General features: G+C 41.6%; 3 protein-coding genes across 7 annotated transcripts; all 3 read right to left on the bottom strand.

The window, feature by feature from the left end:
* Positions 1-8120: 8120 nt before the first annotated feature.
* On the bottom strand, positions 8121-37217 carry LOC110501777 (leishmanolysin-like (metallopeptidase M8 family)). The gene is made up of 17 exons (XM_021579600.2): positions 36860-37217; positions 36031-36128; positions 35893-35923; positions 34768-34850; positions 34433-34550; positions 25961-26139; positions 13452-13557; positions 13212-13306; positions 12928-13045; positions 12612-12719; positions 12202-12278; positions 11865-11975; positions 11443-11575; positions 10935-11094; positions 10473-10603; positions 9969-10179; positions 8121-9850 (listed from the first exon to the last, which is right to left on the bottom strand). Exons 1-17 carry the CDS (start codon positions 36986-36988, stop codon positions 9750-9752), a joined length of 1989 nt encoding a protein of 662 aa, XP_021435275.2. The 5' UTR covers positions 36989-37217; the 3' UTR covers positions 8121-9749.
* A 168-nt stretch (positions 37218-37385) lies between these two features.
* Positions 37386-42312, bottom strand: LOC110502125 (acetylcholinesterase collagenic tail peptide). Its single transcript, XM_021579992.2, has 15 exons — positions 42198-42312; positions 41803-41900; positions 41533-41633; positions 41385-41426; positions 41105-41131; positions 40902-40973; positions 40709-40774; positions 40594-40620; positions 40423-40467; positions 40304-40339; positions 40035-40115; positions 39790-39886; positions 38338-38468; positions 38064-38189; positions 37386-37772 (listed from the first exon to the last, which is right to left on the bottom strand). Exons 2-15 carry the CDS (start codon positions 41885-41887, stop codon positions 37743-37745), a joined length of 966 nt encoding a protein of 321 aa, XP_021435667.2. The 5' UTR covers positions 41888-41900; positions 42198-42312; the 3' UTR covers positions 37386-37742.
* Positions 42313-44772: 2460 nt separating this feature from the next.
* On the bottom strand, positions 44773-231307 carry ttn.1 (titin, tandem duplicate 1). Of its 5 annotated transcripts, XM_036959132.1 has the most exons (234): positions 231077-231307; positions 228390-228493; positions 227937-228140; positions 227558-227845; positions 227152-227249; positions 226656-226882; positions 226127-226409; positions 220159-220224; positions 219790-220048; positions 219627-219696; positions 219272-219478; positions 219042-219184; positions 218749-218939; positions 213831-214058; positions 213491-213732; positions 213179-213399; positions 212925-213089; positions 212600-212768; positions 210633-212332; positions 210061-210342; positions 209590-209856; positions 209181-209453; positions 208823-209086; positions 208458-208718; positions 208030-208290; positions 207644-207907; positions 207298-207558; positions 206953-207213; positions 206612-206872; positions 206382-206523; positions 206104-206272; positions 205773-206004; positions 205251-205535; positions 205038-205163; positions 204695-204883; positions 202508-202549; positions 197462-197740; positions 196639-197202; positions 196075-196356; positions 195702-195980; positions 195305-195586; positions 194937-195215; positions 194559-194846; positions 194156-194434; positions 193780-194061; positions 193414-193692; positions 193022-193300; positions 192635-192913; positions 192238-192525; positions 191863-192141; positions 191488-191769; positions 191103-191381; positions 190721-190999; positions 190343-190621; positions 189949-190236; positions 189556-189834; positions 189010-189291; positions 188299-188577; positions 187902-188183; positions 187521-187799; positions 187125-187412; positions 186718-186996; positions 186330-186611; positions 185965-186243; positions 185566-185859; positions 185108-185386; positions 184449-184739; positions 184043-184330; positions 183797-183913; positions 183397-183682; positions 183102-183285; positions 182771-182845; positions 182395-182662; positions 182280-182294; positions 181740-181949; positions 181567-181644; positions 181446-181472; positions 181045-181077; positions 180898-180942; positions 180466-180540; positions 179964-180032; positions 179442-179498; positions 179144-179221; positions 178915-178965; positions 178442-178582; positions 178158-178232; positions 177625-177786; positions 177027-177335; positions 176737-176814; positions 176543-176626; positions 173579-174739; positions 173373-173435; positions 173081-173164; positions 172873-172953; positions 172494-172586; positions 172274-172342; positions 171337-171375; positions 168621-168674; positions 167756-168151; positions 167353-167625; positions 165180-165455; positions 164447-164586; positions 164192-164318; positions 163800-164066; positions 163330-163596; positions 162890-163153; positions 162524-162790; positions 162132-162398; positions 161764-162030; positions 161243-161649; positions 160996-161122; positions 160379-160521; positions 153616-153739; positions 150816-151082; positions 150620-150717; positions 150326-150494; positions 149967-150233; positions 149555-149821; positions 149177-149455; positions 148679-149087; positions 148457-148581; positions 148100-148366; positions 147749-148018; positions 147334-147633; positions 146733-147035; positions 146458-146645; positions 146216-146330; positions 145800-146084; positions 145521-145672; positions 145241-145388; positions 144945-145122; positions 144555-144676; positions 142700-142987; positions 142267-142563; positions 141958-142144; positions 141714-141829; positions 141291-141590; positions 140482-140781; positions 140266-140371; positions 139963-140159; positions 139436-139741; positions 139035-139334; positions 138610-138909; positions 138111-138413; positions 136691-137068; positions 136251-136553; positions 135802-136101; positions 135292-135588; positions 134731-135015; positions 134205-134498; positions 133731-134030; positions 133290-133598; positions 131067-131257; positions 130381-130810; positions 128801-129109; positions 127551-127735; positions 127285-127414; positions 126896-127195; positions 126468-126785; positions 125486-125782; positions 125010-125309; positions 124496-124810; positions 113396-113544; positions 113148-113298; positions 112578-112859; positions 111994-112296; positions 111442-111744; positions 111020-111301; positions 110532-110831; positions 109997-110299; positions 109583-109891; positions 109186-109470; positions 108675-108974; positions 108050-108343; positions 105000-107969; positions 104561-104872; positions 104073-104357; positions 103633-103932; positions 103091-103501; positions 102678-102953; positions 102270-102569; positions 101871-102173; positions 101477-101776; positions 101076-101363; positions 100665-100967; positions 100261-100563; positions 98978-99283; positions 98403-98690; positions 98013-98303; positions 97641-97928; positions 96870-97472; positions 96667-96771; positions 96239-96433; positions 95725-96021; positions 95027-95614; positions 94626-94928; positions 76921-94431; positions 76516-76812; positions 75793-76380; positions 75378-75680; positions 74974-75270; positions 74586-74873; positions 74158-74457; positions 73621-73923; positions 73130-73513; positions 71238-73004; positions 70256-70549; positions 69845-70129; positions 69419-69718; positions 65788-67950; positions 65373-65675; positions 64964-65269; positions 64590-64880; positions 64190-64489; positions 63691-63996; positions 62896-63366; positions 62405-62686; positions 61697-62290; positions 61283-61570; positions 60883-61182; positions 57914-58216; positions 56892-57194; positions 56204-56788; positions 55796-56098; positions 55390-55689; positions 54674-55249; positions 54261-54566; positions 53567-54157; positions 48449-53418; positions 48180-48336; positions 47224-47720; positions 46870-47023; positions 46269-46577; positions 44773-46124 (listed from the first exon to the last, which is right to left on the bottom strand). In XM_036959132.1, exons 2-234 carry the CDS (start codon positions 228478-228480, stop codon positions 45838-45840), a joined length of 89259 nt encoding a protein of 29752 aa, XP_036815027.1. In that variant the 5' UTR covers positions 228481-228493; positions 231077-231307; the 3' UTR covers positions 44773-45837. The 5 variants fall into 5 exon arrangements, with proteins under 5 accessions (XP_036815027.1, XP_036815024.1, XP_036815025.1 ...); XM_036959129.1 differs by lacking the exons at positions 189556-189834; positions 189949-190236; positions 190343-190621; ... (13 more) ...; positions 195702-195980; positions 196075-196356 and adding exons at positions 169243-170784; positions 198245-201997; positions 220543-220812; positions 221269-221373; positions 221491-221733 and having other exon boundaries at positions 45761-46124; XM_036959130.1 differs by lacking the exons at positions 189556-189834; positions 189949-190236; positions 190343-190621; ... (13 more) ...; positions 195702-195980; positions 196075-196356 and adding exons at positions 169243-170784; positions 220543-220812; positions 221269-221373; positions 221491-221733 and having other exon boundaries at positions 45761-46124.
* Between the last annotated feature and the right edge of the window lie 7891 nt (positions 231308-239198).

The following is a 239198-nucleotide window of genomic DNA, read 5'->3' as shown; positions in this document are numbered from 1 at the left end:
GGACTGCTGTCCCAGACAGCCTGGTATGAGATTCTCAGATCTACACCAATTCAATCATTCAATGACTCTCTTGCTTCAAAGGTAACATTAAAGTCTTCCATCACACTAACCATGCGGACTCAATAAACAGGAGTTGGTGTAGATTCTATTAAGCCATTAAGATCAAAAGACTTTCCTCTGAGAAGCAAATGTTTGGGAAAGCAGCTCTCTTATTGTGAGGCATGACACGGACGTCCTCTTTAAATCATGAGCTGGGTCGTGTTCAATAGGTACAAAATGGAAGAAAATGGATTGAAATGTGAAAATACTATCTTAGACTTGTCCAATAAGAAGGGCTTGTTTTTGCTTTCCGTTCAAAAACGTTTTGCTACGGTGTGACTTAATGAACACAACCCAGTTTAACCCTCTTCCCTCGGAATGGTCAAGTTTGGGGATGCACAGAGTAAGAACAAGGCCTGCCTTAACTATATGGCTTAATGTGTCTAACCATAATCTATGCAGATGTTATTTGACTTCTGATAAATGACCACAGATAAATACCAAATGATTGTGAACTGGTTCCACTATCTAACATGTCGCCTATTTGTCTTATAAAATAGTTTGTATCAATCTTTTATTTTCTTCCCATTTGTGATTAAAAAAACAACGCTAAACTGTCATAAAAGCACACATGAAAAAGAACAAACATTCCACTGTCAAGCGGCTTTATTGGTTTGTTGTTCCGGATCCCTTATTTTAAGAGGTTGACATTGTACACGTGTCACAATATTTCAGCAAGGTGCGCAGTATAAGGCCAGGATTCAATCCGTTTGTGCTTGGTCAGCTATGCGCCATTTAAAGGCCGATTGAACCAACATATGCAGCATTAACCGTGAATGCGAACCTGGGAACATTGCCTATAAAAGGTGCATTGCTGACAAAGTGTGATCAGATTGAATCCTGGCCCCAGAGAGCAGCAATAGTAGGCTGTATGGTGTATCAAGAACTAATGACATGAACAGATGTACGAATACATAAAGGTTTCAGTCATCATTTCTTCTGATTGTTTTAGTTTTGTTGATTCAATTGACAAAGCAGCCCTTTTAGTGAGAAATAAAACACTACAGTAATAAAACATAAAATATATTTGATGAGTTAAGTTAACAGGATTTTTTTGCAATCTTTTAATTTATGTACAATAGAAAACCTTACATTTCTGGATAGAAATATCTTTGGTCACTGTAAATTAAGCAAAGATTTCAGGTATGTGCATGTTCTTCCTCTTTGTAGTGTTTCAAACAAACATACATTTCTTCATGTTGAGAAAAATGAAATATCATATAAATGTCCTTTTTTTCAAATTTGCTCACACTGACCATCAGAAAACTGCCACCAAGTGAGCTGTAAAACACACCCATCTTTTTTTCAGCTTGGGAAAAATCAACACATTTTCTACACACATATTATACAATTGACTCTCGTACAAGGCTAAACATGATCATAAATAAAAGCACTGTCGTCCTTCACTTCGCTCTTGAATGTAACAAAAAACTAAAGGACAGAAAACAAAAACAAACAAGACATTCTAATGCAGACAACTGCATGGGTACAAACAACAAAAACCGAATAATCTAACGTCTTTTCCCTAAAAACTATTAAACTATCCCCTTAGGCAGCATTCTAGTAGTCATCTCAATTAACAGATAGACCAACATCTCCACTCTTAGCCAATCCACCTCATCAACACATTACTTTTGTTCCTTATCACGAGAAAATACAAATGTTCCCATAATTGATGTAGGCCCTGTTTGCAACCATAGAGAAAACCTTTCCCCCCCCCAGCATGCTCAACTGAAGGTTGTTTTTTTGGAATTGTTTTTAATATCGGTCTTTGCATGTACATTGAATGATTGATTAATCTTTTGCTACACAAAGATAAATAACACATTTTCTAAACTAATCCAAATCATTTAGTTAGATTTATTGCACCCATTACTAAAATAGTTGTTCTAGTTTAAATGGCTTAGGTATTCTCCTCACACTGTTCCTAACCCTGGCAGTCATTATGAATGGGTGAATAATGTAATTGTTGGATATCAAATAGGAATTACAACTCTCTTTGCAAGCCAGCATGAGGTTACTTGCAGGTAGGGTTGCAAAATTTTGGTAAATTTCCAATTTTTTTCAGAAATCCCGGTTGGAAGACTCGTGAAAATCCTTCAACCAGGAGTTTTAGGGAATTTACCGTCATTTTGCAATTCTACTTGCAGGACTGATTTGGCCTTTAAACCATGAGTTTCAGGCGCTTGCATTAGGGTAAAGCTAGGCCTCAAAATAAGGCCTTATGAGATATGTAATGCATTGTCATAGAGTTGAATTATAATGATAACATGCGCCTATTAACCCACTTGGTGAAGGACACAGGACTGAAAATGAACGAATTCAACAACCATGTCTCTGTCACTAACAAATCTAGTCATGGGTGGTAACGCCACAATTCACTCGAAAAGGCAAGAAACACTGGAAAATAATATTGGAGGCAAGGTTTTTTTCGGGGCGTTACTTAACATTTTCAAGCTGATACAACTCAAGTCTGGACACCCTACAGGATCACAGTGTTTGAGTAATGACTACAAAATCACTAAGTAACTGTACTTGGATATATTAAGTGCAAGAGGTTTCCTCAAAAGATTTGAAGTAATGACAGCACATTGGGCTTTACAGTGTACATAGGACCATAGACAATATAAAACAGCATGTCAGTGGCATTTCTTTAACTGTAGTGCAATAAGGTATTTAGTTCATACTCCTGTGTAGACTGTACTGATTACTGTTTGTTGCTTTTAGGCTATGTTAAACTACACCTATAATAGACATGGCAAGGATTTGTTTGTCCTGTCATCTTGTAATCTCTTGTGATTGTTTTGATACCATTTTCAATGTACTGTATGTAAAAATCCAGCCTCTGGCACATAAAATAAATCAAAAATGTAAGATTGCCAAATTGTTTCATACCAAATATATGCTCAAATGAATTAGTCATTATTCTGTATAGTGCTTAAAGAAGAGGGACAATCGAAAGCTGCTAATTGTGTTGTATTTATAAAAGCCATACCCTGCACCATAAAACTTACAAGAATCAAGTTAAAAAGCAAAATGAACTGATGTTACTTCACTTTAAATCAAGATATGTTGTATTGTCCAGTGCATTTAAGGAATAGAGGAACATTAACATTTGGTAATAGTATACCATATCAACTGAAATAAGACAAAACAAACGTGAAAAATAACAGTCACTCGAGTCATTACAGTGGGCTTACACCAGAGGCAATGAAATGCTACAGGTATAATACCATCATATAGTACTTGTTTGTTATCCCTTTAACTTTAAATTGAATATACAACTGTACGTAATATTGTATAACGGCATGTACAGTGTAAGTACTATATAATTGCATTACTAAATCTATTCCATTATAGTTACTATGGAATAATGCCCTGACCAACTTTGAACCTAAGAGAGTATTTGAAACTGAGAAGTCCCTATTCACTTCAGCAGGTCTACATTATGGCTATTCACAATTATTTTTTCCACATGGACAGACACACAACATTTACAGCAGGGATCAAGGAGAATTCAACATAATCTCTAGCTCGTCACAGGGGATTTAAAGGCATTAAACGTCATAATAAATTGAACAAAAACATATCTTTACTTTAAATATTCATATTCACTGAGACAATCAATCTTGTTCCCTCCATCACCAGTAAGATGTTCTTTTTTTAGATAATATATTAGTCCTTACTAAAATACATAATTATGAAAATCATCATAAAAGTTAACTACAATCTACATCAAGCATTGTCACTACTAGACCTCCTGTCACTTTACTGTACTGTGAAATAGTCTTAGAGGCATCTTCATTTCAGTCACATCGCATCTACAAAATCATCAACATCTAATATCTCCCCCCCCCCAAAAAATTAACTGAGGCAAAAACGTTTAGAGCACCTTGATGTTATCCTCACAAATAATCCTGATAGGTATCAGTCTGGTGGTTTCTGAAATTAACTTAGTGATCACTGTTTTACAGCCTGTGTTCGTAATGGCTGCTCAGTGAAACGACCTGTCCTGATCTGTCATAGACACTTGATAAAAAACTTGAATGAGCAAGCATTCCTCCATGAACTGGCCTCTGTAAAATGGTATAGAATCAGCTTGATCCCCTCTGTCGAAGACGCTTTAATCTTTTTTTATGTTTTCAGTGGTATTGTTAAACAAACCCCCATAAAGAAAATTACAATTAAAAACAGGTTCAGCCCCTGGTTCGACCATGATCTTGCAGAGTTACTCCACCTCAAGAACTGCATTTGGCGAAAGGCTCAACACACGCATACTCAGGCTGACCGGCTCTGGTTCAGGCAAATGAGAAAGAAGTGCACTCAAGCTATCTGAAAGGCCAAAGTTTGTTACTTCAAGGAGCAGTTCTCTCTCTATGGGTCTAACTCCAAGAAGTTCTGGAAAATGGTTAAAGACCTGGAGAATAAACCCTCCTCCTCACAGCTGCCCATGTCCCTTAAAGTTGATGATGTGGTTGTTACTGACAAGAAGCACATGGCTGAGCTCTTTAACCACCACTTCATTAAGTCAGGATTCCTATTAGCCCAAGCCATGCCTCCTGGCCCGTCCAACATTTCCTCATCTCCCACCCCTTCTAATGCGACTATCCCCGATGCTTCTCCCTCTTTTCCCCCCGCCCCGCAACAAAGTTTCTCCCTGCAGGCAGTCACTGAGTCCGAGGTGCTAAAGGAGCTCCTGAAACTTGACCCCAAAAAAACATCCGGGTCAGATGGTTTAGACCATTTCTTCTTTAAGGTTTCTGCCCATATCATCGCCAAGCCTGTTTCTCCTTTCTGGGGAGGTTCCCATTGCTTGGAAGGCAGCCATGGTTCGTCCTTTATTTAAAGGGGGAGATCAAGCTGATCCTAACTGTTATAGGCCTATTTCTATTTTGCTTTGTTTATAGAAAATGTTGGAAAAACGTGTCAATAATTAATGGACTAGCTTTCTTGATGTCTATAGTATTCTCTCAGGTATGCAATCTGGTTTCCGCTCAGGTTATTGATGTGTCACTGCACCCTTAAAAGGTATTTAATGATGTCACTATTGCGCTTGACTCTAAGCAATGTTGTGCTGCTATTTTTATTGACTTGGACAAAGCTTTTGATACGGTAGACCATTCCATTCTTGTGGGCCGGATAAGGAGTATCGGTGTCTCTGAGGGGTCTTTGGCCTGGTTTGTTAACTACCTCAGAGTGAGGTGTATAAAGTCAGAAAATCTGCTGTCTCAGCCACTGCCTGTCACCAAGGGAGTAGCCCAAGGCTCAATCCTAAGCCCCACGTTCTTCTCAATTTACATCAACAACATAGCTCAGGCAGTAGGAAGCTCTCTCATCCATTTATACGCAGATGATACAGCCTTATACTAAGCTGGCCCCTTCCTAGATTTTGTGGTAAATGCTCTACAACAAAGCTTTTTTAGTGTCCAACAAGCTTTCTCTACCGTTAACCTTGTCCTGAACACCTTCAAAACAAAGGTCATGTGGTTTGGTAAGAAGTATGCCCCTCTCCCCACAGGTGTGATTACTACCCCTGAGGGTTTAGAGCTTGAGGTAGTCACCTCATAAAAATACTTGGGAGTATGGCTAGACAGTACACTGTCCTTCTCTCAGCACATTTCAAAGCTGCAGGCTAAAGTTAAATCTAGACTTGGTTTCCTCTCCTATTTCACCCCAGCTGCCAAACTAACCCTGATTCAGATGACCATCCTACCCATGCTAGATTACGGAGACATAATTTATAGATCGGCAGCTAAGGGTACTCTCAAGTGGCTAGATGTTCTTTACCATTCGGCCATCAGATTTGCCACCAAAGCTCCTTATAAGACACATCGCTGCACCCTATACTCCTCTGTAAACTGGTCATCTCTGTATACCCATCGCAAGACCCACTGGTTGATGCTTATTTATAAAACCCTTTAGGCCTCACTCCCCCTATCTGAGATATCTACTGCAGCCCTCATCCTCCATATACAGTGCCTTGCGAAAGTATTCGGCCCCCTTGAACTTTGCGACCTTTTGCCACATTTCAGGCTTCAAACATAAAGATATAAAACTGTATTTTTTTGTGAAGAATCAACCACAAGTGGGACACAATCATGAAGTGGAACGACATTTATTGGATATTTCAAACTTTTTTAACAAATCAAAAACTGAAAAATTGGGCGTGCAAAATTATTCAGCCCCTTTACTTTCAGTGCAGCAAACTCTCTCCAGAAGTTCAGTGAGGATCTCTGAATGATCCAATGTTGACCTAAATGACTAATGATGATAAATACAATCCACCTGTGTGTAATCAAGTCTCCGTATAAATGCACCTGCACTGTGATAGCCTCAGAGGTCCGTTTAAAGCGCAGAGAGCATCATGAAGAACAAGGAACACACCAGGCAGGTCCGAGATACTGTTGTGAAGAAGTTTAAAGCCGGATTTGGATACAAAAAGATTTCCCAAGCTTTAAACATCCCAAGGAGCACTGTGCAAGCGATAATATTGAAATGGAAGGAGTATCAGACCACTGCAAATCTACCAAGACCTGGCCGTCCCTCTAAACTTTCAGCTCATACAAGGAGAAGACTGATCAGAGATGCAGCCAAGAGGCCCATGATCACTCTGGATGAACTGCAGAGATCTACAGCTGAGGTGGGAGACTCTGTCCATAGGACAACAATCAGTCGTATATTGCACAAATCTGGCCTTTATGGAAGAGTGGCAAGAAGAAAGTCATTTCTTAAAGATATCCATAAAAAGTGTTGTTTAAAGTTTGCCACAAGCCACCTGGGAGACACACCAAACATGTGGAAGAAGGTGCTCTGGTCAGATGAAACCAAAATTGAACTTTTTGGCAACAATGCAAAACTTTATGTTTGGCGTAAAAGCAACACAGCTGAACACACCATCCCCACTGTCAAACATGGTGGTGGCAGCATCATGGTTTGGGCCTGCTTTTCTTCAGCAGGGACAGGGAAGATGGTTAAAATGGATGGGAAGATGGATGGAGCCAAATACAGGACCATTCTGGAAGAAAACCTGATGGAGTCTGCAAAAGACCTGAGACTGGGACGGAGATTTGTCTTCCAACAAGACAATGATCCAAAACATAAAGCAAAATCTACAATGGAATGGTTCAAAAATAAACATATCCAGGTGTTAGAATGGCCAAGTCAAAGTCCAGACCTGAATCCAATCGAGAATCTGTGGAAAGAACTGAAAACTGCTGTTCACAAATGCTCTCCATCCAACCTCACTGAGCTCAAGCTGTTTTGCAAGGAGGAATGGGAAAAAAATTCAGTCTCTCGATGTGCAAAACTGATAGAGACATACCCCAAGCGACTTACAGCTGTAATCGCAGCAAAAGGTGGCGCTACAAAGTATTAACTTAAGGGGGCTGAATAATTTTGCACGCCCAATTTTTCAGTTTTTGATTTGTTAAAAAAGTTTGAAATATCCAATAAATGTCGTTCCACTTCATGATTGTGTCCCACTTGTGGTTGATTCTTCACAAAAAAATACAGTTTTATATCTTTATGTTTGAAGCCTGAAATGTGGCAAAAGGTCGAAAAAGTTCAAAGGGGGCCGAATACTTTCGCAAGGCACTGTACAACATCCGTTCTGCAAGTCACATTCTGTTAAAGGTCCCAAAAGCACACACATCCCTGGGTCGCTCGTCTTTTCAGTTTGCTGCAGCTAGGTACTGGAACGAGCTGCAACAAACACTCAAACTGGACAGCTTTATCTCAATCTGTAAATTTAAAAACTCAATCATGAACACTCTTACTGACAGTTGTGGTTGCTTTGCGTGATGTATTGTTGTCTCTACGTTCTTGCCCTTTGTGCTGTTGTCTGTGCCCAATAATGTTTGTACCATGTTTTGTGCTGCTACCATGTTGTGTTGCTACCGTGTTGTTGTCATGTGTCGCTACCATGCTGTTTTGTCATGTGTTGCTGCCTTGCTATGTTGTTGTCTAAGGTCTCTCTTTATGTAGTGTTGTCTCTCTTGTCGTGATGTGTGTTTTGTCCTATATATATTTTTTTATGAATCCCAGCCCCCGTCCCCGCAGGAGGCCTTTTGCCTTTTGGTAGGACGCCATTATAAATAAGAATATGTTCTTAACTGACTTGCCTAGTTAAATAAAATAAATCCCACTAGATATGGAGCTTTCACCAGGAAAGAACTTCACGTTAACAACAATCTGCTGTAAAAATGAATTGAAATACTGCATTGTTACATTGAATAGTGTTGAATCACTGGACATGTCATAAAATGTTAACTGAAAAAATGGCTTGATGAAAATGTAGGTGATTCATTTACTGTAAGGTCTGAGAATGTTGCAAACCTTGCACGACAACACTAGGAAACTGAACATCCTCATTTTACAGTTCTGATGAGGGGAATAAAGTATTCATTTTAGAATAGGTGGTAATTCATAAAGAAGCACTGGCACCTTACCATGATCAGCTAGCTACTCTTGAGGTATGGCTTCTTCTGATTTAGCTTACAGCTTACTGGCATCTCCTTCATTAATTCGATAAAGAAAAAGTGCAATCAATGGCTTCTTTTCCCCTTTTCTGATAGTAGCCTGCACTTGGCACACACCTTCCCAGTATTCTGATGCTACTGTCTGGAGTACAGCGGCCCTAAAAGGGCAAAGTAGTGTGTCAGGAGGACATCGAGAAGCTAAACTCTTGAGTTCTCCCTGTGTGCATCCCAAATGGCACCCTATTCCCTTTATAGTGCACTATTGGCACCCTATTCCCTTTAAATAGGATGCCACTTGGGACTGTCTTAATGTGCCACAAACCGTGCCATGACTGGGATTGGAGACTGTTCAGAGAGAGGAGAGAAAAAACGTATAGAGAACATTAAGACTTTCCAACTGTAATTTCAATGCCTTTCCTATCCTCAGACTTTCAAAGGACAAAGGTTAGTATTGTTTTCATTGATTATATCTAGCAATTTCATGAACAGTCATTGACAATGGGCCACTGTCCTGTCTGTTTCAAAACTAACATTAAAAGAAGTTCTAGGTTGTAGAAATGTGTTTAAACTAGACAGATAAGGTATTGTGGTTCAAATCCTTCTTTCAGGCATTTATAATACATTTACATTTTTCACTGCATTTTGTTTTAAGAATCAACATAACATTTGTTGAAAAGTATCACACATTTCCCTGACTTTGATGGGGCTAATGTGATTGTTTCCTAAACAACAGTCCTGACGTTTCCTTGATGATTTTCCAAGGATCAAATCCTATTCTCTATAGAGCACTACTTTAGGCCTGGGTAGATACACAGCCCCAGGCAGAGAACCTTTCAGCCAGTCAGTCAGCCACCCACCTACCCAGCCAGTCAGTCAGTCAGTCAGCCACCCACCCACCTACCCAGCCAGTCAGTCAGTCAGCCACCCACCCAACCAGTCAATAGGTCCATCACAAGTAGTGCACCATGTAGGGAATAGGGTGTCATCTGGGCCTCAGCCTCAGGCAAAGAAACTTTCAGTCAGTCAGTCAGCCAGCCAGCCACCCGCCCAGCCCATCAACAGTAGTGCACTATGTAGGGAATAGGGTGTCATCTGGTCCACTGCCCCAGGCACAGAACCTTGCAGTCAGTAAGTCAGTCACCCAACCAGTCAGTCAGTCACACAGTCAGTCAGTCAGTTCCGCACACACAGGATAAATCCAGCTAGCAGAGGGATGAGGTTTAACAATAGAAGCCACAGAGTTACCACTAAGCTGGAGGAACTGGAGCACGGGTCTGGAAGAGAGGCAAAACACTTCCTTAATACCAAATGTTTATATAATGTATCTAGGTATAAAGTATATATGTGTGTGCATGAATATGGAAGGTAGGAAAGACAGGCAGGGGAACTCACCAATAGGAACTCTCCTGGTACTATTGAGGGGAGGCAGCTGTTGTGGTAGAGGGCAGGCGCTACAGAAGTCTGAGCAGGCAGGACAGACGAGAACCCCGTTGTAGACCCAGTCATTAACACGCACACTAACTCTCAGCAGCTGACCGGTATGCACACACTGAAACTCAGTATCCTGCACCCATACTGTCAGACCCTGGGTAGAGCAAGACATCTGGAAACAACCACAATATAACATTTCATTGTTTGTTTTTTGTATGGGTCACTTTAAATATCTGCCTGTCACACATTTATAACAGGGTTACCTATTTGTTAACCCAAAACACATACATTAGACTGAGAATTTGTGATTCTGTAAGATCATGTGATAAAAGGATGAGACTTAAAGGTGGTAAACATTATTAAGAAGACTCCCACAGTACATAGCTTGCAAAATATGGAAAAGTGACTAAACATAGATTGCAGAGATGCTGAAATGGAGATATCTATTGCATTTTTCTGCATTACCTTATAACAACCACTTCCCCAGTCAGGGTAGGTCATGCGCCTGGTACACTGCTCCATGATGAAGGATGTCTTCTGGTACAAACAAACAGAGTCTGGACCATACTGCTCAGCGCCATAGTTCCTCCACCAATCTGGAAGCAGTGTCAGGTAACCTACTTGTAAGTAGGGTTGCAAAATGAAGGAACATTTCCCAGAAACACAATTTTCAGGTTTTCCATAAATCCCAGTTGGAAGATTCCCAGAATTAGGAGGGAATAAGCAGAGAGGGAAAATGGAACACTCCAACAGGGAATCATCCAACTGGGAATCCTCCAGCTGGGATTTCTGGAAAACCTGGGAATGTTGTGAATGTTTCCGGAATTTTGCAGACCTTCTAGTGAGTGAACAGTTTCAGAGTACATTGTCCAAGGCCCAGCCAGGTCTGAGGCACCAAGAACAATGCAAGAAGGAAATGGATATTACCGGGTTGGTTCTCCTGGACCCTGCAGTAGGAATTGCGTTGGTACTCTCCACTCAGGTGCCAGCTGAATTCCTGGCTGAAGGGACAGTAGTCAGCGATCTCCACAGCTCCACCGTAGGAGGCAATGTCCCTCACAGAGACATCAGGGATATGGTCAAAGTACTGCAGGAGGGGAAGTGGACAAGATTTACTATATGGGGTGTACTATGCAGGTCACAAGTGGTCAACAACATCTTAAATAAAGACCATTTTAAATGTATGTTTTGTTTGGTTTTGTTGCCTTTTTTTGTCTTATAGGTACAAACTATGCTTGGGTGCAAGTGTTAAGTAAATCGTTGTGTCATACACTTGCAATATTTATGTTTGTCTTCTAATCCTCTGTAGTGGTACAATAGGTTTCTGACACAGACTCTTGCTAGCATCATGTGGTTATCACTGGGTGTATTGTCATAGCGTCAATTTCTAGAGTTTGTGACTTTGAAGGATGGCATTGTGAGACTAGTATTTTACCTGGTAGTCCAGGGGTATGTCCTGAGGGTACTTCTGCAGGTTGCAGACAGCCACAGCCAGCTGGTCCTGCCTGCAGGTTAGCTGGAGGGGTGTGGCACGCACCGTGTCACAGTAAGGGGTCACCACTTTACGACTGAAAAACAATAACACACCGAGGGTTGGATCAGGTAGAGCCACAGTTTGTCATTTAAATGTTTTTATTGTGTTTAAAAAAAGTTGTTTAAATACAGTTTGTTACAATTTCTAATAGAGTTTCTAAGGCTTGATGTTTGTGTTGACAGAAATGTTGACATATGAGACAGGGTGCATTGTCTGGTGCTACTTTAAATTTGTTTAGGGGCATGCCATGTGCCTAGACATTTAGATGTTTCAGCCTGTTGTGTACAATAAGAAACCTTAACTCTGATTAGACACCTTCTTACCTCTGACGTTGCCTTTCAATCCAGAACTTACAGCTTTTCATCACAAAGTCACAGCCCAGGCCCTTGCCCCAGTCCAGCCTCTCTGCCATGCTGTAGTTGGCTCTGTACCAACTACATAGGAGACAAAGATGACCCGAACACATTGTACATCAAGTCAGGTAAACTCTTAAACTTCAATACAAATCATGTGTCAAAGTCAAAAACTTTCAATCACACCAATGCTCAAGAAAAAAGAGCCAAGTTGTTTAATAGTCAAAGCTCTTGAAATTACATAAAATGTAAAAGTCATTATTTTCTTGTATTCCATATATTTTCTGGAAACAGTCAGCAACCTTACCCTGTGTCTTCCATGATGGCCAAGGTGATCCTAGAAAACACTCTGTTTTGTGTGTGCGATCCAGTCATTGCTTCGTTCTGTTATCAATACAAACAGGAGAATCATCAAAGTATCATAAATAGATTAATAATGAACCTATATGAGCATATAAATGCTGACGATGAGTAGTGAACTATAGATAAATAAGAAATACAGAATTCACAATAGTTATACAGACTATGAAACTGAGTGAAAGGGTATGGTGTGGTTAGGTCTATATCAGGAATTCCATTACAGCATTCCGTTCTACTAGGCTGAGTAAAGATACACCACAAACGTAGGCTACACATATTGTACAGAAAGGAATCATTTCAGATAACAATAAAAACTAAGCACAGTACAATGCCACCAATCTTCAGCCCTCCTTTTACCTCTAGTAGCCTCTTCTCCCAGTGGTTCAGCTCAGTACCCATCCCTCCCTGGTTCTCCAGCTCCATACCCTCCAGAATGGGACAGCCAAAGTGTCTCCTCGCTTCCTCCTGCCAACACATGCAGGGATACAGGACATAAACATGAACCACATTACAGGACAGTACAGGGCAGCGCAGCACAACATAACAAAATAGCACAACACCACACAGAACAGCCCAGCATAGCCACTACAAAAGGGACATACTGTATCTACCCATGACAAATGCATGTAAATACATAATTTAATGGTGAGGAGGTTAAAACGAGGATTCTTACCACAACACGCGGCGTCACTAGAAGATGCACTTCATGACGGACCATCACTCCACCACGGATGTCCCATAATCGAGTCACTCTACGTATCACAGCATCACTCCATTGATACAGGCCTAAACTATAATAGAAAGCAAAAATAGTCTTAAATGTTAACAAAATGAATGAGAAAATACAATGCACAACAGAAAAACAATTACAATATCATCTAAGCCTACTGGTTATTACAAACAGCACGATTATAAAAACAAGTCTGACAGCAGAGGAAAATGATCAAGTATACATACCTCTCGTTGAATGCTGGTAGTCCACTTGCAAACCGAGGTGTCAATGGCTTACCATTATAATCATGATAAAACGCAAACAGCCCTGCTGAAAAACCCTTTTGGACAGATACGTAAAGATTACATTACTCAATCAATAATGCAATCTGTGTTGGACAGGTTTGATTGATTATCGTATTTATTTAGTAATTCATGACAAGCTTTGCCCCAATAGGAATATAAAGTAGATTCCAATGCACCCACCAAGGCATGTATGATTTCGTGTTTGACAGTTGACAGCATGCTCTCAAACTCCTGAGGTTGGGTGGATATCATATTGGGGCACAGGTTGGCATATCCAGCAATGGGCCTGAAAAGGTAAAGAGAGTGAAACTGACATTCATATGATATCATTGGGTTAAAATACCTATTCAGGGGCCAATAACTACCATGTCACCTACAGACCCAATCACTACCTACGGCAATCTGAAATATCCTAAAATGCTGCCATTCTAAAATATATTCTAAGGGTGTATATAACCAGGTGTGTATACACAGTAGGGGTGCAATGGTTCCCCAAACCCACTGTTCAGTTTCTGTACTGCAGGAACATTAAATGCTATTTACAATGTTCAGCATTCACAATGTTCCTTGCATTGTCTATTGTGACCAAATTGTGATGTTGCGCCTCTCAAGTTGACTCTGATGCTGCGTTTGTAACCATGTGGAAGGTGGGAATTGACCAGTTATGAATTCGTAAATACTACTTGGATTCATTTGCGTGATTTCAACTCGTTGAGAAACGCTGATTGGCTAATGGCCAACAAGCTGTGGCAACCAAAAACTAAAAGTACAGCTGTCATACTTATAAAACAAATTATAGAGTTAAAAAACAACATTAATAGATTTCTTCTTTTAAATAATGCTTTCTTGTTGCATGTACAGTAATGGCTGAAAATGCTGTTAGAGGACATTTCCTTAGTAGGTGACGTCAGAGGTTACCATGTGGGAGAAGTGGGTGCTCAGGGTGATAGACGAGTTTTCCACTAGTAATTACCAGTTTGAGGACCGTTCAAGTGGATTTTCCCAGTTGTATGTGGTAAATTCCCACTAGGATACGAACGCACCATGACACTGCCTCTTTCAGTGCCAGATGCGCACTTATAAACGGGGGCGTGTCTGTAGTGTGGTACGGCTTCCACTCCGGGGTAATGTGATTGGCCAATTAATTGAAAACGTCGGCTTTGGTTGGCTTACAAAAAGCCAACCAACGGGTTACTACCCGTGTTCTGAAATGGGTGCAAGAGGGAAGATCGTAATGTGGCTTGAGCACTGTCACGAGGTGGTGAAAGAAACCCCTTATTCCCAACTACCGAGAATGGGCATAGATCCGCGACTTTAAACAAAAATATTAACATGGCCTACCTACCGCTCTTGTAATGTCTTTGGCCTGGTCAGAATCAGCTGCCAAGGGCTGCTTGAATGCAGGGGAGACTACGTGTTGTTTCTTTGCGTTACCATCTTGCTCCAGTATACTGGGATGATGTCGGCAAAAATGTGTCAACATATCAGAGGTGTTGGCAGCTGGATATGCTGTTGTCGTTTAAAGTTGGGACATATTGTTAACATTTTATCCACAACTCTCTGTCCATCGCCGTTGTAATCTACTTGGAAGCAAAAATGTTTCCAAACTGGAGATATAAATGGAGGACAACTAAACTATATGGAATTGCTTTAATAAGGTCAAGGATAATTTGGCTATTTGATTTGGAATTTTAAGACCCCTTGACGCATCAAAAACATATACAGTACCAGTCAAAAGTTTGGACACCTACTCTTTCAAGGGTTCTCTTTATTTTTACTGTTTGCTACATTGTAGAATAATAGTGAATACAAAACAATGAAATAACACATATGGAATCATGTAGTAACCATAAAAAGTTAAATATATTTTATATTCTTCAAAGTAGCCACCCTTTGCCTTGATGACAGCTTTGCACACCCAGCATTCTCGCAACCAGAGGCATGAGGCAGTCACTTGGAATGCATTTCAAGTAACAGGTGTGCCTTGTAACCTCTAACAGCTACCCCCCTACTTTTTTCATTTTCCGCCTGAAGACAAATCTGACTGCCTATAGCTCAGGCCCAGGACCAAGGATATGCATATTCTTGGTTTCATTTGAAAGAAAACACTCTGAAGTTTGTGTAAATGTGAATTGAATGTAGGATAATATAACACAATAGATCTGGTTTAGATAATACAATGAAAAAACCATATGTTTTTTCATTTTTTATTGTTGTATCATCATCTTTAAAATGAAGACAAAACAAACATTGAGATAGGATGATGGGGACAATTTCAGTGAAACGCATAAGAGGGCAACAGTACTTGTGCAAAGTTTCAGAATGATAACTTCCAAAATGAGTGTGCTACATGACATTTATCATGAAGTCACCCAGGTGTCCCACACAAGTAGCCCAAATGTACCCAAGTGGCCAAATTGGTGAAGTTATACATTTTGAATGGAATAACTATATACAAAATACCAAAATGGTATTCTAACACACCCCCTCCAAAAATTGAGAAAAAACATGAACAAAAATATATATACATTTACAAAATAACACTTTCAATATTTGGAAGACCCTCAGTCCTCTACACAATATTGTGCTGCTCTTTCTGCTGTAAAGGTGATGGGGGACTTCATTTTGCAAATAACACAGCGACGCCTCCGTGTTGTGCCCTTTTGGCCCTGAGGCACATCCATGCCTGCAGAAATAAATTTGGGCAGATGAACACCACTTGTGGCAGGAGCTGGATGAACCAGCTTCAGTGGGGGATGGACAACTTGGCACTGGGGGCTCCCATTCGGAGTCAGTGTCACTGTGAAAGAAAATGTTCAGTTAGAATAGTTTCACATATGAGCCCTGTATCAACAGGTATAATAAACAGATATATATAGAGTACATGGAACATAAAGTTGAATATATTATTATAGACCTGCTAGATCTACTGTCTCATTTATATTATGACAGACCAGCTAGATCTAATGTCTTTATTATATTACAACAGACCAGCTGTATCTACTGTCTCCATTTCACTTTGGCCATTGTTGTGGGCCTGCCCTCCCCTCAACAGCCTCAAATAGGCTATTTCATGTGGGGGTGGGGTAGGACGGCAGATACACGCATCTCACATTTCATTACATAACATTTTTATATATTGCTACTACATTTTTTTTTAAATCACAAATATTATTTTATATTATTAATTTCAAATAACAACATTAGCATGAGAAGAACTTACCAGTCCAAAATGATGTCCTCTCCGTTCACAAAATATTCCTCCATTTGGGAATCGCTAAATGAATCGTCCTCCAACAATCTCTCTGTCTCACTTTCCCGATCAATTTCTTCTAAAATTGTGTATACATCTGTATATCTAGACTTAGATTTAGCTTTCCCTGACTTAGTCGCCATACTGATTGATATATAAACAGCTGAAGATGCGCTTTACCAAAACAACACTGTGCGTAACATGCATGGCTCCTTCCGGTATGAATCTTCAATGGCGAATGACCCTCTTTACGCCGTTTACTACATGGGTTGGTCTTGTTATATAAATATTCATACACATAGCTCATATAAACAAAGACATTCCGTCGTAAGAACACATACACCCAGCCATAAGACTGACCCCCTCTTCCTTATATAAACACACATCTCATCTCCCTCTAACTGGCCGGTCCCAAGAGCAAAGAACTTTTGCTGTGCACCAATGGGGCCCGCTCTGGCTAGAGCAAGGCCCGCCTCCAACCCTCCGACCAGTCAAGAAGACCGAAACGACAAGACTCCACCTACTTTATTCTATGTATAAAAATGTATGTAACCATTGTATAGGTCTCTTTTTCACCTGGCTCCTTGCCGAGTTATGTGAACTAGGTCCGTGCACGTAAAACTGCGGGACAAGATATCTCTGACTCATTAAAACTGTCTTTTGTTACAACTGAAATCCACTCTGTCCAGCGTCCGTGATTTGGTCTCAACTCTCCAGTATTTGAACACTAACAGTCTTCCAACAGATAAACATTACATATGGCCATTTACCTCAGCTCATTGGCTATCTACCCAGCTAGATTTCAAGACAATCAGTGGTCATTGGGTTAAAATACAGTCAATCAACGAAACAGCGGTCATATCATTGGTGCACAATGATGTCATTACTTGTCTTCAAATCAGTTTCTTTCAGTCAATACGTCCCGCGAAATGACCCATCAGGTTTGGTTGTGTTGCAATGAAACCAAACATGTTGATTGCAATGAAACCAAACATGACTGGAAAAGTCACGTTTAGTGTGTGTATTTACATCGAATGTGTCGTCGAAAATGTAATGAGACAGAATTCACGACACAAGCGGTTCACAAAATGTTTCGTGTTAGGCTATAAAAATACATTTTATCAAACAAAAAGACCATTCATTGTGTAACAATGACCATTGGGATTGCAAACAGAGGAAGATCGTCAAAGGTAAACAATTTATTTTATTGCAGTTTGTGATTTTGTTACGCCTGTGCTGGTTGAAATAGTTGTTTTTTATGGGGCTCTATCCTCAGATAATCACATTATATTCTTTCGCAGTAGATCCTTTTTAAAATCTGACAAAGCAGTTGGATTAGCAAGATTCTAGGCTTTCGAAACATGAGACACTTGTATTTTCATGAATGTTTAATATGACTATTTATGTAGCGATCACCGTATGTTGTCGAATTTCATTCCGCTAACGGGTTCGGAGCACAGAGGTTAAAAAGTTAATTTGGCGATTTTTTTCCCTTCTTAATGCGTTTGAGCCAATCAATTGTGATGTCGTGATGTGACTAATTAAACGTAGTAGGTCATTATTCGATAAACAGCAGTAATCACATTAATGATCCTCAATTAAATCATGAAACAATTAACTTGGAATTTGGGGCCCCATGGGAAAAGTTGTTTACCGAGTTACTATCTCCCGACTTAAACTCTAAAGATTACCAAAATAGCTCTTCTTACATCAATAAGTCAATTGTTATTTCCTCATATCAGTCTTATTCTGAACGTCGTTGACCATGTAAAACCTGCACAAACGCTAACTTAAGTGATGAATCTGCGATACACTAATTGTCTTAAATATTTTCTTTACTAACTAACTAAATCACTAACTAACTAAATCACTAACTAACTAAATCACTAACTAACTAAATCACTAACTAAATACATAAAAACACATACACGGTTTGGAAACTACGCTCACAGTAGTCAGAATATTTAGCCCCATAACAACCACTCATTCAGATTTGAAATGCAACATATATTTACGCATAGATGTCTCTCTTTTGAAACCACTCAATCCAGTCTATGGCGAGTAGTTCGATGTCAGTTTCTATATGTCCACCAGAAGTCACAATGTCCTTAGTTGTATGCTACTTTGTCTTGGAGTGTTCGTTAGAATAGATACATCAGAGGTGTACCACCCGGTGGTGATGGGGATCTATTCTTCTCTCCAGTCTTTGGTCAATTGTCCTAGACTACTTTACATGCAGAGCTGCAGGCGGTGCATGTTTTGGTCTAGTCTATCTTCTTCACTCGTCGAGAGTTTCAGAGGGTCTTACCATTTTCTGGTCTTGGAGATTTAACCATTTCAACGTGTGGATCAGGTCCTCACATTCTCTGGTCAGTATTTAACGTCCTTTTAAGCACTCTGGCCTTGGACGGCGTTCCGTCCTGTTGACACAATGTCTGTGTTCATGTTTGTGTGGTTACTAACTGGGCCCAGGTTTATATGAAAAGCCATCTCCTTAAGGCTAAAATCACATTTCTATCTTTTCAAAAGTATTCATAATAATTTATTTTATACAACATTTAGATGTAAACCTGATAAATAGCACGTGTACACTTTCAGAGTCACAGTCATCTTGTTACATAGTCTTTCTGATCATTTTAACGACATCACAAAATATACATTCATTTTCAATATTCCATCCCTCGTCATCCCCAACGTTTGAATGTTGAAACATATTGTCCCAGTGTCTGTTTGTTAATGTTGAAGTTTTGGCAAGAGTCTCAAGACAAAGCACATTCCTCTGTTCAATACTGCAAGGCAAGAGAGAGAAACTTTACGACCGGGGTTAAGTCATAAAACCATCCCAACTCCCCTCTTCCTCTCTAGTGGGAGAGAAGGGGGGGGGGGGGTCTGGCAATCTGTGCCAAGCTGATCTGGCGCCTTTGATCCTCACCAAGCTAGAGAGTCATGACAGTGATGTGTAGGGGTCGTACACATAAGTTAGCCCTATTTCGTAAAAGACCAAGTCAATATTACGTCAAGAACAGCTTAAATAAGCAAAGAGAAACAACAGTCCATCATTACTTTAAGACATGAAGGTCAGTCAATCCGGAAAAAGTCAAGAATTCTTCAAGTGCAGTCGCAAAAACCATCAAGCGCTATGATGAATCTAGCTCTCATGAGGACCGCCTCAGGAAAGGAAGACCCAGCGTTACCTCTGCAGAGACTGTTATACTTTTGGCAAGTCGGTTAGTGCACTTTGTGCATGACACAAGTCATTTTTCCGACAATTGTTTACAGATTATTTCACTGTATCACAATTCCACTGGGTCAGAAGTTTACGTACACTAAGTTGACTGTGCCTTTAAACAGTTTGGAAAATTCCAGAAAATGATGTCATGGCTTTAGAAGCTTCTGATAGGCTAATTGACATAATTTGAGTCAATTGGAAGTGTACGTGTGGATGTACTATAAGGCCTACTTTCAAACGCAGTGCCTCTTTGCTTGACATTATGGAATATCAAAAGAATTCAGACAAGACCTCAGAAAAAATTGTAGACCTCCACAAGTCTAGTTCATCCTTGGAAGCAATTTCTAAACACCTGAAGGTACCATGTTCATCTATACAAACAATAGTATAGTACGCAAGTATAAACACCATGGGACCACGCAGCCATCATACCGCTCAGGAAGGACACGCATTCTGTCTCCTAGAGATGAACGTAATTTGGTGCAAAAAGTGCAAATCAATCCCAGAACAACAGCAAAGGACCTTGTGAAGATGCTGGAGGAAACAGGTACAAAAGTATCTATATCCACAGTAAAACGAGTCCTATATCGACATAACCTGAAAGGGTGCTCAGCAAGGAAGAAGCTCCTGCTCCAAAACCACCATAAAAAATGCCAGACTACGGTTTGCAACTGCACATGGGTTTAAAGATCGTACTTTTTGGAGAAATGTCCTCTGGTCTGATGAAACAAAAATAAAACTGTTGGGCCATAATGACCATTGTTATATTTGGAGGAAAAGGGGATTGCTTGCAAGCCGAAGAACACCATCCCAACTGTGAAGCACGGGGGTATCATCATGTTGTGGGGATGCTTTGCTGCAGGAGGGACTGGTGCACTTCACAAAATAGATGGCGGCATGAGGGAGGAAAATTATGTGGATATAATGAAGCAACATCTCAAGACATCAGTCAAAAAGTTAAAGCTTGGTCGCAAATGGCTCTTCCAAATGGACAATGACTCCAAGCATACTTCCAAAGTTGTGGCAAAATGGCTTAAGGACAACAAAGTCAAGGTATTGGAATGGCCATCACATAGCCCTGACCTCACGCCTATAGAAAACGTGCGGGCAGAACTGAAAAAGCATGTGTGAGCAAGGAGGCCTTACAAACCTGACTCAGTTACACCAGCTCTGTCAGGAGGAATGGGCCAAAATTCACTCAACTTATTGTGGGAAGCTTGTGGAAGGCTACCCGAAACGTTTGACCCAAGTTAAACAATTTAAAAGGTAATGCTACCAAATACTAATTGAGTCTATGTAATCTTCTGACCCACTGGGAATGTGATGAAAGAAATAAAAGATGAAATAAATCAATCATTCTCTCTACTATTATTCTGACATTTCAGTCTTAAAATAAAGTGGTGATCCTAGCTGACCTAAGACAGGGCATTTTAATTAGGATTAAATAACAGAAATTGTGAAAAACGAAATGCATTTGGCTAAGGTTTATGTAAACTTATATGTAAACTTCCGACTTTCAACTGTATTTCCATATGTGTTATTTCAAGTTCTGATGTCTTCACTGTTATTCCACAACGTATACAGTGGGAAAAATAGAGAAAAACTCTTGAATGAGTAGGTGTACAAACTTTTGACTGGTACTGCATTTAAACTCAGCATAAAAGAAACGTCCTGTCACTGTCAACTGTTTTATTTTCAGCAAACTTAACATGTGTAAATATTTGTATGAACATAAGATTCAACAGACATGAACAAGTTCCACAGACATGTGACGAGCAGAAATTGAATAACGTGTCCCTGAAAAAAAGAGGGGGGAGACACAAAATCAAAAGTAACAGTCAGTATCCTGTGTGGCCACCAGCTGCATTAAGTACTGCAGTGCATCTCCTCATGGACTGCACCAGATTTGCCAGTTCTTGCTTTGAGATGTTATCCCACTTCCACAAAGACATTTCTGGGGGGGAATTGCCCTAGCCCTCACCCTCCAATCCAACAGGTCCCAGACGTGCTCAATGGGATTGAGATCCGGGCTCTTCGCTGGCCATGGCAGAACACTGACATTCCTGTCTTGCAGGAACGAGCAGTATGGCTGGTGGCATTGTCATGCTGGAGGGTCATGTCAGGATGAGCCTGCAGGAAGGGTACCACATGAGGGAGGAGGATGTCTTCCCTGTAACGCACAGATTTGAGATTGCCTGCAATGACCACAAGCTCAGTCCGATGATGCTGTGACACACCGCCCCAGACCATACGGACCCTCCACCTCCAAATCGATCCCGCTCCGGAGTACAGGCCTCGGTGTAACGCTCATTCCTTCAACGATGAATGCGAATCCGACCATCACCACTGGTGAGAGAAAACCGCGACTTGTCAGTGAAGAGCACTTTTTGCCAGTCCTGTCTGGTCCAGAGATGGTGGGTTTGTGCCCATAGACGACGTAGTTGCCGGTGATGTCTGGTGAGGACCTGCCTTACAACAAGCCTACAAGCCCTCAGTCCAGCCTCTCTCAGCCTATTGCAGACAGTCTGCACACTGGTGGAGGGATTGTGTGTTCCTGTTGTAACTCAGGCAGTTGTTGTTGCCATCCTGTACCTGTCCAGCTGGTGTGATGTTCAGATGTACTGATCCTGTGCAGGTGTTGTTACACGCGGTCTGCTACTGCGAGGACGAACAGCTGTCCATCCTGTCTCCCTGTAGTGCTGTCTTAGGAGTCTCACAGTATGGACATTGCCATTTATTGCCCTGGCCACATCTGCATGCCTCCTTGCAGCATGTTCACGCAGATGAGCAGGGACCCTGGGCATCCTTCTTTTGGTGTTTTTCCAGAGTCAGTAGAAAGGCCTCTTTAGTGTCCTAAGTTTTCATAACTGTGACCTTAAATGCCTACCGTCTGTAAGCTGTTAGTGTCTTAACGACCGTTCCACAGGTGCATGTTCAGTAATTCAAATCAAAGTGTATTTGTCACGTGCGCCGCATACAACAGGTGTAGGTAGACCTTACAGTGAAATGTTTACTTACAGGCTCTAACCAATAGTGTGAAAAAAGGTATATGTGTGTGTTTGTGTGTGTGTAGGTAAGTAAAGAAATAAAACAGTAAAAAGACATGAAAATAACAGTAGCAAGACTATATACAGACACTGGTTTGTCAGGCTTATTGAGGTAGTATGTACATGTAGGTATGGTTAAAGTGACTATGCATATATGATGAAAAGAGAGTAGCAGTAGTGTAAAAAGCGGGGTTGGCGGGTGGTGGGACACAACGCCGTTAGCCCGGTAAGCCAATGTGCGGGAGCACTGGTTGGTTGGGCCAATTGAGGTAGTATGTACAGTTAAATTGACTATGATAAACAGAGAGTAGGGGGAAGCACACAATGCAAATAGTTCGGGAGTCTTATGGCTTGTAGGTAAAAACTGTTAAGAAACCTTTTTGTCCTAGACTTGGCACTCCGGTACCGCTTGCCATGCGGTAGTAGAGAGAACGGTCTATGACTGGGGTGGCTGGGGTATTTGACAATTGTTAGGGCCTTCCTCTGACACCGCCTGGTGTAGAGGTCCTGGATGGCAGGCAGCTTTGCCCCAGTGATGTACTGGGCCGTACGCACTACCCTCTGAAGTACCTTGCGGTCGGAGGCCGAGCAATTGCAGTACCAGGTAGTGATGCAACCGGTCAGGATGCGCTCGATGTTGCAACTGTAGAACCTTTTGAGGATCTCAGGACCTATGCCAAATCTTTTTAGTTTCCTGAGGGGAAATAGGCTTTGTCGTGCCCTCTTCATGACTGTCTTGATGGGTTTGGACCATTATAGTTTGTTGTTGATGTAGACACCAAGGAGCTTGAAGCTCTCAACCTGCTCCACTACAGCCCAGTCGATGACAATGGGGGCGTGCTCGGTGCTCCTTTTCCTGTAGTCCACAATCATCTCCTTAGCCTTGGTTACGTTGAGGGACAGGTTGTTATTCTGGCACCACCCGGCCAGGTCTCTGACCTCCTCCCTATAGGCTGTCTCGTCGTTGTCGGTGATCAGGCCTACCACTGTTGTGTCGTCTGCAAACTTAATGTTAATGATGGTGTTGGAGTCGTGCCTGGCCATGCAGTCGGGAGTGAACAGGTAGTACAGGAGGGGACTGAGCACGCACCCCTGGGGAGCTCCAGTGTTGACGATCAGCGTGGCAGATGTGTTGCTACCTAACCTATCCTTACCACCTGACGACCCGTCAGGAAGTCCAGGATCCAGTTGCAGAGGGAGGTGTTTAGTCCCAGGTTCCTTAGCTTAATGATGAGCTTTGAGGGTACTATGGTGTTGAACGCTGAGCTGTAGTTAATGAATAGCATTCTCACATAGGTGTTCCTTTTGTCCAGGTGGGAAAGGGCAGTGTGGAGTGCAGAGTTTGCATCATCTGTGGATCTGTTTGGGCGGTATGCAAATTGGAGTGAGTTTAGGGTTTCTGGGATAATGGTATTGATGTGAGCCATTACCAGCCTTTCAAAGCACTTCATAGCTATGGACATGAGTGCTACGGGTCTGTAGTCATTTAGGCAGGTTGCCTTTGTGTTCTTGGGCACAGGGACTATGGTGGTCTGCTTGAAACATGTTGGTATTACAGACTCAATCAGGGACATGTTGAAAATGTCAGTGAAGACACCTACCAGTTAGTCAGCACATGCCCGGAGCACACGTCCTGGTAATCCGTCTGGCCCCACAGCCTTGTGTATGTTGACCTGTTAAAAGGTCTTACGTCGACTATGGAGAGCCTCAGTGTTGCTTGCCTCGAAGCGAGAATAGAAGTGATTTAGCTCATCTGGTAGGCTCGTGTCACTGGGCAGCTCGCAGCTGTGCTTCCCTTTGTAGTCTAATAGTTTGCAAGCCCTGCCACATCCGACCAGCGTCAGAGCTGGTGTAGTATGATTCAATCTTAGCCCTGTATTGACGCTTTGCCTGTTTGATGGTTCGTCGCAGGGCATAGCGGGATTTCTTGTAAGCGTCCGGGTAAGAGTCCCGCACCTTGAAAAGGCAGCTCTACCCTTTAGCTCAGTGCGAATGTTGCCTGTAATCCATGGCTTCTGGTTGGGGTATGTACGTACAGTCACTGTGGGGATGACGTCCTCGATGCACTTATTGATAAAGTCAGTGACTGATGTGGTGTATTCCTCAATGTCATCGGAAGAATCCCGGAAAATGTTCCAGTCTGTGATAGCAAAACAGTCCTATAGTTTAGCATCTTCATTGAACAAGCAGAGGAGATTTTCATCAAGGATCTCTGTACTTTGCTTGGTTCATCTTTCCCTCAATCCTGACTAGTCTCACAGTCCCTGCTCCTGAAATAAAATCTCTGCAGCATGATGCTGCCACCACCATGCTTCACCGTAGGAATGGTGCCAGGTTTCCTCCAGACGTGACACTTGGCATTCAGGCCAAACAGTTCAATCTTGGTTTCATCAGACCAGAGAATCTTGTTTCTCATAGTCAGAGTCCTTTAGGTAAACTCCAAGCGGGTTGTCTGTCATGCTTTTTAGGAGTTGCTTCAGTCTGGCCACTCTACCATAAAGGCCTGATTGATGGAGTGCTATATAGAGATAGTTGTCCTTCAGGAAGGTTCTCCCATCTCCACAGAGGACCTCCAGACCTGTTTTTGCTTTGTCATTATTGCGTATTGTGAAAATGTAATACATTTTAGAATAAGGCTGTAACGTAACAGAATGTGGAACAAGTCAATGGGTCTGAATACTTTCCGAAGGCACTGTATATGTGAGAGATAACAGAAAGATCTAGGAAACATATTTGACATGTATTTAACGAGTCTTGTGAGCGTCCTAGAGCAAAGCAAGAGTCTCACCTTTACACAGAGGGGTCATACTAGTGTGTAGCCCAAACTGTTGGCACACCACACACAGAAGTTGCAAAAAAAAGCTGATATCTCTAGTTTAAACTGACAGATAATTATGGGGATTTTTATTATGCTAATTCGATTTCTGCAGCCTTTGGAGTTAATGTATTTATTCAGGTTCACATTGTGTACCGAACTGAGGTCCCTGTACCAAACAGTTGGGGAACGAATACGTGTACCGTTACATACATAAGCATTTCGCTACACTCGCAATAACATCTGCTAACCATGTGTATGTGGCCAATAAAATTTGATTTGACATTCCTAATAAAGATGTACCGTTACACCCCTAATAAAAGGTGTATAGGGTTGCAGGCTTACCTGTCCAGCTCAGACTCCAGCTGACAGTATGCAGCATAGGCCACAATGTTCTCCTGTCCACAGCGTTCTGTAGTCACCCCGCTGACGTAGAGGACAAAATCAGCCCCTTCCACCCCCTTCCCATCCGGAGCTCCTGCTGAGCCACACGACCTCCCGGTCTCGCTGCACACCTTGCATTGCTGGAAATCCGATACACAGAATACCATTTTTATTTCATTTTAGTTATTTAACCTTTATTTAAACTGGAAAGTCACATTGTGACCCAGGTCTCCTTTACAGGTGAGCCCTGAATCTACAAGTAAGACTTGAAATACCTTGCATTACTGAAAATCACATGGACATAATAATAATAATAACATCGTCAAAGTACAGTACTTAAGACCAACATCAGCCAACCTTTCTATAGGCCTACCAGTTGAGCATATTTTTTAAAATACATGTTTAATTGATAGGGATAGGTGGAATAAGCAGGGAGAGAGCGGGAAGACCGTGTGAAGAACGGAATTGGATCCCACGCAGGCATGTGGATCGCATGTGCATCGAGGGCGGTTTCTTATCATTCCATTTAACCTTGGTTAGTCTCATTGAGATAATGTCTTTTGAAGAAAGACCTGTTCAACATAGCAGCAGAACGCAATAATAGCAAGTCAGATGAGAAGATATCCTGTAGAGGAAACCCAGTTGAGCATGTAAGCATAGGTTTTAACTATTCATTTCTTCAGGCCAAGTCAAATAAAACTGTATTTAAAGTGATTAAATGTACTGTATGTCTAAAAGAATGTCACTGGTTAAAAAGGCCAAGCTTAAAAGGTGAGTAACAAGCAATAGAGGTCGTCCTTTGCGCTCAGTTGGAAGAGATTGGCCCATGTAACGCCAGGGTAGTGTGTTCGATTCCCGGGACCACCCATACATAAAATGTAAGCACACGACTAAGTCGCTTTAGATAAAAGTGACTACTAAAATAAATACAGTGGCAATAAAAAGTATGTGAACCCTTCAGAAATACCTGGATTTACACATAAATTAGTCACAAAATTACATTTGATCTTCATCTAAGTCACAACAGACAAACCCAGTCTGCTTAAACTAATAACACACAAATTCATGTATTTTTCTTGTCTATATTGAATACATAATTTAAACATTCACAGTGTAGGTTGGAAAAATTATGTGAACCCCAAGGCTAATGACCTCTTTCAAAAGCTAATTGGAGTCAGGTAACCTGGAGTACAATCATTGAGACAAGATTGGAGATGTTGACTAGAGCTGCCCTGCTCTAGAAAAATAAATAAAAAAAGATTAAGAATTGTTGACTTGCATAAAGCTGGAAAGGGTTACAAAAGTATCTCTAAAAGCCTGGATGTTCATCAGTCCACGGTAAGACAAATGGTCTATAAATGAAGAAAGTTCAGCACTGTTGCAACTCTCTCTAGGAGTGGCCGTCCTGCAAAGATGACTGCAAGAGCACAACGCAGAATGCTCAATAAGGTAAAGAAGAATCTTACAGTGTCAGCTAGACAAAGAAATCTCTGGAACATGCTAACATCTCTGTTGACGAATCTACTATATTCAGCAAAAAAATAAATGTTCCTTTTCAAGACTCTGTCTTACAAAGATAATTTGTTAAAATACAAATAACTTAACAGATCTTCAATGTAAAGGGTTTAGACACTGTTTCACATGCTTGTTCAATGAATCATAAACAATTAATGAACATGCACCTGTGAAACGGTCGTTACGACACTAACAGCTTACAGACGGTAGGCAATTAAGGCAACAGTTATGAAAACTTAGGACACTAAAAAGGCCTTTCTACAGACTCTGAAAAAACACCAAAAGAAAGATGCCCACGGTCCCTGCTCATCTGTGTGAACGTGCCTTGGACATGCTGCAAGGAGGCATGAGGACTGCAGATGTATGTGGCCAGGGCAATAAATGGCAATGTCCGTACTGTGAGACGCCTAAGACAGCGCTACAGGGTGACAGGACAGACAGCTGATCGCCCTCGCCATAGCAGACCACGTGTTACAACACCTGCACAGGATCAGTACATCCGAACAGCACACCTGCGGATGGCAGGTACAGGATGGCAACAACTGCCCGAGTTACACCAGGAACACACAATCCCTCCATCAGTGCTCAGACTGTCCGCAATAGGCTGAGAGAGGCTGGACTGAGGGCTTGTAGTAAGGCAGGTCTTCACCAGACATCACCTGCAACAACGTCACCTATGGGCACAAACCCACCATCACTGGACCAGACAGGACTGGCAAAAAGTACTCTTCAATGACGAGTCATGGTTGTGTCTCAGCAGGGGTGATGGTTGGATTCGTGTTTATCGTCGAAGGAATGAGCGTTACACAGAGATCTCTACTCTGGAGCGGGATTGATTTGGAGGTGGAGGGTCACAGCATCATTGGACTGAGCTTGTTGTCATTGCAGGGTATCTCAACGCAGTGTGTTACAGAGAAGACATCCTCCTCCCTCATGTGGTACTCTTCCTGCAGGCTCATCCTGACATGACCCTCCAGCATGAAAATGCCACCAGCCACACTGCTCGTTCTCTGCGTGATTTCCTGCAAGACAGGAATGTCAGTGTTCTGCCATGGCCAGCAAAGAGCCCGGATCTCAATCCCATTGAGCACCTGGGACCTGTTGGATCAGAGGGTGAGGGCTAGGGCCATTCCCCCCAGAAATGTCTGGAAACTTGCAGGTGCTTTGGTGGAAGAGTGGGGTAACTTCTCACAGCAAGAACTGGCAAATCTTGTGCAGTCCATGAGGAGGAGATGCACTGTAGTACTTAATGCAGCTGGCGGCCACACCAGATACTGACTGTTACTTTTGATTTTGACCTCTTTGTTCAGGGCCACATTATTCAATTTCTGTTAGTCACATGTCTGTGGAACTTGTTCAGTTTGTCTCAGTTGTTGAATCTTGTCATGTTCATACAAATATTTACACATGTTAAGTTTGCTGAAAATAAATGCAGTTGACAGTGAGAAGATGTTTCTTTTTTGCTGAGTTTATATAAAAAACACTAAGCAAGAATGGTGTTCATGGGAGGACACCATGGACGAAGCCCATGAACGAAGCCACTGCCGTCCAAAGAAAACATTGCTGCACATCTGAAGTTCGCAAAAGTGCACCTGGATGTTCCACAGCGCTACTGACAAAGTATTCTGTGGACAGATTAAACTAAAGTTGAGTTGTTTGGAAGGAACACACAACAGTGTGTGAAAAAAAAAAAAGGCACAGCACAACAACATCAAAACCTCATCCCAACTGTAAAGTATGGTGAAGGGAGCATCATGGTTCAGGGCTGCTTTGCTGCCTCAGGGCCTGGACAGCTTGCTATCAGTCGGAAAAATGTATTCCCTAGTTTATAAAGACATTTAGCAGGAGAATGTAAGGCTATCTGTCCGCCAATTGAAGCTCAACAGAAGTTGGGTGATGCAACAGGACAATGACCCAAAACACAGAAATAAATCAACAGAATGGCTTCAACAGAAGAAAATACGCCTTGAGTCCTGACCTCAACCCGATTGAGATACTGTGGCATTTATGCAGAAGTCCAGGTAATTCCAAAGGGTTCACATACTTTTTATTGCTATTGTATATTATATTAGTTAAGACAAAAGCTCCTGGAGAGCGGTTTAAATAAATGCGTGCCTCAAATGACCCTTGACTCGGAAGGGCTAATCATGTTTGAGGCTGTCAGGTCAGTGAGTACGCACTCCGACCTAAGCCGTATCATAATCCATATTTTGCTGAACTGGCGTAGGATGCATTAGCTAATCCCATAACTGCAGAATGGTCCAGGGGTGCCCTGGTGGACAACGTATGAGTTATTTTTTAAATGTATTTTTTATTAACCCACCCACCCTCTTCGGGGAAGACAAATATTTGTTGTTACAGCTTTTTTGCAACATATACAACAATTGTACATATCACACTTTACATATACTGTACATTTTATACTGTACATACTTGATACTTTTACATACAGCAATCATATTACAATAATACATTACCGAATACGAGCTCTTTATTCCTACCCCTCAGCCACTCTCAGCCCATCCCACCTATCACCGTAGACCTCCCTCATTTGGTTTCCATGTGCCATATATTTTTCAATTATGCTGTTAAATTCTACATTCAATTTGAAACCTTTTTAAATCACAGTATCCACAGATTGTGAGCTAAAGATGAAAAAAATGTCTGAGTATTATTATTATATTATTGACTGACTGACTATGGCTTTCCAAATCGCCCAAGACTGTTATTTTTAAGGTTCATTTTAAGTGAATGTTTAAGTGAATATATTTTAGATTAGAAACACAAAATAACTGTCAATCTCCCTCGGCCTGGGGCTCCATGCAAGATCTCACCTCGTGGAGTTGCAATGATCATGAGAATGGTGAGGAATCAACCCAGAACTACACGGAAGGATCTTGTCAATGATCTCAAGGCAGCTGGGACCATAGTCACCAAAAAAATAATTGGTAACACACTACGCTGTGAAGAACTGAAATCCTGCAGCGCCTGCAAGGTCCCCCTGCTCAAGAAAGCACATATACATGCCCGTCTGAAGTTTGCCAATGAATATCTGAATGATTCAGAGGACAACTGGGTGAAAGTGTTGTGGTCAGATGAGACCAAAATGGAGCTCTTTGGCATCAACTCAACTCGCCGTGTTTGGAGAAGGAGGAATGCTGCCTAGGACCCCAAGAACACAATCAAACATGGAGGTGGAAACATTATGCTTTGGGTGTTTTTCTGCTAAGGGGACAGGACAACTTCACCGCATCAAAGGGACGATGGACGGGGCCATGTACTGTCAAATCTTGCGTGAGAACCTCCTTCCCTCAGCCAGGGCATTGAAAATGGGTCGTGGATGGGAATTCCAGCATGACAATGACCCAAAACACACAGCCAAGGCAACAAAGTAGTGGCTCAAGAAGAAGGACATTAAGGTCCTGGAGTGGCCTAGCCAGTCTCCAGACCTTAATCCCATAGAAAATCTGTGGAGGAAGCTGAAGGTTCGAGTTGCCAAACGTCAGCCTCAAAACCTTAATGACTTGGAGAAGATCTGCAAAGAGCAGTGGGACAAAATCCCTCCTGCGATGTGTGCAAACCTGGTGGCCAACTACAAGAAAAGTCTGACCTCTTGATTGCCAACAAGGGTTTTGCCACCAAGTACCGAGTCATGTTTTGCAGAGGGGTCAAAAACGTATTTCCCTCATTAAAATGCAAATCAATTTATAACATTTTTGACATGCGGTTTTCTGGATTTTGTTGTTGTTGTTCTGTCTCTTACTGTTCAAATAAACCTACCACTAAAATTATAGACTGATAATTTCTTTGTCAGTGGGCAAACATACAAAATCAGCAGGGATCAAATACTTTCCCCCCCTCACTGTGTATGTATGCATGTGTATGTATGCGTGTGTGTGTGTGTATGTATGTACGTACGTATGTACAGTGGGGCAAAAAAGTATTTAGTCAGCCACCAATTGTACAAGTTCTCCCACTTAAAAAGATGAGAGGCCTGTAATTTTCATCGTAGGTACACTTCAACTATGAATGACAAAATGAGGGAAAATAAATCCATAAAATCACATTGTAGGATTTTTAATTATGGTGGAAAATAAGTATTTGGTCAATAACAAAAGTTGATCTCAATACTTTGTTATGTACCCTTTGTTGGCAATGACAGAGGTCAAACGTTTTCTGTAAGTCTTCACAAGGTTTTCACACACTGTTGCTGGTATTTTGGCCCATTCCTCCATGCAGATCTCCTCTAGAGCAGTGATGCTTTGGGGCTGTTGCTGGGCAACACGGACTTTCAACTCCCCCCAAAGATTTTCTATGGGGTTGAGATCTGGAGACTGGCTAGGCCACTCCAGGACTTTGAAATGCTTCTTACGAAGACACTCCTTCGTTGCCCGGGCGGTGTGTTTGGGATCATTGTCATGCTGAAAGACCTAGCCACGTTTCATCTTCAATGCCCTTGCTGATGGAAGGAGGTTTTCACTCAAAATCTCACGATACATGGCCCCATTCATTCTTTCCTTTACACGGATCAGTCGTCCTGTCCCTTTGCAGAAAAACAGCCCTAAAGCATGATGTTTCCACCCCCATGCTTCACAGTAGGTATGGTGTTCTTTTGATGCAACTCAGCATTCTTTGTCCTCCAAACACGATGAGTTGAGTTTTTACCAAAAAATTATATTTTGGTTTCATCTGACCATATGACATTCTCCCAATCTTCTTCTGGATCATCCAAATGCTCTCTAGCAAACTTCAGACGGGACTGGACATGTACTGGCTTAAGCAGGGGGACACGTCTGGCACTGCAGGATTTGAATCCCTGGCGGCGTAGTGTGTTACTGATGGTAGGCTTTGTTACTTTGGTCCCAGCTCTCTGCAGGTCATTCACTAGGTCCCCCCGTGTGGTTCTGGGATTTTTGCTCACCGTTCTTGTGATCATTTTGACCCCACGGGGTGAGATCTTGCGTGGAGCCCCAGATCGAGGGAGATTATCAGTGGTCTTGTATGTCTTCCATTTCCTAATAATTGCTCCCACAGTTGATTTCTTCAAACCAAGCTGCTTACCTATTAAAGATTCAGTCTTCCCAGCCTGGTGCAGGTCTACAATTTGGTTTCTGGTGTTCTTTGACAGCTCTTTGGACTTGGCCATAGTGGAGTTTGGAGTGTGACTGTTTGAGGTTGTGGACAGGTGTCTTTTATACTGATAACAAGTTCAAACAGGTGCCATTAATATAGGTAACGAGTGGAGGACAGAGGAGCCTCTTAAAGGTCTGTGAGAGCCAGAAATCTTGCTTGTTTGTAGGTGACCAAATACTTATTTTCCACCATAATTTGCAAATAAATTCATAAAAAATCCTACAATGTGATTTTCTGGATTTTTTTTCTCATTTTGTCTGTCATAGTTGAAGTGTACATATGATGAAAATTACAGGCATTTCTCTTCTTTTTAAGTGGGAGAACTTGCACAATTGGTGGATGACTAAATACTTTTTTTGCCCCACTGTATGTATGTATGTATGTATGTATAGCATTCTGTTAGTGTCAAGAATTTTGTATAATAATACATTGAAAGATCAAGTGTCGTTTTTTGTATCAGTTCATATACCATGTGCCATGGAATCGGTACATCAAAAATGTCTTCCCATTTATTTTGGAATTAATGTGTGACATAGCAATTTTTGAACTAAGGATGAGTCTTTCTTAATAATCTACTGGAGAACCAGTTCTCGTTTAAGTATAACTTATGAGTGATGCTTTTAGTGAGAGGTGTTTTAATATTTAAATAATTTTAACCCCCAAACTCATATTCATTATATAAATAGGCATTTTTTCTGGTTGAATTTTTTCTGGCTTAGCGTTCCAAATAAAGTGATTTGTTTTGCTCATATGATTTAAAAAACAAATCGTCTGGAGTAGGCAGTACCATTAGTAAATGGGTAAAGTGTGATAGGACCAAAGAGTTAATCAATGTGATTATTTAATCAATAGATAAGTATTTACCTCTCCATGGTTGCAGAATCGTATCAATTTGTTTTCTTCAAACTGGTTGTGGTAAGTTAATGTATATTTTTTTCAGACATGAATACCAAGTATGTCTACTTTACCATCCTTCCATGTTATTGGTAAACTACAAGGTAGTGTAAACATTATGTTTTTTAAACGATCCAATACATAACATGGTACTCTTGTCATAATTGGGTCTTAGTCCTGAAAGGCTAGAAAAGTGATCAAGATCTTCAATGAGACCATGCAGGGATCCTGATTGTGGTCTTATGAAAAAACGAGTCATCGGCATAGATTAACACTTTTGTTTTTAACTCCCGGAATTCTAACCCTTTGATGTTCTTCTTGGATCTGGCTCTTAATAGCTAACATTTCGATGGCCTTAATAAATAGATATGGAGACACCGAACCGCCCTGTTTTACTCCTCTTAACAGCTCAATACTTTGAGAAGTAACCATTATTTACTATTTTACACCTGGGGTTGCTGTACATAACTTTAACTCATTGTACGAGATTCACCGAAATTAAAGTAGTCCAGGCATTTATGTATAAATTCTAGTTGTACTTTATCAAACGTCTTTTCAAAATCTGCTATGAAGACCAGGCCTGGCATCTTTGATGTTTCACAATGTTCAATTGTTTCAAGTAATTGTCGTATATTTTCTCCAATATATTGTCCATGTAAAAAACCTGTCTGATCAGGATGAACAATATCTGGTAAAACCTTGATTTTATGTGCGTATGAGTTGTCCATTTTCATCAATAATAATTCACCACCAGAAATCACAAGGTAATAACGGCGACCAATAACAGTAACCAACACTGACTAAATAGGATGGTTGATAGACTAGTTATTAGTAATACCTACTCTATCAACCAACCTACCTGGTCACTACACCTCAGTGGCGTAGACAGACCTGCAGATGATGCTCAGGAACAATGACGGGTCCACACTTTGTGATGTCTGCACATGATCCCTGGCAGTAGCGGTGAGGGTCATCTTTCTTCCTCAGATACTGATTGGTCACACATTGTCTGAACAGGAACAGACAATTTTATAATGCAAGAGAAAGATACTGACCCTCTGATCGAGCCTTGTTTAAGGTCTATTCAATAAAATAGATTATCTTGAACATCTTAAAATGCTACACACCCCAATTGAATTACAAACGTGAAAATATAGTATTTTCTTCTTGAGATTAGAACATGTTATTGGACTGTGTTGGAGGGTGATGGGAGGTGAGCTCTCTACCTGCTGAGTAGTATAGGCCCTGATTTCCGGCGAACCTGAAAAACCTTCTGTAAATAATCAATTGCTTGTGGAAAAAGTTTATCCTGTAGAAAACAAAAAGGGAGTACCTATGATACCAGCAGCCAGCTAGGATACACAAAACATAATATTAGCCTGGTGCAACAAAACTTAAAGATTAAGATTATCATGTAGATGTGATAAACATGACACACATATATATACACACACACACACACACACACACACACACACAGTTGAAGTCGGAAGTTTACATACACTTAGGTTGGAGTCATAAAAATTTGTTTTTCAACCACACCACAAATTTCTTTTCAACAAATGATAGTTTTGGCAAGTTGGTTACGACATCTACTTTGTGCATGACACAAGTCATTTTTCCAACAATTGTTAATAACAGACAGATTATTTCACTGTAGCACAATTCCAGTGGGTCTGAAGTTTACATACACTATGTTGACTGTGCCTTTAAACAGCTTTGAAAATTCCAGAAAATTGTCATGGATTTAGAAGCTTCTGACAGGCTAATTGACAGTCAATTGGAGGTGTACCTGTGGATGTATTTCAAGGCCTACCTTCAAACTAAGTGCCTCTTTGCTTGACATCATGGGAAAATCAAAAGAAATCGGCCAAGACCTCAGAAAAAAAAATTGTAGACCTCCACAAGTCTGGTTCATTCTTGGGAGCAATTTCCAAACGCCTGAAGGTACCACGTTCATCTGTACAAGCAATAGTACGGAAGTATAAACACCATGGGACCACGCAGCCTTCATAACGCTCAGGAAGGAGACGCATTCTGTCTCCTAGAGATGAATGTAATTTGGTGCAAAAAGTGCAAATCAATCCCAGAACAACAGCAAAGGACCTTGTGTTGGAAACAGATACAAAAGATACAAAAGTCAACCAGTAAAATAAAGTGATTATCCTAACTGACCTAAGACAGGGAATTTTTACTAGGACTTAATGTCTTAATTGTGAAAAACTGAGTTTAAATGCTTTTGGCTAAGGTGTATGTAAACTTCAGACTTAAACTACACACACACACACACACACACACACACACCTGCATGTCAACAGGAAAGAGCTCTGACCTCATTCACACCAACATACCTTCACAAGTCTTCTTTTATCTGAGGTTAACCTTTGGAAAAAGACATAACATGTATACAATAACATTGAGATCAGCTTACGGTAAGGCCAGGAACACACTTATAAACTCTGAGAATAGTAGGACAGAAATAAACTTACTTGTCCACACTTGAGTCATAAATTATTTGTATCTTTAATTGTTGATCAGAGCTTCTTTTGGTTAATCTTTCCGACTTCAGATATACTTTATGGACAACCTACAAGAAGAAGCATTGTTGAAAGCAAAGCAGCTACTGTATTATCATCAGTGGTGTAAAGTACTAAAGTACAAAATACAAGTAGTTTTTGGGGGTATCTGTACTCGTTACATTTTGAATACTTAGCAGGACAGGAAAATTGCTTAATTCACACACTTATCAAGAGAACATCCCTGGTCGTCCTTACTGCCCCTGTTCTGGCAGACTCACCAAACACATGCTTTGTTTGTAAATGATGTCGGAGTGTTGGAGCATGCCCCTGGCTATCCGTAAATAAAAAAAACTTTTTTTTAAATGATGCCGTCTGGTTTGCTTTATAAGGAATTTGAAATGTATACTTTTACTTTTAATACTAAATTATATTTAAACCCAAAATACTTTTAGACTTTTACTCAAGTAGCATTTTACTGGTTGACTTTCACTTTTACTTCAGTAATTTTATATTAAGGTATCTTAATTTTTTCTCAAGGTTTAGTATCTACTTTTATGACAATTGGGTACTGATTATCATGTAGATACACCTTGAGATGAGTGAACCACATGATTAGCATCGTTTTTTTTTCATGTAAAGAATACATTTAAGTGCATGCATTAAATGAAACGCTTAATAATTTGAGAGGAAATAGCTAAAATGTTAAGATAATCGACACGGAACGCCCCTATTGACATTGCTCGAGCGCCCTCCTTGGTTAATTGATTCCTTACGACAAAATAGCGATAAAGACACTTACCTCCGACAGAGATGGGACTTGATGTTTACACGTATGACAATGCACAAACAAAAATAGAAGTGAGAAGGTGAAAATACGTCTCAGTGACCCAAACAGCTTCCAAAAGCGTCTCAGCTCCGTCGCCATCATATGTCCAGCGACAGTCGTGATTCAAATCCTGTTTCATTCATCGCTATCTACATAATCACAACTCACATAGATAACTATGCCGCTCCACCACTATGTTATTGATAGGTATGTATCTTATTACTCCTCATTAGGACGGCGAAACCCACTTTACTCGTGTGTTACTTGCTAGCTTTAGCCTTTAGTTTAGCCAAAGATCACTGTTCTATCTGTGACCCTGCTTACATCGCCACTTCCGGGTCGTCAGATTTTTCTGAAAAAAAGCTTCACAACAAAAGTCTTCTATCTGAGCAATACAAGGGCTGCATGCTAAACGGTAAACAATATTTCTAACCACACCGGTAATGTATCCAAGAATGTCCATGTCATGTGTAAAAATGGAACAAAAAAGGTCCACGAAATTGTATATATTTATTAACTTTTCATTGACATATTACATAGTGTGGACATTCAGTGCACTGAGTCAGACAGACATATTAGAAATTAGGATGTGAATTTGATTGAATTGTATTCCACAGTAGCCTATAGTGACAGACATGCCATATGACATTTTAATTTTAAATGGACGGTAGGGGCTTTTTCATTTGTTTTGAGTATTTTTTGGTGTTTTATTGGGATCCCCATTGCAAAAGCAGCAGCTACTCTTCCTGGGGTCCACACAAAACATGAAACATGACATATTACAGAACATGACAACAGACAACAGCTCAAGGACAGAACCACATACTACATGGGGTTGCTTCTTGCAGGAGGGTAGTCACAGAGCAGATGCAGTGGGATGTTTGTTCTGTCCACAACACCAAGAGTGTGTTCATGGAATTGAATAGGAAAACAATCAGATTAGACAAAACATTGTGAAAAAACAGGGGTGTAGCTCAAATGGCACCATATTCCCTATATTGCACTACTTTTGACTAGAGCCCTATGGGGCAGTAGTCCTAGTGTCACAACACCTAGGGACCCTGATCAAAAGTAGTACACTATAGGAAATAGGGTAACATTTGGGATGCAGTCATGGACACTTTTCCAAATGTAGCCTAAGCATGTAAGACGTACTAAAACATCAGTGCATGTTTACCTGAGCCATAACATCAATCCATTCAGAGCCACTGTAGACGAACAGCATGCGAGTATCTCTCCTCAGGATCATAACATTTTCAGATCTTAACTCCGACATCTCGCTCTCACCATTCACAATGTAAATCTATTGTTCAATTAATAAAAAGGTTAAAAAATGTATTCAATGGAAGGTTCAAAGAGGTTAAAAAATGGATCAAATGATTAAGATGTTTGATATCACCCAAACATCATGATGTTATTCAAGCATAGAACGATTCTTATTATACACTTACAGATACTGCCTTATCAGCATTATATCTTCCTGTGCCAGGGATTGGCTTGAAGGAATTTGCTGAAGAACAATTACAAAAGGCAGAAGGTCCTTTATGCCCTTTCTCCCCTCTGTGTCCTTGAATAACATATACTAGAAGAAAACACAAGAACGTTTTTTAATCATATCAATAGCTGTTTACATAATATATCGTAATACATAATTTATACTCAGAATAATGTATATATAGTGCCGTGAAAAGTATTTGCCCCATTTCTAATTTTCTCTGCTTTTGCATATTTTCTATACTGAATGTTATCAGATCTTTAACCAAAATCTAATATTAGATAAAGGGAACCTGAGTAAACAAATAGCACAACAATGACATACTTATTTCATTTATTTCATAAACAAAGTTATGCAACACCCAATGCCCCTGTGTGAAAAAGTTATTGCCCCCTTACACCCAGTAACTGGGACCCATGTCATCCAAAAAGTGATACTTTTAAATAATATGTCCATAGAACATTCTTCCAAAAGTCTTGAAGATCATCCAGGTGCTTCCAGGTGCTTTTTTGGCAAACTTGAGTCAACGTTTTGGACAACATGGGTCCAAACACTGCATTCCACAGTAAGAACCTCATACCAACGGTCAAGCATAATGGTGGTAGTGTGATGGTTTGAGGATGCTTTGCTGCCTCAGGACCTGGACGACTTGCCTTAATAGAAGGAACCATGAATTCTGCTCTGTATCAGAGAATTCTACAGGAGAATGTCAGGTCATCCGTCTGTGAGCTTAAGCTGAGGCGCAGCTGGGTCATGCAGCAAGACAATGATCTAAAACACACAATCAAGTCTACATGAAAAAGGCTAAAAAGCAGCAAATTTGACATTTTGGAATGGTTAAAGTCCCGACCTAATCTCAATTGAGATGTTGTGGCAGGATTTGAAACTAACAGTTGATGCTTGAAAACCCACAAATGTCGCTGAGTTAAAGCAGTTCTACATGCAAGAGTGGGCCAAAATTCCTCCACAGCGATGTGAGAGACTGATCAACAACTACAGGAAGCATTTGGTGACACAACTAGTTATTGAGTGTAAGGGGGAAATTGCTTTTTCACATAGGGGAATTGGGTGTTGCATAACTTTGCTAATTAAATATATAAAATAAGTATATATTTTGGGTAATTTTAAACTCAGGTTCCCTTTATCTAAATTTAGGTTTTGGTTGAAGATCTGATAACATTCAGTATAAAAAAATAAGCAAAAATAGAGAAAATCGGAAAGGGGGCAAATGCTTTTCACGGCACTGTAGGCCTACATAATAATGTATTGATATACACTGAGTATACCAAACATTTGGAACACCTTCCTAATATTGAGTTGCAGTCTCTGTCGCGGGAAAGAACAGGTGTTCTTAATGTTTTGTACATTCAGCATACATACGATACATGATATCAATAACATACTTAACCTTCCCCTGGAGCACCAGTTTTTCCTGTTGTGCCCTGTTTGCCCACAACTCCATGATATCCAGTTAACCCATGCGGTCCACGACGACCTTTTATTCCCTAAATACAATATGGAGTAGTGCAGAACAACATCAAAGGAAGTTTGTTTAGTCTAACCTTTTGAAAATGAAAGATAGTTAATCATTATTGCCAAATTAATTATTTTCAGAAAAAACTGCAGGCTACAGAGACAGCAGAGACACTTTACCATTGTCCCTCTATGCCCGGGACTTCCCCTAGGTCCATCCAGTCCTCGTAATCCAGTGTATGCTTTTAGTCCTCGGTCACCCTAAACCATTAAGTATACAAAACGTAACCATTAAAATTGAAATATTTTGGCCACAAAATGCTTCTTCAATTAGACATTTCCAATGATTGCTGTTCATTGGCATTTCTCCAAATCCAGGTTTGCTGGCTAAGGGGTTTGTTTCAGCATCTTTAGTCTTTAATGTAAGAGAATGCTGGCTATTCATTCACCTTCTGTCCATGGAGACCAGGCTTTCCAGTGGAACCCTGTTAAATAACACACACGTTGAGGGTTGAGTGAAAGTACACGTGACGTTCCAATTGGGATTGAAACTTGATTGACAACTTACCTTTCCACCTTTTTGTCCCGGGTCACCTTTCAGTCCCTTCTCGCCCTGTTTATATCGTAAACATCACATTTTCACATGTACTTTTAGTTTACTTGGTGCTAGACATACACTATTATTGTGTTAAGTATATTATTTGTGAAACTATGAATTATTAAAGCAGTAAAAGCTTACTTTTGAACCAGTGCGTCCTTGAGGACCCTGTAAAAACACAAATGTACATTTGTTGTAAAAGCAGTGTGAAATATACTGGTAGAACACAGCATTAGTTATTATGTGGATAATTTACCTCATGTGTTCCAGGTCTGCCAATGTCACCGAATAAACCACGCCAGCCTCTGTCCCCCTTCTCTCCCTAGCGATGAGTAAAGACAGACTAAAACTTATTTTGGATGTAGCACTCTCTATACCGATCCATTATTCAAACTACAGCTTATATACCAGAAAGGGAGCCCAATTGCATTTGAGATTGTGTCACTGACCTTTTGGCCTATGAGTCCTATCACACCAGGGGAACCATGGGTTCCCTCTTCTCCCTTTTGACCGCGTCGACCCTGCAAGACAATGTCCAGTCACATAACTGTCCCACTACTGAGTGTGTCTTTCTGATGCGTTCCAGTGTCATTATAAAAAGTCTCATATAAATCCTATGAATTGTTTTGTATTATAATGTATATATTCATACCATCTGACCCTTTGGTCCTTTGCAGCCCTTTAAAGAGAAACCGTGAAAATTAACTGCATAAATAATAACTTAATAAAATTATTATCAAATCAAATTTTTTATTTGTCACATACACATGGTTAGCAGATGTTAATGCGAGTGTAGCGAAATGCTTGTGTTTTTATTTTTTTTTATTTTTATTTTTATTTTTTATTTTTTTTTCAAATCAAATCAAATTTTATTTGTCACATACACATACACATCAGTTACAGTATATACGTAGACATCAAGCGAGTACTACCTTTTCACCCTTTGGTCCCCTGAGATATTCCGTTATATCAACCTGAAACAACAGTCAGCAAGAACATATGACAGACATCTAACTTGCATCTTACACTGTAAACCAACATAGTCTGAATTGTTTATGTGCTGTTTGCTATGTCCATTACCAGTAGGGCAGATGTCCGTGTCGATGGAGGAAACGGAGGAGGAGGAGGAGGAGGAGACAGAAATGTTTTGCATTTCGGAACCAACCAGATATTCTTCTTACCTGAATAAGTGAATAAGGTGAGAAAAATAATCAAGTGAACAAGGTAAGCCCCTTTTTTATTTTCTCTCTTTTGAAGAAGTTATTCATCTCATAGTTCCTTATTTGTCTCAGTCCAGCATATTTTGATCGTCTTTTTATATTGAAAACACTACCAACAATCACTACAAACCTGATCGGAAGGATGGTGTAGCTTCTGTGAGTATGACAGTACAGCCAATGATAAGATGGAGTATAAAAGCACATTGCTTTGGCATGTTACCTCAAGATCTGAAAGCAAACACTTGCCAGTTAGTTGCAAGTCAACTCGTCAATATGACTACTGTATATCATACGCTGTGGGGCAAAGCCCAACCTTAATAAGGCTAGTTTTCCTGATATCTAGCCTCCAATAACTTGTAGCATAGCCATTAGCCAGCTATTCAGAGCATCAACACAGGAGTGCTGCCAAAGACTGCAAAACCCCCCTACATCATCAACATAGCCTAAGATTTATATCTTATTAACTACTTTCAAATGTAAATATTTCCATACATTTTTTAAAATAACATCTACTGAATGTCTTACCTCTCTGTAAGCTCTGTTCCCGCCGTAGCAATACTGTTGCTTCTCTGATAGTCCTGATTGCAGGGGCCAATACTGTAGTTGGATCTCAAATTGCAAGCTTGCACCATATATCCACTTATCTCAATAAGAATGGAAGTGCAACTCTGGCAGTAGTTGAGTAAAAATAATTAAATAATGAGTAATACTGTTGCAGTGCCAAAGAGATGCAGTTTTTTAGCCTTCAGTTCATCGGGCTAAATTCTCAGAATCTCAAAATGTGTCAGGTTGATGCATTTGCTACATGGCTGATATGGTGGAACAATTGTAATTTATGATTTTTTTATTAACTTTTTCTTTTAAAAATGACATCTCTTATAGTAGATGCTATTCCTGCATCTGCATCATCTGCAGTTCCTACATCCATTTTGACTGTTGAATTAAATATATATAGACATTGATTCTTGAAGAATAGAACTTATACATGTCTTGTGAGTTTAGTTAATCTGTCATACCCCATCAGAACCCAAAATACAAGCTTATTTTACTCCAATGTTTGTAAACAATGTCAACATAAACATACAATGTATAGCTTCAAAACATGGTTAAAACTATAATTTTGATCTCATAGATGGTCAGTCCTTGCATCCACACTGTAGCTCTTGTTTATGAATTTGAGTGGTAACAGCTATTAACCAAAAAAAGTGGTGCCCGCTTTGTTATTATTAGAATTGTGGATTGCCCCTTTAACCTGGGTATTGGTCCGTCTGTGTTCAGACAGAGTGCAGCTGATATCATTAGTCCACTGTTAATACAATCCCCCCAAATAGTTAATGTCAGCAATCAAGTTTTCAAGATAAAGCAATGTCAGTGGAGATTTTTTTGGTGTTGATATATATGTCGCAAAATGCATCATTGAAAGGTTTTTAATTCTTAGTTCTTGGTTTATAGACCAGAGTTAGACCTACACCTGGATTGATTTAAACTGGGTCTGTGAAAAAATTCATTAGACCTTAATTTATGGATTTCACATGACTGGGAATACAGATGTGCATCTGTTGGTCACAGATACCATGGATCAGGAAATTAGTCTGTATCTGGTGTGACCACCATTTGCCTCATACAGCGTCACACATCTCCTTTGCATAGAGTTGATCAGGCTGTTGATTGTGGTCTTTGGAATGTTGTCCCACTCCTCTTCAACAGCCACACACAAGCTTAATGCACAATGCCAAGTGTCGACTGGAGTGGTGTAAATCTCACCTCCATTGGACTTTGGGGCAGTGGAAATGGGTTCTCTGGAGGGATGAATCACTCTTCACCATTTGGCAGTCTGACCGACAAATCTGGGTTTGGCGGATGCCTGCCCTAATGTATAGCGCCAACTGTAAAGTTTGGTGGAGGAGGAATAATGGTCTGGGGCTGTTTTTTATGGTTTGGGCTAGGCCCCTTAGTTCCAGTGAAGGAAAATATATCTTGATGCTACAGCATACATGACATTCTAGAGAATTCTGTGCTTCCAACTTTGTGGAAACAGTTTGGTGAAGGCCCTTTCCTGTTTCAGCATGACAATGCCCCCATGCAGCCGGCTGCGACCAGGAGACCCATGAGGGCGGCGCACAATTGGCCCAGCGTCATCCGGGTTAGGGAAGGGCTTGGCAGGCCGGGATTTCCTTGTCCCATCGCGCTCTAGTGATTCCGGGCCTGGCGCATGCACACTGACACGGTCGCCAGGTGTAAGGTGTTTCCTCCAACTCATTGGTGCGGCTGAATTCCGTGTTGAGCAGGAATTGTGTCAAGAAGCAGTGCGGCTTGGCTGGGTCGTGTTTCGGAGGACGCACAGCTCTCGACCTTCGCCTCTTGCAGCGATGGGACAAGACTGTAACGACCAATTGGATACCACGAAATTGAGGAGAAAAAGGGATCAAACATGAAAAGCTAAATAAATAAATGGTTTGTTGACATCGTTGTGGAAGAACAGGACAGACCTGCACAGAGCTCTGACCTCAACCCCATCGAGCACCTTTGAGATGATTTGGAACGCCGACTGTGTGCCAGGCCTAATCATCCAACATCAGTGCCTGACCTCACTAATGCTCTTGTGGTTGAATGAAAGCAAGTCCCTGCAGCAATGTTCCAACATCTAGTAGAAAGCCTTCCCAGAAGAGTAGAGGCTGTTAAAGTAGCAAAGGGGGGACCAACTCCATATTAATGCCCATGATTTTGGAATGAGATGGTCGACATACTTTTGGTCATATAGTGTATGTAGGCCTACAAAACGTTGATGAACCCTGTTATAGACTTTCAAAATAACAAACAGCCCAAGCTATATAACTTTGACAAAGCGTGGGACAATATGTACTCCAGCCTAAGCTCTCCTGAAATGAGCTACCTAAACAGGTTAATATTCTGTACTGTTCTGTAATATTCTGTATAATCAAATTGTGACTTGTGACTGTGGTATCCATTTAGTTCTTATTTTCCCCTCTACATTAGTGGCTATGTGTTGCATGTGAAAGTGAAGGAATCATTGATAAGGAAAGGAAACTGAACATCAATACAAGGTTCTTGAGATGAATAAAGAAACAGAGTTGTTCACTAGTGCTGAAATCATGCTTTATTAAATCAGTCAAATAAAACTCAAGGAGGATGAATATAGTAGTAATTCTACATCAATAGACTCAGTTAAATCAAAGTGCAGGGCATTATTATTCATGCTTTTTGCTTTCTTTGTTTCACGGTAGATGGTATCACCATGGTACATTCACTTGATGGTTACCCTGACTACTGGCAAGGTGAAATTCTAAAACTAAAACACACTCACACACACAAAATATTACCTAACAATCCTCCAAGAGGTGGCACTGTTTCTGCAACGAAGTACTTGAATTGACTTTTGTTTTTTAATGGCCAGGTGATGTTACGTTTTAAAAAGCCAATTCAACTGTCCTTTGCCAGAAACAGAGCACATAAAAATAGAGCTCAAAGTGCAGGCCGCTCGCACTTTTAGCATGTCATTAAAATGGTGGTTATGACATAGTCAGTCTGAACACAAGACCTAGTTGTGCTACTTACATGAGGGTTTATGCAAACAGCACTCAGGGTCTTATGATCATGTTACAATTCATATGAGTATTTGTAATATTGCACGCACAGATGCACGGTGCATAACATTGTCTTTCTCTGATTTAGTATAAACTTCAACAGGGAACCTCTCTACCTGTTGAGGAAATCTTAAGACTTCAACTTTTTGTTGAGGCACGGAGTTTAGTTTCAGGTTTTTCAGGGTATTCGTTTCATGTGAAACTTTCTCCTGTTAAACATTTAGTTCCTTTTGTTTCAGTTAATATTGTCATAAATAACAATTCATACATTTTCCATAACCGTTAAATTCGGCTATATACATTATGTACATGTCACAGAAAAGTGGTTCAAAAATCCTATTCATAATTATCCAATATGGCACATTTTATAACAACTTTAGACTTTAGTCTAGTTTGGCATAAATTTATGTCAAGTTTGGTATAAAAATAGTTCATATTTACAAGAACAGAAATCCAGGTCTTTATCAAGTAAAGATTATTTTTGCTAATTCAATAAATAAAAAGGTACTGGAGGAGGGAAAATGGGGGATAGAAATGATATGGTTACGTGTTGTTGTTTTTTACATGGATCGAATATGAATGTTGACAGTTGCCATGGTAGATCCAAGCTTGTTGGACAGTTTGAGGGTGTACGCTCCGGCATCGTCTTCCTTCACACAGGGGATTACAAGGGTGGTGAGGTCCTCCGTGGTCTCGATGTGGAACCGGTCACTGTCTTCATCACACTGTTTCCCTGTGCGGGTCCACTCAATCTCAGGTGTTGGGTCTCCAGAGAAAGCACAGGACACGCTCAAAGGCCTTCCTGGCTCAATGCTGACATCCTCTGGGAGAAATTCGATTTTGGGAGCTACAGGGCAATGAGAAAAAAATAAATAGGAATTAATTAAGGTGTCAACTTCTTATTGAAAGCAGAGGAACAACATACGATAGTCACTCAGACTATACTACTAATACCACTACTAGATGTATAGGTAAGGGTAATTCATCTCACCTTTACCAACACCATGAGTAAGAGCAGTCATTGAGGATCCATGAGTTGACATTGAACTAGCATGACTTGACGTTATTTCACTCGACATTTTCATCATACTGCTGGAGCTCATGGATACCATTGATTCAGATGTCATGGAGGACATGCTAGCAGCAGACATGCTTTCAAATTGTCTTTGGAAAGAACCTTCATGTGTCATTGATGCTCCAGCCATATGGACTGATGTGGCTGAGAAACTGTCACTGTGCAAGCTGGCAGCAGCAGCTCTTTGCTCCATTATAACCATTTTGGCAGGTTCTTCAACAAGAGCTGTGAGAACAACGCAAATGATGAGGTACATGGCTAAATGGTCATTTCTCGATGGAGATACTCAAATCCATCTGTGTATATTTCTATATGAATATAAACAAAATGGCGTGTCCATTTTGTTAACATTCTATGGAAAATACTGGTAAGGAAAATTAAAGATTAGTCTTTAATTTAAGCTATTAGTAAAATTTTGAGACTCAAGTTTCATTTTTCAAAAAACTTGGGAAGCTTTGCATTATCACACTGTAAGCTGTTAATTAAACAATGGATTGATGAAGCAATGACAACTTACTGATGACGTTGAGAGATGATGTTGCAGAGCACTGTCCATATTTGTTTTCGGCTTTGATGGTGTATTTGCCGCTGTCTGCAACTTTGGCCTCAATAATCTCCAGAGTGTATACATTTTTGGAACGGCTCAGTTTTGTGTTTGAGGTCATAGATACCTGTACCGAGAGAGCCAAAAGAATAACATATTCGTTTCTGTTTTGTATTAATCAAGTACCTATTCAAGTGATGTTTGTAACCTGACTTGCTTTGTCTGATTGCCCCGGATTGGATGAATACAGTTCTGTCGTATTAAATGTAATTTAATTGAAGAAATGAAATCAAACATTATTTACAAAATCATTGGTAGTCTACTCACCATTATGTTGTCCTTAAACCACTCGATTTCAGGGGCAGGCTCTCCTGCAATCTCACATGTGAACTTGACGTTCTGTCCTTCATTGACATTCTGAGAGCGTGGCTGCACAAGGAATGATGGTGCATCTGATCGTGCTTCAGTGACAGTAGTGTTGAATTGGCACTTGACAAGGCCATGTTCGGTTTTGGCTTCACATGTGATGACCCCCTGCTCGTATTGGCTGACCTTTTTGATGGTCATAGTATGGTTGTTTCCAGACACACCATATCTGTAGTCTTCTGAGTTGGCCAGTTCCATTCCGTTCAGGATCCATCTGATATCTGAAGCTCTGGGGATGTTGGCTCTCAGGGTGAGAGACTGGCCTTCAGTCATGGCCATCTGAGTATGGGATGCCTTGATTTCTGTGTAAGACTCAACCTCTCCGTAGACAATTTCCTTTTTAATAACTTGCTCTGAAATTTCTCTTTTTGTTGCAAGTGCTTTGGATTTGTTTGAGGCTAAGACAGAGCAAAAGGAGATACATTGATTAGATATTAGGCCATATGCAGAATTATAAGGTTTATAGATACTGGACTTATCAAGAGATACGTTGATTGAATAAATAATATAAACATAACAATATCACCAGAACCGGGCCTTAATTATGATAAATAATTCCTACATTGGCAGATAACTTAGCGGTTAGAGCATTGGGCCAGTTACCAAAATGTTTCTGGTTCAAATACCGAAGCCGACAAGGTAATAAATCTGTCAATGTGCCCTTAAGCCAGGCACTTAAACCTAATTTACTCCAGGAGCGCTGTACTACTATGACCGACAACACATTGCACTGCACCTATCCGGTGTATGTGACAATAAAACATTTATTTAATATATATATTTATTTAATATATATATTTATTTAATATATATATTTATTTAATATATATATATATATATATATATAGTATGCATACCTTGAATAGAGACAATGCAGCTTGTGGATGATGACCCAGCACTATTGGTGACTGTGCATTTGTAAACTCCACTGTCAGAGGCCTCAGATTCATAGATTTCAAGGTGTGCCGAATCATGCTCTTCATGAATTTCATATTTTCCACCGTGAATGAGAGTCTGCAAATGAAAAAGAAAGAAAGAAAGTAAAAAAGAATATATTTTAACCTATATTTAATACCTTTGAAATGTCTATTCAAGTGTGACTATTAAATCAAATGTGACTAAATACCTTTCCATCCTTCATCCATGAGATCTCAGCTTTAGGATCTCTAGTCATTTTCACTGTCAGCTTGACGATGGAATCTGCAGATGCGGTCATGTCCTGAAGACCAGATGAGATGGAGGGCTTGGTTTTGAGGGCGAATTTCTCAGTGGGTGACTTCGGTGTAGGGCTGGTAGGGGACTTAACTCTCTTTGGAGAGCTGATTGATTCAGGAGACTTCATCCTTGGTGGAGACGTGACTGGACTAGGGGAATGCATTGGAGGCTCTTCGTATGAGTATGTCACTGTAGAAGAGACCTCCTCTTTGGCTTCCGATCGGCGGATGGTTAGACTGAAGTGCGCCTCTTGGCTGCCCTCAGAGTTTTCCACCATGATTGAGTAGCTGCCTTCATCTGACATCTCAACAGAGGTGATTTCAAAAGTAGACTTGTACTGTTCTGTAGTGACATGGTGGCGAACAGATGATCCGATAATTTGTCCCTCACGCATCCAGGTTACAGTTGCCACTGGTTCACCGTCAACATCACATGCAAATCTTGCAGTCTCTCCCTCATTTAAGGTGAGGGACTGTGGTTTTGTTAGGATAGATGCGGGTAGAGTAGTCTTCTTTCCTTTAAATGTGCTGGACTCCTCCATGTGTGTTTCGTGTGTTTCAACAGTCTTCACCGTCTTGGAGGATATTTGGTAAGCACCTATCTTGGTTGCCACAGGAAGAGCTGGGGGTTCCTCGTCTTCGCGAGGTGCCATATAGCTAGAATACTCTCCCATGCCTGCGACATCCAGAGTGGCATAGTCTGAGCATTCTCCCACTGCATTAGTACAGACAACACGGTAAGTGCCACTGTCCTCTGTGGTGCAGTCAAGAATTTGAAGATACAGAACTCCGCTCAGGTTGGATATACGGTACCTCCTGCTCTCGGTTATCAGTTGTCCGTTATGGTACCACTTCACCTCAGCGGTTGGCTTTGATTGGACGTTCAGTGTAAATTTGGTGTGCTGACCGTATGGCACACGATGGGAACGCATCCTCACAGTGACTCGTGGGGTATGATCGAGGCTGAAGGGCTGCATACTTACAACCTCCTTCCTTTCTACTGATGTCCGCTCGGATCTCAGAACGGCTTTTCTTGACTCATATCTTGCCAGGTGGTCAACTTTTGCCAACTGTACAGTCTCCACCTTGGATCTGGAGGCTGATCTGACAGTAGCAAGAGGACTAGGGGAACGCGGACGGGTTCTTTCGGGGGTGGGTGACCTTCTCCCCTCAGTTTTAGTTGCTATATAGGTTGACACATGGGAAGTTGTAGTTCTGTCTTTCTTCACGGTTCTAGTTTTTTCTTCAAACTCCATGTGTTTCAGTTCACTCTTGTAACCGGTTATTCTTTGAGTCGTTTTCACATTTCTCAGCATCTCTCGATCCTCCCTCTCCTCCAACACTCTCTGGTTTTGTCTTGGCGGTCGGAATGTAGCCTTGTCATGGCGCAGGCGAAGGTCAACATAGCTTGGACCAGCCTCATACTTAGAAGGAATACGATAGTTTTCATATAATGGAACCTCTTCACCCTCACCCACACCTTCATAGACTGTGCGTCTTGGTGATGTGTGGCGCAGTGCACCTAATTCAAAGCGTACAGGGCTAAGGCTTAGTGGGGATGCAGAGTAGCCAAGTTCTAGTTCTTCCTCAAGTTGAAGTCTCTCCTCCTCAGTTCTCTTCATTGCCAGATATTCATTAATTGGCAGGAGAAGCTCCTCGTCTGAGAGGTCACCAAGAGACCTTCTTCTGATTCTGTGATATGCTTCTATTTCAGGAGATGGAGTGCGCTGCCTTGAAGGTCTGACAGTCTCCAAATCATCCTGTGAAACTTGTGGAATACGCCACTTTGGCTTGTAAGATTCCTTGATTCTTGGCAGAGGGACTTCGTAGAACTGATCCCACCTGGAGAGACGGATGCGTTTCAGTCTCTTCTGTGAAATCTTGTCCATTGGTTCAGGGAACTCATATTGATCGCGGAGTTTCTTGTACCATTTCATGTCAGAGCAAGGTTTGTAGTGTTTGATTTCCATATCTTCCAAAAGAGCAGTTGGGCCACGTTCACGAGGTTGGGGAACATCATAAGGCATACGCAGTCTCTTCTCCTCTGCTCTCTTTTTCCTTTCTTCTGCCCGTTTCTTATCTTCGGCTTCAGTCTTGTCCTTTTTGGTTGCCTCTACTGGTTGGCACAACAATGTCGCTTCTCTCAAAGCTTGTTGTGCCAAAGTAGGAAGTGGCATGACATCAGTTCCAGACATGATTTGAGATAATCTGACCTTCTTCTCAATTTGTTCTTTCTCTGCTTGTTTCTTTTTGTCTCTTTCACTCTCGTAAACCTTTTTCACATGGGTGATGCGGTCCACCTTGAGAATGGCTTGACAACTGGCAGATCCAGCTGAGTTGGTTGCAGTAACTCTGTAACAGCCAGAATCGTTAAGTAGAGTATCTTTCACATGCAGGACAAAGTAATCCAGGCCCTCATGGACCACTTCAATTTGTGGACCAAATGCCAATGGCATGCCATCTTTCTCCCACTTCAGAGTTGGGAGTCCTGACACTCTGATTTCAAAGCGTGCATTCTGGCCTTCCCTACACTCCACGTTTGCCAGGAGACGTTTGAACATGGGCCTCAAGGTATTGTCTGCTGGTGCTGGGCGAGGTGTCACAGCCAGTTTTGCCTTACAGCTGTCATCACCAAATCTATTACGGGCCACAACTGAGTACTCCGCATCGTCATCAGCATCAACACAGTGAATCACCAATTGATAAAGACCCTTGTCGGTTATGAACGTGTACTTTTTCTCATCATCACCAGGAACAATCTTCTGGCCAGATTTGTACCATGTAACACGAGGCTCAGGGTGCACAGTGATAGTCACACCAAATCGAACATCTTCTCCGATGTAAGCTGCATGGTTGAACAAGGGCAGGGTGAACTCTGGTGGTTTCTGGAGCAGTCTTGCTGTGTCCACTCTACGTTTCACTTTCCTCACCACACGGGCTGTGAAGTACTCGCGGTATGATCTGACTCCGTTTACAAAGAGCTCTCCGTAGGCACTGTCCTCACCATAATCGTTGATGATCTTGCATCTATAGGTGCCGTCATCTGCTTTCGTGACTCCCTTGATACATATAACAGCTAGACCATCCTCATAGTCGATTTCATACTTGTCACTTGCCTCTAGTTGACGCACACCGCAGTACCATGTTACCTCTGTGGCGCTGTCATAGTTTTCAATGTTGCAAGCAAATTTGACATCTGCTCCCACATCCACCACTGTATGATTGATTTGACCACCGACTGGGCCATGTTCAAATGGTGCGATCTTTACTTTGGCAACTGTGACACCTCTCTGGGCTCTGATTGCACCGCCGCTAGCAACTCTTGCTCCTGCAACGACAGTGGCCCATTCTTTCTTTGCCATGGCCTGGTAGTATCTCTTATGCCTTGTGGTCATTATCGCTGTGGCACTGAGTACTTCTGCTTGCATCTTTAGCCAAGGATGTTCTAAAGCTTGGGCAGCAGTCATACGGTGCTTGCGCTCCTTGGTGAGAAGGCGGTTGATAAAGTCTAATGCTTCAACAGTAGGTACTTTGAAGGTTTCGTCATCGTAACTGTATTCAGCATTTGAGATGTTGTCAATCATCTGCTGATGAGTCTCGGCAGTAAATGGATTGAGTCCACTGAGAAGGACATAGACTAGAACACCTACTGGCCACATGTCAGTAACACTGCTGACCATGTCATTCTGGTGGATCTCAGGAGCAGCATACTCAGCTGTAGTATACTGAACCTTGATCTGGTCGCCAGGAGTCAGGTGTCTTGCCTGTCCTAGCTCAATGATCTTGACTTTACTGCCCTTTCTTGTGGTGTACACAATGTTTTCAGGCCTGATGTCAAAGTGGCCATAAATCTTGTCGTGTAAGAACTCAAGAGCTTCACATACTTGTCTGATGTAGTTGACGATTTCACGCTCATTCAGCTCAAAGTCGGCTGTGCCGAGGCGTTCAAAGATGTCTTGACCTGAGACGAAGTCATAGATAATGACTAATTCCTCAGTGCTGTCGAAGGACTCGTGAAGACACAAGAAGTTGTTGTGTCTGGCCAGGTTAAGTGTAGCAATTTCTTTCTTGATGAATGCTTGATCTGCACCCCTCACCTTGACGAATTTAGCCATGTATGTCCTCTTAGAGCTGGTCTCAACACAACGGTGAACGATACCAAACTGGCCACGGCCCAGCTCCTCAGCAATCATGTACTTGGTATGCACATTCTTGGCACATGAATGTGGAGCCTTTTGCTTGGGAACATCTCTGTCACTAACCTCGCTGTCATAGCCAAGGACTCTTGATTTGTCCTCCTTTGTTGTAACGGGACTACTTGGTTCACATGGTTGACTTTGACCGAATTTGTTCTCGGCTATGACTCTGAACTGGTAGCTGGTTCCTCCGAACAGGTTGATGATGGTGTAGCGAGTATCACGAGACTGGGCAACACGTTCCCATCTGTCAGATGTTGTGGGACACTTCTCCACAACATAGCTGGCTACTCTGCTTCCACCATCATTAGCAGGTACTTGCCAACTCAGAGTGACTGAGTCTCTAGAAACATCACTTGCTTTGATACCACGTGGTGGGTCGGGCACATCGGCAACATCCAGTTCAACTGTCTGTTGGTCAATACCAAATCTGTTCTTGGCACAAACGATGTAGAAACCGGCATCCTTCCTATCAACTCCGTTGGGGAACACGAGCGATGTGAATGACCTTGTGACGATGACTTGGTAGTATCCGTTGTTATCAATGAGGTCTTGTCCCTTCTGCCAGGTGATGACAGGATCAGGTTTGCCACTGAATGGAATCTTGATATTCACAATCTCTCCACGGAGGGCAGGGATAGCCTCTTTGTCCTTCAGATTCTTGGGCAGGTTAATCTTGGCAGGGACTAGATAGAAAATTGTTTTTTTTTACATCATTAGTATAAAAAAATAACTATTAGGAATGTACTAATAATGTTCTTGATATGTGGAACAAATACATGGAATTGTATTCATACTATGTAAGTATTATTGCATACACATTTGTGATCTTACCTTCAACATCCAGAGAGACAGTGGTGCAGATGGATCCGCCCTGGTTGGTTGCTCTGATCTGGTAGACAGTAGAGTCTTCCTCATCAGCAGCGGAGATAACCAGTTGGTGATAGCCTCCCTTGAACTCTTGAATCTTCAGTTTCTTTCCGTCAGATTGGATCTCCTTGCCACGTCTGAACCATTTAATTACAGGCTTGGGTTGTCCTGTGATCTTGCAAACAAAGGTGGCGTTGCTCTTATATTTGACACTCATATTCCTCAGTTCTTCTTTGAAGGCGGGAGCACGGACATCAACAGGCGTCTTTGGAACGACTGGTTCAGATTCCACACTCCAATCACTCACTCCTCCAAGGTTTTCACAGTTCACTCTGAAGATATATTCACATCCTTCAGTGAGGCGTTTGACAGAAAAGACTGTGGATTTGATTTCATCAGTAGTGACAGGTGTCCATTCGCCCTTCTTCTCCTTCTTCTCAAGGCAGTAGCTCTTGATCTTGGAGCCACCATCAATGAGTGGAGGCTTCCAGGACAACACACAGGAAACGTTGGTCACACCAGAAACCACTGGCATCAGTGGTGGTGAAGGTTTATCTGTAAATATAACAGAATAACGTTAGTAAGGATCCAAAGCCTTGAACATCTCATATTTGTACAAATATATGATCATGTAACTATATTGTAAGATACAACTTACCCATTGAACTCTTGATAAGGATGGGAGTAGGGATCTCCAGTGGCTCACTGTTGCCATAACGATTTTGAGCATACACACGGAAGAAGTACCCAGCGTTTACTACGAGGTTGGCAATGCGGCAGTTTGTGCCTGTGATGGACGAGGACACGAGTGTCCAGTCATCAACCTCCTTGTCTTCACGCTTCTCCACGATGTAGTTTGTGATCATTGATCCACCATCATCCTTTGGTGGTTTCCAGCTAATAATCACAGAGTTCTTCAACAGGGCATCAAGTACAATGGGACCTTCAGGCATTGCAGGTTTATCTGAAAACAAGAGGTAAATTAGTCACAATTAGTTTGTAGTCACATTGTAAAAAACATTGTAGATCATAAACAATTGGTAGATTTGTGCTAATTCAATGTTAAAGCACCTTGGATTTCAACGTTGATGAGAGTATCAGCTCTGCCAAAGTGATTGTGCAGTCTGACTCTGTATTTTCCTCCATGTACCCTGCGTTGCACATTCTTGATCACCAGGTGAGTGTAATGCTCTGTGTTTTCAATGCTGATATTCTCAGAAGCCACCACAGTTGTAGCTCCATAAAGCCACATGATCTTAGGCTCAGGGCGTCCAATGTAGGCAACATGTAGTCGCAGAGTAGTGCCGCTTTCGGCATAGTAGGTATTCTTCAATGGGAAGTCAGGATTGAACTGTGGAGCAGTTTCCAAAACGAGAATGCCACTGGTCTCTGCTTCACCTGCATCATTGATAGCCTTGCATGTGTATTCTCCTTCATCCTCTTGTTGGTCTGTCATAATGGTCAGTGAATGGTTACGGCCATCAGAGCTCATCTCATATTTACGAGACTCGATTATCTCCTTGCCAGATTTATACCATTTGATATCGGGAAGAGGTCTACCAATAATCTGGCATTTCATAATTCCTGGTTGGTATAATTTAGTCGTAACTTCATCCATTTCTTTCCTCAGGCTTGGTTGAGTTCCAGCTGTTGGAAAAACAACAGTTAAATCATTATTTGAATTGTATCACCTTACTTTCGCAAGGTATTATAAACAAGTAATAATTAAAGGCAATGTAGTGTTCATCCATGCAATTATGAAATAATTAATTGCTTCAGTCACTTACTGCTCAGTTTGGTCTTGATGCATGTGGCTGTTCTGCGTGGTCTGCTGATTCCGGTCTCATTCTCAGCCATCACTCTGAACTCATACTCAGTGGCTTCGGCCAGACCAGTTATGGTGAACTTTTTCTCCTTGGTGCGTGTCTTGTTGCATTTCTTCCAGGTAGCCTCTGCAGACTTCCTGTATTCAACCCAGTAACCAAGGACCTCCTTTCCACCATCGCATTCTGGCGCCGCCCACTTGATGGCGACTGCGTCCTTTGTGACAGTTACTGTGTCAATCTCGCCTGGTTGGCTTGGTTTGTCTGGGAGACAGAGCAGGGCAAATGTAAAAACATGGTAGTTCAATGTATATCCATGTCATCAATCATGACGGAACATTAGACATGGTTATCTAAATTCCTAACTCACCGAATGGATCTTTGCATGTGACTGGTTCGGATGCAGGTCCTGGTTCGCTGTCTCCAATATAATTTTGAGCAATAACACGGAACTGGTATTCAGCATCAGCAGTGAGTCCAGGGATGGTAAACTGGGTTGAAACGACCTTCTTCTCATGACGAACCCATGTCTCAGAGGATACTGCTTTGTACTCAACATAGTATCCGGTAATGGCAGAGCCACCGTCATCCTTAGGTCTTGACCAAGACAGAGAGGCAGAGCTCTTAGTCACATCCATAACCTCTGGTGGGATGCTTGATGTCTCTGGGGGACCTGTTTTAATGAGAGAAAAAACATGTTTTAGACTAGCATATATTTATACTTTGCAGACTCGTGTAATGACTAAGTTCAAAGAGGAATCAATAAAGTAATACTTACAGAGAGGAGTCTTCGGTATGAGGGGTTCTGTTGACTTCAGCGATCCACTGATACCGAATGTATTTTCAGCTGTCACCTTGAAGTGATACTCTTGTCCCTCCTCGAGTCCCTTCACAATGAAAGATGTGTCCACCACCCTGGTTTCTACAGTGTACCAGGCTGTCTTTGGAACCTGCTGTCTCTCAACAATGTATCCAAGGATTTCACAGCCACCATCATCTGAAGGAGCCTTCCATGTCAACTTAACAGATTGTGCCTGGACGTCTTCGAATCCAAGTGGTCCCTCTGGAGCAGTTGGACGGCCAATAACCTTCACCTTGATGTGAACGTTCTTCTTGCCACACTTGTTCTCAAGCAGTAGGTCATAAGTGCCAGAGTCGTCTCTTTCTGCACCCTTGATTACCAGCTCAGTGCAGTCGTCATTGGAAGCGATCATTGCTCTCTCAGGCACATCAGCGCCTTCCTTTGTCCACTTGCATGTAGGAACTGGTTTACCCTTGATGGGCACTGAGAGTTTGACAACACTGCCATATCTGACGACAAAGATATCCTTGTACTTGGCTTCCAGCTCATGATCAGGTTTTTCTGAAATTAAGAATGGTGAAATGGTTAGAAATGCAATAAATTCTTTGTCACGGAACCAGAAAGTAAGCTTTGGAAATGGCAGTGTTTTTGCAGACGACTTTACCAAGCATTTCCTTCACAGTGACTGTTCCAGGGACCTCAGCGGGTTCTCCGGGTCCACCGGCGTTGCAAGCCATCACACGGAACTTGAACTCCTCTCCTTGGGGCATTTTGGTGAGTGTGTATTCACAGATCAGAGAAGGTGTTGTGTTACATTTGATCCAGGTGACTGAGCCTGCTTTCTGCATCTCAATCAGATAACCTGAGACCTTACATCCACCTTCCTCATCAGGAGGACTCCAGGCCAGGGACACGGATGATTTTGTGGTGTCTGTGACTCTTGGGTTCTGGGGTGAGCCCGGTGGATCTGTGAGGGTGAACCAATAAATTAATATCCTTGTCTCTATCTATCTCAATCTCCAATTATGTCAAATATACTGAGTATATCGAACATTAGGAACACCTTCCTAATATTGAGTTGCAACCCCCCTTTTGCCCTCAGAACCCATATAACTATGACAATTCGTCAGGGCATGTACTCTGCAGACCAATGTTGACTCCAATGCTGACCAATGTTGACTCCAATGCTGCCCACAATTGTGTCAAGTTGGCTGGATGTCCTTTTGGTGGTGGACCATTCTTGATACACACGGAAAACTGTTGAGTGTGAAAAACCCAGCAGCGTTGCAGTTCTTGACACAAACCAGTATCCCTGGCACCTACTACCATACCTCGTTCAAAGGCACTTAAATATTTTGTCTTGCCCTTTCACCCTCTAAATGGCACACATACACAATCCATGTCTCAATTGTCTCAAGGTTTAAAAATCATTCTTTAACCTGTCTCCTCCCCTTCATCTACACTGATTGAAGTGGATTTAACAAGTGACATCATTAAGGGGTCATAGCTTTCACCTGTATTCACCTGATCAGTCTATGTCATGGAAAGAGCAGGTGTTCTTAATGTTTTGTATACTGAGTGTATTTAATGTCTTTATCTAATATTTATTCTAAGTATATGCAATTAAATTCAATAAATGATACCAACAGTGATTTAATGGAATTAAATCCAATAAAGAGTACTTACCAACGGGATCAGTTGCCACTGCTGTTAAGGAGACAACACTTGGTTTGCCAACACCTCTAGCGTTGATTGCCGTTACTCTATGTTCATACTCAAGGCCTTCTATCAGACCTGTTGATCTGTATCTGGTCATGGTGACTGGGTTCTTGTTAGAACGCACCCATCTGTCAGATCTGACCTCCTTGCGCTCAATGATGTATCCAGACACCTCAGATCCACCATCATCCTCTGGTTCCAGCCATGCAATGGTCATGCCATCACGAGACATGTCAAATACTGCTGGTCTGCCTGGAGGTCCAGGGATGTCTGTAAACAAAAAAAAACAAGATACATAGGGGGCTCTATTTTCGGCTGGCGTTAAGGCGGCGATAGTGTCAAACGCACGTTAGTTTGCAATTTCGCCATGTAAAAAATGGCACACTGGCATTTTCCAGCCATAACCCCAATTTCGGCAATTTATCTGTCTTATATCAGCTCGCTTGCGCTCAGATGGACAGGGTGGCAATATTAGAGGTGTGTCCTTAAAAACATGATCCAATGTGCTCATTTCAGGTAGTGCTGATAAGGATATTTAAGATCAACCAAAAACTGGTTTTAGCGGTAACATAGTTCGGAACAAGAGTAGCCTAATGTGCTTTTGGTGCCTGTATACTTTGTATTTAGAAACATAAAAAACATGTAGACCATGCAATACTTTTGTCGTCAAAAGGGCTGGGATTGGATGCCTGTCGTTGGTTTCATGACTATCTAAAGGATAGAAGTCAGACTGTTAGAGTCGACGGCATCCAGTCGGAGCCATTGGAGTTGGTTAAAGGCGTCCCACAAGGCTCTATACTCGGTCCATTACTGTTCACTCTCTACATAAACAATATCGGTGATGAGATAAGAAAGTGTCAAATTCATTAAAATGTCGATGACACTGTCATGTACTCTATCGCTTCAACGGCTGACCAAGCATTATCACTATTGGAGACAGATTTTAAGATATTACAAATACAGCTGAAACTTGTTTTAAATGCAAAGAAAACACATTTTATGATTTTTAATAGGTTCAAAAAGTTGGTTGAAAATACACTTGCACTTACGAGCTTAGATGGTTCTCGAATTAATCAGGTCTCTGCATATACATACTTGGTATGGTTGATATGGTTGGATGATAAACTGTCTTGAACTGCTAATAATCAAGCTAGGCTTCTTCTATAGAAACAGGACATGTCTGTCCTCTACAAATAGAAGACAAATTGTGCAAGCTACTTTTATGTCTGTTATAGATTATGGGGATATTATCTACATGCATGCTACAGCATCAACACTTAAATCGCTGGATGCTACTTATCATTGCGCACTTAGGTTTATTACGGGTGCTAGGTACAGAACTCACCACTGTGTTTTATATCAAAATGTGGGTTGGACTTCGCTGTCCATGAGACGAGAACAACATGCTCTCGTGTTTGTCTATAAAGCACTTCTGAATGTATCTTCTTATTGACCTTCTTATTTATCATCACTCATCAATATTAGAATTAGAATTCCTAAAACCAGGTCTCAAGCATGGATTACACTTGAGGCCCATGCGATTTCCACAGAGTTGGTTATGGCTGCCTTTTCCTGTTACGCTCCTTGCCTCTGGAATAGCCTGCAGACTAAACTTAAACTTCAGACTCTTGTCCCCCTGTTGCCCATTTTAAATATTTATTGGAGGATTTTTATTTTTGTATTGCTTGTAACTGTTTCGGGTAATGCAAGTTCTTGTGCTGTTAGGGGAATAACCTGTTAGGGGAATAACCTGTTAGGGGAATAACCTGTTAGGGGAATAACCTGTGTGCAAATGTAACAATCTGATGCTGTATTATTTTATGTTATCTGTGATGGTTTTGTTTGTCTTGTGTAGTTCCTTAATCATTGTACTTAAACTGTATGTGTAAACATGTATACGAAGGGCCCAGCTGTAAAAGAGACCTCAGTCTGTGTTCCTTGTTGAAATAAAGGTATAATAAAATAATGTTTTTTTCCCATTTTGTTTTATTTAATTTTAAAAAAATCAAGCATAGCCTCCCCTTTTTTTGTCTGCCCAATGCAAAAGTAGTCAAGCCTATTGATAAAGGTTTTCGCTCCTGAGAGGATTTTTTTAGCTCCTGCTTAGAAATACATCTTTAATCACCAAAGCTTTATTAAAATGTCCGGTTTGAGAGGAGTAAAACAGCTGACATTCCCTTTTCTTCTATGCATTGTAGGCAGGTGCACATTATTTTATCCATGCAAGTCCTGTTTTGGACGTGCGTAAAACCCCTCCATGATGTAGGCTACGTGTCCATGCCCACCATGAAACGAGAGATGAGATCTGTGAATACCAATGTATTTAGAAGTTATCAGTGAAAATTGCTTGCTTCCCATTTAATGTACTCAAAACCCATGGCCTACTATAACGAAGGCTGGTTCAACAGCAATGCGTCTTTTTTATATCTTGCCGTTGTATTTTTATTTTATTTGAACCTTTATTTAACTAGGCAAGTCAGTTAAGAACAAATGACGGAAAATTCTTATTTACAATGACGGCCAAACCCGGACGACGCTGGGCCAATTGTGCGCAGCCCTATGGGATTCCCAATCACAGCTGGTTGTGATACAGCCTGTTTGGTATGTCCATGCTCAGCCAAAACGCACCATGGAGCAAGTTCTGATTGGCCAATGAGGGGCCTAGCCTCGACACACCCACAACTTGTTTATTCATCAAAACCTAGCCCTCTCACGCCAACGCCAACAAGTGTGTCGATAATTGTGATAGTGAAAATAGAAAACATATTTCTGACATACCCCTGAACCTATAGCTCGACCGCCTGCGCTTAAATTTACCATTGCTTTAGGTTTGTTAAAATAGAGCCCAGGATATTCATTCCTGTTTGCTTCTGTTTTTTAAATAAAGAGCAACGACTCAAGTATGCTACATGATATAGTATAAAAACATGTCTTACTCGTTGCGCTCTTGCACATCACAACTTCAGACTGCAGCCAGTTACCAACACCGTAGCGATTGACTGCTGCGACACGGAACATGTATTCATCTCCTTCTGTCAGTTTGACGAAGGTGAATGTTGGTCTACTGACAGACTCGGATACTGGCAGCCATCCAGGACGGTGGGCTTCACGCTGCTCAACAACATAGCCGCTGACAGGGGCACCTCCGTTTCTCTCTGGAGGATCCCAGCTGATGGTCACTGAGGTGGCATCAACCCCATCAAACCTGGCCGGTCCTTTAGGCTCATCAGGTTTGTCTGAAGAAAAAAAAACAACGGAATGGTACTGTCATTGTCTTATATTCATAACTTACTGTACGTGAAGACCTCAGTTTGTGTTATGATAGAAGTTACATACCAAGAATGATCACTTTAATGATCTCAGATGTCTCTCCTGTGACGTTCTTCACTTCAAGAGTGTAGTTACCGCTGTCATCGATGGAAGTATCAAGCACAGTTAGCTTAGAGAACTTTCCAGTGGTCTGAATCTTCGTACGCTCAGTGATCTTCAGCTTCTGACCACTGAAGTACCATGAGCAAACTGGTGGGGGTCTACCGACTATTGGCAAGTGCAGCTCAAGTGGTTTACCAGCCAACACATTGACAAACTTCTGTGGGATGCTAGACAGATCAACCTTTGGCAGAACTGTAAAACAGAAAGATATGTTATGTAAAAATGTGCTTGAATAGTCGATAGGTTAGTTCAATTGGATATATATATATATATATATATATATATATGAAGCATTTCTGAAGTTTACACATTTCAAACCTCTTTGTTCTTGGACTGTTACGGCTGCAACAAGCTCCTTTGGTACACTGGCTCCCCTGCTGTTAACAGCTCTGACTCTGAACATAAACTGATCTTTCTCAGTCAAAGAAGTCATAGTGAACTCGAAGTCAGTCGTCTTCACTGTTGTCACCTTCATCCATTTGTCTGTGCCAAATTTACAAGCTTCAATGATGTAGCCTGTGAGTCTGCTTCCACCGTCATGCTCTGGTTTCTCCCATCCAAGTGTTACTGTGGTCTTGGTGATATCCAGAACCTCCAGTGTCGCAGGGGGCAAAGGCACCTCGCACACCAAAATGACATCAGGGGTTTCACATGGCTCTCCCACACCGTACAGGTTTTCTGGGAGGACTCTGAAGTAATACAGCATTCCCTCGAAGAGTCCGTCGATTTTGTATGATGTCTTGCTGCATTTGGATGTCACAGTTTTGTAAGCTCTCATTGATGCTTCGCGTCTCTCAATGATGTAATTATTCACTGGTGCTCCACCATCAACAGTAGGAGGATCCCATGCAATGGTAATGGAGTCCTTCTCAAGTTCCTTGACCTTAATTGGGCCAGTTGGACCAGGAGTATCTGAAAAGAGGAAGTACATTTAAGGTTAAAAACATATATACCTATGACAGCATTCTATAACAACTGGGTAAAGACTTATATTCAAAAAATGTACATAACATCATCAAATCTTACCATAGACCTTGACAATAATGGTAGCTGTCTTTTCGCCAGATTCATTCTTTGCCTCAATGGTATATTTGCCAGCATCATAGCGGTGCACTTTGTCAATAATGATTTGTGTGGAAGTTTTAGTGACTTCAATGAAGCCACGGTTGTTGAGGTCGACACCAGGTTTGCTCCAGGTAACTGCAGGGATTGGTCGTCCAATGACTGTGGCAAAGAGACGAAGAGAACCTCCGGCTCTCAGGCAGATGGTCTTGGTCATATCATCATGAAGCTCAATATCAGGAGTTTCTGTGTTAAAAGATAGGTAATTATTAATATCACGGGAAACTATCAAACTGAATCAAAACGAATGAAGGAAAAATCACAATGTGTAGGCTACAATTTTATTTGTTTGTTTGTGGGAGGAATTTTTAACTCATGGTTCGTGGATTTAAGTTCTACAGTGGTAATGCTGAATCATTTCTATTCCTTAGGCTTGGCTAGTGATCCTAACTCACCAATTTTCTCGATAACCTCGACTGCTGCGCAGGCTCTACTAAATTCACCGACTCCATTGAAGTTAACTGCAGCCACTCTGAAGCGGTACATCTTGCCAGTTGTAAGGCCAGTCACAACGTGTTCTGTGAGTCTCAGGTTCTTCTCATGGGCCTTAACCCACACACCTGTACCTTCCTCTTCCTCCTCCTCCTCCTCCTCTTCTTCCTCATCGCCTTCCTCCTCCGACTCTTCCTCCACAAACACAACTGTTTTCTTGGCTCCTAGACTAGCTCCCTTCGAAACGACTTTCTCAGGTACCTTCTCAGGTTTTGGCTCAGGCGGCTTCTCAGCTCCCTCCTCCTGTTCTTGCTTCTCCAGAACATATCCGATGATATCAGAACCTCCGTCCTCCAAGGGTCTGGTCCAAGCAAGGCTGACACTGTCCTTGGTAGTATCAATAATACGTGGAATTGTGGGAGGTGGAGGAGTACCTGAGGGACATACAATATTAACAGTCAGTAACTTAACTTTTTTTTAACATACAATCCAACTGTTGTAAAGCCACTCAACATTTACATTACATTCCAGTCATTTAGCAAACACTCCCATCCAGGGAGACCCACAAGTGCAATCAGGGTCAAGCGCCCTGCTCAAGGGCACATTGACAGATCCCCCACCCAGCCCACTCTGGGACCCAAACCAGCGACCTCTCGGCCACCGGCCCAATGCCCCCAACTGCCAGGCCACCTGCCGACCCCAACCATCCAAGAGCTAACATAGAATATTGTGCAATAGATGAATTGTAGGACACGTACTTGTTGGCGTTCTGCAGACAGCATAGAGAGACAGCTCACTGGGTTCACTCTCACCAGCCTTGTTGACAGCTGATACACGGAACTGGTAGATGTTGCCCTCCACGAGGCCAGTTATCTTGAAGCTTGTGTCCATAAGTGTGGCATCTCTGTTCACCTTGATCCATCTGGCACTCTTCTTTTCATGTTTCTCAATCAGATAGCCAGTTATAGGACTGCCACCGTCGCTCTCTGGTTTTAACCATTCAATGCTAGCAAAATCTTTTCCTACAGCAAGAATCTCTGGTGTGCCAGGAGCAGATGGGACAGCTGTAATATGACATAATCATTTATTGTTAGATTATCATCTCAATATCAATCATTTATTTGTATTTATTTATCCTTTATTTATTCAGGGGAGCATATTGAGATTACAACTCTATTTTCCAAATGACACTTGAGTATATCATAGAAAGCAATTAAACATCATGTTGCAAGATAATATGGAAGATGTTATACTTACTGAACATGTTTCTGGCAATGATAGGACCAGATTGCAGTGGAACGCCGGATCCATACTTGTTGACACCTCTCACGCGGAAGAGGTACTCAGTGTTTTTGAACAGTCTGGTGATCTCACAGGTGTGTTCCTTGCACTCAGCTTCCATGATCACCCAGTTGAGTCTGTTGGTGTCGCGTCTCTCAACAATGTAATGTGTCACCGGGTCACCACCACTCTCCAGAGAGGGTTTCCAAGACACAGTGCATTTCTCTTCAGAAATATGGCTGATGGTGATTTTGCCGTCAGGAGCACCAGGTGTATCTGAAAGGAACACATTCATTTATGGTATGAGATCAAGGTAAGCCCCATTTGTTTCAAACTTTGTCATTTCATTTCTTTATTTACTTTTTTTTACACTTACCAAGTACTTGCACGTTAACTTCGGCTGACTTGATGCCACTGGCATTCTTTACTGTGAGAACGTACTTCCCGGTATCATCTCTGTCACAGAATTTGATAATGGCCATGGCACGTGTGCTGGTGTACTGCAGGGAGTACTTTTCACACAGCTCCAGTTCCTTATCTCCCTTGGCCCAGAACACTTTGGGGTCAGGTTTACCACCAACAGCAGCATCCAGAACAAGGTCTGAGCCGGCTCTGATTGTAACCGTGTCAACCAGAAGTTTGCTGTCAAGGTCTGCCTTTGGAGGAGCTACGAATGAAAAAAAGAGAAAATCCGACTTAATAAATGACAATATAATTTAAAGTCAATATATTTAAAAGTATATATCTTACTGTATTCTGCTTTGCATGTAACTGCGCCAGTTGACTCTGAAGGCATACTGAAAACTTGGTTGGAGTTCTTGGCAATGACTCGGAACTCGTAGACCTCTCCTTCACCAAGTGCAGTGATTGAGAAGTTATTTTCTGTGACATTGGTGTAGTTACACTTCAGCCAGCGACCTTCGCCAGTGATGGTGTATGGCTTGCGCTCAACAATGTAACCCACAATGGGGAAGCCACCATCGTCAAGTGGTGTAGACCATTTGATGGACACTGTAGATCTGCCCACCTCAGTTACTTCTGGTCTACCAGGAGGATCTAGACACAAGATTAATGGGAATCAGGAGTATGCTTTCCTTAAACACATGTATTATGGACCTGTAATAGTATCCCAAAGTTTTTGGGGGAAATCAGTACTCACCAACTGGATTTTGAGCCACCATAGGCTTGGATGCCTCGCTAGCTTTGCCGAGGCCACCGCTGTTCATTGCAAAGACACGGAACTGGTACGAAAGGCCTTCAATAAGTCCCTCCACTCTGTAGTCACATTCAAAGCATGGGATCTTGTTCTCCCTCACCCAAAGGATGTTGTTTCGTTCTTTCTTTTCAATCCAGTATCCAGTCACCTTGCTGCCGCCATCGTGGTATGGCTCCTCCCAGCGAATGTAGCAGGTGGTGGAAGCCACGTTGTATACAGAAGGTCTGGTTGGTGCACCAGAAGGACCTATTGTCAACACAAACAATATCACTCAATTTCAGTTGATACTTTTTACTCTTAACAATTAACGTGTGAAAAAACGAAACATGTAAAACATAGATTTAGAACTTATACTCACCGAATGGATTCTCAGCGACAATGGTCTCAGATTCAGTTGATTTGCTTGTGCCAAATCTGTTCTCAGCACTGACGCGAAAGGTGTATTGCATGTACTTTGTCAGATGTCCCACACTGAGGTTGGTGCGTTTCACACTGGAGTTGATGAGTGTCCAGGCAGTGGAGCCAGATTCACGCTTCTCAACGATGTAGTTGGTGATATCTGTTCCACCGTCATCCTCTGGTGCTTCCCAAGCAATCTCACATGATTCCGATGTTATGGATGAAACTTCAACGGGTCCAACGGGGGGACCAGGTCTTCCAATGACATTGACAGTAACAAAGAACGTCTTGGATCCAGCAGAATTTTCAAGACTGAGGAAGTATCTGCCACCATCGCCCCTCATGGCGTCTCTGATAGACAGAGTTGTCCTGTTTTTGACCGTCTTGATTGCAACCCTTTCACTGTCCTTCAGCCTCATCTCCTCCAGTTTCCAGATTACCTTCGGTGCTGGTCTACCAGTGATGGGAACATCGATGACGAAGGTATTACCCACTTTACAGATGACCTCCTGGTTAGATATTTCACTGAGATCTGCAGTTGGTTCTATCTGTGGCTCTTTGATTAACACTGAGGATAGTGCTTCTCTTGGTAAGCTGTTGCCTGCATCGTTCTTTGCCTTAACACGGAACTCATACTCTGCAGTCCTACATAATTCTAGAGTGATGCTCTCGTTCTTGGTCTCACCACCAACGACCCATTTATCTGTGGTCTTTGCCTTATGCTCAATGATGTAGCCTGTGATACGACTACCACCGTCGTGCTCGGGTTTGACCCAGGAGAGTGTTGCTGTAGTGTCTGTGACGTCCACAACATCCAATCTCATTGGTGAAGAAGGCTCTGCAGTAGCAATAATGGGATCTATCATCTCAAAAGGTTCACCAATACCGTACTGGTTCTCTCCTGAAACTCTGAAAAAGTATGGAACACCTTCCAGAAGATCCTGGATATGTAAGGATAGCGCAGTGACCTTGCCACCAGATTGGTTCCAGGTACGACGACTTGCCTCACGCCTCTCTACAATGTAATGTTGAACGTGAGCTCCACCTTCATTAGCTGGAGGTTCCCAAACCAGTGTCAGTGCTCCTCTGGACACTTCTGCAAAGGCAATAGGTCCTGGAGGTCCAGGTGTATCCAACACCTTTACAATGAAATCAACTTCCCTTACGCCACTGCTGTTCTCCAGAGTAAGAGTGTATCTTCCAGAATCGTATCTGGTACACTTTTCTATCGTCAGAGCAGTGTAGGTCTCTGTGGTAGTAATATCTGTCATGACACCAAGTTCTTCTTCATCTTCTTTACTCCATTTAACTGAAGGAATTGGTTTTCCTTTGTAGGCGATACGGAGACAGACGGTGCCTCCCTTCTTCACAATGTGTGTATGTTTGAAGGTAGCGTCAATATCAACGTCAGGTTTTACGTGTCTGTCCACAGCCTGTACTGGCTCAGGAATCTCTTGCTCCTCTCCCTTTCCAATACTATTCTGGGCAGAAACACGAAGCAAGTAGTATGAACCAGTTTCCAAACCAGTTGCAACGTATTTTGTATCATTGACCAGATCCTCATTGATTCTGATCCATTCTCTGGTGTCCTCTTCTTTCTCTTCCTCCTCCTCCTCCTCTTCCTCTTCTGAGCTGTCTACCACCTTCTTAGGTTTCGCTAGTATTTCTTTTAGTTCTTCCTTAGATACCTTGTGCAACTCAATGACGTATCCATGGATGGAACTGCCACCATCGTCTCTAGGCTTTGTCCATTCCAAACTGATAGTTGTATCTGTAGAGTCGGTTACATGAACCACAGATGAAGCGCATGCAATATCTTTTGGCTCACTGGCTTTAATGGCCATTGAGATGTTACTGGGTGCTCCAATACCGGCGTTGTTTACTGCCATCACACGGAACTCATACTCCATATCTTCAGTGAGATGATCCACCCGGTGAGCAGGCTCCACAATGGGCTTCTTTGACCTCACCTTGTCCCAGCGGACAGTCTTCTTCTCACGTTTTTCAACAATGTAGTACTGAATAGGATTGCCTCCATCAGATGTGGGTGCTTCCCATGCCAGTGTGATACTGTCTCCAGAAACTGCAGTGGAATCAGGTGTGCCAGGTGCATCAGGAGTAGCTGTAGGAAAAGGGGGTCAAAAATTATCAAGACATTTTGGTAAAGTGAACTGTTAAATTCTAAAATCATATTCAGACTTGGGGCTCTGTTTTCAGCTGGCATTGAAGCGGCGCTAGTATCAAACGCATGTTAGTTAGCAATTTCGTCATGTAAAAACTGGCGCACTGGCATTTTCCAAGCCTAACACCAGGTTCAGCAATTGACCTGTTTTATATCAGCTCCCTTGTGCTCAGAGGGGCCGGCTGAAAATATCAGAGGTGTGTCCTTAAAAACATGAATCAAAGTACTAATTTCAGGCAGCACTGATAAGACTATTTAAAGACCAACCAAAAGCTTATTTTAGCAGTAATGCAGTTGGTTATGGCATGAATTTTGACAGCGGAAACACAGCCTATCCAGCCCTGACGCACACTGCCCATATGCGCATGGAACAAGAGTAGCCTAATGTGCTTTTGGTGTCTGTATACTTTGTATTTAGAAACATAATTTTTTCCCATTTTGTCTTATTTGAGCATAGTCTCCCCTTCTCTCAATTAAGGCTTTTTTTATCTGCCCAATGCAAGAATGAAGTAGTCAAGACTGTGAATAAAGGGCTTGGTGCCTGATACCGCTTGGAAATAAATCTTAATCACCAAAGCTTTATTCAAATATAACGTTTGAGAGGAGTTAAACAGTGAGCTGACATTCCCTTTTTATCTATGCATTGTAGGCAGGCCCACATTATTTTGGACGTGCTTAAAACCGGCTCCATGATGTAGGCTACGTGTCCATGCCCATCATGAAATGAGAGATGAGAGCCTCTGTGAATACTGGTGAACCTCATATTTAGAAGTTACCTGTAATCTGTAAAAATGGCTTATTTTTCGTTTTATACCCTGTATGTTCAAAACTCACTTAGGCCTACTATAACAAAGGCTGGTTAAACAGCAATGGGTGTCTTTTTCATCCTGGCGGTTTTATATGATATAATGACATTTATTTGTGTTACATTTTATTACAACCAAACTGATTCATCTTCCTGGTTTTATGGTAAAAACGTCCTTGGCGCACTTGCAATGCAACTTCTTGAGATGTGTGAATGCGATCTGATCTGTAAGATGGGTCTGATTATGTTCATAAAATATAGGCCTATTTGGGAGCAGTATAAGGATGAGTGGACATTCTCCCTCTCTATTTATATTAGATCTTTGTTCAGCTACTGTGAAAAGTTGGAATGTGCGTTGTTTTAATATTTTATGCCCATGAGGAGAAATTATGGTGGCTGTAATTTAAAACAAGTTGTTGTTTCGTTTTATTTAGAATTTGATTATAATTATTTGTTCTCTTTTTAGGCCTTTTCAATAATTAATTTAATCTTGCTTATTGACAATGTTTGGCATGTCCATGCTCAGCCATAATGCAATTTACATTAGGCCTAGCCCCTATATCAGTGTGAATGCTATTGAAGCTATTGAACCCTTGGACTTACTGTATTGCATTTGTGCAATGATGGGACTTGAATCCAATGGTCGGCCGGTACCAAACCTGTTGACAGCAGAAACACGGAACTGGTACTCATTGGTCTTCATCAGCTTGGTGGCGTGGTATACTGTTTCTTTACAGCAATCCGAGACAAGTGCCCATGAGATCTTAGAGGTCTCACGCTTCTCAACAATGTAGTGAGAGATGTCAGAGCAGCCGTCGTTCTCCGGTGTATTCCATGTGAGGGTCACTTTTCCTTCAGAGATATCACTGAAAATGATAGGTCCCACCGGCTCTCCAGGAGTATCTAGATTAGAATAGAGGATCATTAACATTTGACATGTACAGTACAAGACCGATCCACCATCTACAATGATGTCAAACAAGATAAATCACAGTGCTTTGAATGTTGTGAGAATAAAATGAAACCAACCATGGACTTGGACAATGATGTCCTCCTTCTTGGTTCCTTGGCTATTGGTGGCTTCCACTGTGTAAGTTCCTTTGTGACTGCGGTCAGCATCACGTACAAAGAGCATGCTTGACCCAGCAACTGTGGTGGTGTCCATCATCGACTTGGTGATTTGCACGCCGTCTCTGAACCACACAACCTTGGGCTGTGGTCGTCCACTGATCGATACCTTTAGTCTCATATTGTCTCCTGCCTTGATTGTGAGTCCCTCAAAATACTCCGGGCCAAACTCAATGTTTGGAGAAGCTGGAAAGACAAAAGGTGAACAAGTACACCATTAGTGTTTTGTATATTAAAAAGCAAAACATATTGCATATTCATATTATCATGTCAAACGTATTATTATTATTTCAATATATTATGCACCCTTACCACTTTCATCTCTGACCACGATGTGTCCAGATGAGTTAGATGGGGGACTCACTACGCCAATAGCATTTCTTGCAATAATTCTGAACTCATAGCGTTCATTGCAAGCAAGACCAGTGACAGTAAACTGGGTGTCGTGGACATCAGTGAAGTTGCTCTTCAGCCAGCGGCCCTGTCCTTGGCGTTTTTCAACATTGTAAGCCACAATCTTGCTGCCTCCATCACGTTTGGGTGCGTCCCATTTCAGTGCGACAGAATTGCTGGTCACATCAGTGTAGTCAGGTTGACCAGGTGGATCTAAAAAAGGAACACATTTTTTATCATTCACGTTCACATGTTTGAATCACACATGGACTAAGTCTGGGAACGTGCTTATATCACTTGGTTTATACTTCCCTATTACATAAGATATTCATGGTACTTGCACTTTCAAAGGCATTGGATTTCATACCATCATTGTGTTGATTGTAAGAATCTGTACATTAAAGTCGCAATCAGCAGTTGCTACATTCATTTTTGGACTTATAAATTAAAGATTTGTACCTATTGATTCTTGAAGAATATAACATATTCATATAACATACATGCCTCATGAACTAGGTTCCCCACCAGAACCTAAAATATAAGCTTGTTTTACTCCAATGTTTGTAAACAAATAAAATGTTAACAAACACTAATTATACTCAAAACATGGTTCAACATATCATTTTGATATCATGGATAATCAGTCTTTGCATCCATAGCTCTGTCTATGAATTTGATTGTGGTTACATTTCTCCAGCCCCATCCCTCAGCTTCTTTACAAAACCAGGGGCGGGGCATTCACTTTGTTTTTGTTTCTACTGCTGATTGCCACTTTAATGAAAAGGTATGCTGCACCCATCGCTGACCTGAAACTCACTGCCTTGTTCAGCCTGGGGATTAATAACAGTTTACCATTATTAACAGAAAACCATGATTGGTTTCCATTTGAATAAGGACTTACCAACTGGAGAAACTGCCATGGTGGTGTTGCTTTCGTCACTCTTGCGGCTGAATCCGGCATCATTCTGAGCGTAGACTCTGAATTGATATTCCAGTCCTTCAATAAGGCCAAGGATTCTGTAGTCTGTTCCAGGGATAGCCACAGTGTTGACCTTCTGCCACATGACACTGTTCTTCTCCTTCTTCTCAACATGGTAGCCCTTGACTGGACAGCCACCATTGAAGACGGGCAGCTCCCACTGAATGGTCATTCCGTCGTTGGTGACGTTGTACACAACAGGCTTTCCTGGTGGACCTGCCGGCCTGAACTGATGTTTAGCGACAACGCTTGGTGACACCAGTGGCTCACTGACTCCATATATGTTCTCAGCACGCACTCTGAACTGGTACCCTATTCCCTTGATCAAGTTGGGCACCTTGAATGTTGTGTCAGTGACACTAGAGCATGCCATCTTCCAGTCATTCTGAGATGTGTCGCGCTTCTCTACAGAGTAGCAAGTGATTTCTCCACCTCCGTAATCATTTGGCTCCTCCCAGGATATTGTGACACTGTCTGCTCTGACCTCATCAAAGTTGATGGGTGCGACAGGCTTTGATGGTGGTCCGCGAGTTATGACAAAAACGTTGAAGGATTTCCTGTACACCCTGTTATCAAGAGTAAGTGTGTATTTCCCACCATGCTCTGGTCTCACATTCTTGATCATGAGAACAACTTTGTTGTCTGTTTTCCTGAAGCGTACTAGTTCGCTCTCCTTCAGTGGCATATTGTCCTTAAGCCAATACGTGGCAGGTTTGGGTTTACCCTTATAGGGCAACTCGATGTGTACATTATGGCCCACACGGACACTGATTTCCCCACCTGGATACTCATCCAGGTTGGCCTCTGGTGGGATGACAAAGTCCTTCACTTCAATTGGTCCAATTTCAGTGAAGTCACCCTTCCCCTTTTCATTTCTGGCGGCAACTCTGAAATTCATTTGTGAGGTTTCTTTGAGTTTTGGTACTTCGTGTTCACATTGTTTGCTGCAGCCGGCAGCTGCCCAGTCCTCTTCATCCTTGAGTCTCTTCTCAATGACGTAGTCAGATATGATGCTTCCACCATCATAATCAGGCTTCACCCACTGCAGTGTTACAGAGGTCTTTGAGGAATCCTTCATAGCAACTTCTTTGACTGGACCAGGAGTTTCTGTAGCTTTTACAGGTTCAACTGTGCTGCAAGGATCACTTATTCCAAATTCATTCTCTGCTGATACACGGAAGAAGAAGGATGTTTTCTCTGAGAGATCTTCAATGGTATAAAATTGTTCTGTGCATTTGGTTGTCACACTAGAGTAGGATCTCTTGGATGAGTCTCTCTTTTCAATGATGTAATTGGTAATATCAGCACCACCATCAAGTTCAGGTTCTTCCCAGCACATGGTTACTTTACCACGAGTGACATCCTTCAATACCAGGTTCGTGCAGACAGCTGGTGAGTCTTGAACCTTCACAGACAGTGTCATTGACTTTGGCTCGCCTACACCGTTTTCAATCTTCACAGTGTACCTACCAGTGTCATTACGGCTGACTTCTGGAATAACAAGGGTTGATGTAGTATCTGTGTGGTGGATTTCATATTTTGTATTATTGTCGATGTTCTCGTCTCCGAACATCCAAGTAGCACTAGGTGCAGGTCTGCCCTTGAGGGGCACTGTGATCTCCACATCCTGCTTGGCTTTTACGATGTAGTGTGTTCTCATGGCAACATCTGGATCGAAGATAGCTTCCTCTGTAAAAATCATTAAAAGATACATACTTTATTTACTGACTTTTCAATACTAGGAAAAGGGACAAAATCTTATGAAACAAAATGTCAATGTATATGCAATGAAACCATGAGGTGTTTTAACTTACCCAGAATATCCTTAGCATGAACAGGCTCTTTCATCTTAATGGCCTCTCCACGCCCTGCGATGTTGACTGCAGATACACGGAAGTAGTAGTCAACATCTGGTGTTAGGCCGGACACAACGTACTCTGCTGTCCTCACTTCTCCCTTCTGGCTGATTACAACCCATTCTCCATTGTCTGCTTCTTCTTCCTCCTCTTCTTCTCCTTCTGATTCAGATGATTCTTCTTTGGGTGGTTTGCGTCGTAGACCCTCCACGTCCGTCAGCTGTTCAACAACGTAGCTGAGGATCTCACTGCCTCCGTCCCACTCTGGCTTGGCCCATCCAAGTGTGATAGATGTCTTGGTTGAGTCAACCACTTTGAGCTTGGTAGGTTCATATGGTGGTTCTAATAAAGAGAATTCACATAATGTAGATATAGTTTTCATAGAGAAGTAAAGGATATGACTTTTACTTATTACATAAGTTAGATGGATGTTAAAGTTTTTTGCTTACCAACTGGATCAGCTGCTTTGTAGTAGTCAGACACATCTGAGAAGGGGCCCTCTCCGGCTTTGTTGATGGCACACACACGGTATTGATATTCATTGCCTTCTGTTAGGTTAAAGATAGTCGTAGTGTTGTTGTTAATCGGATCTTTCAAGACCTTTATCCAGCGAAGGCTCTTCTTGTCACGTCTCTCAAGGTAGTAGCCAGTTACTTGACTACCGCCATCCACACCTGGTTTGTCCCATACAACTACCATTGTTGATTTGGTTGTAGTTGTTACCTCTGGTGTGGCAGGCTGTCCTGGGGTAACTGTGGAATTAATATAAAGAGTAGGTTAAGTTCTAAAAATAAATCCAAAAACAGAGGGGTAACTGTCTTTTATGTCTTTTATAATAAAGACTTAATATGCAAGTCAAGTTGATCATTTTGGGGAATGCCTGCTTTATATTCCATCAGATACAACTTCCGTTTGTGTTTCAAAATAGTGTTTTTTACTTTGTATGCTACAATGTTATGTCCTGTTTTGTTTTATTTTATACTTACCAAATAAATTTTTGGCAACAACAGGCTCAGAGTCCAAGGGCTCTCCATTTCCGAACTTGTTGACACCCCTCACACGGAAAATGTACTCATTTCCTCGTACCAACTTCATGACACCTATGTAGCACTCTTCTAGTCTCTCAGACACGGTAGACCATACCACTCTGCTGGTTTCACGTTTCTCCACAACGTAATGGCTGACCTTAGCACCACCCTCATCAGTGATTGGCTCCCACTTAAGAATGATCTTGTCTGCTGTGACTAGCATAAACTGAATCAAGCCAGGAGGTGGTCCAGGTTTGTCTGGTGAAAATGAGAAAACATTGAGTGCATTAATACATTATTTAACTCATAACAACATGTCTGTTGCAAATTAAAGTATGACACAATTACATGACATAGGCAAAATTTACATGTACAATTTGTTTTACCTAGAACTTCTATCCTGATGGTGGCAGATGCCGAACCCAGAGCGTTTTTGATCTTTATTTCATATGTGCCAGTGTGGCTACGAGTTGCGTCCTTGATGAGAAGACTAGAGGAATCAGTAGTGCTCTCGATGGAGAGTGTAGTGCTTGACACCATTTCTTTTCCATCCTTGTACCACTCAATTGTTGGCAGAGGCTTAGCAAGAATACCCACTCTGATCTTAACCATGGATCCGGCTTTGTATTTCACAACATCTAAATACTCTGGAGGAAGATCAATCGCAGGGGCACCTGAACACGAGAAAAACAAAATATTAGCAACAAAATAATAAATCAAATATCAAGCAAATGACAGTTTCTTTAACTGAAAAGTAAAATGAGCTCAACTCACCACATGAATCGACACAAGTGATTGGACCGACAACATCAGATGGATTGCTGATAGAACCGATTGCGTTCTTTGCGTAAACTCTGAACTCATAGGATTCATTCTGGGTCAAGCCTGACATTGTGAAGTTCATCTCAATCACGTTAGTGAAGTTTGCCCTTGTCCATCTGCCATCTGGGCAGTCCTTCCTCTCCACCATGTATCCAATGACCTTGCTGCCACCATCATAAGGCGGCCTAACCCAGGCCAGACTGATGGAGTTCTTTGTGATCTCGGAGACTCTTACAGCTGCCGGGGGCTCTGAAATACAAAATCAAATTGATCAAGAACAGTTGATGAAAAATACCAACACCATCCACAACAAATTCAGTGACCAAAAAAACTAAAATAATCCATAAGACATTTACCGCAGTTATCAATGGCGAGCACCTCTTCTGATGTTTTGCTGATTTTTCCAATACCAGCTGCATTTTCTGCTATCACCTTGAATTCGTAGATGAGGCCAGGGCAGATGTTTGTTACTCTCAGCTGTGTTCCAATGATTGCTACTTTGTTGACCTTTTGCCACAGAATACTGCTTCTCTCTTTCATCTGCAGGTGGTAGCCCGTGACAGTGTTTCCTCCATCTGTGACAGGCTCGTTCCAATTGACTGTAATGCTCTCTCTTGAAACCATGGTTACCCATGGTGTTGATGGAGGACCAGGGAATGCTAGAATAAACAATGTAATCCTGTAAATTTCAGTCTAATTCAAAGACAAATTTAGATAGTTATTATGGTAGTGGGAATGGATGGTATACTAATAAATGATAGAGACACTTACTGTATGGAAGTTTCACTGTGATTGGTGGGGTGTCAATGTGGTCACTGATACCAAAGCGATTCTCTGCCTTGATTCTGAACTGATATTCCTCTCCTTTGGTAAGCTTGCCGGCCTTTATGGCACTTCTTGCAACCTGAGAAGACACTTCAGTCCAAGCAGGTGTGCTTGTTTCACGTCTCAGTACAACGTAGTTGGTAACTGGGCTGCCACCATCATACACAGGAGGAGCCCATTTGAGAGCCACTGTGGATTCAGTCACTTCGCCAACCTCAATAGGACCAGTTGGAGGACCAGGTCTATCCAACACAACGATGTTGATGAACATCTTGGTGATACCACTTGTATTGGAGGCGCTGATGTCATATCTGCCAGCATCACTTGCAATGCTCTCATTCAGTTTGATGATCAGGCTTTCAGCAGTAACTTGAGTGACCAATCTCTTGGACGGTTTCAGAATAACATTGTTTCTTGACAGAATAACCTTTGCCAAAGGTTTGCTGGTCATAGGAAGCTCAAAGGTCAGATTTGATCCTGATCTCACATAGACAGTATTGCTGGGGTAGTTTTTCATGTCAAAATCTGGGGCCTCTGTAAAACAAACAGTCACAGCATATATGATTTAGCTAATTATCAGTTAACATACACGATTAGCCATGACAGATATGCTGACAATATTTATATAATGAAAAATTCTAAATTAGAAGAGGTGAGTTGAAAACCTACCCAGTTGATCTTTCACTACAACAGGAACGATCATCTCTTTGGGTTCGCCGAGTCCAGCATGATTCTGAGCACTAACTCTAAAGAAGTATTCAGCATTTTCCTTCAAGTTTTTGATTTGGAAGGATGTTGTGTTCACAAGAGTAACCTTCGACCATTTGGGTTGTCCTTTCTCAAGTGCTTCAATGAAGTACTGAGTTACTCTGCTGCCACCATCGTGTTCTGGTCTAATCCATCCGATTGTAACACTGTCCTTGGTTACTGCAATAGCCCCAAGCTTTTGAGGTGGACTTGGTTTTTCTGCAAATATTAAGAACAAAAGTTATAAACCAACAAGATTGTATGGGGTAATTTCTTCATGCAAGTATCAAACAGCAAAATAACATACAAAGTAAAGAAATGTCAAACCTGTAATCTTTGTTCCATTCTTGGGGATAGCAGCTACACCCACTCCAAATTCGTTTTCTCCCATGACTCTGAAGTAATAGAAGGCTCCCTCTTGTAAATCTTCCACTTTGTAGGACAACGCGTGGCAGTTGTTGGTCACACCCACCCATGCCTTTTTGCTGGCTTCACGTTTCTCAACATGGTAGGCCTTCACAGCATCACCTCCATCATTTTCTGGAGCTTCCCATGTAACGGTAGCAGTGTCTTTGGTGACATCCTTAACAACTACATTAAGTGGTGGTCCAGGAGAGTCAAGAACCTTTACAACTATTGGTAATGTTACTGGGTCTCCAATGCCATTCTCTAATGTTACATTGTACTGTCCAGAGTCATTTCTTGTTGCCGTTTCAATTGTTAGTGAAGTGCAGCTGTGATTTGTTTCAATGGTTGCTCTTGCCTTGAGGTCTACTTCCTCCTTGCTCCATTCTACTGATGGTGCAGGTTTTCCCTTATAAGGTACAGTCAGAGTGAATGCGTTGCCATGCTTGACAATCAATGTCTTGCGCATTTCTATGTCAACATCAAACATAGGCTCCACAGTTCTATCCATTGCTGCGATAGGCTCAGAAATTGGACTTTGCTCGCTTTCACCAATCTTGTTTATTGCCTTAACAGCAAACTCATATTCTTCATCTGCTGTAAGTCCAGAGACGGTGAACTCCATGCTCTTTATGTTCTGAATGGCCACTGTCCATTCCTCGTCCTTAAGTTTCTTATACTCCACACAGTATCCAAGGATTGGAGCTCCACCATCTTCTAGTGGCTTGTTCCAAATGATGGAGATTGAACTCTTGGTTGAATCAACAACCTTTGGTTTACTTGGTGGGTCTGGCTCAACCTGTTCATCTTCAGCCCTAAACGATGGGCATGCTTCACTTGGAGGACTCAAACCAGCAGCGTTTTCAGCAAACACGCGGAACACATATTCATATCCTTTTCGTAGTTTAGTTGCTATGGTTGTCAATTCAGTCACAAGCTCTCTGTTCACACGGACCCAGAGTATACCTGCCGTGTCGCGCCTTTCAATGACATATCCAGTAATTTCACTGCCTCCATCTGAAACAGGTTTCTGCCAGACAAGTTTCATCTCCTCACTGGATACCTCCGTGATCTCACAATTTGTGGGAGCAGATGGTTTTGTGAATGGATCAGCCACTTTGACGACCTCACTCTCAAGGGTTTCGCCAAGTCCATACTTATTGACGGCCATGACCCTGAAGATGTATTCATTACCCTTGAGGAGATTTGTGACCTTGTAATGTGTCTTGTTCAGATCTGCATTCACCACTGTCCAAGCAAGACGGCTTGTTTCACGTTTCTCAACAACGTAGTGTGTGATATCTGCGCCGCCTGCTTCTTGAGGAGGACCCCATGCTAAGGTGACATCTTCTGCTGTAATGCCTGTAGTCGCCAGGGGGCCAGCGGGAGGTCCTGGCTTATCCAGGATCACAACGTCCACTGGTGTAGATACTGTTCCGGCAACATTTTGTAGAGTCAAAGTATATTGTCCAGAATCACGCCTTATGCAGTCCTTCACAATTACTGAGGTGCTGGTATCTGTTGCAAGAATCTGAATTCTGGCCCTGAGCTCGATCTCTTTGCCATCTTTTTTCCATGATGCTACTGGCAGTGGACGACCAGCGATATCTGCATTGATTTTAAGAACATCTCCGGCTTTCACAACTACAACAGCTCTGTACTTCACGTCCATCATGATACGTGGTGGATCCACATCATCCTTGACTGTGATTGAACCAGTGGAATCAGATGGGTCACTGAAGCATCCAGCAGCATTCTTTGCAATGACACGGAAGTCATACTGCTGGTCCTTGGTAAGGCCTGTGACGTCATAGTAGGTTTCCACCACGTTGGTGAAGTTACACCTCATCCAGCGGCCTTCTGGGAGATCTCTGCGTTCAATAATGTAACCAGTAACCTTGGCTCCACCATCGTACTCTGGCTTCGTCCAAGCGAGGGATACTGATGTTCTTGTGATACCTGTCACTGTTGGCTCGCCAGGGGGATCGCATGGATCTCTTGCAGAAACAGCCTCACTAGCTTTGCTGCATTTTCCAATTCCAGCAATGTTTTCAGCGTAAACGCGGTATTCATACCCCATGCCCTCTTCAATGCCAGTCACTTTGTATTCTGTATCTTTGATGAGACCTCTGTTCATCTTGTTCCAGATGATGCTGGTTCTCTCCTTTCGCTCCAAATGATATCCAAGAACTGTGCTGCCTCCGTCGTTGACTGGCTCATTCCATGTGACAAGCATGTAAATCTTGGTTGCATGCACCACTTTAGGAGTCGATGGTGGGCCAGGTAGCTTGAAGTTATACTGGGCTGTAATTCCACGGGAATCTGTATGTTGACTCTTTCCATAACGATTTACAGCATAGATACGGAACTGGTATTCAGCACCCTTTGTCAATCGGGAGGCTTTAATTGCTGTTGTTGCAACATTTGCTGAGACCATTTGCCAATCTGTTGCGTTTGTATCTCTCTTCTCTACAATGTAGTTGTTGATGCAGCAACCACCATCATACTCTGGTGGAGCCCATGACAATGAAATACTGTCTGAAGTTACAGCAGTTGGTTTGATAGCAGTTGGTGGACCAGGTTTGTCAAGGACAATAATTCCAATCTCTGCTATTTTCAATCCACCTGGGTTTGCGGCAGTGATTTCATATTTTCCGACATGTTCTCTGCCTGCCTCCTTTATAATAATTTTGGATGAGGTCTTGGTATTCAGAATTGTCAATGAGCTTGTTTGCTTCAAAGGAAGGCCATGATGTTTCCATGCAATAACAGGTTTAGGTCGGCCCCTAACTGGGATTTCAACTGTAAGATCACCTCCAGCCTTCACACTGTAAGTGTTGAATAACACCTCAATTGAGGGTTCAATAGCAATATCTTTTGTTGTCACAGGTAGACCAAGTTCCTTTGGTACACTCTTTCCCTTCTCGTTGATTGCAATGACTCTGAATGAATATGCGTCACCTGCTACTAGGTTTGCAATAGTTGTTTCCAGGATTTTGACTGTGCATGAAGGATTCCACTTCTGGGTACCCTTGTCATCCTTACCTTGCACCTCAACGTTGTAGCACATTACTTTGCTTCCACCATCATGAGCTGGCTTTTCCCAGGCAAGTGATACACTGTTTTTCGTGAGATCTGTAACTCTGACATTTCGTGGTGGCATAGGCACTTCAGAAACTTTAATTGGGTTTTTGGTTTCAGCCATCAACCCAATGCCATACTCATTTACAGCACATACACGGAAGTAGAAAATGCATCCCTCTGGCAACTCATCAATCTTGAAGGAATTAGATAAGCAGTTAGTTGTCACGGCAGTGTAAGCCTTTCTGGTGGATTCTCGCTTCTCCACAATGTAATTGGTTATTTTTGATCCACCGTCTGTGAGTGGTGTTTCCCAAACAAGATTTACAGAATCTTTTTTGATATCTTTGACTGCAAAGGCCTGTGGAGCACTTGGTGTGTCCAACACTCTGACGTTGATAAGTGCAGATTTTTCACCAGTGTTATTCTCAAGGTTCAATGTGTATTTACCACTGTCGAATCGGTTTACATTGTCAATTACAAGCATAGTATATGAGCTTGTGGATTCTATCATGACACGTTCTGTCAGCTCGCCGTCCAACTTTGCCCATTTAACTTCAGGTTCAGGTCTTCCTCTGATTGTGACAAACAGACGCAGAGATCCACCTGCACGGACAGAGACAACCTTCCTGAGGTTGGCATCCAGTTCAATCTCTGGTGCCTCAACTCTTTCTGCAGCTATCACAGTGCCATGTATATCTGCAGGCTCACCAACTCCCTCTGAATTGATAGCACAGACACGGAATTTGTATTCTAGTCCTGCCTTCAAGTCCTTAATAGTGAGGTGAGTCGCCTGGATGCCAGTTGGAGGTGTACAAATGGTCCATTGATACTCCTTAGGAGGTTCTTTCACCCCTTCTACTGCTGCTGTTTCCACTTCCTCCTCTTCTTCCAAATACTCTTCTTCTGCTGCTGCTGCTTCTTTCCTTTTCTTTTCCTCTTCCATTGCTTTCCTCTCCTCTTCTGTCACCTCTCTCATTTCAACAATGTACCCTTTAATGTATGCTCCACCGTCAGAAGCGGGTTTGCCCCAAGTCAAGGACACAGTCGAGCTGGTGTGATCTGCCACCTTAGGATGGTGTGGTGGTCCAGGTGCTGTTGTAGCATTGCATGCTCTGTAGAACAGGGAGAGTTCGCTCAGATCTCCCACTCCAGCTTCATTCTCTGCAGAAACACGATATTCATAGAAATGACCATCCAAAAGCCCAGTGACTTTGAAGTGTAGATCAGTCAATGGCTGCCGGTTGCATTTGGTCCACCTTACACCATCCTTGTCACGTTTCTCAAGATGGTAGCAGTCGATTTCTGCTCCACCATTGTTCTCTGGCTTTGACCATGATAGGATCATAGAATCCTTTGTTATTTTACTTGCTTCAGGTGTTCCGGGTGCACTTGGAGGCTTGTATGGATTGCGTGCAGTTACTGCCTCACACTCCAAAGGATCACCAATGCCATATTTGTTCACAGCCCTAACCCTGAAGATATATTCATTCAATTCCAGTAGGTTGATCACTTTGAAATTTGTAGCTTGAATATTTGCGTTAACCACAGTCCAGGATAACCGACTGGTCTCTCTCTTTTCCAGAATATAGTGACTTATAGCTGCACCACCATCCAGAGAGGGATCAGTCCAAGATAGGAAGCATCTGTCGGCAGTCAGTCCAGTGACTCTCAGTGGTCCAGTGGGTGCACCTGGTTTATCAAGGACCTTCACAGTGATTGGGATTGTCTTTACCCCACCGATATTGGTGAGACTGAGGTCATAGTTTCCACTATCTAACCTTGTGCAGTCCTTGATATGCATAGCTGCACGTTTCTGTGTAGTTTTCACTTCAATTCGAAGAGCTTTGTCCATTTGCTTTCCTTCCTTCAACCATAAGACCTCAGGAGCGGGTTTGCCATAGATGTCAGCATCCAAAACTAAGTTGTCCCCAGCATTAACAACAATGACATCCTTGTATTTAGGATCCATTGAGGCTCTTGGTGCTTCAATCTCATCTGTGGCAGTAATGGGTCCAGTGCTGTCAGAAGGCTCACTGAAAATACCAGCGGCATTTCTTGCAATCACTCTGAACTCATATTTTTCATTTTCTGTCAAGCCAGAGATGGCAAATTCTGTCTCAATGACATTTGTGAAGTTGGCTCTCATCCAGCGACCCTCAATGTTGGCTAGATCTCTCCGCTCCACAATATATCCAGTGATCTTACTGCCTCCATCATACAGTGGTTTAGTCCATTGAATCACAATGTGATTCTTGGAGATAACAGTAGCCTCAGGGGTACCTGGTAGATCAACTGGATCTCGAGCAACGAATGATTCTGATATTTTGGATGCTCTGCCAATGCCAACAATGTTTTCAGCATAGACCCTGTATTCATATCCAATGTCCTCCTCAAGATTACATATCTTGAAAGAGGTATCAGCGATGAGGGCTTTGTTGAGTTTCGTCCACATAATGCTGGTTCTTTCTTTAGATTCAAGATGGTATCCAATAACCGTACTACCACCATCATTGACTGGCTCATTCCATTCAATAATCATTTGATCCTTTGTTGCAGATTTGATGTATGGAGTTCCAGGTGGTCCTGGGGATTTGTATGGATATTGCACCACAATTGATTTTGTGTCCAAAGGAGCGCCCTTTCCATATCTATTCTCAGCAGAGATTCTGAAACAGTACTCTGCGCCAGTTTTCAGCTTGGTTATTTTGATAGCTGTTCTAGCTAGCTGTGCATTCACACTTTGCCATGCTGTTTGTGTTGTATCTCGTCTTTCCACATTGTAATGCTTTACTTGACATCCGCCTGTGTACTCCGGGGCTCCCCATGAAAGACTGACAGAGTTATTGCTTACTTCAAGGACTTTAATGGGTCCGGTTGGAGGACCGGGTTTGTCAAGGATTGTGATTCCTATGTCTTCAGAGAATAAGCCAGCTGTGTTAGTTGCCATAATGGTATACTTTCCAAAGTCGTCCTTACATGCCTCAGTAATTTTAATGGTAGCAGTTGTTGCTGTGTTTATCACATTCACTCTTGTTGTCATTTTCAATGGCATACCCTCTTTCTTCCAAACAATTTGGGGTTTCGGCCTACCAAACACTGGGATTTCTACTATCAGATCGTCACCAGCTTTGACGGTGTAGGTGTTGAACATGAGTTTTAAGCTTGGTTCAATAGTCATGTCATTAGCAACAACTGGCATAGCCAGTGCTTTAGGCTCACTCTTTCCCTTCTCATTGTAAGCTACAATACGGATCAGATACTCCTGTCCAGCAGTAAGTCCAGTGACTGTGCCATGACAATCACCCTTTGTGGATGTTGCAACACCCCATTTGTCCCCTCCCTTTTGCTGCATCTCAACTAGGTAACCAGTAATTCTGCTTCCACCATCATGCTCTGGTTTTTCCCATCTGAACGATGCGCTGACTTTAGTAACATCAGTCAAGAAGATCTTTCCGACTGGAAGAGGCACCTCAGAGGCCTTTGTTGCAAGCTTTGTTTCAGTCGACGATCCAACTCCATATTCGTTCTCAGCCATAACTCTGAAGTAATACATAGCCCCCTCAACAAGGTTTTCAACCTTGTAGGTTGTTTTGTTGACCTTGGTTGTTACATTTGCAAAAGCTTTCCTGATTGATTCACGTTTGTCAACAACATAATTCTTGATTTTTGCTCCGCCATCAGTAAGAGGGGCATCCCAAACAAGAGTTATGGAGTCTTTCTTGATCTCTGTCAGTTTGAGATTCAGAGGGGCACCTGGTGTATCTAGCACTTTCACAGTTACAAATTCAGAAACGGTACCACTGCTGTTCTTCACAGTCACATTGTACTTTCCAGAATCACTTCTGTCACAAGAGTCAATGGAAAGCTGAGTATAGTTGAGACCTTTATCAACCACTGCTTTCTCTTGCAATTCTTGTTCTTCTTCCACTTCTTCAACCTTCTTCAGCTTACACCACTTAATCTCTGGCGTTGGTCTGCCTTTGAATGGTACATTGATTCTCACAGATCCTCCAGCACGCACCACAATTCCTTTCCTCAATTCCGAGTCCAGTTGAATTTCTGGATCCTCTACCTTCTCCTCTGGTTTAGATGTTCCAGATACAGCAGCTAGTTCACCAACACCCAGTTTATTGATAGCACAGACCTGGATCTGATATTCCTGACCCTCAGTAAGTTTTGTGATTTCAAATTTATTGACCCGCAGGCCTGTTGGTGGTGTGCACATTGTCCATTCCTCCTCCTCAGCTTTGCAAATCTCTACAATGTATCCCTGGATAGGACTGCCACCATCATTGAGAGGCTTTCCCCATGCGACTGTGATTGAGCTCTTTGTGGTATCAATCACATGTGCATGTGTGGGTGCCCCAGGTTTGTACTTGGGATCACTGGCCTTAAAGTATGATGTTGGTAGACTTGGCTCACCAACACCAGCTGCATTTTCAGCAGATACTCTAAACTCATATTCATGATCTGATGTCAGACCTGTTACTCTGAAAGATAGGTCTGTGACCTTTTGCCTGTTGCATTTGGTCCATTTAACTCCAGCTCTGTCTTTCTTCTCAATGATGTAAGTAGTAATGTTACTTCCCCCATCAGTCTCTGGTGCAGAATAGCAGACAGTCATGGAATCCCGGGCAATGTTCGTTACATCATTAACATGTGGTGCACCAGGGACAACAAATGGATTTTTCATTATTACTGCTGAAGACTCCACATGTTCACCAATGCCATAACTGTTGATAGCCATGACACGGAAAATATACTCATTGCCCTCCAGGAGACTAGTTACTTTATACACTGTGGTCTCACAGCTGTTAGAAACCATAGTCCAAGCAAGACGACTGGTTTCACGCCTCTCAATGAGGTAGTGTGTGATGTTGCTGCCTCCATCATGTAGTGGAGCACGCCATGACAGAGTACATTTGTCACAAGCGACTCCAGTGACATGGAGGGAACCTACAGGTGGTCCTGGTCTGTCTAGTACATTCACCTTGAATGGAACTGACTCTGATCCAGCAACATTTGTCAGGACAAGTTTGTAATTTCCACCGTCAACTCTGACAGAATCCTTCACAACTATCATTGCGACGCTTTCTGTATTTTTGACCTCCAATCTCATTGTATTCTTTTCAATTTCCACATCATCCTTGAACCACTGGATTGTGGGTACTGGCTTTCCATGTACATCAGCATCAAGTTTGAATGTGTCTCCTGCATTGATAATGATCGTTTTGGTGAACGCAGGATCAATAGAATATCTTGGCGCTTCCACCTCATCGTTTGCTGTTATAGGTCCACTGTTATAAGATGGCTTGCTGAATGTTCCAACTGCATTCTTAGCAATGACTCTGAAGTCATACTGTGCATCAGCAGTTAGTCCAGTAGCAGTAAACCTGGTCTCAATAACGTTGGTAAAGTTTGCCTTCATCCAGCGTCCCTCTGGAAGGTCACGTTTCTCAACAACATAACCAGTAATCACACTTCCTCCATCATATTCTGGCTTTGTCCATTCAATGGTGATGGACTCTTTGTTTACAATGATAGCCTCTGGGGTGCCAGGAGGATCACAAGGATCACGTGCAACACAACCCTCTGAGATTTTGCTGCATCTGCCAATACCAACAATATTTTCAGCATAAACTCTGAATTCATATTCAACAGCCTCCTCTAAGGGACCGGTTTTGTAAATGGTGTCTTTGACGAGTGATTTGTTAAGCTTAGTCCAGAGGATGCTGTTTCTCTCTTTCCTTTCAAGGTGATAGCCTAGAACAGAACTACCTCCATCTGCGACTGGTTCATGCCACTCTACAACCATATATTCCTTGGAGAGAGATGCAATGAATGGAGTGCCGGGTGGGCCAGGTTCTTTGTAAGGGTACTTTATAGTCAAAGGATGTGAGTCCAAACCGTAACTCTTGCCATATCGATTTTGAGCAATGATTCTGAATTGATATTCAGCCCCAGTTTTCAGCCTTTGCACCTTGAGCGTAGTTCTTGCCACGGAGGCAGCAACATTCTCCCAAGTTGTGGTGGTTGTGTCTCTTTTCTGAACAATGTAATTTGAAATCTGGCAGCCACCAGAATGCTTTGGTGGACCCCAAGAAATAGTTGCAGTGTTAATAGTAACTTCATCAAACTTTACAGGTCCACTTGGTGGGCCAGGTTTATCAAGAGCAATGATTTCAATTGTTGCGTTCTTTTCCCCAACTACATTAGTAACATTAATGCCATACATTCCGCCATCTTCTCCTGTAGCCTCTGTGATACTTAGAGTTGTGCTATCTGGTGTGTTAGTGATTTTAACCCTTGAGGTGTGGAGTAGGATTGATCCATCCTTTGTCCATTTAACTGCTGGTTTAGGACGTCCTGCGATTGGGATTTCAACCTTGAAGTCTTTACCAACCCGAACACTGTAATTGCTAAATGCAGGTCTAACATCAGGCTCGATAACAAGGTCCTTTGCTGTCACTGGAAGTGCAAGTTCTCTTGGGTCACTCTTTCCTTTGTCATTGATAGCAAACACTCTGAAAAGATATTCTTCACCCGGATTTAGATTGTTGACAACAGACTCCATTGCTCTGACAGTTGCAACACCTGACCATTTCTCAGAGCCTTTAGGTTGTATCTCTAGCAGGTAATGAATGATTCTACTTCCACCATCATGCTCAGGCTTCTCCCAGGCAAGAGAGATGCTTGTCTTGGTTCGGTCAACAACACTCAGTTTTCGTGGGATTTGGGGTACTTCTGAGGCTTTGATGGGATCAACGGTTGCTGTAGGCAAGCCAACACCATGTTCGTTTTCAGCAAGGACTCGGAAATAATAATTGCAACCCTCTTGAAGGTTCTCAACCTTGTATGATAATTTGTGGCAGTTTGTCACCACAGCTGCATAGGCTTTCCTGGTGCTTTCCCGCTTCTCAACAATATAGTTTCTGATTTTAGCTCCTCCATCCAACACAGGGGCATCCCATGTAAGTGTCACTGATTCACCAGTGATATCTTTCACTTTGAGGTTGACTGGGGCACTAGGTGTGTCAAGAACTCTAACGGTAATTAAAGCAGATTTTTCACCACTGGCGTTCTCTGCAGAAACAGTGTATTTTCCACTGTCAAATCTGTTGACATTATCAATCACAAGGGACGTGTAACTACTTGTCACTTCAACTTGTGCATTCTCCTTAATAGGACCTTCATCCTTTCCCCATTTGACTTCAGGTTGAGGTCGTCCTCTGATAGGAATGAACAGTCTGAGGGAACATCCAGCCTTAATGTTCACAACCTTTCTCAGGTCTGGGTCAATGTCCAGATCTGGTTCCTCAATCCTCTCCTCGACAAGAATGATTCCAGAGACATCTGAATGGTCTCCAACACCAAGCTTGTTGACAGCACAAACTCTGAACTTGTACAAATGCATTTCCTCCAATTTTCTAACTTCAAATCTTGTTTGTTTGATGCCACTTGGTGGAGTACAGATTGTCCACACCTCAGCAGGTTCTTCCTCTGTAGCTCCTTCTGCACTTCCTTTTTCTGCGGGTTCTGCCTTGGAAGGTGCTGCGTCTGCAGGTGCAGGTGCTGCTTCGGCGGGTGTTGCCTCAGCAGGTGTTGCCTCAGCTGCTCCTTTTTCAGCGGGTGCTTCCTCTCCCTCAGCAGCTGGTGCCTTAGTGGCCGGTTCCACAACGACGGATTGCTTAGTGAGAGATGCAGGAGATGGCACTTCGCATTTCTCCACAATGTATCCTTGAATCTCACATCCTCCGTCATATATAGGTTTGCCCCATGACAGGAAAACTGAAGTTTTGCTTATGTCAGTTACTTTAGGATTAATTGGTGCACCTGGTCTGAAGATTGGATCCAAAGCCTTGTAGAAAACTGTTGGGGAGCTTGGCTCTCCAACTCCAGAGACATTCTCAGCCAGAACTCTAAATTCATAAATATGACTTTCCATAAGTCCGGTGACTTTGTAGGTTAAGTCAGTAACTGTCTTCCTATTGCATCTGGTCCATCTCACACCCTCCTTATCGTGCTTCTCAATAATGTATCCAATAATATTACTGCCACCATCATATCCAGGTGCCTCCCAGGTAATCACCATTGAATCCTTTTTGACATCGGAAACCTCCAACCTACTTGGTGAATCTGGGGGAACGAATGGGTCTTTGACAGTAACAGCAATTGATTCCAGACCCATACTAAGTCCAAATTTGTTTACTGCCTGGACTTTGAAAATGTACTCATTTCCCTCCAAGAGTTTTGTAACCTTCAGATAATTTGACTCACACTTATTATCAACAACAGTCCAAATTAATCTGCTTGTCTCCCTTCTCTCTACAATGTAATGAGTGATTTTACTGCCGCCATCATAGAGTGGGGATTTCCAAGCAAGGCAACATTGATCATTTGTGATGCCAGTAACAGAGATAGGACCTTGTGGTGCCCCAGGTTTATCCAGAACAACCACATTGATCTTCACTGACTTCTCGCCTCCTGGATTTTTTAGAAGTAAAGTGTACTTGCCTCCATCTTCAAGTTTAGCCTCTTTGACAGTCAACAAAGTGGTGCTGTCTGTATTTTTTATGTCTCTGGTGATAGTGTTTGCAAGGGGTGCCTCGTGGCCACTCTTCATCCAGAGGATTTCGGGTATTGGACTACCATGAACATCGGCATCGATTTTGAAGCCATCTCCAGCATTAACATAAACAGTTTGTGTGAACTGTGGGTCAATGCTAATACGAGGAGGGTCAATTTCATCTTTAGCAGTAATTGGTCCAGTGCTGTATGAGGGAAGGCTGAAAACACCTGCTGCGTTTCTTGCAATAACACGGAACTCATATTTCTGGTTCTCCACAAGGCTGGTTGCCACATACTCTGTTTCAATGATATTTGTGAAGTTGGTTTTGTTCCAGCGGCCCTCTGGCAACTCTTTCTTCTCTACAATATAGCCGGTGACATTGGCACCACCATCATACTCTGGCTTTGTCCATGTGATTGTTACAGAATCCTTTGTTATCTTAGTAGCCTCAGGATCTCCGGGGGGATCGCAAGGATCCCTAGAAATGTGACCTTCGGAAAGTTTGCTAACTTTTCCAATTCCCACAATGTTTTCAGCGTAAACTCTGAATTCATATTCCTGTCCTGGTTCCAGACCAGTGGTCTTGTAAGATGTATCCTGGATGAGAGACTTATTGAGTTTCACCCAGAGAATACTGTTTCTCTCTTTGCGCTCAAGATGATATCCCAGCACAGTGCTTCCACCATCATTAACAGGCTCATTCCACACAACTACCATGCTATCCTTTGTTGAAGACTGTACAGATGGTGTTCCTGGAGGGCCTGGTAATTTGAATGGATACTCAGCAACAACAGACCCTGAGGTCAGAGATGGGCCCTTTCCATACCTGTTCTGAGCTGTCACCCTGAACTGGTACTCTGAACCGCTTTTCAGCCTCGAAGCTTTAATCGTTGTTCTTGCATGATTTGGAGACACGACCAACCAAGTTTGTGTGGACGTGTCTCTCTTTTCTACAAGGTAGCTGTTGATTGTTGCACCACCATCATACTCTGGAGGAGTCCAGGAGAAAAGCACACTGTCAGTAGTAACAGCCTCAACTTTAATTGGGCCCTTTGGTGGTCCAGGTTTGTCAAGAACAACTACTGAGATGTATAAAGATGTATCCCCAGCGGTGTTTGCGAGTATGATTCGGTACTGACCAACATCTTCTCTGCATGCCTCTTTGATTTGAAGATTGATCAGTTTATCTGATCCTCCAAAGTTAACTCTGGTGGTACGCTTCATAGGTAGATTGTCCTTTATGAATGAAATAGTTGCTCGGGGACGAGCAATAAACGGAATCTGTACTGTCAAATCCTCTCCTGCTAGAACACTGAATGTGTTGAACAACATTTTAGCTGATGGGACAATCACAAGATCTTTAGCAATCACTGGCACACCAATTTGACGTGGATCACTTGTTCCTTTTTCATTTCTTGCTGCTACACGGAACATGTACTCTTCACCTGGTGTCAGTCCAGGGACAACTGCTTCTAATGTTTTGACAATGGAAGACTGGACCCATTTCTCGGCACCTTTGCTCAGCATCTCAATAACATAGCATAACACTCTACTTCCTCCGTCATGCTCTGGTTTCTCCCAAGACAGGGTGGCACTAGTCTTGGTAACATCGGCAAGGGTGATTTTGGCAGGAGGCTGTGGTTTTTCAGAAACTTTAACTGATTCACGGGTTTCAATTGGTAGGCCAATTCCATATTCATTTTCAGCTAAAACTCTGAAGTAGTAGTTACACCCCTCCTGCAGCTGGTCAACTTTCCAGGTGTTCTTATGACAGTTAGAATTTACAGTGGCATATGCTTTCCTTGTTGATTCACGTTTTTCAACAATGTAGTTCTTAATCTTTGCTCCACCGTCATTTACTGGAGCATCCCAGATAAGAGTGACAGATTCTTTAGTGACGCTGTTGATCTTGAGATTTTGCGGGGCACCTGGGGTATCTAGCACTCTGACATTCACAGCAGCTGTATTGGATCCAGAACTGTTTTCTATTGTAAGCACGTACTTGCCACTGTCAAATCGGTTGACATTTTCCACCACCAGTGATGTGTAAGAAGTTGTGCTTTCAATGGTTGCTCTCGTAATAGGTTCACCATCTTCTTTGGTCCATTTTGCCTCGGGTGATGGTCTTCCTCTGATAGGTACAAAAAGTCTCAATGTGTTACAGGCTCTGATATTCACAACCTTCTTTAGCTCTGCATCCAGGTCAAATTCCGGTGGAAGCAGCCTGTCTTGAGCTTTCGGTGTGCCAGGAATAGTTGCTTCCTCTCCAATACCCTCACTGTTTACGGCAGAAACTTGAATCATGTACTCTTTGTCCTCCTCTAAGTTCATAAGGGTAAACGATGTACCCATTAGTCCTCCTGGCGGAGTAACAATTGTCCATTCCTCCTCCCCAGGAATGCAGGTCTCCACAATGTATCCTGTGATTTCAGAACCACCATCATAATTTGGCTTGTTCCATGCAATCGTAATGGACGACTTGTTTGTGTCCACGACTCTTGGGTTTCCTGGAGGGCCTGGTTCGTAGAGGGTGTCAGTAGCCTTGTAGAAAGGACTTGAATTGCTTGGTAAGCTTAATCCAGCTGCATTCTCTGCAAGAATTCTGAATTCATATTCATGTGTTACTAGAAGCCCAGTTACCTTGAACTGCAAGTCTTTTACTTTCTTCTTGTTGCATTTTACCCAGCGAAGACCAATCTTGTCTTTCCTTTCAATATTATAGTTTGTGATTGGAGTTCCACCATCATACTCAGGAGCCTTCCACATAAGAATCATTGAATCCTTAGTGATTATTGTTACTTCAGGATCCTTTGGAGGATCTGCTGGCACCCATGGATTGTTTGCAATAGTTGGAGCAGATTCTAGAGGCTCTCCAACTCCATATTTGTTGACTGCCATTACTCTGAATATGTACTCATTTCCTTTGAGTAACTTGTTCACCTTAAATTGGGTATCAGTTAAGCCTGAGGCCGAATTTGTCCATGCAAGCCTGCTTGATTCACGCTTTTCAATCACGTAATGGTCAATCTCTGCACCACCATCATCTGCGGGTGGAGCCCATTCCAAAATACAGTTGTCAGATGTGATATCTGACACCACCAGGGGTCCTCCAGGTGGACCTGGCCTGTCAAGGACTTTGACATTAAAGATATGCTTGGCAAACCCTCCAACATTTGTGGCAGTCAGAACAAATTCACCTCCATCTCTTCTTAACGAGTCTTTGTTAATCAGAGTTGTTGTTAAGTCAGTCATTTTAATTGTCAATTTCATCGTATTTTCAATGTCCTTTCCACCCTTGGTCCACACCATGGATGGTAGTGGTTGGCCTGCAACATCTGCCTCAAGTTTGAAGTTTTCCCCTGCTTTCAGTAGAATCACATCCTTGAATTTGGCATCAACCATGATTCGTGGTTCCACAATATCATCTGTGCAGGTGATGGGATCCGATGGCTCAGATGGTTCACTTACTGAACCAGCTGCATTTTTGGCAAGTACACGGAATTCATAGGCCTCATTCTGAGTTAACCCACTTACAGTGAAAGTGGTCTCAATGATGTTTGTGAAGTTGGCCCTCATCCAACGACCAGCTGGTAAGTCTCTCTTTTCCACTACGTAGCCAGTAATCTTGAACCCACCATCATATTCAGGCTTTGTCCATTGAATTGTTACTATATTCTTGGAAACAAAGATTGGCTCTGGTTGACCTGGTGGATCCACTGGATCAAGGGCTAGCATTGCTTCTGAAGCCTTGCTTGGTTTACCAATTCCCGCCATGTTTTCAGCAGTGACGCGGAATTCATATGCAACTCCATCTTCCAGTCCACTTGATTTGAATTGATTATCTTTCACCGTGGATTTGCTGATCTTTTGCCAAAGGATGCTGCTTCTCTCTTTCCTCTCAATGTGATATCCAATGACTTCACTTCCACCATCATAAACAGGTTCATTCCAGCCAATTGTCATTGTGTCTTTGGTAAAGGCCACAACCTTTGGAGTACTAGGTGGCCCAGGGGGTTTGAATGGATATGCAGCAACCACTGACTCTGAGATGATTGGTTGACCAGCACCATATCTGTTTTTAGCTTTGACTCTGAACTGGTATTCCGCACCAGTCTTCAGACGAGTAGCTTTAAATATTGTACGGATTACCGATGATGTCAATTCTATCCATGACGTTCCTGTAGTTTCTCTTAATTCAACAATGTAATTGTTGATTGGTACACCTCCATCATTCTCAGGCGTTCCCCAAGAGATGACAGCATAGGTACGGGAGATTTCATCAATTTTTATTGGTCCCTTTGGAGGTCCAGGGACATCGTGCACTTTTACTATGATGGTATCTGTCACTGAGCCAACTATGTTCTTCCCTGTCATGCCATAATGTCCTGTGTCACTCCTTATGCATTCTGTTATATTCAGGATACTTGTGGTTGCAGTACGTTCAGTGATTATTCTTGGGGTTATCTTGAGGTGCTGACCATCTTTCGTCCATGAAACAGTTGGTTTTGGACGTCCCATAACTGGTATCTCAACTTTAATCTCATCTCCTGCCCTGGCAATGACAATTTTCTGGCATATTCCACGCAGGTCAAATTCTGGCATTGTTATTGTTTCCTTGATAGTAACAGGCTTGCTGTCACAAGGACCACTTCTTCCAGAGTGGTTTACAGCCATGACACGGAATATATACTGTTCGTTTTCATTCAGGTTCTTCACTATGAAGTCCATTGTCTTGACAGTTGTCACATGGGACCACTGGTCTCCTCCCTTCTTTTGAGCTTCAAGGACATATCCAGTAACTCTACTACCACCGTCATGTTTTGGCTTTGTCCATGCAAGACTGACAGAGGTCTTGGTGACATCTGTAGCATAAACGCTCTCAGGGGGTGTTGGTGCTTGAGATGCTCGAATTGGATCTGTAGTCTCAACCGACTCGCCAATTCCGTACTCATTTTCAGCCGACACTCTGAAGTAATATTCTGACCCTTCTGCTAGATCAGGAATTCTAACTGTGCTATTTGGACACACTGATATTATGGTGGAATATGCTTTGCGTGTTGACTCTCTCTTTTCAATTATATAATTTGTTATCTTTGAACCACCATCGATAAGCGGCAGTTCCCATTGAAGAGTGATGCTCTCTTTGTCAATGTGCTTTGGCTTCAGATTAATTGGTGGTCCAGGTGAATCCAGAACTCTCACATTGACATGAGCAGTCTTCTCTCCTGCAGCATTCGTAAGGATCAAGTTGTATCTTCCTGCATCATTTCTTGTGCAGTCAGGGATGACAAGCATAGTGTATGACTCTGTGCTGTCAATGTTAGCACGTCCTTTGAGTGGTGTGTCTTCGCCCTTCGTCCAAGCTACTTCAGGAGCTGGGCGACCTTTAATGGGCACAAATATGCGGATGGAACATCCCGCCCTGACAACAAGGGTTCTTCTCAGCTCAACATCCAGTTCAAGATCTGGCTCTTCTTCACGTTCAATAATTTCAACCAGTTCTTCAGTTTGAGCTGGTTCACCAACTCCCTCTGCATTCATTGCACTGACTCTGAAGTGGTATTTTGCTCCCACTTTCAAGTTAGGAACAACAAATTCTGTAATTCTCAGTGGAGCAGTTGGTGTGTCCTTGAACCATTCCTCTTCTCCATCTTTTTTATGCTCAACAAAGTACCCTGTGACTTCAAGCCCACCATCTTCAAGTGGTTTCCCCCAGAAGAATGTTGCAGAAGTCTTTGTTGTATCTGTAATTCTTGGGTTGATTGGAGGTCCAGGTGCATCTAAAATAGTAATAGAAGTGATCAGTATATGATTAAAATATAACATTAAGGCAAATCCCTATATATAATGATTCAATATTACAACAATGACAGAGATTAGATATCTAAAAGTGAGGTAAGTAAAGTGGAATGACTACGTAAATATGACTACATAAAAGCAACGTATATGGATAGATGCAGATTTTTTAACTCACATTTAACAGTTTTGGTCGTAACAGACAATGATGGTTCACTTGGCTCTCCGAAGCCTGCTTTGTTCTCTGCAACCACCCTGAATTCATATTCGACTTTCTCTGTGAGTCCTGTTACTTCATATGAGAGTTCAGCAATGGACTTCTTCGCTGCCCTAACCCATCTCATGCCCTTTCTTTCTTTCTTTTCAACCATGTAGCCTGTGATGTCGCTACCACCATCATCAATTGGTCTTTTCCAGTTGATTTTGACATGGTGTCCTCCAATCTCTTCAATCTCTGGTTTTGATGGAGGACCAGGGGGACCTGCAAACAAAGTATATCACAGTATTTAGGATGCATTAGTGAACATTTACATAACCATTATTCAATCCAACTAAATGAAACAAGTCAGTTTTACATACCAAATTGGTCCACCATCTTAGCTGGCCCAGACACTGCTGCTTCTCCAGGACCATAGTGATTAACTGCCTTCACACGGAAGATGTATTCATTTCCCTGGATTAGCTTCTTGGCAATATAGTGGCAGTCAAGTACTTTTTCTGACAGAATGGTCCAAAGGAGGCGGCTTGTTTCTCTCTTCTCCAGGGTGTAATATTTAACTGGACATCCACCATCTTCAGCTGGTGGTGTCCATGTCAGTGTGACCTTCTCAGACGAAACTCCACTGACCTCAATAGGACCCGGAGCTGCGGGTACATCCAAAACCTTCACTTTCACAACTTCTTCTGTGACACCAAATGGATTGCTGGCTGTAATTGTGTATTCTCCAGAATCCGATCTCCCGGCGTATTTGACCGTCAATGTCGAGGACGTTGCAGTGGACTCAATCTGGCAGATATCTGAAGGCTTGAAGTATTTTCCACCCTTAGACCACACTGATGTTGGTGGGGGTTTGCCTACAATACTTGTTGCAGTTATGACGATGTGGTCACCCGCTCTGACTGTGAGTCCCTCCTTTACAGTGGAATCAATAGTGATGGTTGGTGCCTCTGTTGAATAAATCAATATAGTAATTACCTTCATGGTAGTAAACACACCACATTCTGTCACTTCATTTCATGATTAATAATACAATCATCAATATAAATATATATCTTACCGTATTCATCCTTGCACACAAGTGTATCTGTTTGTTCAGAGGGAGGGCTCAATGCTCCAGCGGCATTTTTTGCCCTGATTCTGAACTCAAACTTGCATCCCTCTTGCAGCTCTTTCACAGTGTATGCTGTGTCCACAACATTCACATTGTTAGCCTTTTGCCAGATCTTGGAAGGCAAATCACGTTTTTCCACGATGTAGCCTGTCAGTCTGTGTCCACCATCGTACTTGGGCTCAGTCCACTGAAGTGTTACAGTACTTCTTGTGATACTGATCACATCAGGTTTTCCAGGGGCATCTGAAACACAAACAAGAAGGATGCTCAATGTGATTGTAAGACAAAACCTCCCACATTTATGTAATTGTTCACCGTTTTCTGGTCTCATGATTATTCCAGTGAAAATATTACAAAAAAACAATTGCCAAGGGGACAAACAAGACACAATCCAATCTGGCCTATGGATGCCATGGGACACCTGAATGAACAATGAACCTTGAAAAAATATTCCACTTACCAATTGGATCCAAGGCAACATGCGCCTCAGTTGGTGGACTTGCTCTGCCAACACCGGCCAGATTCGTGGCCATGACTCTGAATTCATATTCCAGTCCTTCAGTTAAGCCGGTGACTTTGTGTTCCTTCATCTTAATGGCTCCCCCTGACCTCTTCCACAGCATGCTGTTCCTCTCCTTGAACTCAACATGGTAGCCTGAAATCACAAGGGTTCATAGATTGTTATGATTGTTAATCAGAATAATTTTTATTCATGTACCAGGAATTTGACCTGGTGATGTTGTGCTGACGTCCCCTTTCAATTAACCGAACACACTGACAGAATTTAGACAAATATACACAAAATCATTCACTTGACAACTCCCACAAGCATCAACTCAGAAAACATAGAGTTGCTACTGTATGCTAAAAAAGACACTTGTACTCTACCAGTAATTGGAGAGCCTCCGGTCTTCCTTGGATCAGACCAGGCCAAGAATGATGAATCATGACGCATACTCATGATCACAGGTGCAGGTGGTGCCTCAGGTACATCTGGAAAGGAGCGATAACATTACAATCAGTCAAGAATATCCAAATGACATCTAATGACAAAAAATGATCTATACAATTTAGAAGAAAACTTAACTTACTGAATGGATGCTTGGCAACAATAGGCTCGGATTTGAGTCCTTCACTAGCACCATGCTTGTTCTGTGCACAGACTCTGAAGATGTATTCCGTCTCCTCATGAAGACCTGTCACTCTGAAGGTGGTAGTATTGGAAACTGCTTCAATATCGGTAGCAATGCTAACCCACATATTGGTTACAGAATCCCTCTTCTCAAGAGTATAGTTGGTTATCTCTGATCCACCATCATCCTTCGGTGCAGTCCATCTCAGGGTGCACCCATCTGCAGTGACATCCTTAAACTTCATTGGTGCGACAGGCATTCCTGGTTTGCCAACCACCCTAATGAAAATGGTGGATTCCTTTACTCCAGAAATGTTTTTCAGTGTGACTGTGTACTTAGAGGCATCGCTCCTCTGGCAGTCACGGATCAGGAGGGTAGTGTTGACTGCTGTGGATTCTGCACACACTCTTCCAGTATCGGTCAAATCCTCATCCTCGCCCTTCTTCCAGGAGCATTTAGGAGTAGGTTTGCCGTAGAGTGGGAGCTTGATGCGGACTATACTTCCCTCCTTTGCAATGTAGCACAGATTGGGAATGCCCCGCAAGTCAACTCCAGGATGAACTAGAAAAGACAGAGGACAAGAATATGGTTAATATCTGCCGGTGAAAAACAATGGTAGTGAGATAAATCACAGATAGTTCATGAGGAGGAATTCCTTATGGGCCCTGGTCAAAAGTAGCACACTATATAGGGAAAGGGGTGCCATTTGGGATGCAGATAAAGACTTACTGATCTGGTCTTTCGCCACCACATCCAGCTCCTTGTACGGACTGTCACCAGAGTCATTTACAGCTTTGACTCTGTACTTATATTCTTTTCCTTCCACCAGATCCTTGGCACTGTACTGCATGTTCTTGGAACTCATTAGCTCCTTCCAGTTATCGTCTCCATTCATAACCTCAAGCACATACACAATGATGCGGCTACCGCCATCACTGAGAGGTTTCTTCCATCCAAGGGTGCATCCTTGCTTTGTGATCAACAAGGGCTTGAAGTCCATGACCGGCCCAGGTTCCTCTGTAATATCAAATGAGATTAGAAGAACATTCTCTCCACACAAAACAATGTAGATTATATTAGATATAATGCATGATCACTCACCAGATGCTCTAACTGAATCTGCAGTTTCACATGCCTCGCCAACACCATATTCATTCACAGCCTTGACTCTAAAACAGTAAGATCTACCAGCCTCCAAATCAGGGACCTTGAGAGTGTTTTTGGCATAGTTATCTTTAACTAGAGACCAAGCTTTTCTCTCTGCATCACGCTTTTCAATAATGTAACTGGTCACTTCGCTTCCACCATCAATAAGAGGAGTATCCCAAAGGATCTTTGCACTGTCCTTTGTTGTCCCCTTTACCATGAGATTGACTGGTGGCCCAGGGGTATCTGTATGTCAGATAGATAAATGCATTAAGGATTACAGATTAAGCCATATTTATTTAAGATCTCATGAATCGAGTCTTAAATACAATCATTTCTGCTTACCGTAAACCTTGACAACAATTGTATACATCTTCATTCCGCTGCGACTTTCAAGACTCAGGATATATTTGCCCGCATCATATCTGTTGCAACTCTGGACTAACACCACAGTGTCAGTGTCGGTGCTCTTGATAACGATGCCTTGTCTTTCCTTGATGTTGCTGTTCATTTTTGCCCAGATCACCTTGGGAGTGGGACGACCCTTTATGGTGGCGAAAAGTCTCATTTGGGACCCAGCACGGAGCTCCAGAACCTCCTTCAGGTCAGCACTGAGTTCTGCCTCAGGAGCAACTGAAATCAAAGCAAGAAAACTTGTTTCAATCTACACAATGTTGGGTGTGTACATATACTTAATTGTAAGCTCATTATAAACTTGAATACTTGAAAAACAAAGTTAATAAATCTACATGGTGATAGAGGTGAGTTTCCTCCCTTACCTTGTAAAGCATTTTGCGCACCAGAAAGGCTATGTATAAATCCAAATCAATTACTATTATTATTATTATTCTTACATATGATCCTAAAGTTAGCCTACAGTATACTCATTCAATCGGGTTAGTATTCAAATGTTAGCATACCCAAAATGTCCTTTGCTACATGTTTGTCTGGCACTTCGCATGTTTCACTGAAGCCCACTTTGTTCACGGCAGACACACGCAGTTGATATTCAGATTTATCAATGAGGTTCTGAACAAGGTAGAATGTGTCTTGGAGGTTCTTGGGCACGTTGCATCTGATCCAGTCTGTTGCGTCCGTTCTCTTGCATTCAACAAGGTATCCCAGAATGTCACTGCCTCCGTTATTGGCTGGTTTAGTCCAGGTCAGGCTAATCGTGCTGCGGCTGACGTCAGTGACCATCGGGTTCACAGGGGGTCCAGGAGGATCTATTGAGGAGCACATTTATGTTATATAAAAGGTCATTATAAATAAATATATATTTGAACATAATATAAAATCTACAGAGGGCAACATTACTGTAAAAGGTACATATTACATAAGCCATTTAACAGAAGCTTTTATCTAAAGTTACTTATGTGTGCACATATTTTACATATGGGTGGTCCTGGGAATTGAACCCACTACTCTGGCGTTAAAATTGCCATGCTCAACCAATTGAGCTACAAAGGACCATTAAAATGAAGTATAAAAATGTATTTAATGTATATACACTGGGTGTACTTTAAGAAAGCCTTCCTAATATTGAGTTGCACCCCTTTTTGCCCTCAGAACAGCCTCAGTTCATCGGGGCGTGGACTCTACAAGGAGTCGAAAGCGTTCCACAGGGATGCTGGCCCATGTTGACGCCAATGCTTCTCACAGTTGTGTCAAATTGGCTGGATGGGTGGTGGACCATTCTTAATACACACAGGAAACTGTTGAGCGTGAAAAACCCAGCAGCGTTGCAGATCTTAACACAAACCTGTGCGCCTGGCACCTACTACCATACCCCGTTCAAAGACACTTACATTTTTGTCTTGCTCATTAACCCTCTGATTGGCACACATACATAATCCATGTCTTCATTATCTCAAGGCTTCTTTATTTAACCTGTTTCCTCCCATTCATCTACAGTGATTGAAGTGGATTTAACAAGTGACATCAATAAGGGACCATAGCTTTCACCTGGATTAATCTGGTCAGTCTATGTCATGGAAAGAGTTCTTAATGTTTTGTACACTCAGTGAATATATTAAAAGTGTATTAAATAAATATCAAGTATACATTTTTATATTAAAAGTAAATATAAATGTACATATTATAGGTAGATATCAAGCTACATATTATAGGTGCATTGTCATCCAGAATGATTGTCATCCAGAATGATGTTGGGTAAATTGTTTTAATAAGTTTGGATACTTACTGATAGGATCGTGGGCTAAAGCCACAGTGGATGGCTCACTGGGTTTGCCAAGGCCAGCGTTGTTCAGGGCAATTACTCTGAATTCATACTCTGCTCCCTCTGACAGACCAGCAACTTCCAGGGTTCTCTCTATCAAGGCTTTCCTGTTCAGTTTAGTCCAGTTGACTTCCTTGGTTCCCTTCTTCTCCACTATGTATCCTAAGATGGTTGACTTGCCATCATCGGCAGGTTCCTTCCAGCTAACGGTCATGTGCTCTTTGGTGATGTTTGTGATGACTGGTGCCTCACATGCCCCAGGGACAGCTAAAAATAATGATTCAAGTATTAAACCAAGTCTGTTAAAGTATTTACTGTATTAAAACTACTGCATTAAAGTATATGAAAAAAGTAAATAGAAATCTTACTGAATGGATTCCTGGCATAGACGGGATCAGTCAAGATGGCTTCTCCAACCCCAAATCTATTCTCTGCGCGGACGCGGAACTGGTACTCTCGTCCCTCAATCAGTTTCTTTGTGGTGAGTTCAAACACATCACCCTGAATATGGGCTGCGACCTGAGCCCATTCAGCTCTACTGGTCTCACGTTTGTCAACAATGTAGTTTGTGATGTCCGAGCCTCCATCGGCAAGAGGCGCCTTCCAACTAATCTGGACACTATTGGCAAACACGTCACCAAACTTGACAGAGACTGGTGGACCGGGGACATCTAAGAAGAAGAATATGTTTATGTTTCTTGATTATAATAAATGTAATATGTTTCTAGTTGAAAAAACCAAATATCTTGAAATATATCTTTGTCTGTCTTTATACTTACCAAAAACAGTTAACTTAATTTCTCCAGTTTTGGATCCACTTGCATTTTCTGCCAAAATAGTATACTCTCCTGTGTGTTCCTTTGTTACTCCAAGAAGCTCTATGCTGAAGAGATGTCTCAACTGGGACATCTTCAACGTCTCAGAAGCTCTCAATACTTCCTCTCCCCTCTTCCATGTAACCTTGGGCATCGGTTTTCCAAACACCTCTGCCTCAAGAAGTACATTTGCCCCAGCCTTCACTGGCTTAAGCCTCTTCATTGGGATTCCAATTTCTACTCTTGGTGGCACTGAAATGATCATTGAGACATGGTCAAAACTGCACTAAAATCCAATCAAATCCATGGTATATACATATATGTACTTAATTTAGAGGAAACAAATGTCAATGCACTATTCCTACCCTTCTCTGCAGAGACCAGAACTGGGTCTGTGATGTCTGATGCCCGGCTCATGTTGACAGCGGTCTTTGCGATGACTCTGAACTGGTACTCCATGTCTTCCTCCAGTCCAGTTGCAGTGTACTCTTCTCTGGGTACATTCTGACTGCTGGTGTTGCAACGGACCCATTTGTCTCCAGGGAGCCTCAGGGCCTCAACATAATATCCAATGATCTTGCTTCCACCGTCATTCTTTGGTCTAGTCCAGACCAAGGTGACTGCATTCTTGGTAACATCAAGAACCTCTGGTTTGCCTGGTGTGTCTGTGCAGGAATAAATCAAGTACACAATGTTTGAGGAAGAAGTCGTACGATTTATGTATCATAATAGGAAAAAAGGAATAAAAAATACACATACCAACTGGTGTCCTTGCTGTGACGAAGTCAGACTTCTTGCTTGGCTTACTCTGTCCAGCACGATTGATGGCAGATACTCTGAAGTTGTATTCCAAGCCCTCAATAAGGCCTGCACAGGGATATTCCATTGATCTGACAACTGAGTCGTTAGCTTTGACCCAAAGGAGACTGTTCCTCTCTTTGCGTTCAATGTAGAAGCCAGTAATAGGGCTGCCACCATCGCTCTCAGGTCTGTCCCAGGCTACAAACATACAGTCCTTGTTGACCTTGGTGATGTGGCAGTTTAAAGGCTCACTGGGCACATCTATTGATAAAATACATCAAATAAAAACAAGTTTTAGATTAAGTGAACGATACAACAATACAACAGAGTTTAGTAGATTTTTTGTCTGAAACCCACCGAAGGGGAATTTGGCAATCATCCTGTCTGATGTTAGGGGGTCTGAGATTCCATAGCGATTCTCAGAACGGACACGGAAGATGTATTCCTTTCCAGGGATGAGCTTTCCCAGTCTGCAGCCAGTCTTGCCACAGGACGATACAGCGTTTACCCAGTCGCCTCTGATCACGTCACACTTCTCCACTACGTAGTTTGTAATCTGGCTTCCGCCATCTTCAATTGGTGCTTTCCAAGAGAGTGTGCAGGCATCAGCGTCAATGTCACTGATCTCAAATGGAGGCTCAGGCGCTCCGGGGATATCTGAAACATTAACATACAGTCATTATCAGCATCATATCTAACACAATTTTCATTCGAATAGTTTGAAAATAGAACCGACTAATTATTTTATGCAATTAAGATACAAACCTCTAATGATGATTTTAATATGCTGATCTACTTTAGCACAGCTGTTCTCAGCAACCAAACTGTATATTCCACTGTCGGTTCTGGACACGTCTTTGATGATGAGCACACACATGTTTGCAGATTTGTGCACAGCAAGACGACTAGAGGAAACAACATTGTCATCTCCTCGCATCCATGTGCAGGTTGGTGCTGGCTTTCCAGACACAAGAGCTTCCACTCTGAGTTTAGCTCCTGCTTTGGCAGACACAGCCTCCGCCATCATGATCTTGGGTTCCACTGAAAACCAAATAAAAAGGAATTTTTTGTTAACTTGATTTGATGAAAAATAATCCCTCATCACACACAAAAATCACAATTCTATTATGTGTAGATATGTTGTGAATAACATTGGTTGCAAAAAAAAGAAAACTTACGCATCTGTTCCTTGATCTCATAAGCGTCCCTAGTTTCAGTGTACGAACTGCGACCCATGATATTTCTTGCGGCCACCCGGAATCTATACTTCATACCCTCCTTGAGTCCACTAACTGAAAGGGTTAAATTTTTAACAGTTGTGTATGCCATCCATTGTGGTTCTGGCTTCTCTTCCACTGGTTCTTCCACAACCACAGGTGCAGGTACAGGTTCCGGAGGATGAGGAGCTTCCTCTCCTTCTACTGGTTCTGCTGGTTCTGGTTTTGGTTTGGGTGGGATGAGCCCCATGTATTCAACTATGTAACCATCTATCTTAGCTCCCCCATCACCCAATGGTTTCAGCCATCCCAGAAGTGCACTGTTCTTTGTAATTTCCAATACATCAATCTTCGGGCATGGTTCAGGTTTGCCTGAGGAGAAGAAAACCAGCAAAATGTTGTCAAACTTCAGACTTAAATAATTGAAGGCTAGGCTTCGAATGCCCGAATGAATGAATGGTCCTTAGATCATTAATGAAACGGTCAACCAAAAGGGTACTTACTGACAGGATCAGATGCCATGTAGGACTTTGGCGAGACCTTCGCAACTCCAGGACCATATTCATTCACAGCAGTGACTCTAAAGAAATACTCTGTGCCTGAAACAAGTTTCTTGACGTTGGTTTCAGTCTGTTCAATATTGTTTGCGACTGGTCCCCAGGTCTTGCGATCGATTTCACGCTTCTCAATAATGTAATGAGTGACTGCACTGCCACCATCGTTCTCAGGGGGTGACCATGCCAGTTTGGCGGACGTCTGTTTAATATCTGTGGCATCTAGACCCACTACAGGCCCTGGGGTATCTGTTGAGGGGAAAAACATGTAATCACATTGACATGTTTATGTAGTACAACATATTATAAGATTATGGGCAGATATTCAAACTGCAAGCAGCAATATAGCAATGTAGCAGTTCTGAGATGAGCGAAAACACACTACTTACCCAGTACTTTGACATTGACAAACACTGCCTTCTCCCCAGCTGGGCTGGACAGGGTCAGGGAGTATTTGCCTGAATCATCACGTGTACTTTCAGGGATAACCAAGAAGGTCATTGTGTCAATGATGTCCACATGGCCCTTCCTGACAACGTTATCGACACCCATTCTTCTCCAGCAGACTTTGGGAGGTGGTCTTCCCTTGATGGTTGCCACCAGTCGGATGGGACATCCGGCCCTGACTGTCAGACCGTCCTTCAGACTAGCATCCATGTCAATTTCAGGTGCCTCTGTTGGTCGAAGAAGGTGTAGATAGATGTATTAGTGTGATGATACACTAATGATCTTTCACACAATGTAATTCAACTGAAATATGCCACATTAAACAAACTCTAGTACTATTTACTATTCACTGACTAAGTCACTTGGGATAAGCCCATCTGCTAAATTACAAAAATGTGAATGGAAAATGTAAATGTATTTTAGGACTCACCAAGGATATCCTTGGGTTGCACGGGCATCGTAAGATCCGCCGTTAAGCTCATACCGCATTGATTTTGAGCAGAAACGCGGAATTCATACCATTCATGATCATCCAGACTGGAGACAGTGAATTCACATACAATTAGCTGGGCTGCGACATTACACCTCTTCCATGCCGCATCCTTGTTTCCCTTGATCCTCATTTCCACCACATAACCAATGATAGGAGCTCCACCATCAGAAACAGGCTTTGTCCACTTCAGTGCTACAGAGGTCCTTGTACTGTCACCAACCTTCAGATTTGTTGGAGGGGCTGGGACATCTGAAAATATCAAAACGAAATAAACAAACTGCATATTAACACAGATACTTTGGATATGCAAAGGCTAAAGCAAAACCATTGTGAATGTATGATTTTATCATATTTAGAACTGCTGTACTATACATACCTAGAGAATCCCTGGCGGCGAGTGATCTTGAGGGTTTGCTTGGTTCACCAAGTCCTATTTCATTCTCAGCCCTGACGCGGAACTGATATTCATGATCACGCAGCAAACCAGTGACAGTCAGTTGGGTCGAATCAATGGAATGCTTTGTGCAAGGAGACCATCGTACTCCGAATTCTTCCTTTTTCTCCAGAATGTAACCAGAGATTTCCTTTCCACCGTTATTCTCAGGAGGGTTCCATGTAACGGTCATCTCCTCCTTGGAGATCTTGACAACTTCTGGTGCTTCTGGAATGCCAGGTTTACTGAATTCGGTCCTTGCCACAATAGGTGCGCTCTCCACTGCAGGACCTGCCCCCATCTTGTTTTCTGCACGCACCCTGAATATATATTCATTTCCTTCTACAAGGCGGGTTACTTTAGCAGAGTTGGTGATCACAGCAGAAGAATGTATGGACCACACCATTCTCTTCTTCTCACACTTTTCTATGATGTAGTTATAAATTTCACATCCACCATCATCATCTGGCATATCCCATGTCAACATGCACCTATCCACTGTAACACCATTTACAACTAGGTTGCTGATAGGACCAGGTCTATCAAGCACACACACATTCGCCCATCCAGTGGCTGTTCCAGCACTATTGGTAGCAGTGATGTTATATTTTCCAGTATCTCCACGTCTTGAGTTTGTCAACAGGAATTTAGAGAATTCTACACCGGCTTCTATTTGGAGCCTTGGGCTCTTGGTGATGTCCCCTGTGTCTTTCTCCTTTGTCCACTTTACTTCCGGAACTGGTTTTCCCTTGACATCAGCTTCAATTGGAATGGCGTCACCGGCATTAACCACTAGAGTCCATTGCAACTTCATCTTGATCTCTGGCACCACTAACTGTTCTTTAACCTCAACCTCAGCAGTTGTCACCCAGTTGCTCTCACCTCCTTCATTCTTTGTCTGTACCCTGAACTGGTAAATTTCGTTTTCAATGCACTTGTCTGCCATGAAGTAAGTTTCCTTAATCGCACCCTTGTGCAGTCTCTCCCATTCCTCTGCCACTTTAGGTTTCTTTTCAACATGGTAGCCCAGGTTACGGCTGCCACCATCATAGTCTGGTCTCTTCCATTTCAGGAAGACGAATGTCTTGCCGATCTCAGAGATAATGAAGTCAATAGGGTCACCAGGCTTCTCAATGGGATCAACAGCAAGGATGGCTGTTTTGGTCTCTGTTGAAGGTCCAGCACCAATTTTGTTCTCTGCACTCACACGGAAGAAGTATTCACAACCCTCATGGAGTGGTGCCTTCATAAGGCGTTTGGTGCAATCATTTGATACCACTGTCCAATTCCTTTGACTAGGTTGACGGCTCTCAATAATGTACTGTGTTATTTCAGTTCCTCCATTATCCTCTGGGTTCTCCCAGGAAACCATGCAGGATTCTTTTGTCACGTAAGTGGTCTTCAGATTCTGACAGACGCCTGGAGTGTCAAGCACATTCACAATAATGGTAGCCTGTGCTTGACCACTGCTGTTTTTAGCAAGGATAGCATACTTTCCATAATCTTGCCTTACTGCATCTGAAATCACCAGCTCAACCAGAGGGAAGTTGTTGTTCATCTCAGTACGCCTGTCTATGCCTAGAATCTTGGCATCCTTAGACCAAGTGATATCAGGATCAGGTCTACCTTTAACTCTAGTAACAAGATTGATACTCTGTCCCACCCTAACTGTCAGAAGGTCACGGCAAGCAACATCAACTGTCAGCTCTGGGGGAACCAGAATGTCCTTGGCAAGGACTGTTTCTGAGAGCTCTGTAGGTTTTCCATCTCCAATAATATTGGAAGCGCTAATGCGGAACCTGTATTCCATGCCCTCAGTAAGTCCCATTGCTCTAAATGCGCACATCGGGATGAGATCCTTATGAACTTTCTCCCATTTGGCGCTGGCTGATTTCTGACATTCAACTATATAACCTAAGATGGGGCTGCCTCCATCTCTTGTTGGCTTGGTCCACACCAAGTCAGCATATGACTTGCTCCAGTCCCTCAGCTTAGGGTTTAATGGGGGTCCTGGCTTAGTAATAGGACGGGTGCACTTCACTGGATCTGATACAGGAGAGGGCTCGCTGACGCCAGCAACGTTCTCAGCAAAGATTCTGAACTCGTAGCTGTTGTTCTCAAACAGACCTGATGCTCTGTATCGGAGATCCAATATAGGTGTCTTGTTGACGCGGATCCATTTCCCTGTCATTTCTCTGCGCTCTACTACATAGCCACTGACTGGACTGCCACCATCAAATTCAGGCAGAGTCCATTCTATGGTCACAGCATTCTCTGTGATATCAGAGCAGGTTGGCTGGCCTGGAGGGCCAGGTGGATCAAACATATGTTTGGCAATAGTGGGAGGACTCTCAAGTCCAGCACCAATGCCCACCTTGTTTTCTGCACGGACACGCAGAATATATTCACGACCTTTCTCCAATCGAGAAATTTTAGCCTTTGTACCAGTGCATCCTGAGCACACAACTGACCATGGTTCCCATGCCTTTTTGGTATCCTTCTTTTCAACAATATAACACGTCAAAGGAGTGCCACCGTCATCTTTAGGTGGTCTCCAGTTGATGACCATGTGGTCAGGGGTAACTTCAAGGATGTTGATCGGGCCAATGGGGGCACCTGGGACATCGAGCACAGTGACGTGCAGAGCAACAGTCTTGCTTCCAGCAGGGTTTGCCACGGTGAGGAGATACTCTCCAGTGTCACCTCTGATACATCCAGTGATGGTGAGAGATGTGTTCATGCCCTCAGTGTCAATCTTGACGTTGCCCTTTGTTGCCAGTTCCTTTCCGTCACTCACCCACTTGGCTGTGGGAGTAGGAATTCCTTTCATGACTGCTGGGAGTACGATAGTGCTTCCAGCCTTGACAATCAAACCCTCAATAAGCTTCACATCCACTGAAATAGTTGGTGGCACTGAAAAAAGAAACATCAATGTTAGACTTTGAGGCATGTGGGCTGTTATTTATTCTTATTGTTGATCAAAGAAGTCTTACAGAGTTTCTCCTGGCAGGTTACAGGGACACTGGTGTCAGGACGGCTCACGCCAACAGCATTCTGGGACTTCACACGGAACCTGTATGTCTTTCCCTCCTCCAGTCCAGTGACATGGCTATGAGGATTGGTGACAGTCTTGAAGGTGACCCAGTCTTTTCCCTCTCCCTCCTGGTGCTCAACGATGAATCCAGTGATCTCACTTCCTCCGTCGCGGTCTGGCCAATCCCATTGGAGCCAGACTTCAGTCTTATCTACGTCGATGTGGTGTAGATTCTTTGGTGGACCGGGTGGATCTGAAAGTCATTCAATTTTGAAAATCAAACGATGAATCGTAATAGATGGTTGGTAAACATTTGGGAAATTGTCACCGAAGTGTTCAAAAACATATAGAATATAACTTTATTATCCATCTGAGGATGGCAAATATTTTTCTACCGTCCTCCGATGGGCAATAACATTCTAATCGATTTTATCCCTTACAGAAAAACACATGATTTCACATGTGGAAAATCATATGATTTCACATGAGAAATTTCACGTGAAATCATGTGAAAACAAGTGTTTTTGGAACACTTCCGTAAGGGTATTACATTCTATTCCATTCTTGTTATCATCAGTACTCACAAAGAGGATCAACAGCCTTGATCGGCGTCTTAGTCATGATGTAGGAACCTCTGCCAAACTGGTTCTCAGCAGCAACACGGAACAGATACTGGACTCCTTCCATAAGATACAGAGCCATCAGACTAGGCTTCTTGTTTGATGCAGCGACGGGCACCCATTTCTCAGCCGCCACGTCTTTCTTTTCCACAACGTAGTGAGAGATGACAGCCCCTCCATCATCCTCAGGAACCTTCCAGGTCAGGTAGGCTGACTCACTGGTGATCTCAGAGATTTTCAGATCCCGAGGAGGTCCGGGTTTATCTAGATAAACACGCAAATATTAATGAATTAATCAACACATGTTCCTTTTTTACTTAAATAAATGATATGTCCCAACAAACAAGCCGAAAATAAACAGCATACAGTACATTGCATTTTGTGTTAACTATGCATAATTAGAGCAACTATTTGTTGGGATTTTTCTCAAATAAACAAACTTCTTATTAATTGTTCTCAGTTAAATGTAACATACCTAAGGTGAGCACTGTGCATGTAGCGGACTTCTTTCCAGCTGCATTTTCAATAGTGAGTGTGTAGTTGCCGCTGTCTGAGCGGACACAGTTGAGCATAACAAGTTTGCTGCCATTGGCAGTGGCAGCAATGGTACAACGATCTGCGGGAACCTCTTCTCCGTTCTTCTGCCATGCTACAGTGGGAGGTGGCATGCCCTTGATCACTGAACTGAGAGTAATATTAGTTCCTACCATCGCAAGATGGTCACGGGACATATTGGCATCAAGCAGCAACTCTGGTTTCTCTGTATAGGGATACAACAAAAATATATTATTGTTGTAAGTTGTACATAGAATTATTGATGATAATTTCCACATTGATATAAAGTTAATAATAAATAAAAATGAACTACTTACCCAGTCTGTCATGTACTTTCACTGTTTGCTTACAAGGGGCAGGCTCAGAGCGTCCAGCAGCATTCACAGTGAAGACCCTGATGTTGTACTCTGCTCCGTCTTCCAGGCCCTTTAGAACATAGTTGCATTCTGGGCACTCTTCAGGAGTCTCATTGCCCTGTGACCATTCTACTGCACCAACCTTCTGGTACTCAACAAGGTAACCAAAGATTTTGCCTTTGCCATCATGGCGAGGTAGCTGCCATTTCAGGCTTACGGTATCCTTGGTCTTGTCGATTGCCTCTGGCAGTACAGGGGGGCTGGGAGGAACTATACAGAGAGAAAATGCATCAGTTACCAATCCTAACTTCATATCAATAATTTACAATAGACCAAATAGCTTATTAGGCTTTTTAAAATAGTTAATAGACTTACCAATTGGATCTTTGGCAAGAATTGTGTTTGATGGGGGACTAGGGTCACCAGTGCCGATTTCATTCTCTGCCATAACCCGGAATTGATATTGACAGCCTTCAATAAGGTCAAGCACCCTGAACTGAGTAGTTGGGTAGAGGGGTTCTCTGGTGGCACGAGACCATCTCTTTGCAGCTGGCTCCTTCTTCTCCAATATGTAGTTAGTGATGGGCTTGCCGCCATCACGAGGTCTGCTCCAAAGCACAAGGCAGTTGTCAGCATACACCTCCCTCACGTTGGGCATCTCTGGTGCCTCAGGCACTCCTGTAAAACACAGGATAACAAGTCACATTAGGAACAGCAACAACGGCACTCAAGTGGACAAAAAATAAGTAAATAATGGTTTTATCCCAAATGGCAACCTATTCCCTGTATAGTGCATTACTTTTAGCCAAGGCCCATAGGGCTCTGGTCAAAAGTAGTGCACTATATAGGGAATAAGGTGCCATTTGAGACACAACCTAAATAATTTAAATCTATTGCAGTGATTACGTACTGAAGAGATCTTTGGCTCTCATCTCCTCTGAATCCAGTGGGTCACTGATTCCATACATGTTCTCAGCACAGATTCTCATGATGTACTCTCTTCCCTCAATCAACCTGGGGATTTTGCACGTCAACTTCGTCGAAGCAGATGTTACATTCCTCCAGATGTCACTATTGACGTCTCTCTGGTCAATGATGTAGTTGGACACGTCCACTCCGCCAGAATCAATAGGAGGTTTCCAAGAGATCACCATAAACTCTCTGTGAACTTCATCAAAGATGACTGGACCCACTGGTGGTGTTGGGCGATCTGGATAGGAAACCATAATGTGTTGGTCACTTTGGTTCATAATTTATGATAATGGTTTGTTCACTTTGGTTCAAAACTTTAACTTTGGTTCATCTATGTTTTTTTGTTTTGTTTTTTTACATCAATTTAACAAATAATATTAGAGGCCATTGATGTGAGATGTTCAGCTTGACTGAATAACAACTTACCTACAACAGTCACATTGCAAATGCCCTTTCGAGAGCCGGTGCTGTTTTCAACCAGCACGCAGTATCTGCCGCTGTGCTCGCGCTTGGCTTTCATAAGGCCTAAAGTCATGGTGGTCAGTGAGTTTTTGAACTTGATGTGCTGATCGGCTTTCAGCTCTTCGTCATCTCTGTACCACATGATAGATGGAGAGGGCTTTCCGGTGTAGCGACCCTGGAGAGCCATGCTCTCCCCAACATGGATGATGATCTTGTCACGGAAGTCAAGCTCAATGGTTGGTGGTTCTGAAAAGGCACATTCAACATCATTACTATATTTCAAGATAAGATTTCAATTCAAAACATCCTCTGTTTTCGGTATTCTACAATCAAGTTTAATCAAAGTGATTTGGTAGAATCAAAGTAGAAAACGGCAACCATCTCACCAAGTTCATCTTTGCAGGTGATTGGTTTGGTGCAGAACGATGGCTTGCTGGGCCCAATTTCATTCACAGCGCTAACTCTGAACTCATAGGTGTCCCCATCTCTCAGACCGTCGTAGGTGAATCTCCTCTCCATCAGTTTCTCCTTTGTCAGACGTGTGAACTTGTCCTTGCCGATCATACGGGCCTCCAGGATGTACTTGGTGACCTCTGACCCTCCGTCAGACACAGGAGGTTTCCATGTTAAGCTGATATAGTCTTTATGAACTGCTGTTACTTCAAGGTCCTCTGGGCGGTCTGGAACGGCTGGGTAACACAACACAATAGATTACTCATCACATCACATTTTTTAAATGTCATAATAAGAAAGGACATTTTTTTATATATTTTTTTTTAAAGGAGTGGGGCAGTTAGGAGAGAGTGCTGAAAGAACCCATATGGGCAGTGGTATAATGTACTGTACATTTGCTTGAGAGGCAGTGGGTTATACCGCTTGACCACTCCAGGCCAAGAAAAAGTAATCTCGATATAGTTATGTATGTAGACCAGACTTACTGATGGGATCCTTTATGATGATTTCACATGCGGTGTTAACAAAAGGTCCAACTCCAATGGAGTTCTCAGCTGCGATTCTAAAGAAGTAAGCTTTTCCATTCTGCAGTCCGTGGGCCACAGCATTGTGTCTGGTGACTGTGTAGGACAGGGCAGTCCAGGCCTTCCTCTCCGCATCACGCTTCTCAATGATGTAGTTGGTGATGGCAGAACCACCATCATCCTCAGGACAAAACCAGTTCAACTTGCAGGAGTCGCTAGTGAGGTTCTCGGAGGTGAAGGGTACGCCAACTGGACCAGGGACATCTGAGGAAGAACATGAAAGATTGTGAGACCTCTGTTCTATTTGTGGTAACATGCATGGTTGTTATTGAGCTGCTACAGGGACAGCGGAGAAAAAAATAAAAATAAATTGTGTACAAGAGATAATAACTTGTGGACACAAGATTGTTTTTCCACATTACAATCTAATTAGAGTATCTCAACTTGAGTATCACACACACTTCTTTAAGTGTCGTCCTGGTTCTGCATGTGTATGAGTTCCTATCTTATTTATTGATTCTTTCCTGTCATTTCTACACACTTACCCAGGACATCAACAATGATAGATCTCTTCTTTTCTCCTCCTGAGTTAGCAGCAGTCAGAGTATAGACTCCTTGGTGTCTCCTGGTGCAGGGCTTGATGACCAGCGATGAGCTGATGGCGGTGGTCTCAACTGCACTTTCTGGTGGTAGAGCACCGTCATCACGGCTCCATGTGATCTTTGGAGCAGGCTGGCCAGACACAAAGGCCAGGATGCGGATCACACCACCGGCATGGACCACCATCCTTTCCTTCACTGTGGCATCAAGGTCAACCTCAGGAGCAACTGTGATAGGCATAAAAAAAAAAATATTATCATTCCATTTATCCCAAACAGATGAACTAGATCACAATTTCAGGGAGCAGATGAAGAATTTAAAAGCATGATATTATCATATGCGGATGTAAACAGGTCAATAAAGAAAAGCAGGAAAAGTCAAGAAAATTAGGACATTGCTTTGTCGGTAGGTACATTTCAATGAAGTATGAATAGAGGATAATGATTCATCTATCTATTTCTCCTAAAACAAGAGATCATCATTTCAAGAAGGAGAAATTTAAGAAGTTAACTCACTTGTCCTGTCTTCAACCTTAATAGCGTCTGGGACTTCACCGGGTTCGCTGGGGCCTGCAGCATTCAACGCTGTCACTCTAAACTTGTAGAATCCACCGGTCTTCAACCCAGTAATGACCAACTTGGTGCTTCTGTGCTCCTTGTCTTTAGCCTGAAACAAAAACATATGTTATGTAAAACTTGTGCACATACAGGTTACCTTATTGGGAAAAAAACATTCAAATTACAAAAACAATCATTATACTTACTTTAACCCATTTGTCTGTTCCATCCTCTGAGTATTCAACAATGTATCCCGTGATCTTAGATCCACCATCCTTCAGAGGTGGGATCCAGACTAGATCCACTGATGACTTGGTCCAGTCTGTGACCTTTGGTGTTGGAGGTCCAGGGACAGCTACACAATCAAATTCAAACCATGTTTAAAACACTGAAATATGGTTGCAAAAATCTGTGCAATAAGCTATTAAAAACAAAAAACTACAAGTAGGCATTGGTCTGAAGCCGAAAAAAAAAGGAAATTCACATGAGCACCACAATGACTACTCCACCCATGCCTTCCAGCACACAGCTTTGAACTACTACAGTAGATATGTTGGTCTATTCAAATAATGGCTGAATCTCAAACCGAACACTTCAAACCCACTGGGCACAGAATTATTTTATTTTTATATATTAACTTTATTTAACTAGGCAAGTCAGTTAAGAACAAATTCTTATTTACAAAGACGGCCTACCCCGGGCCAATTGTGCACCGCCCTATGGGACTCCCAGTCACAACTGGACATGATCCAGCCTGGATTTGAACCAGGGACTGAAGTGACACCTCTTGCACTGAGATGCAGTGCCTTAGACCACTGCGCCACTCGGGAGCACAGATGTCAATTTAATGGATATTCAATGTAATTTCATTGAAATGACGTGGAAACAAGTTTGATTCAACCAGTGTGTGCCCAGTGTGAACACTCGATCACTTGATATGCGCGTTCACGATCAAGTACAAACAAGTACATTTCAAAAATAATCTGAATAAATCAACATAAATTAAGAAATCTTAAAACATCTAAAAGTATTTGTCTTAGTCGCACATCTAGCAAAGGACTGTAGTGCTTGAAGGGGTGGTATTTCTGACGTTTCATAATGTACATGAAAGCTAGCTAGCTAATGGACAAGTTATCTAGCTAGCTTAGCCTGAGTCAGCCACTTCATATGAAATGAAATTGCAGCTAACCACTGCTAGCTAGCAGCAGGCAGTCTACAACAAGCCAAATCAGCTCATGCAATCACTGGCGACCGATAGACTTGCACATATTCTGTGCGGAAGTAGAGAGATGTAATTTTCTTTTTACAACTCTGTTGTCACTCCCTGAGTGCACTGCCCATGTTTCATAGCAAGTCATGCTAGCTACTACAAGACCGCTCCCAGGAGAATGTGCACAAATAGATTTTCTAATGTGGAATATTGGTGGCAGTTGGGATGTCGAGTGTGCATCGTCTCAATGTTCATTTTGGCCAAAACACTTGCAGACACGATTGATCACTATCGAACACATCAGCAAGTGGCCACTCGATAGAGGGCTTAAGGGCGATTCAGCCAATGTGTATGCAGGTTGATTAGGCTTCAAACCTTCTCAAACACTTATTCTAATTCCTAATTATATGGCAGCAGCTGTGTTGTTGCCAAGCAACTGAGTTGTTTGACCCGGTGCTAGAACTCTGAGCTTCGGCTGAAAAATATGTTAGCATTGTCAGAAATGCTACAAAAAGGTAGCATATCATTGGTTCTTAATGGACAGAAATGGGCACGTGAGAGCAATAAATTATACATTTAATAAAAATTGTTGCACCCACAAACTTAGTCAATCCAATGGATGCTATAGTCACTTTATGGATGCTATATGTCCAATGGATGCTGTAGTCACTTTATGGATGCTATAGTCACTTTATGGATGCTATATGTCCAATGGATGCTATAGTCACTTTATGGATGCTATATGTCCAATGGATGCTATAGTCACTTTATGGATGCTATAAGTCCAATGGATGCTATAGTCACTTTATGGATGCTATAGTCACTTTATGGATGCTATAAGTCCAATGGATGCTATAGTCACTTCATGGATGCTATAAGTCCAATGGATGCTATAGTCACTTCATGGATGCTATATGTCCAATGGATGCTATAGTCACTTTATGGATGCTATAAGTCCTATGGATGCTATAAGTCCAATGGATGCTATAGTCACTTCATGGATGCTATAAGTCCAATGGATGCTATAGTCACTTTATGGATGCTATAGTCACTTCATGGATGCTATCGTCACTTTATGGATGCTATAGTCACTTTATGGATGCTATAGTCACTTTATGGATGCTGTAGTCACTTTATGGATGCTGTAGTCACTTTATGGATGCTATAGTCACTTTATGGATGCTGTAGTCACTTTATGGATGCTATAGTCACTTTATGGATGCTATATGTCCAATGGATGCTGTAGTCACTTTATGGATGCTATAGTCACTTTATGGATGCTGTAGTCACTTTATGGATGCTATAGTCACTTTATGGATGCTATAAGTCCAATGGATGCTATAGTCACTTTATGGATGCTATAAGTCCAATGGATGCTATAGTCACTTTATGGATGTTATAAGTCCAATGGATGCTATAGTCACTTTATGGATGCTATAAGTCCAATGGATGCTATAGTCACTTCATGGATGCTATAAGTCCAATGGATGCTGTAGTCACTTTATGGATGCTATCGTCACTTTATGGATGCTATAAGTCCAATGGATGCTATAGTCACTTCATGGATGCTATCGTCACTTTATGAATGCTATAGTCACTTCATGGATGCTATATGTCCAATGGATGCTATAGTCATCTTATGGATGCTATAAGTCCTATGGATGCTATAAGTCCAATGGATGCTATAGTCACTTCATGGATGCTATAAGTCCAATGGATGCTATAGTCACTTCATGGATGCTATCGTCACTTTATGGATGCTATATGTCCAATGGATGCTATAGTCACTTCATGGATGCTATCGTCACTTTATGGATGCTATAAATCCAATGGATGCTATAGTCACTTTATGAATGCTATAGTCACTTCATGGATGCTATATGTCCAATGGATGCTATAGTCACTTTATGGATGCTATAAGTCCAATGGATGCTATAGTCACTTCATGGGATGCTATAAGTCCAATGGATGCTGTAGTCACTTTATGGATGCTGTAGTCACTTTATGGATGTTATAAGTCCAATGGATGCTATAGTCACTTTATGGATGCTATAAATCCAATGGATGCTATAGTCACTTCATGGATGCTACAGTCACTTTATGGATGCTATCGTCACTTTATGGATGCTATAAGTCCAATGGATGCTATAGTCACTTCATGGATGCTATCGTCACTTCTTGGATGCTATATGTCCAATGGATGCTATAGTCACTTTATGGATGCTATAAGTCCTATGGATGCTATAAGTCCAATGCATGCTATAGTCACTTCATGGATGCTATAAGTCCAATGCATGCTATAGTCACTTTATGGATGTTATAAGTCCAATGGATGCTATAGTCACTTCATGGATGCTATAAGTCCAATGCATGCTATAGTCACTTCATGGATGCTATATGTCCAATGGATGCTATAGTCACTTCATGGATGCTATAAGTCCAATGGATGCTATAGTCACTTCATGGATGCTATCGTCACTTTATGGATGCTATATGTCCAATGGATGCTATAGTCACTTTATGAATGCTATAGTCACTTCATGGATGCTATAAGTCCAATGGATGCTATAGTCACTTCATGGATGCTATCGTCACTTTATGGATGCTATATGTCCAATGGATGCTATAGTCACTTCATGGATGCTATCGTCACTTTATGGATGCTATAAATCCAATGGATGCTATAGTCACTTTATGAATGCTATAGTCACTTCATGGATGCTATATGTCCAATGGATGCTATAGTCACTTTATGGATGCTATAAGTCCAATGGATGCTATAGTCACTTCATGGGATGCTATAAGTCCAATGGATGCTGTAGTCACTTTATGGATGCTGTAGTCACTTTATGGATGTTATAAGTCCAATGGATGCTATAGTCACTTTATGGATGCTATAAATCCAATGGATGCTATAGTCACTTCATGGATGCTACAGTCACTTTATGGATGCTATCGTCACTTTATGGATGCTATAAGTCCAATGGATGCTATAGTCACTTCATGGATGCTATCGTCACTTCTTGGATGCTATATGTCCAATGGATGCTATAGTCACTTTATGGATGCTATAAGTCCTATGGATGCTATAAGTCCAATGCATGCTATAGTCACTTCATGGATGCTATAAGTCCAATGCATGCTATAGTCACTTTATGGATGTTATAAGTCCAATGGATGCTATAGTCACTTCATGGATGCTATAAGTCCAATGCATGCTATAGTCACTTCATGGATGCTATATGTCCAATGGATGCTATAGTCACTTCATGGATGCTATAAGTCCAATGGATGCTATAGTCACTTCATGGATGCTATCGTCACTTTATGGATGCTATATATCCAATGGATGCTGTAGTCACTTTATGGATGCTATAGTCACTTTATGGATGCTATAAGTCCAATGGATGCTATAGTCACTTTATGGATGCTATATGTCCAATGGATGCTATAGTCACTTCATGGATGCTATCGTCACTTTATGGATGCTATAAATCCAATGGATGCTATAGTCACTTTATGAATGCTATAGTCACTTCATGGATGCTATATGTCCAATGGATGCTATAGTCACTTTATGGATGCTATAAGTCCAATGGATGCTATAGTCACTTCATGGGATGCTATAAGTCCAATGGATGCTGTAGTCACTTTATGGATGCTGTAGTCACTTTATGGATGTTATAAGTCCAATGGATGCTATAGTCACTTTATGGATGCTATAAATCCAATGGATGCTATAGTCACTTCATGGATGCTACAGTCACTTTATGGATGCTATCGTCACTTTATGGATGCTATAAGTCCAATGGATGCTATAGTCACTTCATGGATGCTATCGTCACTTCTTGGATGCTATATGTCCAATGGATGCTATAGTCACTTTATGGATGCTATAAGTCCTATGGATGCTATAAGTCCAATGCATGCTATAGTCACTTCATGGATGCTATAAGTCCAATGCATGCTATAGTCACTTTATGGATGTTATAAGTCCAATGGATGCTATAGTCACTTCATGGATGCTATAAGTCCAATGCATGCTATAGTCACTTCATGGATGCTATATGTCCAATGGATGCTATAGTCACTTCATGGATGCTATAAGTCCAATGGATGCTATAGTCACTTCATGGATGCTATCGTCACTTTATGGATGCTATATATCCAATGGATGCTGTAGTCACTTTATGGATGCTATAGTCACTTTATGGATGCTATAAGTCCAATGGATGCTATAGTCACTTTATGAATGCTATAGTCACTTCATGGATGCTATATGTCCAATGGATGCTATAGTCACTTTATGGATGCTATATGTCCAATGGATGCTATAGTCACTTTATGGATGCTATAAGTCCAAAGGATGCTATAGTCACTTCATGGATGCTATAAGTCCAATGGATGCTATAGTCACTTCATGGATGCTATATGTCCAATGGATGCTATAGTCACTTCATGGATGCTATATGTCCAATGGATGCTATAGTCACTTTATGAATGCTATAGTCACTTTATGGATGCTATAAGTCCAATGGATGCTATAGTCACTTTATGAATGCTATAGTCACTTCATGGATGCTATAAGTCCAATGGATGCTATAGTCACTTCATGGATGCTATATGTCCAATGGATGCTATAGTCACTTTATGAATGCTATAGTCACTTTATGGATGCTATATGTCCAATGGATGCTATAGTCACTTTATGGATGCTATATGTCCAATGGATGCTATAGTCACTTCATGGATGCTATAAGTCCAATGGATGCTATAGTCACTTCATGGATGCTATCGTCACTTTATGGATGCTATATGTCCAATGGATGCTGTAGTCACTTTATGGATGCTATAGTCACTTTATGGATGCTATAAGTCCAATGGATGCTATAGTCACTTTATGAATGCTATAGTCACTTCATGGATGCTATATGTCCAATGGATGCTATAGTCACTTTATGGATGCTATATGTCCAATGGATGCTATAGTCACTTTATGGATGCTATAAGTCCAAAGGATGCTATAGTCACTTCATGGATGCTATAAGTCCAATGGATGCTATAGTCACTTCATGGATGCTATATGTCCAATGGATGCTATAGTCACTTCATGGATGCTATATGTCCAATGGATGCTATAGTCACTTTATGGATGCTATAAGTCCAATGGATGCTATAGTCACTTCATGGGATGCTATAAGTCCAATGGATGCTGTAGTCACTTTATGGATGCTGTAGTCACTTTATGGATGTTATAAGTCCAATGGATGCTATAGTCACTTTATGGATGCTATAAATCCAATGGATGCTATAGTCACTTCATGGATGCTACAGTCACTTTATGGATGCTATCGTCACTTTATGGATGCTATAAGTCCAATGGATGCTATAGTCACTTCATGGATGCTATCGTCACTTCTTGGATGCTATATGTCCAATGGATGCTATAGTCACTTTATGGATGCTATAAGTCCTATGGATGCTATAAGTCCAATGCATGCTATAGTCACTTCATGGATGCTATAAGTCCAATGCATGCTATAGTCACTTTATGGATGTTATAAGTCCAATGGATGCTATAGTCACTTCATGGATGCTATAAGTCCAATGCATGCTATAGTCACTTCATGGATGCTATATGTCCAATGGATGCTATAGTCACTTCATGGATGCTATAAGTCCAATGGATGCTATAGTCACTTCATGGATGCTATCGTCACTTTATGGATGCTATATATCCAATGGATGCTGTAGTCACTTTATGGATGCTATAGTCACTTTATGGATGCTATAAGTCCAATGGATGCTATAGTCACTTTATGGATGCTATATGTCCAATGGATGCTATAGTCACTTCATGGATGCTATCGTCACTTTATGGATGCTATAAATCCAATGGATGCTATAGTCACTTTATGAATGCTATAGTCACTTCATGGATGCTATATGTCCAATGGATGCTATAGTCACTTTATGGATGCTATAAGTCCAATGGATGCTATAGTCACTTCATGGGATGCTATAAGTCCAATGGATGCTGTAGTCACTTTATGGATGCTGTAGTCACTTTATGGATGTTATAAGTCCAATGGATGCTATAGTCACTTTATGGATGCTATAAATCCAATGGATGCTATAGTCACTTCATGGATGCTACAGTCACTTTATGGATGCTATCGTCACTTTATGGATGCTATAAGTCCAATGGATGCTATAGTCACTTCATGGATGCTATCGTCACTTCTTGGATGCTATATGTCCAATGGATGCTATAGTCACTTTATGGATGCTATAAGTCCTATGGATGCTATAAGTCCAATGCATGCTATAGTCACTTCATGGATGCTATAAGTCCAATGCATGCTATAGTCACTTTATGGATGTTATAAGTCCAATGGATGCTATAGTCACTTCATGGATGCTATAAGTCCAATGCATGCTATAGTCACTTCATGGATGCTATATGTCCAATGGATGCTATAGTCACTTCATGGATGCTATAAGTCCAATGGATGCTATAGTCACTTCATGGATGCTATCGTCACTTTATGGATGCTATATATCCAATGGATGCTGTAGTCACTTTATGGATGCTATAGTCACTTTATGGATGCTATAAGTCCAATGGATGCTATAGTCACTTTATGAATGCTATAGTCACTTCATGGATGCTATATGTCCAATGGATGCTATAGTCACTTTATGGATGCTATATGTCCAATGGATGCTATAGTCACTTTATGGATGCTATAAGTCCAAAGGATGCTATAGTCACTTCATGGATGCTATAAGTCCAATGGATGCTATAGTCACTTCATGGATGCTATATGTCCAATGGATGCTATAGTCACTTCATGGATGCTATATGTCCAATGGATGCTATAGTCACTTTATGAATGCTATAGTCACTTTATGGATGCTATAAGTCCAATGGATGCTATAGTCACTTTATGAATGCTATAGTCACTTCATGGATGCTATAAGTCCAATGGATGCTATAGTCACTTCATGGATGCTATATGTCCAATGGATGCTATAGTCACTTTATGAATGCTATAGTCACTTTATGGATGCTATATGTCCAATGGATGCTATAGTCACTTTATGGATGCTATATGTCCAATGGATGCTATAGTCACTTCATGGATGCTATAAGTCCAATGGATGCTATAGTCACTTCATGGATGCTATCGTCACTTTATGGATGCTATATGTCCAATGGATGCTGTAGTCACTTTATGGATGCTATAGTCACTTTATGGATGCTATAAGTCCAATGGATGCTATAGTCACTTTATGAATGCTATAGTCACTTCATGGATGCTATATGTCCAATGGATGCTATAGTCACTTTATGGATGCTATATGTCCAATGGATGCTATAGTCACTTTATGGATGCTATAAGTCCAAAGGATGCTATAGTCACTTCATGGATGCTATAAGTCCAATGGATGCTATAGTCACTTCATGGATGCTATATGTCCAATGGATGCTATAGTCACTTCATGGATGCTATATGTCCAATGGATGCTATAGTCACTTTATGAATGCTATAGTCACTTTATGGATGCTATAAGTCCAATGGATGCTATAGTCACTTTATGAAAGCTATAGTCACTTCATGGATGCTATAAGTCCAATGGATGCTATAGTCACTTCATGGATGCTATATGTCCAATGGATGCTATAGTCACTTTATGAATGCTATAGTCACTTCATGGATGCTATAAGTCCAATGGATGCTATAGTCACTTTATGAAAGCTATAGTCACTTCATGGATGCTATAAGTCCAATGGATGCTATAGTCACTTTATGGATGCTATATGTCCAATGGATGCTATAGTCACTTTATGGATGCTATAAGTCCTATGGATGCTATAAGTCCAATGGATGCTATAGTCACTTCATGGATGCTATAAGTCCAATGGATGCTATAGTCACTTTATGGATGCTATAGTCACTTCATGGATGCTATCGTCACTTTATGGATGCTATAGTCACTTTATGGATGCTATAGTCACTTTATGGATGCTGTAGTCACTTTATGGATGCTGTAGTCACTTTATGGATGCTATAGTCACTTTATGGATGCTGTAGTCACTTTATGGATGCTATAGTCACTTTATGGATGCTATATGTCCAATGGATGCTGTAGTCACTTTATGGATGCTATAGTCACTTTATGGATGCTATAGTCACTTTATGGATGCTATAAGTCCAATGGATGCTATAGTCACTTTATGGATGCTATAAGTCCAATGGATGCTATAGTCACTTTATGGATGCTATAAGTCCAATGGATGCTATAGTCACTTCATGGATGCTATAAGTCCAATGGATGCTGTAGTCACTTTATGGATGCTATCGTCACTTTATGGATGCTATAAGTCCAATGGATGCTATAGTCACTTCATGGATGCTATCGTCACTTTATGAATGATATAGTCACTTCATGGATGCTATATGTCCAATGGATGCTATAGTCACTTTATGGATGCTATAAGTCCTATGGATGCTATAAGTCCAATGGATGCTATAGTCACTTCATGGATGCTATAAGTCCAATGGATGCTATAGTCACTTCATGGATGCTATCGTCACTTTATGGATGCTATATGTCCAATGGATGCTGTAGTCACTTTATGGATGCTATATGTCCAATGGATGCTATAGTCACTTCATGGATGCTATCGTCACTTTATGGATGCTATAAATCCAATGGATGCTATAGTCACTTTATGAATGCTATAGTCACTTCATGGATGCTATATGTCCAATGGATGCTATAGTCACTTTATGGATGCTATAAGTCCAATGGATGCTATAGTCACTTCATGGGATGCTATAAGTCCAATGGATGCTGTAGTCACTTTATGGATGCTGTAGTCACTTTATGGATGTTATAAGTCCAATGGATGCTATAGTCACTTTATGGATGCTATAAATCCAATGGATGCTATAGTCACTTCATGGATGCTACAGTCACTTTATGGATGCTATCGTCACTTTATGGATGCTATAAGTCCAATGGATGCTATAGTCACTTCATGGATGCTATCGTCACTTCTTGGATGCTATATGTCCAATGGATGCTATAGTCACTTTATGGATGCTATAAGTCCTATGGATGCTATAAGTCCAATGCATGCTATAGTCACTTCATGGATGCTATAAGTCCAATGCATGCTATAGTCACTTTATGGATGTTATAAGTCCAATGGATGCTATAGTCACTTCATGGATGCTATAAGTCCAATGCATGCTATAGTCACTTCATGGATGCTATATGTCCAATGGATGCTATAGTCACTTCATGAATGCTATAGTCACTTTATGGATGCTATAAGTCCAATGGATGCTATAGTCACTTTATGAATGCTATAGTCACTTCATGGATGCTATAAGTCCAATGGATGCTATAGTCACTTCATGGATGCTATATGTCCAATGGATGCTATAGTCACTTTATGAATGCTATAGTCACTTTATGGATGCTATATGTCCAATGGATGCTATAGTCACTTTATGAATGCTATAGTCACTTCATGGATGCTATAAGTCCAATGGATGCTATAGTCACTTCATGGATGCTATAAGTCCAATGGATGCTATAGTCACTTCATGGATGCTATATGTCCAATGGATGCTATAGTCACTTCATGGATGCTATATGTCCAATGGATGCTGTAGTCACTTTATGGATGCTATAGTCACTTTATGGATGCTATAGTTTCGTTTTAAACTAGGTGTTTGCAGAAAATGCTAGGTAAACTCAATTCCTAACGATCCTGTTATCATTTCGGTTTGTGGTTCTCAGCCGGACGGGTCATGGCGAGCAGCAGGGAGTGTGTTGTGTACCTCTAAGTGAATTTGAGAATTTTCTATAGTGTCATATTCACTAAGATATGATGGTTGAGAGATTTATATTTAACATTGAGCTTCAACCAATGCCGTACTTAAGTATCGTACTGTCAACCGGTGCAACCTTTACAAACTTGCCTTAAGCTAAGTGAGATGGAGGACATTCGTCAAGGGCCTGTGCTATTTTAAACAGCCAAGGGCAGGAGTAAAATCAAGTATCATATAATACTTACAGATAGGATCTCTGGCGAAGATGGGGTCGGTGCACGCGCTAGGAGGTCCACATCCTGCTGCGTTGATAGCTGTGACCCGGAAGAGGTACTGTGACCCCTCAATGAGTCCAGTCACATTATGGGACACCCCGAAAGCCATGGCCCGGATGGGGTCGCGCGTCACCCTGTTCCAGCGCTTAGAGGTGGTTTCCTTACGCTCCAGCCAATAGCCAGTCACTGGACTGCCTCCATCGTCTTCTGGCTCTTCCCAGTTGACCATCATGGAATCATGGTCAACAGCTGAAATGGTTGGCTTTTCACATTGGCCGGGAACAGCTTTATAAAAAACAAACAAACATGAATTCTGTTAATCTTGACTTCTCAGGTTTTTCATCAGACTTGTGTATTATGATGTGAATGGTCACTGTAAAGCACTTTATGACAACTATGAATGAAAAAAGTGCTTTCTACATACATCTGATTGATTGATGCAAATCCTTTCATGAAAACATGATATTTTGCTCTCTACGCTTACCATAGAGTTTCCTGGCTTCTTCAGGTTCACTGTCCAGAGGCTCTCCAACTCCATATTTGTTCTGAGCACAAATTCGGAACACATACTCATGCCCTTCCATCAGGCCCTCCACCGTCCAGATACGCTCCTTGGGTTCATTGGTCACAGGGATCCATGTCTTCCTGTTGGCTACACGCCTCTCAATGACGTAGTTGGTCACTTTGGAGCCACCGTCATCCTTAGGTGGCAGCCATGACAGGGTGATCTTCTCAGCGTCGACCTCCTCAAACTTCACAGGACCGGATGGTGGTCCAGGACGTCCTGAAGAAAGGAAGCGATACCATTTGTTAAGTGAAAAGAAAACTTTTAATAATGTAATTTGTTGATTTTCTTGGCTGTGAAAATATGATAATAAAGCATGTTGAATTTCAACGTTGATATGTAAGTCAGCCTAGATAAGAGCATCTGCTAAATTACTAAAATGTAAAGAAGTTTACCCAAGACGTTGAGTCTCATCTCCTTGGAGGCCTTTCCTAGGCTGTTACTGGCTGTGATAGTGTAGAGGCCTGTATCTGAGCGCTTTCCCTGCTGGATCAGCAGTACACAGCTATCATCAGACACAATCTTGTTGATGTGCTCGTCATATGCAACCTCAACCTTGTCGTCACCCTTGTGGGCTGGAGCCTTGAGCCAGGTGAGAGTGGGGAATGGACAGCCCCTGATCTTTGCCTTGATGCTGATATCAGCTCCTTGTTCAACCTCCATGAACTCCTCCAGGTCAATAGCAGGAGCACCTGAGAGACAAACAATGGCAACCAAATTAGAAAATCACTTATTTTCTTTTAGACACTAAACACCTTTTAACACCTAACTCCAGAGGCGTCATGCTTCAGATTTGTCCTCTTAAAATATATATATATATACACTGTATATATATTTTTCTCTATCTCTGTAATACCACTAGCCACCTAGTAATTTTATGAAGTTGGCTTTAGCTATCCCAAATAAGTTCCCAAACTCGTAACTAGCTACCAAGAAGCGATTTCAGGTAATCGATCAAGTTAGAGTAGATAGCTTGTCTAACTATCTTAGCTGGCATGCCTGCTGGCAAGGTTGGTATATTTTAGAAATGCAAGCAATAACTAAATGTACTGAATAAGACTCATTCCTTTCAATTTTACCCAGATTTCAGCAGATATGCAGAGAAGCATATTTAGTTCAAGAAAGTAACCCCCAGTCAGGAGGATATAGACAGGTCAAGAGGTATGCTTAGATATGCAGGAAAATACTTATATATTTTTCACATAGAATTATCCATAATTATTATGTTTGAAAAATGCTAAATTCTCCAATTCACGGACGGGGCCTAGCCCCCCTCTGGACCACCCCCCTCCTGCCTAACACTTAACACTTTAACACCATAGAACAACGCATTTGTTTAAATGAAGCAACCATCTATACATATTTATATCAACTTACGTGTCTGGTCTTGGATGACAACTGGTCCAACAGTAGATGATGGTCTGCTGGGGCCGGCTTCGTTCACGGCCTTGACACGGAACTCATACTCTTCTCCTTCAGTCAGATCCTCAACCTTGAAGGTGAGGTCTTCAATATCACGTCTGTTGCACTGTCTCCAGGACTGCTTCTGAGATCCACTACTGTCCCAGCACAGACGTTCAACAGTGTAGTGTGTCACTGGAGCTCCACCGTCATTCCTGGGTGGCTTCCAAGTCAGGGTGGCTGTGCCCTTAGTCACTTCTTGAATCTTTACCCTTGTGGGAGCATCAGGAGGATCTGAACAAAAATAATACAAGGAATGATTAGAAACTGCTGGCACAATAGAACAGGTGTGTGTTCTATAGAACAGGTTGGTTCTGTGAATGAAGTGAATGTTGTTCACTTACGGATAGGATCTCTAGCCTTTGAACATTCAATGGTCTCAACTAGTGGTCCAAATCCAAAGCGGTTCTCCGCCCGGATACGGAACAGGTAATCCTGTCCCTCAATGAGATCGGGCACAATAAAGGACTGGGCGGCACAGGCTGGGTTGCACTTGGTCCAAGCTTTTCCTTCCACAGTCTTCTTCTCAATGAAGTAACTCTTGATCCTCTCACCACCGTCACTATCTGGAGCCTTCCATGTAAGTCTACATGTGCCTCTTGTGATGTCTGTGACTTTGAGGTCTTTGGGTGGGCCAGGCAGATCTGAAAATAAGGTTTTGCCAATGATTAGGAATCTTGTAAAATACTTGGCCCATTTGTTTATCCACCTGTGTTATTTTGTTTTTACTTACCAAGGACATTGACTCTGACTTTCATGTTCTTGTGTCCAGCTGCATTTTCCGCTGTGATGATGTAACGTCCGGCATGTTTGAGGTGGCTCTCAGGGATGGTAATGACTGATGTTGTATCAGTTGACACGATCTGAGTAGAGACATTTACAAAATACATAACGATTATTACATGAGACTTGAAAACATAAAAAATGTTTTGGATCGTACAAAAGTAGAAAATAACTATCCCTTTAAAAAAGAACAAAGCTTGGATTTCTATAGATTACCTTTGAATCGATTGGAAGGATATGGATGTCATTCTTCTTCTCGGTCTCTGCTGTTCCATCCTTGAACTCCCATGTAACTTTAGGAGTGGGACGGCCAGTGATGAGAGCTGGTATTTTAATGGTAGTTCCAGCTCTGCAGGACAACAGCTCATGGGCGCTGACCTCCAGAGTAATGTTTGGTTCAGCTGTGAAATTAAAAAGTACATTAGTATAGTAAAAAGCATAGTATAGTACATCAGTAAAACTCAAATCAACAAGCCAAACTCACATATAATTAAGTGATAATGCCAGAGAAGCTGGTGTTTGGTGGATATATTGGCACGAGTCTCGTGCTGGTAAACCGTGGAAAAAATGTCCTCCAAACACCGGCTTCGAGGGCATTATCACCTTTATACAACGGGTTACCAACATATTCAAATAATGATTAATATTTTTGAATTAAAAACATTATTTTTATGAATTTATTCATACTATTTCATCCTTCTACAAGATATAGTCCCGACACAAATCTAGGGTTGCTACCCAAGCCAGCTGGTTGTTCGTTCTATCGGTTTGATTGCCAGAGCCATGACCCAGTCATTCAGTCTTTTTGTTCTGTTTCTATGGACGCGACCTAATCGTTCATTCTAAGGGTTCTATTGCCATACTGGCTGGCTTGCTAACTAGCCAAATATGGCTAACTTCCAATCAAGTCGAAAAGGTGCAGCCAGAATAACAGCAAAGTAGCTGAATATTCATTTGTTAAAGCTGTTTTCTAGTGACATTTATTTAGATACATCCATAATGATGAGCTAATGAAAATGTGCTCACTTGTCAGGACACTGTTGTTCAGAGGAGCTAGCCAACAACACAGCTAATACAATCGCTTCACACTGAAGCTGGAAAGACTGCAAACTAGCTGCACTTTGTTTTGTTTGACGTTTTTCTAATTGTCTATTCTTTGTATATATCCATAAAAATGATGCCACCTGATTCATGATTTTCGACTGTCTGAGAAACGCTACCTGTCTGTCCGTCTGGTCCAGACTCGTTCATTACTATGGGACAGCTGGGGATCGAATTTGATATTGAAACAATGTTTCAAATGTCGGAGAGACAAACAGCAAGGTTTATACAAATCTCCTCTGTTGAAAACTACATTTTAGTCTAAAAAAATGTGAGATAATGTCTAGATGCTTTTTATAGTGCCAGTTCAGTTTGTGGTGTGACAATGGCATAGAAGTTGGAAAGGCAACAGAGCTGAGACTTACTTAAGATGTCCTGGACAGTGATGTCAGCAGAACGTGCGCTTGGTTCAGATTTGCCAGCAGCGTTGACAGCAGTGACTCTGAATCTGATCTTCTGGCCTTCTTTCAGGTCTGGAACAGTGATCTCAGTGGTAGGGTGCAGCTTCTCAGGGTCACTGACTCTCTTCCAATCCAGGGAGTCTGTGTCCTGAACCTCAACGATGTAGCCCTTGACTGGGCTGCCGCCATCTTTCTCTGGTGGGGTCCAGGTGAGAGTGACACTGGTCTTGGTCTTGTCCTTAACAACTGGCATTCCCGGTGCACTAGGGGGATCTGAAAAAAAGTAAATGCAAGTTTTACTCAAATGTAATTATGCATGCATTTAATCCTTATTCAAACAGAAAGTCCCGCTGAGGTCAGAAGATCTTTCCAAAGGGGAATCTGCCATAATAATGAATTATGATAGTCTTCTTGACATACAGTGCATTCCGAAAGTCATCAGACCTCTTGACTTTTTCCACATTTTGTTACGTTACAGCCTTATTCTAAAATGGATTCAATTGTTTTTTTCCCTTCATCAATCTACACACAATACCCCGTAATGACACAGCAAAAACAGGTTTAAAAATCTTTGCAAATTTTACAAATATCACATTTGGCAGCATTTACAGCATTTCCCTCAATCCTGACTAGTCTCCCAGTCCCTGCCACTGAAAAACATCCCACAGCATGATGCTGCCACCATCACGCTTCACCGTAGGGATAGTGCCAGGTTTCCTCCTGACGTGACGCTTGGCATTCAGGCCAGAGAATCTTGTTACTCATAGTCTGAGAGTCCTTTAGGTGCCTTTTGGCAAACTCTATGCGGACTGTCTTGTGCCTTTTACTGAAGAGTGGCTTCCGTCTGCACACAACCATAAAGGCCTAATTGTTAGAGTGCTGCAGAGATGGTTGTCCTCCTGGAAGGTTCTCCCATCTCCACAGAGGAACTCTGGAGCTCTGTCAGAGGGACCATCGGGTTCTTGGTCCTGACCAAGGCCCTTCTCCCCTGATTGCTCACTTTGGCCGGGCCACTGTGTTCTTGAGGAACTTCAATGCTGCAGAGATTTGTTGGTACCCTTCCCCAGATCTGTGCCTCGACACAATCCTGTCTAGGAGCTCTACGGACAATTACCTTCGACCTCATGGCTTGGTACTGTCAACTGTGGGACTTTATATTGGCAGGTGTGTGTCTTTCCAAATCATGTCCATTCAATTGAATTTACCACAGGTGGACTTCAAGTTGTAGAAACATCTCAAGGATGATCAATGGAAACAGGGTGCACCTGAGCTCAATTTTGAGTCTCATAGCAAAGGTTCTGAATACTTATGTAAATAATGTTTCAGTTTTTATTTTGAATAAATGTGTAAGAAATTCTAAAAACACGTTTTCGCTTTGTCATTATGAGGTATTGTGTGTAGATTGATGAGGAAATGTTTTTATTGAATCCATTTTTCGAATAAGGCTGTAATGTAACAAAATGTGGAAAAAGGGAAGGGGTCTGAATACTTTCCGAGTGCACTGTAGCTATTCTACAACATCAAAGAAAGAGTACTGTACTTACTGCGTGGATCAACAGCGAATTGACATGGAGATGCTTCACTGGGAGGTCCGATTCCAGCAGCATTCTGAGCCCTAATTCTGAACTGGTACTCAGCCCCTTCGTTAAGGCGGAGGACTGTGTATTCCAAACCCTTCACTGCAGGCTTGGTGACTGGAGCTCTGTTCACACGACCCCAGATCCCAGCTCCTCTCTCTCTTTTCTCCAGCCAGTATCCCTGAATGGAGGAGCCACCGTTCTGCAGTGGAGGCTCCCAGGTGATCGTCATAGTAGTGGAAGTTGCTGCGATGACCTTTGGTTTGCGAGGTGGACCAGGAAGACCGAATGGATCCTTGAGAACGACCTTCTCGGATTCACAACCGTCACTGATTCCGAACTTGTTCTCAGCTTTGATTTTGAATTGGTACTGGCCCATTCTGTCCATTTTGTACACCTAGAAGGAGTGATATCAATGCATTAGTAATCATCACCATCATATAAGTTAACTAACCATCCTATTGAAGGTGTAAAATGAAGTTGACCCTAGATACTGATCTTGGGCCAGTTTTGCACTTTTCCCCACTAGCTAATGGTTAAGGTTAGGATTGGGGGAGGGGATGTTGCTCTGTACCAAGGTGAAACTTAACCCCAGACCCCACATTAAAGCAGTATTTGACTAGTTTTGACCTTTAACAGGAGTTTGGACTAACCCCATATCTCCTATCAATGATATTGCAGGTGAGCTGCTCAAAGTCAGACTTCTTCCTGCTGGCGTCCCTCCTTTCGATGATGTAGTTGGTGATCTCACTTCCCCCGTCGTCCTCTGGGACCGCCCAAGTCAGATAGCAAGACTCAGCCTGGATGTCAGACACCACAATGTCACGTGGTGGCAGAGGGCGGTCTATGAAGGCAAATAAAGCATTATGAGAATATTGCGGCTATTTAAAAAAAATAATACTAGCTATCATTTTTACTTATTTGAAAGACTCAAAATACTTATTTGATAGTATCTATAATGACAATAGATAGATAAGTACCACAGTTTCTTTAAACTAGCAATCAACAGTAGAAACAATAACAAAGCAAACTCCCCACCCCTGTTTTGGTAAAAAACTAAGGGATTGGGCTAGAAAGTGTAACCACTCTCAAATTCATATACAGAGCTATGGATGCAAGGACTGATGATCCATGATATTAAAATTATAGTTTTAACCACGTTTTGAGGCCATGTTGTGTTTACATTTATTTTGTTGACAAACATTGGAGTAAACCATGTTTATATTTGGGTTATGATGAGATAGGATAGTTGAACTAAGGTCATGAGGCATTTATAAGTTCAATTCTTCAAAAATCATACACTGAGTGCACAAAACATTAAGAACACCTTCCTAATATTGAGTTGCATTCCCCCTTGCCCTCAAAATAGCCTCAATTTGTCAGGGCATGGACTCTACAAGGTGTCGAAAGGGTTCCATAGGGATGCTTGCCCATATTGACTCCAATGCTTCCCACAGTTGTGTCAAGTAGGCTGGATGTCCTTTAGGTGGTGGACCATTCTTGATACACACGGGAAACTGTTGAGCATGAAAAACCCAGCAGTGTTGCAGTTCTTGACACAAACCAGTATCTCTGGCACCTACTACTATACCCCGTTCAAAGGTACCTAAATATTTTGTCTTGCCCATTCACCCTCTAAATGGCACACATACACAATCCATGTCTTAATTGTCTCAAGGCTTAAAAATCCTTCTTTAACCTGTCTCCTCACCTTCATCTACAGTGATTGAAGTGGATTTAACAGGTGACATCATTAAGGGATCATAGCTTTCACCTGTATTCACCTGGTCAATCTATTTCACGGAAAGAGCAGGTGCTCTTTATGTTTTGTATACTTAGTGTATAACTAATTTAGTTTATTAGGTACACCACCACATTCACGAAAATGGTTCACTCCTACAGACAGTGAGTCATGTGGCCATGGCTTGCGATATAAAGCGGGCAGACAGGCATTGAGGCATTCTGTTACTGTTTGATTGAACATTAGAATGGGCAAAACTAGTGACCTTTGCGACATTGAGCGTGGTATTATCGCCGGTGCCAGGCGTTCAGGTTCCAGTATCTCAGAAACAGCATTTTTACGCACGACAGTGTCTAGGGTTTACAAAGAATGGTGTGACAACAAAAACATCAGTCAGCGGCAGTCCTGTGGGCGATAACAGCTCATTGATGAGAGAGGTCGAAGGAGAATGGCAAGAATCGTGCAATCGAACAGGCGGGCCACAAACAATCAAATAATTGCGCAGGACAACAGTGGTGTGCAGAAAGGCATCTCGGAGCACACAACTCATCAGTCCTTGTCTTGGGCTATTGCAGCTGACGACCACTCCGGGTTTCACTACTATCAGCTAAAAACAAGAAGAAGCGGCTCCAGTGGGCACGAGATCACCAACACTGGACAATTGAGGCGTAGGAAAACATTGCCTGATCCGACAATTCCCGGTTCCGGTTGTGTCATACTGATGGCAGAATCAGGATTTGACATAAGCAGCAGTAGTCCATGGCCCCATCTTGCCTTGTGTCAATGGTACAGGCTGTTGGCGGTGGTGTAATGGTGTGAGGAATGTTTTCCTGGCACACATTGGCTCCCTTGATGCCAAGTGAGCAACATTTGAATGTCACACCTTGTAGAATCAATCCCCCAAAGAATCCAGGCTATTCTGGAGGCAAAGGGGGGTCCGACCTGGCACTAGATGGACGTACCTAATGAACTGCCTCTGAGTGTAAGTCCAGAAATTGATGTAGCAACTGCTGATTGCCCCATTAAGACATTTTGTAGCGCTTACACACCTACATACGATTATACTAATATTATAATTGTATGGTTATCACAGATCTGTTTGCTGAAAATGTTAATGATCACTGAAAATGTTTACCTAGAACCTCCACATGGATGATGCGGTGTGCTTTGCCATGGCAGTTGGTGGCAGCCAGTTTGTAGTCTCCCTTGTCTCCTCTGATAGTCTCAGGGATGCTGATCTTGGTGGTGCATTTGGTGCGGGCCACCTCCTCGAACTCCATCAACAGTGTCTCAGTAGCCATGGGGATGACGACGTCATCCTTAGACCACTGAACCTCTGGCATTGGCAGACCCACCACCTCAGCAGGGATCTCAATTGCTGCTCCCTTCCTCACAATGATTGTATCTCTCTTGAAATGCTCCAAGATTGAGATTTCGGGGGGAACTATGATAACAGACCACACAAGGCATTTCGTTAAGATGAATACAAAAAAAGCAGTTTACTGTGGTTGCTTTATTATCCAAGACAAATATATTGTTTATGGTAGGGTTTATAGAAGAGTGTAACATTACTTACTTTCATCATCCTGAATGTTAGCACTGATTGGTTTGGAGCGTTCGCCCTCTCCCACCTCAGTCACGGCAAACACACGGAACTGATACACGTGGTTCTCTGATAGGTTCTCCAATTTGATGTGTAAGTCTTTGCAGAGCTTGCGATTGGCCACGTCAAACTCAGTTCCATCTGCTCTCATCTTCTCAACATAGTAACCCGTGATTGGGCTACCTCCATCGCTGCGAGGTGGCTCCCAAGCAAGAGCAATAGCAGTAGTCCACCTTTCGGTGTAGTGCAGTTTCAATGGTGGAGATGGAACAGCTGGAAGAGAGGAGTTCAATTTCAGAATCATTTTTAGATATTAAAATCTGTATATAAAAAGAAAGACACTCCAGCACATTGTGATTGTAGATTCTCCACAAACAATGTAATGGATCTTAGAACCAGATAAAATTCTAACATCTTTGAATTAGCTTTTTTCTTCACTCGTCATACCTTTGGGATCCGAAGCCAGAATAGGCCCAATGTCCGTTGGGGCGCCATCACCGTACTTGTTCCTTGCAAAAACACGGAAATCGTACTCTTCCTCTGAAAGCAAACCCTGAATGTCACACTTGCATGAAGCAATCTCGATAGGTTGTCTGAATAGCTTCATTTTTGCATCCTTTTTCTCCACTACGTAGCCGATGACATCGCTGCCACCGTTATCTAGAGGATCTGCCCAGCTCAAGCTGATGTTCTTCTTGGTGACATGAGTAGTCTTCAGATTAACCACAGGCCCAGGGACATCTAGTTACAACCACACAAAAGGGTAAAAATTAAGAGGATGAGAAAACCCATGATAGGAGAACTATGACCTGTATTCATAAAAAGTCTCAGAATAGTAGTGCTGATCTAGGATCAGTTTAGCCTTTTAGATTATAATGAACAAGATTATATGGACAGTGGGGACATGATCCTAGATCAGCACTTCTCCTCTGAGATGGGGCCTATGTGAGCAATTGATTGCTTGCACACTTACCCATGACGTCAACTCTAGTGACAGCAGATTTGGTTCCACTGCTGTTGGTTCCAGAGATCTGGTACTTTCCGTGATCAGTTCTCTTGGCGTACTTGATGAACAGAAGGCTGTTCTTTCCTTCTGTTTCGATCACAACATGCTCTTTGTCAGTTTCAACCTCATCCTTCATCCATTTCACTTCCGGTTGTGGTCTGCCGATGGCGAAAGCTGGCAGTCTCAGTGCCTCGCCGGCTTTGATGATGACTCCGTTCTTCACAGAGGCATCAAAGTCAACCACTGGGGGCTCTGGGGACATAGACATAGAAATGTTTGTTTAGGCCAATACATTTTTTTTATAAATATTATATGGTAGTATGATATCATTAGCTCGGTGACATATTTGCGCTATATGAGCTGACTGGTTGAGCTAAATGGTGAAGCTGAATGATTTCACGATATGAGTTAACTGGCTTGTTCTCTGGGGTCAACGCAAGGTTATTGTAAAGCACTATGAGACAACTGCTGATATAAAAAGGGCTTTATAAATACATTTGATTGTTTGATTGATTGATAGATAGATACCTTGAGGCTCCTTCACAGTGACTGGTTCAGTCATGCCAGGTGCACCCGGTCCGGCATCATTGACAGCAATAACCCGGATGTAATAGTCAGCGCCCTCTGTCAGCCCAGTCACTGTATACTTCAGCTCCTTGCATCTGAACTCTGTACTACGTTTCCATTCCTTCTCTCCAGCCAGAACACTCTCAACATGGTAGCCAAGTATATCTCCTCCTCCATTGTACAGGGGGGGAACCCAGGCGATATCAACTGTTGTCGCAGATGTATCAATAACTCTTGGAGTGGGTGGGCCAGGTGGCACTGTAGAGGCAGAAAGAGATAACTTGAGTCAATGCTTATAATATTGATGATAGTGTGTCAACTAAGACATATAGGGGTGAATCCTAACTTCCACTTATAACACATTTTCACATAAACTCCCATTGACATCAATGTTTGACTAAGTAACAAAGAAAAAAACCCAGGATTACACCATAGATTACAGTGTTGGTATCTATTCTCAGATAAACTTACAGATTGGATCCATAGCAATCTGGGGATCAGTTGGGACACTGAAGGGTCCGGGGCCAGCCAGATTCTCTGCACAGACTCTGAATATGTATACCAGGCCTTCCATAAGACCCTCAATCTTCACAGAGAGGGTATTGAGCAGGAATCGGTTCACCCTAGTCCAGTGTTTGCTGTTCATTTCCTTCCTCTCGATCCAGTAGCCCAGGATGGGACTACCGTTGTCCTTGGGCTCATGCCAGGAGATGAACACACTGTTGGCAGTCACCTCTCCAATTCTGGGTGTGTTTGGAGCATCGGGTGGATCTTGAAAGAATAGAAGGGGAAAAGTAGAATGTTGTAATTGGCAGTTATTGACAAAAACAAACAGTGATAGTAAAGGGAAAATACACATTTCAACAAACGTTTATAACTGATAGTAAAGGAAAAACAGAAATGTCATTGTAGATATTTACCGAATTGGTTCTTGGCAACGACTGGCTCAGAGAGACATGAAGGTCCGCAGCCAAACTTGTTCTCAGCGGTAATACGGAAGATGTACTCCTTTCCTTCAATCAGTTTGGTAACAGGATAGTTGCAAACCTTGAGGGTTGAAGTTACCGTGATCCATCCAATATCTTCATTCTTGTTGTCTTTCTTTTCAAGGATGTAGTTCAGGATCTCACTACCACCATCGTCAAGAGGAGGGTCGAACTTGCAGATGACAGAGGTGTCCCTGATCTCCTCAAAGACAAAGTTCACTGGAGGTCCAGGCTTATCTGTACAAATCATAGAAAAGAGAATGTTGAAACTCTTGTTGATGGGTTATGCTCCAGGAGGAGTAAAATGACTAAGTAAGTAAGTAAAGTTCTGAAAAATGACTGAAAATAGTTTGTGATGAGGATCATTGGCTTACCAAGGACGTTGACGTCACAGTATGCAGTTGCAACACCATGAGAGTTCTCGGCCTGGATGCAGAAGTGACCGTGGTCAGCTCTGATGGAGTCTCGCACCATGATTGCGGTCTCGCCCTTCTTTACAGCATAAGAAAGACGCTCATGAAGAGGGGTTACAAACACCTCAGGTTCTTCAGGTTCAACCTTGGCCCCCTTCTTCTTCAGAATAGGCAGTACTGGCTTCTTCTCTGGTACATTCTTGACGTCTTCGTTGTTCCTGAGCCAGGTGACAGTTGGGTATGGAGCGCCAGAGATGTAGGCGTCCAGGCGGATCTCTTCACCCTTCCTGATGCACAGGCCGTGCTGCAGGCGAGCATGGAGGGACACCTTGGGTTTTTCTGAAAGAATTGACAACACAAAGAATAAACCATAGAAATAGAATGAGGTGTCCCCATTCAAGTCAATAATGGCATAATGGAAAGACTGGTAGCCATTGTGAGTGTATCCATGCCAGGAAGTAAAAGCAGGAAGTGTACCCTTCAATCTGATTGCATGAGCTGCATCATTTCAATGAACATTCTACATTACCATGGCAATCAAGCATCAGTTGATAGAACATTCCAAATCCCATGGAAATTATTGCATCACAAGACCAGGCAGCCATTGCGAGTGTACAATACATTTTCCAGTAACATTGCTAGGGTTAAAGATTCCAAGCCTGTTCTATTCATTCTATTTGTATGGGTTTAACTACATGTTATTATTCGACATACACTTCAGCCTCGATTCAATCAGATATAGCGTCAACTGCATTGGCCGACATCCACATAGTGTGTTGGAGGTGTAGCTGTGGTATGAGCTGACCAATCGGTGAGCGGCTGCTCGTGTGTCACGAACCACTCCCTTCCTTATTATCCCTATACTGTGTTAGAAGTTCAAAACGGCAATATCATATAAGCTCTATCGATTATAGAAATAGTGACAGGCTAATGCATGTTTTCATGTTAATTTGGATGGGGGGATTTATAGCCTATCAGTCTAATCAAAGTGTAGACAATAGTGTAGACAAGAAAACATCACGCATTCGAGTGTTTGAACTTGTAACGTGGCTGCATGAACTTCTAACGCGGCTGCATGGGATTTGTCAGAAATAAAGTTGGGTGTGGTTTCGTTGCATCCAATGGCAGTTTTCACAACAAGGTAGCACAAGGAGCTGCTTGTGGATTTAACAGCTCTAACACAGTTGTATCTCCGACACCGGCAAAACATGCGCGTGTTGGCTAGCACGGATCTGATAGAATCTAGCACTTGATCTTTCGAATTGGTGTACATCAGACGCCATCAGAGTCCATTTGGAGCGCTTTTAAAGGACCCAAAGGCTTTTACAATACAGAACAAGTAACAAACAAAAATGAAACAATGTCAAAAGGGTAGCCATACCAACGGGAGCAGCGATCATGGTCAGTGGAGTGCTGCGAGACGGCTCGCTGACTCCAGCAGCGTTCTCAGCGCGAACACGGAACTGATACTCTTTGCCTTCTGTCATATCTTTCACCACATAGGTGAAACCAGGCACCAGGGATGGGTTGATTCTCTGGAATCTATCACCATCCTTCTCAATGCATTCCAGGATGTAGCCAGTGATGGCGCAACCACCGTCAGACACTGGTGGTTTCCAGGTCAGTGTGATAGAGTTGGCGGTTGGATCATGAGCCTCAACATCAATGGGTGGATCTGGTTTCTCTGTAAATAACAAAGCAGGAAAAATAACATCAATACATTTCTCTGCAATCCATAATCCATGGAGCCGGGAAAGGTTCATACATCCAACACATTCTCCTATATAATGCGTTCCTGCTCCTTCAAAAATGGTGGTGAAGAAACTATCAAGCAATTCTAACCAACTGTGAAAAGTTGGAAAGTGCTCCAGAACACTTACGTTTCACTTCCATAGTGATGACAGGGTTGCGGAGCTCCAGGAATGGCCCAGAGCCGACCTTGTTGACAGCCTTGACCCGGAAGTGATATTCTTCGTTCAGCTTGAGATCGTTGACCTGGTAGGTCAGGATGTTTTCTCCTGACATCAGAGGCCTGAAAGTCTTATTAGAAGCCCCTCTACGCTCCAGAACGTAGTGGAGAATTGGAGTACCACCATCACTCTCTGGAGCCTCCCATGTCAGCTTGCAGGAGTTCTTAGTGATCTCATCTGCATTGATGTCCTTGCATTGGCCGGGCAGACCTGTGAATATAACGCAGAATATGCTATACAGTCTGTTTTCTGCATTTGAAGTAATAAATATCTTGACTTAACACCAAATATTTTCACAGTGAAGAATTCAAGTGAATATTATTCGTGAATCTTACCAATAACTTTAACGTTGATGATTCTGGTGGCTGTTCCAATCGCATTCTCCAGAGTGACGGAGTATTCTCCAGCATCATCATGCACACACTTCATCACTTCCAGGTGAACACTGTTGAGCTCACAAGTCATCAACCGTCTGTCGTCATTCTGTAACTTTGTGTCAGAGGCAGTATCTGTGTGGATGATTTTGCTCCAGACCATCTCTGGTTTGGGGACGGCATTGTATGGGATGTTGATATGCAGCTTGTCACCCTCAACCACCACAATGTCTAGGGCCTCCATATCCATAGTAGGAATACCTGAGAGAGTGGATAAAGAGATGTATATGTTACTTCCCATTTATTTTCAATAAGTGGCATAAGATTTATTTCCATTTGACACTTATGGTAAGTATGCTTACTGTCTGGATCCTTGGCAAAGACCTTCTCAGAAATGGCAGAAGGATCGCTGACACCAACAGAGTTGATGGCACGGACTCTCAGGACATATTGTTTCTCTGGCTTGATGTTTTCCTCTGCTTTGTATTTGAGCTCCTTGACTGGGCGAGTGTTGATTCTCATCCACTTCTCAGCTTTAGCCTCTCGGAGCTCAACATGGTATCCTGTGATGGGGCTACCTCCATTCTTCAATGGTACCTTCCAGGTAATGTTGATATGCTCTCTACTGGCATCAACTATGACCAAGTCAACAGGAGGAGATGGTGGACCTGGGAAGAAGAAAAAACACATTATTCACATTGGTTGCTTTTGAAAAGTAGTGGAAGGCACTCTACCAATGGAAGAAGAGGTGTCTCGTGGGGTGTGAGCGAGAGTTGCACCTTTTCCTTCCTAATATTGATTGCCTTTGCCATGCCAAGACAAAGTTATATTAAATAATCATACTACAGTATAATATGAATATACATTGAGAATGTAACAGACAACTCACTTGTAGCATCCTCAATGGTGACTACTTCTGTTGGTTCACTAGGGTGCCCAACACCAGCCTCATTCTCAGCACGGACCTGGAACTGAACCTCAGTGCCCTCATCCACGTCTGTGACTTTGTAGGTACACAGAGCGTCAGGGGTCTTTCCAGACTTCACCCAGCGGGTTCCAAGTTTCTCTTTCTTCTCAATGACATACCTAAAAAGCAAATGGTATGTATTATTTTAAAACGGTTTAAAATTACTTTAATACAAATACTGTCATGACAAACATATAGACAATTACAAGTTTGTTATTTACTTACTTTGTAATGGGTCTCCCACCATCACTCTTTGGAGCTTCCCATTTCAGTTCAACGTGTCTCTTGGACACCTCCACAATAGTCAAGGCATAGGGTGGCCCAGGAGTGGCTGGAAAGAAAAAGATGAAAGCAAAGTTCATACGTTGTAAGAACTACTCCACTGACTTTAACTCTCCATCAACAACAGAATGACTGAAGCGGGACCGGATAGAAACGTACTGAAAGTATCTTTAGCTAGAACAGAGTCTTCCAGTTCACAGTAATCACTCTGTCCGACTGCGTTCTCAGCAGCCACACGGAACACATAGAGAGAGCCTTCATTCAGTGGAGTGACAGTGTACTTCAGCTCCTTCACAGTGGTGTCCACCGCAGTCCAGGTCTTACGCCTGACATCCCTCTTCTCAACAACGTAGTTGGTGATTGGAGAGCCACCGTCGTTGTCAGGAGCCTGCCACTTCAGCTCAGCGTTGATCTTTGTGATGTTGGCCACCTCAAGCCATTGAGGAGGTGATGGAGGATCTGTTGAATAGAAAAGGCTAAATTAAGCTCATATAATTTCCAATTCCAAATAGTCATCCAACTGGTATTGTCTCTCAAAGCCAGGGATCATCAACTGGATTCAGCTGAGGGACAATTTTTTGTTGAGCAGATGGTCAGGGGGCCGGAACATAATTACAAATCATTTGTAGACTGCAATGTGACCGCAAGAAGACCAAACATATATAATATTTCACAAAAACATCATTTCAAATCTTGCTTACATTTGTATACAATCACATATACCTCTATATTATGCATGGGAATACTTTGGAACAGATTTCCAAAATTCAAATCACTTGGAGCTGATTTGCTGGTGTTTTTACAGTCTATTATGTACAAGAATAAAAATATTACAAATGTATAAACTTTATTTTTTCATCAAGCTTGGGGGGCCAAATAAAATCACCCACAATCAAATTTGGCCAGCGAGCCGCCAGTTGGGGATCCCTGCTCTCAGCCTAATTGTCGGAGTTAACATAATGACTTACAGAGTCTTTCCTTGCAGACCACAGGATCGCTTGGGTCACTGGGCTCACTCTCTCCTGCGCAGTTGACGGCCTTGACTCTGAATGAGTACTCCTGTTTCTCCATCAAACCCTTCAGGAAGTGCTCAGTCTGGGGCACGTCCTCTGCTGCTCTGATCCATGCTTCGGTACCAGTCTTCAGGAACTCGATGATGTAACCCTCGATCTTGGCACCGCCGTCGTGCTCTGGCCTGGTCCATTGCAGGGAGGCAGATGTCTTAGCTATTTCTCTGATGAAGGGTTTGCCAGGAGCCCATGGAGGATCTGGAAAACAAGTAACATAACAGGTTTATGACAGGTCTTATTTTGCTGATGATACTTGTTTTCTTTAAATGATATAGCTATCTGAAAATAATATAACTAAATGATCAATATAACACAACATACCAATTGGATCCTTGACCAAGACTGGATCAGTCTCGGTGCTTGGTTTTCCTGGTCCTGCAAGATTCTCAGCCAAGACACGGAACTTGTACTTCTTCTTGGTAGGCAGGCCCTTCACCCTGGAATTAATATATGGACATATTTGATACGACTGTGGATATACACATACAAAATGACAAAATGTAAAATAATAGTTAACTATAGTATAGTATAATTATACAATAATTATTAAACAGGCCAACTGTACCTAAAGGTGATGTCCTTGATGGGCAGCTTGTTGCATCTGATCCATTTGTCATTTTCTGGGTCGAACCTCTCGATCCAGTACCCAGTGATAGGACTGCCACCATCCTCATCAGGCTCGTACCATGTCAGAGTCAAAGAGTCCTTAGCAATATCAGAAGGCTGCAATCTGGATGGAGCACCAGGAGGATCTAAAAAGACAACAGCAACACATATATAATGCAATAATAGAACAGAGGACTATGTTTAATGAATTTCAGTGTATAAAGTATATTACATTGACAACATAAATATAAGATAGTAGATAACGTACCAAAGGAGTATTTGGCGATGATTGGCACATGCTCATTAGGGGCGCCGATGCCGTACTGGTTCTCAGCTTGTACTCTGAAGACGTATTCCTTTTCAGGGGTGAGTTTGGTGGCATTGAAGGTGGTTTGTTTCACAGTGGATGACAGTTTGGTCCACTCCTCTTTGTCGAAGGGTCTGAGCTCCACAATGTAGTTGGTGACGACAGAACCTCCATCATCTCTGGGAGGGTTCCAGGCCAGGTAGCAGGAGTGGTTGGTGATCTCAGAGATATCAAACGCAGCTGGAGGACCAGGCTTATCTGTAGGGTGACATTAAAATATTGTTATAAACATGAAAAATGTGTTGTTCCAAAGTTGTAAATTGACATTTATTGACATTGACATTGACATTTAGGGGAAAAATATATATCGTATAGGGTAAAAAATATATCGTACCAAGAATGTTGACATCAACAGTTGCGGTAGCACGACCACTGCTGTTGACTGCCTCAATGATGTAGGTAGATGTGTCTTCTCTGACAGTTTTGGCGATAGACAAAGTGGAGTTTCCCGTCTTGGTATCGATGGTGATGCGATCATCTCCCTTCAGGACCAGGTCAGCCTTGGTCCATTTTACCTTGGGTTCGGGCTTTCCGACAATATCAGCTGGAAGCTCAATCTTGGTTCCGGCTCTGGCGGTCAAACCAGCCAGCAACTTCACGTCCAGTTGAATTTCTGGAGGCTCTGTTGGGATCAATTGGAAACAGAGTGACATTTCTGCAACAAACCAATGAGAGTTTAACTCAGGGCACGTGTCTTTAGGATTCAGAAAAGAGCTACGTAAATCCTATGTATTATTATCATGATTATATACATTACCTATACATCAACACCATTATCCTAGAAACCCTAGACCCACTCCAATTTGCATACCGCCCCAACAGATCCACAGATGATGCAATCTCTATTGCACTCCACACTGCTCTTTCCCACCTGGACAAAAGGAACACCTATGTGAGAATGCTATTCATAGACTACAGCTCTGCGTTCAACACCATAGTGCCCTCAAAGCTCCTGGACTTCCTGACAGGCCACCCCCAGGTAGTAAGGGTAGGTAACAACACATCCGCCACGCTGATCCTCAACACAGGGGCCCCTCAGGAGTTTGTGATCAGCCCCCTCCTGTACTCCCTGTTCACTCCTGAACCCACAGCCAGGCACGACTCCAACACCATCATTAAGTTTGTTGATGACACAACACTGACAACGACGAGACAGCCTATAGGGAGGAGGTCAGAGACCTGGCCGTGTGGTACCAGGAAAACAACCTCTCCAATAACGTAAGCAAGACTAAGGAGATGATTGTGGACTACAGGGAAAAGAGGACAGGGCACGCCCCCATTCTCATCGACGGGGCTGCAGTGGAGCAGGTTGAGAGCTTCAAGTTCCTTGGTGTCCACATCACCCAACAAACTAACATGGTCCAAGCACACCAAGACAGTCGTGAAGAGGGCACGACAAAACGTATTCCCCCTCAGGAGGCTGACATTTTTTTGCATGGGTCCTCAGATCCTCAAAAGGTTCTATAGCTGCACCATCAAGAGCATCCTGACGGGTTACATCACTGCCTGGTATGGCAACTGCTCGACCTCCGATGGCAAGGCACTACAGAGGGTAGTGTGAATGGCCCAGTACATCATTGTGGCCAAGTTCTCTGCCATCCAGGACCTCTATACCAGGCGGTGTCAGAGGAAGGCCCTAAAAATTGTCAAAGACACCAGTCACCCTAGTCATACACTGTTCTCTCTGCTACCGGAGCGCCAAGTCTAGGTCCAAGAGGCTTCTAAACAGTTTCTACCCCCAAGTCATAAGCCTCCTGAACACCTAATCAAATGGCTACCCAGACTATTTGCATTGTCCCCCCTCCCCCTCTTTTACACCGCTGCTACGCTCTGTTGTTGTCATCTATGCATAGTCACTTTAATAACTCTACCCACATGTACATATTACCTCAAATAACCGGTGCCCCCGCACATCGACTCTGTACCGGTACCCCCTGTATATAGTCTCGCTATTGTTATTTTACTGCTGCTCTTTAATTACTTCTACTTAAATTTCTTATCTGTATTTTGTTTTAACTGCATCGTTGGTTAGGGGCTCATAAGTAAGCATTTCACTATACTATAAGTAAGCATTTCACTATAAATAAGCATTTCACTATATGTAAGCATTTCACTATAAGTAAGCATTTCACTATACACCTGTTGTATTCGGCGCATGTGACTAATACAATTTGATTTGATTTGATTACCTTTGGGATCAACAGCCAGGATCTCATCTGTAGCCCTGCAGGGTTTGCCTGCTCCCAGCCTGTTGATGGCCCTCACACGGTAGGCATACCACTGTCCCTCAATCAGACCTGTCACCTGGAATCTAAAGGGAACCAACAATCTGGTTAAACTTAGAAAACAAGTATTCTCCCTTTCATTGTTAATAGAACATGATCAACTGTCAGTTTTAGTATTATTTAGTCACTGAAAAGTTTCAGCATGGGGTTTGATCATTTGCAAATTAAACATACTTCTGAAAGAATGCTAAACTATCAGGAAATGCACCGCTATCCAAAAATCTAAATCTGATTGAACCTCAGGCTGTGTACAACACTAATTTAGAGTAACAGTGATAGAGATTAGGATCTTACTTCAGCTCAGGCAGTGGGTCTCCACATGGCTCCCACTTGTCTGTGCCACGCTGGCATTTGTCTACAACGTAGCTCTTGATTGAAGCTCCGCCGTCGTACTTGGGTGGCTCCCAGTACAGGAAGATGCCCTTTCCTGACTTGTCTCTCCATTTCAGGTTCTCAGGTGGATCCGGCACAGCTTGGAATAAACACATGGTTTACATTTTCAGATCGTGGTAGAACTTGTGTATGATTTAGTTGAAGTGTACAAATAAATATGTTACTGTAATAAGTTTCTGAGAAGGATAAGTACTCACTGGCAGGCGAGGACACATTGACTGGCTCGTCAATGTAGGCAGGCTCTCCTGGGCCACACTTGTTGATTGCAGTAACACTGAACAAATACTCTTTGCCTTCAATGACATCTGCCACAGTGAACTCCAGGTCCTGTACACCCATGCAAACCTGAAAAGCAATCACAATATACATTAGTATTAGGATGAATAGGGAGCATATACATATAGACACATTTATTCCTTAGCGGTTATGGTTATAGGAACACGAATTTGTCATTCAAAGTGTACTCATAAGATATACCTTGACCCAGGTCTTGCGGGACACTTCCTTCTTTTCAATTTGGTAGCCAATAACTGGGCTTCCTCCATCATGCTCTGGCGCCTCCCACATCAGGTGGACATGGTGTCTTGTCACCTCGGAAACCTTGAAGTCTTTGGGTGCACTTGGTGATGCTAAACACAAATTGTAAATAATGAGCAAATACTGCCAGTACTACTACACGGTGAGAGGGCTGTAACATATTAATTAAGTTGGTAACATGAAGACTAGTTGTTTTTTCATCACAAGGGTATAACTTACCAATAACATTGACTTCAATCTCTCCAAAGGCACTGGTCACATCATTCTCCAGGTGCAGAGTGTATGTGCCTTTGTCTGGACGCACACTTGGAGCCACTGTCAGTTCTGTGTAGGTGCTCCTTGTAACCATGGACACACGGTCACCAGCAGTGAGCTCTTTATCACCACAGCTCCACTTGGCGGTGGGTGTGGGATATCCAAGAAGAGGGACGCGGATAACAAGTGGATGAGGAACAATGACCTCCAGGCCATCCTTAAATCCACTGAGATCCATGGAAGGTCCAACTAAAATGAAAAAAACAACATTATGTTAACAACCACATTAAATATTTGCATTTTGTATTTATTTAAAAAAGCCAAATTATGTTCTAGTATCTATTTTCTCTGTTTTAAGTTAACGTTGAATAACAACACACCATGACAATCGTCTGCCAAGAGAGGTCCAAGCTTATCAGCTGGATCTGAAACTCCGGCTGCGTTCTCTGCACACACTCTGTAGTGGTACTGCATCCCCTGCTTCAGTCCAGATACCTAGGACAACAACAAAAGTCAATCAGTACAATGTAATAAGGGAGGGGAATCAATACAAATACAGTACAAATTGAACAAACTGGCAACAAGCATATTTCACTGCTTGAAAAAAGAAAGTGGCAATTACCTTGTAGTTAAGGTCCTGACAGAGCCTGGCATTGCATCTGAGCCACTTGTCTGTTCCATCCTCACACTTCTGAATAATGTAGCCAGTGATCATGCTTCCTCCATTGCTGGCGGGGGTCTCCCATGTCAGCTGGACAGAGTTCTTTGTCTGGTCAGTGTAGTTGAAGTTCAATGGTGGGCTTGGTTTCTCTGTAATAGATTTGAAAGTGTTCAACTGTTATCTATGCCACATAAACATTGTGGTCAGTTGGTCAGAACAACATTATCTTGACTCACCAATGGGGTCCATGATCTTAACTGGATCGGTAGCAGCACTTGGCTTTCCAATGCCAGCCTTGTTTTCAGCCTTGACACGGAAGATGTATTCCTTGTTCTCAACGACATCAGTGAGAGTGGCTGTGCGGTCCAGAGCCTTGGCGATCATAGCTACCTCCCAGCTCACAGAGGTCCTGTCACGGAACTCAATGATGTAGGAGGTGATCTCAGATCCACCATCAGACTTTGGTTTTTCCCAGGAGACTGTGGCTCCAAACCTGTTCACGATGCCAACCACAACATCCTCAGGTGCCTCTGGCACATCTGAAGTAAAAACAGAGAGAAAGATTTTTAAAGATGATTATTTGTTTAGCTTTTCTTTCACCCCCCCTTTCTCCCCAATTTCATGGTATCCAATTGTTAGTTGTTACTGTCTTGTCTCATCACTACAACTCCCATACGGGCTCAGGAGAGATGAAGGTTGAGAGCCATGCGTGCCTTAGACCACTGCACCACCCGGGAGGCCCTATTTGTTTAGCTTTTGATGCTATAATGGTACAGTTGTACTTAGTATTGGGAAAATTCATGCATTTGTATTCTACAGTAGTCAAGTATTGCTTACCAAACTTATTCTTGGCCTGGACAGCTTCGTCTGTCTCCACAGTGGGTCCACTGCCCACTCTGTTGCGAGCACATACTCTGAAGAGGTACTTGTTGTCCCTCTGGAGACCGCTAACAGAGTATTCTGGAGCGTCAGCACGGTCAGTGGCAAGGGTCCATGTCTTGCGCTTGATATCACGCCTCTCCACCACATATGCAATGATCTTGCTGCCACCATCACTCTCTGGCTCTTCCCAGGCCAGGCTGACCTCACCGTCGGCGGTGTCAACCACTTTGAGGTTCTTCACAGGTCCAGGGACATCTGGAGATCACAAAAACATTAATGACCAACTTTTCAAGCATCCTGAACTATCTTACTACTGTAATCCATTAGATTATATTCAAAAAGAGTAGAACCATGACAGTCCTAGACTTACCAATAACATCCAGATTGATGAATGCCTCTCCCTGTCCATGTTTGTTCTTGATGACGATCTTGTACCTGCCCTGATCTGTCTTTTTGGGGCTCTTCAGCCTGTATTCTGTCTTGTCTGCGGAGGTGTCAATGTTCTGCACAGGCAGGCTAACTATGTCGAAGAACCACTCAGCCTCTGCACGAGGATAGGCATCGTAGGGGATCGCCATGACAAAAGGCTTTCCAGCGTCTGTGACCAGGTTCTGATCAGTTGTCTTGATCTTTGGCACAGCTGTGATGGAAAATTACAAGTGTGAATACAAAACAACCGTTAAAAAGTGTTCAAGAGTTCAGGATGGTGACTCTGACATACCTGCCAGTTCCAGCTTGGCTCTGGCATCCTTCTCCTTGGCAACGACTCTGTACTCTCCTTGGTCCCGAGGCCTGACCTCACACACCTGGAGTCTGTGGACCTTGCCCTCGCTCATCATCTGGTACTTGTCACCCTGGACGATGATCATGTTGTTCCTCATCCATTTGACCTCAACTCTGTCTTTGTTGAGCTCCACCTCAAACACAATATCTGAGCCTGGAGGCTCAAACACATCCTGAGGTGGTCTGACGATCTCAACTGGGGTCTCTGTGAGAAAGAACAACATAATACATCAGGATAACAAATCTCCCAAAGCGTGATTGTGTATTAGAAAGCATTAGAAAATGAACAACTTACCTTCAACAAAGAGGCGTGCCCTGGATCGCCTGTCTTCCACGCCGCAGGCATATTCACACTCATCGTCTGGTCTGCACTTCTTGATCTTGAGTTTGCAAATCCTGCCATCTTTCTCAAATGAGTATCTGTCAAAACACAAGCAAGACAACTTTTTCAGACCTTTCTATTCAATACTCATAACGTTATCAACACACAACCATTCAATCAATGGGAAATTTGTACCTGGGTCCCTCTCTGATCTCACGACCATTCCTGTACCATTTAACAACAGCCTTCTCTTTAGACAGCTTGCAAGAAAACTCAGCATCCTCAAACTCAGTGATGGTCTGGTCTTTGAGTGGTGTGGAGAAGTCAGTGGGAGCTTCGTTGAGGATCAGCTCAGCAGTGCACTTGTCATCACCAGCCATGGCGGTGTATTCACCCTCATCGTCCATGACACAGTCCTTGATGGTCAGTGTGTGCTTATCTTTCTCCACACGGTACAGGATTCGTTTGCTCATGGTGATCTCCTGACCAGCCTTCATCCATTTGATGGTGATATCAGGTCTGTTCACCTTGCAAGTGAAGCTGATGGTCTTCTTCTCTTGTGTCTCACAGTCCTCAAGAGGCTCAATAATCTTGAGCTTCTCCTCTGTGAATTCACATGATAGACAAGTTAGTTCCTCAATAACATCCTACAGTATTTGTATCCAGCAAAATGAAATAAGTTACTGTATTTACCTTGTACTTTGGCATTGGCATCGCTCTTGGCATGTTCACCACGATGATTTGTCAATGTAATAGTATACGTGGCTTCGTCTGCCTTCTGAGCACCCTTGATCCTCAGAGAGAACACATTGTCTTTCTGGATCATGACAAACTTGCTGCTCTCAAACATGGTCTCCTCGTTCTTCAGCCACTTAGCTTTAGCTCCCTCAGTGTTCACCTCACAGTTGAAAATGATCTCCTGTCCTTCCTTCACTTGCATATCCTTGATGGGTGTGATGATTCTGAGTTTCTCTGTTGAGAGAAAAAAACAGTGTCAGCAAAACTATAGTTTTCTATTAGACACAGAAGACAGCAATAAACAAATTATGCAGTATTTGTACAAGTACCCACCAATGACAAACAAGTCAGCTGAGGCTTTGGTAGTCCCAATGAAGGCGACATAGCCTCCTTCATCATGTGGTGTACAATTCTTCACTATCAGTGCTCTTCTCTTGCCATCACAGACGACGTCATACTTATCTCCGGATACAATCTCCTTGTCACCCTTCAGCCATTTGACTTCATAGGTGTCTTTAGAGACTGAGCAGACAAATTCAGCCTTTTCTCCCTCAACCACCTCAAGACTCTGAGGCCTGGCAATGAACTCCGCAGCCAGTTCTAGAAGAACAAAAAAGCAAGATGAGTGGAGATGCATATCATTTGTATCAGCAGCTTAACCTGCACTCAAACATATGCACATCATTTATATCATTTTTAAGAATGTATATGTTTTCAATTTACAGCTCATATCTGATTTCTTTACCATTCAGTGTTAATGTTGCAGATGTCTTGGCGTTATGCAGTCTGCAGTTAAACTCTCCAGCGTCCTCCATCTTGAGATCTTGAATAATGAAGATTCTCTTCCTTCCATCCGTGACCTGTTCATATCTTCCTCCTTCTGGCAGTTCCTGGTCTCCCTTCCACCAGGTGACCTCAGCACTGGCCTTCGACACTTCACAAATCATCTTCACACTGTCTGTTTCTGTTCCCTCCACATTAGACAGGTTCTTGGTAAACTTAGCCTCTTCCTCTGCAAGAAGAAGATATTGTAATCAGTCAAATATGTGGTTGATGGTATAGATATGAATCTCGTAGTAACTGAGAATGAAAACAAAGCCTTACCAATAACTGTCAGCATGCCAGAGGACTTGGAGGTCTTAGCGTCACATTCGTACTCTGCTTCATCATCGAAGACTGTCTTGGTGACCACAAGGATACGCTTGACACCATTGGCAATGATCTCGTATTTCTTTCCCTTTCTGATCTCGCTGCCGTCCTTGTACCATTTAACCTGTTTGAACAGACAACAATATATCATCAGAATTATTGTGCGTGTAAACCAATGATAATTGATTCCTCTGTTTTCATTTAGGTAGAGCTGATTATTTTAAAGTATTTTCATTCATAATCACTTACCTTGGCATTCTCACGAGACACCTCACACTCAAATCTGGCATTTTCCTTTTCTTTGACCTCAACATCATGGAGTGGCTTAGAGAACTCAACATGTGGAGCTGTAAGCAAAAATATATATTATATACTCTCTAAAACTCTGCTTGCAAATTCTGTTCATTTGCAATATTTACTTTTGTTGAAGCATCATTTTACTTACGTTCAACATTCAGGAAAGCAGAGGTTTTGAATTCTTTAGCATCACATGTATATGTCTTTGAGTCATCTAGAGTACAGCCATGAATGATGAGTCTTCTCTTTCGGCCATCAACAATAAGGTCATATTTCTTAGTTTTGCGGATCTCCTGTGTGTCTCTGAACCACCTGACCTCAGCGTTCTCCCTGGAGACTTCACACTCCAATGAAGCAGTGGCCTCTTCCTCAACTGTCTGGTCCTCCAGAGGTTTGGTAAACTCAACTGGTGGCTCTGTAAAGCAGGAGACCATTATATTAGTTGCAATATAGATATACAGTGCCCTCAGAAAGTATTCATACTCCTTTACTTATTCCACATATTGTTGTGTTATAAACTGAATTCAAAATGGATTAAATATGTTTCTCACCCATCTACACACAATACCCCATAATGACAAAGTGAAAACATGTTTTTAGAATTCTTTGCAAATGTATTGAAAATAAAATACAGAAATATCTCATTTACATAAGTATTCACACATTTGGCCGTGATCTGGGAAAGTCTCTAAGAGCTTTACACACCTCGATTGTACACTATTTGCACATTATTATTTGTAAAAAAAATCCTCAAACTCTGTCATGTTGGTTGTTGATCATTGGTAGACAGCCATTTTCAAGTCTTACCATATATTTTCAAGCCGATTTAAGTCAGATCTGAAACTAGGCCACTCAGGAACATTCAATGTCATCTTGGTAAGCAACTCCAGTGTATATTTGGCCTTGTGTTTTAGGCTATTGTCCTGCTGAAAGGTGAATTTGTCTCCCAGTGTCTGTTGGAAAGCAGACTGAGACAGGTTTTCCTCTAGGATTTTACCTGTGCTTAGCTATATTCCTTTTTATCCCGAAAAGCTCCCTAGTCCTTGCTGATGACAAGCATACCCATACCATGATGCAGCCACCACCATGCTTGAAAATATGAAGAGTGGTACTCAGTTATGTGTTGTGTTGGATTGGCCCCAAACATAACGCGTTGTATTCAGGACATAAAGTGTATTTCTTTGCCACATTTTTTGCAGTTTTACTTTAGTGCCTTGTTGCATGTTTTTGAATATTTATATTCTGTACAGGATTCCTTCTTTTCACTCTGACATTTAGGTTAGTATTTTGGAGTAACTACAATGTTGTTGATCCAACTTAAATTTTCTCCTATCACAGCCATTAAACTCTGTTTTAAAGTCACCATTGGCTTCATGGTGAAATCCATGAGCGGTTTCCTTCCTCTCCGGCAACTGAGTGAGGAAGGACGCCTGTATCTGTGTAGTGACTGGGTGCATTGACACACCATCCAAAGTGTAATTCAATGTCAGATTTTTTTATTTTGACCCATTTACCAATAGGTCCCCTTCTTTGCATAACGCCCTGAACTGGTTCACCTGTCTTGTGCTTGTCTCCACCCCCTCCAGGTGTCGCCCATCTTCCCCATTATCCCCTGTGTATTTATACCCGTGTTTTCTGTCTGCCAGTGCCAGTTCGTCTTGTTTGTCAAGCTTACCAGCGTTTTGTCCTGTCAGCTCCTGTCTTTTCCCAGCCTCTCTATTTCTCGTCCTCCTGGTTAGTGACCCTTGCGCGTCCTGACCCTGAACCCACTCGCCTGACCACTCTGCCTGCCCCTGAGCCTGCCTGCCGTCCGGTACCTCTGCCCCTATCTGGATTTCCAAACTCTGCCTGACCTGACCCTGCCTGCCGCCTTGTACCTTTGTTTGCTGCAATTAACATTGTAACTTCGACAAGGTCTGCACTTGGGTCCTACCTGATTCCTGATACTTTGCGAGACATTGGAAAACCTCCCTGGTCTTTGTGATTGAATCTGTGTTTGAAATTCAATGCTTAAGTGAGGGACCTTACAGATAATTGTATGGGTGGGGTACAGAGATGCGGTAGTCATTAAAAAATAATGTTACACTATTATTGCACACAGAGTGAGTTCATGCAATTTATTATGTGACTTGTTAAGCACATTTTTACTCCTGAACTTATTTAGGCTTGCCATAACAAAGGGGTTGAATACTTATTAACTTAAGACATTTCAGCTTTTCACTTTGACATTATGATGTATTGTGTGTAGGCCAGTGACACAACATCTCAATTTAAAACATTTTAAATTCAGTCTGTAACTGTCACGGATCCCTCCGGAACTTTCATCACGCACACCTGTCCCCTATTCCCACTGATTAGTATTTGTATATATGTGCCCTTTGGTTTCCATGGTCTTGTCAATTATTGTTACAATGTCCGTTGGTGCGTCTGAGTATCTGTGCTGTGTGTTTTGGGCTTTCGTGCCCTTGTGGATTGCGCAGATGATTCCGGGTGTAGTCCCGTGTGTTAATCATCATGCGCGCATGTGTATTTATTCGAGGTACTCCTCGCTCTTTTGTTTGGGTTTCAACCCTGTGTTTTTGTTATGTGTTTGTTTGGTCTTCGCCCCCGTGCCTTTATACGGCACTTCATAATTTGGGCTTAATAAAAAAAATATTACGCATTCCTGCGCCTGTCTCCCGATCCTTCATGCCAACGTGACAGTAACAGAACAAAATGCTGAAAGAATCAAGGGGTGTGAATACTTTCTGAAGGCACTGTAGATAAATGAACTGCACCCACACGTATGTAGTTGATCTTCTTCCATTTGAAAATATCTGCATGCCATGCTTAACTAGACAAACAAATGTGTGCTAACATGTTTAATAACAAGGACCTCTCAGTTTCAGCAAGGGAGCTCTAGTGGTATGTCAGATAATCTCCATAATGATTTAACAAATATAACCTACCCCTGACAATGAGTTTGGCCTGGGTCTTGAAGTCCTTTGCAGTGAGCCTGACTTCCCCAGCCTCTGTCAGCTTGACATTTCTGATAGTTAGGCTGTGTCCTTTGCCTTCTGCTCTGGTGACCACCTGAGGAAATGAAACAGTTTAATATGTATGTAAGCCTTGTCTGAGCCAGAACGGCCCATAGGGCAGCAGTCTTTCTCCTGTATCTGTAGAGTAAAGCAGCTTTTTTTTGTTTGTTGCATTTTCCAATTAAGAACATTCAAAACAAAAGTGAAAAGATATTAGACAACGATAGGACAAAATGACAGTAACAGACGAGCGTAACAAAAATAAATAATAATTATATAAACAAACATACAATAAGAAAAACAAAACGAAAAAAAAAACGAGACATTGCATCACCTGCCGTAGGCTACATATTATACATTACGTGTGAAACATTGTGAGGATTATATATAGATTCAATCAATGAGATGTGGGGGGAGATTCTCCATATAGTCAATAAAAGGTTGACACATTCTGTAAAATGTCTTTAACTTATTCCTCCAGCAGTAAGTGATTTTCTCCAAAGGGATACAACTATTAACTTCCGATAGCCACATTGCAACTGGCAGGGAGGAATCCAATTTCCATTTCAAGGCAATACATTTCTTGGCGATCGCTAGCAATATTTCTGTTAGCTTTATAGTATGGCTTTGCCTAAGATTGGTGTTAGTGAAGTTACCCAGTAGACAGACCTCCGGGTCTAAAGGGAATGCAACCCCGTGAATTGAGGATATGGTATCGCATACCCCCTGCCAGAAACCGTGTAGTTTTGAACACTGCCAAGTGGAATGGAGGAATGTTCCTTCATCTGAGCCACATCTAAAACATAGGGAGGAGATATCAGGGTTGAACTTGTGTAGTCTAGATGGGGTGATATAGAGCTGATGGAGGAAATTAAACTGGATCAGTCTGTATCTGGAGTTCAATGTGGATGTAACACCATCCCTGCATAGGTCACTCCATAGATCCTCATCAAGATCAATACCCAGATCTCTTTCCCATCTAAGTCGGGGTTTATCTAGCCCAGGCAGTGTTAGTCCTGACATAAGAGCATCGTATACACGGGAAATGGTCTTGAACAGTGGTTGGTCTGCGTGGCAGAGTTGTTCAATAGGTGACATCTTAGGTAGGTTCCATAGTCCCTTGAGAGTCACCCTAATAAAGTTTCGTAGTTGTAGGTAGCTAAAGAAGTCCCTGTTAAGCAAGTGGTATTTCTGTTTCAGCTGATCAAAAGACATAAGAACTCCCTCCTCGTAACAATGTTCCAGAAGAGTGATCCCCTTATCAGACCATGGTCTAAAGTTACTATTCTGGAAAAACATAGGGATCAATCTATTGTTCCATAAAGGGGTTTTAGGGGAAAGGAATCCCCCTCGTCCGAACAGCTCATGCAGTTTGCACCATGCCAGGACAGAATGTATGATTAAAGGGTTGTCTGTGATGGTTTTTATAGATTTTCTGTCCCATTTGTAAAACAAATCTGCCCCAGTGTCATCATTCACCTCAAGCTTTTCAATGTTCAACCATGAGGGAGAGGGACCATAGTCAAACCTCTGAGCCAGAAACCTAGACTGTGCAGCCCAGTAGTACATTCTAAAATTGGGTAGGTTTAAGCCCCCTTGACTGTAATCAAGGGTCAGTTTATCCAGGCCAACCCTAGGGGTTTTGCCGTGCCAGATAAACCGTCTGGTTAGCTTGTCGAGAGAGGAAAAAAATGCTGCGGGAACAGGGATAGGGAGAGATTGAAACAGATATAGAAATCTGGGCAGGACATTCATTTTAATTACATTGATCCTACCCAGTAGAGTGAGAGGCAAGTCCGTCAATTTACAAAGGTCAACCTCCACCTTTTGCAACAAACTGGCCAGATTGAGTTTATAGAGGTTGTTCAGATTACCATCCACCATTATGCCCAAATATGTGAAGCCCATAGGCGACCATCTAAAAGGAAACTTGTGCTTGATGGTATGATGGTCAAAGACAGACAACGGTAAGATGTCGCTTTTATCAAAATTGACCTTATATCCAGAGAAAGAACTATAACACTGTAGTAGGATCTGCAAGTGAGAGAGGGAGTGTTCTGGGTTTGTTAGAAATAAGATAAGGTCGTCCGCAAAGAGTGATAATTTATGGGTATGGGGGCCCACCTCAAAGCCATGTATGTCGGGGCACGTTCTAATAGCCTCAGCCAATGGCGAGGGCAAAGAGGTGGGGGCTAATTGGGCAACCTTGTCTGTTCCCCCTAAAAAGAGGGAAAGAGGAGGAAGTAATCCCATTGGTAGCAATCCTAGCTTTAAGAGATTTGTAGAGTGATTTTATCAAATTTACAAACACGGTACCTAAACCAAACTTTTCCAAGACGCGAAAGAGGTATGGCCATTCAACCCTATCAAAGGCCTTTTCAGCGTCGAGGGAGACTGCGACACTAGGTATTTTGTTTTTGTTAGCAAGGTGAATTATATCAAAGAACCTTCTGAGATTATTGGAGGACAATCTATTAATTATGAAGCCAGTCTGATCTGGGTTGACCAACAGGGGAAGACATGACTCCAGTCTATTAGATAGCATCTGGGTGACCAGTTTACAATCTGTGTTAAGGAGAGAGATTGGTCTATAGGAGGCACACTTTAGCGGGTTTTTCCCTTTCTTGTGGATTACAGTAATCACTGCTTGAGAGAAGGACTCTGGAAAGCAGTTGTCTTCTCTGGCTTTTTTAAGTACCTCCATAAGGTAGGGGACCAACAGCTCCCTAAATTCTTTATAGTACTCTGGAGGGAAGCCATCCTCCCCAGGAGATGTATTAGAAGGTAAGGATTTAATGGCCTCCAACAATTCAGGAACTGAGAAGTGTTCACTCAGGCGCTCGCTGTCTTCCCCTGACAGGGATGGGAGGTTGAGAGAGGAGAGAAAGGAGTCGATCTCTGATAGATCATCGCTTGATTGGGAAGTGTAGAGGTCTTCATAGTATTTCTTAAAAGTATTATTAATTTCAGTAGGGTCGAAAGATATCTCATTAGTAAGAGTTTCTATGGCATTAATTGTCCTCTTACTTTCCTCTGCTTTCAGTTGCCATGCCAATACTTTATGAGCTTTCTCTCCAAGCTCGTAATAACGCTGTTTTGATTTAGTGATGGCCCTCACAGCTTGATATGTGTTCAGAATATTATATTTAAGTTTTTTATTTACCAAAAGCCTGTATAGATCTTTAGTCGGGCCTCTTTGGTAGGTTTTCTCTAGCTCGGAGATTTCAGATTCAAGGGCACTCAGTTCCGCACCGTGTTTTCTCTTCAGCCCTTTAGTATAGGAAATAATCTGTCCCCTCAGATAGGCCTTCAATGTGTCCCAAAGAATTAAGCTGTCAGGAGCAGAGGGTTTGTTTGTCAAAGTAAAAATATTGATCTGCTCTTTGATGAATGCACAAAATTCAGGTTGCTTTAGGAGTGTAGAATTTAGTCTCCATCTTTATGCTCCATTTACCTTGGTAGGAATGGAGATTGATAATACCTGAGGAGAATGGTCACTAAGCAATCTGGGGAGATACTCGACATCTAACACTCTATGAAACAGTTGTGTTGAAAGTAAAAAGTTATCTATGCGTGTGTGTGTCTTGTGTGGGTGTGAATAAAAAGAGTAGTCCCTATCCTGTGGGTGCAACTGTCTCCAGATGTCTAGTAAATTGAGATATTTCATGAATGACATGGTGAGCTTGCCGGCTTTGGTAAGAAGTGAGGGTTTATCAGAAGACCTATCAAGAACTGTATCTAAGCAAAAATTTAAATCTCCTCCAACCAGTAGCCATCCTGGTGGTGCTTGAGCAACCTGAAGGAAGACATTATGAATAAACATATGGTCATCTCAGTTAGGAGCATAAATATTAAATTAGGGTCCAAGACTCTGAAAACATATGCCCCTGCACCAAAACAAACCTGCCAGAGGGATCAGAGATGGTGTTGTTGACGCAGAAGGGGATGTGTCTACTTATCAAAATTGCAGTTCCTCTTGCTTTGGAGTTAAAAGAGGATGCAAAAACTTGTCCTACCCATTCCTTCTTCAATTTCTTGTGTTCACTGGCTGTAAGATGTGTTTCTTGTAAAAACACAATGTCAGCCTTTAATTTCTTAAGGTATGTATAGACTCTTTTCCTTTTAAATTGGGCTGTTAAGACCTTTTACGTTGAATGTAACATATTTTAGTGGATTAAGCATAGGTTGGGTTTCAAATATGTAACTGAATAGAAATCTATCATATGCAGATAATTAGGAAATGTTTCAACTTTGGTTTGAGCACAAAAGTGACCCGTGTGTCTCTTTAGGAATGAAACAATAAACATAGAAAAAAGGAAGAAAAAAATAATAAAAATCCCACCCACCCCAATTGTCAGAATAAAACAACAATCCCAACAATCAAACATGAATACACTTGTAGAGAGAGATACGTTGCTGCTCGCGTTCCATCTTGCTCTTACTAGCTAAACCTTGGCGTAAACTAAAACCTGCGAGCTCTCTAAATAGAAAACAAACGTTGTGAATAGATATTTATGGCTGATTTTTTTCTTGCCCAGATAAGGGATGCTTGAGTCTCTTTTCGAAAGATTAACATAAATGAGGGGGAAAGCAGTGGGCCTAAACCCACTTATTGCTTCGCCCAGTAGATATGGATTAAACCAAAATATACTCTCCTGTAAATGTAATAGAATTCACCCCGGGAAGATACGGTTAGTTGAAAATGTACAAGTCAATTATAGTGACCGGGAGATACCAGCAGTTCAATCCGGATAAGAGAAAACAAACGAATTGCATTTTATCCCCCAGAGAGAACGTCCTGGCTCAGACTTTGCGCAGGGTGGATGAGGTAGCCGGTGATGTTATTCTCCTTCAGTGCTTTGGCGGCTGGTCTGAACTGCTTGCAACGTCTGGCGAGATCCGCGCTCATATCTGGGAAAGGCTGACCCTCTTTCCATCGATGGTGATGTCCCCTTTGACTCTTGCGAGTTGCAGTATCTTCTCTCTGTCTTGGAAACGGAGGAACCTGATCAGGACGGCTCGTGGGGGCTCATATGGCCGGGGTTTCGGCGCTGATGTTCTGTGGGCGCGTTCGATTTCCAGCGGCTTGGTGAAGTTGATTATGCCTAGGACCTCCGGGATCCATTGAGTGAAGAAACGGACCGGGTCACGGCCCTAGTTGTCCTCTTTCAATCCCACCACACGGATATTACTACGTCTACTCTGGTTCTCCATCTGATCTACCTTGTTTTTGAGGTAGGCATTGTCCTTTTGCAGTTGTATCAAGACCTGGTCATGTCTAGCGATGGTATCTTCAACTGTGCTAATGCGCAACTCTGCCTCAGTCGTTCTCAAAAGGAGATAATTCATGGAGGATTTCAGGTCGTCAATGGAAGAATGGAGTTCAGCCGATTTCTTATCAATTTTCAGAGAAAGACCTCTGTTACCATCCTGAATTTCCCGGAGGAGAGTAGCCGGCAGGCTCGTAAGATGCTGCTGAGAGCAACAGTCTGGAACTGTCGTCTGAGTTATGAGGGCTAATGCTAATCTTGCTATCTGTAGCATTATCGTTATCTTGGGAATCAACGACGTTTTGGTCGTCCTTCTTGCCTCTCGGTCGGTGGTCCATGGCTTTTTGGGACGGTAAGTACTTGACAATTTATCAGCCGATGTTAGAATATTGTTTCAACGTTGTTATTTAGGTAAATATAGAATAACTTTGAAGTGCTTGGTTTGTCAACGTCTGCTCAGCCCCGCTGCATCACGTGCTCCCCGTAAAGCAGCTTTAAGTACACCACATGGACGCCAGTCAAACAGATTGATAAAGCCTGATTAATTGTCTTGATTACAAAAATGTAAGGCGTTGTTAATGACCTATTTTACATTTTAAACTAAATATTACAGCAAAAGTGCAACCCTTGGGTGGCTCACCAACCCTTGGGTGGCTCACCAACCCTTGAAGCTGTTAAAAATAACTCAAGCAACGCTCACAGGAATGAACAGTCAAATGTTATCTCGACACAGATAATGCTGCACAATGACCTGAAGTGTCGATGTCCTTATATGTTTAAAATATGTTGGTGACAAAAATATGCATTTTATTTCACTTGTGATTATTATGACTGAGGTAGGTGGGGTAGGTGGGTTGTGAAGATATGTTTTATATTATAATAACATATAATTTGAAGAGCACATTTTCCACACTCAATACGCCTAAGGTAGAAACAAAACAAAGACTGTCAACAATACATTAAAATATAGATAAACAATCACAATACATCAAAACATGACCTACTAATGCAAAACATAGACATTAAGCAGATTAAGCAAATACACATGTAAAGCTATCTTGGTCTTTAGCTTGGTAGGTATTTAGTTGCATTTTGAAGGAAGAAATGGAAGCTGCCTCCACGACATGTGCAGGTACAAAGTCAATTATTAAGTATTGTAAAGTATTATAGTGTAGTTAATGTGAATGCAAGTTGTACTGTACTTACCCTATCACTTTGCTCTAAAGATGTGGAAAACATTTACTTAAAGTGATTGTAATGACTGAGGTAGTCATATAAATTATTTGTAAAGCCAACAAAGAGCTGAATAATATTGACATTTGTAAAGTCAATTATAAAGTATTAGTTGAATTTGCATACATCAATTCATAAAGAATATCTGCTTATACAGCAGTTTATGTGAATGTAAATTCTGCAGTACTTACCCTTTCACCTAGCTCCATCTTGGTGCTTCCCAAGAACCATTCTACAACGATTCCTTCATAAGTAAGTTCACAGTCGAAAGTGGCGGTCTCCCCGGCAGTAACAGTAACATCCTTGAGAGGCCGCATAAGCCCTATACTCCGCGCTTCAGATCGAGGAGAAGACATGGTTAGTTGACTGACTCATAAGAAACAAGTCCTTCTTTTACCAGACATATTTGTATCCCAATTCTTAACAGGCATATTCTCATTGGTCCCTAAACTACCAGGACAACTAAGGGCTAGAGGGAAAATCGGGTTATCATGGACTGTCCTAGTTATTTGCATTTAGAGTGTCTTCTCACTGTGAATGTTGTAGCTCTACCAATCATAACCACTGACCACCCACTCCAGATAAGGCATGAGGCTTCTAAAATAGCCACAACACCTGATTGGACAACAGCTCTCCCTTGCTGAGATTTAGTATCTTTTGCCGTCAGTCAACTAACAAAATGGTGGAGTACAACTTGCACTACCAAAATGTACTACTTGCCGTACAAAAAGTTACTTGTCAGAGGAAAGCCATAATATTTAGTCAAAATTAAAATGTGTGTATGTATGTTGTGTCATAGGATTCTCACCTTTAACTCTGAGCTGAGCATTGGATTTAGCATTGGCAGCCTGGAAGTCGACACCTCCGGCCTGATCCATGCGAACGTTGTACAGGATAAGGACATGCTTAGTACCCTCCTCCTTAATCTCACAGTCCTGAAAACACAGATCACAGAAACATCAGTCGCTACATAATACAACCAAATAAATGGTCTTGTTCACATGGGCTATTTCAAATAAATCGAATATTTCAAAAAATCAGTCAATACCACTTACAGGAGACTGATGAAGGGCCTCTCCTTTGAGTTTCCAGTGACCGTGGACATCATCGGCAGAGATCTCGGTCTCAAACTTGGCAATTTCAGTTTCTGTCACTTCCACGCTGTACAGTGGACGAACAACCTTAATGTCACGCTCCTCAATGTCCAGCCTGGCTGTGGTTTTATCAGAACCACAATCGCAAGTGTACTCTCCAATGTTGCCCTTCTCTGCTTTCTTCACTGTCAGCAAACGCCTCTTTCCATCGGTTTTAATGATCAGATTCTTGCTAGGCATGATCTCCTGGCCGTCCTTGAACCATTTCACCTCAGCAGAGGTCTTGCTAAGTTCACAAACCAGCATCACTTCGTCCTTCTCAACGGCAGTGTAGTCTTGCAGTTTTGTGACAAAGTAAGGTTCTCCCTCTGTCAAGCACAAAGAGGAAATTATGAGGAAATGTAAAGTTATGTTTAACTGCAGGCTTTATGTGAATTAAATGACTCAAACTAAATGACACCACAGTTCAATCAATAGCTTACCAAGAACAGTGAGCATGGCCTCAGAGCTCTTGCCCAAGGCTTCTACTTTGATCATGGATGTGTCATCAATGGACACCTGCTTGAAAGTCAAGGTGTGCATTTTGCCATTGTCTGACATGTGCACAACCTTGCTGGGGTGCAGACGGACGTCGTTCTTGTACCAGACGACAGAGATTTTGTCATGTGACAGTTCAATACTGAACTCTGCTGTTTCACGCTCCTTCACTGTGACATCCTTGATGGGCTTGACAAACTCAAGGCGTATACCTTATCACAAAAAAAAAATCACAATTTTATTAATACAATCTCAAATATTTTCTTTCTTTATTATTTCATTCTTTCAAAACATCCATGATCTCAATAATTACCTTGGATAACTAGTTTTCCTGTGGTCCTCTTGTCCTCAGCCTCAAATATGTATTTAGCTTCATCCTCATATGCAGCCTTTTTGACCACCAGAGTGTGTATCTTTCCTTCATGGATAATCTCAAACTTGTCATCATTTTCCAACTCCTGAGATCCCTTGAGCCAACGGAAGGTCTTGGTTGGTCTTGAAATCTCAACCTCAAATCTTCCCTCATCTTTCTCATACACTTGCACATCACTCAAAGGTGTGATAAAGGTCAGTGGCAGTTCTGGAATAAAACCAATAGGCAACATATTATAGTAGATTGAATATCCGTCGTTCTACTATTTCAATTGTGAAAAAATGTGAATACAGAGTAGAAATGAGAAAATAGATCAGAAATATAAATCTTACCTTTCACTTTCAGGTTGGCTGTACACTTAGCATTGGCAGCTGTGAATCCAACCTCTCCTGTCTGGGAGACCTTGCAGTTGTATAATGTGAAAGTGTGCTTGGCACCATCCTCAATGATTTCAATATCTGGGGAAGGTGAAAGGGTTTCTCCCTTCAGTTTCCACTGGCCATGGACATCATCTTCAGAGATTTCCACTTCAAAACGAGCGGTCTCGCCATCGAAGAGCTCAACACCATACATTGGGCGAGATACCTTGATATCACGAGCTGCAATTGAACAGGGGAAAGAGGGCAATTAATTGAACCAAGAAAACAAAAACAATCTTTACTATTAGATTTTATGATTGTAAAAATGAATTGACTTACCTTCAATGCTAATGGTTGCCATGGTCTTGTCCGTATCACAATCACATAGGTATTGTCCCTTGTCTTTTCCTTCCACTTTCTTGATAGACAACGTTCTTTTGTTGCCCTCAGCCCTTATGGTTACCATCTTAGAGGCCTTAATTTCAGTCTCATTATGGTACCACCTCACAGGGACATCTTTGCTGAGTTCACAGTCCAGAGTGACCTCGTCCTTCTCGACTGCGGTGTAATCCTGCAACTTCACTGTGAAGTATGCGTCACCCTCTGGAACAGGAAAATGTTTTATCAATTACTGTAGATCAAATAACAATAACACTCTCGAATGATGCCTTCTCTCCATGTTGCATAGCATAGAAGAACAATGTAGAAAACAAGAGATGAACAAAGAGCCATAAAGAGGACAAAGAGAATGAAAGAAAGAGGTACAGAGTAGGGGTTACCTAGCACCGTCAAGTTTGCCGTTGAGGGAATTCCTTTAGCCTCTGCCTTAATCTGGCAGGTATCATCTAGAGTCAACTCCTTGATTTCTAAGGTGTGTTTCTTTCCTTCAAAATGGATGAGCACGGTCCTGCTCACATGGAGTTTGATTTCATTTTTGTACCATGTCAGGGGTACATTCTCATGAGAGAGCTCAACCTCAAACCGAGCTGTTTGACCTTCCTTGGCAGTTTGGTCCTTTAGTGGTGTTATGAATTTGAGCCTCATACCTACAATATATTAGTTGAGTGCATAACAGTGTTACTGTCTTTGCCCAATAAACAGTCTTGTTGCCCAGTAAGATAATGAATCAATAAAGAATTAAGATGACAACATACTAAAAGCAGCTCATATCTAACACAAAGCCAGATCAAAGATTCAGCGCCATGTAAAACAGAAGAGTTAACTGAGAATCGTTTCAGCCAGTACTTACCCTCCACAGTCAACTGGGCTGTTGACTTTTTGCCCAAGACTTCAATAGTGTATTGTCCCTCATCATCAAATTCACTGTTGTTTATGACCAATATATGTTTCTTTCCATCATCAATAATGTCATATTTATCGCCTGTCGACAGGATGTCTGACCCCTTTAACCACATGACTTTAGGCACATCCTTTGTGATAGTACACTCAAACATAGCCTGTTTCTTTTCAGGTACAGACACGTCCTTCAAGGGGACTGTGAAGTCCATTTCCAGTTCTGTGAGGTATGAATAATGATTAAGTATGAATGACGCATTATCGATCTTCCTTTGGATCACAGAGACTTTACAAACACATACAGCATATGACAGTATATATTGTTAATTTTTGACACTTTCTTACCTGTGACTGTGAGCACCCCACTCGTGATAGCGTTCAGAGCTTGATAAGACACTTCGCCACACTGGTCAAGCTGAGCATTTTTCAGAGTGAGGAAACGTTTCTGGCCCTCAGATTTGATTTCAACCGTCTAAAAAAGTAAATAGAATTTGAACAAAAGTGTAAATACATCAACATTTAAACAACATGTACGGTACATATTTCCAATCATTGTGGTTAGAATCCAGAAATATATTAAAGTCAAATTATATGTCTTACCGGTGATCTTTGCAGGACTTGCCCTTTAAGTTTCCATTCTCCAGCCACATCCTCTTCAGATATTTCAGTTTCAAACGTAACCTCCTCTTTCTCAACAACCTCCATACTGGAGATAGGCTTCAAGATCTGAGCTTCACGTTCTGTAAAAGTATCAAAACTATTTTAAAGGATTCACTTCATGTTTATTTGATTTAAAACCTTATTTTACCAGGTAAGTTGACTGAGAACACATTCTCATTTACAGCAACGACCTGGGGTATAATTACAGGGGAGATGAATGAGCCAATTGTAAACGGGATGATCAGGTGACCGAGATGGTATGAGTGACATATTGGGAATTTAGCCAGGACATTGGGGTTAACACCCCTAGTCTTACGATAAGTGCCATGGGATCTTTAGTGACCACAGAGAGTTAGGACACCTGTTTAACATCCCATCCAAAAGACAGCACCCTACACAGGGCAATTTCCCCAATCACTGCCCTGGGGGATTTATTAGTATTTATTTTTTTTACACCAGAGGAAAGGGTGCCCTCCAACACCACTTCCAGCAGCATCTGGTTTCCCATCCAGGACCAACCCTACTTAGCTTCAGAAGCAAACCAGCAGTGGGATGCAGGGTGGTATGCTGCTGGCAAATGCTATCATGTAGATAGCGTTAGTGGACAACATAACATGCAATTGCAGACCGTAACATAACATACAAGTAATATAACATAGAATGTGCAACCAACCTCCAAGAGTCAGGTTAGCTGTGTATCTGCGGCCTTCAACCTCCATGGCATATTGCCCAATATCATCAGGTGATACTTTCTTAACTATGAGAGTCAGTTGTTTTCCTTCTTTCTTGACCTCAGTCTTGTCAGTAGGATCATTAGGAATCTCCTTGTCGCCATGGAACCACTTCCAGTTGGGGGTTTCTTTGAAGAGCTCACATTTGAAAGTGGCAGTGGCCTTGGGTTTCACATGCTGATCTCTCAATGGTTTCTGCAACCAGTCTCTGATAATTTCTGTAAAATAAAATAAAAATGAATATTGAAAAAATGGCTCCTTTTCATGTAGCCAAGACACAACAAACATGAGAAGACAGGCACAGGACTACAATCCACATATAAAAACAAAGCAGGGAAAGTCAAAGACCAACTAGAGACGATCCACAGGAACTGAGTAAAATGGGGGTCTCCTGGCAAGAGGCAAAAGCCCTCACACAGAAAAGAGTGAGGTGGTTTTTCTATTATGTTGCATTACAACCTGTAATTTAAAGAGATTTTTATTTGGATTTCATGTAATGGACATACACAAAATAGTCCAAATTGGTGAAGTGAAATGGAAAAAAAGTACTTTTTTCAAAAAATTCAAAAAAAAAAAAAACGGAAAAGTGGTCCGTGCATATGTATTCACCCCCTTTGCTATGAAGCCCCTAAATAAGATCTGGTGCAACACATTACCTTTAGAAGTCACATAATTACTTAGATTGCACACAGGTGGACTTTATTTAAGTGTCATATGATCTGTCACATGATCTCAGTGTATATATACACATGTATATAAAAGGCCCCAGAGTCTGCAACACCACTAAGCATGGGGCATCACCAAGCAAGTGGCACCATGAAGACCAAGGAGCTCTCCAAACAGGTCAGACACAAAGTTGTGGAGAAGTACAGATCAGGGTCGGGTTAAAACAAAAATCTGAAACTTTGAACATCCCACGGAGTACCATTAAATCCATTATTAAAAAATGGAAAGAATATGGCACCACAACAAACCTGCCAGAGAGGTTCGCCCACCGGAACTCACGGACCAGGCAAGGAGGGCATTAATCAGAGAGGCAACATTGAGACCAAAGACAACCCCGAAGGAGCTGCAAAGCTCTGCAGCGGAGATTGGAGTATCTGTCCATAGAACCACTTTAAGCCGTACACTCCACAGAACTGGGCTTTGCGGAAGAGTGTCCAGAAAAAAAGCCATTGCTTAAAGAAAAACATAAGCAAACATGTTTGGTGTTCACCAAAAGGCATGTGGGAGATTCCCCAAACATATGGAAGGTGGCACTGGTCAGATGAAAATGTAGCTTTTTGGCCATCAAGGAAAATGTCTGGCGCAAACCCAACACCACTCATCACCCCAAGAACATCCCCAACACCACACCATCATGCTGTGGGGACGTTTTTCATCCTCAGGGACTGGGAAACTGGTCAATTGAAGGAATGATGGATGGCACCTTCTAGCAGGACAATAACCCTAAGAATACTGCTAAAGCAACACTCGAGTGGTTTAAGGGGAAACATTTAAATGTCTTGGAATGGCCTAGTCAAGGCCCAGACCTCAATCCAGTTGAGAATCTGTGGTATGACTTAAAAAATGCTGTACACCAGCGGAACCCATCCAACTTGAAGGAACTGGAGCAGTTTTGCCATGAAGAATGGGCAAAAATCCCAGTGGTTAGATGTGCCACGCTTATAGAGACATACCCCAAGAGACTTGCAGCTGTAATTGCTGCAAAAGGTGGCTCAACAAAGCATTGACTTTGGGGGAGGGTGAATAGTAATGCACACTCAAGTTCTTTTTTTGTCTTATTTCTTGTTTGTTTCACAATAAAAAATATTTTGCATCCTCAAAGTGCATGTTGTGTAAATTAAATGATACAAACCCCCCAAAAATCTATTTTAATTCCAGGTTGTAAGGCAACAAAATAGGAAAAATGCCAAGGGGGTGAATACTTTCGCAAGCCACTGTATGCTTCCAAAGGGGAGTGAAGTATGTCAAGCTATGTAGCAATTACACAATGTTTTTCCCGTGCTTATGAATAGGCTAGTAATGCATTATTTAGATTGGCTAAATTAATTGCTCCTAAAAATGATTAGTGCATTTGTTTAGTTACAAATATAGATATTCTCCTGTACATACCAATGATTTTGACATCTGTTTTAGTCCTGATGTCATCACACTCGCAAGCGTAAATGCCAGCGTCGTCATCTCCTGTGTCCTGGATTGTAATGGCATGCTGCATTCCAATGACATTGATAGCCACTTTTCCAGGGATGTTTTTAAGAGGGACACCACTCTTCTTCCAGACCACATCTCTCTCTTTGTTCAACTCACAGGTCAGGTACATAGGCTGACTCTTGAGGACCGACATACCATCCTCTTCCAGAGTCTTTACCCACTTCACTGGCAATTCTAGGGGGAAAGAAAGTCATATTCCAAAGCATACATCAAATATGACTTATCTTTAAGTAATCAGAGAGGTTGAAAAGAAGTAAAGAAGTTTGTTACACAGAACAAATATGTATGGACTTAGAATGAGTACCTTCTACTATTAGTTTGGCGGTTGTTGTCTTTTCCTTGTTGCCCAGCTTGGCAACACAAGTATATTCTCCAGTGTCAGAAACTTGCACATCAATGATGAGCAGTTTGCGATCTTTGCCATCCGAGTAGTACTTGTGTTTTGGGCTCTCTCTTATGTTGGCGTCATCTTTCATCCATGTAGTAATTGCAGTAGAAGGCGAAACCTCGCACTCAAACGTTGCAGAAGCACCGACTGATTCAGCCTCCTGTAACACTATGTCTTTGAGTGGTCTCGTAAACTTCAGTGGAACTGCTTTGAGCTGGAATCCAAAAGGATTAGCATCTGGGGGTTTGTCTCCTCCAGCACCGGGCTTCAGTCCTCTACCCCGACCACCACCAGGTGAGGGGGTTTGCTTAGCTGAAATTGGAAAAATGTAAATGCATGATAAGTTCAACTACACTACCTTTGCTAAGACGTTTTTTTAAATTTCATTTTTAAGAACTGTATTTTTTAAGTACATGATGTCAACATAAAACCTCAGAGAGAAACCTCTCTTGGACATGTCGCCAAGGGCAACAAACAAGTGGCATTACCGTATTTCCCAAAGAGGATGAAGAGTATTAAGCAAGTTAACAACACAATAAAACGCTACTATACGGACTATAAGGAAGTAATATACAGACTCAAACATTCAAACACATTTAACATTTAAACAAAATACACAGTTTTCATAGTAAATAAGACAAGATAGGTATGATTACAAACACCTATAAGGGAAAACCCATATAAGGATATAGGTTAAAGTCCTGATATTTCTGAGCACTTTAAGTTTCTATATCTTTATCACACCCATATTACCAACATGCATGTTTTTGTTTATTCTCACCTTGAATGCCTCTACCTCTACCTCTACCGGCAGCATCCTCTTTTGGTTTCCCATCTGAGTAAAGACAATTGTATGACTTTCTCATTAAGAAATAAAATATATGACTACAACTGGCAAAATGGTTGGACATTACACAGAAAACTGTGAAAGATGGGAAAGATGAATGGATACAAAATGAAGCACCAAGGGCAAGATTATTGGACATGAGAAGATGGCATGGACATAGAGAATTGAAAAAATGCCAGAAATTGACATGGAGAGCTTGAACACGCTGTAATGGATGTGTACAAGACAATGGAGACAAATATTAGTACAGCTAGACAGTGGACAAAAATGACTGACGTTGATACTTGGACTGCACAAAATGTAGACATTAAGATGAGAAGATGAAAACATTAAGATGGACATGGTTGGAAAACACAGTGTGGACATGGACATGGTTGGTCTACATAGAATGAGGACAAGACGTGAGACAAAAAAGATGGACATGGATGGAGGTAATGAAAGATGGATGTCTAGCTCGACGATAACTGGACAGATAGATTAATGGATGAATGGAGAATGGATCAGGTGAGACACTTCCTGAGCCACCAGTGGTAAGTTTCAGCAGCCATAATCTCACCTCTGCTGGCACCTGGCATTCCAGGGGTCTCACGTGCATCACCTTCCAAAGGTTCCTCTCCCCAGTCTTCTGTGGACCCAGAACTATCTCGAGGGACAAGTTCCCATCCCCAACCTTCATTGTCAGATTCCAGCTCCTTCTCTGGCTCCTCCTCAAAGACTTCCTCCTCCAACTGAGTTGAAATCTTTCGTAACTGTACAGGGGACAGTTCCTTCATTGCTGGCACCTTCTCTTTAACAGTTTTATGTGGTGCTTCCTCTTCTGGTGATATTTTCTTTGGAACCTTTTTTAGGGTAACACCTTCAAATGAATCTTTAGGTGAAACCTGTCTAGGCAGCTTTTTGGTGCGTTCTGCACTGGGCTTCCTCTCCATAATAATCTTTTCAATTTCTTTTGGCTTTGGTTTTTCAGCCTTAGGCGAAGGAGTCTTTTTCAGTTCCACCTTTTTCTTAAGTGTCTCTTCATGCTTTAAGGGTTTGTCTTTTTCTTTTTCCTCTGGTTCTTTAGGCACAAGCTCCACCTTTTTTAACTGTGTTGGTTTTTCCTCTTGAGGACTCTTTTCAATTTTCTTTACAGGTACTGGTTTTGGAGGACTTGGCTTTTGATGAAGAGGTTTTTCAGCCTCTTTCTTCTTCTCAGGCTCCTTCTCAGGCTTCACAGCTTCAGCTTTTGGTGACTTAGAAAATGGCTTCAATTTAACTTCTTCCTTCTCTTGCTCCTGCGAAGGAATTGTCTTCACCTTTGTCAGTGGTTTGTCAAACTCTTCGACGTGTTCATCTTCAGGAGCTTTGGCCACTGGTTTAAATTTGGCTGCCTGTGGCTCTTTCGTATCCTTTGAGATGGTTTCAGATTTCTTCATAGGAGCAGAAACAGATTCTTTATCTGCTTCATCTCTTTGTGGTCTCTCACTTCTATCATAAGCAGCTCTGGATTCAGTGTCTTTTTTGTCTTTCTCTGGCTCAACAGTTCCCGGTTTAGCAGGTTTTTCAAATGGTTTAAGCTTGACAGTTTCTTGCTCTTTCTCGTCTGATGGCAATTTCGATACCCTCTTCAGAGATAAACTAGGTTGGCCAGGTGATTCTTCTTTCAGCAACTTTGGTGTTTTCTTCAAACCCATTTTCTCCTCTACTTGGACATCTTTCAGAGCCTTTTGGGATTTTTTCAGGTGAACCAAAGATTCCTCAGTAGAATCTTTTGATGCAACTTCTTTAGGTTTGTGAAACTCCACCTGTTCAATTGGCTTCTTAACGTATACTGAGGTTCTCTCAGCTATTTCTGTTGTTTCAAACATATACTCCTCTCTCTCGTAACTTTCAACAACTATGGTCCTTGAGGCTTCATGGGTCGGAACCTCCGGTTCAACTGTCTCTTCTTCTGAGGGTATCTGTGGCACCCTTTTCAGCTTAATGATATCCTGCTCTTCCTCAGTGTCCTTTGAAATTCTGGTCACTTTCTTCAAAGTTGGCATTTCAAGTTTTTCTTCCTTCAGAACAGGAATTCTACCCTTTTTCTTAATAATCGTTGGCACCGCAGTTGTTTTTGCTGAAGTAGTAAGATTTTGTTTAAGACAGAGAGCAACGACCAACAATTATTCATTTGCATCACAAAACAACAAACAAGGACTCCAATATTAAACATTTTACAGCAATACTGTACACTCCACATTCACTCGGCAACAAAAGATTTAGGACAGTTCACGGGACATATTTTCAAACAGACAAGTTAAACAGACATTTTCCCAAGTAAAGTAAACTGGTATCTATCATGTATTTAAATGAGTAATTCGTTGATCAAATGATAAAGCTATCTTTTAATGTTTGATCTCTTAATCTGTTTACTATCTATGTTTTGCATTACTAGGTTAATAATAATGCTTTGATATATTGTTATTGTGTTCTACCCTTTGATATATTGTTATTGTGTTCTACCCTTTGATATATTGTTATTGTGTTCTACCCTTTGATATATTGTTATTGTGTTCTACCCTTTGATATATTGTTATTGTGTTCTACCCTTTGATATATTGTTATTGTGTTCTACCCTTTGATATATTGTTATTGTGTTCTACCCTTTGATATATTGTTGCAATCTTACCTTTGCCAGCTCCCCCGGGTGCTGTTACAGGGCCCTTATCTGTAGGAATGTAGGAATGTAAGATTCCAGTTAAGGTATAGGATGAAAATATATTGTAAGGGATTCGGGAAAGCACCCATACGTTTGTGGCTAATCACTAGGATAGAATGTGATAAACTGTCTTATAAGAGGGGAAAATGTACTTCGACACACAGTATAGCTGTATACAATTAACACTGTACATTACACACTCAACATATACACTATACATACATTGGACGTTACCCATGTCATAAAGATTATACACATCTCTTACAGCCATATACATCAAACATGTACTATGTACATATATACACTACAAGAAGCAGGGGTATCAATATTTGGGTTAGAGGAAGAAGTGTGTCATGCAATATGTTGACTTTTGATGGTTTGAGCAATGTATTCCTTTTCACATTGGTGAAGACTTTTTGAAATGTAATGGCTCTGTAGCAGGTGTGTAAGTACAGGCAGTTGCATGCGACTTACCCCTATTGCCAATATTTTCTGAGAAAAGAGTACTGCATGTACTTACTAGCCTGTACAGGGTAACTACTGTTAGTTATTACACTAGTAGAGTGTAGAAGTGTCTTTATTCTAAGCAAGCAGTATCAAGCATGCACATTTTGTTAGAAGTACACACTTCAAGTGAGTAGGTATCACGAGATAAAGACAAACAGATAAACCTCTAACAAGGTTTAAAAGTATGCTGTAGAGTAGACAGACAAACGAAGCAACATAAAATTTGGTTTCTAAGTGCCAGTGTAAAATGCAAGTATACATGTTGTATACATACAGGTGTGTTCACTCATACTACTTAAGTGCAGCATGCGTGAGGCTCACATGCTCTTAGGAACCTGTCAATAAGAGCAAACAGACATTTGAAGAACACACCATGAATGACAGAAACAAAAAAGACTACCTTCAGGGGGGGAAGCACTAGGTGAAACAGGTGAAGGCGTTTTCATCGGTGGAGAGGATCTCTTTTCAGCTGGTGACATTTTAAATACAAATATGCCAAAGGTCATAATCAGGACAATCAAGAGGGTTTGAGCTAAAATTTGCTCACCAACTACAAACATGTAATAGAGCAGATAGGCATTAAGAAAAAACTACATTGAAACAAACATCAGAAACACTACCTTCAGTAGGAGACACTGTTTCTACAAGAGGAGCAGGTGAAGGCTTTGGTATCTGAGGTGGTGGGGGGGAGGCTTTCTTCTGCACTGGTTTCACTTTAAATACAAGTATTCTAAGGTCACATTCAAGAACTGACAGCTTGAGCTAAGAGTTGTTAAACAAACACTTAAGAACTGACAGCTTGAGCTAAGAGTTGTTAAACAAACACTTAAGAACTGACAGCTTGAGCTAAGAGTTGTTAAACAAACACTTAAGAACTGACAGCTTGAGCTAAGAGTTGTTAAACAAACACTTAAGAACTGACAGCTTGAGCTAAGAGTTGTTAAACAAACACAAACAGTGACAGAACATAACATGAATGACAAAAACACAAGAGACTACCTTCAGGGGGAGAAGCTTTCTCCACATGGGGGGCATCTGAAGGCTTTGGCTTCGGTGCAGAGATTTTCTTGTCTGGTGTCGCTTTAAATACAAGTACCCCAAGGTCACAATCAAGAACTGACCACTTTGGCCAAAGACTCATTAAAGAAACACTGAAAGAGCAGACTATCATTTGAGGAAAACAACATGCATGACACAAACACACTACCTTCAGGGGATGATACTTTTTCTACATAGGGAGCAGGTGAAGGCTTTGGTGTTGGAGGAGAGATTTTCTTCTCCTCTGGTGGTTCTTTAAATACAAGTACACCAATGTCACATTCAAGAAAAAACTATTGTGGTTTGTTTAAGATTTGTAAACAAACACTGACACAATGAAACAGATTGAAGAAGATTGAGACATGAAACATTAAGGACAACACTTAGGAAAACACAATACAACAAGAAGATGTAAGAGTTTAGTTTAGTTTTTGATGAAGACGTAAGAGTCCCTTTAGTACCTTGTGGACGAGTGGTATCATCTGTAATTGAAACAGGGACCACTTCAGGGGCGACCCTTTGGTCTGGACAAGAAAAAGTATTATGCAATATTTAGACCACACAAAGATTTAGTCATGACAATATACAGTCCAACAAGGAAAGACGTAAGAAGAATACACCAAGACAGACAGACAATATATAAGAATGAGGCCCTCAGATTAAATACCTTTGTGAGGTGTTGGAGGCTGAACTCTCTCTTCTTCTTCTTTTTCCTTTTGTTTGATTGTCTTCTGTGATATTTTAGTTTTATACGGGATGTCATCTTCATTAGGTGAAACAGCTTTCTTAGGTGGAATGACATCTACTTTAGGTGAAACAGCTTTCTTAGGTGGAATGACATCTACTTTAGGTGAAACAGCTTTCTTAGGTGGAATGACATCTACTTTAGGTGAAACAGCTTTCTTATATGCATTGGCTTCTTCCTCAGATAAGACAGCTTTCTTAGAAGGAATGGCTTCTTCCTCAGATAAGACAGCTTTCTTAGAAGGAATGGCTTCTACCTTAGGTGAGACAACTTTCCTTTGAGGAATAACCTTTATACTTAAGATAGCTTCTTTCTTAGTGGTAGGAGTAGCTGATTTCTTTGGTGGAACCACTGTCGCTGGGTCAATGTGTCTAACACTATCTCTTTGGGTTGCATCTTCCTCTTTCTTTGCAACAATGGCTTGAATTGGTTGATCATCTATTTTCTTTATTGGAACTTCTTGCCTTACTATCTCAGTTTGTTGTATATCTTCCTCTTCTAAAGAAATATCATCCCTTACGTTTATCTGAGTCAATTCCTTTTCTCTCTCATATATCATAGCTTTGTCTCCATATGATACCTCTTCTCTGAAACTAACTTCCTCTGCCAGGGAAATTTTCTCAATGAAACCTGTTCTCTGTGAAACTTGCCCTGCTTCAGTCACAAGATCCCTCATCACTGAAACGTCTTGCCTTACTTCAGTTACTGAAGCCTTCTTCACTGCAACTACTTGCCGTGCTTCGGTCACTGAATCTCTCTTCACTGAAACTTCTGGCCTCTTTTCAGCCACTGAATCCACCTTCACTGAAACTTTTTGTGGCACTTCAGTCACAGAATCCCTCTGCACTGGAACTTGTTGCCATGTTTCAGTCACGGAATCCCTCTTAACTGAAACTTCTTGTCTCATTTCAGTTACTGAAGTCTTCTTCACTGAAAGTTCTTGCCACACTTCAGAAGCTGAATCAAGGTTTGGTGAAACTTCTTTCAGCTGTTCAGTTACTGAATCCCTCTTCACTGAAACATCTTTCCTTGCTTCAGTCTCTGTTGTTACAGTTAGCTCAGTTGTTGAAGGAACTGTGATGGCTTTAAAGACAACACAAATTCAAGATTTGCACAAGAAGAGAATATGAATTCAAGATTTGCACCATACAACGGTGACTAAGAAGATGACAGTAAAACACAGAGACACTTTTACATAAAAGGTTGCCTGGAAGATGTGAATGTGTTTGAATAACATTCGGAAAGTATTCAGACCCCTTGACTTTTTCCACATTTTGTTACGTTACAGCCTTATTCTAAAATGGATTGAATATTTTTTCTCTCAAATCAATCTACACACAATACCCCATAATGACAAAGTGAAAACAGGTTTTTTGAATTGTGCTATGACACTGGAAATTGAGCTCAGGTGCATCCTGTTTCCATTGATCATCCTTGAGATGTTTCTACAACTTGATCGGAGTCCACCTGTGGTAAATTCAATTGATTGGAAATTATTTGGAAAGGCACACACCTGTCTATAAAAGGTCCCACAGTTGACAGTGCATGTCAGAGCAAAAACCAAGCAATGAGGTCGAAGGAATTGTCCATAGAACTCAGAGATAGGATTGTGTCGAGGCACAGATCTGGGGAAGGGTACCAAAAAATGTCTGCAGCATTGAAGGTCCCCAAGAACACAGTGGCCTTCATCATTCTTAAATGGAATAAGTTTGGAACCACCAAGACCCTTCCTAGAGCTGGCCGCCCGGCTAAACTGAGCAATCGGAGGGGAAGTGCCTTGGTCAGGGTGGTGACCAAGATCCCAATGGTCACTTTAACAGAGCTCTAGAGTTCCTCTGTGGAGTTGGGAGAACCTTCCAGAAGGACAACCATCTCTGCAGCACTCCACCAATCAGGCTTTTATGAAGCCACTCCTCAGTAAAAGGCACCTAAAGGACTCTCAGACCATGAGAAACAAGATGCTCTGGTCTGATGAAACCAAGGTTGAACTCTTTGGCCTGAATGCCAAGCGTCACGTCTGGAGGAAACCCGGCACCATCTCTACGGTGAAGCATGGTGGTGGCAGCATCATGTCTGGAGGAAACCCGGCACCATCTCTACGGTGAAGCATGGTGGTGGCAGCATCATGTATGGAGGAAACCCGGCACCATCTCTACGGTGAAGCATGGTTGTGGCAGCATCATGTCTGGAGGAAACCCGGCACCATCCCTACGGTGAAGCATGGTGGTGGCGGCATCATGCTGTGGGGATGAACGGCGCAAAGTACAGTGAGATCATTCACGAAAACCTGCTCCAGAGCGCTCAGGACCTCAGACTGGGGTGAAAGTTCATCTTCCAACAGGACAATGACCCTAAGCACACAACCAAGACAATACAGGAGTGGCCATTCAATGTCCTTGAGTGGCCCAGTCAGAAGCCGGAATTGAACCCGATCTAACATCTCTGGAGAGACCTGAAAATATCTGTGCAGCGATGCTCCCCATCCAACCTGACAGAGCTTGAGAGGATCTGCAGAGAATAATGGGAGAAACTCCCCAAATACAGGTGTGCCAAGCCCGTAGCATCATACCCAAGAAGACTCAAGGCTGTAATCGCTGCCAAAGGTACTTCAACAAGTAAAGGGTCTGAATATTTATGTGAATGTTAATTATTATTATTATTTTTTTTTAATTTGCAAAGATTTCTAAACCTGATTTTGCTTTGTCATTATAGGGTATTGTGTGTAGATTGATGAATACAATTTTAGAATAAGCCTGTAGAGTAGCAAAATTTGGAAAAGGTCAAGAGGTCTGAATACTTTCCGAATGCAATATATATCAAAATGTGACTGTAATGACAGCATTTTAGAATGTAGAGTTGTAGAACACATGTAATGCAGTACAATACCTTTTACTTCAGGGGTTTCTTTGGGCTTAGGTGTGACTTCTAATTTTGCTGCTGGAGTAACTTTCTCTGGTTTCTGGGGGACTTCTATTCAAACAAGTTAATAATAAAAGCAATCACTAAAAGGAGCTCAAAGTTACTGAGAATCATGTATGTACCAACGTGTGCTTTAGGAGAAGTCATGGTTTCTAGCATACCTTTTGTGACAGCAACTTCATCCTCCTTTTTAGGTTTAGTTACTGGTGTTCTCACAGGCGGCTCATCCTTCTGTTTAACTTTTTTAAGACACACATGACATTACCAAACAAATCGCAATACAGTACAAGCATGACAGCACAAACACAATATAAACAGAATCTTATGGAATTCATTCTGTTCAAAAGACTACCAAGAGTTTTGAAGATGAAAGAAGAGTTCAAAATGGAAAGGAAACCATTTTTTTAATAACATCAGCATTTTCAATATCCAAAGACGTTGAAATATATACCTTTCTCTGTGTGGATTTCCTTTAGTGCAACTGGCTCTGCCGTGCTAGTTGCTTGCTGTGGCTTTTTAACTGCCTCTTCCTTTGGTGCTGCAACTGGCTCTGATTTGCTCATTGCTGTTTTTTTAGCTGCCTCTGTTGGTGTTGGTGCAGTTGGTGCTGCAACTGGCCTAGGCTTGCTAGTTTCCAGCTTTTTATCGGCATCTGTTGGTGTTGGTGCAGTTGGTGCTGCAACTGGCCTAGGCTTGCTAGTTTCCAGCTTTTTATCGGCATCTGTCTTTGGCCTCTCCGTTGTTTTAACATCCGTGATAACTTAAAAGGACATTCGTCAGTTGTTTTTTGCTACTTACATCATCAATGGATGAAGAAGAGAAACCAGTATGTGCTAATCACACTCTAACGAGTGCTTTGCACATTTACAAAGAGCATGCTAAGTCAAGAAATAACCACAAAAAGACAACAATTTACAGAAAACAAGTTCTGACAAACAAACCTTCAACATACTGGCAAACAACACATTATTTAAATCAAGAAACAATCAGATTTGTGGATTGCATAAGAAGAGTACATATACCCTCAAGGATATATGACTTTCAAGTACCTTTTGTTGGAGTAGTGTCTGTCTTTTTGGGAACATCTTTAGGTTTAGGTGGTGGAATCGCAGATTCTTCTTTCTTTGTGATCTCTGGTACTTTTTTGGGAACAACCTTAGCTGCAGGTGGTTGAGGTGTGGGTTCTTCTTTCTTGAGGATTATTTCTGGCACTTTTTAAGAACATTATGATTAAATGGATGATTCACCCAAATTACAAATTGCCAGCACATATTCTATGGACCTATTGAGTCAGCAATCCAATACTTGGGTTTGTTTAAGCTGTGGCTAAGGAAACCAAACAAATATTGGATTGCTGACTCTACAGATTTGAATATTGCTTGCTAATTATCCATACGATAATTTAAGAATTGTAATTTGGGAGAATTTGGAACAGTAAAAAAACACAGCTAAAGAGGTTAGCATAAATAAGAATGAAGAGATAGCTTTTTCACAACACTTAGAAGACATGTACATACAACACAGCTTAAGATGTATAGTATATTTCAACGAGTTAACATTATTGCTAAACTGGAAGCTTTACCTTTTTTTGAAATTTCCTCTTGTGGAGGTGACTCTGGCTTTCTAATGGGCTCAGCTTTGGGGTATTCCTCAGGAACTTTAAAGAACATTTGTTTTGTTTTAATGCTCAATAATTAATTCAGAGTGAAGCAAACAAAACAAACGAATGCATACATATCTCATTACAAACATCAATAAACACAGGTAGACATAAAGACATTGTGTTTGACTTGGACAAAAATAGTGCATACATGTCATAAAAGGACAAGAGTAGGAAAGAGCAATAAAGACAATATATAACAGTACCTTTGGGGTGAGGAGCTTCTGGTGTCTTTGTGGGAATGGGTTTTGGCTTTGGTTGAGCTTCAACCCTAGCTGCAGGTGCCATTTTTGTCTCAGGGGCCACTTTGGGCTCAGTAGCCATGTGAGGTATGGGTGTAGGCACATCTTTCAGGTAATACAGAAACACTACCATTAGCAAATGTAAAGAATATACTTATAAAAGATGTAAGACTAAGAGAAAGCAAGAATACACACATGACAGTAAACAGTTCAATAAGAAATGATCCAATGCTCTCAAGTGAATTACTTCACAGGCATTGATGAGACTACCAGTGAGTATGTTTCACCACTGTCAAACCACAAACAATGACAAGCCACAGACACATTCAAAAATATGGTATAAAATCACAGAAAAGACACATTGAACACGCACAGAAAATGAGACGAATCAAAAACAGTTTATATAAAGCATTGGCTGACAAAAAAAGGTGTAATACCTTTGCTGGGTTCTGGTCGTGAAATGGGCCGCTTTGGTTCAACATATTCTTCTAAGATAAATGAAAAAGGTTACTAGACTTATCTGATAAAAGTAAACACATTTAAAATGCTAAGAATCAAATCAGCGTGCTATTCGCATTAAGAGATCAACAGACAAAGACACAAAGGACAGACAGAGAAAAGAGCGAGGGACAGATAAAGTAACACAAACACACAACATTACTGTACCTGTAGGAGTGGGACAGGGCTTTTCATGTTCAACCAGTGGAGTGATCTTTTCTTCATGAGGCCTCCTTGCTTCAGGTACTTAAAAACATTGTGACTCTGTTTAAATGTCTCTGTCTGCACATACAGTACGCTGTACATTGTAGATCTTACATCCTACATAACTGATGACATCAAACATACTTGACATAAACCAAAAATTTTTTACACAAATGAACAGTCATAAAGAATGGTTGACAAACAACATAGAATTAAAGAGAAAGGAAAGAATGACCTTAGAAGCAGAGGGTCATGTGAATACCTTTGGTCGGAGCTGGAGCTGATGGCCTTTCCTCAGGTTTCTTGTAAGCTTCAGGAACTTCAAAGATAATTCCTTCATTAGAATACTAACTACTGCACAAATACTACTGCCATATGCGCCAGTAGACACAAAGGGGATAAGTTAGTAAGTAGGCTAATACTATTACAAAAACTCTACTGCCTTACATGCCAATAGACAAAAACACAGTAACTTAGTAAGTAGGCTAATACTACTGCAAAGCTTTGTCTGCAGTAATTTGGTGTTGCATTAATACTGTGTTAATGAAGCACTTTACGTTTAAATTGATGTTTACACAAATAGATATTGCCGCACATTGGCAGACTCACAGACGACAGCAGGTATGTACAGTAGTTGGACAGACAAAAGAGTTTGGTTGGACAACATGTAGACCCAATGGCCATTTTTCAAGAGAAGTTACAAAGTAACATTGAGTTTGGCATGTTTACAAGTTTAATTCACAGCCATAAGCGTACAGTCATAAGCTGTCTTATGTGTCAATACCTTTAGGTACTCCTTCTCTTGTTCCCACTTGAGTTTTGGAAACACTTTCATCAACGGGTATCCTTTCTCCTGATGAAAAACAAGGAACAAACTTGTTTTAAGGGCATTTAAAGAAGTTAAAATTAACAAATGTAGGACTGACATAACATATCCTAAAAAAAATAATCATCAAATAGGATAGAAGAAACAACAATGTCATACAACATTTAAATAGATGTAATGGTGATATTAGGGATTAATCAATGATCCTGTATTTACAGTACAACAACTGAAGAAACACAAAAAGAGGGATAAAATGAAAGTGTTAGTACAAGAAAACTAGGGAACATTGACATGACATACATAAAGTACACACACGCACACACACACACACACACACACACAACCTTTGAACCTATTACAGTTGACAAACAAGAGAGATTTCTTGCCATATGCAGATATTTAGTAATTATTGTTATTTTATCGACTGATACATGTTATCTCCAGAATACTATTATTATACCTGTGTATGAAGAGAACTGAAGTTCTATCTTTTCTTCTTGCATTTCCCAACTCTCTTGCATTTCTCGCTCAAATTCTAGTTAGTATATCAAATGATAATAATCAATTGCAATAATACATTGTTGGAATGAGAGAATAAACACAGCATCTTACTAGTGACACTAAAAACAATTAAACTACAATGAATAAACAAAAACAATTAAATTAAGAATGAATGATAAGGAAGTGATGATGGATTGTTAGATTTTTTGTGATGAGTTTAAGTGCCCAAACAACAAGCCCAACTAAAGGATGATAAGTATTTAATATTAGGGATGAGGTATTGATGAGGGATGAGGTCTTGATGAGTGATGAGGTATTTATTAGGGATGAAGGATTTAAGTAAGTATTAGAAGTCGCATGTGGGATTAAGATAAATCACAAGGTATTGTACCTCTCATTTCTGTCCTCTCTTCATAATAGTATTCAGCTGATTCTTCTTTGGGTTAAAAACGGAAGAAATTCTTAATTGTACCATAAAAGATTCCAGTTTTAGTTTATGTAAATTTTCAACTTAACAATTAACATGTGCCAATCTTACCTTTGTATGCTTGTATTGATGAATCTGGGACATCTAAGGGTGTTGTAATAAATAAGTATACATATAATCTGACAATATACACATGGTTAATGTTTACAGAATATTAGATTGGGGTGGTTATTTGCTATGGCAGTAAAACCTCACATATCCAACAAAGCCTGTCCAATAATATACCTTACATTTCATGTTGATATTCATGTCATAAAGACAGAAAATTACTAAATATTTTGTCACAGTGATTATTTTCAGTTATTTTCTATTGCAATGACCAACCTATAAACTCTGGTTCAAACAAGGTTGACGTGCGGTTTTACTGTACTTTAAAAGGTCTTTGGGAATTTTAGAAATTTGGTCCTACATCTGTTAATTTGGCATTTGGTTAATTTGAAAATAATACTCACCAAAAGGAACCCTTCCTAATTCAATTTCTGTGAAAGGAGGAAGTAAAGGTATTATAACACGAGAATAATAATTGATGTATATAAATGCCTATAGGCATATCTAGCTAGTAAATGTACAGACCTTTGCCTGAAAGGTAAAGTTCAGCTGTGCTTTTAGCTTCACCGTTGGGTTCCAACCGCGCAATCACCGAGTAAACGCCTACAGGATTCGTAATGAAGATGGCTGAGTTTCTCATGATTATATTTTTATTTGTACGACTATAAAGTACATTTGCTTGACTAAAATCTACACACCTTCATCATCAGAGGTTATATTGCGGATGGTCATAAAGTGTCGTCGGCCTTCACTTCTGAAGTTATACTTTGGGCTCTCTTTAAGTCCCCAAGTGTCTTTGTACCATGTAACGATAGCATTGTCGAAGGACAACTCGCATTCGAAGGTAGCAGATTGGTTCTCATTCACTTCAATGCTCCGGATGCGTTTGGTGAAGTGAATTATGCCAGCTAAAAGCAGATCATGGGAATCACTCTTAGCGTTGGCAGTTTGGTTTTGTTTAAAACCATGAGTAACATTTTTTATCTTAAGTGTTACATCCTTTCTTAAAATCATTTATTACAAATATAATTGTGATTCTTAAGTTGGATCTTAAATATCGAAGTGAATCTATGTTAAATGCAGTAAAACATAAAGAAGTCAAACATAAAGAACAAGAACAATCTAACAAACAAAGACATGTACAATACGAGCAGCAAAGAGGTTAGTAAGTGATATCCTGGAGGCAAACTAAATGATATCCTAAATCCAAACTATTTGTTCAAACTATGGTCCCTTACCTTGTTGATCTCCATCTGTAAATTAGTATGGGAATAAGAAATAGATCAATTCCCAGTATAAACAATTCCGTACATCTCTTTCATGAGGACTCAAAAAACATAAATGAGTACCTACCCTCAACGGTCAATTTGGCGCTGGAGATATGTGGGCCACATACAACACGGTAGTTGCCCTGGTCTTTGGTTTGACACTGCTTGATCTTCAAGATGTGACGGTCCCCAACAATGCTGATTTCATATTTGTCATTGTTGTCAAGCTTCTGAGTTCCCTTGTACCAGGACAGGGTGATCTCAGGGTAGTTGATCTTGATGTCACACTCAAAGGTTGCTGTGCTTAATGGAGTGGTATCTTGGTCTTCGATGTCGCTCACCAGAGTGACAGGCTGTAGATAAAAAGTATTTTTATCAGTGGATATTTTGTCTAACCTAACACATTTTAGTGGACGTATTCAGATAGTTCCAACACTTAATATTTTAGGAACATTTAGTACCTCAGCCTGCATTCTTGATTGCAACTCAGCCATAAACCTGGCCGTATCCTTAGATTCTCCTCCATGCTCAGTTTCCTGGATCAGAAAAATGTATAGTTATATATCATACTCACAATAAAGAGTTATTTACAGCAGGGATCAACATTATGATAAATCCATAAAAGCAGAGTAGTTTTTGCTGCCCCAAGAACAGCTTATGAAAAAGCTGTGGTGGGCAGCAAGTTATCCTGGATGACTTACTTCCCTGTAGGGTGAAACCTTTCCTGGGCCAGTGCCAATGTCGAGCAATGCTTAGTCCTAGATAGGCCATTTCAATGATTTATTATCTTACCGGTTTTCCACTTTCCGCTTCTTTCTCCCTCTTCAGCTGCTCAATGGCCTGAAGAAGACAACGGTAGTCAGTGATTCCGTATTCTCTAACAACTTTTTCATAGTCTTTGGGGTCTACACCCCTAAGAATCTCCACGAGGTCAATCTCTCCCTCCTTCTTTGGACTTTTCTGTTTGGATGGTGTCCTGTGTGTGAAGAGAGGGATATATATATAGTAGTTAAAATAATTTCAAGTGTCTCTCATTAGATGTTAAAGTTATTGGTGGCATTACATATTTCTTTACAACTACACATACTTCTTCAGTTTTGCTCTGAAGTCTCCATCTACTCCCCCGGTGTCTTTCCTTTCGTCAACATTCAGGTCAGTGCTGCATTCTATTTCTCCTGCTTTGTTAGTTGCGACACATCTGTACTGTCCGGAGTCAGATTTGGTTATTTCTCTGATCTCCAACTTGGCATCTGGGCCTTTCTGCTCAATAGTGATGCGACCACCATGAGTGATCTGTCTCCACTTGCCCTTCATCCATTTCACGTTAGGAATAGGATCACCTCCAACTTTGGCAATGAAAGTTGCAGTGCCCTCTGTGAGTCAGAAACAACATAAAGTTGGCATCATGCACAAGCACAGTAAAGTATTTTCTAAGGATGTTGAGGTAAATGTTTAGATGTAATTAAGAATAAGTTAATCATACTTACTCTCTGTTACATTGACACTCTGGGGCTCATCTACAAAGAACAAGTTGTCAAATCTCTTTGTTGGAGTCTTTGCTGGAGCTGGGGCTGCAGCAGTGGCCTCAGGTTTGACCTCTTTTTCTGAAATCAAACAGAATTTCAGTCAAGCAGCTGCCCAGAGGGAAAATCACAATGACATGTCAAATTGCAGCAACAGTATACAAAAGAGGAATGTCAAGTAAATACTTTTGCACAATATGACCTTGTTACCTCTAATTGTCACTCTGGACCTTGCAAATTCACTTCCAACATCGTTGGTAGCCTTGCAGAGATAGTCCCCTGCATCTGTTTTCGATGTGCGGAGGACCTCCAAAGAGGCAGTGCCATCAGAAAAAACAACTCTACAGTTTGTGGAAGATTTGATCTCCTTCCTTTCCTTCAACCAATTAATCTTCAGAGGAGGGGCTCCATGGACATGGCAGCTAAGCTTCAGGTTCTCACCCTCGTTTACAGTCACAGGTTTGAGAGGGATGTCGAATACTGGGCCCTTCTTGTGTTCTGGTGATGTTTAGTGAACAACAAAGATTTTTTCATAGAAGCATGCACAAAAATGTTGACTAGTGATGCAACATAATGCATACAAATATAATATGACAATACACACAAAGATACGTACCTGAAATGTTAAGTGACACTTGGTAGGAGGCACTACCAGCTTCATTGGTGGCTGTGCAGGTATAAGCACCACTGTCCGAGAGTTGGGAGCTCTTGATATGCAGCATGGCCACGTTGCTCTTGAATTCCATTTCGTACTTATCAGAGGCGTGAATTTCACTGTGATTCTTGGACCAAACGATGTCAATGGGTTGAGATCCAGATAAACGACCCTCAATCTTCACCAAATGACCCTCTGTATCTTCCATTGTCTCTGCAGGCTTCTTGGTGAAGTTGGGGGAGATTTTTCGCTCTAGTGACAAAATAAATTATACATCAATAGGTTGAATTATGAAAATGATGTCCTTGAATCAAAGTATAAGGGTCACTATAGCAAGATGTAGATAACAAATATTATTTGTAAGCATTTAGGCATATTATTTCTGGAACCGTTCTGAAATAACAGGAAATACAAAAATATTGCAAGGTAATGGTAACCATATATACAACAAATTACAAAAATGAGTAATGGTAACCATATATACAACAAATTACAAAAATGAGTAATGGTAACCATACAGCCTGCTAGTGTTTACTGTACCTTGCACAACTAGTAATCAAATACTGTACCTGAAACATGTATAAGAAATACATGTAAGAAGATTTTTTAAAGATTTTTACCTATTTTTACTTGACAATGACAGATATCAGTTCCGGCTCCATTGGTAACTTCGCAAGAGTATTTCCCAGCTGCCTCAAAACTGTCACTGTTAAGGACGTCCAACATAGAGTAGGTGTCTGTGGTTGTCACAGTATACTGATAAGAGGCATAGAGTTGTTTCCCATCCTTCAGCCAGGTGACAAATATGCTGGGCGTTCCAGAGTATGTGCATTCGAGTTTCAAATGTTTGCCCTTGACAACTGAAATGTCTGCCAGCTTCTTGATGAAGTGTACTGGTTCTGAGAGGAGCAATAGTGAAATTATGTTACATCACTGTTATTAGGATGGTTTGTGCATGAAAAAAAAGACTATTTCAACACAAACACAGTGGTAGTATTTGCTGTAGCTTATCGAAGACATACTTTTAACGATGAAAGACTTTAGCAAGAACAGGAAATCTGTAAAAAAATCTACCAACCTTGAATTTGAAGCTCGAGATTAGCTTTACAAGATGCAGTTCCAACACTATTTGTAGCTATACAAGTGTATTCCCCAGAGTGTTTCATTTCACCTCGTGCAATTTTTAGGGCAGCAGTGTTATCATCATAAGACATTAAGTATTCTCCATCATTTTTTAAAGATCCATTGTCTTTTAGCCAGGAGACTTCTAAAGGAGAGGATCCTACAACACGACACTCAAATATGACTGGCTGTCCCACAGCCTGTTCAAGACTAGTAAGTTTCTTGGGGAAGGAAGGTGGTGTTTTGACATCTAGAATGGAGCAATTAAACAGAAGGCATGTTTACATTTGTTACCATGCATAACATTTGTGAAGGTAAAAATGAAGCAAGCAAAGAAAACTAAGACGAGCGTCACCTTTCACTGATAAGCGGCAGCTGTTTGAGGCAGATCCAATTCTGTTCTCAGCTTTGCATGTGTATTCGCCAGTATCAACCTTTGACGGTTTGCTTAGTATCAAAGTTGCAATGCCATTTGAAAATGCCATTTGGCAAGTATTGGTAGCACAAAGCTTTCCGTCAGCTTTGAACCAGGATATACTAATATCAGGGGTTCCTCCAATGCGGCATTTCAAGCAAACTGGATCACCAGAAGTGACTTGCATTGGTTCCAGTTCCTCAACAAAGAATGGTCGTTCTAAAGTGACAGATAAAAATGGTTAAATAAAAAAAGTAGCAAATGGATATGATTGAATGCAAATGAATGAATTGAGATGCTTTTACCTAATAAGGTCACTTGAGCATGGCAGATATCAGTTCCAACTCCATTGGTAACTTCGCAAGAGTATTTCCCACTTGCAGTCATGCTATCGCTATTGAGTACTTCCAAGACGCAGGAAGTCTCTGTGGTCAACACGTTATACTGATAAGAGGCATAGAGCTGTTTCCCATCTTTCAACCAAGTAACAAATATTTTGGGAGTTCCATTGTATGTGCATTCAAGTTTCAAAGGTTTCCCCTTTTCAGAAGACATGTCCTTCAGCTTCTTCACAAACTGTACTGGTTCTGGGAGGAGCAATAGTCAAATCAGTAACATCGCTGTAGTTTCAGTATGTTAGGATATGCATGAAAAAAAATTGTAATTTCAGAATTCATTACCATGTTAACTAACCTTTCATGAACAGATTAACTGGGCAACTTTCCTTCCCAGCATCATTAATAATCTGGCATGTATACTCTCCAGCATCTGATTTGGCCACTTTGTATAGCTCCAAAGTAGCTGCATTGCCCTGGAGAGCAATTTCACAGCCCTTTCCAGACACAATTTCCCTGGTGCCCCTGAACCATTTAAGTTTCAGTGGGGCACTTCCATTGACTGTTGCTGAAAATGTTACATTTGCACCAGGCAGAGCTTCCTTTGCCTGAGGTTTTTCCACAAAGGATGGAGGTTCTTAATAAGAAAAAAGAAATGTTGTATAGCGTAAGTATTCTCTTTCGGAAACACATCACTTCTCATGTTGGATTTATTTTTCTCCATAGGATAAAAATCCATGCTGACAAGTCTACATATCTACTGACCTTGTACAATCATAGAAGCACTTGTTTCACTGGCTCCTGCTGTGTTAACGGCTTTGCATGTGTATTTTCCAGAGTCTGACAACTTAAGAGTTGGCAGTTTAACTTTGCAGGTGTTGTCACTGCAAATAATCTCGTGATTTGGTCCACTCTTGATCTCCTGACCATTGTGGTGCCAAGAGATAGTGAAAGGTGGAGAACCTGCAACTTTGCATTCCATTTCACCAGGTTTACCAACAATAGTATGCGTGTCTCTCAGTTTCCTGATGAATGTGGGTGGAATCTTTTTATCTGTTTAAAAAATAATAAGTAATGACGGATTGTAAATGTAATAAAATGGTAATGGATTGTAAATATCAAATTCAATTAATCGGAAGGTATGATACTAGTGGTACCAACCTAGGACAGTGAGGGTTGTCTTGCAGGAAACACTGCCAACCTCATTTTTGACCTCACATTTGTATTCTCCTGTATCAACTCTCTCTGTCGACAGGACTTTCAGGCTGGAGATATTCTTTGAGAAGGTTATCTTATGCTTGGTGCCAGAGGAGAGCTCGACACCATCCTTGAACCACTTAGATTTCAATTCTGGTGTTCCGGCTACGGTGACTTCAAGAGTTGCTGAATCACCTGCCTTGACATTGAATGACTCTGGGCTATCCACAATGGTAGCCGGTTCTGAAAATTAAGTAGGACCACACTTCATATTTAGAAAACAGAAAATTACCAAATGTATGTCAATGTAATCTTCATTGAGTGGGGACATGGAGTCCTACAAACCTAAGACAGTGAGGTTGGAAACACATTCCACAACTCCAGAATCATTTTTGAGTTGGCAGGTATATTTGCCACCTGTGGTTTGGTCAGCCTTAAAGATCTTCAGGGTGACCACGCTGTTCTCAAATGTGATTTTCCGGTTGTCTCCATCCCTAAGAACATGATCCTTATCTTGCACCCAAGAAACAGTTATAGGCTGAGAGCCTTTGACGGTGGCCATCAGAGTGACTTCGTCACCCAATTTGACTGACTGGTTTACCAGTTTCTTCACGAAAACAGGTGCTTCTGAATAGTGAGAAAGGATTGATTGTGGTGAGGAGAAGCAATCATATTGGTAATGTTGTATGTATGAATATAACTAAGATATGTTGAATATCCATTGAAGATATAGTTTACTGACCTCTGAGCGTAACTGTTGTATGGCATTTTTCATATCCTACTTTGTTTGTGACCCCGCACTCATATTCACCAACATCTGAGGGGTCCACTGCAAGAATATGGAGAGTGGCAGAGCTACTCTCATTCATCATCTTATATTTCCTGCTTTCCTTAAGTGGCTTTTTGTCTTTGTACCAGATTATCTTAAAGGGTTCTGTGCCATACAGTTCACAGTATAGCATAGCATCTTTTCCTTTGATCCCCTCTACAGGTTTCAGTACTTTCATGAAACTTGGTGGATCTAAAAACAACACAATTGGCCGATCAGTTTCATTAAAGTTAAATATTCCAGGGCAAGCAGGTTTCAAGATTCCAGGGCAAACAAGTTGCATCTACCCAAGCAAGTGGACATTGGCAATCATAAGAGAAAAGAGGGCTTCAAAGGATCATGCTTTTTAGTCCATGCTAACTGTGATTGGTGTAAGTAATGACCATTAAACACAATCAATTGAATTTAAAAAGGGTGGGAAAGTCAAGGAATAATTATACATTGAGGTTCATGCTGCAACTATTTTAAAGGAAAACCTGACATCATAACACAGACAATAAACTGCAAAAGGCAATGTCAAAAATAAGTCACTGTCAGTGAAAGGGAGGAGGAATCATACATTCAGGTTCATGCTATAGAGAATGAATTAACTGCAAAAGGCAATGTCCCTTTACAGTGGCTGACCTTGCACTGTGATGATGGTGCTGCAGTTTACAGCCCCAGCATCATTCTGTGCCTCACAGGTGTATACTCCATCATCAGCAGATCTTGTGGAGCACAGCTCAAGGACTGCCACTGAGTCAACAAATGAAGTTCTACAGTTGTCACCATCTGTTATCTTATTGTCATTTTTGTACCACTGCATTCGCAGAGAGGGCGCACTTGTAACTTTGCATTCAAGATGGAGTGGCTCGCCCTGCTTCACGAACGTTGTATGTGGCAATTTCAGTACGAATTCAGGAGGTTCTGCAAAGCCCAAGAATAAGAAGTTAGAATTTGGAGAACTTCAAGGATTTGAAAAATTATCAGCAACAAAGAATGGGATGATGATGGGAGGAAGCCAATGGTTCGCTACATGGGAGAATACATTTGTTATATTACATAGAAAGACAACCCTGAAAAAAATTTGTTACGCTTGGGTTATAGGCAGAGTGATGAAGGAGCGATGAAAATGAAAAAAAGAGATGGAATTAAATAAATGAAGGGTGGCAAAAAAGAGTATAATCCAACCTTTCACCAATAAATTGGTTGTACACTTCACGGTGCCAGCGTCATTGCTAACTTGGCAAGAGTACGTTCCACTTTGCAAAAATCCAACTGAGTAAAGATCTAAGAAGCAAGATAATCCTTCCAGTCCAACTGAACATGATGGTCCAGTTATCAGTTCAGTGTCATCCTTGAACCATTTGACTGTAAAAGGAGGTGTTCCTTGAAATACACCCTGGAAGTGTACAGTGGCTTTGGGAATGACAGCCTGGGACTCAGGTTCAGATACAAAGCTTGGTGGCACTAAAAACCATTGGAAGAAAGATTAAATGAGAGACGAGTTCATCAACTGGTGCCTAGAGAAATGTAAGAGTAAGATTTAAGAGTAAAAGTAAAAACTAAAAGTATGACTCTGACCTTTTGCTTTTAATGCACCACTGCAATCACTACTTCCAGCTTTGTTTGTGATTTTACACAAGTACTCCCCTGTATCCTCTTCCTCAAAATTCTTAATTTCCAAAGACACAGTGTTGTCTTTCTGCTCTAACTGATACTTGGTTTTACTTGCAAGGACACTGCCGTCTTTGGTCCATTGCACTGATATTGGCAAAGAACCAGCGACTTTGCATTCCATATAAACTACAGAGCCCAAAACCTCCTGAGTCTCCATTAATTTCTTGATGAATGTAGGCGCAATGACTTGTTCTGTTTCAAAACAACAACAAAAATCCATTAGCAATGGAGAGTAAAATCAACTTTTGTTTTCCAAATGTTTTTAGAACTGAGAAATTCAAAGTAATTTTGCACTGACCTACGACAATCAATTTAACCTTGCAGCTGCAGGTATCAACAGAGTTTGTAGCCTCAAACAGGTAATCCCCTGCATCTTCCAGTTGTGTAGACTGAATCTTCAAACTACTGAGGTTATTCTCAAAGTTAAGTTTATTTTGCCTGCTGGGTGTGAGTTCTATTCCATCTTTTGTCCACTTTACTTTGATCTCAGGGGTGCCAGAGACCTTGCACTCCAAACTGACTGCATCACCTAGAGTGACATTTATCACCTCTGGTTTTTCTATAATCTTAGGTGGTTCTAAAATACAAACAAGCAGACATGAGGATTAGCTACAAACTTAACGATCAACTTCAAAATGTTAAACTTGATCATCATTTAAATCAAGCAAAGACACACCTTGCACCATCAGGGTTGCAAAGCACTTGTCCTGTCCAGCCTCATTTGCAACCTGGCAGGTATATTTTCCGCTGTGACAGGCCTCACAGATCGGAATCCTTAGAGTTGCCACATTATTTTCAAAGATCATTTCAGTTTTAGGATCTACCAAGATCCAGTTCTCATCTTTTTTCCATTGTACAGACAGAGATGGCGTTCCCATCACAACACACTGAAATGTAGCGACACTCCCCAAAACAGAGGAAGCATTTTCCATCTTCTTTACGAAAGACGGTCGCACTAATGTGAAGAAAACATTTCATCAGAATAATAAATTGAAAATGCTGACATTTTCAATGTGAAAACTGACTTAGAGAAATAATGATCATCATAAGTGACTAACCTTTCATAGACATTGTGGTGCTACACGAACAGCTTCCCACCTCATTTGAAACTGTGCACTGATAACCACCAACATCTAAAGCATCACATTCCTGTATTTTCAGGCTCATGACATTACCATATTCATAAATTGCATGCTTCTTATTGGTTTTGATCTGCTTTTTATCTTTGTGCCATGTAACCTCAAATGGACCAGTTCCTGCCACTTGGCATTCAAAGACACTCATAGAGCCCTTCACGACTTCAACAGGCGTTAACTCTCCAATAAATGCTGGGGGCTCTGAAATAAGGAAGCAGGTTTAAATGAGTGGGAGGATTGTGTCAATAAACATCTGAGTAAAATGCTGAATTACTGGCTCAAAAGACTGGAAGTAGGCTAAACCAACCTTTCACAGCTAACTCCATGCTGCAGCTCTCACTGCCTGCCTCATTACGGGCCTCACAGAAGTATACTCCACTGTCATTGGCATCAGCACCAATTATCTCTAAGCTCGCCACAGACTTAACGAAGAACATTTTGTATTTGTCACTACGACTTATCTCCTTCCCATCTCTGAACCAGTGCACTTGTATTTCTGGAGTGCCACCAACATGGCACTCAAAGTGTTTATTTTCTCTAAGTTTCACAACTGATAATTTGTCAGGTTTTTCAAGGAAACTGGGAGGTTCTGCAAAAAAGATGAACTATTCGTAAATACATATTAACGTCAAAAAAAATGCCCAAATATATTGACAAAGGTAAGTTGAAGGTCAATGCCAACCTTTGACGAAGAGCGTTGCCTGGCAAACATCAGAGCCGACGTCATTATGTATTTCACAAACATAGTTTCCACAGTCTGACGTTTTGGCAAAGAAGAGCTCCAGTGAAGTAGAGTTGTAATCTTTAATCACAGAGCAATCCGAGCTTGATAAGATCTCCTTCTTGTCTTTAAACCATTTCATGGTCAAGGGTGGCGTGCCAGACGAAAGGACATTAAACTGAACCTTTGATCCAGGCAAAACATCCATTGATTCAGGTTTTTCTAGAATAGATGGCGGTTCTGTTGATGAAAGGGGAAGATGTGCATTGTCAAAGTTGCTGTTACCTTCCAATATACTGGATATACACTGTATCTAACATCAAAAGACTAACAAACCTTTCACAAGCAAGGCACCAGAACACTGGTCTTTGCCTGCCTTATTACTAGCAATGCAGGTATAGCCGCCACTGTCAGCACTATCAAGACGACTAATTTCTAGAAATGCCGAGTTCTCAAAGAATGTGCATTTGTGTTTCTCGTCGCTCTTGATCTCCTTCTCATCTTTGTACCAGAGTACAGATATTGGCAGGGATCCAGACACAAGACACTCCAAGTGGGCAAAAGAGCCTTTGATACTCTCCATTTTCTCCAGTCTTCTTGTGAAAGATGGTTTAATAGTTTGATCTATCATAAAAGTAAATAGTATACGGTGAGTAGTTGTACACTGTAAGACGGCGGGGTATACATACATTTAAGATTGATTCAAATAAAAATTATCCACTGATCAACAAACCTAGAACAGTGATTGAAGCCTCACAGGTGCTGCTTCCAACATCATTTGAAACCTCAAAGGTGTATTCACCACTATCACTTTTCTCTGTAGAGAGTATCTTCAGTACAGAGCTCTTATCGCTGCTCTGTACTTTGTATCTTTGACCTGATGTCAGCTCTCTTCCATCCTTCAGCCACATGGCTTTGATGACTTTAGATCCTGAGAACCTGCATTCAAGAGTAGCTGGATCTCCTGTTGTTACACTGATAGACTTGGCTTGCTCAGTAATATTTGCAGGTTCTGTGATAAACAAAATATTAAATGAACAATCCACTATTTAATAGTACAATACTGTGATAAAAAGAAAATATAAATTGCAAAAGTTAAAGACCTAAATATCCAACCAACCTTTGACTGTAAGCGTGGCAAGACATTTCTGACTTCCAGCCTCATTCTGTGCCTGACAAATATATTTTCCACCATGTTTCATCTGAGTGTTTCTTAAAGTTAACACTGCCGTTCTGGTCTCATAAGATATCTTTATATGTTCGCCTTCTTTAACTTCATGATCTTCCTTTATCCATGATACAGTCATGGGCAGTGATCCCTTTAAAGTGCACTGCATAGAAATCTCTGAGCCAACTAAAGAACTGATGTTCTCTATTTTCTGTACAAACGAGGGTGGTTCTATTGAAGGAAGACCATACATGTCAAGGTATAATTCAATAATAACAACAGGTCACAGTCTATAAAATACAGATAGCTACAGTATATTTATATAATGTCGAATTTTAACCAACCTTTTAATGTAATTTGGCAATCACATGTTGTCTTCCCAACTTCATTTTCTATGTTACATTGGTATTTTCCAGCATCCCCAGACTCACATTTAAGAATCTGAAGAGTGACTACACCATCTTGTATATTTATCTTATGCCTTTTGTCATTTCTGATCTGCTTGGTGTCCTGATAACAAGATATTTCAAATGGAGCTGAGCCTGAAATAACTCCTTCGAATATAACATCAGACCCTTTCACAACTTCTTTGGACTCAAAAGCTGTCACAAACATGGGAGGTTCTACAACAAAGATAAAATAAAGTTATTATTCTACACAGACAATAACATAGTACAGATAAACTGTAAAAGTGAATACTGAATACACACCTTTGACTGTAACTGTGCTGCCGCAGTGGTCACTACCAGCATCACTTGATGCCACACAAACATAATCTCCACTATCATCAACAGAGCAGTTCACAATATCAAGTGAAGCAACTGAGTCAGTGAAGGACAGTCTGCATTTATCATTTGAAGTGATTTCAGTCTCATTCTTAAGCCACTTAACATTGATCACAGGACTGCCAGTGACTTTGCACGTCAATGTAAGTGGTTGTCCATTTTTCACCAGTTTTAATGGCTCAAGCCTCATTGAAAACTGAGGAGGTTCTGGAAATAATTGATGATAACAATTACTCCAAAAGACAGTAACATCAAGAAAAGCTGTACAAAAAATATACATAATTGATCAAAGAAAAGGCACCTTTCACAAACAAGACTGCAGAGTGTGCCACCTTCCCGGCATCATTGGCCACTTGGCAAGTGTAGTTAGCCGAGTCACTGGGTTTCACTGAGTGAAGTTCCAAGAAACTTGAAGAAGCGTCTTTCTTGATAAAACTTGCGCCTCTAGTGGTTATCTCCTTGTCCTCTCTGAACCACTTAATCGTAAAAGGAGCTGATCCAGTGAAAGCAGACTTCAAGACAACAGTAGATCCTGGTACGACATCTTGGTTGTCAGGTTTTAATGTGAAGATTGGAGGTTCTAAAATCAGGTTGGAAGAGACAAAATGTGAATGTGTTCGTTCAGCTTCATTATGGCCAAAATAATGTAACACTATTATACTACTATTAAACTATGTTACTCTAATGAGTATAGTTATTCTAACCTTTAACACATAAGGTTCCACTGCTCTCTTTAAATCCAGCAGAATTTGTTGCCCGACATGTATATACTCCCTCATCACACTTTTCTATTTGGGTTATTCCCAATGTAGCCGTGGTTTCTTTCATTTCAAGTTGATATTTCTGTCCAGACGTTATTTCTTTATCATCTTTGTACCAAGAGATGGACATGGGCTGAGATCCAGATACTTTGCTCTCCATAGTAATGTTGTTACCAATATTTCCATCAACTTTCTTAAGATTTTTTGTGAAAGATGGTGGAAGAACACGATCTGTTGAGGGGAATATAACTTTTTTCATTATAACATTCTTGTGGTTCCTCAAGTCGTAATTATGGAAAAAGCATAAACTACAAAACAAACCTAGCACTGTGACTGAACAAGAGCACTGATCTTTTCCGACGCGGTTGGACACTTCCATCGTGTATTCACATGTGCCTCCTTTCTCTGCCGCAACAATCTTTAAGATGGCTACATTGTCTTTAAGAGTGATTTTATATTTTCGACCTCCTGTAATCTCCTTTCCATCTTGGAGCCATTTCACTTTAAGATCCGGGCTTCCTGCAATTGTGCATTCCAAGGTTGCTGATTCCCCTGAAGTCACGTTGATGGATGCGGCTTTCTCTAAGATTCTAGCGGGTTCTAAAATGTAATTATACAAAGATTTTTAGATTTGAAACATCAACAGTGGCCCAAAATAATATACTTGTGTGAAATATTCTGAATCTAACCTTGAACTGCTAAAGAGGTTTCACATTTTTGTTGACCAGCCTCATTCTCTGCTTGGCAAGTATACTTTCCACCATGGCAAATGTCAACAGCTGCTATTGTCAAAATGGCGATATTATTCTGAAATGCCATGGTGATATTAGGGTCATCATCCCTAAGCCATTCAGCATCCTTCATCCACTTGACAGTAATAGGGGCAGAGCCTTTTATAGTACCCTGCAGTTTAACAGCACTGCCCAAAACTGCTGTAGTGTTCTCAATCTTCTTTGCGAATGATGGTGGTTCTAAAGAAAATTACAATTATAGCAATAATAGTCATTATAATTTAGAGGAATACATAGGTAAGAGGAATAAGAAGAAGAAGAATATCCTCCATGAATGTGTTTTGTTTTAACTAACCTTTCTGTTTGGCAATTGTCTTTGCAGTGATTGAACCAACATCATTTGACACAACACATTGATATTCCCCAACATCTGCACTTTCAAATGAGCAGATCTCCAAAGAAGCAATCGAGTCCTGAGAAACAATCTTGTATTTCCTATCGGAAGTGAGTGATTTTTTACTCCTAAACCAATTGAATTCAAATGGGGCAGTGCCTGCAACTTCACATTGGAAGAGAGCAACAGTGCCCCTGACTGCTTCAACCATTTGCAATTCCTTTTTGAAGGATGGTGGTTCTGAGAAGAGATATTTGATACAATTTCACAATAACATAATATTCAGAAGACAATATCAAAGATCGTAATTATCTACATAACTGACACAACAAACCTTTTATAGTTAACTTGGTGCTACAGCTCTCACAGCCAGCTTCATTCAGGACTTCACATGTGTAATTTCCACTGTCTAACAAAGCAATTTCACTGATCTCCAAAGTAGCAAAACCGTCCTTGAAAGTGATTTTGTATTTCTCGCCAGCCGAGAGCTCTTTGTCATTCAGAAACCAGGTGACATGGAGTTCAGGTGACCCTTTGATTGTGCACTGCAAACGTGCACTTATGCCTTGCTTCCAAACCAAGTTGGGTTCCAGTCTCTTTACAAAGACTGGGGGTTCTGCAGGATGTATGCATTGAACAATTGAACAATTCAAAACAATGTTTTAAGAAGTCATTGCTAATGAACAAAACTCAGAAAAAGAGGAGCAAATACAAGTTAAAAGTATGAGATTTTGTCAAAAGGCAGTTGAAGATGCAGCCAAAAGATACAGATGGGTGAAGATATTGCAAAATCTATAAATCTATCTGATCATAATCCAAAGATGTTAATTTCCATAACTGCATATATATTGTGCCACAAATACTGCAGAAAGCTTGAAAATGAACTGATTAGCCTTACCTTGAACCTTTATTGAAGTGGAGCAACTTGTGCTTCCAGCATCATTGGCAGCTGTACAGACATAGTTTCCAGTGTCTTTAAGTTTTCCTTTTGGAATATCAAGAGTGACCATCTTATCTTCAAAAGACTGTTTACAATCCATTGTTTGATGGAGCTTTTTGCCATCCTTTATCCAGGTGATGGACACTCCGGTATCCTCATCCAACTGACACTCAAGGTGCAGTGGATTTCCAACAGCGACTGACACTGATTCAAGTGTTTTCACAAAATAGGGTTTGTTGATGACCTTCATCTCCATGCTGCACACAGCAGTTCCAACACTGTTGAACGCTTTACACAGGTAAACACCTTGATCCGTAAGTTCAAGTTTTGATATTTCAAGAATATATTTATTCTTTTCTGAGGAGATTTTGTAGTTTCCCCCCGAAGAAATGGCATTGTTGTCTTTATGCCAGACAATAGTCATCGGTGAAGATCCAGTGACTACACACTGAATGTTTGCCTTTTTCCCAACATACAATGTCAATGGATCAGGCTTAGTAATAAAGGCAGGTGGGAAAAGTTCTATGAAATTTGAAAATAAGAAAGGGAAAATACATAATAAAACATAATAATTAACAACATATTAAGATTTATTTCAAAACCTGACAAAATCCAATAACTTGACAAATCACAAGGGAGATCATTTGTTTGAGCTTTTTTAGCGAGTATAGATGACCATAACTAGATTTGTGGAGGGAAGAAGCACATCATATTCCTAAAACCATAACCTTTGGTACAACAACCTGTTGAAATAAATTAAGTAAAAGTTCAATTCACTCACCAGTTACGTTGAGTTTGGCGGCACAGGTGTCACTGCCATTCTGGTTTGTAGCCTTGCAAGTATATTCACCACTGTCAGCTTTGGTTGGGCTCAGAAGCTCCAATGAAGATGTCAGTTGCCGACTGGTGATCCTGCAATTTGAACTCTCTTTGATAGCAGTGCCAGACTTGAACCACTTGAACTGCACATTTGGTGCATCTTCAATCTCACATTCGAACTTGGCTCCGCTGCCAACATTGATCTCCAGGGGCTGGATTTTGTACCTGAAAACCGGTGGCACTATAATGTGCAGGGAAAGGGAAGAAAATAGTACAATTAGCACACTGGCTATGATTCTGGTTGATGTAGTTAAAAGTGGTGAAATGGTGAACCTAGGATGGAAGGTTGCAAAACAGGACTGACCAGGAGGGACTGTGGAGGGAAATGATGTTAGGTTTGGATCAAAACACTTCAATGAAGAAAATGAGACCAAGATGAAATGTCCAAGAAGGCATGCAAAAAGAGGGTTTCAGGACTCAATGGGGAAGACGAGAGTGATGTGGAGTCAAAGAGGATGACGGGGAATGGACCAGAGGTGGATTTTTAAGAGAGTGATATGGGTAAAAAGAAGATACCTTGGAACAAGAAAGCAGGAGGATATGGGGGTGGTATCAACGAAAATATTACTGTTAATTTATAGTGATTTTAAAGTAAAGTGAATGCATGCTAGGAATCACCAATGGAAGTTTATGTCGCGTTAGTCACTGTTTTTATGAAAATATGAAAATATCCCCATTATCCAACCTCTCGAGACAACAGTGAGTCTTGATGTTGTTGTAGCCTTGCCAGCTTCATTCTCAGCCTCACAGACATATTCTCCTTCGTGCTTCTCCTTGACAATCTTGCAGATTACTAGTGTGTATGTGTCATGGTCTTTTGAACACTTAAATTCTTTGCCAGATTTGACCAACTTTCCATTGAAAAGCCAGTTAACTTTTGTGACACACATTATGGTCACACTAAAAGTAACCATGCTATTGTTCTCTGAACAAATATCCTCCAGGGGAGTTACAATAATGGGATAAGCTTTAGTGAATTGCTCAGGAAGTTTACTAACCATAACTGCCTCTGACAGAAACTCCTCCATCGTTTCTCTCTGTATCAACACATGAGACTGTTCGACAGGGACAGAGGCGAAGGGTACTGCTGTGGTTAAATCTGCAGCACCTACATCTCTCTCATCATGTTTTTTTACTGTCACAGATCTGGTCTCCTGCCTAGTAGTCTGCCTGGATTCATGCACCACAGTGCGATCCTGAGCTGTTATGCTTTGGAACGAAGCCATCGTTTCAGTCTTCTGAGCAGCAGACTGGGTTACAGGGGATTCGAAACCCGCTGCACTCTCTGTTACTCTGACAGTTTCCACCACCGATGACAGCATTTCTTTGGATTTTGCACTGCTAACATTTGTTTTCTGAGGCTTGACTATTTGCATTGTGCCAGGTTGGTCCAAAATGAGGGTCTGTTGTTCTCTATAAACTATAGCATGGAAAGCTGCTTGGAGTTCTGTCCTCAGATCAGCAGTCTGAGGGTATTCTCCTTCAAAAGCAATTGTTATTTCCATGGAGGCACCTGGTGTTGTGATAAGGTAGGTGAACATTGCACCCTTAGTTTCCCTGCCTACCTTCACTTCCTGTACCTCGACAGCCTCCAATCTCTCAACAACGTCTGCTAGTATAAGTGGCTGGTCACAAGCCACAGCAGACTGAAGCGCAGTTTTCAACTGATGTCTGATGCCCAAACTTGTTGGTTTTGGCATTGGGATCACAAAGGTAAGTTCCTTTGGAAGAACTTGGCTCTCCTGAGACTCGTGCACAAATAATACCCCTTTAGGCTGAGTCTTTACACTGACAACCAATCCAGCAGATTTTCCAATTTCACTTGATTGCTCACCAACAATGATGTGTTTCTCCTCCAATAATATTGATTGTCTCACTGACTGACCTTCGTGGATCTGAACAGCAAAATCCTGTTCAGCAGCATGTAAAATGGCACAACCTTCAGTTGCTATTGCCTTCTCTTCAATATAGACAGGCTTTGTCGGGATCTTTGGTTCAATTTTCACTACAGGTTTGAATGCATCATTTGCTTTCAAATTTATGGTATGCCCCTCTTCTATACTTTGAGTGTCAACCACAGTTACTGAGTGCATAATGTTCCAGCGATCCTCCTTTTCGATTAATGCACGCTGCTGTTTGACATCACTAGTAAATGGTGTTTCTTTGGATATCTGCATGGGCATTGATGTGACCTGAAGAATGTTCTGAGGTCTGTGTTCTGTTCTAAGCTCTGACTGAACTCCTGTCACGGACACATCAAGATCTTTGGAATAATCTGCACTAAACTCCCTTTTATCCTCTGAGGTTGCTGCATGTTTGCGGGCTCTTTCCTGTTTCTGTACTGCAGTCTGCTGATCTGGCTTCTCAGGACTAAGTATACCTTCTTTAGGTAATACACTTTCTGACTGAATAGACTGAAGATGTAAAGGAGCTTTGGCCTCTTTTCTTGGTTCAATTGAAATTGTGTCCAGCTGAGCTGAAAACTCAGATATCTTCTCACAAGTGACAGATTTCCATTCATTGTGGGTGACTGTGTGCAACAAAGTAGGGCTTTTTCTTGCATCTGCACTCTCTGGCAATGACTTCTCGCAAGTAAATCTACCTTCAGACTGCAATATATCTGGCTTACTAATCGTCTGTAGATGTAAGAGCTGTTCCTCTTCTGTTTCAAATTGCAAAGACATCGCGCTTTCCAAACCTGGAATAGCTTTTGAGTGTTCTGTCTGGAGCAGATGTTTTTCTTCAGCACTCATGGCTGATTTCAATAACCTATCTTTACTTACCAAAGCGCTCTCTTGTTTAGGTTTGTTTATTTCAAATCTCTGCTCTTTGGATAAAGTATGTTGAGTCTCACTGACCGGTGCGACCACTGGGTTAGGACGTTCCTTCTCTAGCAGGGACTGAGTGGGTTTATCCGATGTTGATAGCGTATCACAATGGCGCTCTGATAGTGGCAGTTGCCCAGTCAATGTAGCGGTATATAAAATCTTAACACCCTCTGTAACTCTGAAGCTTCTCTCTTCCTCAGGCCTAGTGGTTATACCTAATTTCTCTTTCAGAATTGGTAACCTGGTTTCAACTAGATGACTACTGACAACCTGTTTTGGTTCCTTAGATGACTTAATCTGTTCTGGTTTTCTGTCTCCTAAAACCTCAGTTCTCACTGTGATTAGAGGAATGACCTCTTCTGATGTGGCAGACATTATGTTTGAATGATGTTCCCTTGCAGGCTCAAGCTCTAAGATTTCCGGACTTTGGATACGGTCAGAATGTTGCTCTATGAGCTTTTGGCTCTCTTGGACAGCAGATGTAAAAGCGGCCATATGCAGTTGTTTAATAGGCGCAGCTGAGGCTGGAGGTGGTCTGGTGGGAGTCACAGACACTCTCTCTTCTACCTCATGTGACTGCAGCACTGCAGCCTGGTGGGTGACTTGCTCTCTATGAAGGGTAGCAGCAGAGATATCCAACTCTCTAAGGGTGTCCACTTGCTCGCTGGAAATAACCTGTCTGTCCTCAGTACCTATGGTGTACACCATCTGATCTCTGGCCCTGGCTTCTCCAGGAAGGTTGACCATGTACAAGCGTGACTCTGTAGCCTGTTCAGTCATGGATACTTTATAACCTTTTTGTTTCTGAACAACCACATGTTGTTCCTGGTGCTGAGATATAGAGACAGACTCTCTGAACACGATTAGCTCAGCACTACAAGAGGCCTCCCCAGATGGGTTGGAAGCCCTACAAGTGTAGAGGCCACTGTCCTCCTTTTGGATGCCCTTCATGTTGATGAAGCCAGAGCCATTTGGGTTGTTCACCACAATACAATACTTACTGGGCTGAATGTGATAACTACCTTTAAGCCACTGAACCTCTGGAAGAGGATTCCCAGTGACAATATACTTGAAGAGAGCTAGACCACCTTCAGAGCATTGTACAGGCTCAATAGTTTTAATAAATTCAGGTGGTTGGCCAGTGGGTTTGAACATTTTCTCAACCTGCCTCTCTGGTTTCTTTGTGTCACTTATTTGGATGTTCAAGAAAGTAGTACAGGTTGATTGGCCAAACCTGTTGCTTGCAGTACATGAGTATTCTCCTTCAAATTCCTTCTCTACTTTGTTAATGACGAGGGTATATTCGTCTCGCTCTTGAACAAATGTGTAAACTGATGAACTTGTTATAACCTGACCATTGTGGAACCACTGGACATTAGGCTTTGGAAGACAAGATATTGTGACAGTAAATCTAGCTATGTCCCCAATAGTGACAGCTACTGGTGAGAGTTGGGTCACAAAAACTGGCTTTTCTTTTTTCTTCTCTGTTGTACTAGAATAAAGTTTGGACTCTGGCTTGAGTTCAAGTGTTTTGCTTTTGCCTAATTGTAGACCAGTGAAGTAAGACTCCTGTTTTTCCTCTTCAGCTGAGACAGTGAAGCTAGAGAAAGCTGAGTAAAATAATTACATTATGTTATCACTTACAATAATGTATAAATATTAAGATAAAAAAAAACAATAAAGCAATAAATAAAGGAATGTATTTTAACGATAACACCTTTTGAATTGAAATCAGCAAGACAAAAAACATGCATTATTTTAATTTCACATAAAAGCCATGTAGGTTTCACCTATTGCATTACAATTCAAGGTAAATATTATGACCGTTCAAGATAGTCACATGCCCAACATATAGTTTTACAAAGGGACATTATACATGATCATATTGCTCCAGACATTTTTTTTTAAATCTGGAGGATATGGGCCTGTGCAAAAAAAAAAGATGAAGGGCCTGTTTCCCAGTTCCAGATCAAGCCGACTCATGGTCTGCAAAGCACCTCCAACTCTGAAAGTGATTTTTAGTCCAGGAATAGGCTTAATCTGAGTCCAGGAATAGGCTTAATCTGAGTCCAGGAATCTGACATTCAATCACATGTTAATGATAAAGAAAATATATTTACCTTTGACTTCCTTTTCCTTTTTCTCCACCTCCTTTTCAACCACTGTCAATAGACAAACATTTATAAATTAGTGATTTTTATCAAATATATATATATATATAGTACTTACTGCTAGAACCAGGTAACATAGGTTACATCCATATTGTCAACATCTATTTTGCAATGATGAAAACAATCTGACATGCTTTGGTTTTGATGTGATCATACAGTGAATTCCGTCTCTTGGAAAGCATGTTGTAAATTGAGCACATCTCTCTCTCTTTTCACATTTAAGTCAGTGTACTTGACAACCTGTTTCTTAGCACATTTGTCCATGAGCTATCATTTTATAATCTATTTTTCTTGTTGTATAGGGCAGTATGGGAGCTGTGTGAAATGTGGAGTTGACAAGAACGGCCAATAGTTGAAAGCAGTCTGAAATGTGGAGTTGACAAGAACGGCCAATAGTTTGGAACAGTGTGAAATGTGGAATTGACAAGAACGGCCAATAGTTTGGAACAGTGTGAAATGTGGAATTGACAAGAACGGCCAATAACGGCCAAGAGTGCATATTGGTGGTAAGGACCAAAGCATGCAGTTGCCAACCTTTCATCACTGTGCTGCATTCAGCGTCTCCGGCTGAATTGACAATTTTGCAAGTGTAAACGCCCCCTTGCTTAGGACCAACGTTCATAACATTTAAGCAGCACAAGGGCCCCTTGTGTTTCAGAGAGTAAGAAATGGACTCTTCGACAATCAACCGATTGTGTAGCCAGATAACAAACGGAGTAGGAATTCCCTTTATAACGCAAAAGAGAGACACGGTGTCTCTAGGTTTGGCAAGGATTTCTGGGGGCAGTGTCACAAGGAACTCTGGGTAGGTGGCACCAATGTAATCACATTCGTATTCTCCATAGGGTATAACATCAGGGTAATACTCATGGCTTATCTGCCTTTGAGTTCTTTGTGAGAATGGCGGTAGAGGTCCAAGACTCTGTAAGGACTCCTGCTTGTCTTGGTCAGAGGGCTTTTTAGACGACTCCCTGTCTGTCTTAGAGTCTTTATTGACAGAATCGGAAGGGATGGGTGTTTCGGCTTTGGGATTCACTTCTTTGGCTGGGTGAGAATAAAGTTAAGGGAGATTTATTAGGTATTAAGAACATCAGTCAGAGGACATCAGTAAGAGGGTATCTTAGATCTAAACACTGGGAGTTAGTAAGATGGCGAGATGGTATTAGGGGCATGCTTTGAATGGGGAAAAAAAACTATACTTACAAAATAAATATGTTATTACATTATATTCCAATCGGTTACAATCTAAAGGAAATATTAAAAGTTTTAAAGGTTTTACAAAAGAATCAAGCGGAATGGAGGTGAAATGGACCAGAGAGTGGAAATATTAAATAGAAACTGTATCCACCTTCAACTGTGAGTTGTGCTGAAGTTCTGCTCTCTCCGTGTTTATTTTTTGTGGTACAGAGGTATGTCCCTTGGTCACCAAGCTGAACATTGAGTATGACAAGTAACAGCACACCTCCATTTTGGGTACGTTTCACCCTCTCTGTGTCTGTGAGGTTCCTTCCATTATGATCCCACACTATTTCAGTAAAGGGTTGCCCGTCGAACGAGCAGTTGAACTGAGCCATCTCACCACTTTTGACTTTGACGTCATTCATTTTCAAGAGCAACTTAGGGCTTCTAGGGATGCTCATTTCAGAATTCTCAACAGTGGTCACCTCAACCATCTTTACTGATGAAGATGACGTCCTCATTGTGGACATCTCAGACACAGTCTCATAGGTCTGTACACTGTGTGATCCACTGACATCCACTGACTGGTACCCTTCTGAATACATTTCCATTTTATGACTGATCATTGTTCCCCCAGTGCTTGACACACTTTGCCTAGCTACAGATTTCATATTTTGATCTGGGAGAATTAGAAGAGTGTAATTTGGTCAACAATCAACTGCTATCAAAATGAACCTATACTACGAGTAAAGAAAAGTTTAATAACTTTGGAAACAGATTATCCACCACACCAGGGCAATATGAAGATAAGGAGAAAGATCAATTGAATCATACAAGTACACGCATAGAGCAAAAATAAGTTCTAGGACAAATAGTATCTATTCTCAACCTTTAACAATACAGAAGCACACTTAAATTGGACATACAGAACTAATGTTCAATAAGACTTTTACTCACCTTCAAGTGCCAGATATCCTGCGCAAGTGACCATTCCTGCCGAGTTTCTGGCAACACAGGTGTATTCCCCTTCATCCTCGGGGTACACTCTGGAAATCTCCAGCTGGCAGGTGTCATCGAACTGAGACATCCTGAAGGCATCGGACTGTCCGATCTCTTTCTTATGGACGTACCAAGAGATCTTTAGATCTAGCAAGAGAAAAGTTTGGTTAATGTCAATAGTATTAATAATGCAAGATTATTAATGCTGCTTTTTATGAATAATGCAATACTATTATTATTTTAATTGAACAGTTTAGAGAACAAAGTAAGAGATAGGCCTAGTGGAAGTCGAGATAGATACCTTCACCAGAGATTCTGCACTGGAACCTAGCAGCCTCTCCCTCATTAACTGAGGTGTTGTTCATTGGTGTTATGATCACAGGCTTGGACATTGGAGATCCAGTGTCAGGAGAAACGACTTCTGAAACTGAAATCAAATAAGTCTTATTTTTTTCCCCTTTTTTCATTAAGAGGTTATTTCAGTACTTTATATGTGATTGTTTTTCCACTTTACCTTCCACATTGAGTGGTGCTGAGCTGGTGGCAAGCCCAACGTCATTCTTGGCCTCGCAGTTGTACAAGGCTGCGTCCTCTGGGAACACTTCGATGAGAAGCAGAGTGTGCTCATTTCCTTCACGCAGGAACTTGCACTTGAAGCCAGGGGAGAGAGCCTGGGAGTTCTTGTACCATAACACCTGGGGCGGGGGGACGCCAGTCACTTCCACAGAAAATCTAGCAGGTTTGCCAGCCTCCACAGACAGGGCCTGCATGCCGCGAATTATCTGAGGTGGCTCAGGGACTAAATTATGGGAACAGACAAAGACATTTGATGAGAAGAAAGGAAGGAACACCAAGCTTAGGGAAAACTGGGTAGTTTTTATTTTTTTAAGAAGAAAAACCCATCTGTTTTCCCTGTGATTTAGTTGTTTAAATACATCCTTGTAAAAACATAATTGAAATTTGCATTATTTGAAAATTGCATTATTATTTCAGTGTGACTTTTGTTATTGGGAGTTAAAAGAGAGCAAACACTTACTATTGACATGTAGAGTCACCACGACCCTGTTCTTGCCAGCGATGAAGGTGTACTCCCCTGCATCACTTCTATAGGTTTCAGAGATGGTCATGCGATGGACCTTTCTAATGGCAATGTAGTGGAGCCTATCGTCAAGGTTGAACTGGATCTCAGCACCGTTCCTCAGCCAGCGACCTTCAACGTCGTCCTCACTGACTTCAAACTCAAACGACGCTTTTTGTTTCTCAACAACCTGAAAAGAAATAATACAAATGTTCATATTAACACTGATCATTTTTGAACTATTCAGTTTTAAACTGTCCCCCTTCAATGTAATGTTATCCGTATTCACCGTGAATTCTTTCTCCTCGGGTTCTGTGATGTGGATGTCACGCCCCTCCACGGTGAGATGAGCCTTTGACATGCTTGCACCAGCGACCACAGAATACTCTGCAGCATCAGACAGGCGGACTGACTGGATCATTAGACGGTGCAAGAATTTCTCAGTGGAGACCTTGTATCTGTCAAGGCATTTTAGAAATAACTCTTAAGATACAGAGGAATCGTTCAAATGTAGCATTTCACAGGAATCTCACAGGAATAATATACAAATAAATGAATGAGACGTACCTTTCAGACATTTCCAGTTCCTGTCCATCTTTCATCCACGTCACCTGAGCATTAGGCTCAGAGATCTCACATTCAAATGTGGCCCTCTTCTTCTCTGTGATCTTGATATCTTTGATGTGCTTGGTGAATTCAATAACGCGTGCTGTGAGAGAGCAAATACATTAATGAACAACAGAAAAATTACTTTCATGATTAATATTTAGAAAGGGTCTGGATTAAAAAAAACATACCATCAACATATAGGCTGGCTGTAGTTGCAGCAGAGCCAGCAGCAAACTTGTACTCTGCACCATCACCAAAGTGAACATTTCGGATGGTGAGAGAGTGAGTTAGGTGTTTGGTGCGGCTCTGGCATCTGTCAGTGGAGCGAATCTCAACACCATTCTTCAGCCACTTGTAGGTGATGCCCTCATAGTTGACATTCACTTCAAATGTGATGGTGTCTTTCTCCTGTGCATTGAGGTCTTCCAGCATGGAGGTGATCAAAATGGCTAAGGAAAAAACAATGTCATTAGAGAAAAAGACCTATGTGATACAAATTATTTCAAGTACAGATTAGTTGAAAACTTACGGCTAACTTTCAGAGTTGCAGAGACTCTGTCATTTCCACAGACAAAGGTGTATTCTGCAGAGTCTTCACTGCCAGTGTTCATGATCTTGAGCTGGTGAAGTTTGCCCTGCACCACAATCCTGAACTTGTCACTCATTTCTATCTCCACTCCATTCTTCAGCCAGGTGGATGGGACATTGAAATGTGACACTTCGCATTCAAAAGTGGCCACCTGGGTCTCTGGGACTTCAATGTTCTTGATGGGTTTTGTGACACGCAGAGCTGGAGAGAACGAACAATAATGAATATATTGAAAATACATTTGAGTGGGTTAAGTCATCTATTTGTTCACGTGTCAACACTTACATTCAACATATAAATGAGTACTGCACTGCACATGTCCGACCATAGCAGTGTACTCTCCTGCCTTGTGGTCATCCACATTCTGGATGATCAGCTTGTGAGATTTTCTCTCAGACAGCATTTTGATGTTTTCACTTGGTTTAAGCTCAACGTTATTGAACATCCATTTGATAGGGATGTCATCATGAGACAGGCTCAGCTCAAAAGAGGCAGTGGCATCCAATAGTGATGTCACATCTTTAGGCTTCTTCGTTATAGTAATTGCTGAAAAAAAGATTGAGAGTCAAAACTTTCAAAATCTTAAGTAAACAAACATTTTCAATTTGTGACCATAAAAATATGAACTTACCCTCAACGTTCAGTCTGGCATTAGCAGATAGTTTTCCAAGTTTGAATCCATAAACTGATTCATCGTGTATGGTGCAGTTTTTGATCTTCAAGGTGTGGATCATGCCATCAACGGTGACTTCATATTTCTCACTAGGTTGGATCTCTACACCATTCTTAATCCATTGTGAGCCCTTCACATTCTCATGGGTGAGCTCCAGAATGAATGCTGCTTCTTGTGTCTCAGTGACAGTTTGGTTCTTCAGGGTCTTCTTGACTTTCACAGCTATGAAATCAAACACAAACATGACATAACAGCAGGCATATAGTAATAATATAATAGTCATATATTAATGCTAACACCAGTTGAAAATAAGTTAACATTTCTACTCAGGAGGTAACACCTACCTTCAACTCTCAGGTTGGCTGTTGTCTTGGAGTTTGCAATCTGGTAGGTGTATTCACCAATGTCATTGGGTCTGGTGATGACAATAACAAGACGTCTGACAGCTCCATTTTTCTCACTCCTGACATTTTCACCAAAGTCACAAGGTTGTCCATCCTTCAGCCACTTGCCCTCAGCAGTTGGGTTGGCCACCTCACACTCAAATTCAGCTGTCTGAGAGTCAGCCACAATGATGTCATGCAGCGGTCTGGATATAGCGCCACCTGGGAACACAAATACATTTGGATTTATTTCCTCCAATTGGGTAACTGCCCTAAAAAGTTTTTAGATTTGGCAGGTGAATGGTTGTTGTAATATCCAACTGAACTTTTACACCATAACGTGTATATGTTTACAGTGTAATGCACTTTTTTGACAAGAGTTATCTTACCTGACACAGTAAGCTTTGCGCTGGATATCTGTTCACCAGCAGCGAATGTGTATTGCCCCTCTTCATCCTTCATGGCATTAATGACAGTCATACTGTGGTTCTTGCCCTTGGTCACTATGTTGTACTTGGAATCATTTTTCAGATGTTGTTTCTTGAAGGTCCAGATACCATCAATGCCAGGGTGGGACACCTCCACATTAAATGTGACGTGCTGTGTCTCTGTGCAAACTTGATCCTCCATTTGCTTCACAATTGAAATTTCTGTAAAAAAAAAGTGAAGTATGTTTTAGTTGGATAATATCTGTAACTGACAAAATGTATTGTATGAAGTTATGTTGCATTTAATCACTTGTGCAAAAGCTTACTTTGGACTATCAGTTTACAGCTAGAGTCAGCTTTGCCAACACATAGCTTGTAGGTTCCTTCATCAGAGGCGAAGGTCCTATTGAACACCAGACGCTGTTTGGATCCCTTTGGAACAATCTGGATTCTCTCACTGGGCATCACAAGCTTGTCATTGTGGAACCACTTAATTGAGCTAATATCTGCAGCAGAGATTTTAGCCTCCATAACAGCCTTGGTGCCCTCAACTGATGTAATATCCTTGAGTGGGGTCAAGATGCTAATCGCTGTAATACACACAGAAAAAGACAAAACGATAAGGCCTAGTAAATAAAGAAATACTCAAAATGAGTATGGACAGTATGAAATCAAATCACTTACTTTGAACAGTCAGCTTTGCAGTGGTGGAAATGTCCTGAGCAGGAACTACAAAGGAGTACATTCCACCATCAAGCCTGCCTGTATCCTCTATGAGAAGTTTATGGATGAGCTTGTCAATAACAATGTGGATGCGATCTGAAGCTTCAATGACAACACCATTCTTCATCCAAGTGCCCTCAACATCTTCTTGAGAGAATCGCACCTCAAACTGGCTTATGTCACCCTCACAGATTGTCATATCAGAGAGGGGGTGCAACAGGGTCACAGGGCGCACTAAAGGAGAAGAGATTGAAGTAAGACTTGATTTCATGCAACTACACATGTTAATAGGTCATGAAAAAACAATCTGCAAGCATATTTTTTTGTTGTCTTTGATCTAGATAGAAATCCTCATCCTTAGAACACTCACGTTTCATTTTCAGGGAGGCACTAGTCTTGAATTCACCCGTGGTGAATGTATATTTTCCCTGGTCTTCTTTCTTTACATCTTTCACAGATAAACTGTGGCGTCCTCGGCGGGAGGAGATGGCATGCTTGCTGCTGGGAGTGAGCTCCTTGTTCTCAAAATGCCATACACCTTCAGCATCCTCTCGAGACACTTCACACTCAAACTCCCCAGAGTAGGTCTCAGGCACCTCAATGTTCTCCAGCCTCTTTACAATTGACAGTGGGGCACCTGAATAATGAGAGCACTGTTAGTATATCTATTCCAGAAAACAAAGAGTACATTTACTGATGAAAAAGGACAAGTTTCCCACAGATTAAACTTAGTTCTTCTCCATTGAACCTGCTTTTTAGTCTAGGACTAGGCTTAATCTGTATCTGAGAACCCAGTCATTAAAGTTCTACTTGTACACCAGTGGTAAGAAAAACGACCAACCTTCCACATTGAGTCTGGCAGTGGTCCTGATGTGGTCATCTTCAACAACAGCACAACTGTATTCTGCATCGTCCTTCATGTTGATGGTCAGTACAGAAAGGAAATGAACCTTTCTGTCTGAGTGCATCCTGTATTTGTCTCCAGAGAAAATCTCTGCATTGTTCATCAGCCATTTGACTTTAACAAAAGGCTCATTGGTCTCACACTCAAAGGTCGCCATGGTGTCTTTCTCTTTCACGTTGGTTTCTTCTAGCTCTTGTGTGAAGGTGATGACTGTCTTTGCTAAAAGGATGAAGATGGTATAATGTATCAGGGATGCCGTGATTCATACAGAATATCAATTACACAGATTTAAATAAGGTTTGATATCTAGGTTTCAGATTGCAATAACTTAATAATTTCCACTGAATGATGATCAATGGCAGCTTATTTTATTTTTTTGCTTACAGCACCTGGTACTAACGAGGACCGGCCCTGAACCCTTACTACTGTGCATCTTGTGTCACAACCTCAGACAATAGGCTACTAATGCTATGAACAATGTAGAAAAATTACTGAAATTATTACTTTACCTTGCACCAATAAGAATGCATGGCTTGAAGTCTCTCCAGCAATGTTCATGGCTTTGACCATGATGCTAGCAGAGTCTTCTGCTGTGACCTTTTTGATTACCAATTCACATACATTGTCTTCAGGCCAGAACGAGTAAATGCGATCTGTTTTCTCCAGCAGAATTCCATTCTTGAACCACTGGCACTCAGGGTCTGGTCTACCGGTAACTCTGACTCTGAAGTGAACTTCTTCCATCTGAGACACGGTCTGACTAGCAATGCGTTCAATGATCTTTGGAGCTTCCATGCTGGGAGAGAGCTTTACTCTCTCTGGTTTAATTGAGGGAACATGAACCTTGCGTTCCTCCTCTTTTTTCTTATCAGCCTCAGACAACATTTTCTGATGGTGAAGCAGTTCTTCCTTCCTCTTCCTAAGCATGTCCTCATAGGACTCATCCTTCTTACGAGACTTGAGCTCCACAGCAGTGATGGCTTCATAATAACCTTCCTCTGTCCTGCGCTTAAATTTGCCCTTCAACTCATCTGTCTCCTCTGTGGCTTTTGAATGGATGACTCTTTCGGTCTTCTTTAGTTGCACTACCTCTTTGGTGTCTTTGATGGCAGTTGGTTTTTCAACCTTAACCACATCAAAGGAAACTCTGCCATGTTCAGCCATGGTGCTAGGCTCTGGGGCCTTATGCTCTGGTGCACGACGAAGAATAGATCTGAAGTCCTCTTTCTGCGTGATCTCCAGCTTCACCAGATGCTCAGCTGTGCCCTCAGGGTTCTCTGCTAACACTTTGACATCTCCTGCATCGTATGACTTGATATCGATAATCTCAAGATAGTAAATGCCATCATAGCGAAGTCTCATTCTCTTGCTCTTGCGAATGAGCTGCCCATTGAGGTACCAGTTGACCTTAGGTGTAGGATAACCAGTTACTCTGCAACGGAACCTTGCAATTTCACCTTCCTGCACATTTGCATTCTCAGGAAGAAGGACAATTTCAGGCTTTGTCTTCTCAGCCCCTTCATCTGCAGTGACTCCAGAAGGACCTCCTTCGTGAGCCATGCGCTCCATCTCATCAATTCTGTGTAGTCCCCTCCTGCCCTCAGGTAACTGAGTTTCCTCCACCATGCTCTTCTCCTCCTTTACAATAAGTGTAGCCGAGGTCTGATCGGCACCAAACGTGTTAGTGGCTCTGCAGGTGATGACACCACTGTCTCTGGCATAGGCAACTTCAAAGTCAAGACTACAGTAGCCAAATTCATTAACCATGCGCAATCTGTTAGCAGCTGCAAGGGGTTTGCCATCAAGTAACCACTCAACAACCATAGTGGGATCACCAATAGGGGTCAGTCTGCATTCAAAGTGGACAGCACCAGAATGCTTCAGCCTGACGGAAGTCAGCTTCTTCTTGAACTGTGGTTTCTGCTGCTTGTCCTTGTCATATAGGTCAGCCTCCTCCCACTGCTCTTGGCCATAACGTAGATGCAGGGATTCCAACTCTGGAGCTGCAATTTCCTTGGCCTTGTATGTTCCCTTGGGAATAATGAGTCTCCTCTCTGGTGCAGGTTCAGCAGTTTCCACCTCAATGTTGACCCTGCAGCGAGTGGTATCTCTTCCAGCTTTGTTAATGGCTGTGGCTGTGTACCAAGCACTATCAGTGCCTACTGTTTGGGGGATCTGGAATTTGGCCTCTCCTTTGGTGCCTTCAATCCTGAAATATATACATTTGTATTACATTTTAGTCATTTAGCAGACACTATTATTCAGAGCAACTAGGGTTAAGTGCCTTGCTCAAGGGCAAATCAACTGCTTTTTAACCTAGTCGGCTCAGGGATTCGAAGCAGTGACCTTTTGGTTTCTGGCCCAATGCTCTTAACTGCTAGGCTACTGTAATGTATCTGAATAGACTCAGAATATTCAACATGTGAGGTCAACATACTAACTGTATTTTAACTCATGATATGGACAAGACACTCACTTGATATTTGGGTGCTTCATTGGGGAGACGATGTCACTGTTTTTCAGCCAAACAATATCAGGCAGGGGGTTTCCGATGGCTTTGACAGCCAACTCAACCAGAGTGCCTTGCTTAACACTGATGTTCTTCAGCTTCTCAATAAACTGGGGTCTGATCAAGTTTTCTTTGGCTGTAAATGTAACAAAGATCAAGCACATACAAATGAATGGAATAAAAATAAATAACAAATAAACAATAGATTCATGTCCTGAAATATTCACTGGAGCACAAATCAAAATGTTTCCCTTTTTCCTGAGTCAGTCACATATTTCAAATGGAGCCTTACCATCAACTGTAAGTGTCATGGAGACAGAGGTCCTTCCAGCTCTGTTCTGAGCGACCACGGTCCACTCTCCAGAGTCATGGGGCATGGCTGGAACCACAATCAGTGACGTAGTTCCATCTTCCTTCACCACTATCTTGTGGGTGTAATCATTGACAACTTGTTGTCCTGAAAATAACAAAGAAAGGAATAATAGTTTTAATATTTTTTTAATAAAACATATCCTAGACGATGTATCATGTTTTCACATCACTTACCATTGTGGAACCAGAAAGTGTCAGGCATGGGTCTACCAACTACTTTCAGGTCAAATCTGGCAGTCTGCCCTTCAGCACACTTGAATGACTGTGGCTTCAAGACAAACACAGGCTTGTATAGTCTCTCCAGCTGACTCTCATCAGTGTCATCAAGTCTGCGAGCAGGAGAGCGTCCGGGAGAACGACCGGGAGAGCGGCTTGTAGAGCGTGGGGATGTGGACCTGAGAAATGAACACAGAAATGAAAAGTTCTTATGATGGCTTTATGATTAGGCTATTAAGCAGCTACATCACTCATAGCATAACCTCTCACCTCATTCTCTGCATTGCCGGTGACTCAGGCATCTGTGGAGCTTCTGCTCCTGCAGTGGGCACCACATACAGTTTCCCAGAGCTTACAGAGTTGCCCTTCATGTTGCTGGCTAATGCTGTGTAAACACCTTCATCCTCTGGCAGCACCACAGGAAGACGCAGGCTGGCTCTACCATCCTGAAGACTCTCCATCTGGTAACGGCCGCCATGATGGATACGCTTGCCATCTTTGTACCATACGATCTTTTGAGAGACAAGAAATTATGGATAAATGTTTCATCTCAACATTTATATGAAGTAGAATGGACACAAAATATAAAAATACATGGTTTCTTTACTACCTTGGGTAGTGGAGTTCCTGACATTTTGCAGTGGAAAGTGACCCCCATGCCTTCCATGATTCTGTAGTTTTTAACTGGAGTGGCAAAGGCTGACTGTACAGCCTCACGGTCTGCACAAGTCACCATCTCTTCCCGATCCTCAGTCACAATTTGTTGGTATGTAATCTGCATGATGCGGACCTCAATCTCATGGATAATCCTCTCCTCAACGACAGTAATCTTGAGTTCCTGTAAACAATTTTTTTTAAAGTAAAGCTATTGAGTGAATCATTGGATTTCCATTGTAGTGTAAAAAGACCACAAAAACAAAAATATGTCAAATAACATCTGATGTAGGGTTTAGTGTGAGGTTGATGTAGGGTTTAGTGTGAGGTTGATGTAGGGTTTAGTGTGAGGTTGATGTCGGGTTTAGTGTGAGGTTGATGTAGTGTTTAGTGTGAGGTTGATGTAGTGTTTAGTGTGAAGTTGATGTAGGGTTTAGTGTGAGGTTGATGTAGGGTTTAGTGTGAGGTTGATGTAGGGTTTAGTGTGAGGTTGATGTAGTGTTTAGTGTGAAGTTGATGTAGGGTTTAGTGTGAGGTTGATGTAGGGTTTAGTGTGAGGTTGATGTAGGGTTTAGTGTGAGGTTGATGTAGTGTTTAGTGTGAGGTTGATGTAGTGTTTAGTGTGAAGTTGATGTAGGGTTTAGTGTGAGGTTGATGTAGGGTTTAGTGTGAGGTTGATGTAGGGTTTAGTGTGAGGTTGATGTAGGGTTTAGTGTGAGGTTGATGTCGGGTTTAGTGTGAGGTTGATGTAGTGTTTAGTGTGAGGTTGATGTAGTGTTTAGTGTGAAGTTGATGTAGGGTTTAGTGTGTGGTTGATGTAGGGTTTAGTGTGAGGTTGATGTTGGGTTTAGTGTGAGGTTGATGTCGGGTTTAGTGTGAGGTTGATGTAGGGTTTAGTGTGAGGTTGATGTAGGGTTTAGTGTGAGGTTGATGTAGGGTTTAGTGTGAGGTTGTTGTAGGGTTTAGTGTGAGGTTGATGTAGGGTTTAGTGTGAGTTTGTTGTAGGGTTTAGTGTGAGGTTGTTGTAGGGTTTAGTGTGAGGTTGATGTAGTGTTTAGTGTGAGGTTGATGTAGGGTTTAGTGTGAGGTTGATGTAGGGTTTAGTGTGAGGTTGATGTAGGGTTTAGTGTGAGGTTGATGTAGTGTTTAGTGTGAAGTTGATGTAGTGTTTAGTGTGAGGTTGATGTAGTGTTTAGTGTGAGGTTGATGTAGTGTTTAGTGTGAGGTTGATGTAGTGTTTAGTGTGAAGTTGATGTAGTGTTTAGTGTGAGGTTGATGTAGGGTTTAGTGTGAGGTTGTTGTAGGGTTTAGTGTGAGGTTGTTGTAGGGTTTAGTGTGAGGTTGATGTAGGGTTTAGTGTGAGGTTAATGTAGGGTTTAGTGTGAGGTTGATGTAGGGTTTAGTGTGAGGTTGATGTAGGGTTTAGTGTGAGGTTGATGTAGTGTTTAGTGTGAGGTTGATGTAGGGTTTAGTGTGAAGTTGATGTAGGGTTTAGTGTGAGGTTGATGTAGGGTTTAGTGTGAGGTTGTTGTAGGGTTTAGTGTGAGGTTGTTGTAGGGTTTAGTGTGAGGTTGATGTAGGGTTTAGTGTGAAGTTGATGTAGGGTTTAGTGTGAGGTTGATGTAGGGTTTAGTGTGAGGTTGATGTAGGGTTTAGTGTGAGGTTGATGTAGGGTTTAGTGTGAGGTTGATGTAGGGTTTAGTGTGAGGTTGATGTAGGGTTTAGTGTGAGGTTGATGTAGGGTTTAGTGTGAGGTTGATGTAGGGTTTAGTGTGAGGTTGATGTAGGGTTTAGTGTGAGGTTAATGTAGGGTTTAGTGTGAGGGTGATGTAGGGTTTAGTGTGAGGTTGATGTCGGGTTTAGTGTGAGGTTGATGTCGGGTTTAGTGTGAGGTTGATGTAGGGTTTAGTGTGAGGTTGATGTAGTGTTTAGTGTGAAGTTGATGTAGTGTTTAGTGTGAGGTTGTTGTAGGGTTTAGTGTGAAGTTGATGTCGGGTTTAGTGTGAGGTTGATGTATGGTTTAGTGTGAGGTTGATGTAGGGTTTAGTGTGAGGTTGTTGTAGGGTTTAGTGTGAGGTTGATGTCGGGTTTAGTGTGAGGTTGATGTAGGGTTTAGTGTGAGGTTGATGTAGGGTTTAGTGTCAGGTTGATGTAGTGTTTAGTGTGAAGTTGATGTAGGGTTTAGTGTGAGGTTGTTGTAGGGTTTAGTGTGAGGTTGATGTAGTGTTTAGTGTGAAGTTGATGTCGGGTTTAGTGTGAGGCTGATGTAGGGTTTAGTGTGAGGTTGATGTAGTGTTTAGTGTGAAGTTGATGTAGTGTTTAGTGTGAGGTTGATGTAGTGTTTAGTGTGAGGTTGATGTAGTGTTTAGTGTGAGGTTGATGTAGGGTTTAGTGTGAGGTTGATGTAGGGTTTAGTGTGAGGTTGATGTAGGGTTTAGTGTGAGGTTGATGTAGGGTTTAGTGTGAGGTTGATGTAGTGTTTAGTGTGAAGTTGATGTAGTGTTTAGTGTGAGGTTGATGTAGTGTTTAGTGTGAGGTTGATGTAGTGTTTAGTGTGAAGTTGATGTAGGGTTTAGTGTGAGGTTGTTGTAGGGTTTAGTGTGAGGTTGATGTAGTGTTTAGTGTGAGGTTGATGTAGGGTTTAGTGTGAGGTTGTTGTAGGGTTTAGTGTGAGGTTGTTGTAGGGTTTAGTGTGAGGTTGATGTAGGGTTTAGTGTGAGGTTGATGTAGTGTTTAGTGTGAAGTTGATGTAGTGTTTAGTGTGAGGTTGATGTAGTGTTTAGTGTGAGGTTGATGTAGTGTTTAGTGTGAAGTTGATGTAGGGTTTAGTGTGAGGTTGTTGTAGGGTTTAGTGTGAGGTTGATTTAGTGTGAAGTTGATGTCGGGTTTAGTGTGAGGTTGATGTAGGGTTTAGTGTGAGGTTGATGTAGTGTTTAGTGTGAAGTTGATGTAGTGTTTAGTGTGAGGTTGATGTAGTGTTTAGTGTGAGGTTGATGTAGGGTTTAGTGTGAGGTTGATGTAGGGTTTAGTGTGAGGTTGATGTAGGGTTTAGTGTGAGGTTGATGTAGGGTTTAGTGTGAGGTTGATGTAGTGTTTAGTGTGAAGTTGATGTAGTGTTTAGTGTGAGGTTGATGTAGTGTTTAGTGTGAGGTTGATGTAGTGTTTAGTGTGAGGTTGATGTAGGGTTTAGTGTGAGGTTGATGTAGGGTTTAGTGTGAGGTTGATGTAGGGTTTAGTGTGAGGTTGATGTAGGGTTTAGTGTGAGGTTGATGTAGTGTTTAGTGTGAGGTTGATGTAGTGTTTAGTGTGAGGTTGATGTAGGTTTTAGTGTGAGGTTGATGTAGTGTTTAGTTTGAAGTTGATGTAGTGTTTAGTGTGAAGTTGATGTAGTGTTTAGTGTGAGGTTGATGTAGTGTTTAGTGTGAGGTTGATGTAGTGTTTAGTGTGAGGTTGATGTAGTGTTTAGTGTGAGGTTGATGTAGTGTTTAGTGTCAGGATGATGTAGTGTTTAGTGTGAAGTTGATGTAGTGTTTAGTGTGAGGTTGATGTAGTGTTTAGTGTGAGGTTGATGTAGTGTTTAGTGTGAGGTTGATGTAGTGTTTAGTGTGAGGTTGATGTAGTGTTTAGTGTGAGGTTGATGTAGGGTTTAGTGTGAGGTTGATGTCGGGTTTAGTGTGAGGTTGATGTCGGGTTTAGTGTGAGGTTGATGTAGGGTTTAGTGTGAGGTTGATGTAGGGTTTAGTGTGAGGTTGATGTAGTGTTTAGTGTGAAGTTGATGTAGGGTTTAGTGTGAGGTTGTTGTAGGGTTTAGTGTGAAGTTGATGTCGGGTTTAGTGTGAGGTTGATGTATGGTTTAGTGTGAGGTTGATGTAGGGTTTAGTGTGAGGTTGTTGTAGGGTTTAGTGTGAGGTTGATGTCGGGTTTAGTGTGAGGTTGATGTAGGGTTTAGTGTGAGGTTGATGTAGGGTTTAGTGTGAGGTTGATGTAGTGTTTAGTGTGAAGTTGATGTAGTGTTTAGTGTGAGGTTGATGTAGTGTTTAGTGTGAGGTTGATGTAGTGTTTAGTGTGAGGTTGATGTAGGGTTTAGTGTGAGGTTGATGTAGGGTTTAGTGTGAGGTTGATGTAGGGTTTAGTGTGAGGTTGATGTAGTGTTTAGTGTGAAGTTGATGTAGTGTTTAGTGTGAGGTTGATGTAGGGTTTAGTGTGAGGTTGATGTAGTGTTTAGTGTGAGGTTGATGTAGTGTTTAGTGTGAAGTTGATGTAGTGTTTAGTGTGAGGTTGATGTAGGGTTTAGTGTGAGGTTGATGTAGTGTTTAGTGTGAAGTTGATGTAGTGTTTAGTGTGAAGTTGATGTAGTGTTTAGTGTGAGGTTGATGTAGTGTTTAGTGTGAGGTTGATGTAGTGTTTAGTGTGAGGTTGATGTAGTGTTTAGTGTGAGGTTGATGTAGTGTTTAGTGTCAGGATGATGTAGTGTTTAGTGTGAAGTTGATGTAGTGTTTAGTGTGAGGTTGATGTAGTGTTTAGTGTGAGGTTGATGTAGTGTTTAGTGTGAGGTTGATGTAGTGTTTAGTGTGAAGTTGATGTAGTGTTTAGTGTGAGGTTGATGTAGGGTTTAGTGTGAAGTTGATGTAGTGTTTAGTGTGAAGTTGATGTAGTGTTTAGTGTGAAGTTGATGTAGTGTTTAGTGTGAGGTTGATGTAGTGTTTAGTGTGAGGTTGATGTAGTGTTTAGTGTGAGGTTGATGTAGTGTTTAGTGTGAGGTTGATGTAGTGTTTAGTGTGAGGTTGATGTAGTGTTTAGTGTGAGGTTGATGTAGTGTTTAGTGTGAAGTTGATGTAGTGTTTAGTGTGAGGTGCCTCAGCTGATCACTATACCTGCTCGGAGATGAAGGTGCGTGTCGCTTGGGCCTGCTGAGCCATTCTGTTTTGCATGTACATCCTCTGTTCTGTCTCATAGCCACTAACAGCAACAGTTGGTACTTCTGCCACTTTAGACTCCTGCACCATTGTAGTCACTTCAGTCTTATATGTCACTTCATGTTTCTTCATGTATTCTTCATATTCCTCTGTAATAAGGGATATACCAACTTTAATAGGAAATACCAATTTAGTGTAAGGCTATAACTCAACCCCGCAAACATTTTCTAATAACAATTCAACCGACTGACCTTCCTCAAGCAGACTGGCTGAGGCAGACTCTTCTCCAAGAGGGTTCTTGACAAAGATGGAGTACTCTCCAGCATCGTCAGCAAACGTCATGGAGATCTCCAATTTACACACTCCACTCTCCTTATTGTAGTGCACTTTATATCTAATGGATGGAAATATAATGTAATGTAGAAAGCACAATAAAAAAAAAATCAAAATTCAATATTGTGATTGACTAGGAATGTGTCACCTGTATCCTGTAGTAAGGGGCACTCCAGTCTTCTTCCAGATAATGTTGGGCTTGTGGCTGCCTCCGATCTGGCACTCAAAGACAACTCTTCCACCCTCCACCAACTTCTGCACAGTTGGCTTCTTGACAAAGAAGGGAGCTGCTTCCACAGTCTCTGCAACAGCGCTCACCTCCGACATTGTCTCCTCCTTGGCTCCAATGCTAATCCTAAAAGGAAGGTTTAATGATTTAACTATCTAATATCTTGAGCAAGAAATTGTCTACAGTCTTAAGCGAGAAACTATCAATTTGTATGCTTTCAATGCAAACTCGTAAATAACACATTTGTTAATAGTTCATGCTGTTTTCTACTCACTGATGCTCTGCAGAAGTTTCAACATATTCAGACACAGTAGTGTCCTCTCTGCTCTCAATCTCCTCTGACACTGCAATATAAAGTCAGGTTTAATCAAAGTCAGGTTTAATCATTCCAATAAGGTATAGGTAGACATACATAACATTGTCTTTATGCTCTTTACCTTTGACAAGCAGGTAGCAGGATGTACTGATGGTTCCAGCCTCGCTAGTAGCAGTGCAAGTGAAGCGACCGCTGTCTTCTGCGAAGGCCTCGCGGATGACCAGACGGGCACATTTACTCTCATAAGTGATCTGGAAGTCAATGGAGCTCTCAATTCTGTAGTCCTCTCTGAACCACATGATGCCAGGGGCAGGGTGACCAGTGATCTGACATTCCAGAGTCACAGATTCACCCTCAGTCACAGTCACGTTGTTCAAGCCCTGAAAACAACACACACATGATCAGTAAAATGCTAATCTATAGGTAAAAGTAATGAACATTTTTTTTTTTTTTTTTAAGAATGAAGAATGAAAAATATTAAAATACTTACAGCCACAAGAGTAGGTGGCACAGTTGGCTCCTCCATTGGTGATGGAACAACTGCTGTTTCAACAACCTAGGGAATAGACACATCTCTGTTAATGTCATACTATTTCTAGCACTGTGTGTGTGTGTGTGTGTGTGTGTGTGTGTGTGTGTGTGTGTGTGTGTGTGTGTGTGTGTGTGTGTGCGCGCATTTTTTTTGCAGTGGACAAAAATGTACTTGGACGACAAGAGACAAATGGACTGGTTTAGTTAGGGGGTGTCGTAGGAGGGGAGGTATACAAGGCTGATGTTAAGATTAGTAGCAACTAAGGAGAACTGTTAAGACACTGGAGAGGAGAGGTTCTAACACATGGGGACTAGTATCTGGAAAAACACCTGGGTTACAAACCTGTTGTTCCCAGTCCTCATAAATTTGCTCCATGCCCCCTGAAAACGAAGTGCCTATCTGTTTCTGCTGTGACTGAGTGTCGAAATGTGTCTGATATCTGTCTGCGATATCTTTAAACGGAGGCGGGGTCGGCTCTGGCGTCACTCTTGTCGCCACCACAACCTTATGAGATGGAGGCTTCACTGTCTTGATGATCTTTTGAGCAGCATGTGAAGAGGTAGAGGATAACTCTTTCTGCAGTGTGGCAATAGCAGAACCTGCTATCGAAACCTGATCAACCCAAGGAGAATACCATTATCATCACGAATCAGAACAAAGCATTATGAACGTCTTGGGTTTGTTTTGTTTAGCCACAAGATGGGGAATCTAAGTTAGTTTGATTAAAGCCTATATGAATGGAGGGTTTTAAATAAAGTCTAAACCACAGTATGTTAGAGGATTATTCAAATGAATATTACATTATTAGTATAATTATTGATTAATGGTAATAGGACGGGAGTGATTAAGACCAAAATCAAATATATCAAATCATTATTGTTTAGATTACATTTTGTATTAAGTTCTCATCTGAATGATTGCTACAAAGATAGAAAGTTGCATCTCAGGCAAGCAGGAACCACGTTTACATATGTATAAATATCTACCCCTATATAAGATAGACAATTATTGATTTATTTTCTTGTTTCTGTTATGTTGCACTGCTTGCCTGATTTGACCTATGCTTACCTCATAGCTATGGTCAGGTTTAGGAACCATAACTTTTGAAACTGTGAAATGTGGAATTGGGGATGGTGCAAGGCCAGTATCCACTTGAGTGGTAGTTCTTTGCATCTAAAATAACCAATGGAGTTGAGATTGAGTGATTACAACCCCAAAAATATAACAAATGACTCATTTTTAAATGTTTTTCTTTCTTCTTCTATTGTCTACTTAAAAGTCACATCTAACCTGGGAGACATGAATACTCTGTTCAGGAGCAAGTGTTTGAATTGTTGTTTGCATTTGCCCAGCCTCAGTCCTCGTTGAGAATTGTTGCTCAGTAGTAGACAGCATCGACTGCTGTTTTATATCAGAATCTATGGTTTCCTCTTCAGCATGACCCCTCTCTCCATGCACTGGCTTCCGAACACGTGCTAGGTCAACAGCAGCAACAACTGTAGCCTTTGCCTCCGCTTTTTTCCCACCCTCAACCTTTGAGACAACAAGCAGTGCATGTAACACATACAGCACATAGATCATACACATCATCCATGGCAGTAGTAACAACAAAAGGTTGACATAACATAACAAAACATAACATACAAATGAATGTAACAAAACATCTACAAAGAACATTTTGTGTAATTGAACATATCATTGCATCATACCGTGCATTCACAGCAATATTATGAAGTGGGTTAGTCACATAATGATGAGGACTATAAAGAGAAAGGGATGTGACAAAAGAAATGGGGAAAGTGAGAGAGTAAAATGGAAGAAATATTGATGTTAATTATATATATATATATATATATATATATATATAGTATGTATTTAGTATTTTCTTGTTTATACCTGTGTTTTGTTTTGTTAGACATGTTTGATGTAGAGATGTAAGTTGTTGATAATTTTGTGTAATGAATAAAAACAAAGGCGGAAATGGGGAGTGATCACTGGTGTGTCATCATCACACCTCAGCTACCTGCTCCTCAGTAGTCATCATCACGCCTCAGCTACCTGCTCCTCAGTAGTCATCATCACGCCTCAGCTACCTGCTCCTCAGTAGTCACCATCACACCTCAGCTACCTGCTCCTCAGTAGTCACCATCACACCTCAGCTACCTGCTCCTCAGTAGTCACCATCACACCTCAGCTACCTGCTCCTCAGTAGTCACCATCACACCTCAGCTACCTGCTCCTCAGTAGTCACCATCACACCTCAGCTACCTGCTCCTCAGTAGTCACCATCACACCTCAGCTACCTGCTCCTCAGTAGTCATCATCACACCTCAGCTACCTGCTCCTCAGTAGTCATCATCACACCTCAGCTACCTGCTCCTCAGTAGTCACCATCACACCTCAGCTACCTGCTCCTCAGTAGTCACCATCACACCTCAGCTACCTGCTCCTCAGTAGTCATCATCACACCTCAGCTACCTGCTCCTCAGTAGTCATCATCACACCTCAGCTACCTGCTCCTCAGTAGTCATCATCACACCTCAGCTACCTGCTCCTCAGTAGTCACAATCACACCTCAGCTACCTGCTCCTCAGTAGTCATCATCACACCTCAGCTACCTGCTCCTCAGTAGTCACCATCACACCTCAGCTACCTGCTCCTCAGTAGTCACCATCACACCTCAGCTACCTGCTCCTCAGTAGTCATCATCACACCTCAGCTACCTGCTCCTCAGTAGTCACGATCACACCTCAGCTACCTGCTCCTCAGTAGTCATCATCACACCTCAGCTACCTGCTCCTCAGTAGTCACCATCACACCTCAGCTACCTGCTCCTCAGTAGTCATCATCACACCTCAGCTACCTGCTCCTCAGTAGTCATCATCACACCTCAGCTACCTGCTCCTCAGTAGTCATCATCACACCTCAGCTACCTGCTCCTCAGTAGTCACCATCACACCTCAGCTACCTGCTCCTCAGTAGTCATCATCACACCTCAGCTACCTGCTCCTCAGTAGTCACCATCACACCTCAGCTACCTGCTCCTCAGTAGTCATCATCACACCTCAGCTACCTGCTCCTCAGTAGTCACCATCACACCTCAGCTACCTGCTCCTCAGTAGTCACCATCACACTTGAAGCAGTGAAGCTTCCCATATTATCTCCATGTTGGATCTCAGTGCCGACAGTTTCTCCCTCTGCTTCACTAGCCATTTTGACAACTGCTGCCACCACTATTGCCTTGGTTGCTGTTGTTATTTTCACGATGTCTGGTGTAAGCTAAATGTTGCCAAACAGCAATGAAAGGTTGAAACGGTTTGTTTCCTCGTCAGCATTCATATTACGTGGGGGAAATGTGCATATCTGGGATGGATATGGACAAGGAGTTGTGCAAGGACAGAAGGTAGAAAATTGCAAAGAGTTGCAATTTTTTTTATGCAGCATGAGATTGATGGGGAAAGTCAGTAGGGACACTCAAAATATGAAGGGGAAACTTTGACTAGGTGGATATCAGAGGAGGCTGGAGCTTTAGGAGGACAGGCTTATTGTAATGGCTGGAATGGAATGGATGGAAAGGTATCAAACACATTAATCTTATGGAAACCACATGATTGACTGTTCCACTCCAGCATTACAACGAGTCTGTACTGCTGTAGCTCCTTCCACCAGCCTCCTGGTGGATATGGAGGGGAGAGGGTTTTATTTCTAAACTACCTGCTCCTGTATTGGTGCTATAAACACAGCAGCAGAGCTTGTCTGTGTGCAGGATCCGTCTACAGACTGGGAGTTGCAGCTACGTGCCTGGTCCACCGCTGCTACCACGGTAACTACAGCAATCACTTTATCATCCGTATCATGATGCTGGCGCTTCCATTAGTGTGATTAGGAAGCAATCCAATGCATGAACATCATATAAGAACATTGAACAAGGAAAACGTATCACATGTACAGTGCCTTGCGAAAGTATTCGGCCCCCTTGAACTTTGCGACCTTTTGCCACATTTCAGGCTTCAAACATAAAGATATAAAACTGTATTTTTTTGTGAAGAATCAGCAACAAGTGGGACACAATCATGAAGTGGAACGACATTTATTGGATATTTCAAACTTTTTTAACAAATTCAAAAACTGAAAAATTGGGCGTGCAAAATTATTCAGCCCCTTTACTTTCAGTGCAGCAAACTCTCTCCAGAAGTTCAGTGAGGATCTCTGAATGATCCAATGTTGACCTAAATGACTAATGATGATAAATACAATCCACCTGTGTGTAATCAAGTCTCCGTATAAATGCACCTGCACTGTGATCCGTGGTCCGTTAAAAGCGCAGAGAGCATCATGAAGAACAAGGAACACACCAGGCAGGTCCGAGATACTGTTGTGAAGAAGTTTAAAGCCGGATTTGGATACAAAAATATTTCCCAAGCTTTAAACATCCCAAGGAGCACTGTGCAAGCGATAATATTGAAATGGAAGGAGTATCAGACCACTGCAAATCTACCAAGACCTGGCCGTCCCTCTAAACTTTCAGCTCATACAAGGAGAAGACTGATCAGAGATGCAGCCAAGAGGCCCATGATCACTCTGGATGAACTGCAGAGATCTACAGCTGAGGTGGGAGACTCTGTCCATAGGACAACAATCAGTCGTATATTGCACAAATCTGGCCTTTATGGAAGAGTGGCAAGAAGAAAGCCATATCTTAAAGATATCCATAAAAAGTGTTGTTTAAAGTTTGCCACAAGCCACCTGGGAGACACACCAAACATGTGGAAGAAGGTGCTCTGGTCAGATGAAACCAAAATTGAACTTTTTGGCAACAATGCAAAACGTTATGTTTGGCGTAAAAGCAACACAGCTGAACACACCATCCCCACTGTCAAACATGGTGGTGGCAGCATCATGGTTTGGGCCTGCTTTTCTTCAGCAGGGACAGGGAAGATGGTTAAAATTGATGGGAAGATGGATGGAGCCAAATACAGGACCAATCTGGAAGAAAACCTGATGGAGTCTGCAAAAGACCTGAGACTGGGACGGAGATTTGTCTTCCAACAAGACAATGATCCAAAACATAAAGCAAAATCTACAATGGAATGGTTCAAAAATAAACATATCCAGGTGTTAGAATGGCCAAGTCAAAGTCCAGACCTGAATCCAATCGAGAATCTGTGGAAAGAACTGAAAACTGCTGTTCACAAATGCTCTCCATCCAACCTCACTGAGCTTGAGCTGTTTTGCAAGGAGGAATGGGAAAAAATTTCAGTCTCTCGATGAAAAACTGATAGAGACATACCCCAAGCGACTTACAGCTGTAATCGCAGCAAAAGGTGGCGCTACAAAGTATTTAACTTAAGGGGGCTGAATAATTTTGCACGCCCAATTTTTCAGTTTTTGATTTGTTAAAAAAGTTTGAAATATCCAATAAATGTCGTTCCACTTCATGATTGTGTCCCACTTGTTGTTGATTCTTCACAAAAAAATACAGTTTTATATCTTTATGTTTGAAGCCTGAAATGTGGCAAAAGGTCGCAAAGTTCAAGGGGGCCGAATACTTTCGCAAGGCACTGTATGACTATCAGTAATATCTGTGTAGTAAAACCTCCTGTTATGGATCACGGTAATAACATTGAACAAGGAAAACATCACACTGATGACAAAAAGTCTACATATCCGTGTAGTTATTTGCTCATTGAAACATTCTGTTGTGTGTAACCATTCAACTTGCCATATTCACATCTATTGAGGCTCTTTTCTCCCCCCGTGCACATTTAGTTTCTTGCCCTAGCCCTAGCACTACACAAATCATTTGATTCAATTAATCAACTAATCATCAAGCTGGAGGGGCAGAGGGAGTTTGGAAACCCTGCAGTAGACCACTAGATGGATCCACTCCCACAGAGTTGAGCAGCCCAGATGGTGATCTCCTTACCTCTCTCACAGCGACACCAGATACAGCGGCACCAGTCGTTTTCAATCCATAAGAGCCCTCCCAGTGCTGCTCCATGTGAGCATGGGTGGCAGAAGACTGGACATGACTGGCACTAGAGGCAGTGGTCATGCTGTAGCTGGACTCCGCCACAAATCCCTCTCCCTGCTTCCATGGTGGAGGCACATCTGGACTATGGGATACTTGTTTGCGTGTGGTCAGTGGGGATTTGACTGGTCTGATTGGTGACACAGACAGTCTTGAGGCAGAAGTGGGAGAGGCAGACCTGAAAATGTAAAACAGGCACACAGAAGTTACTTCAGAATAGACACAAATGTAAGAGTTTGAAGTCTACTACAATAGCAATGTGAGTCGGTTTCCCAGACCTAGACTAAGCCTAGTCCAGGACTACAACGATCTTTGAACGGAGAATCCCCATTGAGCATGCTTTTTGTAGATCAGTAGTAGACTTAATCTGAGTCCAGGAAACCAGCCCTGTGTTTTCCAATAGGATGAAGATCAAATGTCTTACCTGACAGGGGCCGGAGTGGGCGCCTTGACATGTCTCACAGGTGATGGTGACTGATGACGTCCGCCTGCAACCCTGGCTGCAAGAGATGGTGGTGTTGGGGACTTGGAGGTTGAGGTTGGCTTTGGAGGCACACGTGGCGGGGTCTTGTGTGCCAATGTCTGTGTCACTACACCACCTTCAACGCGCATTTCCATCATAGAGCTGGACTGGAAATGTGACTCCACTCTCTGAAATGAAACAGAAGAACATTAGTTGGAGTAAGCAAGGTTTCATATATTTTATAGCATTTTCTATTGTTAAAGGTATACTTCCCAGTGAGCAACACTGGTTGAAAAGATGTCATTTCAATGGCAAAACTGATTGAAATTATGTCTTTTCAATGGCGAAACTGATTGAAATTATGTCTTTTCAATGGAGAATGTAGTTTTTCTCACTGGGTTGAATTTTTATTTAAGCTTATATATGACTTTGGACTAAGACTACAGTAGAATCTTACTCTGGTCTCTCTGGTCTGGCGCGTCTGAGAAGACGTCATCTGAGAAGATGTTGACATAATAGTCTTTGTCTTCTTAGCAGGGACTGCTACCTCTTCACCTGGACATTGGAAAATAATTATATCTAGAATTAACATAAATACTTGACATCTATATATATATATATATAACTCTATATATATATATATATATGAGCATTTAATCTATTGATACAGCATGAATTCAAAATACAGAAATACTAAATTACATTAGTTTACATGTTTTCTTAAATGTTTTTTACTGATGTAATTTAGTTCCAACCATAAATACCAATATGAGTAAGCTTTGGCTCATTCTCTGCTCATCTACCCACATGATTCCTGTTTCCCATCATTAATGATTAAAGGAAAAGGAGTAATGTAGTCTCACCTTGAACCAGTAGTTCAGCAGTGGAGGTAGCCCGTCCACTGCTGTTTGAAGCATTTACAGAGTAAGTTCCAGAATCCTCTGGGAAGGCTTCGGCAATCAACAAACTGTAAAGGTCTCCTTCTTGAACAATCTGAAAGTCAGCAGAGCTCTGTATCTCAGCTCCCTCTCTGTAGAACTTTACCACAGGTGTAGGGATTCCTGCAACACGAACATCCAGTCTCACTTGGCTTCCTTGTCTCACGGTCATACTCTGAAGTCTCTGAATAAAGTTGGGTGGTGCGGTCTCCACTGTAAGAGAACGTTTGTGTTAGTTAGAGTCACACAATAACTGAACCACCAATTAAAACAGGTCTCAGGTCAAATAAATACAAGGTGTCACCTGTAACAAGAAGTTCAGCGGTGCTAGTGGCTTGTCCAGCACCATTGGTGGCTCTCACAGAAAATCTTCCACTGTGTGCGGCTGTCACAGCAGGGATCATCAGAACAGCGCGGCCATCGCTGAACGAGATCTGTGCGCCGGGCAGAGCGGCAGCGGAAAGAACCTGGCCATCACGGAACCAGCTCACCTCAGGAACTGGATTACCTGGAGGTAAAGTTTGTCATTTGTTTTATTAATGATACTGTTGACAAATGTTAATATGTATTAATCTAGAATATCTGACGTGTGTTAAGATTCATGTTGCTTGCTTGAATCAATTAACAATTGACTCAGATTATCAATTGGTAGCTAAAATTCTAGAAACAAGGTCGGTGGATAGGTCAACATGTGTGATGTGAATAGAATTGCAGACAACTGGAACTTCGTGATAAGAACAAAAAAAAGATGTCTTACCACTAACTTGCGCCTCGAACGTTGCGGCACTACCCTCTAGTGCCACAACGCTCTGCAGCGGCTGTGTAAATGTTGGCGCCTGTGTTGACATTGTGGACGGCACCCTGGAAGAAAGACACAACATGAAATCACAGAGTTAAACTACTAATTCAAAATAGCCTACATCCAATAGGACTACATGTTTATTTATATCATTTAGGCTATTTAACAGGGACATATTATATATTTATATTATTAGGCCGACACAATAATCAACAATTTAGACAATACTGAGGTGTATTAGTGCCCGATTTAGCTAAACAGCACATTTTCATCTGCAGTCTATACTTTGGCCTCACAACAATACCCATTTGATATCTAGCTGAGTGATATGGTTTTACTTAATACAGTATATGAAGGGTCCGAAACAATCTGAGAGCAGCGCAACAGGATATTTTTAGCAGCAGAGAAATGAGGCTGAGGGACTCGTCAGAAATGCTCCCTCCACCTGGCCCAAAGCAGCTTGTCTGCCTGTCAGTTCCGGAAATCAGAGGCTCCATGGGGTCTGCATGTTAGGGCCAAACCCTGGCCAAACCCTGGCCAAACCCTGGGACACAGTACCTAGTGTCAGCCCAAAGACAAGACAATAACAACTGGAGGCTGACAATCAGCAGAACTCAATGGCAGTTAACATGTGGCCTACAATGCTTAGGCCTACAGGCAATTTACAGTGCCACTCTAAACGTAAAAATCTATGTAATTACACAACAGAAATGGCCAAGAGAAATGTATGCCTACTTTTTGCGTTGATTATTAAATGAACATGCCAAACAATTGGAAGTTAACCTATATTATAGAGCTCTCACTAACACAAGTCTGCAATCCATGAAGTTTTATATTTCACTAGAACGTTTCAAAGAGATCATAAAAAGTTCAGAATTGCAATGGGCAGGTTCAGAAATGCATTACCATGCATGTAACCATATGAGCAAGATTGGACGTAAATAGCTAGGCTTATTTCATGACATTCACAGGCACCAGTCCTACATTCTAGAAGAATCAGGCCTGGGCTTACATTACAAGTACCACGTTTCTGCCTACATTATACAATTTACAAGATATCAATATCCAACTTAACCAATTAGACCAAAGTTCAGTTGTCACATTCATTTTTTCATTATAATAACAAAATACTATTATTTGTTCGGGAATCTAGTGACCTAAACCTCCCTATGTAGGCCTATGTTGTTTGACAATAAATTAGGATGTAACCATGTTATTCTACAATAGCACAGAGAACATAGGCTACATTTTATAACATTGAAACCAATTTACTTCACCATAGTCACAATACACAAAATGTTTAGTAAATTCAGTCTGTATGTTTTATAAATTACTCAAGTTAAAATCTGCCCTGGTTTAACAACTTTCTCCATCAGCTCTTATTCAGAAGCAGTCATATATCCAATATGGAAATGTAATATTCCTCTTTAGAAACAGTCTCTGAGACACCTGTGTAGGCATACTTCCATGCAACAGTGAAATATCAACATCAATATACTAATGAATTATCCCAATTGAATGTCAATGGATAGGTTATTATCAGCCTGGGATTAAAACACACTGGAGAAAAATGAATGTTTTATGTCAAGCAAATGACAAAGGCCAGGTGCACACAAATGTCCCAGGTCCACATTAATCTGAGACATTTCTGATCATGACATTGCATCCGTATACTACATCAACAAAATGAATCAAAAACTCCAACAGAATATCTCTTTAAACATCAAATTGAGGGCAATGTATTTCTTCTATCACAGGCAGCCCTTCTGTAAACTCGCTTCGATACCATTGCCTTGCTATAACTGAAGTGACACTACCAGACTGTCCCTGTCAGTCAAAATCTCAATCAACTCTGTCACTGGGGAGGAACTTTACCTATATCAAAACCTTATCCAAAAACAAATATCTTCCTTATTTTACATTTACACAATAGGCTATAAGAATTGCTTTGAGAGTATCATAATGTCATGGATTTAAACGTAGGATAATCCAAGTGATAATGCAAAACTATTTGACTCCTGTGAATTCCTATGGGAGGGCCTGCTCAAATCCCCTGTTTTAGGGTGTTTATGACCACCATAAATACATGTTTTTCCAATACATCAAAAGACTTGGACCATCATGTCAAATGTCATCAGACGTTAGAATTCAATAAAAACCTGTACAAAACTGAATTAACTTCAGATATTTCAAGATTGGAATCTGAGCGACAGATATGGCAGTCTCCAAAAATAATCTGTCCCTCGCTTGCTTGATTGACAGTCACCATGTGGCACATAGCTGGAGGTGCAACTGATAGCCCTGCTGCTGATTCCCTTAAAAAGACATTGCTCCGCAGCTGGGACACCACTCTAATGCTATCAGGGGCTATTCTTGGCTTTCTGAATCATAGCACCAATCCAAATTCACCATAAAGTAACCTTGAGGGATCCAAAACAGCAGTTATCAGCAACAGCGTTTTTAATGTAAAGATATTCAATTAACAGTAAGTGACAAAGTATTATAAATATTTACAATCAAATATAACAATGTCCATACTGTGGAACCATTCTTGCTAAAACTATTGTTTAGCAACAAACAATGTAAACAACGATTAAGGAAATAAGACATGTTGCATAATTGATTACCAAGTAAAAATGACTTACTTGTATCCACAAGGGTGCCTTGAACAGATGGGACAGTGCCCAGATGGCTGTAGCCTCAGCAGCTATCTCTTTATCCAGAAATGTTTCCAGAAAATCCAAGGTGAGAACGGTTGAGCCTCCAAAATAACCACCCAAAAACAAAACCACACAGTTTCTTAGCTGTGTAGTTCTGTTTTTCTCCTTGCAAATCCCTACACCTGAGGCAAGGCTGGGAATGCTCCAACTGCTCAGAAGTACCAATATGGTTGTTTAACTTTATATACTTGGGGACAAAACAGCATCATCACTTCACTGCCACTCCCCATTGGCCACCCTGTCAGAGGCATCATGGGAAAAGGAGCCATTTATGCAAGCTCACACCTGTCACTCACTCCACACTGGTGGGAGATCAGCGTTTCATTGCTCTTTGTTTGGGTACTAATATTTACTCTTTCATAAAAGGTGATAATTAATATGGAGTTAACTTAAATCAACTTAACACTACAGAAACAAATATTATAATTAATGTACAAAAAATAAGTAACTGACTCATTAAATAGCTGGTGACCAAAAGGAGAGAGTGGCTGTCCCTGTCACTCAAACTAAAGACGAACCCCTTTACAAGAGGAACAAATGCAATATTTACACTATTAGTCACCATGCTAGTTACATCCCATAGATTTAAACAAATTAAAATATACACTGTTGGCAATATGTTGGTGTACTGTACCAACATGTACAGAAGACTTAGTACAGGTTATATGTGTTGATAATTAGTGCCAAGTTAGTTAGTAAGACTTGAGTGTTAGATAACTCTAGGTTTTGTAACCTGCTTTGGTAACAACATTGCTTGAAGATGTTCAACATCCTTCCTCTGGGAAACGTAAAATGCCTTGACCAGTAAGGTTTGGTATGCCAATCATGTTCATATCTAGCTCTGAAATATTTTTGTCGAAATAATTTATTGAAAATGTAACGACTAAAAGGATTGTAACCAACAAGGAAAGGGAAAGGGGGATACCTAGTCAGTTGTATAACTGAATGCATTCAACTGAAATGTGTCTTCCACATTTAACCCAACCCCTCTGAATCAAGCATATTACATCACGTATACATCTGGACATCCTATTTCTTTTAGAAACGTTTGTGTATTGAGAAATGACTGTAAAATGACTAATATATGGGATCATTCACAATATACTGTCAATTGAAAGCATCCTATTGGGAAAAAATTGATAATTCCTGAATTAACTTGGTGTTAAACCCAACCATGTACTTTAAAACTTTTTTATTGTTTATTTGACTAGCAAATTGATAGAGAACATTCAATAATCTGGGTGCTAATGCAATGGAGAAGTGAGGGGTGAATGAGCTGTTGAAGCTTGGAACAATAAGCTTGCCATGATGGTATGGCCAGGTTGAGTATTTGTTCAGGACAGGGTTAACAGCCCTACACTTGCTGTAAGATGCCATGGTATCTTCAGTAACCACAAGTTATGTTCAATGTCCCACCTTGGCTACACTATTAAAAGAATAACAAAATGATTTGGAACTTTTTGCAATTAGGACGTCGCCATTTTGCGGATGTTGGGAAACACCTGAAAAGGTTGTATAGCCTAATGCTTTGTTATGTTTATAATTAGTTTCTTTTGGGATATGGTTTACAATATTTGATACTGTATATTGTATACTGTATTCATGATGTCACAAAATTAAATTGCCATTGCTTGTGATCAGTGACCTTTTTCCCCCTCTCCTCATGTTTTCTTTCAGAAGCACAGAGCACTGTTGGCTGCTCTTACAGTCTGGTCTGGTCCTAGTCAGGCAGCTGCTCTCTTTCACTCTCATCTTGGCTGACTGAAAATAAATTCTATATTTAGGCCTATCAAAACTCTAAGGGAAAACCCAGGGGCAATTGTAAAAAGTACAGTCGCTGAATTTGTTACTTTCATAGGAAAAGTCACTAGGGTGGTCTGACAAACCCCTAGACCTAGTGACAAAGTTGCACTAAATTGGCAACACAACCAACTCTGTTATAATAATTATACAGCATTATATTTGGGTCCTAGATATTAGGGATATTCAGTAGCTGATTTGCATAGGAACAGTGACTTGCGTAAGTACTCACCCCCCTTGGCATTTTTCCTATTTTGTTGCCTTACTACCTGGAATTAAAATAGATTTTTGAGGGCATTGTATCATTTGATTTACACAACATACCTACCACTTTGAAGATGCAAAATATTTTTTTATTGTGAAACAAACAAGAAATAAGACAACAAAAAAAACAGAAAACTTGAGCGTGCATTACTATTCACCCTCCCCCAAAGTCAATGCTTTGCAGAGCCACCTTTTGCAGCAGTTACAGCTGCAAGTCTCTTTGGGTATGTTTCTATAAGCTTGGCACATCTAGCCACTGGGATTTTTGCCCATTCTTCAAGGCAAAACTGCTCCAGCTCCTTCAAGTTGGATGGGTTCCGCTGGTGTACAGCATTCTTTAAGTCATACCACAGATTCTCAACTGGATTGAGGTCTGAGCTTTGACTAGCTCATTCCAAGACATTTAAAAGTTTTCCCTTTAACCACTCGAGTGTTGCTTTAGTAGTATGCTTAGGGTCATTGTCCTGCAGGAAGGTGAACCTCCGTCCCTGTCTCAAATCTCTGGAAGACTGAAACAGGTTTCCCTCAAGAATTTCCCTGTATTTAGTGCCATCCATCATTCCTTCAATTCTGACCAATTTCCCAGTCCCTGGATGGTGTTCTCGGGCTGATGAGAGGTGTTGGGTTTGCGCCAGATATAGTGCATTCATTGATGGCCAAAAAGCTAAATTTTAGACTCATCTGACCAGAGTACCTTCTTCCATATGTTTGGGGAGTCTCCCACATGCCTTTTGGCGAACACCAAATGTGTTTGCTTATTTTCTTCTTTAAGCAATGGCTTTTTTTTCTGGCCACTCTTCTAAAAAGCCCAGCTCTGTGGAGTGTACGGCTTAAAGTGGTCCTATGGACAGATACTCCATTCTCCGCAGGGGAACTTTGCAGCTCCTTCAGGGTTATCTTTGGTCTCTTTGTTGCCTCTCTGATTAATGCCCTCCTTGCCTAGTCCATTAGTTTTGGTGGGAAGCCCTCTCTTGGCAGGTTTCTTGTGGTGCCATATTCTTTCCATTTTTTAATAATGGATTTAATGGTGCCTTAGTGGTGTTGCAGACTCTGAGGCCTTTCAGAACAGGTGTATATATACTGAGATCATGTGACAGATCATGTGACACTTAGATTGCACACAGGTGGACTTTATTTAAGTAATTATGTGACTTCTGAAGGTAATGTGTTGCACCAGATCTTATTTAAGGGCTTCATAGCAAAGGGGGTGTATACATATTCACGCACTACATTTTCTCTTTTTTGTTGTTGTTATTTTTTTTATTCACCAATTTGACACCAGTCATGTCCATTACATGAAATACAAATAAACACACAGACAGGTAAGGTAGGTAAAGGCTCCCAGAACATTTACACCTGGCCTAATGGAAAATCAGAAAGCAGTTGTAAGGACTTCACAGAGCCGTGGAAGTGAACAGAAAAGTGAACATTCATACAATTGCAATATTCTTTTCATAAAACCGATATACAGTTGAAGTTGGAAGTTTACATACACTTAGGCTGGAGTCATTAAAACTTGTTTTTCAACCACTCCACAAATTTCTTGTGAACAAACTATAGTTTTGGCAAGTCAGTTAGGACATCTACTTTGTGTATCACACAAGTCATTTTTCCAACAATTGTTCACGGACAGATTATTTCACGTATAATTCACTGTATCACAATTCCAGTGGGTTAGAAGTTTACATACACTATGTTGACTGTGCCTTTAAACAGCTTGGAAAATTACAGAATTATGTCATGGCTTTAGAAGCTTGTGATAGGCTAATTGACATCATTTGAGTCAATTGGAGGAGTACCTGTGGATGAATTTCAAGGCCTATCTTCAAACACAGTGCCTCTTTGCTTGACATCATGGGAAAATCAAAAGAAATCAGCCAAGACTTTCACAGGTCTGGTTCATCCTTGGGAGAAATTTCCAAATGCCTGATGGTACCACGTTCATCTGTACAAACAATAGTACGCAAGTATAAACACAATGGGACCACGCAGCCATCATACCTCTCAGGAAGGAGAGGCGTTCTGTCTCCAAGAAATGAACATACAATGGTGCAAATAGTGCAAATCGATCCCAGAACAACAGCAACGGACATTGTGATGATGCTGTAGGAAACAGGTACAAAAGTATCTATCCACAGTAAAATGAGTTCTATATTGACATAACCTTAAAGGCTTGCTCAGCAAGGTTTGAAGCCACTGCTCCAACACCGCCATAAAAAAGCCAGTCTATGTTTTGCAACTGCACATGGGGACAATGATTGTCCTGTTTGGCCATAATGACCATTGTTATGTTTGGAGGAAAAAGGGGGAGGCTTGCAAGTCGAAGAACACCATCCCAACCGTGAAGCACGGGGGTGGCAGCATCATGTTGTGGGGGTGCTTTGCTGTAGAAGGGACTGGTGTACTTCACAAAATAGATGGCATCATGAGGCAGGAAAAGTATGTGGATATATTGAAGCAACATCTCAAGACATCAGTTAAAGCTTGATCGCAAATGGGTCTTCCAAATGGACAATGACCCCAAGCATACTTCCAAAGTTGTGGCAAAATGGCTTAAGGACAACAAAGTCAAGGTATTGGAGTGGCCGTCACAAAGCCCTGACCTCAATCCTATAGAAAATTTGTGGGCAGAACTGAAAAAGCATGTGTGAGCAAGGAGGCCGACAAACCTGACTCAGTTACACCCGCTCTGTCTGGAGGAATTGGCCAAAATTCACCCAATTTATTGTGGAAGCTTGTGGAAGGCTACCCAAAACGTTTGACCCAAGTTAAGCAATTTAAAGGCAATGCTACTAAATACTAATTGAGTGTATGTAATCTTCTGACCCGCTGGGAATGTGATGAAAGAAATAAAAGCTGAAAGAAATCATTTTCTCTACTATTATTCTAACATTTCATATTTTTTTAATTAAGTGGTGATCCTAACTGACCTAAGACAGGGAATTGTTACTCGGATTAAATGTTAGGAATTGTGAAAAACTGATTTAAAATGTATTTGGCTAAGGTGTATGTAAACTTCAACTGTATACTGAGACTACAAAATATGCTATTTTCAGGTGAAAGCTATGATCCCTTGATGTCACTTGTTAAATCCATTTCAATCAGTGTGGATGAAGGGGAGGAGACAGGTTTAAGAAGGATTTTTAAGCCTTGAAACAATTTAGACATGGATTGTGTATGCGTGCCATTCAGTAGGTGAATGGGCCAGACAAAATATTAAAGTGCCTTTGAAGGGGGTACTGTCGTAGGTGCCAGGTGCACCAGTTTGTGTCAAGAACTGGAACACTGCTGGGTTTTTCACGTTCAACAGTTTCCCTTCCCTTGTGTATCAATAATGGTCCACCGCCCAAAGGACACCTAGCCAACTTGACAGAACTGTGGGAAGTTTTGGAGTCAACATGGGCCAGCATCCCTGTGGAATGCTTTCGACACTTGTTGGGTGCAACTCAATATTAGGAAGGTGTTCTTGATGTTTTTATACTCAGTGTATATCGTTATTCTATCGAAAAAATGCAACTGATATCGATATACTGTAAACTTTCCATATCAGTGCCCATCACTTGTACTGTAAATGCTAAGATGCTGTGAAAGTGTTGCAAAAACATGAAATGCCAGTAATATTAAATTAACAAGCAGCAGGTAAAAATAATAATATGTACATGTTACATGTTGGACCTAGACTTGGCGCTTCGGTACCACTTGCCATGCGGTAGCAGAGAGAACAATCTACGACTTGGGTGGCTGGAGTCTTTGACAATTTTTAGAGTCTTCCTCTGACACCGCCTGGTATAGAGGTCCTGGATGGCAGGAAGTTTGGCCCCAGGGATGTTCTGGGTTGTACACACTACCCTCTGTAGTGCCTTGTGGTCGGAGACCGAGCAGTTGCCATACCAGGCGGTGATGCAACCAGTCAGGTTGCTCTCGATGGTGCAGCTGTATAACCTTTTGAAGCTCTGAGGATCCATGCCAGATATTTTCAGTCTCCTGAAGGGGAATAGGCATTGTCGTGCCCTCTTCATGACTGTCTTGGTGTATTAAGACCATGATAGTTGATGCGTGATGTGGACACCAAGGAAGCTCTCGACCTGCTCCACCACAGCCCTGTCGAGGTTAATGAGTGCGTGCCTGGCCCTCCTTTTCCTGTAGTCCACGATCAGCTCATTTATCTTCAACACGTTGAGGGAGAGGTTGTTGTGCTGGCACCACACTGCCAGGAGTGGACTCATAGAGTGGACTCAGTAATCATGTACTGTTCTTGTTGCAAAGTAAGGCTTTCATCCAGTCTGTATTCTTACTGCAAACAGTTTCTTTGAAGAGCTTGTATTCGCAGTCAGTCACGTTATCTTCCCACGCATGAGGCGCTGTCAAAATACAATAAGCTACATCACTTGACTTGACTGCTTGGATGGGCATAGGCAGGAAGTGGGAATGAAACTCACTTTACAAAATGAATGCACGAAGCTTATATAATCTTGGTGTATCTTGTCAAAATAATTTTGCCAGTGTCTGTCATTTAGAAACAGTTTTCATCACTGGCTGTGTGAGTTGTTCTCAACCACCCGTTCTTTCTACCATGCATTTTATAGGAATAATGAAATACATACTTCCATCTAATATATTTATACCATCCATCACCTCACAATTTCTCTGTTTATTTTTAAACAACATTTCGATCAAACATTACAGGATGATATGAATAAAAACAGCCAAATATGAGAATATTGCAAACATTATTTGTAGCGTTTGTACGCACAATGTATTTATTTTAGCTTGTAACTATAGCAGCATCGGAACTCACTATGGCACTATGTTAGCTGTCATTGGATATATTTATTTTTACCAAAAGAGAAAACTTGTTTGCATTCTATCCACATGGATTTTGGCGAAATGGGCCTATATACAAATGTTTGTAAACAAGAGCAAAAGGTTCCAGATTCAGCCCATTTGTATTGAAAGGCCCCCAGGCCCAAAATCTTTGGTTGAGATTTGAGGAACCAGGACCTGACTGAGTTTGTCCTATTTGTAGAAAGCAGGCATGGGTTTCCATGTCCCCTGGCCCTCCCAGCCTCGCTCAGCCCCCGGCACTGATACACTGAAGAGGGTTATTTTGGTCAACGAACACAGGGGGATGGAGATGTGATTTATACAGGCAAGCCATTTCTGTCCTACTGGCCTGGCTCACATGTCAGCCGGGGACAGCTGCAGGTCGCTAAATCCAAGTTAGGGTGAGCTATAAACTCTCACACCAACTTGTTCTAATGAAAACTAACAGGACAGGGCAGTTTTTTTGATAGGAAAACACCAACGAACAATATCCTATACATGGAAGGAAACATAGAAAGTGGAAATGACCAAGACAAAATGGAGGTGTGGGTCATTTCAGGTTTATGCTTTTTGTGCCTCACTGCCAAGACATCACATTATGCTTATGGTGTAAAAATGCAAAGCAGCTGCTGAAGCCAGAAAGGCCCCCCTGACCTGCCGAGCTGGCCTCTCTTTCAAATAAGGGAGAGGTAACTGTGAAGAGGCAAAAAAAATCACCATTTAAGAAAGACAATTATTTATAGCCAATAAATTATTTTCAGATACCTTAAATTATGTACTGTAGTATCAACTACCAAATAGTCCCTTCATGGTCACTACAGACACGGGATTTCCCAACTATTAACACCACAGATCACTGGACAAGTCAGTTGCTGGTTATTCATTGTTTGTGCTTCACGTTTCCTATGATGCCAATTCTTATCCAAATAGTGCCACTCATCAGCTGAAGGCAGGAGCAGCTGGATCTGATAGAATGTCAGCAGCATGTTTACTAATGCATATTCATTTGGTTGTGTTGGTAAAAGTACTGTACAGCCGAGCAAGTGGCAATGTGTTCACAAATGTGTTCAATGCAATACTGTATTTCAAATATTTCATCATGATTATTTGAAATATGAAAGTGCAGCAGAGCATGGAAATCATCCTAAATTAAGTTGCA

The sequence above is a fragment of the Oncorhynchus mykiss genome, chromosome 22 (assembly GCF_013265735.2).
Source record: "Oncorhynchus mykiss isolate Arlee chromosome 22, USDA_OmykA_1.1, whole genome shotgun sequence".
Taxonomy (NCBI): domain Eukaryota; kingdom Metazoa; phylum Chordata; class Actinopteri; order Salmoniformes; family Salmonidae; genus Oncorhynchus; species Oncorhynchus mykiss.
Note: the sequence above shows the minus strand (reverse complement) of the source record. Positions and strands in the feature narration are given on the sequence as shown.

Coding starts and splice junctions, on each gene's coding strand:
- LOC110502125 (XM_021579992.2), bottom strand. CDS start 41,887: ATGCCAAAGCAATGTGCTTTTATACTCCATCTTATCATTGGCTGTACT. Junction 40,468..40,593: donor AAGGACGCACTGGTTCAAAA/GTAAGCTTTTAC, acceptor CGATATAAACAG/GGCGAGAAGGGACTGAAAGG. Junction 38,190..38,337: donor ATGCTGATAAGGCAGTATCT/GTAAGTGTATAA, acceptor ATTGAACAATAG/ATTTACATTGTGAATGGTGA.
- LOC110501777 (XM_021579600.2), bottom strand. CDS start 36,988: ATGATGGCGACGGAGCTGAGACGCTTTTGGAAGCTGTTTGGGTCACTG. Junction 35,924..36,030: donor TATGACTCAAGTGTGGACAA/GTAAGTTTATTT, acceptor CTTTTTCCAAAG/GTTAACCTCAGATAAAAGAA. Junction 26,140..34,432: donor TTCCTGAGCATCATCTGCAG/GTCTGTCTACGC, acceptor TCGGATTTCCAG/CAATGCAAGGTGTGCAGCGA.
- ttn.1 (XM_036959129.1), bottom strand. CDS start 228,480: ATGTCAACACAGGCGCCAACATTTACACAGCCGCTGCAGAGCGTTGTG. Junction 174,740..176,542: donor AGAAACCCCTGAAGTAAAAG/GTATTGTACTGC, acceptor TTGTCTTTAAAG/CCATCACAGTTCCTTCAACA. Junction 55,690..55,795: donor CACATGCAAAGATCCATTCG/GTGAGTTAGGAA, acceptor TCTGTCTCCCAG/ACAAACCAAGCCAACCAGGC.